The sequence below is a fragment of the Taudactylus pleione genome, unplaced genomic scaffold (assembly GCF_031769625.1).
Source record: "Taudactylus pleione unplaced genomic scaffold, aTauple2 ptg000487l, whole genome shotgun sequence".
NCBI classification, from domain to species: Eukaryota; Metazoa; Chordata; class Amphibia; order Anura; family Myobatrachidae; genus Taudactylus; species Taudactylus pleione.
Window position 1 is genome coordinate 1763104 of NW_028284889.1, and position 243793 is coordinate 2006896.

Here is a 243793-nt window from a genome sequence, read left to right on the forward strand (position 1 = left end):
CGAGTACACACTAGAGCAGTGATTCCCAACCTCGGTCCTCAAGGCACACTAACAGTCCTGGTTTTCGTGATATCCATGGTTGAGCACAGATGGATAAATCAAAATAACTGAGATACTAATTAAATCACCTGTGCTCAAGTATGGCTATCCTTAAAACATGGACTGTTAGTGTGCCTTGAGGACTGTGGTTGGGAACCCCTGCACTAGAGGGTAATTAAATGAAAGTTTGTACAAAAGTCTCCAAATTGTCTTTCCTCCCAGTATTCATAGGTACTGCATGGCATGCTAATTTGTACATTATCATTAAATAATCCACCACAATTCTATTGATGCTTATTATTTACGTCAGTTTTAAGCCTAATCAGATGTCATAACGTTTCACTTTGGTGCGCTGAGTTGGGTCTCTTGGAAAAGGTCAGTTTTTTCCTGGCAGCAGCATACACAGAGGAAACTGAAGCATGAGACGTTGTTGTGCTGTGTCACTTGAGCTGACAACTTGCTCGTAAGGAGCTCTTTGCATCTCTTAAAATCTGTGTCAGTTGGAAAGAAAGTGTCACGTCTGAGGGTTGATGTTGGCTGGAACAGGCGTGGAAGGCTGAAATGGAGGCAGAGAAACTGCTGGAGATGGTTGGCCTGAAGGCGAGAACAGCTATGGAACAATTTGATTGTGCTGGAAGTTGATTTGAAACTATAGTTGATGATATCAGCATGGAAGAGATGATGCAAAGCTGATGAGGTAGAATCAGGTAGGAGCTGATGTTTGTAGATTCGGATTGGAACTGATTTTTGGAGTTAACGGATTGGGACCGATGTTTGGAGATACTGGATTGGGAACGATGCATGGAGAGATGGGATAGAAACCGATGGCTGTAGGTATCAGATTGACCGATGTTTGGAGCTATCGGATTGGGACCGACGTTTGCAAGTATCAGCTGGAACCGATGGTAACAGGTATTGTCTGGAACCGATGGTAACAGGTATCGGCTGCAACCGATGGTAACAGGTATTGGCTGGAACCGATGATAACAGCAAGTTATCCAGTTAGACCAGACTGGATCACTGAAATAGATGGCGATTTACATTCACCAGACTGGAACTGGATTTGGATGGAGTGGGACCGTGCAGATACAGAGTACCTGGGAGCTCATCATAGAGTTATAACTTCAGCAGAAGCAACATTGTACTGACCATTTGGGCCAGTCAGGAAGTGGAACTTATAGGTGGAGTGGTGGAGAAGTCCAACATGGCTGCACCCATACTAAGTTTTGGAGTGAACTCTGCAGTGCTGAGCAGATTTCCCAGGCAAATCAGATTATCCTGATCCACAGGACAGGTGGCAGAGGTAAGTCACAAGACAAACTAATAACAAATGAGAGAAATAGTCAGGATCATGACAGAAATACATTGCTTACAACTTAAACCATGGATCAAGCATGGTTGCCAAAATACACTGATCCTATTGTAAGATGTTGCAAATCCTTTGGGCCTTGGTGAAGTGAATAAAGAACTTTATCTACAAGTTAAACATACTTACTACAGCCTTAGGGGTATATTTACTAAAGTGCGAGTTTTTAGAAGTGGAGATGTTGACCATCCAGGACTTTGTTTATTTATTACTGGCCTGGCCAACCTGTGGCTCTCCAGTCCCAGAATACCCTCCCACCAATCAGCTGGTAAAGCATGCTGGAACTTGTACATTCACCAGCTATCTGGGGCTTGTTCTATTACTGCAATTATCAGCTATTTGGGGCATAGTTTGTTTACCTGCATTCACTCCAGCTTGTATCAGTTTGTCTGGACTATAACTTGCTGCTTGGTATCACCTGCAGCATACTGCAAAAAGTTTTTGTCCTCCTCATCCTAATTTCTGCTCTTCGATATCTCCAGCAGTTTCCAGGACTGTATCATTATTATTGCATTCCAGCTACTTATACTCATCAGTGCTACCAGGACCTTGTTACCCGTTTTGTACAGTGTACTTTCACATAATTTATTAATACAAATGTAACAATTATTCTAAGAACATAGACACATAAAAGTACATAAGGAAACTAGTAGCGTTCAAATGAATGAATGACCGCTGGACCTATGTCCCGACGCCGGAAGACCGGCAGCAGTGAAGATCCCGACTGGTAAGTAAACTAACTATACTTAACCCTCTCCCTCCCCTAACCCTCCCTTAGGGGTGCCTAACCCTAACCTCCCCCCCAGTGCCTAACCCTAACCCCCCCTGTAAGTACCTAAACCTAACCCCCCCTTCCCCGCAGCCTAAACCTAACCCTCCCGGGGGGGGTGCCTAACTTCCCCCCGGGGGTGCCTAACCACCCCTTTCCCTAGCCAAACCCAAACCCTCCCAGTGGGGTGCCTAACTGTAAGTCCCCCCCGGGAGCCCCTAACCTAACCCTCCCACCCCCGCGGCTGTCCGCGCCCACCGTCTGGCTTACCTTCGTTCGGTATGCCGGGCGTTGCGCTCCCGGCGTAGGGATGAAGGGCGTCAGGATTTCAATGCCTATCATTAGTCCCCTGTTGAGATTGCATAGTCGGGAAACCGGCGGTGGCAATTCCACCCTCTGCTTCCTGACTGCATACCGTTCAGATGTTATCTACTAATGATTTCAAATCGATTGCTCAGCAATAGTAGTAATGTTTTATTTCAACAATCAGGACGCAAATAGACATGTTTTCTCAATGGAAAGATTGTATCCTTTGCAGGACCAGCAATGTTAAATGGCTATATGACACAGAAACACAATACTCATAAACAAAAAGTACAGCTGTAAATAGACAACAAGTTCGAGCCCACTGAAAAATGCTGAATCAGTAGTACAAAATGAATGAATAAAAAATATTAGAAAGAGAAAAGTATACAAAAATAAAAAATAGATTGGATATTTAAAAAAAAATGGAGAACGGGGAATGAATGTCTGCCTTATATCAGTACAAAAAATCCCAGTGTTCAATTGATATAATTCTTTAAAGGTAATGTCTAACAGTAAACATCTTTCATTAATCAACTCCAAAGGGAATTATGTATGTTACAGTTGGGGTGGCTACCCTTAAAAACTATCTTTTTTTACTCTGGTGTGATTACTCTTTTTCTTTCCTTGGAGCGAGTATCCCAAGTTCAGCAGTATAGCCACATGCACTAAGGGCCGTATTCAGTTTGAGGCGTTAAGTCCGGATCCGCGGTAATTTACAGCCGATGACATCATTATCGCCTGTTTTGGTTTTACCCCGTATTCAATTTCAGCCTAGGCGGAAAGTCAATGCAATGTAATAGGTGGTAAAGTATCACCTATGAATGACAGGTGATAAAAAGTGCAGAATTGGGGTTTTGGGGTGCAAAGTTTCAGGAAACCCCCATGCAGTCTTCAGACAGTTCCCCAAAGGTAATCTGTGTAAAAAAAAAACTAAAAAACTTAAGACACCCCAAAAATTGACTTTGAAAAAGGGGGCGAAAAAAAAAAGTTAAAAAACTTAAAAACTAGCGAACTTGACTCTGGGGGGTCCCCAAGTATGCTCCAAGTGTTTTTTTTATTGCAGGTGTTTGCGGCAGGTGGATTTTTCACGATTTTTTTAAGTCACTTTAGCAAGCTTAAAATATGCTGAACCCTATTTTCAAGTACCCCAAATTTGATGGGACTTTTTTTAAAAACGAAAAAATAAGCTAATTGCTCTTCTGCATCACTTCTTCAAAGTCGGGAAAAAAAACACCAGCCGCGGCTATTTAAAAACCTGACTTTCTTTTGCAGCCAAAAACCGGGGTACCCATAGTGATCCCTCATGTCTGGACATCTTTAGGGGGGTCCTAGGATTATTTTAAGTATCGCCGGGTCCCGTTTTTACGTGGGCACACACGCAATACTTTAACACCTACAAAACAGGCGAAGGCAGCGTTAAGTCCGGGCCGCGTTAAATTATCACGGCTCGGCTCAAATTGAATACGGGCCTAAGTCTCAAGCGGCCTCTGGGACCGGTATGTGCCATGCTGTATGCGGATGGTAAGCTGGTTTGCACAGCTCCTGTGCCAGGTATTCTGCAGGGCTGCTGACTAATGTCAGTGGTAGGAGACCAAGCCGTGTGGCAGGTATAAGGGCCGTTGCACAGAGCCAGTGTCTGGGGCTGGCTATCAGTATGTCTGGAGTGCCGGGTCAGCTGAAAGCGAGGAGCTCAGTGACGCGTTTCGTCCACGAGACTGGACTTTTTCAAAGCATGCTCCGTAATGCTCCTGCTCCTCCTCTTATATGCCAAACTGCATTGGGATCTGCTTAAAACAGGTGCATGTTAATGATTCCCAGAGTTGCCCAACACATTTGAATAGTTCAGATCAGATCTGTGAATTTGCTCTGCCTACACTGAATAGATATAGTATTTATACAGCTTAATAAAAATGTCATATTTAGAGTTCTCAAATTCCTCCTTTTATATGGAGTTCTTATCTAAGAATTATTGACAGCTATTTCAGCTAATTTCAGCGTATAGTTATTGTGCAGGTAAGATATAGCTATTGTGCAGGTAAGATATAGCTATTGTGCAGGTAAGATATAGCTATTGTGCAGGTAAGGTATAGCTATTGTGCAGGTAAGGTATAGCTATTGTGCAGGTAAGATATAGCTATTGTGCAGGTAAGATATAGCTATTGTGCAGGTAAGGTATAGCTATTGTGCAGGTAAATATCGATTCATTTGTTTAATCACTACTTCCCCTGCATCTACAAATAATTCCATTATACAGAAGATGGCATATATTTAAAATCAGAATCACCATATATATAAAAAAAATGCACATTTCCATGTGTATATCCATATTTGATTATCCCTAATAAAATCCCTTTATCTCTCATAACAATCCTCCATTCTTATGCTGGGTACACACTGACAGATATATTGGCCGATCAACTGATCGGCCAATATATCTGCTGCCCGTCGGCCAGTGTGTACCCACGATATGTCGGTGAATGTCGTCGTTCACCGACATATCGCATTGGCTCTGCTGCACAGTCGATGGGCAGAAATGTCTGTCCATTGGCAGGTGTGTACGGGCGCATGTGTGTATGGGTGGTCTGTAGACCGCCCGTACACACAGCAGCAGCCGCAGGGAGGGGGCGCGGAACACGCCCTCGCACCTGCCGGGACACGCCCCCTGGCCACCACAAATGATGGCCTTTCAGTATGTACAAATGACCATCATCTGCAGATCACTCGATCTGCAGATAAATCTGTATAGTGTGTATCCACCTTTAGTATCTTGTGGGATAACTCTAACACTCAATCTGTATACAGCAAACCAGACATGAAGAATCCCATACAAGTGGCATACAAGTGGCATAATGTAGTGTAATATACTTATACACAGAGGCGTAACTAGGGTTTTTGGAGCCCAGGGCAAATTGAAAAACCCCCATTGATGGGGATGCTATAAAACTGGGTACAGAATTAAATAAAAAAAAGTCAAAAGCATATTAGCAAAGTGGTCAGTGAAATGAAAGCACATTTATATGTAAATTTTACTTATGTGTGCTAAATACATTAAACAAAAATGATTTTGTTGTGACCCTTGGTCATTAGATTTATTTATTGTTTGTTGTACCTATTATATGTATATATTGCCATATCCTTTCTGTATTATACCCCTTTTACACCAGAGCAAAAACCTGGGTTATTGCTGTGTCTACCTGGGTCGCAGCTCAGTGTAAAAGGGTCCCTTAAAAATAACCTGGGTCAAGTGACCCTGCAATCTAACCAAGTGATACTCCTTTTCCACCAAAATTCTGGGTCTGACCCGGAGTTGGAACAGAGTTCCTATACGGATCAGACCTGGAATTTAGCCGGCGCCGACTCGGGATATTCCCGAGTCGGCGCCGCTCACACCGGAGTCGGGTCTACATAGACCCAGCTTTTCCGGCGTGAAAGTGGACGCTAGGAGATGATGTCATCTCCAAGCGACACTGAAGCCGGACAAGTCGGTCGGCTTGCAGCGCACTCCATGTCATCGTGACCCGGAGTGCGCTGTTCTCACAGCAGGGTTTCACGGGCCACGCCCGTGTTAAACCCTGCTATTTAGCTGGGTTGGATTGCCGGGTCACTCGACCCGGCGATCCAACCCTCTCCCCCTTTACACCTGGGAGCTGCCCGGGTTAACCCTGCAATAACCCGGGTTTTAGCTCCAGTGTAAAAGGGGTATTAGCTACCTGGGTCGGACACAGGATGGACCTGGTAATGGTACAGTGTAAACGGTGCAACCCGGGTTATCTGACCTGGGTCTTTCCTAAAATTAGCTGATTGGTGGTTGTGGATCAGTCACCTCCCACTTTTTATGACCTCACAAGTTTAGCAGGACAGACCCAGGTTCAGTGTGAACGGGGATGACCTGAGAATAACCCAGATCGATGGTGCTGTGTAAACTGTGTCTGACCTGGGTTGGACCCATGTCTGAAAACCCAGGTCGGACCTGGGTTTTTGGTGGAAAAGAGGTATTAGTGTGTGGGGTGTGATTTCTGGGCTTTGTGCTGGGTTATTGTATGTGCTGACACTGTGGGGTTCTGCACAGTTGCAAGGGGAATCCTGAAGTCCCTCTCTGTGACTAGATCTGAGATGTGTGAGGTGGCTGCAGCGGGAGAAGCAGGCAGTGAGCTTAGAAAACTTTAAATATAGCACTGAGGAGATGGTCATTGGTGGTTGATCTGTCTTACCGCAGGAGCTGAAGAGAAGACAGGGTGCTGCTGTGAGGTGTGAGTCATGCTGGAGATGAAGCAGTGCCGCTGTGCAGGAGGAAATGCAGGATGTTTAAGTGGGGGTTTTCCATAAAATATATATGCATATACGTATATAACAACACAGGAAAAGAGCGCAAACATTGCATCAAAAACAAGATGCATTGTGGGTAAAATAATTTGCATATATGCAGATTATCCTTTCTATAATGCATTATGATTTTAATAATTGATGCCATTTTTGCCCTCTACCATATTACTCACAGTCATCACATTATTGTAAAGATCAACTTAGAGCAAAGACAGCCCAAGGGTCTTATCCAATCCCCCACATTGGGAGAATTTATGGTGAGTATGGACAACCTTGTTAGACTGTGACTACTTCTATATTTTTGTGGAAGATCAACAAATCACATAGAGACCCTCAAAATCAATTTATTCTGCCTGCCCATGAAATGTATCCTATTTAGCATACAATGTGTGGTCATATTGGCTACTGATCAGATTGTTCAGCGATTAGGCCACATGAAAAATTGTCTAATGTTGCAACATATTAATCTCCTTGCTTGAGCTTCAAGTGATTAACTGCATCCAGAAAGTTGAATGGGGTAGGTGATTTATTGCTGATGCCAAAAAATGCTATGCGATTCAGGGCCTTTTGAAATTTTGTTTGCATATTTTTGGCATCATTAATCTCATTATTGTGTTTTCCATAAATATTTAATTTAACACTATGATAGATCTCACACAGCAAAGTTTCACTGATAGTAATGTAAACCATTCTGTCTGAGGCTCTAAAATGTATATTTCTTTTGTTAAGACATGAATTTTGGCATGAAATGAGATACAAGTAATGAAGCATGAGCATTCCAGGTGCAGGGTTGTGAATGTTAATGTTTTTTTCCTAGCAAAATGTCCTTAGAAGTAGTGGAAACTAGGTCATGGCCTCTTCTTTCTACTGCACGCCTTTTGCAGCTTCCAGGTGCACCTTATGGGAAAATGCATTTCTAGATGTACAGTACATTACTTCAACCATTGTAATAATACTTTAAATGCAAAATTGACAAATATAACATTTACATTTGTCCCAATTGCAGCAGGACAGTGCCAATTTGCAGACTCCAAAAGAGGCGGGGCTTATAGGGAAGTGGATGGTGCTACATCAGCAAATGAATGTATTTGGGGGGAATAAAGGCATGTTGTGGGTGAATTGAGGGCACAACATGGAAATCTTGGGCATATTTTGTCCCAATTTAAGACATAATTAAGGCAAAACCAAGCATTCATTTAAGAACAAAATGTACATTTTTTCAATTAATAGGGAGTGTTCATATAAAAAGTGTTCATAAAGCTGTGTACTAGGTAGGAGTTGAAGTCACATTTTTACTGTTTCAGCCATGTTCACTAACAGTCTGACTTGAAAATGTATGCACAGAATGACTTTGTGGCAGCAGTTCCAAAATCCAATATGCAGATTTGCACCTGTATGTGCAGATAGAGATGTTTTTCATCCCCAGTATTGGCACATGGTTTATTTTTATTTTTCCCAACTGCACGGAGCTTAGCTCCACCTCCGGCAGCCTGCTAAGCCCCATCCTCGATTTTGGCTGGCCCGCGGCCCACCATGCCTCCCAGCAGCGGTGGCCATCAAGGGGTGCAAACCATCAATGGTTCATCTTAGATGGTTTTGAGCCATCAATGGTAATCACTGATGGGACCATCGATGGACAGCCCACCAGTTGCCATCTTTATTCGGTGGGTTTCTTCTGATCAAAGTGAATAGTTATACACGTGACCAATGGAGTGAGTACAAAGTAACACACTTTGTTGTATGTTACCTATAATAGAGTATATACTTAAGTTTTGCCTATGTATTCAGGGCCTGTTTCAGCAAGGAAACGCAAGTGAGAGAATGCACGCACTTGGCCGATGTTTTTGTACTGCGCATGCATCGCACTGCACGTGCGCAAACTAGCCAGTGCGATCGGGTAAGGGTACGCAGGCTACACGCAGTGTGTACACAGACCCTTTCCGATAATGATTAACAGGAAGTGCCGTTTGTGGGTGGTGAAGGAGGAGTGGTCTAGCAAACGCAGGCGTGTCTGTGTGTTGCGACGCCGTTATAGGAGCGTGCATAATTAAGGCAGTGCGGCAGCATACGTAGCCAGACGACTCGATGCATGCAGGAAGTGGGCAAAATCCTGAACGACATCAGGTCAACCTCTATTGTGCATATGGTTCCGTTGGTTCACGATGTTACCGATGTTTCCGCTGTCTTGCTGATTACTCAGTAAAGGGAAGTGGGCGGCATCGTGTTGTGCTGGGTGCCGGCATCTTATGATTCGGTTGCCGTGCATATGCATTGATTAGTATATACATGCAGCGGCTGAGTGCGTGCGTTCTCTCACTTGCATTCCTTGCTGAATCAGGCCCTCAGACAACACCGGTTTATCATCATCTTCATAAGATTTAGTTAATTTCGGGAGCCCTCGTTTCTCAATGCCCAGAACTTTAAAATTTACATTTGCGAAAGATGACAACAAAAGCACACAGCATGTCAACTGTTGCAACTCTTGGGTAGATAATGGATGCAACCTGTATTTGGGGATTGGCGAGACCTATTACTGAGGCGCGGAGTCTAATGTCCCGGCGGTGTACACCAGGGACCCCCGCAAGAAGGTATGGACTTGGTTGCGTCCGACACACAAGTCGCGGCCCTCAGAATAGGTTCCCCTATACAGGTGCTGGTGAGCTCTGGATGAAGCGGAGACGGATGAGACCTTCAGCATAGTCGACAGGCCGGGTCAGACCCAAACGTTACCAGGGAGCAGACGTATGCAGGTCAAGGAGGATAGCCAAAGTCAGAACCAGAATACCAAGCGCAGTACCAGGGTTCAGACGAAATCGAGTCATGGACAAAGCCAAGGTCAGCAACGAGCAATGAAGTAAAACACAGGAACGCCGGAGTAAGGATTGGGCCTATACTCTGGCACAAGAGTGCTCCCAGGGACTTCCTTAAATATGCAGGGCTTGAATTTGGCGCCTTCAGTGATGTCACGTAATTAGTGTGTATGGCCCTTTAAATTTAATACAGAGTAGCGTGCGTGTCCATATGGGAGCCGCGGCTGCTTGCATGCTGCTGCTGAACGCCTGGAGCCTGAGGAGAGGATGCCAGCAGCGGGCGTTGGGGATTCCCCGCCCGCTGCCGGCCAGGACCCCAGCACTGCCAGACCTGGTATGTAACAGTCGGTGTCCGGCGTGCTGCTACATTACCCCCTCCTCTAGGGGTGGGCACCAAACATTCCACAAAAGGCTTGTTAGGAAACATCCGGTGGAACTTCTGGAGGAGCTGAGGTGCATGAATATCTGAAGCCTTAACCCAGCAGTGCTCCTCGGGTCGTACCCCTTCCGATCCACAAGGTACTGAACAGACCCTCTAGAAACCCTGGAGTCCAAGATCTGCTTCAATTCATATTCCTCCTGATGGTCTACTGGAATTGCTGAAGGAGGGTTGCAAGGTGTTGAAAAGGGATGTAGTCAGGAAGCAGACGGTCTAAATCCCGACCGCCGGCTTCCCAACAAATCCTGGCAAGGTGTTAAAGACAGGCGTCAACAAAACTCGACGCCTGTAATAAACCTACACCGGAAGACAGACGCCTGGCATACCGAACGAAGGTAAGCCGGGCGCTGACAGCCCCCGGGGGGGAGGGTTAGGTTTTAGGGCTCCCGGGGGGAATTAGGGTTAGGCACCCCCCCCAGGAGGGTTAGGTTTAGGCTAGGGGAAGCGGGGGTTAGGATTAGGCACCCCCCCAGGAGGGTTAGGTTTAGGCTAGGGGAAGCGGGGGTTAGGGTTAGGCACCCCCGGAGGGAGGATAGGGCTAGGCACCCCCCGGGAGGGATAGGATTAGGGGGTAGAATAGAGTTCATTAATACTCACCTTTTGACGATCAGGATTTTCACCACTGCCAGGCGGCCGGCGGTAATACCTACTACACCCGTTGAAAATCGATTAAGTACCAGAGGTTTGAGGAGAGAGACATGGAATACATTAGGTATTCTGGGGGTGTCAGGAAGTTTTAGGTGGAACGCCAGAAGAATCTGAAAAGGACCAATAAATCTGGGAGCAAACTTTATTGTGGGGACTTTTAATCGTAAGTGTTTAGTTGACAACCATACTTTGTCAGAGAAGGGGAAGGGAAGGGATAAATAAACTGGGAAAAATTAGATCCAATAAAAAATGTATAAAACTAAAATCATAGATAAAAAAAATGTATAAAATTGGAATTACATATATGAAAGAGTGTATATGAAAAAACACACTCTAGAAATGTCAAAACGGTAAAAATCGTCCAATCCTTTAAATTTATAAGAATCATGTCAGAATCCAAGAGCGCCCAGTAGTCTGCAGCGCGGAAGCGCTGCCAGTCTCAATCATTAGCCAGCAGTCCAGCCGCCTTCCCTCAAGAACTCGCCTGCACCCGCGTAACCTCCAGCCAGCACCCCTCGCCGAAGGGACCCTGTCACAGCGCCCAGACAGGTAAGGTCCGCAATCTCCGGTGCAGCACAGCCCTGGTCGTGACACAAACTTATAAACCTAAGGTGGATGGGGGTGGAGCTGACAGTCTTTTATCCAGGTTGTCCAGGGACGACTTGTACACAATATTATGATCCTCTAATGTCATTATATATATATCGGAATATGTATAATGATTTTTACAAACATACTGAATGTGTCTCAAACCAATTGATCTGAATGGGGTTTGATAGGATCAACTTGAATGTCAGTGTGTCGCAATATACGATCTCCAATAAGCATTTAGCCTAAAGCTATAAAGTTCCTAATGTCTATATAGTGTCTTGTCTGCAGGGTTTAACCAATTAGAGAATAGTTTGAATCTCTAGGTCTAAATTTAGGCCTGTGGGTATCAAGGTTTTCAGGGTGATCATCCATTTTAATTCTTCTTTACTCAGTGTTTTATCGTCGTCATCCCCTCTTCAGTTCTGCTTTACCATCTTGATGCCTATGAAGTTGAATTTAGTGGCATCTTGTTGTGTTCCATCTTGAAGTGGTGTGACACACTTTGTTTCTCCAGTCCTCTAGTGATATTTCTCCTGTGTTCGTTTATTCTCTCTTTTAAGGTTCTTGTGGTTTTTGCCACATATTGTTTGCCACATGGGCATGATAGCAGGTATATCACTCCCTTGGTATCACATGTGATGAAGTCTACAATTTTGTAACTAGTCTTGGTAGTATTGAGAGGAAGTTGGTGATAGGTTTGGTGGTTTTATAGTCAGATATTTTACAGTTTGTGCATTGTCTGCAGTAGAAGAAGCCCTTGTTTCTCTCCATTGCAATAGATGTCTGTATGAGATTGGTGGTGGTAAGTGGTTGGAGACCAATTTCTTCTTAATATCAGGGGCTTTTCTGAAGACCACCTTTGGGACTTTAGGTAGAATGTTGGCCAAGATATCATCCTTTGTCAGGATATTCCAATGTCTTTTCAGAATCTGCTTTAGTTGTCACTGATGAGTTGTACTCCATGATGAAGCATATATCAAACTCTCCTTTTGGAGTGTTCTTCTTGTTTTTGTAGACTAGAAGTTTATTCCTATCCTTCCTTAGAAGTTCCTGAAATGCCTCGTTTACCAGTTTTTCATCACAATTTTTGTGTCTGTTTCTTCAGTTCTTCACCTTGTGACTGGTAATACGTCACTAGCGTGCAGTTTCTTCGCACCATCCAACCACTTATGGATAATATGTAGCTATTTACAGCAACATTTTTCCTATGGGTTTTAGGCCCTCATTCAGACCCGCTCGCAAGCACTATGTGCTCACAAGCAGGTCGATGGTGGGGCACTGCGCACGCGCCGCGCAAGCCCTGGAGCAAGTGAGAAATTCACTTGCTCCGGGGCTCGCTACAAACATGGCGGCTGTCGATGTTGATCGACAGCTCGCCCTGTTTTGTAGGCGGGGAGGGGAGGTGGCTGGACAAACGGAGGCATTCCTGAAGGAACGCCTGCCATTTGTGGGCGGCCCTACTGACATCACTCGTGATGTCAGTAGTGAGCTTCCTGCTCTATTAGAGCAGGAAGCTCACTGGGGCTTGCGGCAGACAAGGGTCTCGTCGCAAGCCCGATGGTCGCGACCATCACTTGGCCGCTTGAAAAAGCTGTGGGTGGTCACCTACAGCTTAGCGAGTGGCAAGGAGGCCGGCTGAAAAAAAAAAAAGCGGCCGCCCTCATTCAGAGCGAGCGCTCGCTTTTTGCGAGCGGCTCTGAATGAGGTCCTTAGTTTCCACTTTGTGTTCCATAATGAAGATTTCTAGGTCTAAAAAGCATACCTTATTTTTGCTTAAGTCGGCTGTGAATGTAAGGTTCAGAGAGTTGGAGTTCATATCTTTCAAAAAGCCTTGAAGGGATTCCATGGATCCTTCCCAAAGGAAAAATATGTTGTCTATATACCTCCTCCAGATAACCAAGTTCACCCCGGCTACTTTGTCACCAGGCCCCCAGCAGTGGAACCCTCTCCTCATCTTGTCCAAAACCAATTTATACCTTGAAGAGGCTTTGCACAGATTCTTCTTTACCTCCTTCCACATTTCAAGGAACTGGTTCACCGTACCATGGACAGCTGTAAGTCGTACAGCCCCGAATGTTGGTAAGTCTGTTAGAACAGGATGCAAGCCGTACTGAATTAAAAATGGAGAATGACCCAATGCATCATGAAACAAGTTATTATGATCGAATTCAGCCCATGGCAACAAAGAGACACAACCACAATGATTGGTGGACACATACATGCGAATATACTTCTCCGGGTCCTGATTTACTCATTCCATCTGACCTCTACTCTGAGGGTGGTAGGCATATGAAAATGGTAGGCAGATGAAAAGCTTAAGTTGACCCTGAAGCACCTACATAATGACCTCCAGAATTTAGAGGTAAATTGCATCCCACAGTCCGACACAATATTCTTAGGAAACCCATGCAATCTTAAGAGCTCCCTTATAAAAGCCTCTGCTAGTTTTGGAGCTGATGGTAACCCTTTTAATGGAACAAAGTGGACGACCTTGGAAAAGCTATCCACCACTACCCAGATGGTGTTAAACCCTTGACAAGAAGATAGATATGTCACAAATTCCATGGAGATGTGGGTCCAAGGACGATCAGGAACTGGTAGTGGAAGCAGAGGTCCTGGTGGAGAATGTGGCAGAACTTTATGTTGAGCACAAGTACGACAGGCTGCCACGAAGTCCTTGACATCCTGAAGAACTGTCGGCTACCAATAGCTCATGAGGATTAGCTCCAAAGTTTTCCTCACACTAGCATGACAAGTGAGCGCACTGAAGTAATTTACACTGGAGATTGGGTGCTATGAATGTTTTACCCTGCGGAATCCTAACCTTGTTAGTGACTGGCACAAAGCAAGCAGGGTTCAGAATGGGTTTGTCTTCCTTTGCTTCCTCCACTTCAACAGAACTGAATGCTCAGGATAAGGCATTGGCCTTGATGTTTTTATTACCCGGCCGGTAGGTAATCACCAGGTTAAACCAATCAAAAAATAATGACCTTCTGGACTGACAATAATTTAGACAGTGGGCTGTCTTGAGGTACATCAAATTCTTATGATCTATATAGACTGTCACCGCAAATTTCGCTCCCTCCAACAAATATCGCCATTCCAGAAGGGCTATCTTGGTGGCTAGTAGTTCTTTATCCCCAACAGCATAATTTACGGAAGAAGAACCCACAGAAATACTACTTGCCTTCTTCATTCTTCTGCGACAGCACAGCACTGCCCCAACCCCAACCGTGGAAGCGTCCACCTTCTGGAAAAAGGTTGGCCACAATTTGGTTGCCTCAAAATGGGTTCTGAAAGAAAACACTGTTTTAGAAGTACAAAAGCTTCCTCTGCCTCAGAAGGGCCTACTTGAGTGTCCTGACCCTTCCTGGTAAGAGCCGTGATGGGAGCTGCGATGGACGAGTAGTTCCTGATGAATTGACGATAGAAATTACAAAAACCCAGGAAGCATTTTATCGCTTCATCCCAACTGGACGGGGCCAGTTGACAATGGCAGAAAGCTTCTCTGGCTCCATTTGAAGGAAGGACCACAAGATGATGTATCCCAGAAATGTCAGTTCTTTTGGCTCGAAGGAGCATTTCTCAAGCTTACAGGAAAGCTGGTTGGCTCTGAGTCATGACAGTACTTCACATACATGTTGGCGATGACTCATTACATCTTTGGAGAATATCAGGATGTCGTCCAGGTATACCACTACGTACTTATATAATAGGTCCCGGAAGATATGATTCATGTACTTTTGAAAAACAGCTTGAGCGTTGCTTAAACTAACAGACATGACTAAGTATTCATAGTGGGCATCACGAGTATTGAAGGCCATCTTACACTCGTCCCCATATCGGATTCTGATTAAATTGTAGGCCCCACGAAGATCTAGTTTGGTGAAAATCTTGGTCCCTTTCATCCGATCAAAGAGCTCAGAGATCAGGGGTAGGGGAAACCGGTCCTTGATGGTAATTGCGTTTAGGCCCCGGTAATCAATGCATGGTCGCAAACCTCCATCCTTCTTAACGAAAATTAGGCCAGCTCCGCCGGCCAGGACCCCAACGTTGCTGGACCCATTATGTAACAGCAGGTGTCCAGCACGCTGCTACACAAACTATCTGGGATAGGTAATTTTTGCTTGTTCTGTCCTGGCAGGTATTTTTATACAAATATGGCAATCCCTATATTGCAAAAAACAATGAAAGATGACAAAAAATGTCAACATAGTTTCACAATGTTTCTAAATAGTCCCTGCAATCCTGTACAACCTTATTGCCAGAGGCCCTGATTCAGAGCCGGACGCTCTTTCAGAGCACTCGCTCTGAATCAGGGCGTTTTTTTTTTTTTTTAATGGAGCCGGCCTCCTGGCCGCTTGCTAAGCTGTGGGTGACCACCTACAGCATTTGCGAGCGGCCAGGTGATGGTCGCGACCATCGGGGCTTGCGACGAGACCCTTTGTGGTAGGGTCTCGTCCCCGCAAGCCCCAGTGAGCTTCCTGCTCTAAATAGAGCAGGAAGCTCACCACTGACATCACTGGTGTCAGGCGTTCCTTCGGTAATGTTTGTGTAGCCAAACCCCCTGCCCGCCTCCAAAACGGGGCGAGCTGTCAATCACAATCAACAGCCGCTCCATTTTGGTGCGAGACCCGTATCGACGGAGCACCCGTCGCTGGCCGGGTCTCGCGCATGCGCATGCTGACCCGCTTGCGAGCGCATAGCGCTTGCGAGCAGGCCTGAATCAGCCCCAGACTTCCATACAACTATTATTTTCAAATCCCCTCAAGTAAAGGAGGAAAAATATGTAATGCAATATACTTTATTGAAATGACATAACAAGACATTGGGGCGGGATGTACTAAGCATCGCATCCACGATGTGGTACATCCCTCTTATCGAGTTTATTACCGCGGTATGTACTTCATTTGCGATTTAAAGCGCAAAGGAGAGCTCTCCCGTAAAGAGCTGTCCTTTGCGATACCCTCGGACAGAGGGACTTCCAGGTTTAACACCCAGAAGTCCCTCTGGCGACCTTTGCGCATGTGCAAAAGTAAGCACGCGCCAGTGGGGAGATGGAAAGATCTAACTGGATCCCTCTCAGGGGGCGTCCTGAAAAGAAGCCCATAGGCTTCTATTGGGTAACGCTACCTGAAGATGGCATTCCCCACTAGGATGTAGCATTCCGATGCTTAATACATATGGGAAATGTGGTAAACCCCTGAAAACTGCATTTTCGGGGGGTTTACCGTATTTTTCACTTTAGTACATCATGTCCATATACTGACACCACAATCAGTTGAATGGTATCGTGTGACCCATACTGAGCAGATGTAAGGATACTAAAAGACAGGGACAAGTCCAGTTTTGCCAATCAGCTTCATCAGGGAGCGATGGGAGGGCCTGATTCAGTATGGATCCTATTCTGCCTATACGCACGCAACGCAGTTGCTAATACAATACAATGTTAGCATTCACATTGTGTGCACAGCCTAACATAAGGACACCCACTTTCCCTTACTCACATCCGTATACTTTGGCAACATAGCAAAACAATCTGTAACATCGAGTATTATCGGACCCATACGCACAGTTAAGGCAGGTCAGACCTCACTCAGGAATTGCTAACTTCAGCGGAAGCTATGAGGCCTCAGGCTGTGTCTGGTATCGCAGTGGCTAATTTATGTACGCCCCTGCAACACCGACCCAACGCACTGGCACGCCTGCGTTTGGCCGACCCCCCTACCCCGTTACCACCCACAAACGGCACTTCTGTCAATCACTCTTGAGATGGGTCTGCGTAGCCTCTGCAGGCGCAGTCCCGATCGCAGTGGCCAGTTCGCGCACGCGCACTGTGATGCATACACATGCGCAGTACGCAGCAATCGGCCGATTGCATGCTTATAAGCAACTGCGATCCTTGCTGAATCAGGACCTCAGTCTGTAAAAATTGTACATACTGTAGATACAAAAAACAACTTTTACTACAACCAACAGTGGCCATCAATCTTGTATTGTGTAAAATCAAAATAAAACTTATGATTTGGTGGGAATGATGTGTTGTTTTGTTTCAGACTTTCATAAAATCTGTAAATGGATTTTAATTAAAAAAAAAATACTTGAAATCAATGTCCATTTGTACACAAGCTGGATTTAACATTTTACTGTCTTAATTTACGGTGAGTATTGAATTTACTGCCATGCCTTGCATCTATCCTTCAAGCTTTAATCATGCTAGTGTCACATGTATGTACTTTTTTTCTTACATTTATAGATCTGTACACTGGTTCTGATGCAGAGTTGTGTCCATGTTGTAAATCATATATTTCATGCACAACAAATACTGGGCCTGATTCAGAGCCGGACGCTATTTGCGGACGCTCGTTCAGAAAAAGGGGCTGGCTATTTAAATTGAGCGCTCGTTCTTTGCGGTCTGTTGACGCCTCTATGTCTGAATGAGCGAACGAAACATGCGCTCGCTATTTTGTAAAGACGCCCCTTGGTCGCTCGCATCATACGTCATCTCCGCTATTTATTAGATTAATCGAGTACATCGAACGGCGTATGAACTGCTCGCTATTCTTGTGGTAGCATTTTCCTACTGCAATCATGCGAGCAGTTCAGGCTAAAAGACAACCAAGTGACGTGGTCGATGACGCTGCTTTGTTAATTATGCACACCCTTAAAACGTCCGTTTTGACCGTTTGGCACGCCTGCGTTCGGATCTCCACTCCCCGTTTTCAAGCACCTTCCCCTGTTACCACCCACAAACGCCTCACTCTGTCACTCAAATTAGCAGGCATTCGCTATTTTGCGAGCACACGAATTCCGACCGCACTGACTGGTTCGCGCATGCGTATTACAACCCATACGCATGCGCAGATGTGCGAACATTGCTCGGAACGAACGAGCGTCCGCTTACGAGCGGCTCTGAATCAGGTCCACTGTTATGCATCAATTAAACTACAAAAACCTCTACAGCATAAACAATCTCCATCTCATGTAAGAAAAATAAAAATATACCTAAGCACGCTGAACAAAGCATAATCTATGCCTGAGCGATGAAGAGCATCATTCAGCCTGATAAATCCTGACCTTACTGTTTCCGATTGTTGCATTGCACCATTATCATTCCCATGCCTGTGACGCTCAGCAGTGATCAATAGGTGGACACGTTATTCATTTGTTTGGTAGTTGAATAAAATTATATAGATTCACATGGATATATTGTTTATACTGTGTCGATAGCTAAATATAATCTCTTGGTTTTCTAACAATTACTGTTTATGTAATATCATACAAAATAAAGTTATTGTGCGGAATATATATGAAGTTAAAATACAGTAAAACAGAATGAATCCTTGTTGGTTTTCATGTGTGTTTCTGATTTATATTCCTCCTAGATCACAGAACTGTGTGGTGCGAAACATGTGGGTTACTTCGGTCCAGCTCAGTTCTTTATTGCTATGAAATTAATTGCTGCAGCACAAGCTGACCTCCCAGTGCACTTGGAAAGCATCAAGTGTGGTGAGATACCTATATAGTATGCAATAACAAGCAAGTGTTAATGTGTAAGATTTTAATAATATAGGAACTGATTATAGATAGACAAAATATAAAGAACTTGTTATTTTTCTTTTTCACCTTTTTGGAACTGTAATCATCAGCAGGGGATCACTGATTAGTAACTGGGAAGAACGGAATCCTAAGGCAGGAACTAAACAGACGTATATGGAGTGTGTGGGTTGGCTATGAGATTAGACAGAGAAAACTATGATTAATTGCTATAGCAAAGGCAGATATAGCTGTCAACGGTAAGTATCACAACGGAATATAGTAAGAAAGGTCAGAGGGTCTGATTCAGACCCGCTCGCAAGCGCAGAGTGCTCGCAAGCGGGTCGATGGTCCCCCTCTGCGCATGCGCGAGACCCGTCTTGCAACGGGTCTCGCTACAATATAGGGCGGCTGTCGATGTTGATTGACAGCTCGCCCCATTTTGTAAGCGGGGAGGGGGAGTGGCTGCACAAACGCAGGCGTTCCCTTAGGAACGCCTGCCGTATATGTGGCCGGCCCTACTGACATCACTCATGATGTCAGTAGTGGACTTCCTGCACTATTAGAGCAAGAAGTCCACTTGGGTTTGCAAGAGCTGAGACTCGTTTTGTAGGCTTCATGCCAGAATCTACTGCGCATGCGCGGGTCCCAGGGAAAATGGCGCCCGCGACTACTTTCCTGGGGACATCTTTTCTGCGCATGCACAGATCACTGGGGAACTGGCCGCAGCCATTTTCCCAGTTAGTGTTTGCTGCTCTGCAGCGCCGGTCCGGCGCTGCGGAGTAGCACTTCGGAATCTGCGGAGAGGTAAGTATATTGTTAACTATGGGTGCAGAGTGTGCGCCCACCTGGACCCAGGGGCCCATGTGCACTGCACACCTTGCACCCATTATAAAGTCGCCTATGTTTTACAGGTACATGAGAGAAAACCACAAGGTCTCAAACCATATTTAAGAATTTGGAGCCCCCTGCTGGGATATAAACAATCCTATGTATTAAATCAGGGGCTCTTAACTCTTCATTTTTCATGCACAGGTGAGTTCATCTATTTTGCTGGGTCAGTAATTATGCTACCTGTTTCCACAGACACAAATCCTCAAAGCATGACCTCTTGGGAAAACTTGAGGTTTGGGAACCACTGTATTAAACTAAAATTTGCCAATTGACTTAACATTAAGCAACAATTAAAAAGTGAGAGCCCGGTCCTCTTGTTGAAATAATATTTGGGCCCTTGTACCTAGAGAGAACTGGCTGAATGCTGACTAAATTGTGCTCCTCCTGGTACAATTGGTCATTGGGTACCATGATTAAAATGTTAATCTTGTTTGGCATTCACTAATATCGCCCAGGACTGATATAGCATGCTGGCACTTGTATAGCCGCCATAGTACAAAAGACAGGCCCAAGAGGATGAAAAATAAACAGGAGACTTAAGAGAATTGCAGGAAGTGAGTTCAAGGAGAAGAAACAGAGAGAAGAGCTGTATGAACACAATCTTCTACATAAAAGCGAAAATTTGTCCTTCTGTCTTTCTATACAAATCTACAGTTTACAAGCCAAGATTGTGAAATTTTACATACGAGCGTATTAAAACACTGCCGAGGTAACTAAAAAAATTTTAAATAGAAATGAATTACTGTTAATTTTTAATTAATTAAAAAACACAATTTTTGCTGTGCGCTCATTGTGGGGCCTCACGGCATATGGTTAGGGCCTCGGAGCGAGCGTTTTGTGTTGTCATGTTTTGTCATGATCTTAATGTTTATTATCGAAGAGAGCTTTAGCAGGCTTTCCCAGCATTTTCAGCTCTCTGACTATACCAAATTATGCAACAACATTGACTTCTTTCTTCTTCGAACTGTGTCAAAATGATGACTTTGCAAGGACCCTGCTGTACTGTGAGCTGTCAAAATATTACACATGGAATGCTTCTTTTTATGCGCAGAAAACAGGGAGTCGCTGTAGATGGTCATCCTGGTATTAGAGCAACAGAAGCTCTTGGCCGTGTTTACCCTGTACATCCGACAAATTTTGAATGCTTCTGTCTCCGAAGTTTGCTTTGCACCGTTACAAGTCCTACTTCCTTCAAAGACCTTAGGACTGTGGATGGGGAAGTTTGTCACACTTTTCATGAGGCCTGCCTAAGGAGAGGTTTGTTGGAGGATGATGTGTAAACAAACATTCTTGAAATCCCGGGCAATGCCGGGTACTCCAGCTAGTGGATATATAAAGTAAGAGAGAGTCATCTGTACTATAGAGCAACTTGTCACATCCTGTTACTAGTAGTTGTTTTGGGAAAATTTGTTTTCCACTTCTCCAGTGCTTTGTTTCACTGCAATATATGATTCCATAAGGGAATTGGTATGAAAATACAATATGTGTGCACATTTCAGAGGGGTTTATACTAGAGATGAGCGGGCCTGGTTCTCAGAGAAGCAAGCCCACCCGAACTTCATGGATCCGAGACACAGTTCGGATCTCTCCGCCCGCCCCGGATCCTTATTTGTGGCAAAACCTCGAGATCCTGCTGTCGGATCTCGAGGTTTTGCATTAAGCGGCCATTTTCAAAGTCCCATTGAATTCAATGGACTTATCGCTGATTGGCTGAAAGAGCCGTCTGTCACAGCTCTCAGCCAATAAACGCTTGCCTATAGACTTCAATGGGCACAGGAAAAAGAAGGATCACCGCACTGACACCACTGCCCCCCAAATGCCTACACACTGCGCTGTCGACACCGCCGGCGCCCTGCACTGCTGCCCCCCGCACTGAGAACACCGTCAGCACCCCCACACTGCCAACAGCCCTGCACTGAGGACACCGCCGGCACCCCCGCACTGCCGACACCACCAGCACCCCCGCACTGAGGACACCGCTGGTACCCGATTTGCCGTCACCCTGCTCTGGGGACACAGCCAGCACCCCCACACGGAGGACACAGCTGGCACCCCTGCACTGCTGACACCACCCCCGCACTGAGGACACCACTGGCACCTCCGCTCTGCCGACACCCTGGCACCCTGCACTGAGAACACTGCCAGCACCTCTGCACTACCGCCCCACGTACTGAGGAAACAGTCAGCACACCTGCACTGCTGACACCGCCAGCACCCCCACACTGAGGATACCTGTGGCACTCCTGCTCTGCCGATACTGCCAGCACCCTACACTGAGGACACTGCCAGCACCCCCGCACTGCCGCCCTCCACGCTGCCGACACCACTGTCACAGTAAGTGTACTATTGGTATATCCAACCCACATTGTATCCGACTTGCACTGTAACCTGCACTGTATTCAACCCACCCTGTATCCGACCTGCACAGTATCCAACCCACATTCTATAATGCTGTCGAATGTCAGACGACCAATGAGAGACTGAGATGATGCTAACAAGTAAGCTTTTCATTCCAGGCTTATAAAGGTAGAGCCAGTTTAATGGCTCTGTACATAAGGCAAGCACAGTTCAGAAACAATAATAGAGCTTATATGAGACAGCAGTTCAAACAAGCAGAGCATTCCCAGCACAGTCATGGTTCAGCTTGTCCAGCATAGAGAGAGCTGCTAAAAAGTGCAACCTCTCCCTCACATTACCACTGACTAGCTAAACTTACCAGGTTTTTATACCTTAGCTGGTCTTAATTGAGGTAAGGGTATGGTGTGGTTCTCCCTGGCTACAGGGAGTTTAACCCTTACCTCAGAATGTGGGAGAGACCCACTCTGTCACAACCGCACTGTATCCAACCCTCACTGTATCCCGCACTGTATCAAACACTATGGCCCTCATTCAGAGCCGCTCGCTATTTGCGGTCGTTCGTTCTAAAACAAGGGGTGGCTATTCAAATGAACCGTTCGCTAATTGCAGTCTGTTCACGCCTCTAAGTCTGAACGAGCGAGCAAAACTTGCGGTTGTAATTTTGAAAAATACGCCCCCTTGCCGCTCGCACCATACGTCATGTACGCTATTTATTAGATTAATCGAGTACATCGAACAGCGTATGAACTGCTCGCTATTCTTGTGGCTGGTTTTTTCAACCGCTATTTTGCGAGCAGTTCTGAGTAAAAAAAAACCAAGTGACGTGGTCAATGACGCTGCTGTATTAATTATGCACTCCCTTAAAACGCCCGTTTTGACCTTTTAAGCACGCCTGCGTTCGAATTCCAGACCCCCGTTTCCAAGCACCTTCCCCTGTTACCACCCACATACGCCTCCTTCTGTCACTCAAAATAGCAGGCATTCGCTATATAGCGAACAAACGATTTTCGGCCGCACTGACTGGTTCGCGCATGCGTATTAAAATCCGTACGCATGCGCAGATGTGCGAACATCGGTCAGAACGAACGAGCGGCCGCTTACGAGCGGCTCTGAATCAGGGCCTATATCCGACCTGCACTGTATCCAACCCACAATGTATCACGCACTGTATCCAACCCGAACTGTATCCAACCCACACTGTATCCGACCTGCACTATAAACTGCACTGTATCCGATCCGCACTGTAACCGACTCACACTGTACCCCACACTGTATCCAATGCACACTGTAAACTGCACTGTATCCGAACCACACTGTGGGCCTGATTCAGAGCCGGACGCTATTTCCGGACGGTCGTTCCAAAAAAGGGGCCGGCTATTTAAATTGAGCGCTCGCTCATTGCGGTTTGTTGACGCCTCTATGTCTGAGCGAGCGAGCGAACGAAAAATGCACTCGCTATTTTGTAAAGACGCCCCTTTGCCGTTCGCATCACACGTCATCTCCGGTATTTATTTGATTAATCGGGTACATCGAAAGGCATCTGAACTGCTCGCAGTGCTTGTGGTAGGTTTTTCCTACCGCAATCACTGCGAGCAGTTCAGGCTAAAAGACAACCAAGTGACGTGGTCGATGATGCTCCTTTTACTAATTATGCACTCCCATTAAACGCCCTTTTTACCGTTAGGCACGCCTGCGTTCGGATCTCCACTCCCCCATTTTCAAGCACCTTCCACCACCCACAAACGGTACATTCTGTCAATCAAATTAGAAGCCCCTCGCTGTTTTGCGAGCGCTCGATTTCCAACCGCAATGACTGGTTTGCGCATTCGCATTAAGACCCATATGCATGCGCAGTTGTGCGAACACCGCTTATAGCGAACGAGTGGCTGCTTACGAGCGGCTCTGAATCTGGCCCTGTAACCGACTCACACTGTATCCAACCCACACTATATCCCGCACTGTATCCAACTCACACTGTATCCGACCTGCACTGTTTCCAAACCACACTCTATCCCACACTGTGGGCCTGATTCAGAGCCGGACGCTCTGAACGAGCGCCAGCTCTGAATCAGGGCGTGGTTTTTTTTTTTTGCTAGCGGCCTTTTGGACGCTTGCATAGCTGTGGGTTACCACCCACAGCTATGGGAGCGTCCATGATGATGTCGCGATGGTCAAGACCATCGCGACCATCGGGCTTGCGACGAGACCCTGCGGTAGGGTCTCGGTGACCGAAAGCCCTGGAGTGATTTTGGCTCTATCAGAGCCAAAATCACTCCCACTGACATCACTAGTGATGTCAGTGGGGCCGGACCCAGACGGTAGGCGTTCCCATGGAACGCCTCCGTCTGGCAGCCACACCCCCGGCACGCCCACCAAAGGGGGCGTGCTGTCACTCACCATCAACAGCATGTCCCCTTTGGTGCGAGACCCATAACGACGGCTAACCCATCGTTATTCGCGTCTCGCGCATGCGAGGGCACCATCGACCCGCTTGCGAGCGCTCAGCGCTCGTGAGCGGGTCTGAATCAGTCCCCGTATCCGACCTCCACTGCATCCAATCCACACTGTATCTGATCTGCATTGTATCTGCCCTGCACTGTATCCGACCCGCAATGTACCCTGCACTGTATACGACCTGCACTGTTTCTGACCCGCAGGTACGGAGCACTGTTTTTATGGTTGGGGAGATTTTAGGGAATTGCTCAACAAAAAGGCTGATTGATCGGGGCTTTACATGGGCAAAGAGTGTCAGCCATCAGTGGCCCAGCGCCCCAGGAGGGAAATACAGAGTGGGTACTGAGAATAGGCATGTTTTGGGGGCATGTGCACTTGTGTAAGGGGCATTCATGTCTGCTGTTGCTATTTACACATGTTTTAGGGTTTTTTGTTTGCTGCTTGTTAACTACGACTACTTGTTTTGAGCAAGGATATTCCACCGACAATTTTTAGTAAATTTCTGTGTTATATTGATTACTATTGAAAGTACTTGTGAGGTTGGTTCGATTGGTTATTGCTAATACATTACTAATTTGTAAACAGAAATAACTGCCGTGTGTTTGTGCCGCTGCTCCTTTGGCCTATGTTGGTGAAAAATATTGTGAGCTGTGAGATGGTCAAAATTGACTGGAAATTATTGGAAATTGATGTTATTGAGGTTAATAATACTGTAGGAACAAAAAAGTCCCAGATTATGTGAGTTTAGCTGTTTTTATAAATGTAAAAATAAAATAAAAATACAGAAAACCAAAACCAAAACACATGAGGGTGGTTTTTCAAAACCAGAACCAAAACCAAAACACGGGTGTCGGCACACAACTCTAGTTTATACTAGTTACAACAAACTGTACATAAACTCTGCAAATTACAAACAGTAAATGATCATTCTCATAAGTATGTTGCAGGCCTCTCAGGTGCTCACTGTGGATTGGGAAAGAAAGCATGCTCATAAATATTGGGTGGGCCAGGTCCACTTCCATGCTTCGGGGAGGGGGGGCGGTCAATTGCTACAGGAAGATCCATGATTATAAAAGTGATGGGATAACAACACAAGAGCCTGGGTGGTCCTAAACAGGATGCAGTCGGGATTCTGGCTCCAGCATACCGACCGTCGGCATCCCAAAGATAAGTATCGTGGGTTAAGGGGAGTGTTAGGGTTAAGGTGCAGGGTTAGGGTTAGACACTAGAGGGAGGGTTAGGCACTAAGAGGAGGGTTAGGTTTAGGGTGCAGGGAGGGGGAGGTTAGATTCAGGCACTAGGGGGGGTTAGGGTTAGGCACCAGGCAGAGAGGAGAGGGGGAGGGTTAGCATACTGACCAACAAGTGTTGGTATGTTAACCCTGTCGGGATCCCGGCGTCGAGATTCTGATCGCCGGGATCCTGACTGCCGGCTACCCATACCCAACCCGTCCTAATCACCCCATATGTGTATTTATTTAATTAAATAGCTAAATGAGTGGGGCGTGGCCATGGCAGACATGTAGTAGCTGGTACCTTGCTGAGCTCTCCAGCCGCAATATCCGGATTCACTATCCTGCCCTCTGTCCTGCGGTGCCCACTATACCTGACTGCTGTGGAAAGGTGTACAGCCACTGTGGAAACAATCTGAGCCGTCTCCCGCTTCCTCCTCTCCACCGCGCGGCTCTGTCCTCTGCCGCTTCCTGTCCCTTCACAGGCTCCTACAACAGGTGTTGGATGCTGTAACTACCAGTGAGAAGCGTCTGGCTGATCAAATTGGCTCTGTACAATCTGATTTGTCCATTATTAATCAAGATTTACAGCATGTCCATGAGAGGGTTGGAGAGGCTGAGACACGCATCTCCACCTTGGAGGACTTGTTCTCCCCGCTTAAAGTACGAGTTACTACATTGGATTCTCAGATGGCGGCCGTGCAACGCAAGTTGTCTGATATGGAGGGAAGATTATGCCGCAACAATTTCCGTTTCGTGGGTTTACCGAAGGAGGAGGGGGCCAACCCTGAAGAATTTATAGAAAAATGGCTTCTGGAGGTCTATGGTAGCGATGCTTTTACTACTCATTTTGCGGTGGAAAGGGCTCACCGCATCCCTACTAGAGCACCTCCGCCTGGAGCACCTCCCCGCACTTTTATAGCCAAATTTTTGCATTATCAAGGCGCGACACAGTTCTTAGGCTTCTTCGCATCAAAGGCCCTATGGAGAGGAATGGCTGCCGGGTTTCAGTATTTCCTGACTTTTCTATTGATGTGCAAAAGGAGAGTGCTCAATTTATGCCAATTAAGAGACACCTGCGAGACTCAAATCTTCCATATGCAATGCTACAGTATTTCCATCCAAGCTAAGAGTCATTGGTGACGGGGAAACTAAATTCTTTACTTCTCCGAAATAGGCTGCCCTATGGCTTGACCGCACTATGCTCTGGGAATGCCCTAGAATTATGTCATTTTGAGAAAAAATACTCAGAGTAATCTCCTCTACAGGAGTCCCACGGGCTGTTCTTACTCCTATTGTTTGCACGCTTGGAATTATAGACGAACACTTGCTTGACAGACACACTCGTCAATATGTACTGAATGTCTGTATGCTGGTCAAAGTTTGTATTGCCCGCTTCTGGATGGCATCGACGGGGCTGGAGTATTATGATTGGGTGTCCCTAGTTTCCACCACAATTGCGCATGAGAAATATACTTATATGGCTAGAAATGCTGAATCTAAATTTGACCGCATATGGGCCAAATGGCTTAACTCCACCTTTGTTCAGACTTCACATGAGTTGCAATCTGTCAATAATTCTACATCTAGGTCTGATATGTAGCAGCCCTTTGGGGGGAAATAACTATACACAACCACTTGTTAGTATGTCTATTTCTTTATTTGTAACATGTTTGTTCCTGCATATTTACAGTGAAGTGTTCTCAATGTATATGTATGATTATTGTTATAAATAATGGTTATATGCTAGGCATTTTTAATCCATTGTAATATGACATCAACTGATTTGTTATTTGTATATTCTTTTTTTTTTTCTTTTTCACTTTTATTGTTTGATTTATTTATTTTCTCTCTGAAAATCAATAAAAATTACTTACCGTAATTTAAAAAAAAATTGCTAAATGAGTTTTCAAATAGATGTTCTAGACCAGGGTAGGCAACATTTTTTCTCTTTGGGTGCCAGACATTCAACATTACAAGTCAAAAATAACTTCCAGTGTGCCACTATAGGTACATCATATAGAAACATTGATAATAGTAATAAATAGATGGGTACTAAAAAATGTCAGTGGTTTTCCTGCGATTCCTTTTCTGAAGATGGTTTAGTCAGGTTATGTTGATAATTTGTAATCCAGAAGTGTAGACATGATTCAGGATTTTGTACAGTCATTCCACAGGACCAACTGTGGCAGAGTTCACCCACCAGAGGCCCAGGCTTCACTGGATATGTAGGCGACACATTGGTTCTTCAGTTTGTAGAGTTGTGCCTAGATCCACCTCGTAACACCAGTGGGCACATCATGTAAAAGGAGAGACGAGACTGCAGCTGCTGTGTGCTGGGCAGTGGAGGGTCCAGGGAATTCTCCCCAGAACCTCCACAACCCAGCACAGAGCAGTGTGAGCTGAGCAGGGGGAAGAGGCTGCTGCCGCTGAGCAGCAGCAGTCTCCTCTCTCTCCTGACCATTTTTCCATTAGAAAGTGCTGTAGTAGGTATAAATGGGGGTGCGAGTTCAGGCACTTCCTACCTAACAATGCTGTCAGCTGCTTGATAGGGGTCTATGTAGTATCCTCTAGTCGGTGAGAGAACTGTCAGTGGGCCCGTCACAATGTGCACAGGGCGCTCTCTGCTGTGGCTCAGTCAGACACTGCACCCTCAGCAACTGACCTGGGCACAGGCCCGGGACGAATAATTAGTACCCGCTTCCCCTGCCTCTTGGTGCGCCTGGGAGCAGGAGAGGAGTATCACAGAGTGCTTAGTAGGAGAGGGACTGACCCCACAGGAGCCACTCAAAACATCCTTGTGTGCTACTTTCTGGTACTAGTGCCAAGGATTACCTATCCCTGTTCTAGATTTAATTAAATAAAAAAGAACAGTTTCTAATTACATTTTTTAAACAAATCGTAACTTGAATGGTTAATAGAAATGTTTAAGTCTGTTAATTTCTTCCCTATAGGAAGAAGTTGTCAAACAATACTTTCATACATATGTATTATATATGTGACGTTCATATCAATATTACATAGGTGAGAGTTTGAATTCGAACTCTGGATAGGTTGCCATGGCATGATGTTGGTTTTCTGTAATTAAATAAGTAATGAAAAGGTAAATAATTTATGAATGTTGTAGTCTGAAGAGTACCTATGCTCACAAACTTTTTTCTTGCTTTCCTGTATAGAATTACCACTTGCTTGCTTCTTTTCTATGAAAAGTGACAAACATGTAAAACATGGAATCCAATCACAGAACAAAGATACACCGCTATCCGTACCTACAGCCAATGAGAGAGGGCATCAACGTTGCCTTGGTGCAGGGGACAGTAAGGTAAGGAGATGCAGGAGTTCCCCACTGGGTTACATTTATGTTACTTGATTAACGAAAAACTGGAGTAAGAAAATATTGTTGCTTGACAATCACAGTTGCAAAAATTGATTTCATGTTGTCTTGTTGTCTTCTGACCGGTGTTGTTATTGTTGTTTTAGTTGAGAAATAGATACAGCTGTGTTCCATGAGTGGCATTCCCTACCTGTGCTAGTGATTCTGGCACATTTGAGAAACCAGCCGTGGATTTTAGTACTTGCTGCAAGTACAGCTATTACTGGGAAGGGGAGTGGATATAAGTGTTGACTGCTTTGACAAAGTTTGACTGCATAATGCTTGTTTATACTAGAATTGCAGAGCAGGTACATAGTAAGTAGAAAAGTAGAAGTTATCTGTGAGGGTAATTCAGATAATGTTTTATTGTTGATCCTGCCAAGAACTGATAAGGCTATTAACGAACATAATAAGGATTTTATGGGCCCAAGAAAATATTCTGTGCTAGAAATAGAACACTAAGCTCTGGTTTTTTTTTGTGGCAAAGATAACCAGACTGATTAACAAAAACAGAAATAAGGGCAAATGTTGATAGACACTACATGAATAGTTGGGCCCAAGCTTTTCAAACCTTCATGAAAAGCAATTACTATATAATGTACAAGCAGAGCTGAATTAAAGATTTGGGGGGCCCAAGGCACTTAAAGCTGGGGGCCCTAAAGAGCAAAATTTGGCCCACAGGAATCGAGTTCCTGTGTACAAGCTTTTGGCGCGTACATGAAAAGGGAGCATGACCACACATCACGCCCCTAATCCATGTCACTCAGGGCGGGTGTATATCACTTCTCCAACTGCTGGGCTGTTTCCTCCCTTGTGCGCACAGAAGGTGAGAGCGTTTACTCTCTACAGGACAATGCAGCCCAGGGATGGGGGGAGGGGTAGGGAACAGTACTTGAAAAGCAGGACTGTACCACCAAAATTGGGATAGTTGAGGGGGTATGCAAACATACTGTACATATATACATAGTCATACACTTATACACATACAGTCACACACATATATACAAACATACATGCATACATAGATTCACAATACTTGCAGACATACATACAGCCACACATACTGTACATAAAACCACACACTAATACACATACATATATCTATCTATCTATATATATACATACATATTCATAGTCACACACACATACATACATACAGTAGGCACATATACTCTATATACACATACATAGTCACATACATATATAGACACACACATACAGTCACACATACATATACATACAGTCACACATACATATATACATACATACATACATACATATAGTGCCCCCTCCCTGAGTCAGGCTTACAATACAAGCTGCTGGATAGTCAGGTCTTCTCCCCTCCTCTCTCCCATGCTGCAGGCACTGATTTAACAGTGCCGTGTACCTCCACCCCTGCTTGGACTCCACCTCCCTCCTGCTCTACAGCTGCTAGTGCAGTCCTACTCTGCATTGAAGGATTGGGGGGCCCCCTGAGATTGGGGGCCCAGAGTAATTTGTCGTCTGTGCCATCCCCCCTCCCCCCCATCTTCATCCAGCTCTGTGCATATACCCTGGCTGCTCCTGATTTTTACAGATTTAAAGTAGGATTGTCCATAAACAGACATATAAAAAAGTAATCAGAATAATCTGCATTGAAAATAATAAAACTGTTATTTATATTAAAAAAGTTTATCTTGTCCCGCCAGGAATCTATTCACTGGCGGTGATGCTACACCGCAGTTTTCTCCCGCGGGTGATGATGGAACCCGCAGGCTGTTCTAGCGGGCGACGCCAAAAGGGGCAGGGCGCATTCTGCCCTCTTTAAATCGCTCAGGACGTGGTGCCCCGCTAAAACAACCTTGCGGGTACGCTACAGTAGTGCCCCTGCTTCACATTACACAGCACAGTAGTGCCCCGCATTCACGTTACATCACACAGTTATGCCCTTTACACCTTATTATGCCCCACAGTTTTGCCCCTTACACCATATAATGCCCCACACCAGAGCCGTAACTAGACTTTTTTGAGCCCTGTGCCAGAAAAAAGCATTGGCGTCTCCCCCCCATTTTCATACAGGGACGTAAACCGCGCATCTAAAAAAGGGGCGTGGCCTCATGGGGAAGGAGCATGACAAATTGATTTGTCCCGTATGATGATGAAGGGGTACTGATCCCGTTGTACCTCTGTTATCCAGGTGTCACTGCCAAATACAATGTGAATACAATGGCTGCAGTGATTACATAATTATGCAGTATAACCAGCTCTAGATGTGGGAGAGCACTGGTGAAGCTGCCCCTGCAGCAAGATTTGTCCATCAGAACAGTCGTGCACAAGCCTGGAGCCAGCAGTGTATATCACCGACTGAAGGTATAGATAGAGCACTGCTTGTAGGGTAAATGCAGCAAATATCAGCGGCGGGGAGATGCGTGTATGTACCCTGCGCTGGCGACTAAACTCACCGGCAAGGGAAATCGAGGTGTGCTGGTAACACCTGGGTCGGACATCGGTGGCTGTGTTAAAGGCTGCATTCAAAAACTGATAGCTCCATGTGTAATGTGTCTGACTGCAATGTGAGAGGTGACAGTATGATCAATATTTTGAAATGTGTGTGTTAAATAAAAGTGGATGTGACTGATGGTGCTTGGGGAGGTGGCCACATAGAGGGGGAGATGGCCAGGGAGGAGATAGGGGCGGCCAGGAGATGCCGGGGATAAAAGAGGAAACTACAAGTGAGAATGATTATAAACAGAAAATTGGCAGGCCCAAGCAGCGCCCCCTTGCCTGTGGTGCCCTGTGCCATGGCACATGTCGCACCACCCTAGTTACGGCCCTGTCCCACACAGTAATGCCCCTTACACCATATTATGCCCCACACAGTAATGTCCCTTACACATTATGCCACACAAATGTCAAGGCAACACCAACCTTAAAACTTTCTCAACGGTGAATGTATTCCTGCTCGTTGTCAGAGGTTTTATGGGCAGCATGCCCCCTTTCCGCTTGGTGCCCGCGGTCAATGCTCCTGGCACTTCTGGGTACTGCTGTTCGCGCATGTGCCCTTCCCTGTTACTTTATATTATGTATAGACTCCTGCACTAATCCCTTATCTGCTAAATAAAGGGCTGGCCAAATGGACAAAAATATCAGGGGTACCCTTTCCTAATGTATAGTATAAATCAAACACAAGTTATTCTAATATAAGCAAAAGTGCAATTGTACCACTCCCAGATTTGTATAGCCAACAATATCAGTTAAGCAATAATTATATCATAAAAAAAAATCTAACAAATACTTTATTGCAACACATACTTAAAATTGTTGTGCACAGCTGATAAATTCTCTTTAAAAACAGAAAAACTATTAATTATTGGATTATTATTATTATTATTATTATTATTATTATTATTATTATTATCCTTTATTTTTATGGCACCACAAATGTTCCGCAGCGCCTTACAGAGTACATAAACTAATAAGTGAACAAGAAACAAGTAACTTACAGTACATTACAGTGCAGGGCAAGGACACAACTTATATACATTGCTGCAGTAGCAATGATAAAACACTCACAATATGCAGCAGGGAGTTAGCAGCCAAGTGTTAGGTGCCCTTGTGGGGAGTAAGGAGTAGAAGAAAGTGTAAGCAGAAGCACATGAGGGAAGAAGTCCCTGCTCGTGAGAGCTTACATTAAAAGGGGAGGGGCAGACAGAGGCATGACACAGATGGGGTAGATAGGGAGGAAAGAGCATGAGGTGGGTTAGGATGAGAGCTGGAAGGCCTTGATGAAGTAGTGGGTCTTGAGAGCCCATTTGAAGATTTGAGAAGAGGTGGAGAGTCTGTTAGTGAGAGGGAGAGAGTTCCAAAGGTAGGGAGCAGCGCAGGCAAAATCTTGGAGGTAGGAGTGGGAGGAAATAATCATTTGGAAAGAGAGGCGGCTTGCATTTGTTGAGCGAAATGGACGGGCGGAAGTGTGAAGAGAGATGAGGTCAGAGATGTAAGTGGGAGAGGATTGGGTGAGTGCTTTGTAGGGGAGTGTAAGAACCTTGAATTGGCATCTGAAGGGGAATCAGTGTAGGGCTTGAAGGAGAGGAGAAGCAGATGTAGAACGTCTGGAGAGGAAGATGAGCCGAGCAGCAGCATTGAGGACCGATTGTAGTGGAGAGAGGTGGGAGACTGGGAGGCCAGCTAGGAGAAGGTTACAGTAGTCCAATCTGGAGATGACCAGCGAGTGGATGAGGGTTTTAGTAGCATCCAGAGTGAGGAAGGGTCTAATCCTGGAAATATTTTTGAGATGCAAATGGCAGGACTGTAAGAGGTGTTGAATGTGTGGTTTAAAGGAGAGGGAGGAGTCTAGGATAACTCCATGACAGAGCACTTTGGGACTAGAGGAGATAGTTGTGCCATCAGTAGATAATGAAATTGAGGGAAGTGAGGTAATGGAAGAGGGTGGGGAGATGATCAGCTCAGTCTTAGACATGTTAAGTTTAAGAAAGCGCTGTGACATCCAGGAAGAGACAGCAGAGAGACAGTTGGAGATACGGGTGAGGAGAGAGGGGGAGAGGTAACTGGTGGAAAGGTAGATTTGAGTATCATCAGCATATTGGATGAAAGTTAATGTGTTTATAAAATGTTTAATTATTCAAGAATTTGTATAACAAAGAACCAGCGTCCTCCTATGAAAAGCTCAGTTTAAAAAAAAAAAAAAAAAAGGTTGCTGAAATATGAGAAAAAAAAAATGGGAAAAAATATGTGTATATAGTATATTGTCCACATTAGATGTAATGTGTCCAAGCCACACAGTATACAATACTCAGAGAGGGCTGTTGCAACTATCCAACAGATTATGTTGGGGATATATAAATGAGCATAAGGTACTTTAGCTTATCTTAAGTCCCATCGGCAACTCCAGCTTTATACTCAGCACCATGAGTCCTACTTTATGAATCCCTACAAGCATCCTCCTCTATCTTGCCAAGCCGCTAGCAGCTTGTAGAATCCAAGCCAGGTATAATGTATATTTCCCCTTCAGTATTAGTACCTGGAAGTGACATACAGTGAGGGCGGAGTGCGTTTCCATGCCCATAAAGTCCACCAAACTTGTCCCCTCGCGGGCTTGCTTCGTTTGCCACACTTCGGGCACGGTGGCTCGCTTTGCTTGCCACAGGTTTATATTCCCCCTCTATGTTCATGTGGATAGTAGGGAATGACGTTGGACAGTAACTGATTATGTCAGGGTACAAAAACTGAAGGAGATCTATCCACTTCCGTGGAGGTAGGGGCAGCATGTCTTCTTATCGGGACCTTTGCCAGATAAGCTGCTTCCTGGTTAGTGTGTGTAGGGGACGTATCAGACCTTCCCTGTTACTAGAGGTACCACTGGTCCTCTAGCGACTGCGGGCAGAACATGGCCAGTGCAGATCTCAAAGTTCTCCTTGTCGGAACGATAATTCGTCCGATATATCACTTAGGGGTCTATTCATCATCACATAATTTCTACAAAAGTAGGTGAAAATTAAGATTTTTACCTATTTTTGTAGAAATTTAGTGTCTGGGTAATTCATCATTCATGTAACGCAGGAGATATCACTGATAAAACTGTGGCAAGCAGCGCACTAACTCCACTGTTGCATTAAACATCAGCAGTGTCCTAGCGTACTTATCTGGCTGTTCCAAGCACACCACCGCGGCCACTGCAGAGCCATAAGATAACATGATCTGTGGACTTACTGCATTAAGATCACCAGGAGAACATTTGGTACATACCACAATTTTATTAGGACACTACTAATAATTTTATTAGAACAATTGTATTAACTGAAGTACCAAGACTTTAATAGATCTCATTATCCCCCATCCCCCACACCTTAGCCTCATGTTATTCTTGTCTCTTGGTTACCTCTACATCTGTTGCCTATGCCAGTGGTATTTATTAAATGTACAGTTGTGTACTGCATATAAAGTGTATCTATGTCCAAAATACTGCCAGCATTCACTCCACTGTTCTCATGCCATATACTGTCACTTGCTGCTTCGTATATTTTTCTTGTCTCCAATCATGTTACCAGCTGTCTTCACATCTAAAACGACATCCTGCATCCCCTGACGACATTAGTACAGTAGTATGCATGTCCAGTCAAAGCCAAAAAGAGCTTAACATCAATTTTTTTTAAGTGCAAAACAGGCAGAAAATAAAGAAGAGCTTATTTATATAGAGAAAACAGCTTAATACTACTCTATGAGCCATTCAATAAGCCACGGTAATTAACCGCAGGCAAATGCAGTGGCCGAGGCTATTCAGTTGTAGCCCACACAGCCAGCAGGCTGCACTTAACACAGATTTCTGTTTGAACCTGGCCACATGTATGGGAAGCATTGGACTGACTCCCTGGGATACAGATGGAATACCCAGTGGCAGGGCCGGCTCCAGGGTTCGGAGCACCCTGTGCCTGCCCCCTCCAGCGCGCCCTATCTTCGCACAACTGGAAATGGGGGTGTGGCCTAATTACCATAGGTCACGCCCCCTACGTGACGTTATTAGGAGGCGTGTCCACCTCCAAGTAACGTCAGGCTGGGGGTAGCATCACTAGCTGGGCTTCCCCCAGCCCTCTCCCGTCATAGAATGGATGCCGCGTGCATACGCGCAGCATCCATTCAGAGTCTCCGGGGTTCGGCACCGGCGCACAGCTGCAGCAGTGGGCAGTCCCCAACTTCCTGATTTAACCACCCGCGGGCCACTTCGGCCCACGGGTGGAACAGCAGGACAGTAATGTCCCGCTGAAATCGGGATGTTGGGGAGGGGTGCGCCCTCTATGGGTGCCGCCCCCGTGCGACCACTCAGGTCGAACACCCCTAGAGCCGGCCCTGCCCAGTGGGCCCCTATCAACTAACAGAGCAGTAGAGTAGTCATATTTGTGTTAGTACAACATGTGCCCTTGCACAAGGCGTATCCGCACCACCTACATAGATTCCAATCCAAAAAATACATTCACTCCCCTATTACTAGGTGATAAGGAATAGAAGGTAATAGAGAATTTATATAATAATCTACAAAACAGATAAGTGTAGAGAGGATAGGCAAGAAAAGATTCAAGTTACCCCTGAGGAAGTCACAAAAGCACACATGGCGGTCAGTCCTATTAGGTGCGAACTGCGAGGTGCGAGTTGCGATTCTCACTTCGAATTCGCATAGCGAATTCATTTTGCAATCCAATTAGCAACTCGCACAGATCAGTTAGACTGAATTCGCAACTTTCCACTCTCACCTCCCTGAGGGTGAGAGATGGGAAGGAAAATCTTTATTTTAAGGTTAAAACATGGGGACATTGTGCTGAACCCCTTGGACACCCCCCCTAATGACCAATTAGGAAATTGGAAGTTTCTAATTAGCTTACTTAGTCCAATAATTACATGTCATTTTTGGGGGTAAAAAAAATGTCCTCAAATTACCCCAAAATCAAATTTTTCGTTAGTTTAGGCACCAAACTTAATTACGATAATTTTTTAGTTGAAAAATAATTGTCTTTATAATTTTTTTCCATTTTTCAAGTTGCCCTGAAAGTACCCCAAAATCACCCTTTTTCCTACTTTTTTTTTGCATTTTTCATTTAATTAGTTGGCGATTAAACGAAAAAAGTTTGTTTTTTATCATTTTCTTGCATTTTTAAAAAAAACACAAATCTGCCATTTGACACCATTTCAAAACCTACAGTAACTTCATAATGGCCACAAACAGCCGTCTATACGTTCCTGCTAACAAAATTATCCATTTTGGGGGTTCCAGGATAGTCTCCCCACATTTTCATGCATTTCTCGCAAATCTCATTTGGCAGTCAATTCGCACCCCTCCGCTGCGAGTCGTGCGAATAGGCATTTTTAATTGGATTGGAGAATTCTCTGGAGCGCACTTCACGGCAATGTGTGCGACTTTAAAGAAACAAACTTGCTACTTGCAATTCGCACCTAATTGGATGGAGCCCATGGAGCTGTTGATTAAACATGTTTAGGTGTGGGGAACCAATTTCCTTATCCTAACTATATTGGATTGTGACATTTCCTCTGTATACTGTCTAATGTACGTTTCACAATTACAATGTAGTACAAATTATACATAGTTTTGCACTATGATGGTATTAATGTTTTTCTTTTGAGCCTCCTTTGTGAAGTTAATCATTACTATCCAGGAATACTTACTAGTTCCCGTTGCTGGATGGTCCCTGTGCTGCACCTCCAAAAGTGCAAGCACTGGATAATAGGTGGCTCCCTTGAGTAGCACGGTTGCTATTTTAATATAAAATTGTGGGTTGCAGCAGACTTCATCATCTCCCACCTTGGAGAAATGCACAAGAAGGTCACCGGCAGATAATGAGGTCACTTCAGAGTCATGCCACTGTGCTGATTGCTGGAAGATTGAAAAGCAGACTGAAGCTGCAAGCAGGAACTCTACCTCTGTGCTATCTAAGCCCTCGCCAGCGTTTCCAAAAAGCATTGGGACTACTGAATGTGAGTCCCATCTAATGCTGGGCATACACGGCAAGATAAAATTTCTGTCAGACCGACAGACATTTTATCTGGCCGGCTGCCAGCCGCAGATGTCCGCGGCATACACCGTGAGAGAAATCTCACAGTGTATAGCCCGACATCTGCGCTCCGCCCCCGGGGGAGGAGACCTTTCCCTGTTCCCTTCCGTAGGAAGGAACACAGGAAATGTCTGTCTGTCGGCCGCGCTGGGCATACACTGCCCAATGTGGCCGACAGTTACCGGGTAAACATCGCATCGGACGGGCATGCTGGACAATCCAGCACGCCCGACCGAGCAATATTTAACCCTCGGTTGCCCCCCCCCACGCTACAATTATCGTGGCGATCCCCCGATATCGGGCGGATCGTCCCGATAATTGCAGCGTGTATGGCCAGCATAAGGGATGATTTGTTTGAATGTTTATTATGGTTAGAATTAGCTACACATTACTCTTTCAGTACTCTTGTAGAGCCTGCTGAAGGGAAGAATTACTGTTTATGTGGAATATGTGATAAAAAGCTGTCAGATAATTATATTGGACCTATGTGTATGAACTGTTTCCCAATCCCTCTGAACAAATTAAAGATATTGTTATATGGCTGTTGGCTACAATTCAAAATAAGTTTTTAACTAAAGAAGAATGGACTTAAAAGACGTACAGCTTGGTCCTCAATGTGCCAATGAGTCCCTGGTGTCTATTGTGGACTTTGTCTCATTATTAAATTGAGAAGATAGAAGGTAATTTAATACAGATGTAGTTAATGTGTTACTGAAACAAATTAACAAAACCATGTGTATAGCTCAGAGGTTCCCAAACTTTTTTGAATCACGGCACCCTAGTGTATCAGCAATGTTTTCACGGCACCCCTAAGCCAAATGTTTGTTATTGAGAAATTCAGAATTTTTTTTAGTGAAGTAGTAAAGTGAAGTAAATTGTGCTGACCTGTCATCCTTAGGGTCAGTTATGTGGTGAGGACAGGGATGTGCTGACCTGTCATCCTTAGGGTCAGTTATGTGGTGAGGACAGGGATGTGCTGATCTGTCACCCTTTGGGTCAGTTATGTGGTCAGGGATGTGCTGACCTGTCATCCTTAGGGTCAGTTATGTGGTGGTGGACAGTTTTGTGCTTTTGTTTCTCCACATATTTACATTACATTGACCATAAATAATTTGTTTTGGTGCTGGACCATCAACCTGAGGCACCCCTGCAAGTGTCCCAAGGCACCCCAGGGTGCCGCGGCGCACAGTTTGGGAACCACTGGTCTAGCTGATACTTTTCAAGATCCACTTTACGGGGATGAACAAAGGAAAATTTGAGTGTTTATTAAACACCAAGTGGTTAACTATACAGTATCATTAATAAAGAATGGAATCATATGGACAAAAGGCAATTTAATCCTTTTCAGGATAAGGAAGCTTATAATGGAGTTCAGTGCCTAAAATGAATGAAGTACTGCCTAGTATGCATACACAAACAGCTATTCCGTTAGAGGATGGAAGCGCATTAATATATTATATTGGCAGAAAAATGGAAAGCTGCATTTTAAATGAGAAGCTATTGGCCAGAGAAGCAGAATTACAGGTCTACTTTTAAGCAACCTTTTCATCCTTTCAAGAATGATGAGAGTAAATAAAAATCAAAGTCCGCAAAATGACTATCATTTACAACAGACTCCAAGGAGTCCTGTGGGTGGCAGGATCTATAAGTATTCAGACAGATGGATGCTCCCCTCCCAGCAGCAATGGTTCTACTAGGAACATATTGAATTGTAGCCCATAGCCCATTTTTTTTTTTAAATCTTATATTTTTTTTATTGATTTTAGTAAACATACCCAAACAAAATATACATTTAGCTAATAATATCATATCAGCAGGCATGAAATATACAACACAAAATATTGGTCCTATGAGATAATACAGATAGAAATAGTGTAAATCAGGGTATATATTAGAAACATAGATCATAGCCATCTCAATTTGTGCGGATGATACCGCGTGAACCCATAGACGCCGTCTGAGCCCACACGGCATAGAAGTTATCGAGGATAAGTTATCTAAACAGACATACTGTCTAAACATTATATATCCACTCTAAATATCCCATCAGACCAATAAGCAGAAAGACAGAAACCCTTCCATGCCTGCCAACACACATAAATTATACAAATATATATAATACCTATCCCGCCAGAAAAACCCAAAACAAACCACCCTTAAACCCCACACCCTGTATAACCTAATCCCAAACTAGGTATACCTGGATCCCCTAAACCCTTAACCCGTTACTAACTAACCTAATCTGTCTATCTAAATATCTAACCCCCCCTCCCCCCCTACTGAAAATAATAAAACGGGCAAAAAACTAGATGGCCCTGAGCCAGTGGAGGCCGACCCCAGCCCACAAGGCCTGAGCAAAAATTCAATCAAAAACAGATCCGCCCCCCCTTGACATAAAGATAGGATCAGAGATATGAAAATCACTTGTATAAGGATTAAACCCTATCACCTCCCAGCCTAAATACGAACAAAATAATATTTAAATATATATATTAATACAAACATATATAAATTGTACAGGATACATAATAATTGGCAGGGGCATTGGACTTAAGTAACTAAACAGTAGTCATGCCCCGGCTCCCAGATATCTAAAGAGGAATGAAATTCCTCATCTTATTGAAGCAAAATATGGTACTTTTGTGGCATGAAAAATATAAACACTTATAGAATCAGGATATATATTTGAATATCGGTGCGGAAAATAAAAAAATGAAATAGATACGGCATAAAAAATAAAACAGGTACATTTAGACTAAGGATTACTAATCCGGCCAAGCCTCAGGTTCTGGCAAAATATTAAAAGCAAGAGGAGCTTTGGACCAGCCCACCCAAACATATGCAAAAGAGTACATATAATGCTGATATGTTGGAATCAGAATCTTCAGCATAGCATATATGGCAAAAAGATGGGCTTCCTGGAGAGGCATCACAGGTACAGAGGGCCCATAAGCTGCAAACCCAACGGTCTGGGATTTAGTTGCAGTCTCGATGGAGGATATATCCATATATTGAGCCGGAGAAGCCGCATACGATTCAGAATGTTCAGGAATCGGAAAAGAGTCAAACTTGGAAGAAAATGCAACCACTGAGGAGGATAGCTCCAGGAGCTGGTTGTTTGCTTACAAAGTGGGGTCGCCATATTCAGAGAACGAAGGAGAAATTGGAGAAACAGTGAAGTACCGATCACTGTCAGCAAATGGTATCTGAGACATCCCGCTCCGCAGCTTGATGGTGTTCAGGCAGCCATTCACAGAGGCATTGCTTTTCCCCACGTCATGATCACAGGCCACCTTTCCGGCTGTTTGAGAGACAATGTGCGGGAAATCATAATGTGAAAGAAATAACTCAGAATGTAGCTTCATCACCTGTGCTACAAGCCTCTCCTCTGATCTGGTAATTGCTGTAATGAGAAGTTCCATGATAGGATGTGAGGGCATAACCGCTTCAGCAGCTGAATGTAAAAAAAAATAATCTATTATAACAGGGATTGCGTTGTGAGTAAGCTGCAATGTCGGGACTTTCAGCCTGCAGGCCGTTAATAATTCAGGACAGTACTTCCAGATGGTGTCCGAGTCCAGAAACGACGGATTCAAAAAAGTCACCAGCAAACCTTACACAACGAGAGGATGATCATCCGCCTCCCCAGCAACCCAGATCACTGACCAGCAAAAATATACTCCCATCAGAGGAAGCAGGAGCAGCAGGGAACACTGAGGCCAATCACAAGATGGCGGCAGGGCCCGTGAATCGCGGATCCACAGGAGCCTTCAGAGACCTCTGAGTGACCAGAGCAGGGTCCTCCACCTTCCTACCTGTCCAGGACACCGATCGGGATGAGAATAATCTCAACACCTAAGCCACGAGCTTCAGCAGTTTCCGGAGAAAAATCCAAGATGGCGCCCGCGGTGATGAGACGCTGCAGAGGGCGACAAACTTCGCCCACAACACAGCCACCAGAGGGAACAGATCGTCCAAAGGGCTCCAGGAGCGTGGAGAGGTAAGTAACCAACAATGCACCGAAGTAGGAGTCCGGTCAGAGGGTACAGGATACTAATGCCGGATATTTAGGCCCAGGAGCTGCAAAGTCAGCCTCCTTCTCCTAGCTCGTTCAGGCCACGCCCCCCCCATAGCCCAATTTTTAACATGAAAATGAACAATCACATTTTTTGTAATGTTTTTTTTACTGTCCTGTAGTGTCCTCAGGTGGGATTTCATCAAAGTATTCCCTCTGTGCACAGGACAGAACTGTAAATGCAATAGAGAAAGGATACTTTCTCATTTAAAAAGAGGATAGATATCTGCACATTCCTTTTGTACCTCAAATCCTCAGTCTCTCAGATTTGGGCATTGGGACCCCCCTGTGTTTGTTCAAGTGACTCCACTGTGTACTGTCTTCTTTTCCAAAGAGATTTACCAAAGTACTTGTACTGCAGTTCTCATGGCCTCTCCCAGGGAACAAGGCATCATGGTATAGCCTTACCTGGATGACATTCTGGTAGCAGGAAGGTCAGTGAAGACTGCGAAGACAAGAACAGTCTTAAGTCATAAGCTACCTACGGGCAACATGGTTGGATTGTCAATGTCAAGATAAGTCTTGTAATGCAACAACTACAATTCTTGAGGGTACAAATAAACACCATAAAAGATAGAGGGTCTGATTCAGAGATGGACGGAATTGCAGAGCCGCACACAAGCAACTTTGCAATTGATTCCATCTTAATGCGAATGCAGAAGGAGGTGTCAGACACCTCCTTGCTGCATTTCTGAGCACAATCGCAACCATTGTGACCGGCTGCTCCTTTGGTCAGGCTGTGGGTGCTGAGGCATTCCTCAGCCTGACCGGGTGCTGGTCACCTCAGAGGCCCGGAATCTGTGTCCGCTGACGCTGGCGTTGTCCCTACCGGAAACCAAGGGCGGGCGACACATCTTAAGAAACAAATGCATTTTCCAATTCTAAGCTGACGGCGCATGTGTCTGGATCTGAAAATATGGTGTGTGCATGACCTGCATAATGCGTCCGAGGTAGCAAGTAGTTGCATCTGTGTCGGATCTCAAGGGAACAGAGACTAATGTCAATTAGGGCTTTCTGGGCAGCGAGTATTACAATGCATGGAGTGGCTGTCTCTGATGAGAGTGTCATGGCTACGTAACCCAAGTTCCATGATTGATTTACATGTTCAGACGCAGTTGTTTCAGACAGATCTTTTGCACCCAGCAAGTCTTGGTACTAATGATGATGACTGAAGCAAGGTTGCAAAACAAAAAGATGGGTGGTGCAACCGGGACACATGACATCAAGCAAATATGCACATACAGTAGACGGAGACTACGTACGTAGGAAGGAACACAGGAAATGTCTGTCTGTCGGCCGCGCTGGGCATACACTGCCCAATGCGGCCGACAGTTACCGGGTAAATATCGCATCTGACGGGCATGCTGGACAATCCAGCACGCCCGACCGAGCAATATTTAACCCTCGGTTGCCCCCCCCACGCTACAATTATCGCGGCGATCCCCCGATATCGGGCGGATCGTCCCGATAATTGCAGCGTGTATGGCCAGCATAAGGGATGATTTGTTTGAATGTTTATTATGGTTAGAATTAGCTACACATTACTCTTTCAGTACTCTTGTAGAGCCTGCTGAAGGGAAGAATTACTGTTTATGTGGAATATGTGATAAAAAGCTGTCAGATAATTATATTGGACCTATGTGTATGAACTGTTTCCCAATCCCTCTGAACAAATTAAAGATATTGTTATATGGCTGTTGGCTACAATTCAAAATAAGTTTTTAACTAAAGAAGAATGGACTTAAAAGACGTACAGCTTGGTCCTCAATGTGCCAATGAGTCCCTGGTGTCTATTGTGGACTTTGTCTCATTATTAAATTGAGAAGATAGAAGGTAATTTAATACAGATGTAGTTAATGTGTTACTGAAACAAATTAACAAAACCATGTGTATAGCTCAGAGGTTCCCAAACGTTTTTGAATCACGGCGCCCTAGTGTATCAGCAATGTTTTCACGGCACCCCTAAGCCAAATGTTTGTTATTGAGAAATTCAGAATTTTTTTTAGTGAAGTAGTAAAGTGAAGTAAATTGTGCTGACCTGTCATCCTTAGGGTCAGTTATGTGGTGAGGACAGGGATGTGCTGACCTGTCATCCTTATGGTCAGTTATGTGGTGAGGACAGGGATGTGCTGATCTGTCACCCTTAGGGTCAGTTATGTGGTCAGGGATGTGCTGACCTGTCATCCTTAGGGTCAGTTATGTGGTGGTGGACAGTTTTGTGCTTTTGTTTCTCCACATATTTACATTACATTGACCATAAATAATTTGTTTTGGTGCTGGACCACCAACCTGAGGCACCCCTGCAAGTGTCCCAAGGCACCCCAGGGTGCCGCGGCGCACAGTTTGGGAACCACTGATCTAGCTGATACTTTTCAAGATCCACTTTACGGGGATGAACAAAGGAAAATTTGAGTGTTTATTAAACACCAAGTGGTTAACTATACAGTATCATTAATAAAGAATGGAATCATATGGACAAAAGGCAATTTAATCCTTTTCAGGATAAGGAAGCTTATAATGGAGTTCAGTGCCTAAAATGAATGAAGTACTGCCTAGTATGCATACACAAACAGCTATTCCGTTAGAGGATGGAAGCGCATTAATATATTATATTGGCAGAAAAATGGGAAGCTGCATTTTAAATGAGAAGCTATTGGCCAGAGAAGCAGAATTACAGGTCTAATTTTAAGCTACCTTTTCATCCTTTCAAGAATGATGAGAGTAAATAAAAATCAAAGTCCGCAAAATGACTATCATTTACAACAGACTCCAAGGAGTCCTGTGGGTGGCAGGATCTATAAGTATTCAGACAGATGGATGCTCCCCTCCCAGCAGCAATGGTTCTACTAGGAACATATTGAATTGTAGCCCATAGCCCAATTTTTTTTTTTAAATCTTATATTTTTTTTATTGATTTTAGGAAACATACCCAAACAAAATATACATTTAGCTAATAATATCATATCAGCAGGCATGAAATATACAACTCAAAATATTGGTCCTATGAGATAATACAGATAGAAATAGTGTAAATCAGGGTATATATTAGAAACATAGATCATAGCCATCTCAATTTGTGCGGATGATACACCGTGAACCCATAGACGCCGTCTGAGCCCACACGGCATAGAAGTTATCGAGGATAAGTTATCTAAACAGACATACTGTCTAAACATTATATAATCCATTCTAAATATCCCATCAGACCAATAAGCAGAAAGACAGAAACCCTTCCATGCCTGCCAACACACATAAATTATACAAATATATATAATACCTATCCCGCCAGAAAAACCCAAAACAAACCACCCTTAAACCCCCCACCCTGTATGACCTAACCCCAATCTAGGTATACCTGGATCCCCTAAACCCTTAACCCGTTACTAACTAACCTAATCTGTCTATCTAAATATCTAACCCCCCCTCCCCCCCTACTGAAAATAATAAAACAGGGGCAAAAAACTAGATGGCCCTGAGCCAGTGGAGGCCGACCCCAGCCCACAAGGCCTGAGCAAAAATTCAATCAAAAACAGATCCGCCCCCCCTTGACATAAAGATAGGATCAGAAATATGAAAATCACTTGTATATCAGGATTAAACCCTATCACCTCCCAGCCTAAATACGAACAAAATAATATTTAAATATATATATTAATACAAACATATATAAATTGTACAGGATACATAATAATTGGCAGGGGAATTGGACTTAAGTAACTAAACAGTAGTCATGCCCCGGCTCCCAGATATCTAAAGAGGAATGAAATTCCTCATCTTATTGAAGCAAAATATGGTACTTTTGTGGCATGAAAAATATAAACACTTATAGAATCAGGATATATATTTGAATATCGGTGCGGAAAATAAAAAAATTAAATAGATACGGCATCAAAAATAAAACAGGTACATTTAGACTAAGGATTACTAATCCGGCCAAGCCTCAGGTTCTGGCAAAATATTAAAAGCAAGAGGAGCTTTGGACCAGCCCACCCAAACATATGCAAAAGAGTACATATAATGCTGATATGTTGGAATCAGAATCTTCAGCATAGCATATATGGCAAAAAGATGGGCTTCCTGGAGAGGCATCACAGGTACAGAGGGCCCATAAACTGCAAACCCAACGGTCTGGGATTTCGTTGCAGTCTCGATGGAGGATATATCCATATATTGAGCCGGAGAAGCCGCATACGATTCAGAATGTTCAGGAATCGGAAAAGAGTCAAACTTGGAAGAAAATGCAACCACTGAGGAGGATAGCTCCAGCTGGTTGTTTGCTTACAAAGTGGGGTCGCCATATTCAGAGAACGAAGGAGAAATTGGAGAAACAGTGAAGTACCGATCACTGTCAGCAAATGGTATCTGAGACATCCCGCTCCGCAGCTTGATGGTGTTCAGGCAGCCATTCACAGAGGCATTGCTTTTCCCCACGTCATGATCACAGGCCACCTTTCCGGCTGTCCGAGAGACAATGTGCGGGAAATCATAATGTGAAAGAAATAACTCAGAATGTAGCTTCATCACCTGTGCTACAAGCCTCTCCTCTGATCTGGTAATTGCTGTAATGAGAAGTTCCATGATAGGATGTGAGGGCATAACCGCTTCAGCAGCTGAATGTAAAAAACAATAATCTATTATAACAGGGATTGCGTTGTGAGTAAGCTGCAATGCCGGGACTTTCAGCCTGTAGGCCGTTAATAATTCAGGACAGTACTTCCAGATGGTGTCCGAGTCCAGAAACCACGGTTTCAAAAAAGTCACCAGCAAACTTTACACAACGAGAGGATGATCATCCGCCTCCCCAGCAACCCAGATCACTGACCAGCAAAAATATACTCCCATCAGAGGAAGCAGGAGCAGCAGGGAACACTGAGGCCAATCACAAGATGGCGGCCGGGCCCGTGAATCGCGGATCCACAGGAGCCTTCAGAGACCTCTGAGTGACCAGAGCAGGGTGCTCCACCTTCCTACCTGTCCAGGACACCGATCGGGATAAGATTAAACTCAACACCTAAGCCAGGAGCTGCAGCAGTCGCCGGAGAAAAATCCAAGATGGCGCCCGCGGTGATGAGACGCTGCAGAGGGCGACAAACTTCACCCACAACACAGCCACCAGAGGGAACAGATCGTCCAAAGGGCTCCAGGAGCATGGAGAGGTAAGTAACCAACAATGCACCGAAGTAGGAGTCCGGTCAGAGGGTACAGGATACTAATGCCGGATATTTAGGCCCAGGAGCTGCAAAGTCAGCCTCCTTCTCCTAGCTCGTTCAGGCCACGCCCCCCCATAGCCCAATTTTTAACATGAAAATGAACATTCACATTTTTTGTAATGTTTTTTTACTGTCCTGTAGTGTCCTCAGGTGGGATTTCATCAAAGTATTCCCTCTGTGCACAGGACAGAACTGTAAATGCAATAGAGAAAGGATACTTTCTCATTTAAAAAGAGGATAGATATCTGCACATTCCTTTTGTACCTCAAATCCTCAGTCTCTCAGATTTGGGCATTGGGACCCCCCTGTGTTTGTTCAAGTGACTCCACTGTGTATTGTCTTCTTTTCCAAAGAGATTTACCAAAGTACTTGTACAGCAGTTCTCATGGCCTCTCCCAGGGAACAAGGCATCATGGTATAGCCTTACCTGGATGACATTCTGGTAGCAGGAAGGTCAGTGAAGACTGCGAAGACAAGAACAGTCTAAGTCATAAGCTTCCTACGGGCAACATGGATGGATTGTCAATGTCAAGATAAGTCTTGTAATGCAACAACTACAATTCTTGAGGGTACAAATAAACACCATAAAAGATAGAGGGTCTGATTCAGAGATGGACGGAATTGCAGAGCCGCACACAAGCAACTTTGCAATTGATTCCATCTTAATGTGAATGCAGAAGGAGGTGTCAGACACCTCCTTGCTGCATTTCTGAGCACAATCGCAACCATTGTGACCGGCTGCTCCTTTGGTCAGGCTGTGGGTGCTGAGGCATTCCTCAGCCTGACCGGGTGCTGGTCACCTCAGAGGCCCGGAATCTGTGTCCGCCGACGCTGGCGTTGTCCCTCCCGGAAACCAAGGGCGACGCATCATTTTCCAATTCTAAGCTGACGGCGCATGTGTCTGGATCTGAAAATATGGTGTGTGCATGACCTGATGTAATTTCAGACGTTGCTGTATCCAACTCAGTGTCATGTCCAGAGTGTCTTCAAAATCTCTCTTGTCAACTTCAGCAGAAGATGCCAATAGGGAAGTATCCCTCGGAGAAGGTGGAAAATGGGAGCTCTTCAGGTGGAATTAGTCAGTCCGATCCCCATCTACATAGTATACACAGTGTTATACTATCTTCTCTTTCTCGGTTCTCTAATACTGTATATAAGGATTTGCGAAGGTATAAAGAGGAGAAAAGGTCAAGAATCTGTCCCTGGCAGTTACTGAAGGAAACAATTGTGAGTGCCATACTGGTGGTTTATTTGGCAACATTTGCGTCATCTACAGTTTTACACACTTGGGGGTAAATTTACTAAGAATCGAGATTGGTTGAGATGCCAATTTTGGGTGATTTAAGGGTTGATTTTCATCTCGCAAATTAACTAAAGGTAAAGTCGGGTGAGATAGAGAGAGATTTCTCTCTTCTCATCCGTAAAACTCGGGGGAGATAGCTAACACAACTTACCATCGGGCAAATCGGAAGTACTTTTCACCTAAAATATATATCTCTCAAATTTACCAAGATACGGGATGACAAACTGGGGTGAGATGACAGCAAACTCTCTGCCCAAGTCACTTTTCAAACTCACCACCTCCTGAGCTGCGAGTTAGCCTGAAACATACACAAATCTTTGTGATTTGTGTATGTTTCTGCCTTTAGTTAGTTAAAAACTAATTAAATTATTTAAAAAAAATTACGTGAGGTCCCCCCCCAAAAGCCAAACCAGCCCCGGGCTTGTCAGCCTGTCCTGGTACCTAAAATTACGGGGAACAAAACGAGTAGGGTTCCACCGTAATTTAGGTACCAGAACCAGGTTTGCTGGGCCAGTCCTGGATTTAAATATAGGGGGAAAAAAATTGCGTAGGGGTCCCCTATATTTAAAACCAGCACCGTACCCAAAATGACCGGGGTGTAATGCCACAGCCCGGAGACCCTATTACCAGGTCTCCAGGGCCAAAGCATTATCACCCCAAGCCGGGGATCTCAGGGGAGGTGGGAACCCCCTAAAAAAGGGTCCGCCCTCTCCCGAAACCCCAGGCTTGGTCTGAAGCCCGGAGCTCTTCCCCGCACCCCTGGGCTGTGGGTACGGGGGTAATAAAGTGTTAAATTGAAAGAAACTATTGTATTTTACAGTGGAACTACAGGTGCCAGCATGCCTGCCCTTTGGCACTTGTGGAACTACAAGTGCCAGCAGGCGGCCAGCACCCGTACCCCCACTGAAAAATAAATAGTTAAATAAAAACAATACACACACACACCGTATTTAGTAGAAGTTTATTACACACATACCTCACTCATACATTCTTGCTGCCAGAAGTTTCTGTCCCCTTGTCCTTGTAGAATCCAATGGGAGTACCTGAAAAAAAGATCCTATACTCACTTCCATCCTTGCGCTGGTCTCCGTAGCATCCAGGGTGGTCTTTGAAAAACAAGAAAACAAATTACGCAAAGCCAGACGGACAAGTATGGGTATGTGTGTTGCCACACTTACCGATACTTTGCGAATGCCAGCTGACGAGACGTCACGGGAATTCCCACGTCCCGCTAGCCAATCAGAGGCCCACGTGGGTCCCAGCCAATGAGTGGCCGCTACATGCATCCCCGTACATGCTGAACCTGACGTGATTGTCGGGTTGACCAGCATGTACGGGCGATGATAGATGTAAAAAACGACCATCGCTGGTCGTTTTTGACATTTAAATGCCTGATTTGCGGCCGATTACTGAGCGGTTGCACGATTGCGATGTTGTAATCATGCAATCGCTCAGTAAGGTTGCATAGTGGAAACGCACCGTTACATGTTTTTGTTATCAGAACATTCTATTGTTAATTAAACATACATCTCATAAATTGATTTTCTCTGATAAAGTTTTTGCTTAGTTCACTATTCTTATTTGTTCAGAGTTTATTCTGATGGGATTTTTAATTTAAAAAAATTATATAGTTGTGTTTTTTTATCCATGTATGTACTAGTATACTGCTAAATCTTGAGAAAGGTTGTTATTAGTTTCATTTAAATACATATGCCTCAGTGTTGCATTTTTTCTTCATGTGTCAGGTAATGGAGAGACATTTATGCTACTTCCATGTTGTATATATTATACATATGTATTTGGATTATATTTCTTATGAAGTACATTACTTCTATCATATATACCCAACATTACAGATTTTGAGGGTATGCTTGGAGGTTCTGCTTGTGTGTATGAGAGTGTAGGTTGGTAAATTTGGGTGTGGTCTGGAAAGATTCAGGCATTGTTTAGATCATGGACGCGCTGGCATATTTTAACCTGGTGGGGGGGGAGCAAGCACACAGTATTGGCCCTTGTGCAGTGGCCCAGCTTTCAAAAGTGGTTTAGAGTACATAGGCTTTCTCTGCCAGTTACAATAAAATAATCCCTTTCCCCTACAATTTCACGATAAGGCTCGGATTAGTTCGGATTTTCCCGCTAAATTCAGATTTTATTCCCGCCAAAATTTCAGGTCTCAGACAGAGGCAAAACGTCATCTTTCATGGACTTTCCATGAAAGATGATGTTTGTCCGTGAAAGATAACTTTTTGCCTCTTTCTGAGACTCGAAATTTGGTGGGAAAAATCGGAATTTGGAGGGAAATCTGAACTAATCAGAGCCTGCACATCTCTAAATAAATTACTACTAAGAAAAGTGCTTCAGTTCCATAAAAACAAATGGATGAAACATATGAAAATAATAAAAAAAGAATTAAAGAAAAAAAAAAGCTTTATTCGAACAATACATGTTTTATTATTATTCCTATCCAGAGATGTAGTGCTAATAGTCGTAGAGACACAGATTGGTGGTGGTAGTAGTAGGTACACATGACAACTGGGGGTGGTGGAAGTGTTGGTAGGGGGCACAAATTACAGCTTAGTATAAATTGTAGTGACACAAATGAGTACAGTGGAGTATAACTTCAGTCAGTACCGGCAAATCTCCTGATTACGATGACAGACTACAGTACATGAGCATGATGCAAGCAGCTGTGTAGTGGAAGCTGTCACTAAACCTCCCAGGATCTCTCTGCAGCTTCACTCTACTGTAATGCGCTTCTCGGCCCCAGTGGAGTGAGGGGCGAGCAGTCCCACTCCTGTTTTTCCCCACACCATGTCCCGGATCACCATTCTGAGCATACAAAATAGTGTCAGTCTTCAAGTCCCCATCCCCTGATAAAGTAGGCTCCCATGGAAGACTTTGTCAGGGATGACTTGTGGGAGTGTCATGAGAGTTTTGTTGAGCATGTATCTTAAATTTCGTGTATCAATACTAATGATGATTGATGCAAATGGCGTAAAGTCAATGAGCGGCACCGGTTTCCGCTTGCAGACGCACAAGCCCCCAGTTTATCAGATACATGCGTTAGCGTACTGTAGTACATCTGCCTGCAACTACAGCCGCTGCGCATTCGATTCAGAATCCGCTCCATAGGTAGTAGATCTTGTCCACCTGCACCGCTGTCATTGGGCACAGGAAAGAAAGTGACACAAAGTGGTCTGGCCCAGGGGCACATGCCTCCCTACCACCCGGTCCAGTCTGTCCCTGGTTTAGATGGATTGAGTTCTGAAAGTTTTTACAACTTTTTTACTTGAAATGTTTGGAAATATATCTTCTAGCAATATTACTACTCGTTCATTCATGTCAGACTGACATGGTATGTAACAGAAACTAATTTTTGTTTTCTAATTCTACTTCCCCAGGACATCAATTTTTATTTTTACATTAAATTATTTTTTAGTTAAATTATAAAATGTTTTTGGCTCTTATGCACTTAAAGTAATCTCATAGTTTGATTTACTAATTCATATGAACTCTCTTCATGCTTTAAAGTGTACTTCTTGTGCTTCTCAATAAATACATGCCATATACATACATGACATATACAGAAAATATTTAGTTTGATCTTTTTTAGAATTTTTCGTAATACTTAAATTTTTTTTTTTTTAAAGTTAGATACGAAGACCACATCACCTCACAAATCTTCTCTATCCTCTCCACACTATGGATATGGAAAGTTACAAAGCAGTCCTGAGCACCACAGTGGAGGTGAGATAACTTGAAGTATTGTTTTTTTCCTGTATACATGATATGGAAAAGCAATTGCACTAAGAATGTGTTGATTTCATTCACCACATATATTAATAATATTGCATATTTTGGATAGGGATTATAATCCCGGGATCTCTGACATTTTCTGAGTTCTGAAATACATTAAATCCCAGGTATTATGAGATTCAGTAGGTCAGACTTAAGTCAGTTACTCACTAATGAGTGACTGTCTCTGTCTGACCCATTCTTAGTTGACTCCTCAGCCCTGTATCCCTTCGCTCCCTGATGATACTGCAGTCTGGGCCAGGTGTGATTACAGGTGAGGGAGAGAAAGAAAATATTCCTTATTTTGGACAACACCACTTTAATAAAACACATACACTTATTAATACATATTCACATACTCTAAGTAGGGTGGACCTGGTCATCTTCAGGTCATAAGTGACAGGGAAATTCCAAAAAACCTTCAGTGAAAGACAAGTTTGAATCTACAGAGCAATCATTCTGGAAACAGACTGATTTGTGCTGTATACAAAATTGTGTATCTAATGTGTGTCTGGAAAACGTTTAACCTACAAAATTAAAATGACACAATGCTAGCTTTCAGGTCACTAGAAAAATTCTGAAATGCCTGCAGTAGAGCGAAGATTCAAGTATACAGAACATTAATTCTGGAAAATATTTATCCCACGCAGAATGATGAAATGTGGAACACTGCCTTTAGATCACAATTGATAGGAGAAGTCTGAGAGGCTCAGTGAAGCCTAGATTCCAGTCTATGGAGATTTTAGCTCTGGAAACAGACTGATTTGCTTCACTTTGTAGCTAAACAAGTGAAGTCATGTGACATCAACATGCAATGAGTTGGGTTATTCTGAGACCCTATGCAAACACATGATTATAAATTGTCCAAGTTGAACCAGCATGCCAAGCATGGGTTAGCAAATGAGCCATTTTAACACCACAGAATGCCACTGACACCGGCATCATCATCTGGAGAGGAGAGGACACAGCAAAGAATGATGAAGATCCAGTCGACTACTCAGTCTCAAAGACTCATCTCATAATTTGGCACACTGTTAGCTTTTAGGTCTAAACATTGTTTACAAGGAAGCATTGGTATCACATATACAAGTACAATTAATTAATTATATTAAGCATCCAGGGAAGTACAGCCTTTTTAACTGTACTACTAACAGTATTGTTCTACAAATTCTCAGTCAAATTGAAAGCATATGATTTTTGAGAGGAACTGTAATTTTTTTACAAATTTGAATATATGAGAAGGGCACAATGAGCCACTAGAAGGACTCAGGATGTATGTGGTGTATAGTGGTATAAACAGGCTCTTGTGCTGAATTAGCATGACTTCCCATAGTAAGCCCTGGACAATCAAGTGAAGAATTTAGGTTATTTACCCAAGTCCATGAGATCCCTATTGTAGGCCACTATTGAATTAAGAGAAGCCATAATGCTACATTGCTAGTGGCCTGACCTGTCCAAGATATTGCTCAGATTTGCCATACATGGATCTCAAAATATATGGCAACTAGATTAAACCCAATTCTCCCTAACTTGATTAAAAATAACCAACTAGGTTTCATTAAAGAATCTCCCCATGTTTATTTTATCCCTTGACACAGAAGGTGTTTGATCACCTCATTTGGTCCTACATGACGAAAGTGCTAATAATATATGATTTAAGTGATGTTAGCCCTTGCCATATCATTTGTTAGAGTATTTCACATATGTTTTAAATCCAATCCAATTTCATTCCACAGCCAGGCTAAACAGTGGTACCCAGTTTTCTTAAATTACTACGGAATCCTTAACATAAGTGATAAGCAAGGTCCAAACTGCTTACTGCCCCTCTATATATGATGCTTCTCAGCACCAGCCCAGACACCTGTATTCTGGCTTTTCATAAAAATTTTGATTGATATAGCATTTTGCCAATTATAAATGAAAAAACGATAATTTTTACCTTCTGAATGGCAAGATAAATAAAGATCATATCTCTTCTTTCATACACAGTCAGTAGGTGCACACTGGGAAAACTTTGTGGTAAAACTATAACGTAAACTGGTTTGGTTTAACAGAATACAGACATGACTGTTACAGATTTAGCCACATACATCTAGCCTCATTGCGCGTTAAACAGCCCTTCTAGTCACGCCATGCCATGGCGTGACTTGGTAGTGCCGAGCGTCTTTTCGTGTTGCCCTGTGTTACTTTTTCCCCTAAAATGCATCTTATTTACAAAGTGATGCAAATAGTATGCGCAAGCAGCTCCTGCTGCTTAAAATGATATGCGGCTGCCTATATTCTGCACGCGAAATGCTAACACTGTAACACTTTGCGAATAAGACACATTTTAAGGGAAAAAGTCTCACAAAAAAGAGGCTTGGCGCTACAGAGTCGTATGGCGGTCATGCCTTATGTGTAATGCGACTTATAGCACACGGAGGATAGATGTACATGGACACTCTGTATACACGAACAGCTATTACTTCACTATATCTACTTCTAGAACATTCCCCTTAACTACAGAGTATAGTACTATTTACAGAATAACATACCAACACATTTCGTAACAGCGTCTCCTGCTGTCCCTTCAGTGTAATCAGTCACATACTATTAAGTCTGTCTGTTTTAATATCCCAAAAAAGCATTTGTCAAGATAATGGTAATTCCTAAAAATATCTATTCTTGTATTTCTCCCCACTTTTTTTTTTTTTTTTTTTAGCGGCACAGGGAGCAATATCTAAATTTCATTTATTTTTAGAATTCCTCCCCCCTCCCGGCCCTATGAAATCAAAATCTCATCTGTAAAAAAAAAAAAAAAAAGACGTTTCTTTCCAAAAATAAAGACCTTTTACATTACATGTATATTGTAGTAAGTATTTTATGGCATGCCCCTTACACCAAAAAGTATGGGTAGACATTGCACACATTACTCCATACAATGGCTAATATGGGTCCCTCTGATTTTTGTCACCAGATATCAGACCCATTCTCTAGATATATATTGATGAAATGGGGTGTCACAAACAGACTATACTCAATGTATTAATTTGCCCACTGATTTCTCTCAAAAGTATTATTCTCATGTAAAATACAAAGTCTCATAAGCCTGTTGATTAGGCTTATCTCATACAAAAACTACATTCCCTAGGTCTTCAATGTTCATTTCTCTGTATCCACCACCTACCGGCATCTTTTATCGGTTGGAGTAATACAAGACTCAGCCCTAGGTCTTCTTCTCTGTCTATACCACCTCTCTTGGAAAAATAATAAGCTTCTTTGGATTTCAGTATCACCTCTATTCAGATAATACACAAAGTTACACTTCCTCTCCGAAACTTTCACACTCTGTATTGGGAATCGGTATATAATGCCGGCGGCTGAAATACCGATGCCAGAAGCCTGAACACTCTACATCCTGACTAGGGCTGCTAAGTACCCTAACCCTCCCCTCCCCCCCCAAATCCTCCCTTAGTGGTGTCTAACCCTAACCTCCCCCCCGGTGGTGCCTAACCCTAACCCCCCCATCCAGCACCCTAAACCAAACCCTCCTTGGGGGGTGCCAAACCCTAACCCCCCTTTCCCCTAGCCTAACCATCCCCGTGGGGTGCTTAACCCTAATCTCCCCCGGGGGTCCCTAAACCTACACCCCCCCCGCGGCTAACAGTTAGCATATCCCACTTATTTTTATTCAGTATAGCAGCTGTCGGAATCTCAGCATCGGGCTAAAGATAGGCTATCTTTAGTCCCAAGTCGGGCTTCCTGCGTCGGGATTCTGGGGGCGGTTAACTACATCCCCTGTATTGCCCTGTGTTACTGCCTGTCTTTCTGCCACTTTATCTTGAATGTCCTCTCACCACCTCAAACTTAATAAAAAGAGCACTGCCCCCACCAGTCAACAGAAGTTATGTACCTGACATCTCTGTTGACAACACATGAATCCCACCCCACAAGCTCACTGTCTAGGTGTGATCTTTGGATCAGAATTGTCCTTTGCTCCCAACATTCAATCTATTTCCAAATTCTGTTGCATTCATCAAATATATCCAATATAAGCACATATGTCAGAAAACACTGCAGAAATGTTAATTCATGCACTCATTATTTCCCGTATTGACTATTGCTGTAGCCCCCTTACTGGTCTTCCCCATAGCATAGTTTCACCCTCACTTCTGTACATTGAATAGAGTGGCTACTGTATGATGCTTTAAATCACAAAGGGGTTCATTTACGAAGCAATGGGTTGTAAAACCAGACGCTTCTGATTGTATTTATAAGGGCAATGCTTTTACTAACAGTGGGCCTGATTCAGCAAGGATCGCTATTGCAATCGCACACGTAGTTGTGCTGCGAAAGTATGCTAATAATTGCAATCGCAAAGCACTGTCACTGACAACATGTAGAAGCCCACTTCCCCTCTCGCACATACGTAATACCTTGCAATCCAGCCAAAACATCTGTAACATCGAAGTACATCGGAGCCACTCGCACACTTAAGGCATGTCTGACCCTACCACTAAATTGCTAACTTTCCTGCACGCAGCGAGAGCTCATGCTGCATATGTCATCGCAGTGGATAATTTATGCATGCCCCTGCAACAGCGTTCAGACACACTGGCACACCTGCGTTTCTCCAACCCATCACCACCCACAAACGGTGCTTCCTGTCAATCACAGATTGCGATGGGTCTGCGTAGTCACTGCGATTGCAGTCCCGATTGCAGTGGCTAGTTCAAGCATAGAAATATAGAATTTGACGGCAGATAAGAACCACTTGGCCCATCTAGTCTGCCCGCATGTGTAGTACCCAACAATCGGCTGCCTGCGTATATTAGCAGTTGCGATCCTTGCTGAATCAGGCCAAGTGTCTTGCTAGTTAAAGCATTGTCATTTTAAATATCTGGCATAAACACAATCTGAAGTTCTGAGTTCTACAACCCGACACTGCCGCTCTGTCCTTTCTTACTTTGTTTGCTGATGTATACGTTGACCAAAGGAATTGGCTGACATTTATACATCTGTATAGAAAAATGCCTAAACCATGTCGAAAGTCTAGATAAACTTGTTCCCAAAATATACTTGGTCCTGAATTCCTTACAGAGAATTAACCCAAGCATCTGTCCATTCAGCTGGAGAGAAAAATAATCAGCCAGTTTGCTCTCTCGCATATTTTAGTCTTACCCAAATATGTATTTTACTTAGAAAGAGATAAGAAAACCTTGTTCTAAATTGTGTTTAAGACACGAGAACCTCTTACTTAATGGCGATTTCTTTTGTTCAAATACCACCAAATAATGGATCAGCAAAGAATTACTCTGTCTGTACTTTACATTTGGACAAGTAAACTTTGGTGTACTTGTCTACCCTCCCGATCCGTCCGGAAGCCTCCTGAAAATCGGTTGCCACTCCCGCCCCCCCCCCCGGAAAGGCAGGCAAGTCTCCCGGTACCCGGTGACAGTATAAACCGCGGAAGCGGGGGGGTGTCGTGACGCGATTTGCGCTGAATCGTGTCATTGTGGCCCCGCCCCCTGCTTCACAATGCCATTAATAGCGGCATTGTGAAGAGGGGGCGGGGCCATGGTGATGCAATCGCGCTGTCACGTCCCATGCTCCGCCCCAATGACGCGTCATTGCCGGGTCATGCTCCCTGTTGCAGCGACACTCCCTCCCGTTGTGGAAGCCCGACAGCTCCCTCCCGGAAGGAGGGAGCTAATAGTTGGCAATTGTGGTATAAATGGAAATCCTCCAGCTTTGTTTCATATTTTTATTTCTTGATTTCTACCTTTCCAATACTCTTAAATGGGAAAATCATCCTTGCAAGACCAATCTTTACCCCTTTAATCGAGGTATTAATGCCTGGATCATTGTACCTTTCTGTCTTAACCTTGTCCATTGTTCTATGTGTCATACAGTAACTCCATAACTGCCAAGCAGTGACAGAGTACCTACCCCATTGTCACAAGCCGCCGCGCTGCCAATACTTTGCGGGGTGAACGCCGGACAAGCGTTCGCTGAAGTCTCCTTTTTTCCTCCTGTTAGGATCAGTGGTTAGCAGCGTATTGTTGCAGTTCCAGTCTTGGTTGCTGCTGAGCCTCTGCAGTAATTACTGCCTGTTTGTGTGCACTATCAGGTGCACACTGATTGTTTCTCCTGTCTGAATACAGCCCAGGTGCTCCATAATTTGTCATTAGGGAAACTTGCTCTGGTTGGGCCCTGTTCCTGTTATATTCCAATCAGCCCTTCAACTCCTTGCCGGTGATAGAGTTTCTCGTACTTCCGGTTGTTCCAGTCTCCTGTTTCCAGTCGAGTTCCAGAGCCAGTCTACTGTGTTTATCTACTGCCGTTTGGCCCATCCAGGCGGCGCAGTCTGCATTCCACCTGCTCGTGCTGCTTGTGTCATCTAGGCGGCACGGAGCGCCAGTCTGTCCCCAGCGCCAGTGTCAATCCGGCGACATTGGCCGCAATTCAGCGGTCCAAGTGCGCAATCCAGCGCACTGTCGCCAGTGTTATCCTGGCGGCACTGGTAGCTACTCAGCATCCTCCTGCCAAGTCGTTCTGCCCTCAAGGCAACAACCAGCCCAGAGGCTGCTACCGTCCCAAAGGCCGCATCACAACTCATAGGCCCACAGGCCTCAACCAGTCCAGAGGCTGCTACCGGCCCAAAGGCCGCATCACTACTTTCAGGCCCTCAGGCCTCAACCAGCCCAGAGGCTGCAACAGGCCCCAGAGGCCACATCACAATTATACGGCTGCATCTTGCCGAGATACTCCAGCCCTCAAGGCTGTGCAGGACTTTTCCCCACTAGTGGCTCTGAGCTCTTAACACCCATACACTAAAAGGGTTGCCAATGTGCACTGCTACCTGTGTCATTTATCCAATATTTTATCTCTTTCTTACCTCCTTCTATGTTAGATGCTCTATTTATTCCTCTTATTATTTTTTCATGTCCTTACCCTCCAATTTATCTGATTACCTGCTCCTGCTTAATTAAAATACTCCCTCTTGCTTTTGGTATCCGGACTTAAGATAGACAGTAAAAAGGTCAACAATGTCTAGATAGACACCAGACGTTAGACAGGCAATAGGTCGACAGGAACAAAATTTCGACACAGTAAAGGGCGACACAAAAGAATGTCGACAGGTACAAATGGATGACATTGTCAAAAGGTCGACACACAGATGGTCTACATATTTTATTAAATTTTTTTGTTAGCGTTAGGCCCTTACTGGAGGGTTAGGAGTGTTAGGCACTAGGAGGAAGGGTTAGAGCTAGGCATTTACTGGAGGGTTAGACACTAGAGGGGACGGTTAGGGTCAGACACCTACCCCGACGGTTAGGCTCCAGGAGGAAGGGTTAGGGTTAGGCACCAAGGGGATAGTTAGGGTGAAGATTATGGTTAAAAAAAATAAATAAATAAACATGTGTAGACTATTTTTGTGTTAATCTTTTGACCTTGTCGACCTTTACCTCCCTGAATATTTTAAGCATCACATCCAGCGGATCCATACAACTAGATTCAAACTCCCATCTGGCAATGTTCACCATTTTAGTTATAGAGAGTTGAATAAAACTGAGAAGGAGGCATACTGCACATAGGGCATAAAGGGCCTGATTCATTATGGATCACTATTGCGAACGCAGCTGCGATTACGCACACAGTTCTGCTGCGAAAGTATGCTAATGTCTGCAACTGCTCAGCCAGCATAGAGACGCCCATTACCGCTATCTCACATCCGTAAGACCTCGCAGTCCTGCGCATACATCAGTAACATCGAGTAACATCAGACCCTCGGCGCACACAGTCAGTACTCTGCGAATGGCGTTGCAGTGTCTAATTTATGCACATCCAGGAAACGGCGTCAAACGGACAGTCACGCCTGCGTTTCTCCGACCACTCCCCCATCACCACCCCCAAACGCTGGCGTCCCATTACTCCACCTGCGATGGCTTTGTATCTGCGTACCTGATTGCAGTGCGATTGCAATGCTATCATGCGTAGGCTCACTGCAGTGCATACGCATGACAGTGTGCACCATCGATGGATCTGCGTACGCGGTTGCGATTACGATCCGTAATGAATCAGGCCCTTAATGCACATATCTGTCTATGTGTATATTGTGTACATTTAAAAATGGGAAGTTACATTTTTTCTCCTTTGGAATATCTTGCATAGCCGTGACATTCTCAGTGCAAGTGGTTCTTAGAGGAGTCCTATCTTCCAAACGTTTTCATGCTTGCGCCCATATAATCTGTAAGGAAACACATGTATGTGATGACATATAAAAGTAAACACAAGTATGCATACTGTATATAGAAAGACCCTTTCCGGCGCTATTCAATTCGCATTGAATTGAATTCCGCCTATTGATCCTTAGTATAAGTAGGAAAACGATTGAATTTGATGGAGTTATCTCTTCTTCAATATCAATAACTGCTATCTGTAGACTGAAGACAGCAGACTCGTACACATAACAAATAATTTTTATAATTATAGTGTCATTGGCCCATTCAACCCATAATTGCATTATTACATGGAAGTATTTATACAATTTCCTCTAGTAATTAGAAGTTACAAGGTTATCTCATTCTGGCTGCTTTTATCATGTCAGTTAGTTTATTTGTGTACATCCATTACTTTTATTATTGCAACACACTAAAATTAGTACCATATTGATTTTCAAGGGAACTGACTTGAGTTATCTTTCTCCTGTAGTCACAGTATAACTTTTTACACATAAATGACTCTGGAAGTAAGACAAATTAGTGCATATATATATATATATATATATATATATATATATATATATATACTACTATACAGTGCTATTTTTAGAGAAAAATAGGTTCAGGAACCCTTGAGGAGGGGTGGGGGAGGTGCAGAGGTGGTTTGGGGCATAAATTGGTGCTTACCCGAAAAAAAGTTTGGGCTATGAGGCTGGGTGTTATTATAACATGTCACTCTATCATATAAGTATAAATAACTACAAATGCAGAAATATAGGAAACAAAACTGCTGTAAATTCACACGCACGCCCACAGAGAAAAACAGAATCCATACTAGATATATGTGGAAAGTCACATCAAGCCGCAACAATACATATAGAAGGAAAGCAGGATTCATATTAATATTGAAAAAGCCAGATCCACATAAAATACATTGAAAAAGCCAGATCCACATAAAATACTTTGAAAAAGCCAGATCCACATAATAAAAAACATTGAAAAAGCCAGTTCCACATACAATAGTTATTGTGGTGATACAAGTACTACCATAACACTTGTGGAGTTCACATGGGGTAGCCTGGCGAAAACTGGCACATTTTACTGCCATCAAGGTTTTCGCCAGAGATAGCAGCATTAGAAGGAAATAAAAATATAAAACAGAAGATTATGCTTAACTGCCATGCTCAGGTTTCTTCACGTCGCTTCTGATCATCAGCCAGCAGGACTCCTCGCCTTTTTGCAGAAGAGGAGGAGAATGGCAAGGTATGAGGAAGGAAGAAGTGGAAGGTGAATATGGTGTCGGGAGGAGGAAATGTGCTTTGTGAAGGGTACAGGGGAAAGGTAGGTGGTGGGGACACATGGGAAAGGTGGGTGCAGTATATGGGACACCAGTAATGTCTGGATAAGGGAGGGCTGCAAATGAAGGGTCACAGGACAGGGAAGACTAGACCTGGAGGATTCAGGGCAGGGAGGGCTAGATCAAGGGGGTATGCATGGCAGGGAGGGCTAGACTTAGAGGAAGTGCAGAACAGGGTGGGCTGGACCTATTGGGAGCACAGGGATGGCTAAACATGGTGTAGAGTGGCACAGGGCAAGGAATGCTAGATCTTAATTGGGGGGCACATGGCAGGGAAGGCTAGACCTGGAAGGGTATAGGGTAGGGAATGCTGGACTAGGGGGGCACATGGCAGGGAGCACTGGACTGGGGAGGCGCAGGGCAGGGAAGACTGGACCTGGCGGGGGCACAGGGCGGGAAGGCTGTACCTGTGGGGCACATGGCAGAGAATGCTGGACTACAGGGGACACAGGGCATGGAAGGCTGGACTGGGGGCCACAGGGCAGGAAAGGCTAGACTAGGAGACACTGGGCAGGGAACACTGGGGCTAGGGGGGGCAAATTGAAAGAGTATGAATATAATGTGGAAAGGGGAATTGACGCAAACAGTTTGCAGCCGGCACAATATTCAAAATGCAGAGGCCGTCTCTTTATGACTGGCACTGTATGACTGCCGGTCTGCAACTGCAACCAGCTCGCAGTTGGCGCCAATCCACATCACTGCCAGTGCCACCCAAATGCCAATGCTGATAGGCGGGTACCGGAACGCCGTTCCTGATTACATAATTTTTCAAAAGAGCTTCAGGAATGGCGTTCTGTACTATTCCGTCTGAAAAATAGCCCTGCTACTATGACTGATGATTCTCCTACACTATCAGAATAGTCATTCATATTTTCCTGTATATTTGACTACATGTTTGTGCGACTCTAACTTTTGGTCATAATGACATTTATATTTTACAACCATTACAAGAGTGTTTGAAGCTGTATATTGGCTAACGTTCCTGTAATACTCCTGCAAACACATTATACAATTATGGGGCCGAACGTACACATTTCGGCTGATCTGCCAGATAATTATAATTTACTGTAAATTATATGAATATTTTAAGGCACTGATGAGCTCTGTGATAATGAAACGGTTGTAAGCCAAGGTGTCTTCTAAAGCTCGGTACACCTGTGTACCCGACCGACGGCAGATGCAACGGAACAACATATCGTGCAGTCCGTACACACCACACGATCTGGTGAACAACCACACGATATGTCGTTCCCCTGCTGCATCCAAATGCATGGGGTCGTCAGTCACATCTTCAGATTGAGCAGCGTGTACGGTCGATTTGAAGATGCGACGGACGACCCCGCGGGAGCAAGCATAGTACGTACACATTTGACGAACTCAACAATTTGTCGTTTGCCATTTGTCTCCTCCAAACCCTCCTCTATATTTTTCTTTATTGATTTGACGCCATTATTTTTTTTAACATAATGTATTTAGAATAATGTAGCATGGAGTAGTAGTAATAGGGACATAAGATTATAGATAGCTGGGTGGGGGTAGTAGAAGGCACATATGATAGCTGGGTAGGGGTAGTAGTAGGGACACAACAGTTTGGTTGGGCTGGTAGTAGATGTCAACTGTAAGGAAATTTCAGTAATAGGGACAGCTGGGAATGGGGTGGTATCTGGATGAGGTAGTAGTAGGGACACATGATAGGTGGGTGGGGCTAGTAGTAGTGGGCACACATGACAAGTGGGTTGGGGTGACACATGATGCCTGCAGGAGGGGAAGTATCAGCAGAAGGGACACACCACAGCTTTGGGGGTAGTAGTAGGGGCCCATGATCGCTTGGTGGGGATAAAAGTAGGGTGACATATGACAGCTGTGTTGTAGTAGTATGGACACACGGGATGACTGGAAGGATACTGACAGCATACCTGTAGCTCACCTGGGTGTCAGGACACACTGGGAGCCGAAGCAACTGGGAGCTGGACTTTTGAACTCCGCAGGTATAGTGGGCCTGATTCAGAGCCGCTCGCTATTTGCGAGCGCATGCTCTGAATCAGGGCGGGGTTTTTTTTTTTTACCTGTCCGCTCGCTAAGCTGCGGGTGCCCACCCACAGCTAGTGCGAGCGGGCAGGAGATGGTCGCGATTATCACGACCATCGGCATTGCAAGGAGACCCTAAGATAGTGTCTCAGCACTCGCAATGCCAAGTGGACTTCCAGCTCCAATAGAGCTGGAAGTCCTCTACTGACATCACAAGTGATGTCAGTAGAGACGCCCACAAACGGCGGGCGTTCCATCGGGAATGCCTCTGTTTGTTCAGCCTCCCCCCCTACCCGCCTACAAAACGGGGCGAGCTGTCGATCAACATCGACAGCCACCCCATTTTGCTGCGAGCTCCGGAGCGAGTGAAGGTCTCACTCACTACGGGGCAAGCGCACGTGTTGCATACGCTGCACGTGCGTTGCATACGCTGCACGTGCGCACTGGGCCACCATCGACCCGCTTGCGAGCGGGTCTGAATCAGGCCCAGTGTCCCCTTGGTACACCCAGCTTAATGAGAGCAACTACAACATTATTGGGAACCAAGATTAACTTTTTTCAATGCCAACATATAAATTGGGCCAGCAGGGGAAGAAACAGTGTTTATTAAAATGTGTAAGGCACTGTCAAAGGATGGGTAGAATGCTAGCAAACGGGAGACTGGCAGCACTTGGAAGCCCGCTTCATAGTGTCCATTGAGATAATACAGAATAGATGGAGACCCAGTGATTTAGGAGCCAGCACAGCTAACATAGAACAAACAGGGAGAGGGGAGGGCATTGTAGAGTTGTCATTGTACAACCTGGGAAAGCATAGGTCCATGGATCGTTCCAGGACAGGAAGAAGAGTCCCCAAGAATCGACCCTTGGCGTTCCACTGACATCTTTGTCAGGGTCTGTTATTGACCTCTGAGTTTACTTATTGTTTTACAGGCAAGAAGAAGGAAAATGAAGAACATCTTTTTCAGTCATATTATTCTAAATTGGGTGGTATTAATAATTTTCTAAATATAAGTGGATATTCATTGCACTTTTTTGCTGGTTGTGTCCATTTTTGACATCTATGGAGAGATTATGACGGCTTCCATTAATGCAGTATTTCTTTCATTTAATAATCAGGACAACTAACAGTTCATGTGTTCCATTCCAGACCACCTTGCAGCACAAGCGTATTAATGCTGGCCATACACTGTCAGATAAAGTGTCTGTCAGGACAGACAGACATTTTATCTGACAAGCTGAACACCAGCAGATATAGAGGCCATACACTGTGAGCTATATCACAGTGCATGGTAACAGGATATCGGCTTTCTTCCTCTGGTGAGGAAACATTTCCCCATTCCTTTCTTGTGAAGGAAATGTCGGGCATACAGTACACTGCCAGATGCGGCCAACCAATGATCCGATCAGTCGGGCATGTTAAAACATTTCTCCTGACTGACAGTCCAATCATCACTGATCAGTTATGGCCATACACTATGCATTATGCAATTATCGGCCAAAGCTGCAGATTATCAGCGGATTGGGCTGATAATTGCAAAAGGTACAGTATGTTTGGCCTAACTGTCACATTTTAAAAGATCCACAGATGGTCTCAGGGCTGGTGCAAGGTTGCTTGGCACCCTAGGTAAAAACTTCAACCTGTCACGTTTGTGATGGGGAGATCTCCTACTGAGGAGCTGGAAGTCAAGGTTCCGGGTTGGGAAATAAACCGGAGGCGTGGAGCCTGGATATACGTCCTCCTCATCCACAAGTACCGGATGTGGGCAAGACCTGACCAAAAGCGTGGAGTCTACCCTGCCGGGAGGTGTTCACCAGTGACCCCTCCAATTGGGATTTGGGTTTTAGCTCTGCCTAGCAGGCATGTCGTGGCCCTTTGGTCAGGTATCTGGTACAAGTCAGAATAGAGGAACACAATCACAGGTGAGACACAGTGGATTAGTACTAATAGAACTAAGCTGCGTTTAGAGTGCGCTTGGTGCAGATCCTGAGGTAACGCTGGCACGGGAAACAAATAACACGAGACAGTACTTGATGATGGTACTGAGTACACACTTTGCGGCTTTAGAGGCAGCACTGTCGCAGAGGAATGGTATCACGAGATGGTACTAGATGAGGGTACAGAGTGCACACACTGCGGCTTTAGACGCAGCACTGTCACTGGAAGATGGTATCATGAAATGGTACTTGATGGTACTGAGTACATACTCTGTGGTTTTAGTCGCAGCACTTGTCACTGGGAGATGGTATCATGAGATGGTACTTGATGAGGGTACACAGTAAACATACTGTGGTTTTAGTCGTAGTATTGTCACTGAGAGATGTATCATGAGATGGTACTTGGTGAAGGTACTGAGGGCCTGATTCAGAGCCGCTCGTAAGCGGCCGCTCGTTCGTTCCGAGCGATGTTCGCACAACTGCGCATGCGTACGGATCGTAATACGCATGCGCGAACCAGTCAGTGCAGCTGAAAATCGTTTGTTCGCTAAATAGCGAATGCCTGCTATTTTGAGTGACAGGAGGAGGCGTATGTGGGTGGTAACAGGGGAAGGTGCTTGAAAACGGGGAGTGGAGATCCGAACGCAGGCGTGCTTAAAGGTCAAACCGGGCGTTTTATGGGTGTGCATAATTAATACAGCAGCGTCATTGACCACGTCACTGGGTTATTTTATAGTCAGAACTGCTCGCAAGATTGCGGTAGGAAAAACCAACCACAAGAATAGCGAGCAGTTCATACGTTGGTCGATGTACTCGATTAATCTAATAAATAGTGGACATGATGTAGGATGCGAGCGGCCAGGGGGCGTAGTGTTCCAAAAAACGACCGCATGTTTGGTTCGCTCGTTCAGACCTAGAGGCGTGAACAGACCGCAAAGAGCGAACGGTTCATTTGAATAGCCACACCTTTTTACTGAATGAGCTAGCGCAAATAGCGTCCGGCTCTGAATCAGGCCCAGAGTACACTAGCTGCAGATGAACACTAGGAATAGCTCTGACAAAGAGAGGAGCACGGAACCTGGAATGTTGTAACGGCAAGCTTACACCAGAAGAAACAACGTTGTACAGGCAACTGCCTGCTGTCCAGAGCCCTGTTATATACCCTAAGGTAGCAGTCCATTGGAGGACAGCGTAAACTGACAACAACCATGCTACCATTGGGTAAAGGGTTAGTCAGGTGATGAAGACTGTCATGGCTGCGCCCATGACGGCAACAGCAGCAACCAAGCCACGGAGCAGCACATGGATATCTAAGTGGTCCCAAGGCATAATCCTCAGCGTGCCACTCGCCGCCGCACCTGATGTCTGACCGCTCAAGGTCAGGGGAAGCCGGCGCTGGGGTGAGTAACGTCCGATCCTAGGCTGCAACCTGACACAGCCCAATTTACCTCTCGCCCCCAGTACCAACTTCCCAGACAGCTAGGTGAAATTGCGGCTTCTTATAGGTTTCCCTGCTGCCTGCCTCCATTGAGTACAAGGATTTCTCTCTCAGGATAGTCTACACAATGTCATTTTTTAGTAAAATAGATTTAGCCGCTGTGTACGTCGCCATCTAGTGGTCGGCGCCCTTAGGCCAGTGCCAAATGGTGGTACTGGCCCTGGATGGTCTAGAAAACATGAACTGTTAGGGTTTCTGTGGACCGAGTTTGAGAAACACTGCATTAAAGCATTAATATACAAATAGATAAACCTTGAGGGAGTGAGGGTGCCCCCAGGGCTGGTGCCGGCCCCGTTTGCACTGATTACATATACACTAGTGTACAACTTAATGATCAGAGCAAAACAAACTATTTTTTATTTAGAAAAAAAATTACTTTTACCCCATCTGGGTTTCTCTGAACTAAATGTCTCTGAGAAACAATGCAGATCTCTAAACATACGGTGTCAGTGAAAAGGTCTCACAGCACGTACTGTAAGCTTCCTTCCTGGACTCACTACAAACAATTGAAATGTTTTTACAAAGGTATAAAAACAGACAACTACTTAGGCGGTGGCAGGATATCAGTTCTAGATCACTTCATACATATGCAGAATACACTGTTTTAGAGGTAATGACAATAAAAGGCCTCAATATGAGCATCAGCAACAATAATAATGTGGGGAAATGTCGCTATTACCGCCATTACTGTTTGTACTGATGTATTACAACAATAAACCTGCAAGCCTGGCTAAGGAACACTGTTGTGGCATAAACTCCATATTGACATTCCTCTCGTGCCTATTGTTGACCTCCTATGATTCTTCACCAATAACACATATCAACATATGCAGTGTGGGTCACCCAGGCAAACACAAACATCTGTATAAAATGTTATATTCAATACTTTCTACATTTATTCATATACTAGCTGTTGTGCAAAGCTTTACCCATGATGAAATGGCTTCTGCCTACGTTATTTTTATTTGAGGTGTTCAGCTGAATTGCTTTACAAAGGGGCCCTATCGCTGGAGTGGCCCACATGACCAGCAGATCTACAGACTGGTGGTAGCAGCGTCTTCAACCACCACTCGCCCCAATGTTACGGTGTGCCCTGTGCACAGGCTGCTATGTAGCCTATCCTCTTCAAGTGAATGTGGGCCCAAAGCACCTCTCTTCCCCCACCCCTTACCGGCCGCGCGCTTAGTGCCATACCTGTCTGTAGCATAGATGATGTCAATAAATTTTGTTACATGTTTTTTCACTTGACTGATGGAGATGAAACAAAGTGCAGGTTATTTCTAGGAGTTTCCATTACAAAATGATGCAGTTTTCATGGAAATCAGTTTAGTAGCTTTGGCACCAACTTGGAACAAACAGACACAATGGGCCAAATGTAATAGGGTGAGAGTTTAGAAAATCTGAGAATTTAGCAGTAAGTTGTCTCTTAAAAATGGTAAAACATCTGGATGAGAGTTTTTGGAGTCTGAAAAACATGCGATTTTCTAAACTCTCACCCCATTACATTTGGTCCAATGTTCTTATTATAATAGTACAGATGAAAACATTTCAAAACGATAAATAAGGAAACTGCAGCTGAAATTAGCTGAACGTAGGGCCTGATTCAGCATAAATCGCAAATGCAACTGCATACGCAGATCGGCTGATTGTTGCGTACTGCGCATTACGCAGATAGGAATCCACCTAGTGAGTGACGGGCCGTGAGCGTTTGGGGGGGGAGGGGTGACGGGGGAGTGGTTGCTGAAACGCAGGCGTGTCTGTCTGTTTGAATGCCATTGCATGGGCGTGCATAAATTAGCCACTGCAATTGCCTACGCAGCTTGAGTACTCACTGCCGATGTGCTTCGATGTTACCGATGTATACGCAGGACTGCAAGGTATTACATATGTGAGAATGCAGTAGTGGGCGTCTCTATGCTGGCTGAGTGGTGGCAGACTAGCATATTTTCGCAGCTGCATTGTGTGCGATTACGCAGCTGCGATCGCAATTGTGATCCGTGCTGAATCAGGCCCTTAGTTGGTTTATCAGCAAACCTCTTAATATGTCCGTCTCCTACGACTGTTTTAATCCAACAATGACAGTGGTTTTGAAAAGCTATGCTAGCTGACATCAGGCAGAGGACATGGCAAGGGTGCCAGGTATATGCACAAGACTACTCATGCAGTTGATGTTGGGTCCACTTTGTTTAGGAGTGTATCAGACCAACAAAGGGCCTTATTCATAATTGATCGCAACTGCAACAGCCTACACAGATCGGCCGATGGTGCGTACTGCATGCGTATGCACCGCAGTGCACGTGTGTGAGTTAGTATTGCGATCGCGCTGCAATACCTACAGATACAAAACCATTACAGACTGAGGGACAGGACATCAGCGTTTGGGGGTGGTGATGGGGGAGTGGTCGGAGAAACGCAGGCGTGACTGTCCGTTTGAAAACGTTGTTGCATGGGCATGCATAAATTAGCCACTGCGACGGCAAGCGCAGCTTGAATACTCACTGCGTGCAAGGAGGTTAGCAATTTCTGAATAAGGTCAGACCTGTTGTAATTGTAAAAGTTATTCGATGTTCCATGATGTATACGCAGCACTGCAAGGTATTACGGATGTGAGATAGCAGTAGTGGGCGTCTCTATGCCGGCTGTGTGACAGCTTTGCGATTGCAATCATTAGCATATTTTCGTAGCAGACACGCGTGCGTAATTGCAGCTGCGATCGCAATAGCGATCCGTAGTGAATCAGGCCCTAAGTCCACAAATATGAACATATCTGTTAAAGGGTTGGGTACGGGATGTCGGTGTTCAGGATCCTGGCGGTCTGAATCCCAACGCCGGCATCCCGACAGGGTTAGGATACTGACACCTGTCGGTCAGTATCCTAACCCTCCCCTTCTCCCTACCCCTAACCCCCCCCTAGCGTCTAAACCTAGCCTCCCCCCTAGTGCCTAACCCTAACCCCCCCTAGTGCCTACCACTAACCTTCCCCCCTAGTGCCTAAACCTAACCCTCCCCCCTAGTGCCTACCCCTAACCCTCCCCCTCTAGTGCCTAAACCTAACCTCCCCCTTAGTGCCTAACCCTCCCCCCCCAATGCCTACCCCTAACCCTCCCCCTCTAGTGCCTAAACCTAACCTCCCCTCTAGTGCCTAACCCTCCCCCCTTAGTGCCTGACCCTAACCCCAGTACTTACGGTCAGATTACCGGCGCCGGGATGCTGACAAGTGTCGGGATTATAACTACATCCCTATTACAGTGCATTTCACACATACACACAGTGTACTGTAGACCAGTGCCGTAACTAGCGCTCTCAGTGCAATCGCCCCTTCCGTATCACCCATGAGCGGGTGATTACAGCAATGCCCAGAGCATCCTCAGGATGCTCTGGGGAGCTGTAAGGACAGTGTTGTGACCGTCTGGAGAGTCCTAAGGACGCTCCAGGCAGCACTGCTGCAGAGATTCTGGCAGCAGGATGCCGTTACAGGCACTCTGCTAGCCAGATGCAGGAGCTGTCGGTGAGCTGCGCTCTGTGCGGCCGCACCGCTTGCATACCTCTAGTTACGGCCCTAGTGGAGACATCCATTTTGTGGAAGCTCTTCAATTCACTATTAACCAGTGATCTCACTTAGGCAAGGCCTAATATTTATTGACTAATGATTATTGTTGAATTTCCATGCTGAATTGTCATATAAAATAGTTTGGTCTGCAAAATGTACTTTCTTTAACCCATTTACTGCTGAGCCTATATTTTACATTTTTTTGCACTAGTAACACTTATGTCTTCTCATATGGCAAACAAAATGTATATATATAATTTAGGCCAAGTTGGTCCTTTCTCAAACTGTGCACAGCTAATAAGACTAATAGTTTATGCAACTGAGCTGCTTGGAGTGTCGCTATTTTTTGTACATATTTTGTTCTGTACCCAGCCTTGTTTATATTCATTTCCATTTTGGAGCGCCAGTTTGTATTTATGACACTGGCACGGGCTATGTCCGCACAGCAACCTTCGCTTCTCACAATAGACCCTTGTTAATTTTTAGCTCCGGCCCATGGGTGTAACTATAATGGGTGCAAAGTGTGTAGTGCACATGTGCCCCTGGGTCTTTGGGGAATCACACCACACACCCTGCACCCATAGACGATACCTGTCTGTCAGTTGCACAGAAAACATCGGCCCTGTCAGGAAATGTTGCCATCTGGCTGGAGCAATTTGCAGTATTTAGCATTAGGGGTGAATTAAGATAGGAGCCTGTGTGCAGCCTCTGAGCGGGCACTCTGCTCTATCTGCAGCCTAGTTGTGAGTAGACACTGGCATTGTGCCAGAGTCTACTACACATGCGGCTGTCTCCGTGAACATGACGCCCGCACCATGTTCGTGATGATTTCTGTACTGCGCATGCGCAAATCTCTGGGAAATGGCAGCTACACTATTTTCCCAGTGATTTGTACAGCAACTGGCGCAGGACTCTGGAGAGGCAAGTATATTAAATGGATGCAGTGTGGGTTCCCTGGACCCAGGTGCACATCCTGCATCCATTATAGATACACCACTGTACAGCACTTATCCTCATGTATCAAATTTCCTATTTCCCTATAGATTACAAGCCTGCGATCAGCACCCTCTTACCTCTATGTTATTACCAGTCTCGTTTTTTTACTGTTTGTTCCCAATTTTTAAGCGCAATGGCATGTGCTAGCACTATATAAATAAATGTTAATAAATAAACCAATTGTCTCAAGTATTAATAAATCTCTGATCTTCCAACTCCATTATGAGAATATAAGAAGTGGAGCCTCTTAAACATTATGCCAGATTCCTACAGAAAAAAATATATTTATGCTTTGCTCATCATTGCTGTCAATGCTGGACAAGCATATTTTTGGCATACATGTCTACCCTCCCGGTTTCCGCGGGAGGCTCCCGATTTTTCGGGTAACCCCCCGCAACCCCGATAGAGTAGGCACGTCTCCCGCATTCTGGCCCACTTTCCCAGTGAAGTGGGCAGAATGGGGAGAATTTCGCGGTGATCACGGGTCCCCGTGCCGTGGGTGGGGCTTAATGACGCAATTCTTCATGAATCACGTCATTTAGCCCCGCCACCTATGTAAATGTGCGTCAATCGTGGCTATTTACTGTGAAGGGGCGGGGCTTAATGATGCAAACCATCAGGCCCCGCCCCCATCGCAACTCACCTGCTTCTCCTCCCCGGACATCTCCCGGGGAGGAGAGAATAAAGGTAGGCAACTAGGATTTTTGGGATACTGCTGAAGGTACTGCTCATTTAAAAAAAAAATAAAAGATGGGAACAAAATAATTAGATTTTTGCCCTGGGTTCACTAAAGTAATAAACTTTCTCTGCATAAGTACTAAGACCAAGTACATAACTGCTGTTACAAAACTTCTGTGTATTACTGTATTAACATCATGTGCTAGTCAGCTGCTTGTTCTAGAAATATTTATTTCCCACAATGTAAACATTTTATCGCTAGATGGATGCTGAATAAATTAGGCTTGATATTGCATCATGACTATTTCTGCCTTTGATTTTCAATGTAATGTCAATCTATCTATCTATCTATCTATCTATCTATCTATCTATCTATCTATCGGGGGAATTCAATTCAATGTGATGATGAATAGTGGCGGGAGGGAGCTCACGCAGCTATTTAATACACCGCGCTGTTTGTCTGATCGAGAACCGGTTAAGTCAGAGAATCCTGGTTCTCGCGACTTAACCTGGGTGTTTAGTCGCGAGAACCAGCATTATCCGACTAAAGTGCTGTTAGCGCCGCGCTAAGCCGGCAAACAGCTGCACTTTTGTCGGATTTCTCCTCACATGCCCAGGGGGGTGCGAGAAGAAATCCTTTAGCCGCCCACACAGCGCGGTGAATTTAATAACTTCGGGAGCTCCCTCCCGCGGCTATTCATCATCGCATTGAATTGAATTCTCCCCATTATCTATCTACTGTATATGAAATTGTAAGACTCATTTTGCAAACGTGTTTTAGCACCTCAGTCAGTTTGATTTAACCATCTGTGTTCAAGCATGGATATCCTTAAAACCTGGACTGTTAAGGTGCTTTGAGGACCACGTTTGGGAACCACTGATCTAGATGAACTAGTCTGTATATAAATACATATCATCACAGTAAAATACATAATCTCACGCAGTCTATGCTTGGTATTAATATGATTCTACCATTTAAAAACAATTAAACAAACATACAAACAAACCTCAGTCATGATTAGATATGATTTCCCCAGCATATAACTGGTTAAGTGACTTTTAGCAGCCTTGTATTGCTTTAAATTCAGTTAATTACCTCTCGGAGCCTTGTAACCATGCAACAGCAGCCTCTGAGTCACATGACCGATTCTTCTTTATTATTCCCTCTCTGCAGCAGCGTATGAGACCAGACAACCTGCACTACTTCAGCAGGATGGACAGTTGTCACTGAACTATGGAAACCAAGCTGCACCTCTGCAGTCTTCTTTCAGCCAGGTGAGAATATTTCATAAAATAAGAAAAAATAAATATAAAATACACTGCAGCCATTCAGTATAGGATGTACGACATATACTGCATATATATTTTATAAGGGTCCTCTGCTGTCACTACAGTTTGCTCTGATAAAACTGCAGCACCTGGATTTTTGCTTCTGTTTTCTTCAAATCCACCATTAGAAATAATTTGTGCTCCTTGAGGAATGTATTGAATAATGTTGTCGAGAAGGAAGACTCAGTGTTAAAAATTGCAGCAGCAAATGCTGTGTTCTATAGGCATGTTACAGTGACTAGCAATACATCCATCACCTCTGCCTGCCACATTATCATATTTAACTGTATCTGCAGAAAACACAGTAAAGCAAAATTATAGTAACATAGGCAAGAAAATTAAAGTTGTTTTTACCAGTATTATTTTTAATTTCATTAAGGCTTACACAATGTAATCTATTCCTACATGCATTAAAGAAATGGGCATTTTCTACCATATAAGCGTTACTTATTTTTAACTCTTATGGTAAAAATAAAATATGTATTTAGTAAAAAAAAAAAAAATTAAAAGAAAATAAAAATAAATCTTAAATCGATCCCTGATTCTAGCTATGGTTGACTGTCTACCACTGTATATTATAAAACATATATGTGCAGGGGGATTTTACAAATAGCATGGTATTCATATTCTCCCAAAGGAATATAGTTTTTAATGCCATGTTAAAATAATTTATGGTTAAATTGTTACACATAATACTAATGTCACACGCACGTACATATGTGCGTCTGTATTTAGTACTTCTAGATGTCTCAAAAAAATATGAATTGATACTGTTTAGTGAGTGTAGTGTTTCAGAAATCTAAGGTAATAAATATTAAGTTATTTTACAAAAAAATAAATATTAAAGCAAATTAGATATCTCCCTCTGAAATAAAGCAATACACAATGTTAGTGATACCATTTTGTTGCTCAACATTACTACAAAGATGTAGATAGATTTCTAGCAATGAAATATAGAATATTAATATTAGGCACTTTCATTATATTTACAGTACTGTTGCAGTAGCTTGCTTTAGCATCGACATTTTACTCTTTCAGGTAAAAACAGACTAGTCTCTTTAAAACCGATGACGTAGGCTCTAAAATTCACCATAATTTTATATGAATTTTTGAATGTTTGGGGAATTATATATACACCATAAGGAGGCATCTCAGTTGAGTGTAATGTCCTCTATGGGATGCAAGGAAAAATGAGTGAAGATACCCAGAGTGCCTTCACCGTATCATTCCAGAGGAACTCTGCGCACATTGCACTGAATTAAATTGCTTCCTTATTGTTTCTTTTTGTTTGTTTAATACTGATTGGTGTCTTACAATTTGCAGAAAAATATGTATTTCTATAAAAAGTATCATGTCTAGGGCTCCCATAATTAAAATAAAAACCCAGAAAAAAAAACATCCCCTTTTGGGTTAAAACTTATTTTCCAATTCATTGTTGGTATGAGCAGCAGTTAAACCATGTGAAAGCCAGCTTTGTAATACCCCTTTTCCACTAGCTCAAAATCCTGGGTTATTGCCTGTGAGCGCGCATCAGACCAGGATTTTGTTAGTGGAAATGGGCTATCCAGTGTCGGTAGCTAGCAGGGTTTTACCAAAGAAAAACCCTGGAAGGGCTCAGTGGTGGGGAGATCGGTGCTTAGAGATGATGTCATCTCCAAGCGCCACCTGAAGAGTTCCACTGCACATGGATGCTGTGTGAACGGCACCGATCCGGGAATTACCCGGGTCGATGCCACAGTGGAAAAGGGGCTGCCCGGGTCTGACTCATGTTCCAAATCCCGGCTCAGACCCGAGACTTAAATGTTAAAGAGGTATTAGTTACATACTGTGTTTGTTAAAAATGGAGACTCTCATGTGCATACTGCGTCACATTTGAGTGCTAGTCATATTTCTTGATTTTATTTTTCCATTTTTTGCTCTTTAAAATTCTTGATGAATAATGACATGGATGATGTTTCGTTAGAGGCGTCAATAAGGTGACAATGCTTTATTCTAAGAGATTCATGTGTCAGGGCAGGCACATGATTTTTATATACTTTAGTGGCTCTATACTGGCCTTTTATATAATATTTATATTCCACATATATGCATACTTTACAATCTATTATTTGATATACACAGTATGGTGAACATAGTACATATGCTACACTAGAAATTGTACAAATTACATTGGCATCTAATGAGAAAACAGTGCAAGCGCTTATGCCATGTTAGAAATGGTTATAATTATTGTCATAAAAAGGGGGGGAATATGTGCACTTGAAAACACCCCTCTTCCCTACTAGCCCTCTACCCTGCTTGTGTATGCATGGACATGTAGCGTTGGTGTTTTATTTGTATAGCCGTATAGAAGTAATAGTGAGATGGTAATTCCTAAAGGTTAGCACACAAGACTGTACAAAGTTGTACCTTGTGGGCCTTATTTACAGTGGGGATGAATTGCGCTCTGGCCTCATTATGGAAGAGAAATAATGACTGCACATACTTGTAGCTTCCAATTGGTCCGCACGATCACACCGTCCTAAATAGGCAGTTTCTTAGGTGGGGAGCAATACAGGAAAAGCTTGGAGGCGGGATTAAGATCTGGTTATTGGAGTGGAGGAGAGGCATAGGTCAGAAGTGTAACGGAGAGGTCAAACCGTGGTGTTTCCTTGTAATAAGGTCAGTGATGTATGATGGGAAGCTTTGAGAGTGTCTTAAGGGTGGGCAGCTTGTATTTATATTAGGCGGAATGGAAGCTAGTGAATGGATTTGTAGAGTAGTGCAGCGAATGACGAGTGGAGGGAGAAGGAGATTGATCTTGCTGCTGCAATCAGGAGGAAAGGCCAGCTACAGTAGGAGGAGAATGCAGTAGTCAAGACGGAAGATAACGAGAGAATTGACCAGGGGTTTAGTTATGTCCTGATGATGTCACCACAACATCTGACATGGAGAACTGGAAGAGTGTGAGGTCTGCTCTGTGGGAGACAAGGCATAGGGATAGTGACAGTAGTAGGCCAGAATATGATAAGCCCCTTTTTGGACATATTATGTTTGAAGTGTTGTAGTTATTATCTTTAATTTATAAGGAAAAATGCCAATGATACACAAACAATTCAATGTAAAAATGTTTCAACCAACTGTACAAGGGGGGAAATCAAACAATAAAATATTTAGAAAGCTGAATGACAATTAAAGACAGTAGCACTCAATTACGCCGTGCTCTGGTAAGGGCAGAGAAATAGGATCAGAGCTGTAGACTGAGTGGGAGAATACTGGAGACAGGGAAAATGACCATGAAGGTGCAGGACACTGCTTGTGAGAGTTTAAAGTCTAGGGAAGTGGTTTATGACTGGGAGGTGAGCTGGGAAGAGATGAGGAGGGAGGACTGAGGGCATGAGCTTAGAGCCTGGGGGGGTTGGTATGCTTTAATGAACAGGTGCATTTTCAGGGCACAATGCAAACCTATAAAACAATTGGATAAGATGAAAGAGTGAGTTCAAGGAGTGGAGCAACACAGGAAACCTCTTTAATCTAGGAGGTGGTAGTCCGCTCAGAGGCACAGTGACAGTCAATTGCAGATCGGATAGGGATAATTAAGATTTGGTAGTCTCAAGTGTGAGGAAGGGTCGACTTCTAGAGATGTGATGGAAGTGGCAGGATGGGCAGCTAGCATGAATTTGGGTGATGGCGGAACGGGTGTAGTCAAAGATGGCCCCCATGCAGCGGGCTTGAGGAACAGTAAGACAGGGGTGGGAAGGAAAACCGATCCTGGAGGGAGTGTATAATAAACTCAATCTTAGACATGTTAAGTTTAAGAAAGCTCTGGGGTATCCAGGAAGAGATGGGCTAGAGATAGTTGGAGGCATGAGAGAGGGTTTAGATGTAGATTGAATATCAACAACATAAAGGATGTTTTGAAGGCTGTAGAGCTGATTAGACCTCAAGGGAGGAGATAGAGGGAGAAAAATGGACTGAGGAGGTAGTATTGGGACATGTAAGCACGAGAGTAGTTTAAATTCAGGATAAAAGAGAAGAAAAAAAGACCATGGCATGACTGGCAGCATGGATGAACACACATTCTTTAGAGGTCCTCAGTGTCCTGCTCTAATATTTGTAGCCATTGAGTAATTTGCTGCAGTTTTTCAATGGCTACAATTACCACCTTTCAGTCGCTGGGGTAAGGAGCTCTTGATTGGCCATCATATTATTTCCCAGATCTTTCTGAATTATCCACAGACTTGACTTTATACCCCAGAACCTATTATACTTCTGCAGATCAACCACAGATCAACCACAGAGAACCTTCTCTCTGCTTACCTCAGTAGGATTGCCCAAACTGTGGCAGGTATACATTATCTCTTAACAAAAAATAATAAAAAAATTCAAAACTCCATATACCCCACTTTCTTAGAGGCCGCCGCCATCCTTCATGACTACGTGGTGTTTCACACTAGCGACCCCTGTTCTCAACTAGCTAAAAGGGCAGGGACCAGAACACAGACTTATAAACTAGGGCTGTTGCCCTCAAGACTGCCTGACTTCATTAGTGTAAACGATAATCAAGCTATGTTTGCAGATTTTGGATCTGCTTGGGTGAGTGTACAAAATTATCCCATGCTGGCCCAATCTGTTTTCCCTCATCTATTTACCCTGTCTATATCAAAGGCTGACTTTTTATTGGCATCAAAAGGGATTATAAATTTAATATACCACTGACACCTGAAAGAAACTTAGCCAGTTTATCACCACTTGACATCTACTGTCCTCTAGTGGTGAACACTTAAATCTGCTTTTTGTGATCTTTATTGATAGAAATCCTTCAATAATGTTGTTGTTCATTACAGTTGTTGCACTCCACCCACTGTATACTGAATAAAGGGCCTGATTCATTACAGATCGCAACTGCAACAGCGTACGCAGTTGGCCGATTGTTGCGTACTGCGTATGCATCGCAGTGCGTGAAAGCTACACTGCGTTTGCACTGCGATTACGCAGAGCACGGTAAGCCATAGCAGAGTGAGTGACAGGTAGTCAGCATTTGGGGGTGGTGACGGGCGAGTGATTGGAGAAACTGCGTACCGAAAGGTTGCCAATTTCTGAGTAAGGTCAGACATGCTATAATTGTGCGTGAGGCTCCGATGTTACTTGATGGTACAGATATTTTTGCTGGACTGCAAGTTTTTACGGATGTGAGATAGGGAAAGTGGGCTTCTACATGTTGTCAGTGACAGTGCTTTGCGATTTTTAGATCGTTGTTGGTCTACGACAGCTTTGCAATTGCATTGATTAGCATATTTTCGCAGCAGACCTGCGTGCACTTACCAAGCTGTGAACGTAATAGCAGTCCATGGTCCATTCCCTAGTTTTACAGCATATTTTCTATGACTTGGTCATATAGATCCGTGCATATCAAATAATGAGACGGATTGAGCTTCACAGACATGTGATCTAACATAATAAGCTTAAAATGACATAGGCACACCATAACGTATGCTTCAGATACCAGTACACCTTGTGCTAGTTATCACTCCTCTCAGCCTCTTTAAGCTCAATGGAAACATTTCTGGAGAACTGTCAGCCAAAACCCGCAAACCTGTCTCCTCACTCCAACCAGATGATAATACCCACTGCCAATCCAGTCACTCAGGCTGTTCCAGCTCGCAGCCAACCAAGTCAACTAAACCTAAAATGTCTAAAATTACCAAAACACTTAAAATGGAACCCACAAACATAGCAGCAGTCTTGGGCCTGCTCCTTGAAGATGAACTAGCTGGCCTCTAACAGTCCATAAAGCAACATTGACCCAGTTACAACAGTATTCAAGCCACCTCACCGAAGTTGAGCAGATGGTGATGTTTAGTTGGCTAAATATACTGTTGCAAATTAAAACTATTAATTGCCTCATGGATAAGGTCAATGATCTTGAGAATCAGAGTAGACACAACAACCTGCGAATAGTGTACTAACTTACTACTTGACATCGACAACAACTCGCAATGGATATGAAATTGAAATCTTTGATCATTGAAAAGAATTGCCAGTAAAATCATACATTATGCCAATGAAGGTTGACTAGTGGAACACTACAGGAAAACATTAAACTTTAACTACAGTGGAAACTAACTTAATATTCCCAGACATTTCCATTCCTGTTACCACTAAGGGCAAGAAATTCAGCCCTATATGCAAATAACTATTTGAAATCAAAGTATAATCTAACCATTCTATTCCGCAACACAACAACTCATTGAGGTTGAAAAAATGTTTACATTTGTTAACACACAAGCAGGCAAAAGGCAGTTAAAGAAGGAACCATCTTCCTACTAGTAACCAGCATTATCCATCTTTTAGATGCAGGTAGGGGGGGTCGAGCTGTACTTCCTATGACAGATGCAGTCCTTATATGTGGATAAGTCAACAGCACAAACCCAGATCATATTGTCCTGTTATTTGTATCTTTAACAACTACTCACCCACCCCCACCATACTGGGTGCAACTCACTCTGCTCGCTGGGACAGAATGTACCCCAACCAGTGATCTCATCATACCACAAGGATATTGACCATATATGGCATTGGTTAGTCTTCCATCCCATCTTCAATCTCCATCAGATGGGAAGCCATGTTAAGTTCTTTTAATGTTATTTCTTGGAAAGTTGAGAGACTAAACGTCACGTAAAGAGGAAAAATGTCACCTTACAGCTCAAATGTTTGAACCTTCATATTGTATCTCTTCAAGAGGCTCGTTGGACAATTGAGAAGGATGGGACACTTAGAGACACATATATAGGTGAATACATCTCTGCTTCTTACACCAACAAAAAAAAAAGAGTAACTGCCATCCTTCTTAACAAGGCGCCCATCTATACCATTCACCAGAAAATCCTTTGATCCAGAGGGAAGATATATTATAGTAGATATCACTATAGTTGATACACAATCAATCCTCTTAAAAATCTAAACTTCTAATGAGCCCAACATTTTACAGGCTTACTTCACAAAATTGTGAACTGGGGATGACACAACTTAATAACCAGGGAGATTTCCACTCTGTTAGTGATCTATCAATGAATACATTTGCGGTTAGTTATGTTCAACTCACACATATCTCACTTCTTACTCCGAGTTTAGACCTAGTAGATCGATGTTGTCTCCCAAATCCCCTCCAATGTAATTTTACCCTTTTCTTATATCCATAGTGTATGGACCCTTATTACCTACCTTCTGTTCTCCCAATACCTATTTACCAAAATAGAAAATGTTGCCATAAAAGACCTAAGTCATATCAGACCATACCCCAATAACCATAACGTTCAAGCTTAAAGCACCCAGACATTTTACAAAAAATTGAGGTTCCCTGGATACCTTAACAGATATGAAACTTTTACACAACACTTCAAACATAACTGCCTCAACTACATAGATAGTTTTTGGGAGGTCTCAAAAGCTGTATATTGGTGACACATTTGTTATCCTCCTCAGAAAATGCACATAAACATAGAAGAGGGAGGGTGCAGAAAAAGTGGGTCAGTTTGTTGTAGATCAGCCATTCAAACATTTTGAAGTAGAGAGCTGTAATTGGGAAGAGTGTTACAGTGCCTAAATACTTGGCGATGTGCTCAGGATGTATGATTTCCCTTGAACTGTCCCCCGGCAGCTCCCCGGCAGTCCTACATACAATTTGGAGTAAAAAATTTCCAATCTGGCTTAAGATCTATCGTGCATCCAATGCCTTGTGTCCCAGATTTTCAAATCTGCCCTACAGCACGGCAGATCTGAAGATGCGATGTGTGACCAGCAGGGACGCGCATCACATCGTGATCGTGAGTGTGGACTCATGATTTGGCCGTTTTTTACACGATCTGTCGTTCCAACGCGTCGGAAATGGCCAGATCGTGTAAAAAATCGGTAAGTATGTAGGCACCTTGAGTGTCAAGGGAAGGATTATTGAGAAAAGGAGAGTTGAGAGCATGTTTGGAGGCGGACAGAAAGATGCTGATGGCGATAGATGGGTTGAATATTTGAGCTAAGTGCTATCTTACTTATTGAGGGAAAGAAAGTGAAGATGTTTGGAAAAGTGGAGGAAGTGATCACTTTGGGGGAAGAGAGGAGAGTGATGACTTTGGGCTCAGTTACATAAAGGAAAGCACTGAAGGTAGCAAGGAGTGTAGGAGAGTGTGCGTGTGCGGGAGGGGGGATTCTGATGAGAGGAGGTTTATGAAGCTGGGGTCAATTTTGTCTTTAAATTAATGGTGACACCATAAGAGGGGAGGAAATAGGTGGCAGAGAGTCGATTAGTGCAGATGAGTCGACGGTGGCAAGAAGGCAGAGGGGTTGTTAGACTGGGTGGAGATAAGGGATCTCAATTATGTTTGAGGATGGTGTAATAGAAAATAAATTTAAAATTTGAAGTGGATGTAGTCAGTGTTGGAGTGAGGTTGTCAGTCTTGGCACTCAGCTGAGTGGGAGCATTTTTGTAGGAAGCAAGTCTGTTTGGAGTCCCAGAGTTTAGTTTGGAGCATCAGAGACCATGGACCTGATTCAGAGCCTCTCGCTAGATGCGATCGCTCGCTCCCAGCGTATGCAAATCCAGCACACGCCCAGCAAGGCAGGCGATTGCACGGCAAGGCAGTAGCACGCCCACTATGTCTTGGCGAGCGATCACTTTATGTATGCAGACGCCCACTAGCCATTCATAAGACGCCCACAAGATGTCATCTTCTGGAAGTGTATGAAAACATTGGTACCTCGAGCACCATCGAATGTGCTCGCAGCGCTTGAGGTTGACTATACCTGGCCGCAAGCACTGCGATCACTTCAGTGTGAAATACAACCAAGTGATGTATACAGTGACGCTGCCTGTTAATTACGCATGTTGAAACACACAGGTACACCTGCGTTCGTACCTCCACTGCCCCATTTCTAGTGCCTGCCCCTGTTACCACCCACAAATGGCCTCTCCTGTCACTCATTCCACTGGGCTGTCTATGCTGGGCGAGCAAGCGCTACCCGATCTTTCGCAGTGGTTCGCGCACGCCCATTGTGATGCATACGCATGCGCAGAATGCAAATATCGTCCAGCTACGAGCGATCGCATCCTAGCGAGCAGGTCTGAATCAGGTCCTATGTATGGTGGCTGGGGTTGCTATGTTTAGGCCTGAGAGAGAGTGGTACTGTACAAAGAGTAAAGCAGAATTGGGAGAGGGGAGTGGTTAAAGAAAAACTGGGAAGAGGATTGGGCTAAGACCATCTAGATATCACTTGTCTGTGCATACATTTGCTTGCAGGTGGGAGGAATACGAGACAAAGGGAGTTGCATGCAATCCACAAGCAATGTTGATGTTCATGTAGTTAAGTGATTGTTTGCAACTGCACAAAATTCTATAAACCCCTACGGCGCATGAGTTACACAATGTATGCACAAAGGCACTGTTGCAATCGATTCAGACAGTATCAGAAAGGTGATGGAAAAGTGATGTGCGTTCCTGGGCAGTGTCTGGATGGTGGCTAGTAGTGCAGGCAGAAATGGGCCGTTCACTGGCCGTATTATGGGAGTGTCATGGGCCTGTCAGAGATTCACACCCCGAAAGCATAGGAGCTGTGGTCAGATGGAGAAACTACACTCGCCATAGGGCTGGGACAATTTTCGATGGTGCGACTGATAATGTCATATAAGTATGCACCAATCAGTATTACAGCATGCATGGGCTTCTCAGTCCTTACACAATTAGCCGCACAGATGTACACAAGGAAAGGAGTTTGCTGGTCATTTGCATAAACTCACAGATGAGCAACCGCCAATACGTGCTGCTGTGTGCGCTTTTGCATGCAGGAAGGCTAAATGTAAAATGCTGGACATGGTGCAGTGATGGGAGAACACAAAGCAAGATAGTGGCCATTACAGTTTGCGGGGAATCTGCTGCATTGGGAGAGGCCTTAATGATGTAAGTGAATGTAAGTAAGAGGTTGCAGTGCCATAAAAGGGTGTTATTAGCAGGAGTGCTGAAATCCCCAGACAATAGGTAGGTCAGTGTAAAGGAAGTAGGAAAGCCACCAGGCACCGTTGTCAAGTAAATTGGGAGACACAGCCTGGGGGATAGATTACAGTGAGGTGGATGTGGTATGAGACATACGGTCAAACGTAATAGGGGGAGAGTATACAAAATGTAACAGATTAGCAGTAACCTCTCACATTGGTCGAGTTTTATCTTCAAAATGGGAAACATCTGGATGAGAGTTCAAATTGTGAGAGTTTTTTTAGTCTAAAAACGTGAGTTTGCATGTTCTCGGACTCTATTACATTCACCGAGTTTAAAAAGTGCGAGAGTTTACTGCTAACGCTCACATTTTCTAAACTCTCACCCGATTACCCATGGTATGATCTTCAAAAGAAAAGGAGAGGTAAGGTTCCAAGGGAATGAGGATGAGGGTGCAGCCAGGAGACGGTAGGACTCCTACCTTGCTGCCATGGCATTCACAGGTGTAAGGGGTTTGGATGTAGGAGACTCCCATAGTAGTGCAGTCTGGGATGCGTTGTAAGAGGAAGGAGACTAAACGAGTGTTAGAGCAATGGGTTGTAGGTGGATTTTTGTTGTTGTTGCATTTCACAGAGCACATTAAAATAATAGGTGAGTTAGTGGAGGGAAGAGTAAGAGGTTGGAGGTACAGGGCAGTTGAATAGTCTTGTGGCAGGAGGAGGTGCTTGAGCAGTTAGTGCGGGTAGTGGGGCCCGGCATTAGGGCAGATGTCACTTGCAGCCATGATGAGGAAGTAGATGAGAAAGAGAAGGGCTGCGGATATGTGGATGAAGTAGAGGATTCAGTTAGAGTAGGCCTCGGCAGTGATGATGGTGCAGGGTTGAAATAATTTTCAAGGGAAGAACAGGAGGGTTGGAAAGAGCAAGAGAGTGGAGGTTTAGGTAAGTAGTTGTAAGAAATGTCAGCTTGGACGGAGAATATATGATTCTGTAAAGTATATAATGGTGCAATACTGAAGGTCAAGATGTAGGGTAAGGAAAAGTTTTGGATGGGTATCAAGAAATAAGAAAATGGCTAGGCTGAGATAGAAGGAAAAGATGGTGACATTGGACAGGCTAGAAGTAAATAATGGTCAGGAGCATCAGTGGGGAGAAGCAAGTGAATAGTTAGAATAGGTTGAAGATAAGGTCACAGTGCAGTTGCATTTTTTGGGCCTTCCTTGGCTGTTTGCATTTCCTGCAACCACTGGTGCTGCACATGCAGCCACACCAGACTACGGGCACAACTTTGCCAAAATCAAATTGTGTGTGTGTGTGCAGTCCTTGGTGGCATGCCCACATAGATCAGGGGTGGCCAACCTGTGGCTCTCGAGCTGCATGCGTCTCTTTTGGGTTTCCGATGCGGCTCTTGACTTGGCAGACCCCACCAGTACTGAGAATGCTGGTCTCTGAAGCGAGCAGAGACTAAAGATGCCTCTGATCGCTTCAGAGGCCAGCGTTCCCAGTCATGCAGTGCGCGGGTAACGTCATGACGTCACCTGCGATGTGAGGAGCCCGTGCGCCTGCTAGATCCAGTTAGATCCAGCAGGCAGCGGTAGCGGCAGCAGCGACGGCGGAACTCGGGAGCCCTGACAGCATGGAGCGGTGCCAGCAGGTAAGTTTCTTCATAGGAGTGTGGGCAGGGAGGGGGAGCTAGTACTGGGGGCACTAATTTAGGGGGCACGACTACAGGGAGCATTGCATAAGGGCCACAACTACTGGGGGCATTGCTTAATGGACACGACTACAGGGGGCATTGCATATGGGGCACAACTACAGTTGGCACAGCATAATGGGCACTGGCTTTCTCAATGTATTTTATGTGGTTCTGGATTTCAATATGTATTTTATTTGGATGTGTATTTTAAATGTATTTTATGTGGATCTGGCTTGTTTCTGTGTACTTTATGTGAACGTGGCTATTTCAATGTTTTCTTTATTGCTCTGGCTTTTTCTTTCACTTCAAAAGTGAAAGAATTATATTGGGAACTTTATGTAAATTGTGTATTTTCAATGTGCTGGGCTCACCCCCATCGTGACTAAAAACGGGGGTGTGACACAAGGTCATGCTCCTGCCAATGTCATACCAAAGGCGTGCGCACAAAAATGGGGCGTGGTCTTGTGACAGCTAGGCCACACCCCATTTTTGTGCGCGCATACGATCGGCTCTTCAACTTGACCACAGATATTTTTTGGCTCTTTGCCTCTGACTGGTTGGCCACCCCTGGCATAGAAAAATAGGAACGTTAGGTAAAGCACAATGATTTACTATTTATTGTGATATTTTGTAATGCCATTATCACTGACAATTTTTTTTAATCTCCTTACAACAGTCATTTTCAGTTGAAAGAGAATCACAGGATAATTTTGATAGTTACGCTGAGGACGCCTGGAGGATAACGGAAGAACAGCGAGAGTACTACACTAACCAATTCAAAACCTTGCAACCCGATTTGAATTCCTTTATTTCTGGTAATTCAAAGAATTATTCTGAATTTGTTTACAAATGCAAGATATTACAGTATGACTGTTTAGTGATCATATTTCGTTATGGTGTATTTGTCACAAGTCTTAACAGAAGAGGTAGTAATTTTGTTAGTTGAATAATCTAACCCAGTCCACATGGAACTCCAACAGTGCATGTTTTCCAGATCATCTAGGTAGAGTATATTTGTGTTATTTCACTAACACCATAGATCTACAGGTGGTACTAATTATTTATGAGGATATCATGAAAGCACACACTTTGAGGATTCCATGACGACCGAGTTTGCGAAACACTGATCTAGACAATATTATTCCTGATTTAGAGTTGTATGCTAATGCAAATGCGTTTGTGAATTTTGCCGCTTAGCAATTGCTAAAATATGCTAATGCATCAGCTGGCGGAATTTGTATAGAGACGGCCAACGGAGCACTCGCAGCTGCCCGCAACTGCGTACACAAACGCAGCATTGGGAGCTTTGTTCTCTGCATGCAGGATCGCAACGCTGGCTAGTACACGCCCAGGAAATGGCCCCGACATGCCTGTGTTTTGGCCGGAACTCCCCATAACGACTCACAAAATGTTCTCTTCAAGTAATTGCTAGTGAATTCTCACAGCAAGCGCGTTCACAATTCATTCTCTGCGCAAAGCGCTTGCGATGTGTGCAATGCGGCTGTGACGCATGCGCAAACGACCGATAATCACTCAACTCTTTTGAACATCGGACTAGCATTCAACTCTGAAACGGGCCCATGGGCTGTTCACTTGGGACCATGGACATTACTGGTTTCTGTAATTCAAAGATGTCAATGATTCCTGGTGAATTAATAGATTATATACAGTACTCCAATGTTCTTGAGGGACAAGTCCATTCTTGGGGCATCAACATTTTTGTGTTGATGCCCTAGTCATCAACACAATACAGGTGCAATGTACAGCGTTACGTAATCTAATGTAGTTTCATGTGTATTATTGATGTGCACTATCGTGGATCTTTGTAATGTTTCTGAATAAGAGGATAGTTAATTAGAATAAATAGGATTGCTTATATGTACATTATAACAAAAAATCAGATTTTGCCATGTTTGATTACTGGAAGAACAATGAAAGAGCATGTATTGCATTTGCTCCAAGATCTCAAACAACTTTGAATTTTCGTGTAGCTTCTAAAAAAATTAATATAATTTGGTGGTAAGAGCAGAAATAAACATGTTTTCCTTGTTTTATGTTCAGGTGTAATATCAATACTGTACTGATAAAGGTTACATTCTAATGCAAATTTCCAATATCCTTTTTTACTCACAGACTTGCTGTTCTTTTATTTCTCAGCAGATGGTTTAGAATTAGATAACTGAAATGTACCTTAATAGTCACCTTTATTGTTCTATAGCTTTCAGTATACAACATTTAGTTTTATGAAGCTTTGGTACCAGGCGGAATAGATTTGTTGAAAACCATAACAGTAAATATATGCGTAATAGCCTGTATATGAAACACTGCAATGTATTGCTTCTTACTATTGGTTTCTGATTATTATTTTTTTTCTGCACTATAATAACTGTAACAATGTTAGGGGAACAGGTACTGTCTCCTGGGGTAGATGCAGGGTCAGATTAAGGCTTGTGGGGGCCCCGGGGCAACTAATTTGTGGGGGACCCCACCAATAAAATTGACAAAAATCCCTTTCCTGTCTGGCACTAACTAAACTAAGTCGTTCCTGGCTAACACTACAAAAACAAATATAAGGCTATTAAGCAAGTCAAGCTCGCTTGTACCCAGTAGCAGGTTTTTTCTCATACCCCTTTTCCACTAGCTCCAATAACCCGGGTTCTTGCACGTGAGCGCGCAGCAACCCGGGTTATTGTGCTGTGTGAAAGGGAAGGGTTGAAATAAGCCGGGTTGAGTGACCCGGCATTTCAACCCTGGTCACAAGAAGGGTTGAACGTGTGTTCAACCTTGCTCGTGATGCAATGTGGACGGATAACCGGGGACGATGCGACCCGGGTCCCGTTCTCTGCATGGGAAGAGCCGGAGCTTGGAGATGAGATCATCTCCAAGCTCTGTTTCATCACGTGACACCGATGGCTTCATCGACCCCGCATTAGTGCCGGGTGGGGCCGTCTGTCTGACAGGGGTCTCAGGCGGTTCGCTCCCGGGATGGGTGCGTGAACATAATCCTGGGCGCGACCCGGCATTCTAGTGGAAAAGAGGTATCACAGAGACTCTGCAGTCCCTTTCCCTAGGCAGTGAGAGACATAATGACCAGGCTGACAGCCTTTTAACACCCTTGTGCAGTTGACATCACTAATTAGCCTCCATCCATAACCCAGGAACCCTTAACCAGCTTTTACCAAAGCCCAAAAGCTCTCAGCAGAGCATACACAATTATCTTCCTTGGGTTTTAAAATGTGCAGGTCAGAAACCTAGGACAAATATAACTGCCCTCAAACACTATTCCAACGTTCTTGTCACATAACTTAATCAATTGATAACAGTTATTAGTTAAGGCCCCCATACATCAGCAATTGATTGCGGCAATTCTGCAATTTGCAATCGATTGTGTGTAAAAATCTTTCCCTTTTTCAATCCATTGCAGATTGCAGAATTGCCACAATCAATTGCTGATGTATGGGGGCCTTTACTTAGTGCAGGGATTTATTGGCATTCATAGCAAGGTGGAGGTAGGTAATACTTAGTTCCATCCAAACTAATATGTGTAGTTGGTATTATTGTCATGGTATAATTGTTTTTCTGCATAGAATATATGCTTCTTAATTTTTTATTTTTTTTTGTACTTAACAGGGTCTATTGCGAAAAATTTCTTTACCAAATCTAAGCTACCTATTTCAGAACTTTCACACATTTGGTAAGTACAATAGGGCACATTTAGAGGCACTGCTCCCATCTATTTTTGGTACAAATTGCCTTGTGTCCTATTGGAGAAAAGCGCTATATAAATAAAATGATTGTATAATCGCATAGGAAATGGTTCCAATGGGAAATGCAAGAATGTCACAGACTCTACGTATACAGACCAAACACAATGTAACATTTGAACACCTCCGTATAACAACCAAATCCCTGATTTTGCAGATTGTAACAAACTAGGGATTTACTAAAATAATTCTTGATCACAAACACCATAGCTAATTATCTAGCAGGAAATCGGAAAAAACATATACATTCATAAATATTAAACATTCTTCCTCTGTTCTCACTTGCAGTAAACAATCTCACTAATGCCTTCCAGCTTTGGTAGTAGACTCAACCAGACCCTTCCTTCTTGTAATGGGGAATGGTTCTCCTCCTTTTGATAACCCTAATGCAGAGCGTACTTCTTGAAAGAGCAACAGGACTCTAGACTAGTCTCCTTTACCATCTTTTTCAACATTCCTAGTTGGAAAATCAGCTAATTAGACCACTGCTTGTTCTACCCAAATTATACCTTACAGCCTTAACACATTACCCTGTTGTTCTGCTAAGGTACTCTGCTTCTTCCACTATATGTGTACTGCTTACCCTCTCGTCAGTCACATCATTGCCATATCCAATACTAGTCTTTCCTATGTAACTTTAACAAGTTCAGTGCACTCATCTTCTGTCGAAGTCTATGAAGCTTTGCACATTCCAGTGACTTTGAGTGTCTATTAGTTTGTTCTATCCATACACACTAAAGAACAAGGTACACATAGATAAAGAATAGATGAATTTGATAACAAAACGCTTCTCAGACCCCAGATTTTCATACCTTAACCTGTTGCTGCCTCCTGTCACTGGCCATTGGTGTCGGAATGGGGTGGGGGAGGGGACAAGGGGCGGCTCAAAACCTCCCAAAACATTAGAAAGGAGTGGCGTGAGTGGTCAGGGGCTGTGCTTTATAGCACAGGTTCTCTAACTCGGTCCTCAGAACTCCAAACAGTGCATGTTTTACAGGTCTCCTCACAGAATCACAAGTGAAATAATTAGCTCCACCTGTGGTTCTTTTAAAATGTGTCAGTGAGTAATGAATACACCTGTGCACCTGCTGGGTGACCTGGAAAATGTGAACTGTGTGGGGTCCTGAGGACCGACTTTGAGAACCACTGCTTTAGAGCAATAGGAGGAGGAGGTGTAATGTGTGGTCTTTAAGTTAAAAGACCGCACATTACACCTCCTTCTAATTGCGGTGCAGGGGATGTGCAGCCTATTGCTATAAAGCACAGCCACTGGCCGCCGACGGCTGACTCTCAGGTAAGAAACAGTGAGGGGGGGGAGGGGGGCGAACAGGTTCCGGAACGCTTTTATATTGCCCCCAACATAAAATCTTTCCGACGCCCCTGCCTCAAGTAGTATATATACACCTATAAAACATTATAGCGTAACACTAGCCCCCGCAGACCCCACAGTGGCTTGGGGCGCACACCTGTGCCAGTGTTTATGCAGATTCCATATGGTTTAGCCGTCTGCATGGAATCTGCTGAATATGTCCCGCCGTCTAGGTGGAGACAGATGCTAGAGGTCCTACTTGACCTCTAGCGTCTGTCAGGGAAGCACAGCGTGTATAGCGTTACCTGGAAGTGCCGGGAACGCTGGCGCCACCGGGATAAGATACAGATAGCTACAACTTCTGCCATGAAACCCCTGACCGCAAGCATGAAACCCCTGGAAACGAGCATGAAACTCCTGGCAATGAGCATGGAACCCAGAGCATGAAACCCCTGGCAACGAGCATGAGAACCCTGACACCGCAAAATTTATAGTTATGCCACTGTTAGAGCAGCTTTCATTATTAACGGACATGTATCTAAACCAGTGGTCTCCAAACCATAGCTCGCGAGCTACCAGTAGCTCGTGGTCTTAATTTTGGTAGCTTGCCTAGCTGCAGTACTACCGAGTCAGCTAGGAGCCCACTAGGTGGAAGTGACCTCAGATGCATGCTCCCCTGCGGCATCGACGCCGTGGGTGGAGCCACGGGGAAGGGAGTCAAGTGATTGCCATAGCTGCTACGATCACCTGACGTATTTCCCCGTGGTTCCATCCACAGCGTCTACGCCATGGTGGAATGGCACAATACGTGACAGACACCGTGAGTGACTCCTGCCTAGCCCTCCCGGAAAATCAGACAACAGCCCTGCCTGTATCTTATGCTCCTCTACTGCACATACTTCCTTGGAGCCAGTAATTAATAGTTAAATATGCCAGTTCTTAAACTTTATATACAAATTGCAACGATATCACTGTATTAATTAATGCGTTTTTGTTTTCTATGAAACATTTTTTCATTTTCATTAAACGACCTTCAATAGTTCGGTTATTAGCCAGATTTTTTTTTCTATCATTTTAGTAGCTCTTTAGGGGGCATAATTTGTCTTGAGTAGCTCACACCCAATTAAGGTTGGCGACCACAGGTCTAAACACATAAAATGGCATTTATAGACCTATATTAAACAAATGTATCATGTTAGAATTGCAGTTAGAAGGTGCCGGTAAAATTATAGATAACTACACATACAGTGGTTTACCCTGCATTCAAACTATCTATAGGCATGTTGATATTTTGAATGTCAAAATTTCTACTTCAGGGTCCATAGGGTATCCACAGGATACCTTGGGGTATAGGTGTGACGTCAGTCATCGGGCACCAAAGAGTTAAGCTTTCAGCCTCCCAGGATGCACTAGGTCCCCCTCCTATACCCCGCCCCCGAGCCAAGGCATCTCCGTTTCGTTTGGTGCCCGGCCGTAGTCGGAGGCACCTGCTAGAGGGGGGCTTAGAAGAGCCCCTGAAGCTTTTTCTTCATGCAGCTGTGGCTGCACATCTGGATGAACAGCATGGACAGTCAGTCCTGACGTCCATGCTGTCTTCCCTACACCTCGCCGGTACCAGAACGCCGGTACTGATCCGGGGATGCTGGTGGACATCTGGGGTCACAGCTAGCGGTGACCCCAGATGTTCCGGACCATGGCCGGATTCAAGGGGGACAGAGGTAAGCAGCGGGGTCCCGCGGGGGGTCCCCGCTGATCACATGGTCCTAAGTCCCCAGGCAGGGGGCTCCCTGGGGACTGGCTGCAGCGTGGAGCCAGGCGACCAACCTGCGCTTCCACTACCCCCTGGGACAGCGGACCGCAGCAGAGCGGTAGCGCTGCGGCATCCCAGGGGTTAAATGCATGCCAGGGGAGCGCGCCTTCCCTGTCTCACAGCCGGCGCCTCCCCCGCTGCACACAGCCCTCTCTGCACTGTGCTGACTGGCCCTGTGTCAGCGCTCCTCCCCCAGGCCAGCCTTCTCTCTGCTCCTCGGTGGCCATCTTTTCTGAAGCATGGTGAACGCTGCTGGAAGCCTGCATTGGAAGCATCGTGGTCTGGGTCCCCCCGCATACCTCTCCTCCGCTGTGGTCAGGTCTGTGTATGCAGCGCTGTGTCCTACCAGGCCCTGTGTCTGTGTAGTTGAGTGATCAGCGCTGTTAGTGCAGGAATTGTTATTTCTCTGCATTGTATGTGACTGTGCTAGCGCTGTTGCCTGTAACTTTTTTTCTAAACTGTCAGCTTTATACTGTCCCTGTTTTTTCTGCTAAGCCCTTGCGGTGCGGTGCTGCAGAGTGGTTTCTCGCCTCTTAAATATATAATTGGTGAGAGGGGTCACATACGTGGTGCCATCATGTCTGAAAGTGATTTTCCCCTCCGGCTACAGTGTACTACGTGTAAAGTACCGTTAGCGGAGGGGGAGGGTAGCGCGGAGGGCCTCTGCCGGCAGTGTTTGTCTATGGCGCGGCCTCTTACAGTTACTTCACCGGTACAGGAGCCGCCATGGGCTTGTTTCGCTCAAGCACTTACAGCCTTAGTGGGCCAGTTAGCTCCGCAGCCCGCGTTTACACCGATGGGTTTGTCCCAGCAGTCAGTGGTGTCGTCACCCATGCAGGGTTTCCCACGACAATTGGTGGTACCCCACAGTCTCACTATTTCCCCGCTCCCGGTTTCTCAGGAGCCAGCGTGGGTTAACTCCCTGACGAGTTCTGTACAGCACTTGTCAGATGTGTTGCAAGGGGAGTCTGTGATGCGGCCGCATAAACGGCCGGTGGCGTCTCTCTCGGCTCCTTATGAGGATGACGAGGGGACGTCTGATGATGGGGAGATTCTGGATCCTTACGATCAGGAACCTCTCCATGCTAAGGACGCTGATGCTAAGTCCAAAGTATATATTCCTGGACTTATTCGGGCGGTCCGCACAGCCTTGGTGATTGAGGACGAAGTTCCCCCAGTGGCTAAATCTAAGTATGCCTTTTTCAAAGATGTGAAGGGCGATGCCACAGTCTTTCCTCTTTCGGGTCAGTTGGTGGACCATTTAGAGGAGGCGTGGAAACAGCCTGGCAAAAGATACCAGCCGCAGAGACGCCTGGCGGTGGCTTATCCGTTCGCGGATAATTATTTTGCAAAGTGGGAATCCCCTCCACAGGTGGATTCTCACGTGACCCGTCTTGTCCGTAGTGCCACATTGCCGATGCCATCCATGTCCTCCCTTAAGGATGCTACAGACCGCAAGGTGGAGATCTGCCTGAAGTCCGCTTATTCCCTTGCGGGGGGGGCAGCACGGCCGGCTATGGCCATTTGCTGGGTTGCCAGAGTGATGGAGCGCTGGGCGGATTCATTAGAGGCTTCTTTTGATTCCGACTGTCCGGCCGAACAGGCAGAGTTGATTGGCAATCTCCGTGATTCGGCCACCTACATCAACGAGACGGCCCTAGACATTAGTACTCTGGTGTCTAGGATTTCTTCAGCAGCGGTAGCTGCTCGTCGCACCTTGTGGCTGCGATCCTGGAAGGCGGACGCAGATTCCAAAAAGGGTCTGGAGGCGTTGCCGTTTACCGGAGAAGTTCTCTTCGGTCCGGATCTGGATAAGATTGTGGCCACGCTGGCGGCAGCCAAATCGGCTTGTCTCCCGTCGGCCGCTGTTCCTTCTGGTTCTGGACCATCGTCCTTTCGGTCATCTAAGGCCCAGGGCAGGCCCAGACCACAGTCGTTTCCTCGACAGGCTGGCCCTAAGAAATCGGTCAAGCCCCGGAAGCAGACATGGAGTACCAGACGTCCGGCCCCCAAGCCAGATGACAAGCCTGCGGCCTGACGGTCCGGGCCTCCCTTTGGGGGATCCCAGGGTGGGAGGCCGCCTGCTGCAGTACGACCACTACGACAGACACTTGGGTTCTGGAGGTGGTCTCCCACGGGTACGCCCTCTCCTTCCGGCACAGACCCCCGGCTCGATTCTTCACCACGGGTCTACCATCAGACTGGAACAAGGCTATGGAGCTGCGGAAGGTATTGCACACTATGCTCCAGGCTGGAGTTATAGTGCCTGTTCCATTCTCCCAGAGGGGCCAGGGTTTCTGTTCAAATCTTTTTTTGGTACAGAAACCCAATGGGTCGTATCGTCCGATTCTCAACCTCAAAGCACTGAACAGGTCTTTGCGGGTACCGAAGTTTCGGATGGAGACCCTACGGTCCATCATTCTGGCGCTGGAACCTGGGGACTACATGGTGTCATTGGACATACAGGACGCTTACCTGCATGTCCCTATTCTTTTGCGCCATCAACAGTTCCTCAGGTTTGCAATCCGCAGCGACCACTTCCAGTTTCGGGCGTTACCTTTTGGCCTGGCGACAGCACCACGGGTTTTCACCAAGGTGATGGCGGTCATGGCGGCTTCTCTGCGGCTGCAGGGAGTCCGCATGTTGCCGTACTTGGACGACCTGTTATTGGTGGCAGGATCTCCAGAGCTCCTGTTACGCCACTTGGACCTGACCATTGCACTGCTGCAACGGCACGGCTGGCTAATCAACTGGCAGAAGTCCACTCTAATCCCGTCTCGGAGGATTCTGCATCTTGGAGCCTTATTGGACTCGGGACAGCAAAGGATCTTCGTGACGGAGGACAAGATCTCTGCTTTACAGTCAAGGGTGCGCAGTTGTCTGCACAGCCGCCGGGTGTCCTTACACTCGGCGATGAGGTTACTGGGCTCCATGGTGTCGGTGTTCGACATGGTGGAATACTCCCAGTTTCACTCCAGAACTCTGCAGCACCTGATCCTGTCCAAGTGGAACGGGCTGCCTCAGTCTCTGAAGTCCCAGACAATTGTGCTCACCCCGGAAGTTCGCCTGTCCCTTGCTTGGTGGTTACAGACGACCGACCTCAACAAGGGACGTCCGTTCTGGGTTCCAAATTGGGTCCTGTTGACAACGGACGCCAGTCTTCGGGGCTGGGGAGCGGTTTTGGGTCCACACTTGTTCCAGGGCAGGTGGACGCCGACAGAAGCGGAGCTTCCCATAAATATCTTGGAAATCCGTGCGGTCTTCAATGCTCTCCAGCAGGCACATCGGTTTCTCCAGGGTCACCCGGTACAGGTCCAGTCGGACAACGCTACCACCGTGGCCTACATAAACAGGCAAGGAGGAACCCGCAGTCGGGCGGCTCTCTTAGAGGTCTCTCGGATCCTGGTTTGGGCGGAGCGCAATCTTCCGGCCATATCAGCGGTCTTCATCCCGGGAGTGCTAAATTGGGAGGCGGACTTTCTAAGTCGCCAGGACGTTCATCCGGGGGAATGGTCCCTGCACCCGGACGTTTTTCAACTGCTGGTGGACAGGTGGGGTCTTCCAGAGATCGACCTCATGGCGTCCCGGCACAACAACAAGTTGCCGGTGTACAGGTCTCGCACAAGAGACGAAGGGGCGTCTCTGGTGGATGCTCTGTCCGTCCGGTGGACGTTCCGGTTCGCATACCTGTTCCCTCCGGTCTCCCTTCTTCCACGGGTAATCCGGAAATTCAAACAGGAAGGAGGGACGCTCCTGTTGATAGCTCCCGCGTGGCCCAGACGGCACTGGTTCTCAGACCTTCAGGGTCTGTCCGTGGTCAGTCCTCTGCGGTTGCCGCTACGACCGGACCTTCTGTCTCAGGGTCCTTGTCTTCACCCGGACCTGACTCGGCTGTCTTTGACGGCGTGGCTGTTGAGACGGCCATGCTGAGGTCCTGGGAGTTTTCCAGCTCTGTGGTGCGTACCATGTTGCGAGCTCGGAAACCGTCTTCCGCGAGGATATACCATCGCGTGTGGCATACGTTCTTCCAGTGGTGTCGACCGAGAGGTTATGCACCGCGGGAGATTCGTCTGTCTCGGATTCTCGCCTTCCTACAAGCGGGACTAGATCATGGGCTTCGCCTTGCTTCTTTGAAGGTACAGGTTTCGGCCCTGTCTGTCTGGTTTCACCGTAGGATTGCTACAATCCCGGATGTGCGCACCTTTATGCAAGGTGTTGTCCGCATTCAGCCGCCCTTTGTTCCACCTGTGGCGCCTTGGGATTTGGCTGTGGTCCTGAGGGCTCTCCAAGGACCGCCATTTGAACCACTGGGCTCAGTGGATCTTAAATGGCTAACAGCTAAGACTGTTTTCCTTCTGGCTATTGCTTCGGCCAGACGTGTTTCTGAGTTAGGGGCTCTTTCTTGTAGACCCCCTTTCTTGGTTTTTCATGGGAACAGGGCAGTGCTCCGCACTCGGCCCGAGTTTCTTCCCAAAGTTGTTTCCCAGTTTCATGTTAACGAGGAAATCGTTGTTCCGGCCTTTAACTCACCGGGTCTTTCCGTGGGTGAGGCCTCTTTGGATGTTGTGCGGGCCTTAAGGACTTATGTTGACCGCACTTCTTCGTTTAGGAAGTCGGACACTTTGTTTGTCCTCTATGGCTTCCGTAAAAAGGGTTGGCCTGCTTCAAAGCAAACTTTGGCAGCCTGGATCCGTATGGCTATTTCTGAAGCTTATCTTCATGAAGGCCTGCCGGTTCGTCCTTCTGTGAAGGCTCATTCCACTAGGTCTGTGGGTCATTCGTGGGCAGCTCGACGTGGTGCCTCTGCAGTCCAGATCTGCAAGGCTGCTACGTGGTCCTCTGTCCATACCTTCGTGAGGTATTACAGGTTTGACACCTTCGCCTCTCAGGATGCTTCCTTCGGGCGGCGGATTCTCCTTTCTGCACAGGAGCGTCCCCACCCTTAAAGGATACTGCTTTGGGACATCCCCAAGGTATCCTGTGGATACCCTATGGACCCTGAAGTAGAAAATACGAGATATGGTAAGAACTTACCCTTGTTATCTCTATTTCTACGAAGTCCATAGGGTTCCACAGGACTCCCGCCCTGTCGCACCTGTGCTGCAGATGGGCTTTGCTCTGGTCACCGGTTTTTCGTCTCCCTCTGGTGAGAATGTGATTCTTGTATGTGTCCAGATCTTTGTTCTCTCTCTTCCTTCTCCTCCTCTGGCCTATGGCTTGGTAACTAACTGAGATGCCTTGGCTCGGGGGCGGGGTATAGGAGGGGGACCTAGTGCATCCTGGGAGGCTGAAAGCTTAACTCTTTGGTGCCCGATGACTGACGTCACACCTATACCCCAAGGTATCCTGTGGAACCCTATGGACTTCGTAGAAATAGAGATAATAAGGGTAAGTTCTTACCATATCTCATATTTTTGAACTGATAAAAACATAGACAGTCAAAATGTCGACATTTAAAATATAGTTCACTGCACATATTTAGCGCTATTGTGAAGGGTATTAGCGTCAGCAGCGCCAGTGGCTGCGGCACTTAATGTGTTCTTCTGTGGAACTACCACATGCCCTGCCACAGTTTTGGCATACCCTAACACCAGCACTATTGTCATGGGGTTTAACGGCCATGGCAATTATGGCCCCAGCAATCAATATCATTAATGTAACTACACATGCTGGCATGTGTAGTTCCATAGCAGCTCATAGCATATAGACTGTCATATACTAATTTACAATCACACTGTAAGTTTCATTGCAATTAGCATATATAGGGTAGTATCATCTGAGTTGCTAATTTCAAGCAGTCTGATATTACAGGCTCACTGTTTACTGGTTTTAGCTAGGTCGACATTTTGACTGTCAACATTTAAACTGTGTCTACATATTGGTTGATGACCTTTTGATTTGTCAACATTTTGACCTTGTCAACATTTATCCACTTTTTAACTGTTGACCTTATGACCATGTCGACCTTTTGGTTGTCGAACTTTTTGACCCTGTCAACATTTTGGTGTCAACCTTTTTATTGTGTAAGAAGCATTGACTATGTAAACTTTGACTTCACCCCAATAAAAGGGGGCTGGAGGATATTGATAGAGCATATGTATTGAGCTAGTATGCTCCAGATATAGAATTTACATGATGGACTTGCAATAGTTCCCCATAGTTTCTAGGTATTGTAAAACACAGTCATACATTAAGCTAGTTATGTATTCCATGTACAGTATGCAACAAACCAAATGCATGCACACTAAAGGGAGGAGGGGTGTATCTGGCTTTTACAATGGTGATCTATATGTTAGTGTATGCATACTTTACATGGCTAATGAAACTGTCCATAGGACGAGAAATCAAACCAATGGTTTATTGAGCAGCAGAATCACTGAGCAGCAACAACCACAGGCTTTCTAGCAGGGGTTTGGAATGTTGATTATTCACGTAGTGTATGATATCTAATCACAACTGGTAATATTAGTGACCACTTGGCTGACTAAAAGTGAATCCCATCCAGGCCACAGGCTGCTGTATGACAGCACTGCTGAGGCGATGAACAATGTCACAGCATGAAAGAAGCGTCTGTAACTCATTCTAAGTGGTAGAACCAGAGCAGGTTTTCCAGAAAAGGGCAAATATAAAACATGGAACCACCATAGAGCTAGAAAAAACTACACCAAGAACATGCAAAACAAGTGAAGTGCACTTAAACCACTTAACCACGCATAACCGTTTCTGAGAATTATGGTGGTACTGCACTGTGTCAATACGTACAGCATTACAAAGCAATCCAGAATTACATGCAGAAGAAGAGAAATTAGGCTGTGGTGCAATACCTGGGTAGGAAACAAATGGTGAAAGAATGAAACCTAAAGTAAGATGTACATTTATGTAATAGTAGCACATAATGTTATTCCTCTATACAGAAATTTGACCATATTATCAAAATAATATTATTCCCCCTTACACCCAATTAAAATAAAAAAAAAAGGCTTATATGCCAGCCCCCTTCATATTATTTATCTTCCTCTAGCCATCTGGTCCTGCTGCATTAGACTATCCTAATCTCCTTCTGCAATATTCCTGTTATGGGGTAATCTGTATTTCCTCGATATATATGGACTCCATTTGGTCCAATGCAGGTATTGTCTTCTTAAACAATATTCTGAAGGCTGGGGTGTTCCAACAATTACCTAGACCATTCTAGTTTATTGAGGATACAGTTCCAACAATACCTAAAACCAGTGGTGGCTCCAGAAGTGGGGCTGCAGCACAGTTCAAAATTCAAATAGGGGAGCCACACCAACTGCCCTGCCACACATTGCCGGCTGAGACTCACTGGCGGTTGGTGTGGCTCCCCTATTTGAATTTTGGACTGTGCTGCAGCATCACCTCTGGAGCTGCCACTGCCTACAACTTAGATCTTTTTATACTCAATTAATATTCAACTTTTTAACTGACCCCTGTGCTCACTGGTGAAACTTTGTCTTTACAGTCACTCCTTTAAAGGTTTTATTATGAATCTTTACTACTCCCTGCTTCTTATTTCACATGACGAGAAAGGCCCACACCAGATGAATGGGAATCAGATTTTAGTGAATCTCTAGAACCTGATGATGCAGTGGAGGCTATAATGAATCAATTCACCACAAATCGTGTGCTAAATCCCATTCCCAGTCCGCTTCCTTATTGAAGGTGTGTTGTTCTCTTGTAAAGACTTTGAAATTCAGGAGTCTCAGACATTCCAGAAGACTAGGCACTTATGACCCCAGATGTTATCTGCTCTGATAGTTATGCAAATAGAGCACTTTGCACTGACTGTTTTGGTTTCAGCTGGAACTCAAGTTTTTGTTATCGTGTCATTGGGAGAAACTCTTCTGACTTCTTATTATTCATTGTGTATTGTACCCTGACAGTGTGCTTCAATTGGAAAACACGTGGAAAAAGTTATATAGGGAGATTAGTGTGTATGTTAAGGTTAGAAGAGCATCATCTGCAAATAATTCTTCTTTATATTATTTGTTCTTGACTTCAACTCCTGATATGTCTGGATTCAACCTAATTTGTCAGCCATAGATTCCATAGTTAGGGCAATATCAGTGGGGAGAGAAGGCATCTCCATCCTGCCCCATTATCCAATTTGAATAAATCTGATGTGATATCGTTGGTCATGGAATAAGTAGAAGAAAAGTGGCAGCTTGGTAAACTTCTCCCTGAAACCCAAACACTTGTACATAAAACAATTGTAGCATAAAAGATCAGGAAATTCTATAAGAAGCTTTTTCAGCATCCAAAGCAAGGACCAAAAAAGGTTGAATTTGTTTACATAGTTGATTAGATTAATCATCTTCCTAGTGCTCTCTAAAGCAGGGTACACACTGACAGATACATTGGAAGAAAATAAATTGATCGGCCAATATATCTGGTGCCCGTCGGCCAGTGTGTACCAGCGATATGTCTGAAAACAAAGTCGTTCACAGACATATCGCGTCAACTGTGCTGCACAGCCAATGGACAGATATATCTGCAGATATACCTGTCTATCGGCAGGTGTGTATGGGCGATCAGCTGTTCGCCCATACACATGCAGCGGCAGCCACAGGGAGGGGGACGGACCCGTTATCGACCCACCCTCTCGGCCATTAGGACCAGTGATGATGGTTGTTCAGTGTATATGAACGACCATCATCTACAGATATATCTGCTAAGTGTGTACCCACCTTAAGGTTTGGTGTCATAAAGTCAGCCTGGAGTGGATCAACTGCTGTATTTTGGGCAGCAGTCTAATTAGTTTTTTCGGATAGTGTGTAGTAATCTAATATTTGGGAATGTTAGCAGGTATGTTATAGGCATAATGGGGCTCATGTAAAATTGGACATATTAGATTCCTGAACATACAGTATGCATGAAATAGTGCATTCATGTATTGTATATTGTATTTACAGTCGAACACATTTCAAGGTGCATCCAGCAGTAAAACAGAAGCATTTCTGCCAGACATTCCAGGTGTTTAGTATGTATATTTAATCCCCATGTAGTATAAATAAAGCTTAAAAGCGTGACAGTGTTACTAGTAAAGCTAAGGTGGCATTATCCAATTTGTACGCAATATAATAGAATGAAGTATTATATACAAGAAAAAATAGAGTCTTGACAACTATTAATAAAAGTCTAAAATTTTCCATAAAAATTAAATTGAATACAAATGAAATTGTCACATACAACATAAAATAATTAATGTTACATATTTAGTTTTTTCATTATTTAAAATTAAAGGCATTCTAAAAGAAAATGTAATACAAACAGCCACAACTTCATCTAATAAAGCCACAACGCTACTATTTTTATTAATAGCAGATCTCAAGACACAGGGGCTGATTCAGCGTGCAATGCTGAATGCAGGTTCTCGTTTATCTGGAACCTGCTTGTGCACAGGACCCATTCTGCTCATGTGCAGAACGGGTCCTGCACGATTGCATGCAGCCTCTGCCTGATTGACAGGCAGAAGCATTTAAGGGGAGGTGTGGGGGCAGGGATGGTCGGCATTCACGGAAATGCCCCCGTTTTCCGGGAGTGGCAAGGCCAGGATATGCCAATGCAGTTTCCTGACCTCGCAAGCCAGCCAGCCTGCATAAGCTGAGGCTTACACAGCTGGCCGGAGCCATCTACCACTGCAACAGATGGTTGCGATGGTTATCTGAGGCTGTGACCGTGGTCACAGTGCTGGGATCGCAAATGCAGCAGGGGGTGTATGCCTTGCTGCATTTGCATATTTGCAAGGATGGAATTGCAAATCTGCCTGCGTGCAGCTTTGCAATTCAGTCCACTACTGATCCACCCCCACAATTCGCTAGTCAGAATAAAATGATTTATTTTTTTGGTTTTAGAAACCGCGGAAAAAAAACCCAGCACAAATATGCATTTGTACAATGACATTGGCAAGATTAAAACTTTAACTTTTAATTACTGTTATTGAGTTCAGTCTATTAAATAACACTGTTTAATGCAATTGTTAACATAATTTTCTTCTAATATTATAGTTGTTTTGACATTACAACCCACAGCCATCTTTTCTTGCTAACTTTAAATGTTTTGTTTTCTAGAACTTTCAGTCTTACTTTATAGAATTAAGGGGAATATTTACTAAGCAGTGTTAGGAGACAGAGTGAAAAGTGATAAGAAAGTGATAAGGTGCCAGACAATCAGCTCCCAACTTTCTTTTTTCAAACACAGCCTGTGAGATGACAGTTGGGAGCTGATTGGCTGGCACCTTATCACTTTCTTATCACTTTTCACTCTGTCTCCTAACACTGCTTAGTAAATAGACCCCATAGTCTATTATAAAGATATACGTAAGAGGAAGGTCTCTTTAGCTCATGTGGGATGAGAGAAGTATTATAAATGTACACACTGGATTAGTTGCTAATTAACAGGTACACCCATGAAACGCTCATCAAGCAAATTTCAACACTCACAACTGTTATACCAGAAAGAGCATACTTATAGATTAGTTCCTGGAATAATTCCTGAAATTACTACAAATCTGGCTTTCTGAACAGGGGCGTAACTAGGTATTTGAAGGCCCCCATAGCAAGAGTTTGTAAGGGCCCCTATGTATCACTCAATGATGAAAAATGTATATAACACATGTAACTTTGACAAGGAAGATGGATCCCCCAAAGCTCTGAGACCCATAGCAGCTGTACCCCTTGCACCTATGGCAGTTAAGCCCATATTTCTGAAACATTGTGAGCTTCCTGTGGACTGTTCTATATATGCAGTATCAGCAGCTAACTTTTTTTGAATAAATGGAATTTTAATCACCCTAATCATGAGAGGTAATATTCTCTAACATCTGAAACTACTGGTATTGAAATATATTACATATTAACAATGATACGTGAGTAAATTTTCACCTATTATAGTGTGTACATTTATAATACTTTACAAAGTGTACACTATATGCTCATTTACTCTCATCCCACATGTGCCAAAGTGACCTTCCTCCTATGTGGAATGGGAAAGATATCCCGGCTGTCAGGATGCCGTTGGTCACAATACCGACAGCGGCAGCCCGACAGCCAGTATTCTCCCTACCCTTACCCTAACCCTCCCTCCTAGTGCCTAAACCTAACTTCCCCTTCCTAGTGCCTAAACTTAACCTCCCCCTCCCCACACCCTAAACCTAAGACCCTCTCCCCAGTGCCTAAACCTAACCACCCCTCCCTGCACCCTAATCCTAACACTTCCCCTAATGCCTAAACATAAGCCCGCTACCGTCCCCCTGTAGCCCGATACTTACCTTTCGGGATGCCGACGGTCAGGATACTGGTGCCGGGATCCCGACCTGTCAGGATTTCGGTGCCGGTATATAGATCGTCGGCATCCCGCACACCGGGATGCTGACTACATACCCTCCTATGTATATCCGTGGGAAGGCAGCTGATACCTCTTCACTATCTGCATTGGCTGAAAACAGAGTCATTCTTCTGAAATTCGAGGGCTATTGTCCATTTGCATGTATTATAAAGGTGACCCTTAAAGTTCAAAGCTCTTTTGCTTACAAAACCTGCTCTCATTGTTCTACTTTCTTTCAGGGATCTTAGTGATGTCGACTGTGATGGTGCCTTGATCCTGCCAGAGTTTTGTGCTGCCTTTCATCTTATTGTTGCTAGGAAGAATGGCTATGACTTACCAGATACTCTGCCTAAGAACTTACTGTCCGAAATACTGCAATCAGGTGAGATAATTGTGTATGTATGTGTATCTATTACACTGGGGAACAGTCAATCTGTTGCCAGGAACTTAAGAGTTGATTTCAATTCATTTTGTGCTCCTGATCATGAATATGTCGTGCTTTTTTTTTCAATTGGCTCTAATTTTTGAGATATGTAAATGTCTTTAATATTTATGAAAAATGTTATTAAACAATGTTAAAAATAGTTAAAAAGATTTTTTATTTATTCTGATTAAATTTGATTCGTAAAATGTTATAAAAAGACACGGGATAATTACATACATAAGTGTTAGGAAGCTATGAGAACCGTTTTTTGTAGGATTTTCTTTTGTATTCTTGGTTTGGCCAGTCCCTCTGCAGACTCCAGCAGTAATCGGCCATCTTGTGACGATCTCACCTTCCTTGATATCTTTCTTCCATTACCTGAATATCCTGGTGGAATCGTTCACCCTGTTCTTCGCTTAAATCTCCTAGATTGGACGGGAAGTGATCTAAATAGCTGTACAAAAAATGTACTTTAATACTCATGTTGGCACCTACTTTCTCAAAACATTTTAGCAGGTTGTGGACTAATTCATGATAATTGTCTGTCTTGTGATTGCCTAAAAAATTTTGAGTGACAGACACCTAACTCAGCCATGCTTCAGATTCGGTTTCAGTCATAGATGTGGTAAAATTTGGATCCTTCACCAGTTTCCGTATCTGTGGGCCGTCAGAAATTCCTGCCTTTAATTATTCAATACTAAGAGATGGAAATGTTTGACAAATATACGTGAAACAATCGCCTGACTTGTCCAATGCTTTTATAAATTGTTTAATTAAACCCAGTTTGATATGGAGAGACAGCTGTATGATTTTTTTCCTGTCAATTAAGGGCTCATGACTGATATTGGCTTCTCCTACAATTATAACTTCTCTTGGAGGACATACGGTTTGGTGCCAGTGCTTTTGTTTTGCAGGACTATCCCATAAGCATATGTGACAAGGATACTTAGTATATCCACTTTGCTGCCCAAGAAGAAAGTTTGCCATTTTTAAATCGACACAAACAGACAACTGATGCTGAGAATAAGCAATATCTTCTAAGACTAATTTGATATTTTCATACTGTTCTATAAGTTTTATTGAATGGCCGATAGGAATAGATACAAATGTATTCCCATTGTGCAGTAATACGCATTTTAAGCTCCTTTTAGAAATATCCAAAAAGAGCCACCATTCTTCTGCTTGATATACTGGTAAACACATCATCATGAGAAGTTCCAGAATATTGTTGCAATACACGAGATTGTCATCTTGGCTAAAGAACGGCAGTATGGCTTGCTCTCTATTTCAATATGACGTTATAGTAACATCCGGCTCAAGACAGTGCTTTTCTTGAAGTCTGGATGCTAAAAGCTCAGCTCCTTTTTTCTACAAATTCAAGTCATGCATTAAATCGTATAGTTCCTTTTGAGAAAATTTGTTTGGAGTGGAGGAACTTTTGTCAAACTCACTTTCATCTGTGTTGTCACTAGCACTGGATGAAATTAACATTTCCACATCATCACATTTAACTTCGCACAAAGAACTGAATGATGGTACAGGTAAATCATTCTTTGCTATGTGGTATCGGTTGTTTTGGAGAATTCATACTTGGGTATTCCCATTTGCGTTTCTTAAATCGATTCATACCCTTCACATTTTCAGCACAAAAATAGCAGTCACTCAAGTGATCTTTTGGCTCACACCACATCATACTGTAGGTATGCCGAAATTAAGTCCTTTTCGATCACCTTTAGTGCAATTGCAGAGTGATTCTACGCAGGTTTTACAAACTTTGTGAGGCATCCAAATCTTGTCTTGCTGGCATATGTCAGGTCCAAAATAAGCCTGATACGCTTGTTTTACGAATACAGTTATATTTTTTCTTTTTTTGCAACACTATATTTGCCACAAATATAACAAAAAACACCAGGGTTGTTAGTACACCGTCTCTAAGAAGAACTCATTTTTACGGCGAAAGTTTTTTTTTCACACATTCAGTGCTAACTCCCAACAAAAGCCGAGGATGTACTGAATGAAACAAGCCCAAACTGCGGGATATTGGTTGTGGTGGGACAGAGAGAGGGCCGAACAAAGGAACAGGAGGTGTGCTAACTGTGTCACTCGGTCCTCTCCGTTTCTCCTCTCTGTATGCTGGGAGGAGGTGTGGCTGTGGTCTGAGGATGTCCCAGCAGGCTCAGCAGTGCACTGCCACGCCTCCTCCCAGCGTTAGTGAGGAGATTTGAATGTGTTATGTGTTGCTCCTCACTGTATGCTGGAGGAGGCGTGGCTGTGGTCTGAGGATGTCCCAGCAGGCTCAGCAGAGCACTGCCACGCCTCCTCCCAGCGTTAGTGAGGAGATATGAATGTGTTGTGTCTCATACATGACTACCAGCTACGTTATCACAAATAAAACAAATTCTTGTTATTGTTGAAAGAGGGTAGTTGTTATAAAAGCAAAACTAAGTCGATTCTGTTAAGTAAAGCAGGCCTAGATTAGTAAGGTACTTCAAATGGAGAAAATAATAGAATTTTATAATTTTTCATTAATTTGAAAACTGGAGCCAATTCAGCTATAGCGAAGATCTAATGCGAAAATAGGACCTGCGAGTACTCTCCAACCGATCTTAAATCCTTGGCAAGAAGAAAAAGATGTATTTTTGTTCCCCAGTGTTATGGATGATACCTCATTGCCTCTTGCTGGATGTCTCACAGGGTTGGGTATGGGAGGCCAGCACTCGGAATCACGGCAATAAAAATCCTGACGCCGGTACCCGACAGGGTTAGGATATGGACACCTGTCGGTAGTTATTCTAACCCTTCCCCTAACCCTGGCCTTCCCTTCCCGCACCCTGAACCTAACCTCCGCTCATAGTGCCTAACCCTAACCCTCCACCCCTAGTGCCTAACCATCACCCTTCCCCTAATGCCTAGCCCTAACCCTCCCTGTCCTTCCAGTACTTACCTTCGGGATGCCGGTGCCAAGATTCTGACAGTTGGGGGAAACTACACCAACTCTTCTCCAGCCTGACTCCGCCTTACACCTCTCACAGACATCACCTCTTCTTGTCCCCAAGGCTCCTGCCAAACGTTGTGCCAGATACACCCACGCTAAAAGGAGGGAGCAAATTCAGATATGCACAGATTAATCATGCTGGTGGTTAAGTACCAACAAAATAACTCAGTGGTGGCTAGGTGCCAGCAAGATCACCCGAGGTGCACAGAGCAGCCCAATCTCAATATGAACAAAACAATCCTGGAAGACAAGTAGAAAGGCAAGCACTTTTGTGGAAGGTCAAGGCTCACTCAGGTGTGGCATATGATCCTGACGTGGCTTGTGAGGCAGACAGTACTGTGGCCCTGGGTACCATGAGCCACAAGTGCCAGTACTGCAATGCCCTCAAATGGAAGAAGGAGGCCCCCGGCATGTGCTGCAGTGCTGACAAGGTGCTGCTTTCGCCCTTCAAAGCTCTGCCTGAGCCTCTCTACATTCTGCTAAGAACAACCACCACAGGCATATTCACTTCATGGACGGTGTTCACAAGTACAATGGTTGGTACCAAATGACATCATTTGGGGGCCAAGCATGAAGGAAATTAAAATATGTAAGGTCTAACCAGGTGAAACCGGGTACATCAGCTAGTGTATATATGTATATATATTGTGACACAGTTAGGTAAGGGGGTCCCTCTCCTGGGTAGAGGACTCCTTCCGTAAAAACACACACAACACGGCAGGGAAGCAGCACACCAGTCTGGATGCAAGTACAAGCTGGTCGGCGCCAGTCTTTATTGTACAATGTCAGAAATAACACAAAGAAAACATAAACGTAAATCCTAGCCCTGTCGGGGCACTAACTTCACAGGTAGTTCCCTCACTACCAGAACCTGGCAGGGCCTAATGCCCTCACCAGCAACAAAAGCACAGCACAACACTTACAGTTAGGTTTTTAAGTGTCTCTGAGCAAACTCCCTGTCTGCTTTCCCAGGTGAGACAATCAGCCCTCAACACACTAGGCTTATATTGGCCACCCTAAGGTGGGAACCCAATCAAGCCTGTTACCAGGCTGCGAGAACCAAAACCTTGAGTGGCCGTGGGTGGAGCCCTCCCTCTCCTCTCACCCACAACCCCCAGGTCCCAAACCGGTTTTTCAAAAAGCCGAAACTCAAGCCTGCTACACTGCAGACTTTCTCCTGGGGGTTTAAAACACATAATGACAGGAATCTGGGACAAATGCACCTGCCACAGACCACTTTACCAGTGATCCTATCACATATCCCCCCCCTTTGTTTCGACCTATGGGGCGGAACAACCGAAGCCCCCAAACAATGAACGCGTGACAACGCGTCTGCTTTAAACAACAGGCCCCCTGGCCTGTGTTCCACCGAAAATTTAAAAGTTTGTAACGCCCACTTTATGGCCAACGCCTCCTTCTCCACTGTGGCACCGGGTAGGCATCGAATTTTGAAACACTGTTCAACTTTTGGAAGTCATTGCAGAAACGCACACTCCCTTCGGGCTTTGGAATCAACACAATGGGACTTGACCATTCACTATGTGATACTTCAATAACCCCTAACTCTAGCATATTTTTAATTTCTTTCGACACCGATGCTCTTGGTGTTTCTGGTAACCTATAGGGCTTTAGATTAACTTTAACCTCTGGGTCAGTGATGATGTCATGTTTAACGACCGAGGTTTTCCCAGGTATGTCTGAGAACAGCACCCTATTTCTAACCAGAAACTCCTTGACATCTCGTTGTTGAATTGCCGACAGGGTTTTTGCCACTGTCACTTCGGGAACTAAGGGCCCTGGACTTACTGGAGGGGCTCAGACGGCCGACAGTACCATATATCTGTTCCGGCTTTCTTTTCCCCGGCTGGTAAACTTTGTAATTGACCTGTCCCACTCTTTCTAAGATTTCAAAGGGCCCTTGCCATTTAGCCAAAAGTTTATTTTCCACAGTGGGAACCAACACTAACACTCTGTCCCCAGGAGCAAAGCTGCGTAACCGAGCATTGCGGTTGTATACCCTCTGCTGTGCCTGTTGAGCCTGTTTCAGTTGCTCTCTCACTATTGGCACCTCTACAATAGGCAATGGAACTAGTGGACCCTTAAAACGTGGTCTGGGAGCATGATACTGACACTCAGGGCAGGATAAATCCTGACATATTGCCATGTGGTGATAGGACAAAGGACTATCAGGGTCTACGGGTTTACCATCAACTACCTTTACATTCTTCCTGGCTTTTACCAAAGTAGGGTCTTTCAACTGCTCCACGGCAAAGACCTCTCTTCTGACCTCTAAATCAGGCAGACGATCAACTGGCCCAACAACACTTCCCACCTCAATGGGAGGCACCTCAGTTGGCGGGCCACCGTCACGCTCCGCATTCTCTAGTTCGCCAACCATAGTAGGAAAAGGGAATAACTCTGACTCAGAAGAAACTCCCTCCTCCACTATATCGACAACCTTCTCAAGTGGACCGGGGTTGTTCACTTCTGGAACAAAACGGCTTTCCCACAATTTCCAGAAGTGAGCAAAGTCTCTCCCCAATATTGCATCGTACATCAGACCAGGCACCAAACCCACAGAAACTATAGCAGAGCCACATGGTGTCTCGATGTTCACCTCGGCAGTAACATAATATCGATTATCCCCATGTATGCAGGTCACATCAACAGTTTTCCCCTTATGCCTCAAGGGGTTCACCAGCTCAGCTTTTATAAGTGTCACCAAGCTACCAGAGTCTAACAGTGCCTCTACTCGGTTGCCATCTACAGTGAGTACACACATGTGCTTATCAGTCTCAGCCTGCCAGTCAGCCGTACAGGCTGTCTGTGCAAAGAAAGACCCCCTGCGGTAGACATGAGCAGTATCACATTGCATGGGTTCAGTTGTAAGTGAACAATTAGCGGAAATATGGCCGAAGTCACCACACCGGAAACACTGAATCATATTAATGTCTAGTCATTTACGGGACAAGAACCTTCCTGGCCTGGCAGGCCTGTCTCCAGGTTCTGCACCCTCAGTCTTAGGTACATCCCACCGCCCAGCACCCTTCTCCCCTGGAACAGTCTTACCAGTGTCTGTGGGAGTTCGCCGGTGCGCCATTGGGGCTTGGTGGGGCATACTCCTCAGCTCCTCAGCCGCCACGTACCTCTCCACTAGCTCGACCAACCGGTTCGCGGTCTTAGGGTCTGCATGGCTCACCCACTTGCGCAGAGTCGCGGGTAATGATCGCAGGTACCGGTCCATCACGACCCTTTCCACGATCTGTGGTCCCGTCAGCGTCTCGGGCTGTAGCCATTTTGAGGACAGATGGACGAGGTCATGCATCTGTGAACGTGGAGGCTTGTCCATATGGAACTCCCAGCGGTGGACCCGTTGGGCACGAACAAAGGTGGTGACTCCCAAGAGAGTTAGGATCTCCTGTTTTAGTTTTTTATAGTCCTTGGCATCAGCCAGGCATAAGTCGAAATATGCTTTTTGTGGCTCCCCAGACAAAAAAGGTGCCACCAGACTTGCCCACTGCTCCTGGGGCCAACTCTCCCTTTCGGCCGTTCTTTCAAATGCGGCGAGATAGGCCTCCACATCATCGCCCGAAGTCATCTTTTGGAGGAAGTGACTGGCTCGTACGGAGTGAGTGGTGGTGGGAGGACCAGTATTAACATCTCTGGGCCGGGCGACCAGGTGCTGTACCACCTCTTTTATGGCCTGGCTGTTTTCCGCTAAGGCCTGGCGGGTTTCCTCGATGACAACCTGTTGTTGCCTCTGGGCTGTCTCCAAGGCCAACAGTTGCACCCTGGTGGATTCCTGCTGAGCCCAGGTAGCTTCCTGCTGAAGTTTGTTCGTCTCCTGCTGAGCTCTGGTAGATTCCTGCTGAAGTTTGTTTGTCTCCTGCTGAGCTGCTGTAGCTTGGAGCAAGGCCTTAACAATGTCCTCCATTTTGTCCTGGGGTGTAGGTTGGAAGCTGAACCTTGCCTCTCTGAGCATTGGCTGACGCCTCCTCTATGGGACTTCAAGGACACAGTGTTATTTCCACACTCACAAATTGGGTGTCTGTCCCTTTAATTTTTAAATGGAAAGTTTTCCTCTTGCTGCAACTTCAGTGTGTGTGGTTGCCCGCATTCTCCACCATATTGTGACACAGTTAGGTTAGGGGGTCCCTCTCCTGGGTAGAGGACTCCTTCCTTACACACACACACAGCAGCAGGGAAGCAGCACACCAGTCTGGATGCAAGTACAAGCTGGTCGGCGCCAGTCTTTATTGTACATTGTCAGAAATAACACAAAGAAAACATAAACGTAAATCCTAGCCCTGTCGGGGCACTAACTTCACAGGTAGTTCCCTCACTACCAGAACCTGGCAGGGCCTAATGCCCTCACCAGCAACAAAAGCACAGCACAACACTTACAGTTAGGTTTTCAAGTGTCTCTTAGCAAACTCCCTGTCTGCTCTCCCAGGTGAGACAATCAGCCCTCAACACACTAGGCTTATATTGGCCACCCTCAGGTGGGAGCCCAATCAAGCCTGTTACCAGGCTGCGAGAACCAAAACCTGGAGTGGCCGTGAGTGGAGCCCTCCCTCTCCTCTCACCCACAACCCCCAGGTCCCAAACCGGTTTTTCAAAAAGCCGAAACTCAAGCCTGCTACACTGCAGACTTTCTCCTGGGGGTTTAAAACACATAATGGCAGGAATCTGGGACAAATGCACCTGCCACAGACCACTTTACCAGTGATCCTATCACAATATATATATATATATATATATATATATATGTATATATAAATGTGTCATTCTTTGTATGTATGTTCTCAAACAACTCGAGAACTGCTGACCCTATTTTGATTGGGTTTTCAATGAAATGTTCCTTGAAATCCTCTGAGTAACAGGCTACACACACATTATTTATAGATGTATGTATGTCCGCCTATCTCCCTCAGACACATTAATGCTCTCTCTTCTCCTCTCTATCAGAGATATCATGTCACTATACCGCCCTTCCAGTGAACCCGCCTTCTGTTTACTTCGCCCCTAAGCTTTTCGCTTACAGCCCCGCCCAGAGTGATCCCTATTGGCTGCTGCTCCTGCCTGACACCACTAGCGCCCCGCCGTCTGGTCCTGTCCTGCCATTTAACAGTTGACAGCAGCCTTTACTTTTGAAGAACTGAACATCTAAGTGTCTTGTTAGCAGGACAGTGTTGGTATCTTCTCTTGTCATGTCTTGGGACAGAAGTCTCAGAGAGAGATTTGTCACTGGGAGTGTACTGTAGGTCACTCCAACTTCAAGTCTCTTCAGGTCACTTTATCCACCACTACGTACAGTATATCTATATAGCTCCCTTGATGTTGTGGTAGAGTATACATGTCATCTCTGGCAAGAAACATTTCCGTGTTTGTAATAGTTACACTGTTTGTGGGACACCACAAATACCTCAAACCAGGGTAGGAATTGGCTTAGAGGTGAAAATTTACTATTTGAATAGGTCCTACCATATCTGGACTCAATGGGGCAGTGCTGGCCTGCAAACACATTATGCTGCCAGAGGATCTCTGTGCTCGGAGTAAAATCTGTCCTGTCAACCATGCAATCACGTGGATGTAATCATGTGGAGTGTATGTCAGGTTATGTAGCTTTCCAGCCCCTGAAGTAAATGTGCATGGGAGAATTATGTGCTGGGGCACCTGACAAGCAGGTAGCAGTCAGTTAGGCCCTGAAATTTAGGGCTGAATTCTAGGTGTTACAAAGCATGGAGACACATTTTTATATAGCTCTTGCTTTTAGTTATCACTGAGATGGGAAGACCATGTTTTTTGGTCAAGTATTTTATTTACAGTGACCCAAAATAGATAACTGGCTAAAGGGATATAGGGCCTGATATTTATTTACGCAGATTAATGATCGTTAGCTATTGCGCATGTATGTAAGCCGCACTACACACATGCTTTGAATAGCGAATACGCTTACACAGAGCATTCACTCGCAAAGTGAGTGACAGGTAGTCAGCATTTGGGGGAGGTTACGGGAGGGTGGTTGGAAAAATGCTGGTGTGTCAGGACCATTTAAACACTATTTTCTGCGAATAAATAAATTAGCCACTGCGTCCTTGCTCGCAGCAGGAGTGCCCTCTGCGTGTGACCTGCTATGTCTGCAGCAAGGCCGATGGCTGCCTGGTCTGCATTCAATGTTTCCGATGTTTCCTGTTATGTGCATGAGCGGCGGATATGAGGTGCTTTCAGTGGGTGTCTCTAAGCACTGGACGGCGAGTGAGGCATTAGCATATTTTCGCAATTGCGATCCGTGAGTGATTCTTTAAAATTGTAGTAATTTTACCCCAGGTAAATGTTGCAGCCTGAAGACTAAGGCACTGGAAATCCTCAATGAATTATAGAAACATAGAAAACAATCTGTAGCATTGACCTAACACTGCAAAATAAGGGGTCTATGCACTGAGCCTTGGTGAGAGATAAAGTGGATGGGGACAAAGTACCAACCAATCAGCTCCTAACTGTCATTTATTTAAACACAGCCTGTAAAGTGACAGTTAGGACATGATTGGTTTGTACTTTATCTCCCGCCAAGGCTTAGTACAAGGACACTTAAGCCACTCTCAGCCAGTGTAAATTTGAATTCTAAGGGGGGAATTCAAATAGGCCCAATAACCAGCGGCGTCCCTCCCCACGGTGACACCCGCTGCGGGGAGGGACGCCATGCGCGCGGCACCTGCCGAAATGGGGGCGTGGTCTTCGGGAGGGGGTGTGTCGGGGCGTGGCCTCGCATGGCGGGCCTTCGGGAGGGGCGTGGCCTCGCGGCACGAACCCGGCCCGTGGTTAACTAAATGTATGATACATTAGGTATCAATGGGGGGGTGCCGGCGGGGGGTGCAGGAGGTGCGGGCATGGGCAGTGCCGGCTCCCTCACTGACCGGAGCCGAGTGCTGCACTTAATGCTATAGTGCAGCACCCGGCTCCTGTCACTGAGGGGGATCCTGCACCTTGGTGTCACCCCTCGGTGGGTGACACCCGGGTGCGGGCCGCACCCGCCTTGTGACGCCACTGCCAATAACTTATTGGACAAATAAAACGGTACTTACCATATATTTTCTGCCTTCGAGCAATTCAATTAGATCCCGTTTTATTTGCCCGAAAAATTATCTGTTTCGGGGTGAATACACATAGGATCTGTGATAAGGTCTTGGACCTACAGTATGTGTTTTTGAGATCGCATATAGGGGGCTGCTTTTTGTGTTTTGTTTTTTTCACCTGGCTCAGGCTGGTGAAGAAAAATCTCCAATGACTGCCGGCTTCGGAGCTAATTTCAGTTAGCTGCAGTAAATTATCATGGCTAATTGAATTCCCTCCTATATATATAATACAACAGAATAATAATAATCAAATAAAATGAATGCCCAAACGGAACATTTACATTACATTACATGTAAATTACTGTACAATCCAAATTTACTACTGTTGAGGGATATGTTTAAGTAGCCAACCCCACAATGTCCTTTTAAAAAAAAAAAGCAAATGTAGGCCCTCATTCAGAGCCGCACGTTAACAGCAGTACGCTCGTTGCGTTCCGATGTTGACTAACCGCGCATGCGTCAGTGTTACACTGCGCATGTGCGTACGGCAGATTGCGAGCTTTTTTTCTCTCGTTCCTAAAATAGCGTACAGGAAGTGACATGTCAAATGTGATTGACAGAACAGGGCGTTTTTGGATGTTGACGGGGGTGGAGATGGAAAAACGCAGGCGTGGCGAGGCGTTTTTGGGGCGTACATACATTAGCAGATGCGAACGTCAAATGTGTTCGGACCGTCACATACGTCACTGGAACATCCTCTTTCCCTTCAAAATGCTCGCACAGTTTAGGGTCTGGATTACTCAACCACATTGGCGATGGCCTTCTCCTCCGTCCCGGGACTCCATGATGTTGGAGCGATTAATCGCGGGTGGTCACAAAAGCAATTAGTGTTGTATTGAAAACCGGCTTGGTATGTGTTTGGAAAGCAGTTTATTGGGATAGCACAAAACCGTACGCAGGTGGAAATCATACCTGCTAATGTCAGGATTACGCAATCAATTGGCGTACATTTTTTGGGGGTTTTTTTGGCCTCAATTTGTTGTTTATGGCCTATTGTGACAATAATGTCATCATGTTTTAATTAGCTCCCCTTTTTTTTTTTAATGTGGAATTTGCATCGTTATGTGATTTTTTAAACGTTCCTTCAAGAGGCCTTTTTTTTTAAAAAAATGAAATGGTTTTTTGTGTCCTTTTTTGCCTTTAGGGCCAGGATTAAATGTAACCCATTTGTACAATAATGTCACAATACAATGTCAGATTTTTATCATAAATTTATTGTTTAAACACAAACCAATTGGCATAATATTTTGTTTTCTTTTTTTCTGGCAAAGATACTTTTTATCAAAAATAAATAATCAATAACTGCTAACATAAACGTACAAAAAAAAAAAATTAAAAACATTTCACAAGAAAGGAGAGGGAAGTTTTGACCAGAAAGGAATATGAGCCAAGCACAGAAGGAGTGTGGGAAAAGTCGCCATTGCTGTCACCGTTTTTTCGCCCGTTTGGATGGGGGAGGGTGGGCGCCAGACCGGGTCCGGGATGCCATCGGGCTGGCCTGTCCAGAGGCAGATGTTGTGGCCTCTGGACTAGGCACAGGGCTAGGCACATTTGGAGGATTGGCTGATGTTGTGCCAGAGGTGGAGGATCCTGATGTTCCGGCAGGAAGGGAGGTCGGCTCCACCATGTGCTGGCGAACGAGCTGCTCCAGGGCATCGGCGATGCGGATGTTGGCCCTGGTATTTTCCGCCAGGGCCTGACCAATGGTCACGTTGGCCGCAGCATTTTGCTCCAGGGCCTCAGCCACCCGTATCAGACTGGCGTCCATCCTCTGCAGAATCTCCGTATGGAAATCCGATTTTAAATTGAGTTCTGTGAGGAGGCCCACTGCCTGCGAGGGGGCACGCCCTGGACTGGCTTCTGCAGGGTCCTCAGCCGGATGTACTGGTTCCTCCCCTGCAGAGCCAGCAGAAATTCTGCGGCCAAGGCTTCCCTCTGGAGCAGACTCATCCGCCTGTGTCTCTGTTGGAAAAATGAGAAAAGAGTCACATTAGAATCTACATATTGGCACAATAGCATTTCAGAGTTGGTGACATCACAATACTTACCTGGGCCAACATGAGGAGCCGCAAAGTCTGGCATGTCCGTATCCATGTTGGACACGCCAAACACCTCCACAGGCTGCACACACCCCTGTGCCAGCTCTTCTAAATCCGTCAACTCCAATGACACAGGGGTGGGACCCCCACCTGCCCCCTTGCATGCCTAGCCCTGTCCGCGAGTTTTTGCTTTAGGCGATATTTGAAGTCGCCCCATCTGTGGGGAAAAATGGAAGCCATTATCCTTTGGTTTAAAATGGGGTTTGTTTTTAGGGGGGACTTACCGCCGTTTGACATCCCGGGCTTGACGGACATAATCACCCACTCTATTGACAGCAACGGCTACCTCTTCCCACATTCTCCACTTCTGGCTTAGACTCATATTCCTGTCTGCCTGTGGCAGGATGTCCACACACTTCTGGATCAAAACCTCCATCTCCTTTCTTGTGAAATGTGGCTGCCTTTTTTTTTTGGCCGCTTTGGCCGGAATACTGGGCCCAGCAGCCTCTTCCATGTCATCCTCCTCACCTATTTGTGTAAATTTACAGAATTCACAAAATCACAACTTGCCTAATCTTATGTTTCAAATTAATCGTTGATAGAAAATGCATGAAAGACTTACCGCCTGACTCTTGTGCACTTTTTCCCTGGTCTGTCGCCATGTCTGAGGTCCAAGCAAGAAATACACCAGAATTTGAATGTGTTTTCGTGACGTATTTATACATGCGTCCTTATTTTGCGGCCGCATCATTGATTGTGCGGCCCTATGATCCCTCCTTAATTTGTGCGGGAAACGAAATACTATTTATGGCTTGGTGTGTCTCAAGTCGAGGTGGCGTTTTTGGATTGTTGGAGGTTATCTTGGCTGGAGTTTATTGATTGCGTAGAAAGGAGTTGGCGGTTGGAGATTCGTTTGTTGGTTAGATTTGCGGGTTTTTTTCCGTTATCTTTGTTGGTTTATATTTTTGGGACCTCGTTTCTTGATTTGGTAAGTTTTGTGAAGTCTAACTTTTGTTCAATTGTTGTTTCATTGTGTTTCGTATATTTTGTAATTTTTGGATCCCTAATTTCTTCTATTTTAGATTTTGTTTATTTTCGACCCCAAAGACCTTTTGATTTTGCATCTTAGATATTTGCTCTTGGTAAGTCCATTTTTTATCTTGTATTTGCAAACTAATTAGCGCATTTTTAGTAGTTACTCTTGTGACTTGTATTAGCGAACTAATTAGCGCATTTTTAGTAGTTACTCTTGTGACTTGTATTAGCGAACTAATTAGCGCATTTTAAACAGCTTAATAATCATTCTAACTTTTTGGTGGTTTATCTTTCGCTTTTTGAGCCAACATTTCGACCCGTTTTGATGTACTGTGTTAAATGTCGCTTTGCGGTTTTGCTAAATGGGTGTTTGGCATATTTTAACTTTGGTCTAGCACAAAATTTATAAACAAAAATGCACAGAGTGAAATGTGTCAAGTAATTTTGGTGTTTATTTTCAGTTTGGACGTATCATGACAATACCCCGGCATGTAAGCAGCAATGGATGGTATCATCAAGCTAAGTTGTTTTAATATAGTTTTGGGGTGGGTCAAAAGCCTTACTTTGAAATCTTTGAATTTCAGGTTGATCTGGGGCGGATTGTTCTGGCCATGCTCCCGGAAGCCGACCAACCTCAATCTCATCCCAGGCGTAGGCATCGTAGGCATGCAAGGCCCCAGATATTTCGAACACGTGTCACCCTTTTTGGAATGCCCGATGATGAGGTTTTAAGACGCTACCGTCTACCTCCCAAAATCATCATAGACACTCTCTCATTAATAGAAAGTGATCTTGAGCGGCAAATTAACAGTCCAACAGCAATACCACCACTGATGCAATTTATGGCGGTGTTACATTTCTGTGCCTCAGGATCGTTTCAAACAACGGTGGGAATAGTGGCGGGCATCTCCCAATCCTCCTTTTCCCGGATCCTGAGGGCAGTGATGGAGGCACTTTTCAAGCACCTCCATCATTTTATTCAAATGCCTTTGGATATGGGTGCCCTTAGTGTGGCCAAGGCCAATTTTTACCAAATAGCTGGCTTCCCACACATCATAGGGGTTGTGGATGGTACTCACATACCACTTCAGCCTCCAGCACGGCTGGAGGCAATATTTAGAAACAGGAAACACTATCACTCCCTGAATGTAATGGTGGTATGTGATGCCTCCCTCCAGATCCTGTCCCTGAATGCTTAATTACCAGGATGTGCACATGACTCCTTCGTCATCCGGCAATCAGGGATATGGCAGAAATTAACCAACCTACAAGCTGGTGATGCGTGGCTTCTGGGTAAGTGGAGACCTTTAGTACATAACAATGTTAAGCTTGATACACAGTGTTCCTGATGTTGTCTCTTATTTTTCACAGGAGACAGTGGATACCCTTGCATGTCCTGGCTGCTCACTCCTTATTTGGCTCCCACACCAGGCCCACAAAGTGAGTATAATTCCGCACTTACAGCCACCAGGCAAGTGGTGGAGCGCTGTATCGGCCTTTTAAAAGGCCGATTCAGATGCCTCCACCGCTCTGGTGGCGAGCTCATGTATTTGCCGGATATGGTGTCGAAAATTGTGGTCCTGTGTGGGATATTTCACAACATCGCCATAAGGAGTGGTGTCCCAATGCAGCCAGAGGATGCCTTACCTGAGGATGGCCCCCCCGAGGTTGGTCGGAGGTCAGTATGTGGGGGGGCCATACGCGATGATGTGGTGGCCAGATTTTTTAGGTAAGTTTGACCAAAACTACAGTGTTTATACCTAATGTGTTTGTGTTTGTTTGCGAACATCTAATTTATTTGTATTTTTTTCACCATCTTCTGTTTGTTCACATAATCTTTGGCACTCCAACGCTCACTACTTCCTGCTACCCTTACCAAACCTGGATCTGGTGATTTGGGGCATATATTCTGGAACCCATATCGCAACGCCATGTTTGTGGAATCATGTTGGCATGGTCCTTCGTCAACCAGTTCTTGATTGTTTTTTTAATTTAAATATTTTATTTGTATGTGTTGTATTTGAGTTTATCACTGTGTTTTTTTTTGAGGGAGTGACCACTTTGATTTCTCATTTATGTTGTGAATAAATGTTTGGAGAGTGAAATGGTCTTCCTTTTTTGGACGTTAACAGCAAGTGTAACCAGGTTAACACACCTTACATTTGACTAAGGGGTAATCCAGTACTGACACCAGTTGATGTAAACTGAAATATGTTTTCAGGTTCCCAACCCACACCAAAAGGAAGCCTGTCCAAACCTTTGGATTTGGAAGATTGGCCTAAGCAGCTTGCACACCAACTAGGAACCTGTAAAATGTAGAAATATCTAATTGACACTACACCCAAAAAGGGAAATGACATTGTTACTGTTCTGTGTTTCTTGTGGCTGATTTACATACAAATACAAAACACAATCTAACTTTTAAAAAAGGGAAATCCTTGCAGGAACAGTCAACTTATGTCAGGGTTTTTTTTTTATTTTTTGGAAAAAAAGAATGAGCCAGAACATATATTCGAAATCAACAATTTATTTAGAAAACTTAAAAAAACAAAAAAAACTACTGGCGAAGGATGCCAGACAGCCGGTCAAGGCCCACAAGAACGCCAATGACATGTTGGCGCATCTGGCCAACACATTCGACCACCTCTTGCCGACGCCTCTGTTCCTCTGTGTGTGAGAAAAGTGTGTGGATTAATAAAACAATAGGGAAGCCACATTAACAAAAAAAAATAACAAAACAAAATCACTCCTAAACCTAAAAAAAAGCACCAAAACAAAAAGGGGGTGCTGCCAAAAATACCAGGCCTATGTACAAATTCCCACAGGTGTGATATGTGTATGTTGAAACCAGCAGGAAGAGGTAAAGGCAAACTGCTAAATCACCAAAAGTAAACCCAAAAATCACGAATAAAGGCACGACACATGATTACATACAAACAGTTTGTGCTTAAAAAAAATGCGAAAGAAAAACATACCGGGAGCCAAAACGGGAGCTCCGGAAGTCCCTCCATGTTCTTCCTCGGAGGAGCCTTCATTCCCCAAAGAACGGGGAGGGGTAATGACGGACTCCGGGGAGGGGGTAATTGTAAGAGGGGTGGGTGGAGGAGAGGGGGAAGTGGGACGGAGGGGAATGAGGCCCGACAGTTCCGGGAGAGGGTCTGGGATGGCTGGGGAGGAGTGGGGTATAGGGGAAATATTTGGGGTGGAGTGTTGGCTGGGGGTTGGGGATAGTGGCCAGGAACGCCGTCTGGCCGGACGGTGACGGCGTAGTCTTGGCTGTCCACCTAAAATATCTCAAACAAATTGAGGTTAGTTTCTGGCCAAATCCGGGGCCCAAATAAAAAAAAAAAAACCACCAACAAAAAACATGCAAATAGGAGTAGAATGAAAAAAACAGAAATAGAGGGAAAACATGCACACGCAGATATGAGGACAAATAATAAATAGGACAGACAGGAAAACATGCACACGCAGATATGAGGACAAATAATAAATAGGACAGACAGGAAAACATGCACACGCAGTTTGCCACACAAACATGAAAACCACAATACATAACACTTACTTTCCAGTATCTGCATGCGAAAGCATGCCAGCAAGCGGGGCGTTCGCCGTTGCAGGTCTAACCATCTGCGCTCCAGCTGCCCGATGTTGCGGCGTGAGCCTAAGGACCGCAGGCGGGACCGTGCCTCCGCATACGCGGAGCGCTTCTGCCGGTTGGTGATGGGTGGAGGCTGGCTGGTGATACGGCGATCCATCACCTCCGTAAGCACCAGCAGCTCGCGCCTGGTGAATGCGGAGGCTCTCATGATGGCAATGGAGTTTTTCATACAAAACATTTTTGATAAAGTGTGCAAAAAATTTCTGATTGGCTAATGTATTTTGGAAATTAACAGGAGCAATTTTATTGGTTAGTGTATGAGTCATGTGTTCAACAGGGCCAGAAATCTCTGGAGAGTTATGATAGGCCTGATGCAGTGACATGCGTTTGCAAATTTAAATAAAGAAATGAACCCCGGAAAATATGCGAGGATCCACAGCAATAGAACAATTGTTTAATTGTGGTTCACATGTTTTTTGAACAATAAAAGCGAATGTTCCATCCGTACGTATTCTGCGGGTAAACACAAACACGGACAAGAGTAAAGTTTCTTGCATTGTGTTGAAAAAAAAAAAACAATTAAGCTAATTGATACATTGATTGGCATGATACGATTGAGGGAGGTAGGCAGAATAAAGGAGCAGGTAATCGACATCTGACAAGGCCACTTCCGGTTTCACTTGTGCGTGCGTTCCCTTCAAGCCATTTCGGGGATGTACGCTCGCTATTTCGCACGCTCGTTAGTTAGAGGAGGGGTCGCCTGAGTTTAGGGAGGAATTTTAGATGCGAACGAAAATACGAGCGAGCCATTGAATATAAATAATTTGGTACGTACGCCTAACGTACGTGCGCCCGCTTGCGAGTGGGTCTGAATGAGGGCCGTAGTTTCTCCTGTAAGAAACTACACAAAAGTGCTGTAGAAATATATTCAGAAATTTGGGGAAATTAAACTTTTTTATTACTCATGTTGTTTATTCTACTTTTTATAACGGATATTTATCTATCGATAACTCAATGTGGGTGCATATATGAGATTTACAGTCTCTATAAAAGACATATATTGGTATATTGTCTTGTATCTACATTAATCTAATGGATTAGTACCTTTGCTACACCTTTGTAAATCATAACTTGGCGTGTGTTTTGAATGCTAAAGCTGCATACACACACAACGATTTTGTTACCATCGATTTTTTGAACGATTTTCTGTCAGATTATCTGTCAGATTTTTTAAAGTGTAATGAACGATTTTTTTGAACTACAAACGATTTTTGCATATTTCCTTAATGAAAATCATTCAGTTGACAAGTCTGATTGAACTACAGACTACAAACGTGAACGCGCATAAACGATAATCGTTCATCGTTTGACTCAGAAAGTGAACGATTTTTTTAAACGATAATCGCTCAAAAAATCGTTGTGTGTGTATGCAGCTTTAAGTATACATATTTTTTGGAAAGGCATTTAATTGCTGGTCGTGTACAAAGGAGGTAATAGAGGTTATCCCCTAACTATGAGACACAGGGGTAAATTTACTAAGATTTGAGTCTGATCGAGTTTGTTTATATGTTAAACTCGATTAGCATTGCTGAAACTCGGGTGATTTGAGGCTCCTGAAACTCACAAATTTACTAAGAAGTGACTTTAGCTGAGAGTGAGTTGGCCGATGGTGAAGCAGATCGAGATTTCTCCCCCGAGTAGCAAGTTTAGATGAGATTGCTCACCCGAGATTACAGTGTTTTCTCTCTGCAAAACTGTCCCGAGCAAGCAGCCTGCACATATCAGTGAGATATATGAAAGCTGCTTGTGTGTTGTACCTGTAAAAAAAGGGTTAAATGTAAAAAAAATGATGTAGGGTCCCCCCCCAAAAAAAGACATAACCAGCCCCGGACTACTCAGCTAGTCCTGGTTCCTAATATTATGGAGAAAAAAACGGGCAGGGTTCCCCCGTATTTTAGGAACCAGCACCTGGCTGCAGGGCCAGTCCTGGTTTTAAATATAGGGGTAGTGATGTGTAGGGGTCCCCCTATATTTAAAACCAGCACCAGACCCAAACCGACCGGGGTGTAATGCCACAGCCAGGAAACCCTATCACCGGGTCTGTACGGCCAAAGCATTCACACCCCGAGCCGGTCAGCCCAAGCCGGGAATTTCAGGTGAGGTGGGAACCCTCCCAAGAAGGGGTCTCCCCTCTCCCAAAACCCCAGGCTTAGGCTGAAGAACCGCCCCTCCTCACCGCACCCCTGGGCTGTGGGTACGGGGGTAATAATGGTGAAAATAGTTCAAAACTATTGTATTGTACAGTGGAATTACAGGTGCCAGCATGCCTGCCCTTTGGCACTTGTGGAATTACAAGTGCCAGCAGGCGGCCGGCACCCGTACCCCCACTGTAAAATAAATAGTTAAATAAACACTTTACACACACCGTATACAGTATAACTTTAAAACATACACCTATCCCACTCACACATACTTACTGCCAGCTGTTCACGTCCACTTCTCCATGTAGAATCCAATGGGAGTACCTGGAATAAAGATCCCATACTCACCTACATCCTGGCGCCGGTCTCCATAGCATCCCTGGGTATTGGCAAAAAAACAAACAGAGTGACCTGGACCAGACACTTATACATTAGCGGTGTATGTGTGTGACCACATACAGTACATCGCTAACCGGCTCCTGACTGTCCAGTGTGAACTGTCAGGAGCCGGCAGCCACTAACTGTAGAGCGGCTGCTGATTGTTAGCGGCTACTGATTGGGTGAGCAGCCCGGGGCTGGATATGCTATTGGTGGGGGACACTACATCATTTTTTTTTATATTAACCCTTTAGATAGTGTTTACATGTACAAACATGTTTACATGTAGAACCATACACAAATCACACTGATCTGTGTATGTTTCTGCCAGACTCGCAGCTGAGGAGGTGGAATGTTTGAAACTTCAATTTATCAGGGAGATTGCTACAATCTCACCCGAGATTGAAATCTCGATTCTTGGTAAATTCCCGAGTTGCATCTTTCTCATGAATAGTACTTCCGAGTTTGGCCGATGGTGAGTTGATTCGAGTTTGCGATCTCACCCAAGTTTTACCAGTGAAAAGAGAGAAATCTGTCCCAAACTCACCCAAGTTTATTTTTAGTAAAGTTGCAAGTTGAAAAAAATGTCTAAACTTACCCGAGATTGCAATCTCGATCAAACTCGAATCTTAGTAAATTTACCCCACAGTGTTCTAGGAACAAATACTGCAGTCGTGTAGTCCCATACAGTGGATTGCCATCTTTACAATATGAGGACTTGTTACTTTTAGTTTGGAATGTATGGTCATAATGCTAATTCAGAACCACACAAAGGAACAAAGCAGTCAGATAACATATATAGGTTCTGGTACAGCTGTACAATTCCAAGTATTATATTCTTGCATGCTGTCCAGGTAATTGAGTCTACTATTTCTAGAACCATCCCCTGAGATAATCGTGCTCAGCTGCCTAGCACAATTTTGGGAAATCATAGCATTGGACTGATTTAATTTAGTATAGGTGGCAACAGATAAATAGAGTGGTGCTTCGCCATAGTACTAGTCTAGTTTCAGAACTTAAAGCCAGTTACACAGTAAGGGGCCTATTCTTCATCGTGATCAGGATCACTGCTGCCGAAGTAGCAGTATTATGCCGGGTACACACTAGATGATATGTAGTCCAATCTGCCAGATCGAACAACATATCGGCCACATCCACCAGTGTGTACCCGCTATGTTGCTGACGATGTAGCATCGCCCGTCGGACCTGCATGTGTACCCATCGCGGCATTTGCAAGTGCGTACACACTTGCCAATGCCGACACCCACACCGTATGCTATATCGCGCTGGGTACACATCGTTTAGTGTGTACTCAGCTTTACTCACTAGTGCTGTGGCGGCCTACTGTGCATGTGTGACATCAGTTCACGAGTAGGCAGGTGGCGGAGATATCTACTCAGATCCCTCTTCAAAACCCCATATGCTAAAGGAACCAGCTCAGCAAAAACACATACTAGCATTTCCACTCCACAAAAGTCTGAGAACTGCCAGTGATATAGAGGATGATTTGATTAAGTTTGAGATGTCTCGCACATTGTTTTACCATGGTTAAAGTTTGAGATGTCTCGCACATTGTTTTACCATGGTTAAAGTGCCAACACCAATTCAATAATATAGTCCGATGCTGAGCATTGTGCCTGGAATAGGGCTTAAGCGGCTTTAATTTTTTGCTTGCACCATCCATGTTGAAGCGAGATGACAGGATTCGTTGCTCACACCCTCCCCCGACCCTTACTTCCCAAGAACCAGCAGCTCTCGTTATCTCTCGCAGGATTTGAGTAAAATGTTGGTATATTACAAGCAAGTGGGATTTATTTATTACACTTTATTACAGTATATTCTTCACCCTCCTCCCCTCCAAAAAATGAATTAGATCAGCTACTGTATGTTTTCTGCCCCTCCAAAACACATCTGTCATGTCTGTTCTAGTACAGTATATAGGGACTAGTTTCAAAATCCTATAATCAGTTATATTACATTTCATTTACACATATAAGCTTGCATGGTATATTCCACCTTTATTGTTTCCCATTCCCCAGTAATTTCAGCTTATCATGTAATTGTGCAATAGGCAAAATTATCCTTTATCATATTTAAAATCAAAATTCATAGATCAAAAATATCCCCAAAAACCAGCTATAACTTTGAAGTTGTATTCGGTAACAAGAACCCAAGATGTCCAGACCTAATCAATGTAATAGCTTTATGCATTATAGAATAAAAAAAACTATTGTGTTAACAAGAACATGTTAATTTTATTCACTTTTAGCATCTTTAAAACAAAGTACAGATGGTGTGTATGAAACTTACCGTGGAATAAGCACAGTTTGCCCATCCAGAAAAGAGGTAAGATTATGTTTATTCAAATAGTTAAAATTTTTAATTATGTGAGAGTATTCTGGGACAATTCAAAGACAAGGCGTACATGGCTTGTGCTCTACTATCTAAAAGTTTATTTGTACAAGGTGCATCAGTCAGCTTACCCTCCACAGCAGCTATGGCCTACAGGCAACTCAGCAACGACCAACTGCTCTCTCAGGTACCTTCTTGCCTTCTGCTCGCATGCGTGCTAGAGCCTTAGTATTAGTTCCCGCACGAGGGACTTTTAGAAAAGTCTTCTTCTTAAGCCCAATGGCAGGACCAAGCTCTATATACAATACATATAAACTTATTCTTAGCCATTATTGATACTATATACTGTATTTAAGTTAGTGATTATTACCTAACTACAGTAACATAGATAAACTACTATGCAGACTACAGCTATATGGTGACACCATTGACGGTCACCTGAAATATCCTGAAAGAGCTATATTTTTGCGGCTGAATCAAAAGTCTCCAGTAGATGCCATGTACAGTACACAGGGCTGCCAGTGAATGTGAGAGAGCATATTTGTTGGCCTTTAGTGAACTGCCTATAAGAAAGTAGATTTATGCTGGTGTTACCTGTGTGAATTGCAGTACACTAAGGAAGAGGGTGAAGCTGTGTCATACCTCTCAAGTGGGGCATCAGAGTCCACAGATCCAAGATTATGAGGGGAACTATTGTATAGTCGAAGATCCGTTTCGCCCTAATTAGCAGAGTGACAATGGAGGCGAACAAGAGGATGGCCTCAAGAGGATCGGGTCTTCCATTTCATAAAATAGCTTCACCTGTAAGAAGTGCCAGAGAACCAGGGGAGTGCAATATAGCCAGGTACTGACAGATGAGTGGAGAACTACCGTCCCTCTCCACTATAATAAAACAGAAGAGGATTGGAAAGCTGTGGGAGTGAATGAGGGCCTCATTTATAGTATCAATGAATTTTATCATTCACAACGAGTGAAAAAACTCGTTGCATATGATAATGTGTTTGAAAAATGACAGTTGGGAGATGATTGCCTGGAGCACCATTTATCATGAGTTTTATCACTCATTGTGAATGATAAAACTCATTGATAAATGAGGCCCTGAGTGTGGGCAGGATTGTTGTACTGCATCTGCAGCACAGTGTGGAGCAGCTGACTACTCAGCTATAATCCTCATCACAGGAACATGTGTGTAATTATATTCTACAAAGAGTTTGTCACAGCTCAAGAACCAGTAGTGATTGGAATGTACCTTGTATTACAGCAATAGGCATTAACTATTAGTGCAGAGACAATTCTCATCAACTAAAGCTGACCTTAGTACCCTCATTTAATTAACGTTAATCCCCTACATAACATCTGAGAAGGATACTGAGAGCAAAGGGACTGCTTATCTTAATGCTTCATTATATCCTCTTTAAGGACAGATTACCCAGCAGAACATTATACCTATGTGAATAGTACTTACCAATTTATATGAGCAGATAATGATATATAACTCCTAGTTCCACCATTGCCTGCCATCTCCTGTGTTACCCTGGGTGCCCTAATAATTCACTGTACAACTGTGAAATAATTTTCATTTGTTTCCTTTGTACAAAATAGTCATACTTTACTAATTTGTGGTCAAGAAAAATGAATATGACTTCAGATGTTTTTATTAGCTCTCGTTTTTGAGCTACACTAGTTGCGCTATATGTAATCCTAGTGAAAAGCAAGTTTAAAATCTGATATTTTTTTGATACAACATAAATAACATTTGTTACAATTCAATCAATTGCAACTACGAACACAAAACGGAACAACATATAGCAACCAAAAGTACTAACTGAAATAGTGGCCTATTTTATGAGAGCGCTTTCTCTTTGCTTGTCACTTGTACTCCTCTTCTGGGGCATCTCACTGTCACTACAACAGTAGCCAGCAAGCATAGCAGTGTTCCATCTACCCTAATAACTTTGTTCCATTGCTGAATGTCTTGGTGGAATCGCTCACCGTGCTCGTCACTCACTGCACCACAGTAGTCAGGGAAGAAATCCAGGTGAAGGTCGAGAAAGTGGATTTTGAGTGACATGTTGCTCTCTCATTGATAATAATTTCTAGAAGGTTGTTCACAATCTCAACATAGTTTCCAGCTTCCCAAGCCTGGAGGACTCGGTCGAAGTTTTAATCCTTAAGAAGCTGACGAATTTGTCGACCAATAAAGACTTAACTTTAGCATCACTCAGAAGTGGAAATTTTTCTCTAGGTACTTGAAAGCTTCTCCATCTCCTTTACAATGTTCTTCATAAGTCCAAGTTTGATATGTAAAGGGGGCAGAAGAATTTTGCTTCGTTCAACTACAGGACTGTGATGGACATTTTTCCATGGCCTACAATGACTACAGCATTCCTGTATTCAGGTTTGCCAACTTATATATTCTCTAGATACCAAAATTCCCTAGTACAGATGTGTCCACATACATCTATCCTCCATGCACTACAAGTCACGTTACACATAACGCGTGAACACCGTGCAACCCGGTAGTGCAGAGCGTCTTTTCGTGCAACTTTTTCTGTTATAAAGTCTTTATTTGCAAAGTATGTTGAATAGGACGCACAGACAGCTTCTGCTGATTATAATGATATGTGGCATGCCATATGTGACTATACCGTGTCGCGCCTCGGCATGGCATGACTAGAAGGGCTGTTTAATGCAAAGGAGACTAGATGTATGTGGACACATCTGTACAAAATACCCCTACATCATCATAAATGGGCTCTATCTGGGTACACCGAGCTGAGAGTTTTACATGTAATATTCCCATGCTGAAATCAATTAGAAGTAACTATGTTCACATTTTCACTGTTGTAGTGTAATGGGAACACCTTAATAACCAGTGACTACAGCCATATTATTGAGGGAACAGTAGATCTACTTATTAATATAACCAGGAGGTGACTTTTACAGCAGACAAAAGAATTCCTCCACTCCTATTCAGTTCTACAGGAAAATAGCTCTAAGCCATCGCACCACATCTATAAGTTGGTTATTGGAGATTAATTTTTAAGATACAGCAACAAGCCTGGGCTTGTAATATATATATATACAGGATGTGACCAAAGACTTAAATGGCCATGACTAATATTATGTACATACCTCCCAACATTTTCATACCCCGTTATGGGACTTTTTCCATGCCAAAGCGACCAGTGCCATGGCAGGGGACGCTGTTTGGGCCTGTCAGTACTTCTGTTTATTATCATTCTCACTTGTAGCTTCTTCTTCTTTTATCCCCAGCATCTCCTGGCCTCCCCTATCTCTTCCCTGGCCCTTCCCCATGAGGCCATGGCCCTTTTTCAGGTGCACTATCTTATGTCCCTATTTAAAAAATGGAGTGGGGGCGGCGCCAATGCTTTCTCTGGCACAGGGCCCCAAAAAGTCTAGTTACGGCTTTGGGGGTTAGGGTATGGGTTAGAAAAACACTTACCTGTCTTCCCTATGGGTGTCAGGATTCATACCCAATCCGTTTAGCTATGCCCCTGCCAAACAGGGTTTTTTGGAGCGATTTGAGGATAGGTGTATGTGGACATATCTGTACATACATACCTTTGTTTTGTTGTTTTCAACTTGTTCATGATAATGAAATGTTGATACGTAAGGCTTAACCTTTATCCTGTGTTTTCCATTCTCTACCAATCAGCTAGAAACAGTCTGTGAAGATCCAGCCAACTCAGAGCCCCTGATTCTCTTTGACGTGGAAACCAGTAACACTGAGCCAGTCAGTAATAATTACTGTTTTTATGATTTTTTGCTCGCAAACTGTACATCAGTCAGTGCCTATTATATGAACGCTTGGCTTATTTCAAATAATTCAACTCTGTAAATTTCTATACAAACTATTCATAACAGAGGTGCTTTCTGTTCCAACATTGCTAGATTTTTAAGTATAGTTAGCCAAGTGAAACTTGCACCAGCTGGTTTATTAGAATATATTCTTGACTGTATGTGTGACCTTGGTTCAAAACAAAGATGGAAACTAGATTATCTGTACCTAGTGAGTACTAGTGGCTACATATTAATCAGCCGTGTCCCTGCAGTCGCAGATCATTAACTCAAATCTTCATGTTCTAACAGTAGGTTTGTCATCATTACACTATATATATTTATATATCATTCCATGTGACTCACATTACATTTCATTTTAATTTTTAGAAGTTTAAGTGCACCACACAAGGAAAAATTAAGCTGAAATTAAACATTTTAAAAATGACATTAATATCTTGGGTAGGTAGTCATAAACAATGCTTAGAAGCATAAGAAGCTTAGTAGTTACATTTTATTATTTATATGCGTGACTCATTGTACAACAGAAATATGCTTTCCTAATTATTTTTACAATATTATTCTTATATTATAGACTTATAAGACCCTAAACTTATGATTGACACACAAACAAAAAACTGAATGTTAACCAAACTATATTTAAAACAAATGTTGACATGTGACTCATGTTACATACTAATGTGACTCACGTTACATTATGTCTCCAGTCAAAGAGTTCTGATACAAGTTACTCAAACCTGTAGAATCCATGTGAATTAATCAATGTAGGCCTGTTTATCTTCCTGATTAACTGATAAGATGTATAAACTATTTCATCTGATGATGATGATGGCCATTTTCAGTTGCTGCAATTTTGACATGTGACTCATGTTACATATGAATGTGACTCATGTTACATTCTGTCTCCAGTCAAAGGGTTCTGATACAAATTACTCAAACCTGTAGGATCCACGTGAATGAATGTAGGCCTTTTTATTTTCCTGATTAATGAGAAGATGTATAAACTATTTCATCTGGTGATAATGGCCATTTTCAGTTGCTGCAATTTGTTCCATTGTGCTCACTAAGTTTTCACCATCTCTGATGTCCTTGATCTCACCTGGGTAACGCTTTCCATCATATTCAACATAGAACCAGTCACCAACGTTCACTACATCATATGAAGTCACTGTGAAAGTTCCATTAAGATTAGCATTAGAAATAAATGAAGCTGAAATTGTCGCATCTGATGTGATACATTTTAATTTTCATGCATTGTGTCCTATATTTCATGGAATGGCCCATATATAAGATATGAGCAATTCGGTTTTGCTGAAAACTTTGAGGTTCCAGGTTGAACAGAGGGCCTGATTCAGAGGCACTCGCTATTTGCGAGCGCTCGCTCTGAGTCAGGTTGTTATTATTGTGTAATTGCCGCCTCCAGGCTGCTCGCAAAGCTGTGGGTGACCACCCACAGCTTGTGCGAGCGGCCTGGCGATGGTCGCGATAATCGCAACCATCGGCATTGCGAGGAGACCCTAAGGTAGGGTCTCAGCACTCGCAGTGCCGTGTGGACTTCCTGCTCTAATAGATAGAGCAGGAAGTCCACTACTGACATCATGAGTGATGTCAGTAGGGCTGCTCACAAACGGCAGGTGTTCCTTTGGGAACGCCTCCTTTTGTACAAAACGGGGCGAGCTGTCGATCAACATCGACAGCCGCCCTGTTTTGTTGCAAGCCCCGGAGCGAGTGAAGTTCTCACTCGCTACGGGGCTTGCGCACGCACGTGGCGGGCGTGCGCACTGGGCCACCATCGACCCGCTTGCGAGCGCTGTGCGCTCACGAGCAGGTCTGAATCAGGCCCAGAGTCCCGGCTCAAATCCCTTTTGGGGTTCCGAGTACTGTAGAATTGAGCCGGTCTACACTTAAGTTCGGATCTTGGATCTTAAAACAGGATCTTGGGTTTTGGATTGCATGTAAACAGGTCAAAATTTCATGATTTTAGCTGTTTTTATAATTTTTAAAGAAAATCAGAACTGAACCAAAACATTTGAGGATGGTTTTCCCAAAACAGGGGTTCACGCACATCTCTAGTGTGAAAGGTGATCCCTGATAAAATTACATAATGTCATGAAATGTTGGATGTAAGCCTTGTGCCTACTGGTTTGCTTTACCACCATTTAGTCAGGAGTGCTGTCTGTGGTTTTTGGATTTTATTTTTATAGATATCCAATTTTCCAGTTTTTATTAAAATTTACACACTTTAATGTCTCAGTGTACTCTGAAATTATAGCATTAAACAAATGATCAATTGGAGATAAAAAATAAATCCTATAATAATTGAATCTAAATTTGACTCATCAGAGTAGCCAGCTTTTTCAGATATAACTGCACTTCCTCCTCCATGTTTGACGGTGTTACAGGTTTTTTTACTAAATATTGACTGTACATTAACAGCAAATTCTTTACCCATTATTTGTTCCCTGAAAAAGGCTTTTACATTACATTATTTTTCAGTTTTCACTAACCTGAACTTTTTGTACTAGCAGAATACTGCATACCTTCTGTACTATTTCAGGTTATTCACTGCATCAAAATTGTTTAAACTGCAAAAATGGGGGAGTTCTAAAATGTAACTGTGTTTGTATATAATAATATATAGTGGCGGTATCGGAGTCAGTGACACCAGGACGGTAAATACCCCCCACGTGCGCCCAAAAAGGGGCGTGACATGGTGATGAGGGGCGTGGCCTAACCAGAAGGCTGTGTTTAATGCGGGGGTGTGACTTTGCGAGAAGTCCCCATTTACATCACTTTGGCGGTGTGACATTCCCACAGATGCTGGGTTGCCCCTGCAGACTGTGCCTACACTGCTGGCTCCTCCCCAGTGACATGAGCTGGGTGCTGCACGGTAATGTCACAGTGTAGCACCTGGCTCCCTGTCACTGTAGAGAACCCGGCATTTTGGTGACACCTGGGTGTGGTCCGCACTCCCCTTGTGACGCCTCTGTATATATACTATTGTTTGAGCTCTAGCTCATGGCTTTCACAACTTCATTTAATGATATACACAAAGCATAGATTCACTGAAGTATAGAATGGAAAAAAGGGAACTCACCATTTTCTGTAGTAAATGTGTTTTTTTATTTGCTACATAATCCAGTAATTGGTAAAGGGTAGTAATCAACATTTCGGTCCGCATATGGTACCTTGTGAAGATCACCCTCAATACAGCAACATTCCACATTAAAAAGTACAGAGGTGTAAATAAAAAAGCACTTACCTGGTGTCTTTATAGCATGCCAAATCAGCCACAAATGTCAGCATTACCTCAAATGATGCATCCACACCAGAACAAGCAAACAACTTCTAAAGCCATTCATAGTGAACAACAAGCTTATGGAATACACAAACAGATGATTAATCTATATCATGTGACTTAATTGGCCTATAGCACACTACCATTTCCTCAACCAAATACTTGCCTGCTGAAATGACATGAGTAACCATCATTTCCAGAATTGCATGGTGCATATTTGGAGTGTGACCTGATTCCATATAAATCCATGTAAAATAAATTTTTGTATAATTCTCCAAAATCCTTTTCAGTACATGTAAACCTTGATAAAGAAAATGCTCTGTAAGACCAATTTAAACTTTTAAACCATTATTATTTGTAAGTAATGCCCCATCCTTTTGTCACTTCCTAAATTAATTTAGAGTTCCCTAGACCTGTGTCCACATCTTACTTCCTTGCCCATTAAACAGCCCTTCTAGTTGCGCCATTCCATGGCGTGACTTGGTAACGCTGAGAGTCTTTTCGTGCCACTTTTTACCATCAAATGCATCTTATTCGCAAAGTGATGCAAATAGGACACACGCTTCTGCTGATTAAAATGACATGTGGCATGCCTATATTCTGTGTGCAACTGCGGCTGTATCTGCATGTGAAATGCTATGTTAGTGTCACAGCTGCTGACACTATAACGTAGCATTTCGCTTGCAGATACACCTACAGCCACACCCAGAATAAAGGCATGCCACATGTCATTTTAATTAGCAGAAGCTGCTTGTGTGTCCTATTCATGGGTTGGGTACGGGATGCATCCCGACTAGGTTACCATTCCGACGGCTCGAGGTAAGGATACCTAACCCATACCCTAACCTACCTCCCCGGTGCTTAAACCTAACCTCCCCCTAGTACCTAACCCATAACCGTTCCCTAAACCCCACTACTTACCTTTGGGATTCTGGAGGTCGGGATGTCGGCACCGGTATTCCGATAAGTGTCTGGATTTCGGCGTCGGCATTCTGACCGCCAGAATCCCCACTGTACAGATATTGAACGTATCCCCCTATTCACATCACTTTTCGGATAAGACGCATTTGATGGTAAAAAATTGCACGAAAAGGCTCTCTGTGCTACTGAGTTGCACGGCCCTAACACGTTATGTTTAACGCGACTTGTAGAAAACGGAGGTAAGATGTATGTGGACACATCTGTACTTCCTTTATACTGTTAGGGATCCCTTTTGAAATCAAGCAGATGGCCACATTTCAGAGCAGTTTGCAGAAGAACATAATGCTTGCCGTGTATCTACTTCATGCAGCAGTGCTACTATTCTTATGTATTTTTGATGACCTGTAGCTACATGGTGAGGTGGCCAAGAGGTGGGACTAACCGAGGTAGCCTACTAGGAAATCATCCATTTTCCTAATTTTATTATGGACCCCATCAGTGCAATGCTTAATTTGGTTAAGGACAGCAGGGTGTTTTAAAATAATATTGATTAAAAGGGGGAGAGAGCCTTTAAGCAAGGATTCATATTCTGTAAGAAGAAGAAGAGTACTAGAGAGTAATTTTTCTTTCATCATTTAGGAAACCTGTGTAGGAGTACAACCTGATCAAAATGCATTAAAAGAAAACTCAATCAATGACTCAAAAGGTATAACATTTACTTTTTAAATAGTCTTAACAAACATAATCCTTCCTTTCAGTGGGATATTATATGTATTTCTCTGTTAAGCATGTTCCTGTATACAGTACATTGATTTTCTCATTATACTGTACATTATATAACTGTTTTATTTATTATTGTCTTTATTTTATAAGGTGTCACAGAGTATCCACAGCGTCGTACAAAGGGTAAACATAAAAACATAGCAAAGTTGCAGGTCATGAGTACAATACACAAATGTTAACCATAGCGTAAGTACAAAACAATGATCAAATCATTACAGTAATATCACAGTCACAATAGGTGCAAGACGTACAACACAACAAAATGACAATTGCAGGTAGGCAAGAAAAAATTAATGGATGCGTTTTCAACCAATAAAAAAAAATATTTGTAAAATATTATATAGTCTCCCTAAATCTAATTGTGTATGATATAACGTGGTATATAAGAAGACTATGATTCACTAGTCATGTAGTTATGCTCCTTGCACAAGACATGGGTAAATGGGTAAAAATTGTAGTGGCACACTATCAACGCCTCCTCCCAGTGCACAGATACAGTGATAGCAGATGTGCCCTGCAGCCACACCTAATGTAGTAGGCCCTTGCACTGCAGCATTAACTGCAGCAAGACCTTCTACGTGGTACTGTGAAATAATCTCGCACACAGCGGCACACATCCAGCCGAAGTAGTCTGTCCACTCCTGTCGGGGCACAGATCTCACATATAGAGATCCGCATCTGAGGTTATTTGACCTCCTCTTGCATCGGGACATGGCCATGTGATTACTCACAGCGTCAATTAATTTGGGATATAAATGGTGTTCACAGACTAAACTAATACAATAAGAGCATTCATTTCTGTTGTAAATTTATCTATCTAAATGACTGACCTCTGTAACTGCTCTAAAGATGATTATTGGGACTTTTAAGTTATAAAAGCAAATACTGTATACAGATTTCTTGATATAAAGCTGACAGCATATTATACATATCGAATGTGACCTAGAATTATAGCTACAGGATTTGAGGGGATAAGTACCAATTAATAGGGACTTTAGGTATCTTGCAATTGGTAAACAAATTAATCTTGAAGCATTAATACAATTGTTGCATGCTTATAGATGTGACTATATGCAATTACATATTTATTCCTTGGCCTCTGATGTGAACAGTGACAAAAACCTTTGTAAAGTTAAGATACACTACGCCTATGGCTCACAGTTGATATATAAACTGTAGTGTGTTACTACGGAGGTGAGGAAGGTGAATATGTTACTACACCGGTGAGGGCAGGGAATGTGTTACTAAAGAGGTGAAGGCAGCAGGGAATGTGTTTCTGCAGAGGTGAGGGAGCTGTGCTACAGGGGATGGGAGAATAAAATGTGTTATTACAGAGGTGAGGGTGTTGGAAATGATGTGTGTGCAGGTGTTGATATTGCAGAGTTATGTAGGCACACACCAGCGGGTGACTCAAACTATGAACAGCCCAGTTACTTAACCAGTGGTGTTGGTTTATTGACGTATAGTAGGTACAGCCAGACTCACTGTTACATGTACACTGGTAATGGAGCAGACCTTGGGCGAATCAGGTTTCTTTACAGCTTACCAACCTGTAAGTGTATGCTAAAAACGGGTAGCAGTGTAGGATGCTGAAACAGCCTTAAATGCAGGTATTAACCAGGTTTTCTTTAGGAGCTAAGTAGGCTTTTGACTCCCAGCGTGTCACTCTCACAGTATAGAATAAAGAAGGCTGCAGTCACATATGCAGTAGCACATAAGGTTGGAGGTCAGACCTCCCTGCAGACTCTGGGTCTCAGTGCTCAGCATGTATGCACAGTGAGGAGACAGTGCTGGAGCCCACTGCTTTCTAACAAGGGGGGAATGTGTCACTAAAAAGGTGAGATGTGAATAAAAAGAGTTGATGGCAGGATGTGTTACTATAGAGGTGGTGTGGGGGGGGTTGCTACAAAAGGGAGAGAGGCAGATATTTTAGTTCTGCGCGTGCATATGCATCTCAGTGCGCGTGCACGAACTAGCTATTGCGATGGGTACAGTGTATGCGTAGAGGCAAAGCAGACCCAGAGAAAAGTGACTCACAGGAAGTGCCATTTTGTGGGGGTGGACGGTCATATGCAGGTGTGTCTGTGCATTTGGACGCCGTTTTGGGGGCGTGCATAATTAAGCCCTTGCGGCAACGGTCGTAGCCTGAGGTCTAGTTGCACGCAGGAAGCAGCACGCATCCTGTGTGGAGTCAGGTCAACCACTAATATGCTAATGTGTTCGATGGTTCTCGATGTTACAGATGTTTCCGCTGTCTTGCGTGGTATAACAGAGCGTACATTAAGGGAAATGGGAGTTATTGTGTTTTGTTAGGCGTCTGCTTATTCTGCATGCGTATGCATTTATTAGCATGTACTCGCAGCGGACGGGTGCGTGCGTCTGCATCTGTGCGTTCCTTGCTGAATCAGGCCCTCAGTTAGAAGCAGTGTGCTGCCAAACATCCTGCGTTGTTCATCTACACACACATTTGTCCAATATAGTAGTTTTCCTGCACATCTCTATGTGGTGCGAGGAAAAGCTAGCGATCCTTCTGCCCGCAATGTGCCATTCCGGAAGAGGGCATTGTGGACAGGCCATTAATTGTATTGTATCCCTATGCATAATACATATTTAACCAAACTGTGTTGTATTGTGGTTCCCAATGCAGCCTTTGTGCCAAAATAGGTTAAGCACTCCTTTTCTAGTGTATGTCATATCTGCATATGGAAGTAAATATATCATACCATTAGAATAAGAAATCCACTTTTTTCTGTGCAGTGGTCAAAAGAATTATGTTTCATATGTGTGTGTGTGTATATATGTATATACAGTAATATTTGTGTGTGTGTGTATATATGTATGTATATAATATGTGTGTGTAATATTTTATTCTACTTTTCTTTTTATTTCAGCTAAAAAAGAAAGCTCATTAACTCATTCTATATCAACGGAACCAAAATATTTCCCTTCCTTCAAAACCGGTAAATATAAGTTGTAAATAAATGGACAGCTATGTATGCTTTGAAAGCAGTATATGAGTAATATTAAACCTATCGGTCTGGGAGCTGGTGTGATGATATTTCAGCCATATAAAGCAAAACACTGCATTGGCAATTTGTTATATCTTGTAAACAGTCCAAACATGCATTGTATTGATCCTTGTAGTCCGTGACAGACGTTCACAGAGATATGGCAAAACTCAGTTAATAACACGGTCTATATATAGCTGTTCCTGCATCAAAAAGGTGAGAGAGTTAAAAATGGAATAGATCAGTTATTTTATTTTTTTAAGTTTTGTTCCAAATTAATATTATTTCTTCTTCAGGGTCCATAGGGCTCCACAGGGAGACCTTGGGGTGTAGGTGGTGGTTGAGGACCGGGCACCACGCAGTTAAATCTTTCAGCTCCCAGGATGCATCAGTCCACCCCCAGAGGCACCTCAGTTTCGATGGTGCCCGGCCGAAGTCGGGTCACTGTTATGCAGTGGACTGCTTAGGCAGCCCAAATAGCTTTTGTTTATTTTCTATTTTCCAGGTGAGCGTGCAGCAGCAGACTGTCCACAGGACGTCTGCACTGCCGCTCCGTCACCACTCTTCGGCTGGGGATTTCGGTGGACATCCCGGTGTCCTCGCTAACAGGCCCCGCGGACGGACCCAGACTGCAGCCCGGATGCAAGGGGACAGGTTAGGTGAGTCATCACTTGTGGTGATCTGCGGATTGGCAGTCATACCTCCGGTCTCAGGGGACAGAACCGGAGGCGCTGAGAGTGAACACAGGCTTTGTCCAAAGTGATCCACTAGACCAGCAGGGTACATATGGAGCTGGAATCTAGTGTCCCGGTGGTTAAAAATCAGCATGGGGAGGTCAGCTTTACCCATTAAAGCAGCCTCTCCCCTCAGCTCAGGGCCCCATTCCTTTCCTTCCCTGAACTGCTCTCCTCCTCTGACCACACGCCCTCAGAGGTCTCCGGCGCCCATTTTCTCCAGGCTCAGCCACAGCTCTCTCAAGGAAACGCAGGGTCCGGTCCCCCTACATACCTCTCCCTGGAGTTAGGTTATGTAGCTCTATAGCCTACCAGATGTTGAGTCACTGACCACAGAATCTGTGTAGTTAAGTGTAGTGCCCTTCTGCAGTTATATGGTATTTCTGCATTGTATGTGACTTATGCTAGCGCTGCCTGTCTGTTTATTTCTCTATGCTGTCAGTATATATCTATCTTTCCCTTTTTATTCTTACTTTGCCCTAGCATACATGTGTATTCAGGGTTTTCCAGTGCCTCACATCTCTACAACAAATGTATTTGTGAGGGTTACTGCACTGTAACATTTAAGAAAAAGAACCTGGCGCTAATTGAATGCTAAAATATTTTAAATAAATAAATATAAATTTATAACACTTCAGCAGCAAAGAATCAGTGTGCTTGTGGTTGCACTCAAACAAACACCTGAAAACCAGGTGTTCCACAATAACAACAGAAAAAAAAAACTTTGCGCTAATTGATAAACTAGTACAGAAAGTATCAAATACTTGAAAATAAACACATTTATTATGTATTATCACAAATACATTCGAATAAATTTCATTGACCAGTCAATAATCTAAAATGGCACATATACATCAATCTTCCCAATAATATGGATAACAATTAGTTTGTTTAAAAAACAATATAACCTCAGGATCCAAATATTATTAATATAGTTGTAGGAGGTGGCTATGCATAAAGAAAAACATTTTTTAATAATGTCAAATGATCACTGTGCCCACACTGAAAACCCTTGGCATTTTTCCATCAAACACAATAACAATCCTGATGGTATTTCAATTGTAGGAGTCCATCATGTTGTCAGGACTGTAAGGGGTAAATTTACTAAGAATCAAGTTTGGTCGAGTTTTGTTTTTTTTAAACTCACTTTGCTTCACCAAAACTCAGGTGAGTTTACCCTTTAACAACTTGCAAATTTACTAAGAAGTGAGTTTAGCTGAAAGTGAGTTTTCCGATGGTGAAGCAAATCGAGATTTCTCCCCCTTCAGTCAGGTGCATAAATATTGGGACATTGACAGAATTTTCATATTTTGTCCTATATTCACCACCACAATGGCTTTGAAATGAAACAAACAAGATGTGATTTAACTGCAGACTTTCAGATTTAATTTGAGGGTAATTACATCCAAATCAGGTGAACGGTGTAGGAATTACAACGGTTTCTATATGTGCCTCCCACTTTTTAAGGGGCCCAAAGTAATGGGACTATCAACTCAAAAGCTATTTCATGGACAGGTGTGGGCTATTCCCTCATTATTTCATTATCAATTAAGCAGGTAAAAGGTCTGGACTTGATACTAGGTGTGACATTTGCATTTGGAATCAGTTGCTTTCGACTCTCAATATGAGATCCAAAGAGCTGTCACTATCAGTGAAGCAAGCCATCATTAGGCTGAAAAATCAAAACAAACCCAAACAAAGCCAACATTAGGTGTGGCCAAATCAACTGTTTGGAACATTCTTAAAAAGAAAGAACGCACCGGAGAGCTCAGCAACACCAAAAGACCCGGAAGACCATGGAAAACAACTGTGGTGGATGACAGAAGAATTATTTCCCTGGTGAAGAAAAACCCCTTCACAACAGTTGGCCAAATCAAGAACACTCTCCAGGAGGTAGGTGTATATGTGTCAAAGTCAACAATCAAGAGAAGACTTCACAAGAGTGAATATAGGGCCTGATTCAGACCCACTCGCGAGCGGCTGTCCGCTCGCAAGTGGGTCGATGTTATGCACTGAGCATGCGCACGACGGAGGGAGCTCCGTCGTGCGCATGCGCCAGACGCGACGAGCGAAGGAAAGTCCTTCGCTCGTTGTGTCCGATCAAAGGGGGCGTGCTGTCAATGTTGATTGACAGCACGCCCCCTTTGGTGGGCGTGCCGGGGGCGTGCCTCCCTGACGGGGGCGTTCCCACGGGAACGCCTAACGTCAGAAGCCGGCCCACTGACATCACTAGTGATGTCAGTGGGAGTGATTTTGGCTCTGATAGAGCCAAAATCACTCCGGAGCTTGCGGTTGAAAACCTCAACCGCAGGCTCCGGCTCGCAATTTCGATGGTCGCGATGGTCTCGACCATCGCGGCCATCACAAAGCACACTCGTATAGCCTGTGGGTGGTGACCCACAGCTATACGAGCGTCCAGGAGGACGCTCCATGAAAATGGAGCCCGGCCCTCATTCAGAGCGTGCGCTCTGCTCAGAGCGTACGGCTCTGAATGAGGGCCATAGAGGGTTCACCACAAGATGTAAACCATTGGTGAGCCACAAAAACAGGAAGACCAGATTAGAGTTTGCCAAACAACATCTAAAAAAGCCATTACAGTTCTGGAACAACATCCTATGGACAGATGAGACGAAGATCAACTTGTACCAGAGTGATGCGAAGAGAAGAGTATGGAGAAGGAAAGGAACTGCTTATGATCCAAAACATACCACCTCATCAGTGAAGCATGGTGGTGGTAGTGTCATGGCGTGGGCATGTATGGCTGCCAATGGAATTGGTTCCCTTGTATTTATTGATGATGTGACTGCTGACAAAAGCAGCAGAATGAATTCTGAAGTGTTTCGGGCAATATTATATGCTCATATTCAGTCAAATGCTTCAGAACTCATTGGACGGCGCTTCACAGTGCAGATGGACAATGACCCGAAGCATACTGCAAAAGCAACCAAAGAGTTTTTTAAGGCTAAAAAGTGGAATGTTATGCAATGGCCAAGTCAATCCCCTGACCTGAATCCGATTGAGCATGCATTTCACTTGATGAAAACAAAACTGAAGGGAAAATGCCCCAAGAACATGCAGGAATTGAAGACATTTGCAATAGAGGCCTGGCAGAGCATCACCAGGGATGAAACCCAGTGTCTGGTGATGTCTATGCGTTCCAGACTTCAGGATGTAATTGTCTGCAAAGGATTTGCAACAGAGTATTAAAAAGTGACAGTTAGATTTAGGATTGTTTAGTTTGTCCCATTACTTTTGGCCCCTTAAAAAGTGGGAGGCACATACAGAAACCATTGTAATTCCTACACCGTTCACCTGATTTGGATGTAATTACCCTCAAATTAAATCTGAAAGTCTGCAGTTAAAGCACAGCTTGTTTGTTTCATTTCAAAGCCATTGTGGTGGTGAATAAGAGGCCAAAATATGAAAATTCTGTCAATGTCCCAATATTTATGCACCTGACTGTATTTGCGAGTTTAGATGAGATTACTCACCCGAGATTGCAGTGTTTTCTCTCTAGCAAACTCACCTGAACAAGCAGCCTGCATATATCAGTGTTTTGTACCTTCCCCCCCAAAAGCCTAACCAGCCCAGGACTTGTCAGCCTATCCTGGTGCCTAAAATTACAGAGAACAAAACGAGTAGGGTTCCACCGTAATGTAGGTACCAGCACCAGGCTGCAGGGCCAGTCCTGGTTTTAATTATATTTGGGAAAAAATGCGTAGTGGTCCCCCTATAATTAAAATGTAACAATTTATTTTACAGTGTAGGTACGGGCAAGCGTGCTGGGACCTGTAGTTCCACTGTAAAATAGTTTTCTTTCAATTTAACACTTTATTACCCCGTACCCACAGCCAAGAGGTGCGGGGAAGAGCCCCGGGCTTCAGACCAGGCCTGGGGAGAGGGCGGACCCCTTTTTATGGCCTGAGCGACTTAGGGTGAGAATGCTTTGGCCCTGGAGATCTGGTAATAGGGTCTCCGGGCTGTGGCATTACACCCCAGTTGTTTTGGGTCCGGTGCTGGTTTTAATTATAGGGGACCCCTACTCATTTTTTTCCCTCCTATAATTAAAATCAGGACTGGCCCTGCAGCCTGGTGCTGGTACCTAAATTACGGTGGAACCCTACACAATTTGTTCCATGTAATTTTAGGAACCAGGACTGGCTGGCAAGTCCGGGGCTGGTTAGGCTTTTTGGGGGGGACCCTACGTCATTTAAAAAAAACAAAAAACACTTTATATTAGGTATTCAGGAAGAAACATACACAAATCACACTCATCTGTGTATGTTTTTTCCAAATTCGCAGCTCAGGAGGTGGTCTATTTGAAACATAAATTATTTATCAGATTGTAAACTCAATTCTTTGTAAATTTGCGAGTTGCAACTTTTTCATGTAAAGTAATTCCTAGTTTGGCCGATGGTGAGTTTAGTCGAGTTTGCAAACTCACATGAGTTTTAACAGTGAGAAGAGAAAACTCACTTCCAAACTTGCAACGTTTGGTTTTAGTAAATTTGCGAGTTTGAAAAACAGGCTAAATTCGCATGATTTTGCAAACTCACCCAAACTCGATTCTTAGTAAATTCACCCCTAAGAGGGGGAGATAGATATAAGAAGTTATGTACCAAAGAAGCTTTATGGATCTTTAAATTAAAAACTCTCTTTCCATATGGACTAAATAACAACATTGAGTTTGAATCCTTAGCTCATTAATAGAAAGTCACAACATAACATGGGATAGGGGTTGCAAGTGGTATTGAGCCTCGTTGTGTTCCTCCTGTGTTTGTTTATCCCCCTCTCTCTTGACAACTTATTTCTTGCGTTACCAGGTATCAATTAGTGTAATAATGTCCCTGTCCTCTTTACTATCTGTTATTATCCACCACACAACAGCACTCACAGCTTAGTGCAGATTTAGTTTATTCTCACTATAGGAATGTTGGTTTGACTTAGGAAGACACTAGGAGTTGGAGTTTAGCCAACCTTGTGTTCAATACCTGAGTCATCAGTTTCATTCTAATTGAATTTTCCACATAAGTACTTAGTTTACTGTTAGCTCCTATGGGGTTACCACAACAGGCCGTAATTCCCCCTGTGGGGTTGCCACAATAGGTTCAGGTGATACAGGTACCTCCTGTGCCCCCTCCGTGGGTTGACCTATTCTCTAGCTCAGTACAGAGTCTGGTGGCTACCTCCACAGCCTTTCAAACTATGTTGCAAGGTGAGAAGCCCCTACCCAGTAAGCCTTCTAAGCGTCCTGTGTTATCATCACAGTCCACGCAACTCTCACAGATTCTGAAGTGTCATCTGAGGAGGCAGAAGATGCTGATCTCCCTAACACTGACTCCCCTCTGGGGGAGGACGAGAGTCAGTCTAAAATGAATATTCCTGCCTTGGTGCGAGCTGTTACATCCATCTTACTCATAGAAGATGACGAGCCAGCCCCTAAATCTAAGCACCCACTGTTTAAACAGTAGAATGTGGCTTCAGCAGAGTTCCCTCTATCGGATCAACTAGCTGAACACATGGTTGCAGCCTGGCAGACGCCTGGTAAGAGGTTTCAGCCCCAAATCCGTCTGACCTCCTGTTATCCATTTCCTGCGGCTCATTGTTCAAAATTAGAGACTCCCCCTGCGCTACATTACCTATCCCTACAGTAACCTCTTTGAAGGATCCTATGGATAGAAATGTGGTATCTTGCCTTAAATCGATATACTCTCTTTCAGGAGCTGTTGCCCGTCCGACCATGGCTATTGCATGGGTGGTTAAAGCTATAGAGAGCTGGGCTGACGCACTTGAAGACTCCTTTCCCTTAGATGCTTCTAGGGATCAGATATCTTTCGTCGCTCACATACGAGATGCAGCTTTTTATATTGGAGTAGCGACGTTAGATGCCAGTCTCCTAACCTCCAGAGTCTCAGCCACGTTAGTGTCTGCCCGCTGTGCCCTGTGGCTACGCTCATGGAAGGCAGATGCGGATTCCAAGAAAGGCCTAGAAGTGTTACACTACAATGGGGAGATCTTGCTTGGCCCAGACATTGGCAAGATTGTAACCACGCTGGAGGCATTAAAAACTGCATTTATGCCTTCAGCAACTCCGGCTACAAAGCCTTGGACTACATCTTTTAAGTCCTTTCGTCCTCAAGGGAAGCCTAAAGTTCAGTCCTTTCCTAGGCAGTCGGCTTCCACTAGGGTCGCCAAGCCCAGGACCAAGCAGGCCTGGACCACCAGACGCCCTGCTTCAAAACCTGAGGATAAACCCTCAGCCTCACGGGACAGGCCTCCCTCTGGGGGATCCCAGAGTGGGAAGCCGACTTCTTCAGTTTACACAGTGCTGGTGTCAAACCACCACGGATGCTTGGGTAAGAGAAGTGGTCTCTCACGGGTACGCCTTCTCATTTCTTCGACAGCCTCCCCACCAGTTTTTCTACACAGGCCCTGTCCCGAACAAGGCCCTGCAAATCCAGAAAGCCATACAGTCCTTGCTGCAGGCAGGGGTAATTGTGCCAGTCCCGCTATCTTAGCGGGGGACTGGTTATTATTCTACTCTCTTTATGGTTCAGAAGCCGAATGGGTCAACCTCAAATCCCTGAACAAATTCCTCAGAGTACCTAGGTTCAGGATGGAAATCCTACACTCTATCATCCTAGCTATGGAGCTTGGGGACTTTATGGTATCTCTGGATATTCAGAACGCATACCTATAGCGCCCTCACATCAGCGATATCTCTGGTTTGTTATACTACAGCAACACCTCCAATTTCAGGCTCTGCCCTTTGAACTGTCCACAGCTCCATTGGTGTTTACCAAAATTATGGCTATCATGGCGGTCCACCTGTGTGGTCAGGGTGCCCGACTGCTACCATATCTGCTCTTAGCAGGATACCCAGAAGTGCTTCACCGCCATCTGCAGCTAACCATTGCTTTTATTCACAAGCACGGATGGTTAATCAACTGGAAAAGGTCCTCCCTGAATCCCTCACAGAGAATGATTCATCTGGGAGCCCTGCTGGATTCTCAGGATCAGAGAATCTTTCTGACATCAGACAAGATCTCCACACTTCAACTACGAGTGCGCAGATGTCTCCACAATCGCCGCTTGTCGATCCACTCAGCAATGTAGTTTCTGGGATCCATGATGTCCACCTTCGACATGGTGGAGTATGCTCAGTTCCACTCCATGTCAATGCAAAGGCTGATTCTCTCCAGGTGGAACGGGTTACCCAATTGGATCAAAGCTCAGACGATGGTACTCTCTCCGGAGGTGCGTCTGTCCCTATCTTGGTGGCTACAGACATCTCATCTAACCAAGGGTTGCCCCTTTTGGATCCCTGACTGGGTACTCCTAACAATGGACGTCTGTCTCAGGGGTTGGGACGCAGTTACCGGTCTATACTCCTTTCAGGGCCGTTGGACATCGGTCGAATCAACACTACCAAACAACATATTGGAACTTTGAGCTGTTACTTCTCATTCTACTCGCTCTGTGGGTCCTTCGTGGGCAGCTCGCCATCGCGCCTCAGCTGAACAGCTTTATAAGGAAACAACGTGATCGTCTGTTGATACATTTCTGAGGTTTTATGCCATTGATACATTTGCCTCTCAGGATGCTTCATTTGGGCGCCGGATTCTCCTCTCAGCACAGGGGCGTCCTCACCCTTAAATGACTGCTTTGGGACATCCCAAGGTCTCTCTGTGGAGCCCTATGGACCCTGAAGAAAAAAATTAGAGTTATGGTAAAACTTACTCTTTCTTCGAAGTCCATAGGGTCCACAAGGCACCTGCCCTGACGCACCTGGCTTCATATAGGCTATGTTTCTGGTCACCGGTTTGCCGTCTCCTTCACTGTGAGAGCGTGATTCTTGTGTGTACCAGTCTTCCTTCTCTCTTTTCCTTCTCCGGCCTTTGGCTTATCATGAACTGAGGTGCCTCTGGCATGGGGGCGAAGTATAGGGGATGGCGTGATGCATCCTGGGAGCTGAAAGCTTTAACTGCGTGGTGCCCAGTCCCCAACCACCACCTACACCCCAAGGTCTCCCTGTGTCCCCTATGGACTTCGAAGAAAAAGAGTTAACAAAGGTAAGTTTTACCATAACTCTCATTTTTTCTATGTCTGCTTAGTATGATATTGGAGAATAATGGAAATATGCAATCTTGGATCATACCTACTTGATAGCAATTTTCTTTGCCAGGAATCTAATTTGTGAAGATCTTCTGTGATGGAAATCCCAATTTCACAAGATAAAATAAAAAACATTTAGAGGGTTATTCAATTATCGGTGATGTGTAGCTGTACACATCGCTAATAATTAATGTAATTCAACATTGCAGATTTTCCTGCACATCCCTATTATCACAGATAATTGAATACCCCCTTAGAATATTTGTCTATGTTGCATGGATAATTGATGTGTCAGTGTGTCATCCAGCTACATTGACTGATATGTGATAGATAGATTCTTATAAGATGCAGGGCCGGATTAAGGCTTGTGGGGGCCCCGGGGCAACTAAATTGTGGGTGCCCCCACCAATAAAATTGGCAAAGATCCCCCTGCCACTATTATGCCCCTGCATAATTAGTAATAATAGAGATATGGACATACCAGGGTACTTTGGGGAGCAGTAGGGCCAGTGGGGAGGGTGGTCTTTAGGCAGCAATGTCCCACCATGCTGTGCCAAGTTGCTGGCTGGAACCCCTCATCACAGCTGATTTTGCAATAGGCAGGGGGAGGGCAGAGCACGTGCAAACACACAGGAGAGGGCCAAGAACCGGACACCAGTGCGCTACCTTTTCAGGACCCTGGTCTGGTGGTCCCAGTCTTCATTCTGCTGGAGCCTCTGTCACCACTCACAGGCTGTTCACAGAGGAGCAGCAACAGCCTGTGGTGGGAGAGCAGATAGCAAGACAAGGGAACCGAGCACCTATCACATCCATCCCGGCTGAGCCTCGGAGGTAGAGGAGAGGGCTTTTGCAGTCAGTCAGAGAAACTGCAATGCCGCCGGGAGGCAGGAGCTGGGCAGGCCTGGGAGGGTGCCTTGTGACCACATAGGAGCAATATGTGGGGGCCCTCAATGTGTGGGGGCCCCTGGACGACCACCCCATCCGCCCTGCCTATAATCTGGCCCTGAAAAGATGCATATGTGACCTAAACGGGTTGGGTACGGGATCCAGGCGATCAGAATCCCAACACCGGCATCCCGACAGGGTTAGGATACCGACACCTGTTGGGTAAGTATCCTAACCATACCTCCTTGCACCCTAAACCTAACCCTCCCCCCCAGTGCCTAACCATAACCCTCCCTCCCTAGTGCCTAAACCTCCCCCTCAGTGCCTAACTCCAATAATTATCGTTGGAATGCTGGCAGCAGGATTCTGACTGGTGTTGGGATTCCGATGCTGGCATTCTGAGCACCGGCATCCTGCATGCCGGTTATTCTACTACATCCCATATATACATATTAGATAAGTAAGTACTGTGACAGATGTATAGATAGAAATAAAATAGTCATAAGTAGTATGTTAATAGTTACTATATCAGGGGCGTATTAAGAGAGGAGGGGGCCTGTGTGCATTCTCCGTCTGGGGCCCCCTCCTTTCTCACTGGCGGCCGGCAGCGGACTTACCGCAGCAGTAGACTCTGGGCAATCAGAATGGGTTATAGGTAAAACAATTTGCATATGCAAATAATTGTATCTATAATGCATTCTGATTGTAAATTATTTAATGTTTGCACAAACTGCCTTCGCAGTTGATCTTAAAGATTCAATAAATCGTGATTAGCATATGGTAAGTATGATAAATAAAAAAAAAAATATAAAAATAGATACATAAATTTTTTTTATATAGTGTCCCTAATCCTAATAGTGACATATCAAGAAGACATATTTGTAGGAGTGCATAAATTTATAGTTTGCAGGGAGGGGGGTGTGCTGTACACTCTAGCACCAGGCCTGACTACACTTATTCGCTATATTTCTGTACATCTGAAATAAAGTGTGGAAGTTCTGTAAATGAGATCTACTATAGTTTTTGATTATCACAAATTGGTACCCTAATAGACATGCAACAAATATATGGGTCAAAGGAGGATCTGTTGTAGACCAGATAAATGTATATATTTATACTAGTGCAGTTTTAATAAACCTCTTTAGTCTTGAATTTTACAGCAGGATTTAACTGCTAATCTTTTAATCCTATCTTTATCTTGCAGAGTAATTTTACAGTATTAATGGGATTTCAATAATCTGTCTCCTTAGCCAATATGCTAGACACTCTGTTAGGTTGCTATGTTTGAACTCTTGACTGGCACCATACCTCTGAAATAAAAATAGCTACATTTGAATCAATCAAATGCAAATTGACCTATAAGAGACCAATCTCTTATTAAAGAATCCCAAGGAATTGAAATCGCCTATTCAGAGATACAAGAATAGAACAAGTGAGTCAATGAAATATTGATTGAGTGGATATCGGCAAAAACATTTTTACTGGTTTGCGATGAGTGAGATAGGAAAAAATACTTTTTATGCACATACAAGCCTTAAAAAGAATGGGGAATGCTCCATCTATGAAGAGTTCTGTTACAAACAAACAGGTTTGTAAAAATACACTGTAATTTTATCACACTGCTGCAGGTGTCAGGTGTGGGTTCCGGACTATGATAGACAGTGTTTAGATAGACACCAGGGGCCAAATGTAATAGGGTGAGAGTTTAGAAAATGTGAGAGTTTGGCCGTAACCTCTCACACGTTCTACATTCGGCCAATGTAATAGAGTCCGAGAACATGAAAACTTGCATGTTTTTAGACTCTCCCGATTTAAACTCTCATCCAGATGTTTTCCCATTTTTAAGATAAAACTCGACCAATGTGAGAGGTTACTGCTAATCTCTTACATTTTGTAAACTCTCACCCTATTACATTTGGCCCAATATGTTAGACAGTCAATATGTCGACTGGGACAAAAGGTCGACCCATTAAATGTTGATAGGTACAAATGGTCGACATGGTCAAAGGGACGACATGAAAATGGTCGACACAATTTTATTTTAGCGTTAGGCACTTACCCCAATGGTTAGGGTTAGGCACTTACTCTGATGGCTAGGGTTAGGCACCAGGAGGGAGGGTTAGGCACTTACTCTGATGGTTAGGGTTAGGCACCAGGAGGGAGGGTTAGGCACTTACCGGATGGTTAGAGGACTAGAAGGGACGGTTAGGATCAGGCACCTTCCCCGACTTTAGGGTTAGGCACCAGGAGGGAGGGTTAGGGTTAGGCACCAAGGGGAAGGTTAAAGTTAGGGTGAAGATCAGGGCTAAAAATAAAAAAATCATGTGTCAACCATTTTCATGTCGACTTTTTGACCATGCTGACAATTTGTACCTGTCGACATTTTGTCCCAGCCGACCTATTGACTGTCTAACATCTGGTGTCTATCTAGACACTGTCGAACCTTTTTACTGTCTATCTGTTAATCCACACCCATCAGGTGTATAATCCTTATGTAATGAATTAATTTTCTCACTGATTACACTTGATATTTAAAGCTATTACCACTACTAATACAATACAATAGTAGTCAGGGCTTTCAATAGTGAACATAATCACAATGAGAACAATTAGTAAACACCTTGACAAGACTTCAGAATCTATTTGTGATAAAAATGCAGGATCATCTGGAATATACCAGACACCTGCTGCATGGTGTCCAAATGTACTAGGTCTTTTATTTCAAAAGGGCTTCTACATATAAAAAATTAGTTTTTCTTTTTTAACGAAAATCACTGAAATAGGAAAGAAAATCTCAACTTTGTAGATTTTATAGTTGGGACAAAGAAATCTCTCTTTTGGGAGCAATTTCTAGTGATTTTGAATAAATCAAAAGGTTGGTAAATTTCCAGCAGAAGATCTATCCCTAGGAGCAGCATTGTTATACCCTTATTTTCAGAGTATGTCATTGGTCACTTCAATGTGCTTCTGTTTTTGTTGGAACGTAGGATGTAACAATATATTCACAGACTTTTTGAACATAAAGAATAAATAATGAATGAGTACTAGATATGAAAACAAAAACAAGCAGCTGCATATAGTTCTGCACATGCAGTGAATGTGTACACAAGTATCATCATTATTTGCATACCTAACAAATATGCTCCCATAGCTCGAAGAGAGCTTAATAATTATATGGAAATGATCCCATGACTTCAAGGAGTAATATGAACGGAGGATATAATCTGCCTAATACATGGCATCACTTCACATGACCGCTTTGATATGCTTTCAGAAATTACATAAGGAATAATAATAATGTCAGAAGCTTGTTTCTGACTGTAAGGCAATTATCTGCAATAATTCTGTCGCCTCTGCACTAGTAGAGTTGGTAATAAGGAGTGATTTCTGCACTTCCATAAAATAGGTCAGGCCAATGGCATTCATAATCATGTAGGTTCCATTCTGAGGATGGGTAAGTAGCTGCACAGTAAGGAGATTAACTGTGTGGACTAATTCCAGTGCTAATTCATTTAAAAAAAACATAAGATGTAGTAGTAAATATTTTATTGCTTTCTTCACATAGGACATGATCATCTGCTGCTGCTAAAACTTTGGTATAAGTAATGCTGGGTATACACTGCCAGATAAAATGCCTGTCAGACCTGACACCCAGCAGATATCATGGCCATACACTGAGTTATCTGAAGGAACAGGAGAAATATCTGTGTGTCGATCGCTGCTGGGCATACACTGCCTGATGTGACCGACTTTCATTTTGGAAATATCGGATCACACAGGCATATGCTGGGCGATCCAGCATGCCCGACCGATCAATATTTTCAGATTGGTCACCCACATACACTGTGCAATTAGCTAGACAAATCGACGATATCCAGCGGATCGGGCAGAAAATTGTATAGTTTATGCCCGGCATAAGCAAACTTTCAACTAATGCTGGGCATAGATTATACAATTATCTGGCCAATCCACCCAATATTGGCGGATCAGGCAGATAATTGCACATATTGGCGCATCAGGCAGATAATTGAATAGTGTATGCTGGCGGCCAATCTGAAAATATTGATCCGTCAGGCATGTCAGATCATCCATCCAGCCTGCCCGTTCTATCCCATATTTTCAAAGTGAAAGTCTGCCATATCAGGAAGTGTATGCCCAGCCATGGCTGACCTACAGACATTTCCCCTGTTCCTTCATATGGTGAGGAGTGCAGATATCAGGGCCCATACATTGTGAAATGTCAGGCCTTTTTTTCTGGCAGTGTATGCCCAGCATTAGAGAGGAGGACTGACAAACAAGAACAGATAAATCACAAATAAGGACAAGGTGCCTCTAATTAAACCAGCGATATTTAATCCAGCTACTGTAGAACTACAAATCACAGTATGCCCCGATAGCAGTTTTTGTTTGTTACCCTCAATTCTTCTTTGAGAATTTTGTAACTTTAAAAGCACCTTGGAAAAAAATAAAACGAAAACATGTTTTATAGCTCTTGGTGCTATCATGTCTAATTTGTATTAGGGATGTGCAGGCTCGGAAAGGTTCAAGTTTGCACGCCGAGTTCGGATTTTTCCCTCCAAAAAAACGGAACTCAGACATAGGCAAAACGTCATCTTGCATGGACGAACATCATCATTCTTGGACTGAGTTCTGTTTTTTTGGAGGGAAAAATCCGAACTCGGCGTGCAAACTCGAACCTATCCGAGCCTGCACATCCCTAATTTGTTTTTGATAAGCAAACTTTATACTAAAACTGTTGAAGGATGATATTTCATATAACCTGAGCAGATCAAATAACCTATGCGCCATTTATCACTGGCATTAAGTATGTGCATAGAAAGTGTTATCTGTTCACAATAACTAACACTAAAGTAAACTTTTCTTATAAGTTATAGATTTTGTTTCCCATCTAAAGCACATGAAGATGGGGGTGTAGTTGTTAGACTGCCGGACGAGATGCCCACAGTCTAAATGCCGACGGTTCAAGCCCGACACGGGACTTAAGATAGGCGTCGAAATACCGACGCCTATCTTAATCCCAACACCGGAATCCTGACAAAAGCCATTCCAATCAAGGTAAGTCCGGGATGTCGTAGTAGTTAGCTGCAGGGGGGGAGGGTTAGGTTTAGGCACCCCCCTGGGAGGGTTAGGGTTAAGCTAGAGAAAAAGGGGGGGTTAGGGTTAGGTGCCATTGGGGGGGAGGTTAGGCACTCCCCTGGGAGGGTTGGATTTAGGGTGCAGGAAGGGGGGACTAGGTTTAGGCACCCCCGGGGGTTAGGTAGCAACCCGGGAGTTTTAAGGTTAGGCACCACCAAAGGAGGGTTAGAGATAGGGGGGTAGAGGGGAGGGTGGATACATACTAGCCGGCGTCGGGATTTACTCGTGTCGGGCTGTCAGAGTCGGGATCTGAACAGCCGCCGGTATTTCAATCCCATTCCTGAAGATGATCTAAATATTAAAATAGACTATTTTGTTATCTAACAAAGTTAAAGACATACAATTATTTGGAGTTACTACCAATATAGCCCCTTAAAGATATTAGTAGCCCAGACCAAAGTTAACATTAGTGGATATACAGCTTGGGTTAAAATCTTATGCTCAAATTTAATATGTGAGCAAAATATTATAGTTATGTATGTAAAGGTTTGCACAAGCTGATTAAGTTACAGTATAGTATTCTAAACTAAAGTTGAGTTTAGTATTCTATTTTTTCTTTTTAGTTTGAGCCAGGAGAATTTGAGATCAACTAGTAACAAGTATAGATTGTCCTCTGGATTAGCAGGAGGCTAAATTAGAGGTTCATTAATGTTGTGTCTTTCAAGTGTGTCTTTTTTACCTTAAAATGCTTCTCATTGGCTCAAGCAGCTTATGCTGATTAAAATGATATTCAGCATGCCTATGTTCTGCGAGCAAGTGCGGGTGTATCTGCAAGGAAATCACTACGTTACAGTGTTACAGTCACTGATACTATAATGTAATGTTTCACATGCAGATACACCCGCACTGGCTCATAGAACATAGGCATGCTGCATATCATTTAATCAGCAGAAGCTGCTTGTGCTATCAATTTACATCGCTTTGTGATTCAGATGCATTTAAAGGTAAAACTTTGCATAAAAGAAGCTCGCGCTACCGAGTCACACCATATTAGTACAGTAGATGTAAACACATTCATCACGTCTCAGTGAAAGCTGCCTGTGACCCCTGTCTGAGCCGTTGAGACAAAAAAAAAATATATATATATTTTTTTTTAAAGTACAGGACTCACACACATACTGTACTGTAATTATTTAATACTTTATTACACATTCTTCTACAGCCCTGATTCCATGACCAAAATGATACAGTGTACTGAATCACAGCTTCTGTCAGTCAATCATCTGGTGGTGATACAAAAAATGCATTGGAAATCTGATGCATGCGCTGTGTAGTTTAGGAAAAGTGACACCTGGTGGACAAAAAGTTGTATTGCACATTATTACTTTTTTCCTGTGCTATGCTACGTTCCATTATGAAACATTCTGTGTGGCGCGACTCAAGGCTATTGTGTGGCGTGAGATGCATGGCGCGCTACATGGCTGTATGGAGCGACAAACTAGCTGCGCACATCTGTACAATTAAGTATTTTTCTAAATATTATTTTAGCCTATACTTGCCTACTTTTGAAAAAGCATTTCAGGGAGATTGTGAAAGCAGCACCTATGAGCGCGGCGGTAAAGTAGACGTGTACTGCTACATCTGAGAGGCATGCCATAAAACTGACTTACATCCAAATGTGAATGAGCCCCAAAGCAGTTAGTAAGATCTATTTGTTGATGAAAACCACACCGATACTTAAAAAAAAAATGCATGTAGCCATAGGGATCATTGTGCCTTATAACCAATGCAGGGAAATTATACTAATGATCACATTTGAATGTATATATCTCTGTTTTTCATATATATATATTTATATATATATATCTGCTTCATAATGGGGTTAAGGTGCAATCAGGGATATTATTAGACTCTTCAGGGAGTCAGGGAGATTGCTACTATTTCAGGGAGTCTCCCTGACAATCAGGGGGGGGAGAATTCAATTCAATGCGATGTTGAATAGCCACGGGAGGGAGCTCCCGAAGCTATTCAATATACTGCGCTGTTTGGGCGAGCTAAGGATTTCTTCTTGCACCCCCCTGGGGATGCGAGGAGAAATCTGACAAAAGTGCCAGGCGCGCAGCTGTTTTACTGCTTAACGTGGCGATAACAGCCGCGCGCCCGGTACTTTAGTCAGAGAATGCCGGTTCTTACGCCTTAACAACCTTGTTAAGTCGCGAGAACTGGCTTTCTCCGACCTAACATCGCACTAAATTGAATAGCTCCGGGATCTCCCTCCACGCTATTCAATTCGCGTTGAATTGAATTCCCCCCAGGGAGAATTGGCAAGTATGTTTTCTCCTAATGTGCATAAGAGTACTTACAATATAAAAACACTATCTGAAGGCTTGGATTGAAAGTCTAGATCAAATGTGTTTTAAAAAATAATATATTTATTTCATAGTCACTAAGGACCACAGTGTCTGCACAGTGGACCTGATTCAGAGCCGAACGCTCTGACCAGAGCGCTCACTCTGAATCAGGGCCCTCCTCCCTCAACTTGGAGCGGCCTCATGGACGCTTGCATACCACCCACAGCTATAGCGAGCGTCCATGATGATGGTCGCGACCATCGGGCTTGCGACGAGACCCTTCGGTAGGGTCTCGGTGACCACAAGCCCTGGAGTGATTTTGGCTCTATCAGAGCCAAAATCACTCCCACTGACATCACTAATGATGTCAGTAGGGCCGGACTCAGACAGTAGGCGTTCCCATGGGAACGCCTCCGTCTGGCAGCCACGCCCCCGGCACACCCACCAAAGGGGGCGTGCTGTCAGTCACCATCGACAGCACGTCCCCTTTGGTGCGAGACCCATAACGACGGCTTGGCCATCGTTATTCGGGTCTTGCGCATGCGCACGACGGAGCTCCCTCCGTTGTGCGCATGCGCAATTCGGCGTCCTGCGCTCGCGAGCGGGTCTGAATCAGCCCCAGTGTCTGCAATTCAGCAGACAATTCCATGTAAATATTTTTATGTTAATTTTAATTGCAGGGACTAATGTGAATGACTAAAATATTCTCTGTAAAGTGTTACATAGTCGGCACTATATAAATAACTGTAAATAAATAAATTCTATTTCCGGTAAATATGAAACGGCAGAATAAGATCTGTGAGTGGAAGATTTTAGGTGGGAAGAAATAGAGGATTGTCTTGATGACACAGAGGACTGATTTAATGGAATGTGTTTTGTTTTTGTCAGCTGCTCACCAGGAACCATACAAAACTAGGCCAAGATCTAGGTAACATTTTGAATATTTATATACATATTATTCAATATGTCAATGAAAACATTATGTATAAAAGTAGATTATGTACACTAAAATCACAGATTGTTTTTAATTCCTCACTTGGGTCATTAAATTAATGTTACGAAATTGTAGTAAGTACACGTTATGGGCCTGATGCATTACGGAACTGTGGTTATGCACGCAGTCCCACTGCAAAAATATGCTAATGAATGCTATCGCAATGCCATCGCAGCCTAAGATAAGAACGCCCACTTCACCTTACATACATCTGTAATACTTTGCAAGTCTGCAAAACCATCGGTAACAACAAGTACCATCGCAGCCTCACGCACACTTGCACAAATTCTGACTTTACTCAGAAATTGCTAACTTCATCACACGCTATGAGTACTAGGCTGCATATGGCATCGCAGTGGCTAATTTATGCACGCCTCTGTAACGGCATTGAAACGCACTGGCAAACCTGCATGTCGCCGACCACCCCCGACACCACCCACAAACGCTCACTTCCTGTCAGTCACTCAGCGATGGGTCTGCGTAGTCACTGCAATCGCAGTCCAATCACAATGGAGCCTACTCGCACTGCGATGCATACGCATTCACAGTGCACAATAATCAGCCATCTGCATGTGTAATCGCAGTTGCCATCGGTAATGAATCAGGCCCTATATCATGGTGTCACCACAAATCTGATACTTTAACGTTGTAATACATTGGCTGCATGAGACTGATATGACAACATCTCCCATGCTAAAGTGTACAGTAATATCTGCTGGTCTATTATATATTATGTAGTATATTACATGTATTCTATTTACTGACATGTTTTTGTGATTTATATATATATCTCGCTACATATACAAGGCTTTATTCAGCCAACCCAAAACATCATACAAAACATGCTCAGAAAGGATTTTTCAGATCATTATGTGAATTATTATTTATTCCTACATTATAGGATATCTATAAGGTTCAAAGATTTGTTAGTCTATCAGGTACGTTGATATTATCTTACTAATGTTTTACCCAGATCTTACTCCAGCACGTCTATTAAAGAAACAATGAAGAAAATTGAAGAACCTCCCACTCCACCTCCAAGACCGCAGAAAACGCATTCGAGAGCTTCTTCCTTGGACTTGAATAGAATCATTCAACACCATTCTCCAGGTAGTTATAGCTTTATTTACTTTCAGGAAACATCTTGCTGTGTCTCATATATCTTTCTAGACTATCTTCTTGTTAACATCTTAAGCTGGCCACACACTAGATGAACTTACATCCAACCAGCCAACTAGTTGATTGGTTGGAATGAAAATCTGGTAAGGTATGAAAGCAAATGACAATCAGCAATTTGCTCCCAAATGCCGGTAAATGGACAAAAAAGGCTGTTTGAACAAATTGTTTAGTTCAAACATTTAACAAACTTGTCTAACGACCATTTTTATCTGTTTTCTGGCATTGTCATTTGCTTTCATGCCTTACCAGATTTTCATTCCAACCAATCAACAAGTTGGATGGTTGGATGAAAGTTGGTCTAGTGTGTGGCCAGCTTTAGACTTCCTAGAAAAAAGCTCATTCAATCAGTTGATTGAATTTTTGGCAAAACCTTTTTTTCCGAAACATGGGGATTGTAATTTCTCTTTAAAAATTATGAATTTTGTTACCTACATGATGGTTGGTATCCAAATAGCCCCGAAGTGCCGCCCGACGTCTGCACTTATCATGGGTTTTTTTCGGGACATGAAGTGACGCTTTTTCATCGCCGCAGAGGAGAAAACACATAGGTCGGTGAACTTATTACGGATCTTGTGTGTTTTCGGCCGAAATATCCTATTATCTCATCCAAAATAATAGGATAGGGAGACAAAAACATAGATGGAAAACTGGAATAATCTGCGAAAAATCCCAGTTTTTCGCCGATCGCGGCTATTTGGATACCCCCAATGCCTGTTATTACCTTAACTGTGCTCATTCTATAACAACATATTTTGCAAATTGGTACTGTAGATGATGAATGTATAGTTGGGTAGAATGAACGACACATCTATCCAAATTTATCGCTAGCTATTCAACATTTGTGTAATCATTGACATTGTCTTGAATTTTTAAACATTGCACCAATACTATAAAATAAACAAATGATGTTGCCAAATAGGCTACAAACTTACTAAAATGTAAATGAAACCTGACGTTCCATCAAATTCAATCTCAACTTCATGAACTCGAATTGCAGTGGTATAATGTCTTTGCTCCTGCAGAAGTAATTGTGATCACAGCAGACAGTGTAAGAGCAGAAATTCTTCTATCAAGCAGCCAGACAAGATTAGACCATAATTTACTCTGTAGAAATCAGTAGTTAGCTCTAATTCACCTTCAATTAACATAATTACAAAGGGTTTAGTAGAAAAAGACATCTACATGTGCAATCAGCATATATAGCAAACACAAAACCCCATGGCTTAAAATGTGTATAGCAATATCTTGGTATTTTGAATTGTGCAATTCATAGCTAGCAGATTAGGGTTAGGCTTCCAAGCATTCGGCCGCAACAAGTTTTGCATGTATTACTACAATTATGTATTCAAGAAATAATTTAGCTTAAGGAAGGATTTATTGAAGGTCAGTTTTATAAAAATTGACGGGGTATATATATATATATATATCTATTTATATATATATATATATATATATATATATATATATAAATATAAATATATAGTTCAATGAGAAAGCAGTAACCAGACTGCAGAGCAGAGGCCCTGATTAAGACCTGTTCGCTAGGATGCGTTCACACGTAGCCTGCCGATGTTTGCAATCTGCGAATGCGCATAAGACGCAGTGCGCATGTGCGAAGCAGTCCATGCCATCGCAATGCGCTCGCACACTGTACACAGACGCCCCGCTAGAATGAGTGACAGGACGTGCCGTTTGTGGGTTGTGACGGGGTGGCCGATGGAAACGGGGGTGTGGTGGTGCGAATGCTGGTGTGTTTGTGCGTCTGAACGCCATTTCAGGGGCGTACATAATTAAGCCGCAGTGTCAGCATACACATCACATGGCTACATTACACACAGCAGCACTCGCAGTGCTTGTGGTAGGGTATGGTCTGCCACAAGTGCTGTGTATGGGTCCGATGTCACTCGATATTACCGATTGTTTCATACACTTCCTGGAGATGACGTGTGATACTAAGGGAAAGTGGGCGTCTTGTGACAGGCCGGTGGCCGTCTAAATACATATCGCGATCGCACGGCAAGACGTAGTGGGAGCCAGTGCAATATGGGAGCAGTCTAGCGAGAAGTACAGGGATCGGACTTTCTTCTTGCTGGAAAGCTTGCCACTGCGCCTCAGGGATGCGATACGGTCGCTGCTTTACAACCACTCCTTCAGTCATATTTATCTTGTGCTCTACTAAGGCAGTGCGCCCTGGCAGGGAAGAAAACTAAGGCTTCCCCTTCTTTTCGCGGTTTTGCGGACAAGGCATCCGCCAACGGAACTTCTGTAGAGCAAAGTGAACTAGAGTGGCCCCCAGGAACCTGAGGTGTGGCGGTTTCCAGCACATCCATGGCAACATCTGTACTGGGTATGACAGCTTTGCAAATATTTCTGTCTGGCCGTAACCGGGCAAAGTGTTGCGGATTTCTTTCCTCAGACATCAATTGCGAAGAGGTTCCCTCTCCATAGAGGACTGGCCGTGCTTTTCCACTCTGCTCCCTGTTCAGAGGTAGGGTCTTGGAGACTTTACATTGGCGTTGTTTCTGTGGTTCCTTTAAGAGTTTAAAAAATCCTGGGAAATTGCATCCCAATATGATAGGATAGGGGCGCTTAGGACCAATTGTAATTCACATTTAACACAGAAAAAGAAAACACTGCTGCTTTTTACAGCTTTTGCACAATGCATAGCACATTACAGTGTCCTTAATATAATGGCAGTTTTTCTGGTTCGCCAACCATACTCACGTATACCGAACGCAGCTGCATATTCCTTGTGAGGTCGCAGCAAACTGTTCATAGTCCTCTGGAAGGTTGCCGGAGCCCCATGCAAACCAAACAGCAGCATTTTATACTGAAACAAACCTTCTGGGGTAGAGAAGGCTGTTTGGCCTTAGCAGCCTCAGCTAAAGGAATCTGCCAATACCCTTTTGTCAAATCTAGGGTGGTAAGATTCTGGCTGTTTGCTAAATTCTCCACCAGCTCGTCCACCTGGGGCATCGGATAGGAATCAAACCATGACACTTTATTTAATTTGCAAAACTCATTGCAGAATCTTAAAGCACCTGAAGGCTTAGGCACTAAAACTATGGGATTATTCCATTCGCTATTTGATTCCTCTATGAGCCCTAGGCGCAGCATTTCCTCTACTTCCTGTTTAACCGCTGCCGGCTTTGCCTCGGGTATACAGTATGGCCTCTGTTTTATTACCACCCCAGGAGGAGTAACTATATCATGCTGGATAATTTTGATTTTCCCTGGAGTGGCAGAGAACACATCTTGGTGCCATGCTACTAAACTCACCGCCTCCTGTTTCTGGCAGGGATTAAGGGTAACTTCAATGGGTACCTGGCATTCCGGGGTTTTCTTGGTAATCAAAGAGGGCTGACCAGTGCTCTCTTTCCATGGTTTTAACAGGTTTACATAGTAGATTTGCACTTCTTTCCTTCTACCCTCCTGTCAAACCTTATAATTAGCAGGTCCCACTGCCTTTATAACTTCATAAGGGCCTTGACACTGTGCATACATTTTGCTTTCAGTGGTGGGTACCAGAACCTTGTCTCCCGGTTTAAAAGACCGATTAACTGCGGTCACGTCATATCGTCGTTTTTGCCGCTGTTGTGCCATATCCATGTGCTCGTTTACGAGTGGCGCAATTTGCCTTAAACGGCCATACAATTGGGTCACAAACTGAATGATGTTAGCCTCTTGGCATGACTGTTGTTCCCACCCTTCTTTCAACAGATCTAAAATCCCTCTAGGTTTCCTCCCATAGAGGAGTTCAAAGGGACTAAGGCCTTCATTCAGAGGCGGCCGTACGGTCTACGACCGCACGGCCGCCTCGATGTTTGTCAAGTGCGCATGTGCACGAGGGAGCCGGCTCCTTCGTGCACATGCGTGAGACCCGCTACGACCGACAGCGCCGGTCGTAGCGGGTCTCTTTCCAAAGGGGGCGAGCTGTCGATGTTGATTGACAGCTCGCCCCGTTTGGAAGGCGGGCCGGGGGGGTGGCAGCCCAAACGGAGGCATTCCCATGGGAACGCCTACCGTTTGGGGGAGGCCCCACTGACATCACTAGTGATGTCAGTGGAGAGCTTCCGGCTCTGACAGAGCCAGAAGCTCTCCGGGGCTTACGACAAGTGAGACCCTACCCTAGGGTCTCGTCGTAAGCCCCGATGGTCTCTGACCAATGCGACCATCACCCTAGCAGTCGTTAGAGTTGTGGGTGTAAACCCACAGCCTAACGACCGAAACAGAGGCGGGCAGTCAGGATGCAAGCGGCCGCCCAGTTTCTGAGCGACCGCTTGCATCCTCCGACCGCCTCTGAATGAGGCCCTAAATCCCGTAGAGGATTGGGGTAAATCTCGCACTGCAAACATTAAGTTGGGTAGGAGTAAGTCCCAATCTCGCTTTTCCTCAGAAACCGCCCTTTTTATCATTTGTTTAAGGGTCTGCTTAAAGCGTTCAACAAGCCCATCTGTTTGCGGGTGGTAAACTGAGGTAGTAATCCTATCCACCTTTAACAGTCGGCACATATCTTTCATTAGTTTAGAGACAAAAGGGGTACCTTGGTCTGTTAAGACCTTCTTTGGTATTACCAAGCGGGTATATAGCATCAACAATTCCTGGGCAATAGTGCTAGATTTCATGTTACGTAGCGGGATGGCCACTGGGTACCTTGTGGTATAATCTACCACCACTAATATGTATTGATGCCCATGAGCAGATTTTTCCACCAGCCCTATCAGATCCATACCAATTCTCTCAAAAGGTACGCAAATGACAGGGAGGGGAACCAAGGGTGTCTTCTGACAGACTGGACATTCCTGACAATACTTTTTTTACTGCTGATTGAATGCCAGGCCAGAAGAATCTTAACTGAATACGCTGGAGAGTTTTCTCCTCCCCCAAATGGCCATCCCACAAGTATGAGCTGCCCTTAACACCAACTGCTCGTGTTTCCAGGGAACCAAGAATTGGTCTACTCTCGTACCCTGGAAATAGGTTACACGATATAACAAATCATTTTTCAATGCACAGTATGGTATACCTTCTGCTGGTAAAGCATGTAATACCATTAATCTCTACAACATTTTCAAATGCATTTATCAAGTTCCCATCATTCTGTTGATCCTGGCCAAAGTCCTGCAAGGACACTTCCTTGCCAATGGGAACCCACTGTGTCTCGGTCTCACTCCCCTCTGGTTGCTCACTGGCCAAGGAGGGCGATACAGTCACCAAACTTTGGGAAACAGCAGAGCTTGGCTCCTGGGACACCTCTGATGTGGACCTTCTGCTGCCATCATGTCACGTAACCACCTCTTGTAACAACGGAAAGTCCCGACCTAGGATCAATGGGTAGGGTGGCCTGACGGCTATCACCTTCAGGGATCGCCCTTTGATCACTATTGGGAAGTGCACTCTGGGACATTCTTCTACGTCCCCATGTACACATATAACCTTTACCGGGGGTAGCACCTGATCAGCCCCAGGTGGAACCAGGTTGGCAAAGATGATGGTTAATTCGCTGCCAGTATACTTTGTTTGTACTCTTCTTTCCTGATGATTTTTTAAGAGTATCTCTGCTAGAAACAGTATACACGTTTTTCCTGGCTAATAATAGATCTTTTTCTTTGTATCCTCTTGTCTTAAATTTGTACATCATTGAATCCAAATCCCTCTTCATTGTTTCCTCATTGCTAGTTATTATTTTAACCCTCAATAGCTGGGAATAGGGTAATCCTCTTCTAGCTGCGGGTGGATAATAACTACTTGCCTGTAAAAGTGTGTTTCTATCCATTGTTTTTTTTATAAATTGCTGTAGAGATCTTATTTGTTTCCACTGAAATCATGACAACCAGAAAAGCAATTTTCTCTTGACTCATGTTATGAGTAAATTTAATAGGACAGTCCTATTGATTAATGTTCTCTATGAGGGTGCTAAATTCTTCTAGAGTACCACTCCAAAATAGGAGCACGTCATCTATGAACAGTGTATAAAAAATAATTTTATCCTTTACTTCTTCATTGTAGAACATTTTTTCTTCTCTGTGAAACATATAGGCATTTGCATAGGCTGGTGCCACATGAGTTGCAGAGCTAGGTTTTTCCCACAGTGGCAAGGTTTTACCCATTCATTTGCCACAAAATAAGCAGGCGCTGTCTTTTCTATAGAAATTAATACCACTTTTTTTTCTCTCAGCTGCAGAGCAAGCCAATTGTTTTCTAAAATCGTTCTTTTAAGAAAAAGTTGTCTGGACTTGCTTAGAACCTCTTGGACAACCGCCCGTAATGACTAATTAAGCAATTGGAAGTTTCCAATTAGCTTAATTACAGTAGTCCAATAATTATAGGTAATTTTTGCCTCATATTACCCCAAATTATTATTTTTTTTTGTTAATTAAAGCATTTATTAAAATGAAAAAAAAAAATTATAATTTTTTTAGTTTTTACAATTTTTGTTTAAATTGGCCTAAAATTAACCTCGCCCCTCACCCCCAAAAAAATAAATCTATCTTTTTTTTTGCATTTTTTGTTTAATATCTTTGTAGTTAAACAAAATTTGTTTACTATTTATAATTTTTCAACTTTTACAAAATGCACAAACCAACCATTTAATGCATTTTTAAAGAACAATATTTTTTCTTTGGGACAGTAATAAACATTACTACTATTAACCATTTTTTTTTTACTTTTTTAGGGTTCAGGCTGTTGTTTAATGTTTTTTAAAAAATTTCCTGTGGGTTTCACCGAAAAAAAAACGGAAGCACACATAGCTGTGGTAATTGAAAACTGGTCTAGCTGGTCACATTAATTTTTACCAGTAAAATGAAAGCAGCCAATTAAATATGCCCAATAGGAAAAGTGTATTACTGTTCATATGTTCATTACAGATCTCAATATGTGTCCAGTTGCGCATTACTAGCAGATGAATACATATTCCTGGTGGAAAAATTGTGCAAGTGCATATATTTGACTCACAATAACATATATATAATGTAGTTGTAGTTAATGCCAAGTCAGCATTACCCAGTTTGGTCGCAACATATTAATTTAGTGAATAACAGATAACAGGTTCTGTACAGTTAGAGTATTAATAAATGCAAAAACTGCATCCTCACTATGAATGAAGTATCAGCTAAAAGCAGGCAGCTAGTACTGCTAATCGCCTTCATCATCATGGAGTCTTGCTACACCAGCCATCCACCACCAGTAACAGATATGCTTATACATGTGCTGTACAGAAACATGTATGTTCTACTCTACATGAACCCTATATGTCAAAATAAGTGCTTTAAACAGAGGAAAGGTTTCTTGATTATTACAAACCAACCATCTACAGATGTGTCCTCATACGGTACATCTAGCCTCCATGCGTGTTAAACAGTCCTTCTAGTTGCACCTCCGTAGCACCGAGCATCTTTTCGTGTGACTTTATACCATGGGTCTTCAACCTTTGGCCCTCCAGCTGCTGTGGAACTACAGATCCCAAGATGCTCTGCCACAGTTTTAGCATGGTGTTACATCAAAACGATGGCAGGGCATGCTGGGATGTCTAGTTCCACAGCAGCTAGAGGGCCAAAGGTTGAAGACCCCTGCTTTATACCTTCAAATGCCTCTTATTTGCAGTGATGCTAATTGATAGCACAAGCAGCTTCTGCTGAATAAAATGAAATGCAGCATACCTATAGTTTGTGAGCGACTGCGGATATATCTTCGTGTCACCGGCTATGACACTGTAACGTAGCGTTTCACATGCAGACACACCCGCAGTCACACAGAGAACATAGTCATGCTGCATATCATTTTAATCAGCAGAAGCTGCTTACGCTACCTATTTGCATCACTGTGCGAATAGGACACATTTGAATGTAAAAAGTTGCAAGAAAAGACACTTATATAATATATATATATATACTGTAAAGCATTGTGCAATATGATTGGCGCTATATAAATAAAAAATAAAATGATAAGCCTCAGTAATTCCTGCTCATCTTCTAGAAACATAAAACAAATGTACCTTAACTAGTTAAAAAAATATATATATTTTTTGTTAATTAAAGCATTTATTAAACGAAAAATAATTGCTTTTTATAATTTTTTTGTTTTTAAATTTTTGATAATTGGCCTACAATTAACATCCCCCCCCCCCAAAAAGAAAAGTTTATTTTTCTCCTTTTATTTGCATGCATTGTTTAATATCTATGTAATTAAACAAAATTTGTAATTTTGAAATAATATCTAAATAACATACCTAAATGTATAATTATGAAATAAAAAAAGTTTGCTCCAATAGTCTCCAATGGATGCTTTGTGTACTCTTTGTAAAGTTCAGAATGAGCCAGGTGCAGGCAGTGATTTCACTATTTTGGACACAGTACACCTGTCTCCTCAGAATAGGACTAATACTGTTTTCTGGTTTTATATAGCTCTTCGGGCTGGATGGATACCACCTCCACCTGCTCTGCCTCCAAGACCATGTGTGTCACAGGTACAATAAGTGTTTAGTAGTCATCAAAGTCAATAGAATGGCACTTTTTGCAGTTAATGTCCATTGTAAGTTATATTTACTACATATGTATATTAGCAATAGACAAAAGTAATGACTTACAACAGGGGACCTTTGGCTACATATAGTAACATTATATGTACCTGTGGCCCTTCCAACCATGAGTAAATTTTCCACTTGCTAATGATTACATTCCAAAACACCAGAAGCTAATTGCAAGTGACATTTTGCTGTACCATTCATCCTACCCACAGCTGTTTACCATTTTACTATTACACTAGATAAAAGACATAGGATGCTACACTTTACCAACATGTCCTGACCAATAAAACTTTTCATAATTGCACTGTTTGTAGAAATAGGTCACTACATCTAGCCAACATGCCATGACACATGAACATTATCTTTTATTACACTCATGCAACATGACCTGTATGCTGGACTTCTTCATTAAATAACACTACTGTATTACACTTCATGCAGAAATTGGACACCAGGCAGCACAGACCATGGCTACTAGACATCACCCTCATACAATTCTAATACATACAGTTCTGCACAATCTACAGATATTTATCACTACAAATAATATTGCATACTTTATTGACATAGGGGGCTACTACAGGTGAACACCACAGATTTATATTATGTGACCGAAGCAGAACGTTCGACACAGAAGTTAGTAATTACCTTGCTGTATGCTTATACTGTAGGGCATATTAATGCCTGCTCATACTGTACATACAAGTGCGGGCAATACAAACCTTTGCCAGAGCCATTGCATTAATCACATATTGGACCGTTAAACGATTAGCCCTGTCCAAGAGACCCAATCCAAAGATACACATTTCAGGGGACGAAAGGTGGATACCACGTTCCGTGTTGGCGACACAGTTGGTGACTTGGTACCAAAACACCTGGACAGCAGAACACTCCCAGAGGAGATGCCAAAATGAGCACTGGGGAGTAGAGCATTTAGGACACCAATCAGAAGCTCCAGATCCAAATCTACTCAATAATAAGGGTTACACCCTGTGTAATGAAAAAAAATTGTATCTGTTGAAATCACACTGCAGAGGTGGCAGACACAGGACTATTCAACATTAGAGACCACTCTTCATCATCTAATGGACCCAAATCATCCACCCATTTAAGTCTAAGTGGTGCTAGGGCGTTATCAGAATTAACGGTAAGGAGGTAGGAATACATTAGAGAAATCAATCTCCTACCACTAGTCGCTTGCAGGATAGCCCTAACAGGATCAGGAGTAAATTGCGGAGGGCCAGAAAAAAACTGGACGGATAGGGCACGTCGAAGCTGTAAATAGCGGAAAAACATAGAATTCGGGACCCCAAATTCAGTCCTAACAGTGTCAAAAGTTTTGAAGACCCCATCACTATACAACTGTCCGAGGGAGAAACCCCCCCTCCTGGACCACAAACAGCTACAATCTAATAGGGCCAGCTCTCCAAGAGCGGAAGAATGCCATAAAGACAAATCGGGATCAATACCTTCCGCCCCCACTAAAGCACGGGCCTGTTTCCACAATATATGAGCCTGTGTGACCAATAGAGCTCCCCCCGTAGGACACCTGTCATCAAGTAAGAGTTGCATAGGGGAACGTCTACTAGAAACAGTATGTCCCAAGAAAGTAGGCAAATCCTGGCTTTCCTCACCCAAAACCCACCCCCGTAGATTAACTAATTGAGAGGCCAAATAATAAAGGCGAAAATTCGGCAATGCTAGGCCACCCAACGCTCTAGGTCTACATATGGTCTTCAGTTTTACTTGAGGACGTTTTTCTGCCTAAACTAAAGAGGAGATATAACTATCAGTCGAAATATACGAAGAGAGAGATATACAGGGACCTGCTGAAAAACATTCAAAAATTTGGGGAGAGCAATCATTTTTACCAAATTCACCTGACCTGAACGGTCAAGGGAAGTTTATTCCAGACGTGCAGCTTGGATCTCAAGAAGCCAACTTGTGGCTGGACATTAAGTGGGACAAAGTCTGACATAGATGACGTTACCAAAATTCCCAAATATTTAAACCTGGAGGTCCATTCTAAGGGAGTATTCACAGCACCAACCGGAGTGGAAGGACCATGAACAGGAAGAATGGAAGATTTGTTCCAGTTAATGTGCAGCCCAGAAAACCGTCCTAAAGAATCCACCACGGAGAGAAGGGCAATCAAAGACTCTGATGCATCAGACAAGAATAACAGCATGTCATCCGCATAGAGAGCCACCTTGTCATCCCTTTGCTGTATCTGAATTCCCCGTATTCTGGGGTGACTTCTGATAAGACATGCCAAAGGCTCTATGGCCAGGGCAAAGAGAGACGGAGAAAGAGGACAGCCCTGTCTAGTACCCCTAGAGAGGTGAAAAGGAGGAGAAACATATCCATTAATACAGACCTGCCGTAAAGGGGAAGAATATAGTAATTTGACGCAAGCTATAAATCTAGGTCCCATACCAAAACGAAGCAGGATCTCCCAAAGATAGTGCCACTCTACAGAATCAAAGGCCCTGGCGGCATCCAAGGATACCACCACTGCCCCGTCGTCCACAGAGTCCGCCAGCTGCAAAATCGAATATAATCTCCTAAGATTTTGTGAAGTAGACTTCCCTGGCATGAAACCAGTCTGGTCAGGATGCACCGACTCACCAATTACCTTATTAAGCCTAAGTCCAAGCATTTTAGCCAATATTTTAATATCCGTGGAAAGGAGGGAGATCGGCGATAAGAGCCAGGATCAAGGGGATCTTTTCCAGAATTGGGGATCATAACAATAATGGCCTCTGACATAGAACGGGGAAGAGCACCTACGTCACACAGTTCATTAAAAAGGTCAAGAAGTCTGGGGAAAAAGAAAAGGGCATGCTTCTTATAGATCTCAATAGGAATCCTATCCACCCCTGGGGCTTTACCCCCTGGAAATGAAGAAACAGCCATCCCAATTTCCTCTACGTAAATGGGGAATCAAGGAATGCTCTGCTGTCCTGGGAAATGGATGGAAGGGATATATGTCCCAAATATTCAAATAATTCATCTAAAGCATAGTGGGCCTGGGAACAATAAAAACTAGCAAAATACTCATAGAACACATTCGAAATAGCAGGTGTAGAGGAGTGCAAATTACCTTAGGAGTCCCGAATTTGAGCTACGACCGTGGCGGGTCAGACCTCCCTAGAAAGATAAGCCAGGAAAGCCCCAGATTTATCCGAATATGAATAATAACTATGCTTAACAAATAGCAGACATCTTCTGGACTTATCTAAGAGGAAATCAGATAAAAGTTTAGCGGCCTCCATATATGAGGATCTAGCAGTAATAGAACCAGAGGACAGATATTGCTGTTCAAGCAAACTACAACAATTTTCCAACTCCGCTTCTTTTTTTCTTATGGAAAGTTTTAATACTTATCACCCTACCAATTAAAGAACCATGAAGGACAGCCTTAAAGGCATCCCACAAAATGTCATAGGAAGCAGAACCAGTATTCTCAGCAAAAAAATCACTCCATTGGGATTCCAATTCCGAGCCAGCACCCGTTAATGTAAGCCAAAAAGGATTAAACTTCCAAAAAGTGACTTCGTGGAGCAGCAACATCAATAGTCAGTAATAAAGGGGCATGATCTGACACACCATGGGACCGATACTCCACCCCCACAACCTGCGGGACCAGCCGTCTGGATATCAGAGCAAGATCAATCCTAGAAAACGAATGATGAGAGGCCAAAAAGCAAGAGTATCGAGCCAAGTGAGGATGCCGAACTCGCCAAACATCCACCAACCCAACCTCATCCACTAAATTGGCAAAAGAGTGAGGGGAGGGACCAGACACATTCTAACTTTCACGCCACCTATCCAGGGCAGGGTGTAGCACATTATTAAAATCCCCTACACAAATAACCGGGGTATCAGGGGATAAGGAAATAAATTCAGACTTTTTCAGGACCTCACTAGTATAAGGAGGGGGGAATATGAACCGCAAGAATATGGAGTGGGGAGGAGTGAATAGAAGACATATCTACCCAAGGGGTCAATTTTAACTTCATCCAGCACAAAACCTAGGGATCTACATACATGGACTGACACACCTCTGGAATACGAGAAATGTGTAGAATGATATGCCCAGCCTATCCAAGGTTTACACAAAGCCAAAACTTTCCCACCCACTAAATGTGTTTCCATCAAACAAATAATATCAGCCTGAGCCATTTTTACCTGAGTCAAAACTAAGGAGCGCTTGAACCGGTCATTGAGGCCCGGACATTCCAGGAGAGAATTTGGAGAGGGGAACCTAAGCTAGTAGACATCATGGGGTTAGCCACACACCAGAGGGGAGAGCAGATAAAGACATCTGAGACAGCACAGCAGGGGGCACCCAGTGAGACATGACAACAGTACATAATAGAGAACACAGTAGAAGCTGAAAATATAATAAATAAAAGTATAATAGTTTATAATAAGACATTGCAATGGCGTAAAATAAAAACAGAAAATAAAGTCCCATACAATAACCCTGAAAGAAAACCCGCAACCCACCCTGTATATCCACCCGAACCAGATATACCTAAATCCCTAACCTACCGACTACTAACCCCGAAACGAAATACCCAATAAACCTCTTTTTTATTTTTTAAAGAATAAAGAGTAAGAGAGAGGGGTGACAATTCTTATACCAGTTGGAGTGTCGGCCAGGCCCAGAGCAGAATTGCCCTCCCCGGTACCAGCACATAAGACTACAGTATGAAACGGGTACCACAACAATATTAAAACTTGGAGAGTAACTAAGAGCAAATCATCATCAGATTAACTAAGAAACAAGCATAGCTCACGGAATAACAAGTCCAGGTCAGTCTGGAGGAGCATCGTCACCACGGCCCCTAAGATCCAGCCACGACGAAGCTTCACGTGGAGAATCAAAGAAATGAGATCGTCCATTAGCCACCACATGCAGACAAGCAGGAAATAACATGGCATAGGAGAGGCCCAGATCACATAAGCGACGTTTAATCTGTATAAATTGGGACCTAGACTTCTGGACATCCATAGAAAAATCCGGGAACAATGCGACTCGATTTCCATTATATTCCAAAGGACCACGTAGACGAGCCAATCAAAGGATCGAACCTCTGTCCTTGAAATGCAGGATCTTCGCAATGAATGTGCGAGGGGGAGCGCCAAGAGGTAGAGCCCTACCAGGGATACGGTGCGCCCTTTCTACCGCAAGGTGGGCAGTGAAATCATCCAGGCCAAAGGTGTCCACCAATCATTTTTCCAGAAAGGACTCCGGTTGAGAACCTTCCACTTCTCGGGTAGACCAACAAAACGGATGTTATTTCTGCGAAGTCGGCCCTCAATATCGGAGATTTTGGTGCAACAGGACACCATCTGGGACTCCAAGGCTGAAAGCCGTCCCGCAACCGGAGCAGTGGTATCCTCTAATGTGGAGATACGAGTCTCAGCCTCACCAACCCGTTCTCGCATCGTCTGCATATCATGACGGATAAGGGAAAGTTCCACTTGCCGGACAGCATTTTCTCTGAAGAGGTGATTGCCTGCATTAAATTATGCATAGTGATCTCAGGCGCCAAAGGAGGGTCCTCAGGAGCAGGCGGAGAGGAGGGTTGAGATGAATGAGACGGTCCCCGAAGAGCTGGATTCCGTAGCCCCACCAGTTCCAGAACGGGAGAACCTCTCCAGCCACGCAGCGGCCGACTGCTGGGAGTTTTTTCCCAATCCTTCTAAATCGCAGGCACAAATTCAGAGATCAGGTAGTGGAGAACAGTGCAGGGTGGCAGCCAGCTACTGGGTTCAGAAGGAGGAGGACTGTGCAGAAAGGGAAATTACCAGAAATATATGAGTGCAGAAGATGAGGACACAGTGAGACAGATTCAGTAACAGACAATGTCAGTCCTCTGACCCTTTCCCTAAAGCAGAGTCCAAATCCAAGATGGCGGCCAGACCAGGCAAAGTTTACCCTGGAGTTTCCAAATGTCCTCAGAGATCCAGGGAGAGGATCAGACACCTCACCAGCCTCCCAGGATGCCAAACAGCAATGTGCTGCGCCCAGCATTGAGGACAGGAGCCACTAATACAGCTGGAGCCGGATCCAAGATGGCGGCCGCGATCGGGAATTGCGGGTTTGCAGCAACAAGCAGGACACTGAGCAGAGAGTGTGAGAGGGTCCCTCACCTCCCCAGCCCCCAGGGCACCCTCCGGACAGCAGAGGAGACAGGCGCTTGAGCCAGGAGCCGCCACAGACGCCAGGGGGGCGAATGGCGCCCGCGACCAGGAGATGCTGCAGGGAGAGAACTTCAGCTCCCACAGCACAGCAGCCAGCGCACCCAGACCGACCTTAGGACTCCAGGAGCTGGGAGTGGTAGGTACTGAGGGGTATACCACTGCCAGGGACCGGGTACAGGGATCAGTATGGTGTTTTTAGGATATTAGGGCCTGGGAGCTACAATATCAGCCTCCTACATCCAGACCATCCAGGCCACGCCCTATTATTATCTATTTCATAACAAATTCTCGTAATGTCTGATGGTTAACTTGGATGATATGTTATTGTTAACATTTATGTTTGTTTTATTTTATGACCAAATCTCAGTAAAAATACTGAATTAAAAAATAATACATAATTCTCAATCATCCATTTGATGGACACTGGACAATGGGGTATTTGGACTTTGCTGCGCCCGATAAGCAGGTCACTGCCCTCAGCCTGGGTTCCAATGTATGGACTGGTGAGTTAAGGAACTGAGGTCAGGTGGAGTCCAGTCAGGAAGGGGCAAACTGGAGCGTAGTCGTCAGAAAAGGGTCATGACCAGGCGGCGGTGTGTTACCGGGGGGCGAGCAAATCAGGTCAAAGGAATAGACAAAGTCAGAACCAGGAATCACTAATAACAAGTACAGGGAGTTTACTGAAAACAAATGCTGGAGCTAGGTTTGGAGCCTAACACACTTGGTGCCCCTGAGCCTTTAAATTACAAACAGAGCGGCACAAAGGTGAATGTCATGGACCTGCAAGTGTCAAAATATTTGGTGGATTGGACCTAGTACCCAGGTTGACTGCTGAGGTTACTACGGTGATGGTGAGGTAGGAATCATCAAGAGATGTCAGCAAACCATGGTCCAGCTAATTTGAGGTCTCATATAAACCACAGGAGTAAATCAAGGAGTATCAAAGTCTATACACTGGGAGATCTCTATAGATTGCAAGCAGGGCCTTCCTACCTACATATCTGTCTGTTATTACCCAGTTTTGTTCTATTAATGTTTACAATTGTAAAGCGCAATGGAATATGCTGCGCTATATAAGAAACTGTTAATAAATAAATAAAATATACACTGGGAGATCTCAGAATAACCACAGGGTCACAAATAAAGGAGTCACACATAAAGCTAAGGTCAGGAAGCCAGGAGATCACATACAGGTAACTGGAGTTATGCAGGGGGAAGTCACGAACAAGCCGGGTCATATACAGGATCAAACCGAGTATGCACATATGTTTCCACATGCATGTATCTTCCCATTTGTGACTGTTTTTAAATTATAGCAGCAATTTCTGTTTTAGCTGTGGATTTTATTCATGTACTAATTTCTATATTTACCACATAGACCTAGATATGTGTATCCTTTGCTATTTTCAGTGGTTGCCCTTTGTAAGAGGTGTGAGGTCAGAGCACCGCTTTCTTTCCTTCTGGACCTTCCACTAAATTCCAATTTTTCTTATTTTTTTTTCAATAAACTTCTTTATTAAGGTATTAACACAGTAATGGGGGAAGTAGGAATCAGCCCAAGGCTGGGAAAACAAAAGCCAAAAGGGACAGGTGTGATGCAATAGAGAAATATAAATATATCAAACATTAATACAGTTCAGAAAAACAGTATTTTGTGCAATAACAGGATTTCTAGAACAAGTTAAGACGAGAATACATACAATAGGAGAGGGGAAGAAGAAAAGAAAGGAAAATACGGAAGACCTTTTTATAGAAAGGTTGCAAAATCCTTGGAATCCTCTGCTTCCGATTGCAAGTTTTGGAGGTCATATTCCCAACTTCCCCTTCACAAATCGGGACCGTTGGGAGAAATGCTATTTATAGAGGTGTGTTTAAAAATATACAATAACATTAGCAACTTTTCTGAACTGAGGATTTTAAATTTTCTAACTTATTGATTTGTCCAGTTGACCTAGGCCAGTGGTGGCGAACCCTGTCACTCCATCTGCTGTGGGACTACATATCCCAGCATGCCCTGCCACAGTTTTAGCATTCCCTAATAGCAAAACTCTGGCAGTGCATGCTGGGATATGTAGTCCCACAGCAGTTGGAGTGTCTGGGTTTGCCACCACTGACATAGGCTCAGGGCCGGCTCCAGGGGTTGGAGCACCCTGTGCCGGCTCTCTACAGTGTGCCCTAACGACGCGCGTGGCTGTACTGCGTGTGACCAAAAGTGGGGCATAGGCCACGCCCCCTACATGGCGTTATTTGGAGGCGCTCCCGCATGGCACACCTCCAAATAACGTCAGGCTGGGGGGAGCCTCACCAGCTGGGCTTCCACCAGCCCTCTCCCGTCACTGAATGGATGCTGGATTCGGCATCGGTGGGGACACCTAACCTCCCGATTTGACCACCCACGGGCCACTTCAGCCCACGAGTGGAACAGCAGAACAGTACTGTCCCGCTGAAATCAGGATGTTGGGGAGGGGTGCGCCCTCTATGGGTGGCGCCCCTGTTCAACCACACTGGTCGAACACCCCTAGAGCCGGCCCTGCCTAGGCTATTAGTTACAGGCAAAAACACAGACATTTAGTAAAAGGGACAGATATTGTTGTACTTGTGCCATTAAATCTAAATTAACTTGATGGAATTTTGTAATCATCAGTTTAGATGACATAAGGGGTTATTCATGAAAGCTTGGAGACTGATAACATTGGGAGAGATAAATGGGTCTATTTACTAAGCCTTGAATGGAGTTAAAGTGAGCGGAGATAAAGTGCCAGCCAATCAGCTACAAACTGCCATGTCACAGGCTGTGTTTGAAAAATGACAGGAGCTGGTTGACTGGTACTTTATCTCCGTCCATTTTATCTCCATCGAAGGCTTAGTAAATAGACCCCACAGTACCAACTAGTCAGCTTCTAACTGTCACTTTGCAGGCTGTGTTTGGAAAAATGGGTGTTAGGAGCCGATTGGTTTGTACTTTATCTCTCACAATTTAATCCTGCTCCAAGCTTTCATGACCATATTCTCTTTGGGTGGTCATCTGCAGACACCATCAGGCACCCCATGCAATCTGGTCAGTTTACCTGAGAGCCCAAGTAAATTGGCAGCATATGTTACTGTATGGTCATCTTTAGGAAATACATCCTGGCTGCGACATACACTGCATCACAGAACAGTTATATTTTAAGCCTTTACATTACTACTGGAAAGAATGCGGTGATAGTTTATAGCAGGAAGTATTATACTGTATACTGTATCTCTTGGCAGATTCCTTACCAGGCCACTAACACAGAGCAAAAGATACAGATACAAAAGCCGACTTTTGCAGACTTCAAGTCACAAGACCAGGTATAGTAAATGCATTGCTTATTTTTATTCAGCCTATGCTTTATTCCTATTTAACATTTTTTTCCCCCAAAGAGGAACAATCTGTCAAACAGAGATTTAACTAAATGATGTCACAGAAATGTATAAAGTCTTTTACATGGGTCAGTTTCAAATGCATCGTCATTACCCTCCCCGAGCTGAACAACATAATATGCATCATTGCACAGTGTGAGGCAGGACCATCATGACGTGATTACATCCATCCAGGAGTCTGGCCTGGTGGACTCCCCAAAATTCAGGAGCTTCTTGAATATGTATATGTGTGTATGTATATGTATACTAGCTGAAGTACCCGGCATTGCATGGGTTTAAATCTTGAAGTTATTACGTTAGACATCCCAGACCAATTGCCACTACTCTGAAGTTTTCATCCAAATCCATCCAGTTGAAGGCCCAGAACAGGCTCCCCGGGTCAAAGTTCTGCCCACCGTACGTCAACAGGAGGTCCGACCGGGACCTCAACACCCAAGTATGTCTTCTGGGATCTAGTGTTACCATTCTGTGAAGTTTTCATCCAAATTATGTGATGCCTTCCAAATCCATCCAGTGGAAGGCCCAGAACAGGCTCCCTGGGTGCTCAATGCACTCCACTGTAAGTTTCGACCAGGACCCCAAACAGCCCATTGCATCCCAGACAAATTGCCACCCCTCTGTGAACCTTTCATCCAAAATCCATCCAGTGGAAGGCCCAGAACAGGCTTCCCAGGTCCAAATTCTGCCCAGCGTCCCCGGGTCATAGTTCTGCCCAGCGTACACCAACGGGAGGTCCGACTGGGACCTCAACCCTCTAGTTTATCTTCTGGGATCCAATATTACCACTCTGTGAAGTTTTTCTCTAAATCCATCATGTATATGTAGAGATGCACTAGATACACCAAATGCAGCTAACCACATGTTGTCTGAACAAGCATAAAATATTAATAACAAATATTAAACCAGTGGAGAGAGGTGTCCAGTTTGAGCACTGTATATATTACATACATGCAGTGGCGTAACTTCATCCCAGGTGCCCGGAGGCAAGATAAATGTTGGTGCCCCCCCCCCCAAACTAAAATGTACCACCCCCCAGCACCTATGCCAGCCCCAGCTGCTGCCGCCCCCCTTATGCAGTTCCTTTTATATAATGCCCCCAGTAGTGGTCCGTCTATGTAGTGCTCCCCAGTAATTGTCCCCCTATGCAGTAGTGAGCCCCCAGTAGTGAGGCCCCTTGTAGTTGCCCCCAGTAGTGAGCCCCCTGCAGTTGCCCCCAGTAGTGAGCACCCTGTAGTTGCCCCCAGTAGTGAGCACCCTGTAGTTGCCCCCAGTAGTGAGCACCCTCTAGTTGCCCCTGGTAGTGAGCACCCTCTAGTTGCCCCCAGTAGTGAGCACCCTCTAGTTGCCCCCAGTAGTGAGGCCCCTGTAGTTGCCCCAGTAGTGAGGCCCCTGTAGTTGCCCCAGTAGTGAGGCCCCTGTAGTTGCCCCCAGTAGTGAGGCCCCTGCAGTTGCCCCCAGTAGTGAGCACCCTGTAGTTGCCCCCAGTAGTGAGCACCCTGTAGTTGCCCCCAGTAGTGAGTCCCCTGTAGTTACCCCCAGTAGTGAGGCCCCTGTAGTTGCCCCCAGTAGTGAGGCCCCTGTAGTTGCCCCCAGTAGTGAGTCCCCTGTAGTTACCCCCAGTAGTGAGGCCTCTGTAGTTACCCCCAGTAGTGAGGCCCCTGTAGTTGCCCCCAGTAGTGAGCCCCTGTAGTTGCCCCCAGTAGTAGGCCCTTGTAGTTGCCCCCAGTAGTGAGCCCCTGTAGTTGCCCCCAGTAGTAGGCCCCTGTAGTTGCCCCCAGTAGTGATGGCCCCCACCGCACGCGCACACACAAAAAAACAAACAATTACTTTTGTTCCAGTGCTGCTGCCGTCCATCCCTGGTGTCTGCTCCTCGGCACTATGGGAGTGACGTCATTACTCCCATACGTCATTACTCTCATCACTCCCATAGTGCACTGCGGGACCCGGAAGACGGAGCTCACTCCTGAGCTCCGTCCCCGGCGTCCGCTCCTCGGCACTATGGGAGTGACGTTATGACGTCACTCCCATAGTACACTGCGGGACCCTATCCGCCAGGAGGATAGGAGCCAGGCGCCCGCTGGTAACACACTCAGCGGGCGCCCGGCAAATGGAGGGTGCAGGGGTGCAACCGCACCCCTTGCACCCTCTGTAGTTACACCAATGGAGGTGGAGCGCCGACCAGCGGCGCTCCTTCTCTATGCAGCTCCCGGGGACAATGGAGCCAGGTGCCCCCTCCAGAGCTGACGCCCGGCGGCAAATGACTCCATTGTTTCCGGGAGTTCCGCCACTGCATACATGTGTGTGTCAATGTGAGCTTTGATTGGCGCATACAATGTTTTTGTTCACTATTGTCAATTGCTGTATTTTTTACATCTATGCAAATTCCAAATAATAACCGACTGACCTCTCCCTGACGCTTTGTCAGCATAAATATTTACGGAAAGGTAATTGAGGGAGAAGCAGAGCATAAAAAGTGATGATTCTCCAAAATTATACAACCCCTTTAATTAGGCTTTCCTGTTCGCTCATTGTCTAATTACAGTAAAGTATATTACTACCGTGCGGCTGCTGTTAGTGCAACTCTCTTTGTTATGACCTTCTTATTTACCAGAGTCAAACATCAGTGTGATTTATGAAGTATGAGTAGGGATGAGTGATAACTGATAACAGAGGAATGAGTGTGATGATAAACTATGGTAGTAAGGACTCCTATGAAGTCAGAATGATGAGGGATCTACTACTGTATAATTCTGTGTATTTTACCACATACATCAGTTTGATCTACTAATAAAAAGTGAGTGTTGAATAAATGGTACTAAGCAGACACACATATAAAATACATTTTCAGTTCTTTATGCACCATATGCATCTCTGCAAGTTATTCTACATAATACACATATTGTAAGGGCAGTGTACAGTGTACTGGCTTCAGTAAAAGGAACGGAAGTGCATTTTGCTGAGTGGAAACAGCAGCACTATTAAAATAAAACTTGTGTGTGAGATATGTGAAATACATGCATCATGTCACTAGTCATTGGGAGCCCATTGTCAGACATTTGTCATCACTCTTCAGTTATTACACATGACTCTATTTATAATTATTATTCCTCCTCCATATTTCTTATTATTATCATCATCGTTGATTTGAAATTTGCCACGGAGCTCTAGTAGGATAATCTATAATAACGAGATGGGTATTCATGTCTGATTGGATGTGTTAGGGAATTTCATATGTGGGTACCTGCATGGCAGAATCTTGTAGTTGGGAAAAAGAAGAGATTACCATAGATGAGTCAAGGTGCAGGTAGATCTAGATGTGCAAGAAGGAGAGTATTTTAAGAAGAGATTTGAGATTCATGAACAGGTGTTGTTGAGGGCTTTGGTAGGTAACTGTATGTTGTTGAGGGCTTTGGTAGGTAACTGTGTGTTGTTGAGGGCTTTGGTAGGTAACAGTGTGTTGTTGAGGGCTTTGGTAGGTAACTGTATGTTGTTGAGGGCTTTGGTAGGTAACAGTGTGTTGTTGAGGGCTTTGGTAGGTAACTGTATGTTGTTGAGGGCTTTGGTAGGTAACAGTGTGTTGTTGAGGGCTTTGGTAGGTAACAGTGTGTTGTTGAGGGCTTTGGTAGGTAACAGTGTGTTGTTGAGGGCTTTGGTAGGTAACAGTGTGTTGTTGAGGGCTTTGGTAGGTAACAGTGTGTTGTTGAGGGCTTTGGTAGGTAACTGTATGTTGTTGAGGGCTTTGGTAGGTAACTGTGTGTTGTTGAGGGCTTTGGTAGGTAACAGTGTGTTGTTGAGGGCTTTGGTAGGTAACTGTATGTTGTTGAGGGCTTTGGTAGGTAACAGTGTGTTGTTGAGGGCTTTGGTAGGTAACAGTGTGTTGTTGAGGGCTTTGGTAGGTAACTGTATGTTGTTGAGGGCTTTGGTAGGTAACTGTATGTTGTTGAGGGCTTTGGTAGGTAACAGTGTGTTGTTGAGGGCTTTGGTAGGTAACAGTGTGTTGTTGAGGGCTTTGGTAGGTAACAGTGTGTGTTGAGGGCTTTGGTAGGTAACTGTGATTAATTTAATTGGATTCTGGGGGACATGAGGAGTCACTGTAGGGATTTGCAAAGTGATACAGCAGATGTAGAGAAGCCAGATCGGAAGATTAGTCTTATTATGCCATTTAATATTGATTGAAATGAGGATAGATGGGTGAGGAGATTGCCAAATAGTGGGTTGCAGTAGTTAGGGAGAGGGAGTGGGCAAAGTGTTTGGTAACTACTTGTTAAGATAAGGATGTATTCTGGCAATATTTTTAAGGCGCCACAAACCTTTTTGGCATCTTAGAAATAAAAAATAATAATACTAAGGTGAAGAGGTGACAGGACTGGTATCTTTGGTACATTCATATGAAGACAGGTGGTATGGGGGAACCAGACATTTGTTCGGTAAAGAGGACTGGACCTGATGCTGAATAACGTGGCTCTATTATAGGTGATGAGGGTTATCTATTTTTATCATTATTACATCCAGTGATTTGTATTCAGAACACTGAAGAAATTAGGATGCCAATTTTAGGTGACTCTTGTTTGCAATTCACAGCTTTCTGATGATTTCCCTGTGATTTTTGTTTTAATTAATTCAGTGATTTGCAGCTCGCCCCAAAACATCCTTGAAAACCATTGAATTGAGCTCACCATTTCATTTTGCCCTGGAATGAATTAACTGAGGGTGCTTTGGGGAGTATTGGTGAAGGTTTGTGAGGTGTGTGAGATTAGGCATGGAAAAAAATACCTTGTTGGAGGGTATCAATTTGTTTTTGAAGCAGGTGACAAAATACTAGGCTGTGAGTAACACAACACACAAATAATGATGTCAGGGGAAATTGTGGTGTTGAAGCCTGCTATATGATAATTTCCTAAAGTGGACTTTGTATTGATATGTTTAAGAGAATGTTTTTCTCTCACAAGTAAAACAGTGTGTAAAATACCTTCCATTCTGGTAGCCTACTGAGTTTTGCTCATCTGGGATGGGGACAAGATTCATAGTTAATTCACAATTGCCTGCAAGTCCGTTTTCCGTTTTGCATACATATTTTGCAATTTTCCGCACAGCTCATGCCCGTAGCCAAGCACACCCAACTATGGGTCATACGCATCTCAGCTGTATCTCCACTTGTGGGTGTTTCTGGGTGGCAATTGGGCGTGTGCATGTAGGCTAAAGGTTCTGAGTACTTGTAATGGGCAAGTAGGCGGAATTGTGAGCTATTCAGAGCTGAACATATACAGAGGGGTCTGATCTTGTGCACCAAGGGTAGGGCTGGTACAAATGCCGACAGTGATGACGGCTACTTTCACAAGTGGATGTATGCCTAGATGTGCCCAGGACCAGCAACAGAAATCTTGGGGCCTAGTATACACGGATCTCTGGGGCCCCTAACCCTCCCCCCTCCCAGTGCCCCCTCCTTGACCCCTCCTCCAAACACACATGCTGGGTCCACACGCACACACACATGCACACACAATTATTACAGATAGAGCGCACACACATACACACAATTATTACAGATAGAGAAATGTACACGCACACACATACATGCATACATATACATACACACATATATATACACACAGATATATAACCTGATATACACACACATACCATGCTTGCCTACCTTTTCTTTCTGCTCCCCGAGAGAAGCCCGGGGAGGAGAAGCAGGTGACTGCGATGGGGGCGGGGCCTGACAATTTGCGTCATTATGCCCCGTCCCCTTTGTGGTAAATTACTGCGATTGGTGCAAATTAAAATAGGGGGTGGGGCTAAATGACGCGATTAATGAAGAATCGTGTCATTAAGCACCGCCCCTTACACGGGTACCCGCGATCGCCTCGGAAATTCTCCCCATTCTGCCCACTTCACTAGGAAGTCGGCAGAATACGGGAGAAATTCCAACCCTTCTGGGGGTGTGGGGGTTACCCGAAAAATCGGGAGCCTCCACCAAATTTCGGTAGGGTTGGCATGTATGACACATACACACATTAAAAATGACAATAACATAGTTCTTACCTTCATGCCGAGGGAGACAGTCATGACACTTGGCTTTGTCCCTGCACTCTTCAGCTGGACCAGTAGGACCCAGAGTATGTGTCTATGGGGGGGTGGGTCCGGGGGGGGTGGGGGCGCGAGGGGGAAGTCGCTCTATGTGCCGCGAGGGGGGTGGGGTCAGGGGTGCCGTGAGAGGGAAGTTGAAGGAAGCCAATGGGAGAGGAGAGGAACAGGAAGGTAGCAGGAGGGCGAGGTGCGAAGGTGGGTGCAAGGGGATGCGGCCTAGGAGGAGGAGCACAAGCCCCTGCGTGACCCCGGTATTTGACTGGGGAAGGATGTCAGTGGACAGGGCTTCGGCTGGACGGCTGCTGTCACAGCACAGCAGCTGTTTAGAAAGTTTTACTAGGTGCTGTTGCCCTGTTTTTTTTCTGTCCCTGAGCCGTGGGGCCCGGTATGGTTGTCCCCCCTGTCGCTGGGCCTGGATGTGCCAACTGTGGCGAAGATCTGCATTTATTTCCGAGCACGCAATGCTGTTGATTTGCCTGCAACTGTGAAACGGGCACAATTTGAGTATCTGCAGCACCCAGAGCAATGTCTGTCACTCAGCAGTCCTGACAAAATCTAATGAAGACATTAATATTTATTTTAATGTTGCTAATTTCATGGAGGACCTAATCAGTTTTACATTTACTTTTCACAATATTAACTGACAGTTGAAATGCTCATAGTTATGTACTAATAAGCTGTCTGAGAAAATAGATAGTAATTATGCATTAGACGAGAGTAGCTATTTGCATAAATATGCATTATGACTGGTATCGGCAGTAGATTTCATAGCGACTTAGAAATGATGATATTATGTTTGTCAGATGCCACTTACAGCCCACTGCCACCTCTAACCCCTATATCCCTTTTCCCCTTCCTCTATACTTAAACACCATCGCTATGTACTTGGCTATATCTTAATTAATAAGCGCTACAACAGCCATCTCTCCAAATTGGACGCCTCCCTCATCCAAGATTATTGCAAAAAAAAAGACCAGATTGCTCTCCTGGCATGAAGATACAATGAGTGCTGCCGATAATTTATCCCACATTGTGTGCACAGAACGAAATGCATGTTTTCGACTGTATAAAGAGTTGTACAGATTTCTGGGAGTGGGCCCCCTCTATCCGTGTGCTTGGTTTGATACCGATCATTCTCCTCAGTGCACACTTGTACCAGTCCTGCCCTCGCTGTAAAAATATGATTTATGGTCTTACCTTGTTAAATCCATTTCTTCGTGTCCATGGGGGGCACAGGGAACACTGGGTATAGTCTAGAGAGGACAGTCTGGGCACCAGACTTCTAAACTTTATTTCTTTCCAGCATGCACAGGCTCCCTCTCCTCTATACCCCACTGCCAGCCACCGACCAGCCAGTTACAGTAGCAAGCACACGGCAGGAGCGAGAACACGGAGAAGGAAAAAAGGAGGACCGGCACACACTCAAACACAAACACATGTAAGTGACCTGGGCACCGGCACATAGGAACAACCCGCGCAATCAGGTGCGTCAGGGAGAGCGCCCTGTGCCCCCTATGGATGCAAAGAAATGGATTTAACAAGACCATAAATCTTATTTTCTTCTTCCATCCATAAGGGGACACAGGGACCCCTTCATGGGCAGGGACATTCCTGCGCTGAGAACATGATGCCTGATGATTACGTCGGGGGACACAAAGTAATCGAGTGCATAGAAGCGGATGAACATGGTAGTGGAAGACCACCTTGCAAAGTTGCTCTGCAGAAGCCCCCTTCCAAGCCGCCCAAGACGGCCATGCAGAACGGGTGGAATGAGTATAAACCGCTGCAGGCAGGGGAAGAGACGCCGTAGCATACGCATGGCAAATATTGAAGCAGAGCCATCTGGCCAGAGTCTGCTTGAAGGCTGGCCAACTCCGCTTGGGAACATTGTAGAGGACAAAGAGGGAGTCCATCTTCCGGATATAATGGGTCCTGTGAACGTAGACACGGAGAGCTCACACCACATCTAGCGAGGCCTCCTACGGGTAAGCAAGCGGAGCAGAGAAAGAGGGTACCACAATCTCCTGGTTGATGTGGAAGCAAGACACCACCTTGTGCAAGTAGGAGGACCGCCCTATCATCATGAAAAATTAGAAAGGGAGAGCGCCAAGACAAAGCACTCAAGTCAGACACCCGCCGGGCCAACGCAATAGCCAGAAGGAAGAAAGTCTTCCATGTAAGCCAACGAAGGTCCACTGACTGCAAGTGTTCATATGGAGTAGACTGTAGAACCCGAAGAACTAAAGACAAGTCTTAGGGTGCAACCGGAGGAACAAACGGTGGCTGCACGTGGAGAACGTCATGCAAAAAACGTTTTGACATCCTATAATAAGGCAAGTTGGCGTTGAAAAAGAATAGACAGGGCAGATACCTGAACCTTTAAGGATGATAAACGAAGTCCTAAGTCCAACCCGGACTGCAAAAAAGAAAGGTGTCTAGAAACTCGGAATGTCCAGGGGTTGAGGCCCCTGGCCTCACACTAAGCAAAATACGTCCACCAGGCCTGGTGATAAATCCTTGCGGAGGACGGCTGCCGGGCACTAAGCACAGTCTGGATAACCCTCCTGGAGAAGCCTTTCTTCCTTAAGACAGACATCTCAAGAGCCACACTGTCAAAGTGAGTCGTGCGAGATCCGGATGGAAACACGGACCCTGCGACAGCAGATCTGGCCTAAGATGAAGGCATAGAGGGGCGTCGACAGACAGACTCAAGAGGTCGGCGTACCATACCCACCAAGGCCAATCCGGGGCCACCAGAATCATTGTGCCTCCCTTTAGTTTGAACTTGCGAAGCACTCGAGGGCTCATCATGTCTGGAGAAAACACGTCGACTAGCGGGAACATCTGACACCACTAAAGCATCCACAAGGTGTGCCCCAGAATCCCTGGTCCAAGAACAGTCTGCGGCAGTTGATGGCTGTGCCGATGTCCGGACGACCACAGCGGCTAACTAGCAACTGAAATACGTCTGGATGGAAAGCCCATTTGCCGGAATGGATGTCCTGGCAGCTCCCAATTTTGGACACCTGGAATGAACACAGCCGACCAGGGTGGAATGTGGCACTCCACCCAGCAGAGGATGCAACTGTCTTTACTGATAGCTCTGCGGCTGCGCGTGCTGCCCTGGTGATTGATGAAAGTAACCACTGTTGCATTGTCTGACTGCACTTTGACCGCCCACCCTTGTGTCAGGTGCTGAACTCAACAAAGGGCCCTGTAAATTGCCCTGATCTCGAGTACATTGATTGGGAGCAGAATTTCTTGAGCTGTCCACCGCTCCTGGAACATCTGCTGACAAGAGCCCACACCACTCCGCAACAGAATGGCATCTGTGGTGAGCAGGATCCAGTCCTAAATCCACAATGGGTGGCCCTATTCCAGATTGGGCTGGTGAAGCCACCACAGAAGAGAGTGATGAACTTCCAGGAAGAGAATGATCGTTTGAGCCTTCATATGAAGGTGAGATCTGTTCCATCATGCAAAACCCTCCAGCTGAAGTGAGACTGGGCATATTCCATCATGTCGAACGTGATGACCATGGAGCCCAGGATCCTCATGCAAGCATGGATGGAGACCCTGTGGAGGGCCAGTAGAGGACTAATTCTGGCCTGCAGGGCTTGGATCTAGTCCTTTGGGAGAAACACCCTTTGAGAGAGAGAATCCAGTAGTGCACCCAAGTGTAACATTTCCTGAGCATTAGTTAAGGAGGATTTGTGCCAATTGATTATCCAGCCATGAGACTGGAGAAGGTCCAGTGTTGAGCGAATGTGGTGGGATAAGACCTTCAGCGACTGAGCCAGGATCAGCAGGTTCTCGAGATAAGGAAGGATCCTGACTCCCTGGCGGCAGAGATGTGCTGCCATGACCTTCGTGAACACGCAAGGTGCCGTGGAAGATCCAAGAGATAACGCCCGAAATTGGTAATGATCCTTGCAGATTGCAAACCTGAGGAAGAGTTGATGCGCTTCTCTGATAGGAATGTGAAGATAGGCATCCTGGATGTCTAGAGATGCCATATAATCCCCTGGCTCCAGTGCTAAGATAATGGATCAAAGATATTCCATCCGAAAACTGGTTCAGTGCCTTTAAGTTCAGAATAGGGCGATACGATCCGCCCGGTTTCTGCACCAGGAAGAGGTTTGCGTAGAAGTCTGTGTTGAGAGGGGGGAACTGGGATAATTACCCCGGCGGCCAGGAGGGAGCGCACTAATCCCCTGAGAGCTTCTGCCTTGTTCGGATTTTCTGGAAATTCTGGTGGAGAAGAACCTGATCGGAGGGCGTTTCCAAAAGGTTAGAGCGTATGCCTAGGAGATTACCGTCCCTGACCCACTTGTCCAACGTGGTTCCTTCCCAAACCTTGGCATATGACAGAAGCCGGCCTCCCATCCAGAAGTCTCCTAGGATGGAGGTCCCCCTGTCAGGCGGTAGGCTTGTCTGAAGACTTGGAAGGTGGCTTTCTGGTAGCCCAGAGCTGCTTACCTCTGGGTTTTGATCCCTTGGAGGAAGCACCCTGAAATCTAGAGGAAGGCTGACCTCGGGCCTTTCCTTGGGGTCAAAAGGAAAAAAACATGGTCTTGGTTCTAGGAGGTGCGGATGATGGGAGAAAGGCAGTCTTGGAGGCTGCTAAGGTGGCAACAATCTTGTCCAACTCTGGACCAAACAGAATATTCCACGAGTAGGGGAGTTCTTCCAAGGCCTTCCTGGAGTTAGTGTCAGCTAGCCATGTGCGCAAACAGAGAGCCCTTCTAGCACCCACCGCCGTCGCAGATACCTTAGAAGCCAAGAGCCCCGTAAGCACAGTAGCTTCTTCAAGATAGGTGCCGGCTGATATGATATGAGCTACTAAGGGTAACGTCCTTACAGTTTGCACCCGGAGCAAGGCCCTCTTCCAAATCCACCGCCCAGCGGTTAACTGCTTTAGCCACCCATGCAGATGCCAAAGCAGGACGAGTAATCGCACCTGCATTAGTGTAGGTAGTTTTAAGGAAATTCTCCAATTTTCTATCAGTAGCGTCTTAATAGGAAAGACGCATCCGGGATTGGGAGGATAGGGAATCTCGCAAGGCGGGCTACATGAGCATCCACTGGAGATGGGTTCTCCCATTTAGCCCTGTCCTTAGTTGGCAGGGGATAAAAAGACGCCAAGCGCTTGGACAACTGAAACTTCCTAGTAGGCTGTGCCCATGCTGCTTCCAGAAGGTCCTCTAACTGCGCAGAGGGAGGAAACTCAGTGTTCATTTTCCTCTTGCATTTGGAGTTGTGTATATGCTAAGACAGAGAGTAGGAAGCAGAACTAATAAGTAGCCTGCTACAATTATCCAATATATGTCATACGCAACCTAGGTGTGTATAGTACACTAGTAGAAGCACTGACCCAGAGGGGTCCCTAATGTGTCCGGAATACCAGGTATATATATATATATATATATATATATATATATAATGGTGATTACTGAGCGCTATGTGTAATGCAATTGTTTTTGTGACACCTGTAAAAATAAAATTGTTTAAAACAATATATGTTTATAGCTCCTTCTGGAGATTGTGGTGGGTCCCTTTGTGCACTGGACTGGCACTTGCACGCGCAAGAAAATTATGTTACCTCTCTCTACCTACCTTACCCTTTCCTTACACCAGCCGCTCCCTCTCCTCCGACCGCTGCAGAGAAATCCTCAGTGTCCGCTCGCGGTGGTAGCGGTTGTGGTATAGTCCAGGGATCAGAGAGTCAAAGCCTGGCCTTGGCCTGGCTCTCTGTGTTGCCGTGACGACTAGCCGCGATCGGCCGCTGATGATGACGTCACTCGGGAGCAGAACAGGGTGTGCAGTTGACTGTGTAAACAGTCGGTCCAGGGATCATCCAGAGTAGGGATGGGAATCATTTGATGTTTCATCGGAAACATCGGTTAAATGGTTTCGATGTTCGATGTTTAACCCTGAAATGTTTTTGATTCAATGTTTCATTACCATCGCAAGATTTCTCCCCCAATGTTTTTCCCTGCTTTTCCAATGTTTTTTTTTTTGGCAACACTGTGGTGCTGCCACTGCTTTGGGCTGCAAGCTGGCTCTCTCCTTGTATTATAGTCTGTTACAAGTTAAGAATAGAGTACAAAACACTGACTGGGCTATGGCTGCTATGTGCATGCTGCTGCTGGGGGAGGTGGCTGACAGAGGGAAAGACACTCTGGTCAACCAATTAGCAGCAGCACATAGGACAGTCCCACCCCTGGCTCACTGTCACTGGTGCTGATCTCAGTGAGCCCTGGTTGGCTGCTTGGGGTGTCTGGCTGCTGCAGCTATTGGTAACTGAGCTGTCAGTCTCACAGTGTCACTGTCAGGCCCTCACTGCATGTGCAGGACAGACCCAGCGGTGCCTCAGTGCCATCATTGGTGAGGAGCTGGGAGAGCGAAAGGGAGGGCTTGAGTAGATAGAGTGTGTTTGTCGTGATATAGACAGAGACTTAAGTTGAGGGTGGAGAAGAGAGGAAAAAAAAGAGGAGGCTCTGAAAGAGTAAAATCTGTAAAAATGGACAAGAGAAATTAAATTGAGGAAGAGAGCGAGAAGGAAATCTGTCAGTATTACATGTGTGTGGAGGTGGAGGACATTAAGGTACTGTACCACTATCACCAACAACAGGATCAGCCAGCTACACTGCCAGCAGTAACACACAACACTCCTACAATTATGTCTGTCACTAGTAGTGAGTACTGACAATACAAATAAAATGGCACCACCCAAAAGTCATTTGTGGGAACACTTTGAAAGGAAAAATAATGAGCCCAAAAGGAATGGGTATGAAATACCGCCGGCCGCAATTCCCGTCAGCGGCAGCCCGACAGGAGCAGAGTGCGACGCAGCGGAAGCCCGACAGCGCTGGAAATCCCGATCGTGGATGGGTAAGTATCCACTAACCTAACCCTCCTTAGGGGTGCCTAACCCTAACTTCCCCCCCAAGTGCCTAACCCTAATCCCCCCTCTAAGTGCCTAACCCTAACCACCCCCTTCCCCGCTACCTAAACCTAAGTCCCCCGGGGGGGTCCCTAACCCTCCCTCTCCCTAGCCTAACCCTCCCGGGGGGGTGCCTAACCCTAAGTCCCCCCAGGGAGCCCTAACCCTCCCCCCCCCCCGTGGCTGTCCACTCACGGCGCCCGGCATCACTACGATCGTGATGCCGGGCGCCGGTCTCCCGGCGTCGGGGAAATGCGGGCGTCTACATCTAGACGCCCGGCATTTCACCCAAGCCGGGATAAGACAGTAGGGAAGCCGGCTGCCGGTATATAGGCAGTCGGCTTCCCGATTGCTTCCCGCCCAAAACAGCTATTTTCAGACACTGCAGCAAGAAAATAAAAATATGTGCAAACACATCTAATTTAAAATACCACCTTGAAAACAAATACCATCTTGTGCTGCTTTGTATATATACATATGTATACACATATATATACATACACTGTTTGCCTCCATGAAGATAGCCATAGTATAAGCTAATTTTAAAAGTTTATTAGTCTATTAAATGTTTAAATACAGTTTGCTTAAAAAAACAAAAAAACATCGGTAAACATCGGTTCTAGAGAACCAATGTTTATATCTAAATAATGTTTTGTATTCAATGTTAAAAACATCGGTACTTCCAATGTTTTCTTTCGATGTCCCATCCCTAATCCAGAGTAGCCACCTAATGCCTCCAACGCGTTTCGTGCGCGTGCGCACTTCTTCAAGGATAGCATGTCCTTCATCGTTAGTGGTTTAAATAGTAAAAAAAACTTTATTGAGAAACCGGAACTTCCTCCAGGAAGTGGGTTAAAAAAAGCGGTAGCCATGTGCTTCTCCTCCATCTTTTGTACAGAGATGGTTTAAAAGCAGTTTTGATAAAACTCCATTAATTTAAGGTGCCACAAAAAAACAATATATGAAATAATTTATGTATTGATTGGTGTAGATATATATATATATATATATATATATATATATATGTGGGCACTGATACTCCACAATCCAGCTGGACACGCTGGAAGGAGTTAAGTGAAACAGCCGGCTGCAGGGAGCGCGGTACAGAGGAGACAGAAGCCCGAGCTTCCCTCTGTAAGATTACTGCAGTAGCCTGTAAACCATTACTGCAGGCCCACTGCTGAGCGTCCTCTCTCATGCAAGACAGCATGTGTCTAAAATGGACGCTCAGCATTCTCTGGCACTGAGAGAAAGGAGGAGCTAAACCTGAGACGAGCTGTCAACTCGGTTGGAAGCGCGCTGAGGGGCTAACAGGAAGTGTTTACTTCCCCCTTGGCTAAAGAATCGCCTGGGACCATGGCCGCACCACTGCTGCATAGTCCTGTTACTGTATGCCACTGTGTGGAACAGACTGCCCTGTACCGACACTAGCCCGCACCAGCGGTTCCCTGCAAGCATAGAGCTGCCCTTACCTGTCCCTGAGTGTCCAGCTGCGGCTTGTGCGGGAAGTCCGAGACCGGTGGAGGGTATGACCTGAGGCTGCCTAGCCCGTCTAGAATCCCGTGGTGGAAGTCACCGACCAGGTCGCCGGTGCTGCCATCACCGGCGTCAGGGGGTTGGAGTGTCTTTTTAGGCGTCCAAAAGGACGTCCAACAGAGGACTCAGGGCCTGATTCAGAGCCGCTTGCTCTGACAGAGCGTTCGCTCTGAATCAGGGCCGGGCTTTTTTTTTTTGGAGCGGCCTCTCGCATAGCTGTGGGTAACCACCCACAGCTATAGCGAGCGGCCATAATGATGGTCGCGATGGTCAAGACCATCGCGACCATTGGGCTTGCGACGGGACCCTTGTGGTAGGGTCTTGTTCATCGCAAGCCCCAGACAGCTTTCGGCTCTAACAGGGCCAACCCCAAATGGCAGGAGTTCTCATGGGGACCCCTCCGTTTGGGCAGCCACCCCCCCGGCCCGCCCACCAAACGGAGCGAGCTGTCACTCAACATAGACAGCTTGCCCCCTTTGGTGCGAGACCCAGAGCGACGGAGTACCCGTCGCTGGCAGGGTCTCGTGCATGCGCACGACGGAGCCGGCTCCGTCGTGCGCATGCGCTGTATGCCACCGTCGACCCGGTTGCAAGCGCTCAGCGCTTGCGACCGGGTCTGAATCAGGCCCTCAGTATGTAATAAAAAAGAGAAATACGATGGGAAACCACACAAAGCAGCTTCCCCCACAATGGAGCTTGATCCTGACGGCACTAAACTGTAATGGTGCATACACACGGTTAGATTTTGTGTCAAACGTTCAAATAGTTTATAAAATCGTTCAAATCGTTGGTAAAAATCGTTCATCGTTCATCTGACAGATCTGACCGTGTGTATGCACCATTAAACTGGCTGACCGGTGGCTGGGGGTGGAGTATAGAGGCGAGTGAGCCTGTGCATGCAAGAGGGTAGGAGCTGCTGTTGTATCTAACCATTCACTCTTTTAGAATGCAAGCTCTTATGAGCAGGGCCTTCTAACCTCTTGTACTTCTCCCTACTTTAGTTTCATGTACTTCTTACTCACCACTAGGGCACCTAACACTTGGTCACTAATGTAGCAATATATATTATTCATGTCCTGGTCCTGTATTGTATTGTTCTGTAAGTCGCTTGTCTACAACTTGTTTATGTGCTTTGTAAGGCGCTGCGGAACATTTGTGGCGCCATATAAATAAATGATAATAATAATAATTCACGTCGGTCAATGTCTCTTTGGTTTGGAGCTTACAGTCTAATTTTGAACAGTAGGAGGAAACTGGAGTATCCAGAGGAATCCCAAACACTGCATTTCTAATATACTATATGATCATATTACAATAATGTACCTGGAGATAGAACACAGGACCTCATGCAGAGTTGATCGTAAGCGGCCGCTCGGTCGTATGCCTAACGACCGAGAAACTGAAAAAGGAAGCAATCGCACGGCCGGTCGGTCGCAACCAAAGTGACACCCATACGTGAACAATGCACCTCCTTTAGCTAGCGAGTGATAGCAGCTAGCGATCGAGTCAGTCGTTGTCAGTCGCTGTATGTTAATTTTCTTCTGATGGTCGCTGCCGCTTGTGTTGTGTTGATGCCCACATGTCATGTTTCCATGCTCTATCGATCAGCTTGTTACTAGCTTGTTGACAATTATTTAATTAGTGTTCTAAAGTGTTGTTGTTTTTGTTTATTTTCTTTATTTTTTGCATGCTGCCAAATGCAAAAAAATTGAATATATTCTTGAAAAAAAAATAATTAAAAATATTGAACAAACTACTGAAATCGTGTCTGATTTAATAATGAAAAATAGACATGGTTAATCAGGGGAAAAAACAGAGGATATGAAAAGACTGGTGCAGGCTAAATAATGCAAATTACACCAAAAATTAAAAAAAAAACGCATAGAATAAGCCATCCCCATGAAATTTATTTATTCTTATTATTCGCTAATGCAAACGCAGCTGAATCAATTACATGCCAATTAGCAGTGTTATTAGCTACAACAAACGATTATTAGCTGCTTGCATTGTGTGGCTCAAAATAGAAACATCACTCCTAACATCAGTAAAATGCGATAGTATCGATTGTACTCTGGGGCTTGAGAGAGCACGAACCCAACCTCAAGCTGTACGATCAGCCATGCCTCTAACCTGCTCGCAGAGTGACGTTTTACTACTTCCGGCCTTCTATGTCAGTCGTAGCAGGTAATATATGTACGCCCCTAAAACGCCCTCCAAACGGTGAGGAACGCCTGCGTTTTCAGACCACCACCCCCGTCAACACCCACAAATGGCCTTTCATGTCAATCAACTCTCGGAAGCCACGTCCTGCTCGGAAGCCATACGAATTACAGCATTTTGGATCGCAAAGCCTCATACGCACATGCGCACAACTAACAGTGCGCATGTGTGGTTTGGAAACATGGGATGCGTACGACCGAGCGGCCGCTTACGAACGGCTCTGAATGAGGTCCACAGTCCTTTCCATTATGCAGGACTTAACAGAAATGAAAAACTGCATCTAAAATATATACTGTAACAAAAAACCACGAGTAGTCCAAGAGTGTAGATTAAGGTTTGAGGCATTGAAGGGATTTAAATGGTTCGTTTTTCAGTCTAATATGACTTTAAACTTCATTCAGACTTTGCATCAGTGATAATTTGTGTAAGTTGAAGCTACAACTTTATCCTATAATTTGAATTAATTGCTAAATGAGAAAATGTATCTTTTTCTGGCATTTTATACATGTTTCTGTAGTCATTGTCCCTGGATTTCTCTGAGCACATTTTCATTCACAAGATAAAATATTCCACTAGATGGCGCTGAAGGACACATTAAGCACAGTCATCAAGTCTGTACAGTCTGATTTTAGTCTACCAATATTTAGTTGATTGAATGGTGTCCTGTGGCTTTTGTAATCTGCTACAGTATGTTTTAATATGTAATGGTGCGTACACACGGTACGATCAGCCAGCGATAACGATATCGCTGCTGATCGTCCTGCACCTTCCCGAAGTGCTGGATGATCGATATCGATCATCCAGCAGATCACCAACCCAGTAATGACCTTCCTATAGTATACTGGTCAGTATCGACCAGGTTGGCCTGCATGCATGGGCGATGGACAATATCGTTATCGTCAATACGTGCCCGCGCATCGCAGGTCGTTGGTGGGTTGGAAGGGACAAAAAAATGCATGATATGAACGATAACGATATGATCGATATCGTTATCATTCATATCAAGCATTTTAATTGTCCCGTGTATACTCACCATAAGGCTGGGTACACACTAGGACAACGGATCGGTCAGCAGACCGATTCACTATCCTAGTGGCCAATTGATAAGCTATACACACTTACCAGTGTGTCTCGGCTGACATCACAACTAGGCGGGCATTTAAATGAGCCCACCCAGTTGACATGTAAGTGTTAGATGTGCGCAATGACAATGTTGGACGCAGTGGCGCCAAAGCTGCACTGTCGCAGTCACAGAGGATTTATTTGCAAAGTGAGTAATGGAGTCAGCCTTTGGGGGAGGTAACGGGGGGTGTTTAGAAAACCACTGGCATGTTGTGGACATTTTCTGGGTGTGCTCTAGTGTTGCTCTGCAAATTTGCTCACAGCTTCTCCGTCTTAGGAAAGTCACTCTGTCTGAGACAGCATAGGCTTATTCAGAAGTTCAATGTGCGACCGATGTTTCCGATATTCCTGCTTTTGTGTGTGAGCAGTAATATTAAAAGCTGGAGGTGGGCAGCTCAGTGCACAAGATGATGGCATAGCCATTAGCATATTTTTGCAAGTCGCTGAGTATGAAATCGCAGTTACAACGGGATTTGCATCCATCCCTGAATCAGGCCCATTGTATGGTGATCACAAGACAATGACTATTAGTGGAACATTGGCCCTCATTCAGACCCACTCGCGAGCGGCTGTCCACTCACAAGTGGGTCGATGGTCTGCACTGCGCATGCGTACGACGGAGGGAGCTCCGTCGTGCGCATGCGCGAGACGCGACGAGCGAAGGACTTTCCTTCGCTCGTAGTGTCTCATCAAAGGGGGCGTGCTGTCGATGTTGACTGACAGCACGCCCCCTTTGGTGGGCGTGCCGGGGGCGTGCCTGCCAGACGGAGGCGTTCCCAAAGGAACGCCTACCGTCTGAAGCCGGCCCCACTGACATCACTAGTGATGTCAGTGGGAGTGATTTTGGCTCTGATAGAGCCAAAATCACTCCTGGCCTTGCGGTTGAAAAACTGAACCACAGGCTTTTGCTCGCAGTGGCGATGGTCGCGATGGTCAAGACCATCGCGAGCATCATCCTGCACGCTCGTATATGCTGTGGGTGGTGACCCACAGCTATACGAGCATCCAGGAGGACGCTCCATATTAATGGAGGTGGGCCCTGATTCAGAGCGAGCGCTCTGGTCAGAGCGTCCGGCTCTGAATCAGGGCCATTGTTTGCCCCTCGTGTGCTCGGCCCATTATGGGGATGATTGGGCACAATGTACCCTCCCTCAAATTGTAGAAAATATAATTTTTCCATCGTGTAAGGTCTGGTGATCACCAGGCGAGCTACTAATCCGGGTGCGGTATCACTTATTAACATATTGAAATAAATGGCTTGAGAATTAAAAGAGAGAATAAACCTACCTTAGTTTGTATGTAAAATGAAATGAATGGTATAATAGTGGAATCAAATTACAAAACTTCTGACGTATCAGTTTACTTTAAGTCTTCACTTACATCTTTTAAATAAACTATGCTGGTTGTCATTTTATTTTGTTTTTTAAAGCCAAATATCTTTTATTTTTACAGAGTGAACGAGCAGCAGAGATTGAGTTACATCTCCAGACAAATAAATCCTTACCACAGACAGAGGAGAGCAGCCCTGCCAAGAAGGTAAGATCAGCATTACTTCTAGTCTGCGAGGTATAGTATCCATCTCTCACTATATGCTCTCTCTGTCTTTCTACTTCAGGGTCCATAGGGTATCCACAGGATACCTTGGGGTATAGGTGTGACGTCAGTCGCAGGGCACCATAGAGTTAAGCTTTCAGCCTCCCAGGATGCACTAGGTCCCCCTCCTATACCCCGCCCCCGGGCCAAGGCACCTCAGTTTAGTTTGGTGCCCGGCCGGAGTCGGGTGCACCTGTTGGAGTGGGGGCTAGAAGAGCCCCTGAAGCTTTTTCTTCATGCAGCTGTGGCTGCACATCTGGATGAACAGCATGGACAGTCAGTCCTGACGTCCATGCTGTCTTCCCTACACCCCGCCGGTACCAGAACGCCGGTACTGATCCGGGGATGCTGGTGGGCGTCTGGGGTCACAGCTAGCGGTGACCCCAGATGCTCCGGACCATGGCCGGATTCAAGGGGGACAGAGGTAAGCAGCGGGGTCCCGCGGTGGGTCCCCGCTGATCACATGGTCCTAAGTCCCCAGGCAGGGGGCTCCCTGGGGACTGGCTGCAGCGTGGAGCCAGGCGACCAACCTGCGCTTCCACTACCCCCTGGGACAGCGGACCGCAGCAGAGCGGTAGCGCTGCGGCGTCCCAGGGGTTAAATGCATGCCAGGGGAGCGCGCCTTCCCTGTCTCACAGCCGGCGCCTCCCCCGCTGCACACAGCCCTCTCTGCACTGTGCTGACTGGTCCTGTGTCAGCGCTCCTCCCCCAGGCCAGCTTCTCTCTGCTCCTCGGCGGCCATCTTCTCTGCAACGCATGGTGAACGCTGCTGGAAGTCTGGAAGGAAGCATCGTGGTCTGGGTCCCCCCGCATACCTCTCCTCCGCTGTGGCTCAGGTCTGTGTATGCAGCGCTGTGTCCTACCAGGCCCTGTGTCTGTGTAGTTGAGTGATCAGCGCTGTTAGTGCAGGAATTGTTATTTCTCTGCATTGTATGTGACTGTGCTAGCGCTGCCTGTAACTTTTCTTCTCTAAACTGTCAGCTTTATTACTGTCCCTGTTCTTTCTGCTAAAGCCCTTGCGGTGCGGTGCTGCAGGGTGGTCTCTCGCCTATTTAATACTTAATTGGTGAGAGAGGTCACATACGTGGTGCCATAATGTCTGAAAGTGATTTTCCCCTCCGGCTACAGTGTACCACGTGCAAAGTACCGTTAGCGGAGGGGGAGGGTAGCGCGGAGGGCCTTTGCCGGCAGTGTTTGTCCATGGCGCGGCCTATTACGGTTACAGCACCGGTACAGGAGCCGCCCTGGGCTTGTTTCGCTCAGGCGTTAACAGCTTTAGTGGGCCAGTTAGCTCCGCAGCCCGCGTTTACTCCGATGGGTTTGTCCCAGCAGTCTGTGGTGTCGTCACCCATGCAGGGGTTCCCACGACAATTGGTGGTACCCCACAGTCTCCCTATTTCCCCGCTCCCGGGTTCTCAGGAGCCAGCGTGGGTTAACTCCCTGACGAGTTCTGTACAGCACTTGTCGGATGTGTTGCAAGGGGAGTCTGTGATGCGGCCTCATAAAAGGCCGGTGGCGTCTCTGTCCGCTCCTTATGAGGATGACGAAGGGACGTCTGATGATGGGGAGATTCTGGATCCTTACGATCAGGAACCTTTCCATACTAAGGACGCTGATGCTAAGTCCAAAGTATATATTCCTGGACTTATTCGGGCGGTCCGCACAGCCTTGGTGATTGAGGACGAAGTTCCCCCAGCGGCTAAATCTAAGTATGCCTTTTTCAAAGATGTGAAGGGCGATGCCACAGTCTTTCCTCTTTCGGGTCAGTTGGTGGACCATTTAGAGGAGGCGTGGAAACAACCTGGCAAAAGATACCAGCCGCAGAGACGCCTGGCGGTGGCTTATCCGTTCGCGGATAATTATTTTGCTAAGTGTGAATCCCCTCCACAGGTGGATTCTCACGTGACCCGTCTTGTCCGTAGTGCCACATTGCCGATGCCATCCATGTCCTCCCTTAAGGATGCTACGGACCGCAAGGTAGAAATCTGCCTGAAGTCCGCTTATTCCCTTGCAGGGGGGGCAGCACGACCGGCTATGGCCATTTGCTGGGTTGCCAGAGCGATGGAGCGCTGGGCGGATTCATTAGAGGCTTCTTTTGAATCCGACTGTCCGGCCGAACAGGCGGAGTTGATTGGCAATCTCCGTGATTCGGCCACCTACATCAACGAGGCGGCTCTAGACATTAGTACTCTGGTGTCTAGAATTTCTTCAGCAGCGGTAGCTGCTCGTCGCACCTTGTGGCTGCGATCCTGGAAGGCGGACGCAGATCCAAGAAAGGTCTGGAAGCGTTGCCGTTTACCGGAGAAGTTCTCTTCGGTCCGGATCTGGATAAGATTGTGGCCACGCTGGCGGCAGCCAAATCTGCTTGTCTCCCGTCGGCCGCTGCTCCTTCTGGTTCTGGACCATCGTCCTTTCGGTCATCTAGGGCCCAGGGCAGGCCCAAACCACAGTCGTTTCCTCGACAGGCTGGCCCTAAGAAATCGGTCAAGCCCCGGAAACAGGCATGGAGTACCAGACGTCCGGCCCCCAAGCCAGATGACAAGCCTGCCGCCTGACGGTCCGGGTCTCCCCTTGGGGGATCCCAGGGTGGGAGGCCGCCTGCTGCAGTTCTCCCGGTGTTGGTCGTTCACTACGACAGACACTTGGGTTCTGGAGGTGGTCTCTCACGGGTACGCCCTCTCCTTCCGGCACAGACCCCCGGCTCGATTCTTCACCACGGGTCTACCATCAGACCGGAACAAGGCTACGGAGCTGCGGAAGGTATTGCACACTATGCTCCAGGCTGGAGTTATAGTGCCTGTTCCATTCTCCCAGAGGGGCCAGGGTTTCTATTCAAATCTATTTTTGGTACAGAAACCCAATGGGTCATATCGTCCGATTCTCAACCTCAAAGCACTCAACAAGTCTTTGCGGGTCCCGAAGTTTCGGATGGAGACCCTACGGTCCATCATTCTGGCGCTGGAACCTGGGGACTACATGGTGTCATTGGACATACAGGACGCTATGGCGGTCATGGCGGCTTCTCTGCGGCTGCAAGGAGTCCGCATGTTGCCGTACTTGGACGACCTGTTATTGGTGGCAGGATCTCCAGAGCTCCTGTTACACCACTTGGACCTGACCATTGCACTGCTGCAACGGCACGGCTGGCTAATCAACTGGCAGAAGTCCACTCTAATCCCGTCTCGGAGGATTCTGCATCTTGGAGCCTTATTGGACTCGGGACAGCAAAGGATCTTCGTGACGGAGGACAAGATCTCTGCTTTACAGTCAAGGGTGCGCAGTTGTCTGCACAGCCGCCGGGTGTCCTTACACTCGGCGATGAGGTTACTGGGCTCCATGGTGTCGGTGTTCGACATGGTGGAATACGCCCAGTTTCACTCCAGACCTCTGCAGCACCTGATCCTGTCCAAGTGGAACGGGCTGCCTCAGTCTCTGAAGTTCCAGACGATTGTGCTCACCCCGGAGGTTCGCCTGTCCCTTGCGTGGTGGTTAAAGACGACCCACCTCAACAAGGGACGTCCGTTCTGGGTTCCAAATTGGGTCCTGTTGACAACGGACGCCAGTCTTCGGGGCTGGGGAGCAGTTTCGGGTCCACACTTGTTCCAGGGCAGGTGGACACCGACAGAAGCGGAGCTTCCAATAAATATCTTGGAACTCCGTGCGGTCTTCAATGCTCTCCTGCAGGCACAGCGGTTTCTCCAGGGTCACCCGGTGCAGGTCCAGTCGGACAATGCTACCACCGTGGCCTACATAAACAGGCAAGGAGGAACTCGCAGTCGGGCGGCTCTCGTAGAGGTCTCTCGGATCCTGGTTTGGGCGGAGCGCAATCTTCCGGCCATATCAGCGGTCTTCATCCCGGGAGTGCTAAATTGGGAGGCGGACTTTCTAAGTCGCCAGGACGTTCATCCAAGGGAATGGTCCCTGCACCCGGACGTTTTTCAACTACTGGTGGACAGGTGGGGTCTTCCAGAAATCGACCTCATGGCGTCCCGGCACAACAACAAGTTGCCGGTGTACGGGTCTCGCACAAGAGACGAAGGGGCGTCTCTGGTGGATGCTCTGTCCGTCCGGTGGACGTTCAGGTTCGCATACCTGTTCCCTCCGGTCTCCCTTCTTCCACGGGTAATCCGGAAATTCAAACAGGAAGGAGGGACGCTCCTGTTGATAGCTCCCGCGTGGCCCAGACGGCACTGGTTCTCAGACCTTCAGGGTCTGTCCGTGGACAGTCCTCTGCGGTTGCCGCTACGACCGGACCTTCTGTCTCAGGGTCCTTGTCTTCACCCGGACCTGACTCGGCTGTCTTTGGCGGCGTGGCTGTTGAGACGGCCATGCTGAGGTCCTGGGGGTTTTCCAGCTCTGTGGTGCGTACCATGTTACGAGCTCGGAAACCGTCTTCCGCGAGGATATACCATCGCGTGTGGCATACGTTCTTCCAGTGGTGTCGACCGAGAGGTTATGCACCGCGGGAGTTTCGTCTGTCTCGGATTCTCGCCTTCCTGCAAGCGGGACTAGATCATGGGCTTCGCCTTGCTTCTTTGAAGGTACAGGTTTCGGCCCTATCTGTCTGGTTTCACCGTAGGATTGCTACAATCCCGGATGTGCGCACCTTTATGCAAGGTGTTCTCCGTATTCAGCCGCCCTTTGTTCCACCTGTGGCGCCTTGGGATTTGGCTGTGGTCCTGAGGGCTCTCCAAGGACCGCCGTTTGAACCACTGGGCTCAGTGGATATTAAATGGCTAACAGCTAAGACTGTTTTCCTTCTGGCCGTTGCTTCAGCCAGACGTGTTTCTGAGTTAGGGGCTCTTTCTTGTAGACCCCCTTTCTTGGTTTTTCATGGGAACAGGGCAGTGCTCCGCACTCGGCCCGAGTTTCTTCCCAAAGTTGTTTCCCAGTTTCATGTTAACGAGGAAATAGTTGTTCCGGCCTTTAACTCACCGGGTCTTTCCGTGGGTGAGGCCTCTTTGGATGTTGTGCGGGCCTTAAGGACTTATGTTGACCGCACTTCTTTGTTTAGGAAGTCGGACGCTTTGTTGTCCTCTATGGCTTCTGTAAAAAGGGTTGGCCTGCTTCAAAGCAAACTTTGGCAGCCTGGATCCGTATGGCTATTTCTGAAGCTTATCTTCATGAAGGCCTACCGGTCCCTCCTTCTCTGAAGGCTCATTCCACTAGGTCTGTGGGTCCTTCGTGGGCAGCTCGACGTGGTGCCTCGGCAGTTCAGATCTGCAAGGCTGCTACGTGGTCTTCTGTCCATACCTTCGTGAGGTATTACAGGTTTGACACCTTCGCCTCTCAGGATGCTTCCTTCGGGCGGCGGATTCTCCTTTCTGCACAGGAGCGTCCCCACCCTTAAAGGATACTGCTTTGGGACATCCCCAAGGTATCCTGTGGATACCCTATGGACCCTGAAGTAGAAAATATGAGATATGGTAAGAACTTACCCTTGTTATCTCTATTTCTATGAAGTCCATAGGGTTCCACAGGACTCCCGCCCTGTCGCACCTGTGCTGCAGATGGGCTTTGCTCTGGTCACCGGTTTTCCGTCTCCCTCTGGTGAGAATGTGATTCTTGTATGTGTCCAGATCTTTGTTCTCTCTCTTCCTTCTCCTCCTCCGGCCTATGGCTTGGTAACTAACTGAGGTGCCTTGGCCCGGGGGCGGGGTATAGGAGGGGGACCTAGTGCATCCTGGGAGGCTGAAAGCTTAACTCTATGGTGCCCTGCGACTGACGTCACACCTATACCCCAAGGTATCCTGTGGAACCCTATGGACTTCGTAGAAATAAAGATAACAAGGGTAAGTTCTTACCATATCTCATATTTTCTCTCTGCATGTATAGAGACAGACAATGGGAATAATGTACCCTGAACTTTAAAATCTAAAACTACTGTACCAGGTATATACCGTATCTACAGGTCACAGACCTCCTGTGTGACTTGTGTTCTACTTATTATTATTATTATTATTATTATCCTTTATTTATATGGCGCCACAAGGGTTCCGCAGCGCCTTACATAGTACATAAACAGTTGAGCAGAACAAGTTGAGCATAGAACTACTTTCATGTTCCAGTAGTAGCAGGCGTTTTAAAATACGATCCCGATATCCGGTTGTGTCTTTTACAAAGTATTAGATTATATTTGACAGGATATTTTACATATTTTCTTGTCATTTGTTTGATAGATGTACAAATCTTTTCATGTGTACATATGTTCTCCTGGGTATTTTTCTCACCAGTCACTGGCAGTGAGCAATGATTGCTACAGGGGGATCCAGTGGCATGTGGGACTGAAACGTGCATATCTCATCAATGTTAGAGCCATTGAGATTCCCAATATCCAAGTGGCCCTCTCGCTTAAGTCTGACCCTGTTTCTGCAACCTGGGAGTAACTGGAAAAGTAATTGAACACTATACCTGTATATTTAGTTTCAAAGGGTTCATGGTCATTTACTGCATTGTGCTGTGGGGATGCTGTGAGTGACATTGATCATTTCTTCATAATGAAGCATATGACAGATGTATGTAATTACTCAGCCCCTGTCCATGAGAAATTGAATTTCAAAAATAATTCAAATTCTCCAAATATCTTCCTACAGGTCTAGAATTACCATATCACTTTTACCAAACATTTATTACACAGTATTTTCATTTGAACAGGAGGTACCAAATATATGGTTCCTAAACTGTCTGGATGAATAGAATGCCTCCTATAATTGGCAATAGGGTCTGACATGATATGTACAGCTGTGCACATAATTTGATTTGCACTTATGTTAGGAATGTTCTTGAGTGGACTGGGAATTAACCTTACAAGGGTGTTACCTGTTTATTTTTAAGGATTCATAACCATTACCAAAAAATGTCTCCTGTAGATTATTATAAATTTGGATGTAAATTCTGTGGTCAAATTAAAATATCTTTGAGCCTACAATGCCCCCTGTATGCAACCATCCACTGTCTCAGTATTGAGAGAAGATACAGAAGACTTTATGGTCTATGAATACAGTCGTCCAGCACTGGCGGCTACTGTATAATGTGGCTGGGATGTAAGAAATAGAACATATTAGTTTGAAGCCAATGCTTTTCAGTGCCAAACTATTTGCTACAATGGGGAAGATTCAATTCTGTGGGATGTGCCACAAAGTATGGCTGCAATGCTGTGCATGAACTGGTCTGTTCTCATACTCTATTGCTGCAGTCACGCCAAACAGTCCCTCTCAGCAGCACCAGGTCCTGTGCGACTCTACTTGCACCGAGTGTCATTCTTGCATCTTTTTCGCTAGCAATGTGATGCGACTAAGCAGGGGTGTATCTAGGGGTCTGAGCACCCCTGGCAAAGTAATGGACTGGAGCCCCCTACCTCAATAATATTTTTTTAATAATTACATTCCGTCTCCGTAGCCATCCCCCTGAGGGGCAGGAGAGAGATAGACTAAGGGGCAGGAGAGTTAGACACTGAGGGGCAGGAGAGTTAGACACTGAGGGGCAGGAGAGTTAGACACTGAGGGGCAGGAGAGTGAGACACTGAGGGGCAGGAGAGTGAGACACTGAGGGGCAGGAGAGTGAGACACTGAGGGGCAGGAGAGTGAGACACTGAGGGGCAGGAGAGAGAGACACAGAGGGGCAGAAGAGAGAGACTGAGGGGCAGGAGAGTAAGACGTTGAAGGGCAGGAGAGTAAGATACTGAGGGGCAGGAGAGTAAGACGCTGAGGGGCAGGAGAGTAAGACACTGAGGGGCAGGAGAGAGAGAGTGAGGGGCAGGAGAGAGAGAGAGCCTGAGGGGCAGGAGAGAGACTGAGGGGCAGGAGAGAGAGTGAAGGGCAGGAGAGAAAGAGACTGGAAGGCAGGAGAGTAAGACACTGAGGGGCAGGAGAGTAAGACGCTGAGGGGCAGGAAAGTAAGATGCTGAGGGGCAGGAGAGAGAGACTGTATGGCAGGAGAGAGACTGAGGGGACAGACACAGGAAAACACAAAGGATAGACAGTAGGAAACAACATCCATTCAATGCCAGTCACAACTGTTATAAATAAGCCTTCTTTATTATGAAAGCAATTGATGTGTTCCCCCACTGCGTAGAGGTTCTGCAGCAGCTGAGCCCCACTCGCTGGAAGAGGTTCTGCAGCAACTGAGTCTCCCCCCTCGGGTTATACCTTTCGGCCATGCAAGGCCAGTTGCTCAGCACCGATGTTTGACCCAGGGTCCGGGGGAAGCATCCTTGCACCTGGTGAGTCGAGCCGCGCAGCAGCCGGGGAGCCATGTTGCGGGTGGCCGGCGTGATGAGCAGCCCCGCAGAGATCGTAGACTGCTGTGCAGCAGCCGGGGAGCCATACTGTGGGTGCCCAACGTGATGAGGAGCCCCGCGGAGTTCGCAGCCTGCTGTGCAGCAGCCAGGGAGCCATGCTGCGAGTGTGCGGCGTGATATGGAGCGCGTGGTGATCACAGCGTGTCACCTGTAGGAGGGCGTAACTATGGAGATCAGCAGTAGGAAATGTCCCAGCCGCTACCACCGCAACTGCATGATCACCATCACCACCCCAGCCACCAGCCAATGACAGCATGGCACAGAGGGGGAGGAGGAGAGAACACCTATGAAGGTAGCTCAGGCCTGGTCACCAGGCACTAATCTATCCCTTGGCCATGTGTGGCACTGCCAGACGGCGCCCCCCTCTCAGCCGGCGCCCCTGGCAAGTGCCATCCTGGCCAATGGATAGATACGCCCCTGCGACTAAGATGCACCAGGAGTCTGCACTGATTAGTTTGATATGCAACACTGAGTGTGTTACCAGCGGGTGCCCGGCACACTCTCTCCCCCCGGCGGTAGCCGGAGGACGGAGCTCACTCCTGAGCTCCGGCTTCCGGGTCCCGCAGTGCACTACTATGGGAGTGATGTCATGACGTCACTCCTGTAGTACCGAGGAGCGGGGGTGACTGTGACGGACGGCAGCAGGCACTGGAGCGGGGTTTAAGGTAAGTATTTTTTTTTTTGTATGTGTGCGTGCGCGCGGTTGGCACTACAGGGGGCTTGCTACTGGGGGCATTGCAGGGGGCTTACTATTGGGGGCATTACAGAGGGCTTGCTACTGGGGGCATTACAGGGGGCTTACTACTGGGGGCATTACAAGGGGCTTGCTACTGGGGGTATTACAGGGGGCTTACTACTGGGGGCATTACAAGGGGCTCACTATAGGGGGCTTATTACAGGGGGATTACTACTGGGGGAATTACAGGGAGCTTACTACTGGAACTTATTGCAGGGGGCTTACTACTGGGTGCAGTACAGGGGGCTTACTACAGGGGGCCTACTACTGGGGGCATTACAGGGGGCTTACTACTGGGGGCACTACAGGGGGCCTACTACTGGGGGCATTACAGGGGGCTTACTACTGGAGACACTGATGGGGGCACACTACAGGGGGCTTACTACTGGGGGCACTACAGGGGCCTTACTACTGGGGGCATTACAGGGGCCTTACTACTGGAGGCATCATATGGGGGCACCACAGCAGCATTACTACTGGGGGCACTGCATAGGGGGACCACTACTGGAGGCACTGCATAGGGGGACCATTACTGGGGGAGCACTACATAGGCGGGCACTGCATAGGGGGACCACTACTGAGGGCACTGCATAGGGGGACCATTACTGGGGGCATTGTATAAAAGGAACTACATAAGGGGGCGGAGGAAGCTGGGGCTGGCATAGGTGCTGGGGGGGTGGTACATTTTAATTTGGGGGGGCACCAACATTTATCTTGCCTCCAGGCACCTGGGATGAAGTTAAACCACTGCCTGAAGCTATTTGGGCTACTTAAGTGCTTTCAATTGTCTCTATTTAGTGTCTTTGCACAAGTGGTGAAGAATAGCATTGAGCTGTTGTTTTGGAAAAAATAATTAGTCCTGTCAATTTGGGGTACTTGAAAATGGGTGCAAGCATGGTTTAAATTCGCTAACGTGAAGTTTTAAGTGTTGCCAAAAACACATCTACAGCAGGCACCTGCAATCAAAAAACACCTACCCCATACTTGCAGACCCCACAAAAGTCTATTTTGCTACTTTTCATGTGTGTAACCCCACTTTGTACTTTTTTGCCCCCATTTTCAAAGTAATTTTTTTGAGGTGTTCCTCTTTTTTTTAGTTTTTTTTTTTACACAGTTACCCTTTGGGGGGCTGTGCCAAGGGTGTAGAGTGGTTTCCGCACCTTTGCACCCCAAAACCGCAATTCTGCACTTTTTTCCGCCTGCTATTCATAGGCAAACTTTTTCGCCTATTACATTGCATCGACTTTCCGTGTAAGCAAAAAAACTTTGCAATTGAATACGGTGTAAAGTTTCCGCCTGGTGAAACGAAGTCATCCGCGATACTTTTTCAAGAATTCGGGCTTTTCGCCTCTAATTGAATACGGCCCATAGTATTAGCAGACCAGTAGTATAATCGGTATAGGGCAAAGCCACAATACTCTTTCAATTACCAGTGCTTAGCCAGGGTGAAACACAACAGAAAGATAACAGCCCTGATTCTTAGTACCACTTCTCATGTTCTGTGCTCGAATAACAACAGTATAAGCGCAGTCGCTATTTGACAATTAATGTTATTTATGTTATTAACATTTGATACGGGTTGGGTACGGGATCCCGGCGTTCAAAATCCAGACGCCGGGATCCTGACAGGGTTAAGATACTGACACCTGTCGGCCGGTAACCTAACCCTCCCCCTCTCCTTACCCTAACCCTCCCTTCCCAGTGCCTAAACCTAACCTCCCCGTACCCTATACCTAACCCTGCTCCTAGTGCCTAACCCTCCCCCTCTCCCTACCCTAAACCCTCCCTTCCCCGTGCCTAAACATAACCTCCACCCCTAGTGCCTAGACCTAACCTCCCCCTCCCTGCACCCTAAACCTAACCTTCTCCCTGCACCCTATACCTAACCCTCCATCTTGTGCCTAACTGTAGCCCTCCCGTAACCCTGCTACTTACCTTTGGGATTCTGGCGGTCGGGATGCCGGCGCCGGGATTCTAACAGGTGTCGGGATTCCAGTGTCGGCATTCTGACCGGAATCCCATCTGCCGGGATATTGAAAGTATCCCTTTGATACATGTACATTATATTGGTCTTACCCTTAATTAAGTCACAACTATAATTTAACATAACCTCACCCACTATTTTGTATAACCACTTGCACTATTTGGAATCTGGAGTCTGTTGGATGTGGCATGCTCTAGAGCTGCCTCCATCTCTGGAGAGGTGAGCTGAGCAGGTGGGGCGGTCTCTAGGACCTGCTGGAACCTCTGACATGTGCTGCTGTGCATGCGTGGTGTCTCCATGAATCTTTCTCCCTGCTATTCATGCCAACTAGACTTGACTCCAAGATATTCTAGCCTTGAAGAGCCTATACAAACACCGCAAATACACTATACCACCACCGATGTAGTGTGAGGGCATATTGCTAAACTCCACCGGTGCATTTACTGCTCAGACATCCGGTGTACTTCAATGCCCAGCGATACCCTAAAGCTCCAGGCTGCTTTTATATGTTACAATTATACCTGTCATATCCCTGTGCCTTATGCTACTTGTTGTTCTATTTGGTTTAATAGAACTGGTTAAGCTGTGCCACGTGTGGACAGCCACCAGCAACAAACAACTGCGCAACATCCTATATATACTTTGGCCTAGTGTATCCTCTCCTGGTGGTTACTTTGTCTTGAGGACTATTTCAACCAGCATCAGTTGTGTAGGCAGGGCCGGATATCGGCTTGTGGGGGCTCCAGGGCAACTAAGTTGCGGGGGGCCCCTTCAAGCCACACAGAGTCAAGCCCAGCCCAGCCGTGCCCCCAGTAGCAGTCTGCCCCAGCAGTGCCCCCAGTAGCAGTCCCCCCTCAACAGTAGTCCCCCTAGGAGTACCCCTAGTTGTAATCCCCCTCTATGCTGTGTCCCCTAGTAGTGGTCCCACCAGTGTGCAGTGCCCCCAGTAGTAGTCCCCCCAGCAGTGCCCCTAGTAGTAGTAGTACCCCCCCAACAGTGCCCCTTGTAGTACCCCCTGCAGTGCCCCTAGTAGTGGTTACCCCCCAGCAGTGACCCTTGTAGTACCCCCTGCAGTGCCCCTAGTAGTAGCAGTACCCCTCCAGCAGTGACCCTTGTACTACCCCCTGCAGTGCCCCTAGTATCCCCCCCCCAGAAAAAACAACAGCTACCACTTACCTTAATCCACGCTCTGTCGTCTGCTCCTCCGTCCGGCGTCCTCCCGGCTGTGTGTTTGTGCTATGTACTGGTGCCGTCCACACTACCACCCTGCCCCAAGCTGATGCAGCGGCTCCTTATAAATGAAAGATAATTCATATATCATGTAGCAACCCGGTGCTGTGGTTTTTACATGTTTATTAGCAGTGTACCTTAGCATTGGCTGCAGTTCAAGAAACTATTACATACAATGCTATAAGCAGATAAAAGGCAGGTTGCTTTATTAATTTCTGATCAGCAAATATATCTTGATACACTGGTGTGAACTTTGTGTGGGTCCCAGTTGCCCAATCATGGCTCCAGTTGTGCATTTGATCTATTACTGATTTGTTATTAAAATATACCAGAGCTATTCATTTATAAATAAAGTAGGGGTGTGCACCGGCCACTTTTCGTGTTTTGGTTTTGGATCTGGATCTTTCTTCGTGTTTTGGATCTGGATTGGTTTTGCCAAAACCACCCTTCCGTGTTTTGGGTTCTGGGTTTTGTGTTTTGGATCTGTATTTTTTTGAAAAAAAGCATAAAAACAGCTAAAATCACAGAATTTTTAGGTTTTTCTGCTCCTATGCTATTATTAACCTCAATAACCTTAATTTCCACTCATTTCCAGTCTATTCTGAACACCTCACACCTCACAATAGTGATTTTATGTCCAAAAGGTTGCACCGAGGTAGCTGGATGACTATGCTAAGCGACACGAGTGGGCGGCACAAACATGTGACCCATCTAGGCGTGATACTGCAGTGGCAGACAGGATGGCAGTTTGAAAAACTAGGCCCCAAACTGTACATAATGCAAAGAAAAAAAAGAGGTGCAAGATGGAATTGTCCTCGGGCCCTCCCACCCACCCTTATGTTGTATAAACAGGACATGCACACTTTAACAAACCAATCATTTCAGCGCCAGGGTCTGCCACACAACTGTGGCTGAAATGATTGGTTCGTTTGGGCCTCCACAAAACAAGCTGGCAATTAATCTGTCATCCTCATCCTCCTCATCCACCGATTCCTCACCCTCTTCAGTGTGTACATCCTCATCCTCACAAAGTATTAACTCGTCCCCACTTGAATCCACCACCACAGGTCCCTCTGTACGTTCTGGAGGCTGGTCTCCCTGGAAGAGCTGATAATTCATTTTGATGAACATCATCTTCTCCACATTCTGTGGAAGCAACCTCCTACGCCTTTCGCTGACAAGGTTCCCTGCTGCACTAAACACTCTTTCGGAGTACACACTGGAGGGGGGGCAACTCAGGTAAAATAGAGCCAGTTTGTACAGGGGCCTCCAAATTGCCTCTTTTTCCTGCCAGTACAGGTATGGACTGTCTGACATGCCTACTTGGATGCTGTCACCGATGTAATCCTCCACCATTCTATCAATGGTGACAGTATCATATGCAGTGACAGTAGACATGTCAGAAATTGTTGCCAGGTCCTTCAGTCCGGACCAGATGTCCAAACTTGGTCCTGCCTGCCCTGCATCACCGCCAGCGGGTTGCTTAGGATACCTAAGTTTTTTCCTGGCAGCCCCAGTTGCGGGAGAAAATGAAGAAGGAGCTGTTGACGTGTCACGTTCCGCTTCAGCTGACAGTGTTTTTACCAGCAGGTCTTTGCACCTCTGCAGGCTTGTGTCGGCCGGAAAGAGAGACACCACATAGGCTTTAAACCTAGGATCGAGCACGGTGGCCAAAATGTAGTGGTCTGATTTCAACAGATTGACCACCCTGGAATCCTGGCAAAGCGAATGAAGGGCTTCATCCACAAGTCCCACATGCCGAGCGGAATCGCTCCGTCTTAGCTCCTCCTTCACTTTCTCCAGCTGCTTCTGCAAAAGCCTGATGAGGGGAATGACCTGACTCAAGCTGGCAGTGTCTGAACTGACTTCACGTGTGGCAAGTTCGAAGGGCTGGAGAACCTTGCACAACACGGAAATCATTCTCCACTGCGCTTGAGTCAGGTGCATACCCCCTCCTTTGCCTATGTCATAGGTGGATGTATAGGCTTGAATGGCCTTTTGCTGCTCCTCCATCCTCTGAAGCATATAGAGGGTTGAGTTCCACCGCGTCACAACCTCTTGCTTCAGGTGATGGCGGGGCAGGTTCAAGAGTGTTTGCTGGCGCTCCAGTCTTCGGCACGCAGTCGCTGAATGGCGAAAGTGGCCAGAAATTTTTCGGGCCACCCAAAGCGTCTCCTGCACGCCCCTATCGCTTTTCAGAAAATTCTGCACCACCAAGTTTATTGTGTGAGCAAAACATGGGACGTGCTGGAATTTGCCCAGATGTAATGCCCGCACAATATTGGTGGCGTTGTCAGATATCACAAATCCCCAGGAGAGTCTAAGTGGGGTAAGCCACTGGGTGATGATTTCCCTCAGTTTCTCTAAGAGGTTGTCGGCGGTGTGCCTCTTACTGAAACCGGTGATACACAGCGTAGCCTGCCTTGGAACGAGCTGGCGTTTCTGAGATGCTGCGACTGGTGACGCTGCTGCTGTTGCTGCGTAAGGTGATACATCTACCCAGTGGGCTGTCACAGTCATATAGTCCTTAGTCTGCCCTGTTCCACTTGTCCACATGTCCGTGGTTAAGTGGACATTGGGTACAACGGCATTTTTCAGGACACTGAGGACACTTTTTCTGACGTTTCTGTACAGTCTCAGTATCGCCTGCCTAGTGAAGTGGAATCTAGACGAGATTTGGAACCGGGGACACACTACCTCCATCAATTGTCTAAATCCCACTGCACTAATGGCGGATACCGGACGCACGTCTAACACCAACATAGCAGTCAAGGCCTCAGTTATACGTTTTGCTTCAGGATGACTGCTGTCGTACTTCATCCTCCTCGCTAAGGACTGTTGGAGGGTCAATTGTTTAGTAAAAGTAGTGGTGTTCCTACTTCCTCTCTGGGATGATGAACGACTCCCAGCAGTAGCAACAGCAGCAGCGGCAGCAGGAGGCGTAGCAATGCAGGATCCTCCGGAGGAATCTGGGATAGGAGAGTCAGTCATGCCAGTGACATGGCCTGCAGGACTACTTCCGATCCTGACTAAGGAGGAAATTGACGAGGAGGGAGTTGACGGTGTGGTTTGCAGGCACTTGGATACAACAGGACAACGGGATTTAGGTGTCCCTGGACTGCTTACGGTCTTAGCCAAAGTTTCTGAACTTGACAGTAACTTATTATGAACACGCTGCAGGTGCCGTATAAGGGAGGATGTTCCTAGGTGGTTAACGTCCCTACCCCTACTTATTCCACCTTTACATAAGGTACATATGGCAAGACAGTTGTTGTCCGGCTTTGGATAGAAATATTGCCAGACCAAAGAGGTGGAATGTTTGGTCTTCTGCCCAGGCATGACCGTGATGGGCTTTTTCATCCCACGGACAACAACTGTCTCCCCCGGAGCCTGATTTAAACAAACCACATCACCATCAGAATCCTCCTCGCCAACTTCCTCCTCAGCGCCAGCTACACCAGTATCCTCATCCTGTTGTACTTCAACAGTGACATCTTCAATTTGCATATCAGCAAGTGGACTGTGGGTGCTCCTTTCAGCACTTGCAGGGGGCGTGCAAATGGTGGAAAGAGCCACCTCTTCCCGTCCAGTGCTGGGAAGGTCAGGCATCGCAACCACCACCACACTTGGACTCTCCTTGGGGATTTGTGATATCTTCTTAGAAAGCACAGTTCTTCGCTGTGCTTTTGCCAGCTTAACTCTTTTGATTTTTTTAGTGGAAGGAGGGCTTCCATCGTCATGTGAAGCTGAACCACTAGTCATGAACATACTAGGGATCGACCTTAGCCGTTCCTTGCCACTCCGTGTCGTAAATGGCATATTGGCAAGTTTACGTTTCTCTTCAGCTGATTTAAATGTTTTTTTCAAGGTCATTTTCCTGACCTTTGTCATTTGGGATTGTATGTGCCCTCTATTATGACATTGGGCATCGGCCTTGGCAGACGACGTTGATGGCATGTTATCGTCTATGTCATGACTAGTGGCAGCAGCTTCAGCACTAGGAGGAAGTGGTTCTTGATCTTTCTCTATTTTATTTTTATCGGAGAAAGTTTGGTCCTCCATTTATGTTATATCGATTTGATATATACGTGCGGCTAAACACAGAAAATATTTTTTTATTTTTGCTGGAGAGTAGTGCACTTTGTGGGTTACACCAGCCTTTAAGAAATGAGCCAGCCGGCTCTTTACTTATGGGACACAGGCGCACGCTTGGCGCTGCTCCTTTGTTGATGCACGTGCGGCTACTGCGCACACAATTCACAAACACAGAAAATAATTTTTTTTTTGGTTTGGACTGGAGTGTACTTTGGGGGTTACAGCACCCTTTAACGGTCAAGCCAGCCGGCCCTTTACTTATGACACAGGCGCACACTTGGCACTACTTTGTTGATGCACGTGCGGCTACTGCGCACACAATTCACAAACACAGAAAATAATTTTTTTTTTGGTTTGGACTGGAGTGTACTTTGGGGGTTACAGCACCCTTTAACGGTCAAGCCAGCCGGCCCTTTACTTATGATACCGGCGCACGCTTGGCACTACTTTGTTGATGCACGTGCGGCTACTGCGCACACAATTCACAAACACAGAAAATAATTTTTTTTTTGGTTTGGACTGGAGTGTACTTTGGGGGTTACAGCACCCTTTAACGGTCAAGCCAGCCGGCCCTTTACTTATGACACAGGCGCACGCTTGGCACTACTTTGTTGATGCACGTGCGGCTACTGTGCACACAATTCACAAACACACAAAAAATATAATTTTTTTAGCACTTGGGGGGAGCACCCCTGATGGACAGAGCACCCCCTGGACAACACTACAGCACCCCTTTAGGACTGGGACACTGCACAGGACTTTGGAGTGGACACAGCCCCTATGGAGAACTGACTGCACAACACAGTCCAGCCAGCCCCTATGGACTTTGAAGTAGTGGACACAGCCCCTATTAACAACAGCAGCACAGCACAACACAGCCAGCCCCTATGGACTTTGAAGTAGTGGACAACAGCAGCACAGCACAACACTACTCTGCACTACACTACACTACACTACACAGCCCAGCCAGCCCTAACTCCCACCCTCCCTCTTCACTGTCCACAGCCGAGTGAGAAAATGGCGCCGACGCGGGTACCTTTATATAGGATCCAAAACCCGCGAGACTCGGTAGGCGGGATGATGACGTTTTGCCTCGATTTCAGATCCGAGTCAGGCGGGAAAAGTCGAGCCTGACTCGGATCTGCCTCGGATCGGGGGGGTTCGGATTTCAGAAATCCGAACCCGCTCACCCCTAAAATAAAGGAGTCGCACGTACATCAATTTGTTTCATGCAATATATGCATTTCTGTACCGTGCATGCTCACTAAAAATGCATACACATAGATCAATATACTGTATACATTTGTGTGTATTCATTGGCTTGTGTGGACAGGGGCAGGAAAGTTCAAACAGTGGGTCTGATTAATTACGGGATCGCTATTGTGATCGCACCTGCCATTACGCACGCAGACCCACTGCGAAAATATGCTAATGTTTGCAATCGCAATGCTGTCGCAGCCTAACATAAGGACGGACACTCACATCCGTAATTCATTGCAAGTCTGCAAAACCATCAGTAACATCGAGTACCATCGCAGCCTCACGCACAATAGGTCTGACCTCACTCAGCATTTGCTAACCTCATCGCACGCATTGAAAGCTGAAGCTGCGTATGCCAGTGGCTAATTAATGCACGCTCCTGTAACAGCTACTCTGTCCCTTAGGTGCTGAGGGGGCGCTGAGACCTTATGTTGCGCATGGAGAGCTTGTGAAGCCCTTCACTGCCCTGCGGAGACATCTGTATAATCCCCCGGGCAAGGGACATAACTAGAACTTTGTGGGCCCCATGGCAAAATTTTAAAAGACCCCTTCCCCGCATAGCTGTTATAGAGACACATCTCTCAGCAGTGTTCCACCGCAGTGGTATGGAGGTGTGCTTACTGCTGCCTATCATTATTTATGCAAGCATAAAGCCAGACCTGTTTGAAACTGAATAACCCCATTAGTTTATATATATATATATATATATATATATATATAATGTGTGCTCAGTCTCTCTCTGACTATGGGCTCCATTTCTCATTTCAATGAGACATAAATGTTATGAATCCCTGGGTAGATTCACAGTGCATGAATGGTTTAAGTAATCAGAAAAGAGGAGCACTAAGGAGCTTGAAGAAGACTGGGTAAGAAAGTAGCCTAAAGGCGTGCAGTAGTCAGAATGGTCAGAAAATAACAAGGTAGAATGCTGATGTGTACAAAGTTTGAGATGTGAGGAAATTATAATAATAGCCTTGAGGTTGATATATACTTGAGGTGTGGCCTTGTGGCCAAGCTGCAGCCTTGAGAGCTAATAAGTACTTGGCTGGGATGCGGCCTTGAGGCCGAGTTTCAGCCTTGAGGGCTGATATGTACCTGGCTAGGATGCAGCCTTGAGGCAGAGTTGCAGCCTTGAGGGCTGATGTGTACTTGGTTGGGATGCGGCGTTGTGGCGATGTTGCAGCCTTGAGGGCTTTTGTGTACTTGGCTGAGGTGTGGCCTTGTGTCCGAGTTGCAGCCTTGAGGGCTGATGTGTACTTGGCTGAGGTGCAGCCTTGTGGCCAGGTTGCAGCCTTGAGGGCTGGTATGTACTTGGCTGGGATACGACCTTGTGGCCAAGTTGCAGCCTTGAGGGCTGATGTATACTTGGCCAGGATGCGGCCTTGTGGCCAAGTTGCATCCTTGAGGGCTGATGTATACTTGGCCAGGATGCGGCCTTGTGGCCAAGTTGCAGGCTTGGGGGCTGATGTGTACTTGGCTGAGGTGCGGCCTTGTGGCCAAGTTGCAGGCTTGGGGGCAGATGTGTACTTGGCTGAGGTGCGGCCTTGTGGCCGAGGCGGTTGTGAAAGTCTTTTGCTGAGCTGTGGCCTAACGGCCGTGATGTGGCTGAAACAGCCGGGATGAAGTAACAAAAGTCCACTCAGACGCAGCAGTGCGGCTGAGACTGCTGTGAGGCTGGTAACTAAAAGTCCACTCAGACGCAGCACTGCGGCTGAGACTGCTGTGAGGCTGGTAACTAAAAGTCCACTCAGACGCAGCACTGCGGCTGAGACTGCTGTGAGGCTGGTAACTAAAAGTCCACTCAGACGCCTCAGTACTGCTGAGGCTGTAAAGATACACACTGGACAGGAGGTACTGGAACACACAACGAGAATGATCTCCACACATGGAACCGGAAGATATGTGCTGAACGATATAGAACCACAGTCAGGATGGCAGGCCCAGGTAATGAAAATCAGCAACCAGCAAAGTTTGAAATAACTGTAATTACGCTTTGCGCCACCTCTTCTGCCGCCAGCATAAAATGCAGTAAGTGCCCAGTCTGTCATTTTGTGTGCGGGCCCTGCTGCTGATAAACTGGCACAGAGCAGTGGGAAGAGAACACAGGGAGGCGGCCGTCACACAGTTCCTCCCCAAAAGACCCAGGCAGTTGTTTTCTGTTTGACGGCATGACAGGGTGCAGAGGCAGTGTGGACCCAGTAAGCAGTAGCAACTGCACCCATACCATTGTAGCTACGCCTGTGCTCCGGACTTACTATACTTATAGAATAGAGTGAGTTCTCCCAAGTGGGAAGACTGGGTAAGATGGGGAGAGCGATAGCGGCATAGCGGAGTCTCAATGGGTGGGGCCACCACACAGCAGCTGGCAGTCGCAGTCTGTGGAAGGGAAATAAAAATTCCTGTCAAAACTGCCAGCAGATCCTGTGGGCCTATTATCATGGGTGGGCCTGGAGCTGCAGCTCCACCCGCCCCATTAGCAATCCGGCCCTGACAAATGTTGCTCCTGATGTACACTGATGAGCTGAATGCATATGGAGAAGTGTCAGACTTAACATATCTGCATATATTTTCCTGCGTACAGTCGGGGCAAAAATGCATTCAACGCTAAATAATCCCCCAAATATTTATATACCAGCATTGCATCTGTAGTATAATCTGTGCACATACATAGATTATGTTACCGCTATTATAGACTTTATTTTCTTAACCACTGTGTATTTTTCATTCTTATTTTTAACATTGAAAAGCATACATCTCTTCAATTATTTGTAAGACAGACATTTTGACATTTATGACATTTATGTTTAGTTTTTTGTGAAGAAATCAAGAATTTAGAACCCCATCTGCCTTTGCCACTGATGTAATTCACCGCTAATACAGAAATAACAATTTCTCCTTGACAATTATGACATAGATATATACATAGATATATGTATCTCACTTAGGCATGATTTGAGTCACGCACATACATTATACTGATGTATCTGTAATTCTCAATGAAGGCACTTTAACTACAGATATCTATTCGGAATCGGTATGTATTACCGCCAGACCTAAGCCTGACGGATGAAATCCCAACACCAGAAGGCCGGCAGATGAAGATCCTGACTGAGGTGAGTAAGTACCCTAACCCTCCCCTCTCCCCCCCCCAACCCTCCTTTCGGGGAGGGCTATCCCTAACCTCCCCACCTAGTGCCTAACCCAAACCTCCCCCCCAGGGGTGCCTAAACCTAACCCCCCCGTCTCCGTTCCTTAAACCTAACACCTACAGGGGGGGGGTGCCTAACCCTAACCTCCCCCGGGTGGTGCCTGACCTTAACCCCCCCTTCCCCTAGCCTGACCCGAAGTCCCCTCGGGAGTCCCTAAACCTAAGAATCCCCCCCCCCCCCCGTGGCTATGAGCTCCTGACGCCCGGCTTACCTATGTTCGGTATGCCGGGCGTTGGGATTTCGGCGTGGGGCAAATGATAGGCTTTGGTATTTAGACACCTATCATTAGTCCCATGCCGGGCTTTCACTGTCGGGAAGCCGGAGGGAGGCATTTCGACCGCCGGCTTCCTGACTACATCCCTTCTATTCAAAACATTTGGTTGCCTTTCTAATTGGAGGGTGTGACACATATGCTACAAATGGTGTATCTATCTCATAAAATGTCCCTGTGGTGAAATAAGACTGAATGAACATTAAATAAAAATATCCTAACCCGATGAACCACCCTTTGCCCCATCCCAAGCCTATAAAAAGTGCACAAAATAAAATATGAAGCATAAGAAACCTTGGTATCTACCTCTCTGATTTGAAAAGTGTTGGATATTTGATAATTGGAAGCTGTCCCATGTTCATAGGAGTATATCTCAACTAGAAGTTGTTCCAGATGAGGAATCCTGGATACACAGTCTACTACAATTATAACTCTTTTTCCCTTTAAATGCGACTTATTCGCAAAGTGATGTGAATAGGACACACAAGCTGCTTCTGCTGATTAAAATGATATGCAACATGCCTGTATTCTGTGTGCGACTGCGGGTGTATCTGTATGCGAAATGCTATGTTACAGTGTCAGCGGGGTGACACTGTAATGTAGCATTTCAAATGCAGATGCAGTCGCACACAGAATACAGGCATGCTGCATATCATTTTAATCAGCAGAAGCAGTGTCACAGCCGCTGACACTGTAATGTAGTATTTCGCATACAGATACAGCCGCAGTCGCACACAGAATATAGGCATTCCACATTTTAATCAGCATAAGCTGTACGTCCTACTTGCATTGCTTTGCGAATAAGACTCATTTTAAGGGAAAAAGAGTTATAATTGTAGTAGACTGTATATCCAGGATTCCTCATATGGAACAACTTCTGGTTGATATATACTCCTATGAACATGGGATATATACTCCTATGAACATGGGACATCTTCCAACTATCAAATATCCAATACTTTTCAAATCAGAGAGGAGATGCCAAGGTTTCTTATGTGTAAGATTTTGTTTTGTGCACTTTTTATAGGCTTGGGATGGGGCAAAGGGTTCATCAGGTTTGTAAGGGAACAAGTTACACAAAAAGATCAACAGCACTACTAGTTTCACCACAGCATGGTGCGACTAAAAGGGCAGTTTAACACGCAAGGAGGCTAGATGTATGTAGACACATCTGTAAGTGACTGCCCACAATATTGTGCTTTTTTACATTCAGTTATTACAGAAACCACTGAATACTCAATTTATTGTAAGTATATTGTAGTTTATGAAAATCCATTAACCAGTGGGCACCTATTCATATTATACACTGGCAGTATGTAAATGGCTTTCCCCGAGCATAGTAGAATCTCCTTGACCTTATTAGCCAGCTAGTAAAAAAAGATGCATTTTTAAAACCTGCTTTTCAGAAAATAATAAAAACAGAGGTCACTCAGTAGTTGCATAATGAGCAAAGTGTGATTATACAATCCACCATTTTCTCTGTAGGTTTTGTCTTACAGCAATGATGGGAATCCAGCTATACTTCAAGGGCTGCATGTGCATTCTTCCAACCTTCAAAAAGGCTACAGATTATCCTTACAGTCAAGAATGAAAAAATAGTCCTCAACAAATCTACATCAATTATCCCAAAAAGCACCATGTCTCTCATTTGCTCCAATATATCACCACATGCCCTCAGACCCATACATGCACTCAGACTCTCATAGTCTCTCATAGGCTCACAGATCCCACATGTACTCTTAAACTACCCCACACGCCCCTCCCCCCAGACCTACCCATATGCCCTTCCCAACAACCCCACATGCCCTCCAGACCTACCCACATGCCCCCCAGACCTACCCATATGCCCTTTCCATCTCCCCAATATAATTGTTAATTTACTGAAAATACATCTGCTTTTCTAACTGCCCTACTGTCCATATAAGAGTATTATCAATGCTTTAAATAAAAAATAAAAAAGTTCACTCTTATTTCTTACTATACTGTCTGTAACATTTTCATATAGCCATGAATACTCCCTTCTACAATATACCTAAAGCTGGGTACACACTGAGACATCCAGCAATTGTGCCCGAAGTCCAGGGACACCCTGGACATCGCATGATTGCCGGTACACACTACAGTGATTAATGAACGTTGGAACGATCACTTGTTCCTTTCTTAATTTTTAACATACGTACATTAGGTTGCATGCAAAATCACCAGGTTTCATGTGTAGCATATCAAACCTGACGACGACGCTAGTGACCGCGGGTACCCACGTATCGAGTGTACACACTGAGCGATGTCGTCAATTTGTTATTACGAAAGGGCAATTCGGCCCGACATCGCTCCAGTGTGTACCCAGCTTTAGAGTCATATAATTCTCTCTGCTACTCCTCTCTTATTTCCTGACTCCTTTGTGGTTTGTGGATTTCGGCATGAATGTGATTTTAGAAGCTCTTGTGCGTGGCGGTATCTGGACAGAAGATCGACAATAATAAAAAGGTCAACAGTCAGTAGGTTGACACCAAATGGTCGACAGGTACAATAGGTCAACAGATACACAATGGCAACTGGTTCAAATGGTCGACACATTTTTTTTATGGGGGGTTTTCAAAATTTTTTAGAGTTAGGATGAGAGTTAGTGTTAGGTATTTGGGGGAGGGTTAAGCTGCCAGAGGGTACGGTTAGGTTTAGGCACTAGGGGGAGGTTTAGGTAACAGTGGGAGGGTTACGATTATGGTTAAACTACAAAAAAGTCATCCATTTTTGTGTTGATTATTTGAACCTGTCGACCTTTAAAACTTGTTGAGCTTTTGTCAGTTGACCATTTGTACCTGTCGACCTGTTGTATGTTGACCATTTGGTGTCAACATATTGACTGTCAACCTCCGCGTGATACAGAGTCTGCAGCAGAATGAGAGCACACCGCACTCCCTCTTCCTCCTCCTCCGGTGTGCTGTGTGAGCTCTTGCATTGTACAGATGCAGAAGGTGGATGCTACAGTTAATAAACCTTAGGCACTAATGAAAATTTCTATTTATTTACAATTAAACAATAAAAAAATATATAATATGGTAAGGAGCTACAAACAAAAGGGATACATTCTATTTTCCATTAGAAAACAACCAAAAATAAAGCAGTGGTTTGGCAGCACTGATTAACCCCTATGTTAAATGTCAGAAAACAAATAATTAAAATAACATTAGTGTATTTAAAGGTACATATAAAACAATTTATATATAGTAGGATCATGCATAACGTTGATCATCATATAAAAATAATTATTAAGATAGAACCGGACTAAACACTTATATTCATGATCCAAATTAGAGAGAATTTTATTATGTCTCTTGCCTATTCAGACACAAATCAATTGTTCATGTGAAGGTTCAAGTACCAGTTAATATGGAAAAAAATGGCACAAAGATACATAAAGATATAACAGCAGCATAAGAATTTCACAATTAAATGTAATATATACTGTAATTCAAATGTATTCTCATTATGAGAGTATATGAGGACCAAATGATCATGAGCCTATGGCAGAGGTTCCCAATCACGGTCCTCAAGCTCCCCAACAGTTCATGTTTTATTGATATCCATGGTTGAGCACAGGTGACTTAATTAGTACCTCAGTCAATTTGATTTAACCACCTGTGCTTAGCCATGGTTATCACTATAACCTGAACTGTAGGGGAGCCTTGAGGACTGCGTTTGGGAACCTCTGGCCTATGGTGTTAGGCTAGCTCAGAAGCCTCCAGTATATCTGCTATAGATACTCACATGCCCAAATGTAGAGAAATATCAAAAGCAGCGTTTCCATTAACAGATTTGTGGGAAGATGTATCAAGCCTTATAGAGAGTTAAAGTACCAACCAATCAGATTCTGTCATTTTTGGTTGGTACTTTATCTCTCTGCAAGCTTTGTAACATCTCCCCCTGAGACAGCAAATCCATTTTGCAATACAAAGATCTTACTATTGGCATATGTCTGCGCAGTCTTATCACTAAGATTATTGGTGATTTCTTCTCTATAAAATAGCCCAGCACTACCCACCTGTGCGATTTAGATTATTATTTATCCATGCACTTTAGCAGTCCGTCTTGGCGCTCTCACACACCAAGGAACATTTTGTCAAATGAAGTAATATGAGCATTCATTTATAAGCTGTGTGGTCCAGTTGATGCATGACACCTTTGTGAGGTTATTATTTGTTTCCTTCCATTAAAGGAAATTCTACTTAACCAACCACCAACAAAACCACTACGAAGAAAATTCCACCCGGAAAGCCAAGTGCTGGAAAATCACGACTTGTCGTCAGCATCGAGTGTGACCTCATCAGCGGCATCTTTGAAGTCCTACCCTGCTGTTCAGAAGTACGTTATATTGGGGAAACCGTGTTCTTGATGTTTTATGTTATTTTGGCTAGTTTAGAAATACATTGCATCTATTGCACTAAAATTCTAGTGCTATAAATAGACACTGATAATTAGTTTCTTTAAGTTATTATTCGCCCATAACATGTTATGCTATGCACGCTGCTGATTTATGCAGTACATGATGACACTGACCTCTTTACACAGCGAAGGCCAGGTCACAGTTCTCTATAACCCAAAATAACCGGCTTCCCTCTGACCTCCCTTTAGCGTCACCATTTAGTCTCCAGAGTAATCGCATTCTGTGTTACATTATAGATGTGAAAGCTGTACAGTGGTAGTTTCATCTAACAGCTCTGATAATAATCTTGAACATTTTAACAGTTTGTTTACTCTCCTGCTAAAATTCTCCATCTGTAAAATTATCTAATACAGTATCTATAAATCTTGCAAACATCAAGAGGATGTTTTACACTTGTCCTCTTTTGCACCCAAATGCGCTACCCCCTTTTTTTTTTCCCTGGGTGGAAATGTACTAGAGTGTAGTTTTATTGGCAGTCTGGCCAATTTATATGCGGTCTTAAAAATTTGAGAAACTACACATAAAATCACAAGGTTTGAACCACTATCCTAATTTTATAAACTGTCAGGTATACAAACGACAGATGTGTCCTACCTCTCTAGCCTTAATACGCCACATGGCGCGACTATTCTACCTATGGGGGGCATCTTTTTTTTTCAAAAATACGTCTAAAGGCCGGTACACACGAGATGATGTCTAGTGTGCCCGACCTTGTCAGCGACGGGACCCGGCGGGGGAGCTGGCATCGGCAAGTGCATACAAAGTTGCAGATGCCGGTAGCGACAATGGGGGCCATGCTGCATCGGCAACATGACCCCGCTAACAATATCGCTCATTGGACCTGCATGCAGGGCCGATGGAGGATGACGCTGACGACGCATGGGAGCGCGGATTGTTAGCGACATAGCAGGTACACACTAGACGATGTGCCCGATATGTCGCTTGATCCGCCGGATCGGACGACATATCGTCTAGTGTGTACCCGGCTTTAGTTGCAACGTGATGCGACTAGGATACAGAAGGAAAATGTTCTGATTAATTTGTTATGCAAAACGTGTATATTGTATACGAAGTAAAATGGCATTTGGCATTAAAACAGCCGCGGCCGCTGCATGGTAGCACTTTGTACATAGTATACAGATTAAGAGACTCAGTCGCACACGGATATACAAGTGTTGCATATCACATTCATCAGCACAGTCTCATGGTGCCTCCTAATTGCATCACATTGCGACTAAGATGCATTTTCGGGAAACAAAAAAGGTGAAGGAAGAAGTCCGGCGGTAGCAGATTATTATGGGGGGCTGTTTGGCACAACTGCAGCAATAATGAGGGAACACATATCTCTATGTGATTAATGACTGAGAGTTGTCAAAGCAACATATCAAACCGCCAAAAGAAGAAAAGACAGATGTCTTAGAACTAGATCTTATAGGTGAGATAGCTTCCATAGCTGGTGTTATAAAAGGCCAGTGCTACTCAGTATGTAGCAGAAGGCCCAAAATACGCAAAAGCACTGGCAGGGCTGTCAAAAGCATTCGTGGGGCAAGAACCACTCATGATTCTGCCCCCATCCCCTCCCCCATCCCTGACAGGTACAGGCCATTCGGCTTGAGAATCTTCCTTACCTATATGGTGGTTTCTTTGCAATGAGGAACCTCTGAAAATATTGATCCTCCCTGGGCAGCAGTATTCATTAATCACACACAGTAGCAGATCACATAGTCCAGAAGACACCTGTTTGAATAGGAATATGTCATCATATAACAGAGGTTCAACCAAATGATACATAGTAACAATAGTTTTGGTGCAGGGCACATTGTGAACTTCCCTGATTATGAAACTGTATTAGATAATTTGGTATACCATTTGAATCAGTAATATGGTTTCTTTAGAATAGGTGCCTTAATGAAGATGACTATTTCGAGCCTTTTCCTTCTAATCCTGACAGTTTCGGATATGACGTCACATGCTGTCAAATGACTTATCAGTGGTGTCACTATGGGTGGTGACACCCAGTTCGGCACTTAGATAATCCTCGTGAAGGTGTGGCCTCCCCTGATGTCTGCCGTTTTGGGGGCATGACTGCATGTCACAACCCTATTCTCGTCACACCGGGGGCTTGCCCAGCACTCCAGGAGCAACCCTACACCTGTCCATGCACAGTGTGGATCACCTGCGCCTGCGTACGTCATCCATCACCACTATCACTCAGCTCGGTGACACCAAATAACAGAGCAGCTTTGCTATTTTGGTGTCACCCCCATGGATAGTGTCACCCGCTGCAGCCCACACACCCTGATTCTCCCCCCCCCCCCCCCCCCCAGTGATGCCACTGGACATTATATAACCCACAGGTCAGGCCTGGATTGGCAGTCAGCCACCTCTGGCACTTTCTATAAGGAACAATGTAACAAATATGCTGCCAAAGATAGGCTCCCAGCCATAACCTTAATAAATTGTGTTGGTCAGGTAAGTCATTGTGTTACACACATCGGAGCCATTTATCAAGTAATTCAGCCCTTAAAATATATGAAACCTGCTGTTTCTTCATGTTTTAAAGCCAGAATTAAGTATGCCTTAAATGTACCAAGATGTAAAGCTCTGATATCTCCTTCTTTCCGGCCGTCATTCACATAGTTCCCCGGATCTTACATGCATGGGCTAGATGGCATAAGCACGTTACCGTAAGTGTGGCAGCCCTGCCAGAGAGGGATCTTCCAATCTCTTTCTGGTGGAGGAGATCCCAATTCACAAAGTGTCTTCTTCACATTATACAAGCACAGTTGCGCGGCCGGGTCCAAAACCCGGAAGTAAAGTGATTGCATATGTAATCACTTTACTTCTTACTGATTGCTTCGACAGGCTCTTATCTTACCGTGTCCCAGCAATGAGTACATTCCCCCCCCCAAAAAAAATCCTTATTGCCAAGATACAAGGGATGTAGTTTAAAACCATGACTGTCTGAACGCCGGCGCTGGAATCCCGACACCAATCAAAATCATGGCGCCAGCATCCCAAAGCTAAGCAGTGGGGTAAGGAGGAGGGTTAGGCAATAGGGCGAGGGTTAGGCAATAGGGGGAGCTTTAGGCATTAGGGGGAGGGTTAGGGTTAATTAGGGTTAGGCACTAGAGGGTAATTTTAGTCTGCGGGGGGTAGGGTTAGGTTTAGGCAGCGGGGAGTGTACGGTAGGGTTAGGTTTAGGCAGAGGGTAGTGTAGGGTAGGGCTGGGTTTAGGTAGCAGGGAGTGTAGGGTAGGGTTAGGTTTAGGCAGAGGGGAGTGTAGGGTAGGGTTAGGTTTAGGCAGAGGGGAGTGTAGGGTAGGGTTAGGTTTAGGCAGAGGTGAGTGTAGGGTAGGGGTAGGGTTAGGATACTTACCGACAGATGACGGTGTCCTAACCCTGTCTGGATGCCGGCGTCAGGATTCTAACCACCAGGATCCAGAGCGCTGGCATCCCATACCCAACCCAGATACAGCATATGATGATAAGGATTCTTAATTTTTGGTGGAGTGTCTGTATTAGATAATACATATGTGACAGCGTGACGGACACCGGCATGCACTTACCAGGTCTGACGGCACTGGTCAGCAGCAGGGCTTCGGGCAGGGAATCCCTTCTCCTCCTTCTGGCGTCCGGTGGCATGGGGCAGGCGGCCGGGGCTACCCTGGGGGCGCATGCACCTACCTAAATAACATTTAAAGGGCCAGACCTTCCCATTGTGACGTCACATGAGAGGTGCCTAATTCAAGCGTCTGTCTATATAAGGGTGTCCCTGGGTCCACTCCTGTATAAGCTCCCAAACCATGCTCCAGCGTTCCCAGTGATACCTTCTGCTCGTTCCTGACCTTGGCTTTGTTTTTGACCTGCTTCCGTCTCCTCCCTGGTACTTCGCTTGGTATTCCCATTTTGACCTTGGCTATCCTCTGTAACCTGCATGCGTCTGCTCCCTGGTACCGTCTTGTCCCTTCTGTTCTGACCCGGCCTGTCGACATCACTCTAAGTCTTCATCCAGAGTATGCCACCACCTGTATTAGGGAACCTAATCTAAGGACCGCGTCCTGCATGTCGGAAGCAGTGAAGTCCAAACCTCCTTGCGGGGGTCCCTGGTGAGTACTGCAGACTCATTAGACTCCGTGCCTCGGTAATAGGTCTCGGCAATCCCAAAATACAGGTTCGCATCCACTATCCATTATGTGATATCATAATATTTAGATAATCTTTAAGGGTGCAGATTATATCTGAAGATGATACTGATTTTGAGTATAGCTGTTTTTTCTTTTGTCCCCTCGGGATATGACATGACATGTATCTAAGAATCGGACGTAATCAATGTATTCCATTTAATGAAGACAAAAGGCCTGATTCAGACCCGCTCGCGAGCGCATTGCGCTCGCAAGCGGGTCGATGGGGCAATGCGCACACGTGGTGTGCGCAAGCCCCGTAGCGAGTGAGAAATCACTCACTCCGGGGCTCGCAACAAAACGGGGCGGCTATTGATGTTGATCGACAGCTCGCCCCGTTTTGTAGGCGGGGAGGGGGGATGGCTGTACAAACGGAGGCGTTCCCGAAGGAACACCTGCTGTTTGTGGGCGTCCCTACTGACATCGATTGTAGGGACTCGATTCTCCCATTCTCCATCTGTGTGTGAGTAATGCACAGTGTTTATAAATCTGTCCATGTAGTATAGTATTAAAATGGGGAAATATGGATTAGTCCTTCTTTCTTATTCTCCTCAAAATCTCTAAGTAACGCATATATTATCCGCAGAAAACCTTTCATGGCTTCCCACTAGAAATAAGTGGATACCACACTCTTCACGATCGAATCTGGCATATTGCATGCATGGAAAGAATACCTGTCTCCCTCATGATAGACCAAATCTTTTTACTGAAGATTGGGCTTCCTGTCTTTTTAAGATAGAAACTACCCTTCCCACATCTAGAGCATACTTACCGACTTTGCAGGGCACCAATCCGGGAGCAGCCGGAGAGAACCTGCTTCTTTCATCTTCAGGGTGCTGGGGACAGACAATAGCCGGCATTAGGAAATTTGCGTTATTTAGTCACGCCCCCTCCATACGGTCCCGCAAACGTCTCAGAAAATCTCCCCATCCTGTCCACTTTACTAGGAAGTGGGCAGGATGCGGGAGATTTGCCTCCTCTTTCGTGGGTGCAGGGGGTTACCCGAAAACTCGGGAGCCTGCCACGACTCCCGGGAGAGTGGACCAGTATGATCTAGACCCTCCCCGTCTTCCCATTCCTCCTCCCTTCGCCACCCTGTTTACGTTTTGAGAAAAACACTTGAAACCTTGTGAATTGTACAGTTTCTCTTTTATGTTTTATCTTAAGATATTTGCCTAAAATAATGTATGAAAATAAAGTCAGCCCTGACGTCCTTTACTTTCAGGAGTTATGAGAAAACCTAAATGAGAATAAAACAAGGTATATTAGCAGAAATACTAAAGTTTAACTTAATAAGAAGGAAGTGCTGAATGCTAGAATAATTAGAGATGTGTTTTTGAGTCCCACCTTCAAAGTGCAATTGTAATGCTTCACATATGCACAGGAACCTGAAAGTGCTCAATACATTTAGAATTGTGAATTTATGTACAGTATGTGCTGTTCTTTTTAAATGCCCCTCACTTATAAAGATCTATCAAACTAGATGAACACTTACAAACACATATGAATGTTTGAATACAGTTTAGTTTCCCTTTAATGTACATTGGGGCAGATGTATGAAGCTCTGGGAAGTGATAAAGTGGAGAGTGATAAACGACCAACCAATCAGCTCCCAACTGTCATTTTTCAAACCCAGGCTGTAACATGACAGTTGGGAGCTGAGTGGCTGGTCGTTTATCACTCTCCACTTTATCACTTTCCAGAGCTTCATACATCTGCCCCAATAAGTGTAATAAATGTTAAGAGGCTGCTCATCTCAAATTTATAGAATATAGAATTGTCTGGATCTAGCTAACTATCGTAGTGAATAACTGCTGCTTAAAAGACGTGTTAGACAAATCTGAAAATGTAAATAAACATTGAGATCTATGTAGGCTATCAGATAGTACTGCCAGAAGGAACTCCGTCTGTCACTGGCACCAAAGTGACAAATTGTTGTGTACTATTACTTCTGTTGTTTACACATTTTAAGTAATGCACCACATTGGCATTTCAGTGTGTATAATAACTCTTGGATGGCTATATCTGATGTCTGTTCTTCAATGTGGGCTGTTTCATGTAGTAAATATGTGAGTACTTCATTTTCACTGAATAGTTCAGAAATCGTAAAGATTAAATTGTTGATATGTCCTATTGGAGAAGAACAGTAGGCACCAGAGGAAATGTGAAATAGAGTTTAGGCCAGACAGACTGTCCTTAACCCAAACTGTGCGCTGCGGCACCCTGAGGTGCCTCGGGACACTGGCAGGGGTGCCTCTGGTTAGTGGTCAAAATCAAATTCTTTATGGTCAATGTAATGTAAATATGTGCACAAACAGAAGCACAAACCTGTCCACCACTATATAACCAAACCTAAGGATGACAGGTAGCACAAGTTACTTCACTTTACTACTTCACTACATTGTTTTCTGAATTTCTCAATAACAAACTTTTGGCTTAGGGGTGCTGTGAAAACACTGCTGATACACTAGGGCGCCGTGATTCAAAAAAGTTTGGAATCCACTGGCTTAACCAATTTGCAGGTTTATTACCGATAGCAAGATAACAGCGTTAACAGAAATAACAGCGGCTGTAACCAGTAATGCAGAGTAAGCAGTTTATGTAACAAAGTGGTGGTATTACCAATACTCACACCCCAGAGGAACGTGCTGCACGTCCATGCGGTACATCACACGCTCTGCAAGATGGCATGTTGTCACTCATGCACAGTAACTGGTTCGGTGGTTATCTTGGTAAAGGTGGCTGGCCGGACCAGGCTTCAATACAGAATGGGAAATAGCGCTGGAGCGCACTTCTCTCTAACAGAAATAAGTGGCTTATTGCCCATCCTCTGAAGTATGTGAAATGCTCCACAAATTCTCAGTAAGAGTCATCTAGATTCTGCAAATACTGTGGCCTACAATGCTCTCACTTGCCTGCTAACCACATTTCAGGGTGTATGCCTATTTCACTGTCTTTTGAAATTTCCCAATAAAATCCATCTGACATATTTTGGGGATTGGTAGATGGTCCAGAAAATACACATGTTGGAAACAGCAAAAAACATCACGTCAAAGCCCCACAGTGTATGAGGTGTTTCAAGGTCAGGTTATGGGTGGCGGGGTAAATGGCAGCACCGTGCACGCAGCAGCCTATTAGTAGTACACCAGTCCTACAGTACGTTACAGTGTCAGTGGTTGTGACACTGTAATGTAGCATTTCGCATGCAGATACACCCACAGTTGCACACAGAACATTTTACTAATAAGATGCATTTGAAGGTAAAAAGTCGCACAAAAAGACACTCTGTGCTACCGGGTCACGTCATGGCACAACTAGAAGGGCTGTTTAATGTGCAAGGAAGTAAGATGTATGTGGACACATCTGTATGTTTGCACATTTCACAGATTCGCTCCGATTTCACATGCAAATTTTGTTGATGCGAGTTCGGTCGTATCCAAGATTTGCGACTTCAGTTGCGAAACACACCCGATTTGACTGATCTCACAAACGCCATAAGATGACTAGTTACACCATCGATTGAGAAAACGATTCTTTGTAAATGTGCGTTTTGCAATGCAAAATGTTCCGGAGATAAGGTGTTAGAATGGATCGCATCCCAACACGATTCTTAGTAAATCTCCTTCCTACTGTCCAATTTGCCAAAACCACATTTAGCACAAAACTTATTATCACAAGCAAGGGCGGATTGGGAATGTAAAGTGGCCCTGGAAAAAATACTAAAACTTTAGTGGGTGGGGCCTTGTTGAAAGGGGTGTGTCATGCCCATAAGTCACTCCCCCATTGTTGTCATTCTAGGGGCATGCCCACCGCTCCAGGAGCTGATGGGCATGCCCACAGTCCCTCTCTGCAGTGAATAAGCACAGCAAGCATGTGAATGAGTATTTTCTTACCTGTATGATTTCTCTGCAACAGGGAACCTCAGGAGAAATAGAACCTCCCTGGACAGGCAGTGTCTTGAGTTTGTATTCACTATTCATGCAGGAGATCACACGGTCTGGAAACCGCCTGTTTGTGTAGCAATAAAGCCAATGTCATCATGCAACAGAGGTTCAACCAGATCATACATAGTAACAGAAATTGTGGGGCAGGACAAAAGTTTCCTTTTTCAAACAATCCTGACGCCGGCATCCCTCCCCCTAGTATCTAACCCTAACCCCACTACTTACCGTATGCCGGCGCCAGGATTCTGACTGGTGTCGGGACTCTGGCGCTGACATTCTGAGCGCTGGCATCCTACACGCTGTTATTTCAATTACCTGCCATATACACTCATACATAAACTAGAAATAGCAATTTATTATTAGGAAATTTTGCTTAACTGACATCCTTTAGATTGATTATGTGGCGCTGTACGGTCTTGCTTCTGTGGTCTGCGGCACCACTTCCGATGGCAGCCACCAGCCATGAGGGTCTACTATGCACACACATGATGAGGTAGCAGAGGTACTGGATGGGGAAAGAAGCAGAGGGACAAATGGAGCTGGTGGCAGAGGTACAGATGGCAAAGGGGGCAGAGGCACAGCAGGGGGAAGTACTGTATGAGGGGCACAGATAAAGGTGGACAGATGTAGAATGTGGCAAAGGTATAGATGGGAAAATGGAATAAGTCATAGAAGGGGAGGGACACAGTCACACATGAGGCACACATTGATAGGGGTTTAGAGGCACATATGGGGAGGGTAGGAGTAAAGGTACAGCTGAGGTGCTACTATCTAGCCTAGCAAGGGGAGGAGGAGAAGGGTGGAGCTGTAGGGTTCCTAGGGGTTGGAGCAACAGTAGAGGGAGAAAGTGAAAGTAAGCTAGTCCAGACTCCGGACAGCCTGACGTACCCTGGAAGAGTGGGGGAGGGGAGCACACACCCTCAATGTCCTCATCTAAACCCTGGCTGGATTTAGGCCAGGATGTACTAAAGGAAAAGAGGGTAATGCCAGAAAAACCTGGCGTTACCCTATAGAAGCCTATGTGCTTCTTACCACACCCAGCTCCCGACGGTTCGTCGCCGCCATCGCCCAGCGCTAGCCCCCACTCACCTGCTGTCCATGGTCGCCGGGCCACGCTCCTCCTGAGTCCTCCGCTTCCTGCTCCTCCTAATCTTTTCTGAGTGCAGGGAGGAGGAGAAGCCCTGGGCTTCCTGCACATGTGACCAGCAGGAAGCTCTCAGGGCTTGGAGGGGGCGGGGTCCCATGGAGACCCCTTCACCCAGCGCCGGCTGCTTCGCAAAGGGCAGCTCTTATCACAAGAGCTGCCCTTTGCGATACTAATCGCATATGTTAGTACATATGTAATTAGTATGGTTGTGGTGACTGGCGGAATGGTCACCGCAACTCAGGGCCGTCCCCCTCCCCCCCCCCTCAAAAAAAGAAATACAATTTTATATATGGTGCTCCTCGCGTGCTTCAGGGAAAGGGTGCGTGGCCGATCGAGGTGGGGGCGTTTCCTTGCAGAACACCCCCAATTCATCATACTTTGGGGTGTGCCCAGCACTTACGGAGATACTGGGCTTCCCCCAAGCTCTCCCCTCATGGTGAATAATTTTCAGGCGCAGTAATGCGCCTTACACAGTATGTCTTACACAGTAATGCCCTTTATAACACATGCCACATGCAGTAATGCCCTGTATAACACATTATGCCATGTGCAGTAATGCCCTGTATAACACATTATGCCATGTGCAGTAATGACCTGTATAACACATTATGCCACTCACAGTAATGCCCTGTATAACACATCATGCCACACACAGTAATGCCCTGTATAACACATTATGCCACAAGCAGTAATGCTCTGTATAACACATTATGCCACACGCAGTAATGCCCTTTATAACACATTATGCCACATGTAGTAATGCCCTTTATAATACATTATGCCACACGCAGTAATGCCCTGTATAATACATTACCTCACACGCAGTAATGCCCTGTATAACACATTATGCCACACGCAGTAATGCCCTGTATAATACATTATGCCACATGCAGTAATGCCCTTTATAATACATTATGCCACATGCATTAATGCCATGTATAATACATTGTGCCACACACAGTAATGTCCTTTATAATACATTATCCCCAGTTCAAATTACGCAACACAGTAGTCCCATATTCAGGTTATGACACACAGTAGTGCCCCTTTTGCCCAATGCCCAAATTAGTGCCCCTTATACACAATGCCCACAGTAGTAGTGCCCCTTCTGCAATGCCCACAGTAGTAGTGTCCCTTACACAAAGCCCACAGCAGTGGTGCCCCTTACACAAAGCCCCCGGTAGTGGTGCCCACAGTGGTTGTGCCCCCAGTAGTAATGCCCCCTATAGTAGTGTCCTTAGTAGTAATGTCCCCATTGGTAATGCCCCCTATAGTAGTGTCCCCAGTAGTAACGCCCCCAGTAGTAGTGCCCCCAGTGGTAATGCCCCCAGTGGTAATGCCTCCTATAGTAGTGCCCCCAGTAGTAATGCCCCCTATAGGAGTGTCCCCAGTAGTAATGCCCCCATTAGTAGTACCCACAGTAGTAATGTCCCCTATAGTAGTGCCCCCTATAGTAATGTCCCTTATAGTAATGCCCCCATTAGTAGTGCCCCCTAGAGTAATGCCCCCAGTGCTAGTACTTAAAAAAAATACAATCAAAAATACAAACACAATACTTAATTTAAGCCCCGCTCCTGCGTCCTCTACTGTCCAGTCCGACCACGGATCTATGGGAAAGACGTCATGAGTGTTCTCTGCGGAAGCCGGAGCTCAGGAGTGAGCTCCGGCTTCCGCTGCGGGGACCGTGCCTGGTGCTCGCTGGTAACAAATCTCAGCGGGCGCCCTGCAAATGGAGCCTCCCTGTGGCGGCGGCTAGCGGGGGGGGGGTTATGGGAGGAGGTGCAGGGACTGGCCCAGCTTTTTTTCTTTTCTCTGGGGTCTTTTCTTTTTTAATGGGGCCTTTTTTTTCTGAGGACTCGGAGCACCCTTTAGGGGCCGGCGCTCCCGGCGACGGCCCTGTTAGCCCGCCCCTAGAACCGTCCCTGCCGCAACCTTAGTACATTCCGGCCCAAATGAGCAAAACTGACAGAGGGGCTGCTGGTGCTGATGATCCCAGCCCCAAACTGCTTTTGACTTACAGGCAGAGACGTGTCTTTGAGTGAGGAGCAAGGTGCAGCTGCAATCATCAGCACCAACAGCCCCTCTGTCAGATCTGTGCACTGGTACATGCTGTACCTTCCTTTTACTGGTCCCTCCCACCCCCAGCTCCAACTGGCACCCACCTCATCAGTCAGCCCGGGGGCCTCTCTCATCCCAGATGGCTGACTGTCTGATTCAGACTTTACACTCACTGTCAGCTGGCCCCCTTAGCTCCACCCACCTTGTCGATCAGCACGGCCACTTAGCCCCGCAGGATGTCTGCGTTGTCAGCCTGGCCTCAATACTTTAGTAAGCCGCCTATCATTTAACGCAGTCCCGGCCGGCAGCAAAAAGTCAGCGGCTGACAGGCAGCCCCACAAGCACATCGGCCCACCAGGAATCTTCCTGCTGACTTCAACGGCCAATGCGCCCCTGATCACAAGCAATGGTCTCTCTTTCTCTGCAGGTCTCAATCTGCTCCCAGAGAAAGCCAGACTATTGAAAGTGACCCAACTTTTATCAGCCTCTCACAGGTGGTCTGGCAATCAAGGTTGCTTAATTAGCTGTCTGGAAAGGGGGCCTGAACTGCACACCCTAGCTCTTTCTAATGGGATGTGCTACCTAGCTGAGACTTAATATTACAACATAGAAAAAAGAGAAACCAGATGCACCATACAAACAATAATAATTATGCATAATATGCAAGGTTTTTGGCATAAATTAGGCCAAAATTATGAGCTTACCCACCATCGTCAAGGTAACCTCATCGGGTAAGTCCCTAACACTATGGGGTTCCCCATAGTGTTAGGGAATCTGTGCAGGTGCATGACTCATTCTGCACTTGCACTCATGCATGTAGACTGGCAACAGACTGTCAGTGATTGACAGTCTGCTGCCGTTTGTGGATGTGGAGGGGGCCCTCAGTCTTTCCCAGGTTTTCTTCATATCTACTCGGTGAAGTGAGAGATCTACATGGACTTCAAGAATCTTGTCCCTCACCTGTTTTTCAGAAGTAGTTATAGCAAGGAGCAGCTGCTCCATAGCAATAGCAGGTTTCAGCAGGAGGGGTAGCATCAACGGGGGAATCTTGCTGAGGTGGAGTTTCTGGTGGAAAAAAACATTGGGCCTGAAAAGGAGAGTTGCAAGCAAATTTCTCCAATTGAGCAGCTGCAGCTTGTGAATGCCTGCCCATCATTGAGGAGAATATGGGATAATTGAAATGCAGAAGAGATTAGAGAATGGAGAGATAATACATGTAAATGGCAGCCAGCAATCAGTAACTTGAAGCAGTCCACCACACTCCCAGAAACCAATGTTCCCCAGGAGAGAATAGAGAGCAAGCAGCAGGATATGTGAGAGAGCAGAATACAAGCAGCTTTCAAGTCCCAGACAAAGCAAAGAGGAAGTTCAGCTGCTTATATAACCCATCTGCACAGCAGGAGAGTAGAGCCAATCCAAAATGGTGGTCAGTGGGACCCTAGCATAGGAAGACAGCCAGCCACCCCAGCAGGGTCCAACTGAGGAGGCTTTCGGTAGAGGGACCTAGATGCAGGCCACAGGACACCCGAAGAGAGACCTACCAGGTGATTCCTGGAAGCTTGGCATCTCCCAGTCAGCACAGGGCCGCATGCTGACCTCTAGAGCAGGCCGCGACTCCCACGAGTAGCCGGAGATACATGGCAGGGGTCCAACATGGGAGTAAACAGATGCATTTTCTTCAGTATGTAAAGCAATGTGTCCGGTCAGCGATCCAGCTGTAACCAGTATCCAACAATCAGATGAAAAATATAAAAGAAAATGCTATTTTTGAAAAAAAAGTGGCAACTTTCAGATGACAGCTGGGGTATAGCAGTAGGGGTCCATGACAGCTGGTGGTGGTAGAAGTAGCAGGGACACCGATGTGACAGCTGGGGATAGTAGGAACAACACAGAGGAAAGCTGGGGTGCAGCAGTAGGGGCACATAACAGCTGGCGGTGGTAGATGTAGCAGGGGCATCGATGAGAGCTAGCAGGTAGTAGAAGTAGGGACACAGATGACAGCCAGGCATGGACACAGATGACAGCTGGGGGGATGGGTAGTAGTAGGGACACAGATATGGGCTAGAATAAGTCAAGTGGTACACAGGATGACAGTGGAGTACACTGGGAGGCAGTCGGTGCAGCTTTCCTGAAAGACAGGATATGTTGTCCTGCATCAGGCTGGAGTCTCTAAAGTCTTATAGGGGGCTGTTGCAGGATGCAAACACATGCCTCACTCAGACTCTCTAGCTCACATCGCACCTTCCCTGAGTTTAATTCCGGAGAGCTCAGATCCAACACATTCCAAGTGGTAATACTCTTTTCCCCAAGCGTTGTAGCTATACATGGTCTGGGAGAGTGGACTGACTGTGCACAGCCCATGTGGCATATCATTTACTGATACAATACTGGTCCTATAGGCTCCACTTCCTGGAAGGTATGGAAGCCCAGTATAATGAATACTGCTTCAGTAAATGACTGACCGACGCCACATGAGCCATACATAGCCAACCTCAGTCTCCCAGACTATGTACACCACCGAAAAAGCTAGAAAGTAGTCGACCCAAAACATTCCAGGGTTTTAAGGCCTGGGGGTCACATGCCACCCAGCCCAGTCCACCCTTGCTTGTGTTGCAGTAATATCATTCCCAGTTTCTCAGTCACCAGCAATGATTCTATATTATGTGTTTTTCCTTCTGTTGTATAGAACTTGGACAGTAAGTGGGTGCATACTGAACATCCAGCTGCAGGTGGAAGCAACACTTAAACACAATAAATAAATGTGTGTCTGACTGATAACGAAATTGATCATATGATTTTTGGGCCTGTTTGATGCAGTCAGCGGATGACCATTGTCTATTTGTGTGTTTGATTAGTTGGCAAGTGCACTAACAGGTTCCTATGTGATTTGGTCAATTGGCCGAAGCACCTGACCAATATGGCTGCTCACAGGTGTGGTCAGATTAAATATTGATTAGGTATCTCACTCAGGCCGGTCGTTGGGAATATCAGCCAGTGAGTGTGGTCATCATTCCCATTCACAAAAAAGGTCATCATGATTAAATCAGAGGTGACCAATTTACTGTGGACCTGTAGATTCTGTCTTTACAACAATATGCACATTTGTGGATAGCAGGAAAATGTATATTGTGACCATCTAATTAATGAATTTAAATGTACTTTGTGAAACAGACTGTATACATGGGAGTTATACATGGCAGAATTGAGTACCACAGTACAGCTCTTGTAACCCTTTCCCATCCTCTGCCAGACCTGCCACTCCACAATCTGGAGGCAGCGATGGATGTGCCGACCAGCACTTTCAGTTAGACAGAACTGCAGGAGCACATCATCATCCTCTTCTGCTAGTAATGTAGTTTAATCCAGTGAACAAAAAGCCTGATTACTGACGATTATCCCTATTCTAGGAAACGCACCGAGTTTCTATCCCTTAGACTATTGCAGCTAATAGCTGAAGTGTGCGATGCTCCACAGAATGTGTGCAAAGCATATTTACAATGAATAGATGTTGCATCATCGGCAGCCTGTGCTAACCAGTGTGCTCATCACAGGCACATAGCACAGCAAATAAATCCCCCACACTCAGCAAATTCATGGAGTAGAATTTAAATGAAACAAGGAGACACATGGCGCTTTCTGGGATTAGAAACTGTCACCGGACACTGACCTAAGGTGAGGATAATTACTGATTATTAGAAATGTACAAGACTTGTTTCTGTCAGAGGAGAAATGTATTGCTGTGGCTCAGACTCTATACTTAGTGGCATATAGTCAACATGACATCATTTCCTATAATGTACTCCCTTTAACACAATGTTTAATAAAAGAATGATCTAATTTTACAGAGCACATTATTTGCTATCTTTATAGAATCTAATACAAACACATGGAAAGCTCGGGTGGGGGTGGGGGCTGCTTTTATTCCCGGCGTGAACGCATTGGCATCATGTTTGCCATCAGAATATGGGATGTGGCTCATGCATTGTCGGCTAATTAATGACATATGCTTTGGTGGGTGTGTGGTCTTTTGGCACAAGCGAATCTATCTTTATGCACTTTATGCTTTTTTCAGGCAGCCTTCCAAGCAGAAGAAAGATATCCAGACAGCCATCCGTAAAAACAAGGAGGCCAATGCCGTGCTGGCCAGACTGAATAGCGAACTTCAGCAACAGCTAAAGGTGAACAGTGCGCTCACAGTCTCCTGTAAACCGAGAACTCTGCTGTTCTGTGTGTACGGATTACGCACACGCAACAGTTAATCAAAAATTAAGAAACAAATGTTTAATCAGTACGTGAAACACGCTAGCCAACATTATCCGTATAAAGTAAGAAGTCATCACAATGCTGTTTCCAAGTATCATTAGTATGACAGTAATAAATTATTATAGAGCGTTAATTACGCCAGTATACATGTAGAAAATCATATAGGACAGCTCTCTTGGTAAGAGCTGTCCTTTCCGAACGAGGGATTTCCGCGTCTATGACCCAGAAGTCCCTCTGGCGTCCTTTTGCGCATGCACAGAAGGACGCGCACGCCGATAACTCTCACATCACTCTGCAATTAGAAACCCATATGCTTCTATAGGGTAATGCCATCTAAAGATGGCATTACCCATTGTATCCAAGCCATTCTGGGGCTTGGTGCATATGAGAAATGCGGTCAAATCCCCAAAACCAGCATTTTCGGGGGTTTGACCGCATTTCCTGCTTTGCTGCACCCGCCCCCATAGTATGTGGTGCGAAAAACAGTGAAACACTGACAATATACATTACTTTGGGTGCTGTATATAACCGTCAAGGAATTCTCCATGCTCTATTGTACATATTACACTGACTGAAGGGTTTAGATTAACTAGTGCATTTAAGTTATGAACCTGCCATGAAATTATATCAAGCTCTATTTAGGAATGTAGGCATCTGGGAATTGCCATTTACATAACACTATGGGGTATATTTACTAAAGTGCGTGTTTTTAGAAGTGGAGATGTTGCCCATAGCAACCAATCAGAGTCTACTTAACATTTATCTAGCACCTTCTAGAAGATAATAGCTAGAATCTGACTGGTTGCTATGGGCAACATCTCCACTTCTAAAAACCTGCACTTTAGTAAATATACCCCTATGAGACCATTTGCCAAATATTAATTCAAAAAGCAGCATGTAGGGGTATTTTTCTTGAACAGAAGTATTTTATTTGTATATGGTCCGTAAATTGTAGCTTAAAGATCTAACAGTTACAGTTTCAGTGAGGCAAACATGATGTTAAAATAGATGGATCCACACATATGAATGTAGAATAAATACAGACATGTACAGTGTGAGATTGTCTTCTCTCTTGTCAGGAAGTCCATCAGGAGAGGATTGCCTTGGAAACTCAGCTGGAGCAACACCGCCCTCTTACTGTGTTATGACATTCAGCCTACTGGAAGAAGTGACAGCAATACTTTCCATGCAAGGATATTTAACTGTGCATCTGTCTATTAACCTGTTTATATTGTTATATTCATGGTGCTGAAGCCAGTCGAGCTTGGAATGAGATAGTTTGTTTTCCCTTTTACCTATTTTACAAAGAAGCAAAAAATATTGAATATTTTAAATGAAAGTCGCTTGATACCTCCAGTAAGTATTTGGAGTTCAATCTGAATTGCTGCAGTCTCCATTACTGTGTTAAGTACACTGAAGGGCTATTGCAGCCTGCACTTATTTTATGTTTTCATGTATTCAGGGACCAAAGTCATTGTTCCCACTTTTGTGAACTTATGTTTCTGATTCATTCTCAGTATGCTCCTTCACCCCAGCTCACTCTTGGGGGCATATTTACTAAAGTGCGGGTTTACAGAAGTGGAGGTGTTGCCCATAGCAGCCAATCAGATTCTATTATCTTTTAATTAGTGCCTTCTAGAGCAGGGGTGGGGAACCTTTTTTTTTGCCAAGGGCCATTTTGATATATGTAACATTATACGCGGGCCTGGTGCAGGCCACGCCCCATCCGTGTGATGTCACACAGGGGCGGGACCACAATCGCCGGTGATTACAGCAATGCCGGAGCATCCTGAGGATGCTGCGGGAGCTGTAAGGGCAGCAGTGTGATGGTCTGAAGCATCCTAAGGATGCTCCAGGCAGCACTGCTGCATCGATTTTGGCTGCAGGGTGCTATTCTAGGCACGCTGCTAGCCAAATGAGGCTCCAAAGGCCAGACCAAATGATTCTGGGGACCTTATATGGCCTCCGGGCCTGAGGTTCCCCACCCCTGTTCTAGAAGATAATAGCTAGAATCTGATTGGTTGCTGTTTAGTAAATATACCCCATGGTATTTTTTTTTCCATGTTCTGTGTTTCTGCAAGCAGATCGTCAAACACCTTAAACTGTGACTATGTCCATGTTGTACAAGTTATTACCTGTACTGATAAGAGCACTGTTTTGAATTAAGTAATTAGCAACATGGAGGTTTGTCCTACATTTCTAATATATGGAAAGAAATCTGTTTAATGAAGAAGTGCACATGTAAAATATCTTCCATATAATGGCCGGGATGTACTAAAGGGGAAAATGCGTTAAAACCCCCGTGTCGGGGGTTTTACAGCATTTTCCATATGTACTAAGCACTGCGAATTCGCCTTTAGGTGGCGTTACCCAATATAGGCCTATGGGCTTTTTTTCGGGACGCATACCCTGAGAGGAATCCAATCGGATCCCTCCCATCACCCCCACCCTGTGGCCGGCGTCCGTCTGCGCATGCACAGAAGGATGCCAGATGGACTTCTGGGTGTTACACCCAGAAATCCCTCTGTCCGGGGGCATCGCAAAGGACAGCTCTTATCGGGAGAGCTGTTCTTTGTGATGTAAATCTAATTTCTAGGTACAGATTACTGTGGTGTGTACCCGGAGAGAGGCAGGATGTAACGCATCACAGAAGCAATGCATAGTACGTCCCTCCCCATATATGTCATTTCACTTTCTTATAATGGGCTTATGACCAGTAATGCATACTCCAGCTTTTACTGTGGACAATAAATTAATACCACACCCCAGCGCTCAATAAAAAAACATCTGTAGTTAAATTAAGCCTGCAGCAGTATATGAAAAGGGGTCAGCTGCACTCCCACAACAAATATACAAAAAAGGATGAAAACCGCGCTGGCATATAGTAGTATAAATTCTGTATTTAATATATCAAATAGTTGCATAAAATTTTAAGCATCAATTACCATAAACCTTTCTTTTAAAAGTACACTGATAAACACAATATACTACAATTAAATGAATTGGCTAATAAAATTCAAAGCGCTTGGAAAACATAGTATTTTCTGTAATTATGAAGGATATTGTGCCCCAAAGTGCTGTTAGAAGCCAGTTAGTATAGTAGCATAATAGTAAATGATAGCTCCATCCAGGAGTAAGTATCAGTACCTGCTTATTTAGTTACAAGTGTCCAAAGCTCATATATGTAGATGTAAGCTTGAAAAAGTCCCAGGATAGGGACAAAACGCATTGCTGCCCTTGTGTTGTGCCCCTGAAGCCAGCCAAGGATTGTCCTGCTTGCATCCAATATACTCCACCACGGAGATCTCCTTTAGCTGCGGCCTCACTTTAAAAATGTTGCTGGTGGCATAATGTTGGAACTGCTGATTGCTTTGCAAGAGCCGTGTCCTATTATACCCTCGTGGAGTTCCTGCGGTGAGCTGTACAGCCGCGGTCAGATCCAATGCGGCCAGCATGCTGTTATACTCTTGCTATCCTCGACCACACTGAGGGCTAGCACGGCTGGAACACCGACAGGCATTCTCCCTGCTGCTACATCGAAGCACAGATCTAAACAGCGTGGATTGCATCTGTATATTGACTTTGGAGACTTGTAACTAAATAAGCAGTTACTGATACTTAGGGCTCGATCCAATTAGGTGCGAATTGCAAGTAACGAGTTTGTTTCTTTAAACTCGCACACATCACCGCGAAGCACACTTCCGAGAATTCTCCAAGCCAATTAAAAATGCCTATTCGCAGCGGAGGGGTGCAAATTGACTGCCAAATGAGATTTGCGCAAAATGCATGAAAATGTGGGGACACCATCCTGGACACCCCAAAATGGATGATTTCGTTAGCAGGACCGTATAGAAGGCTGTTTGTGGGCATTAGGAAGGTAATGTAGGTTTTTAAATGGTGTCAAATAGCTTTTTTTTTTAAATGCAAGAAAATTATAAAAAACAAACTTTTTTCGTTTAATCTCAAACTAATTAAACGAAAAATGCAAGAAAACAGTAGGAAAAAGGGCGATATTGGGGTACTTTGAGGGCACTAACTAAAAAATTATTGTAATTAACTTTGTGGTGCCTAAACTAATGAAAAAGTTGATTTTGGGGTAATTTGAGGACATTGGCCCTGATTCAGAGCCGGACGCTCTGACCAGAGCGCTCGCTCTGAATCAGGGCCCTCCTCCATTAATATGGAGCGTCCTCCTGGACGCTCGTATAGCTGTGGGTCACCACCCACAGCATATAAGAGCGTGCAACAAGATGGTCGCGATGGTCTTGACCATCGCGACCATCGGACTTGCGAGTGAAACCCTGTGGTCGGGTTTCTCAACCGCAAGGCCAGTGGTGATGTCAGTGGGGCCGGCTTCAGACGGTAGGCGTTCCCATGGGAACGCCTCCGTCTGGCAGGCACGCCCACCAAAGGGGGCGTGCTGTCAATCAACATCGACAGCACGCCCCCTTTGGTGCGAGACCCGGAGTGATGGGAAGTCCTTCGCTCGCCGGGTCTCGCGCATGCGCACGACGGAGCTCAGTGGGGACCATCGACCCACTTGCGAGCGTACTGCCGCTCGCGAGTGGGTCTGAATGACCCCCATTTTTTTTTTACCTAAAAAAATGACATGTAATTATTGGACTAAATAAGCTAATTAGAAACTTCCAATTGCCTAATTGGTCATTTGAGGGGGTGTCCAAGGGGTTCAGCACAGTGTCCTCACATTTTAATCTTAAAATAAAGATTTTCCTTTCCATCTCTCACCCTCAGGGAGGTGCGAGTGGAAAGTTGCGAATTCAGTCTGACTGATCTGTGCGAGTTGCTAATTGGATTGCAAAATGAATTCGCTATGCAATTCGAAGTGAAAATAGCAACTTGCACCTCGCATCCCGCAATTCGCACCTAATAGGATTGACCCCTTCTCCTGGATGGAACTATCATTTGCTATTATGCTACTGTATTAACTGGCTTCTTACAGCACTTTGGGACACAATATCCTTCATAATTACAGAAGGTATTATGTTTTACAAGCGCTTTTAATTTTATTAGCCAATTCATTTAGTTGTAGTATATTGTGTCTATCAGTGTACTTTTAAAAGAAAGGTTTATGGTAATTTGTTGGTTATAATTTTATTCTCAATTATTTGATATATTAAATAGAGAATTTGTACTACTATATATATGCCAGCTCAGTTTTCATCCTTTTTTGTTTACTGTGGACAATGCCAGATACCAGGTCCAAAAAGTGTTAGTGACATCACGGAACGATGCTACCAGTGAGCGCCAGAGTTAGAGCAAAGATCTGTTTGAGAAGAGACAATTTTTTTCTATAGTAACAGTTCAATTTAGTATATTATTGATTGTTTCATCTGAGGTTTGGCTGTGCTTATCAGTCACTAAAGCTCAGATCCTAATGCTGGGTACACACTGTTAAGTGTGTATAGTTTACCAAATTGGCCGCATGTTTAATCAGCCGCCTGATAAGTTTGGCCAGAACTGGGCATTCAAATTTGACTACAATAAAAATAAATTTCAACCAATGATTTTAATATTTTTAGGTAATATAATAAAAGCAATGATAAAATCTAAAAGTTATATTTTAGGATGAAAAATTGTTTTTTTTTTTCAATTTATTAATAAAAACAGAATAACAATAAATTTAATCATTTTAAATCCGTTTATTGTATTGCTTCTCTTTTCTAGTATCCATATATTCCTGTGCAACTGTCTATAGAAATGAATTGACTAATAGGCAGAAATTTCCATAGACAGTAACCAGGGTCATTGGAATGATTTTATGTTGGGGGAGACGGCATTGCTATAAAACACAGCCCCTGGCCTTTTGCGGCAGCCGCTCCACAGTGGCACCTTTCAAATGTCTGGGGGAAGGCAAGACGCCCCTTATTCCGGCGCCTATGACAGGAACGTAAACAATACCTGCTGGCTATTAAACAAAAAAAAACATTATTTTGTAGAAAATATTTGAGTCATGATGTTTTATTATAACTTGTCTTCAGTTTAGAACCCCTTCGGGTGGAAATCATCCATCCATAATTGGCAGCTGCTAGTATTATACCAATACACATCATTGATGTTGCTGTGAGTATATCATGTGAGCAGGGACGTGCAGTCAGGGTAGGCAGAGCCTCCCCTGTCATACTCCTGAGATTTGATGTAAAAATTCTTAGAATAATACAAAGAAGATATTTATAACCCATAAACATCTTCTTTGTTTATTGTAATCGTTTTTATAGCTCACACTCACCAGCTTTGTGGAGCTCCCTGGGACTGCAGGGAGACGAAAGATGAGGCAGCAACAGCTCAGCCTCGCTTCTGTATAGTCAGACACAGCTTGCAGAGCTGGGGGCGTGCCACACCACAGGCAGTAAGCTGCACAGAAAGAGAGCTAATACGGGCTCTGAGTATGGGGGGTGTGCAATAAAGCACTGATGGACACTGGATGTGTCATGTGACCAGGAAGTGCACTGCAGTGTTTAAAGATGGAGCTCAGTCAGCAGCAGCAGCAAGAGAAGACACAGTGATGCAGGTAGGAAAATCAATGGACACTGAAGCTTAGTGTAGTGAGGGGAGAGTTACAGTGAGTAGGATGTGAGACAGGGTCCCAGCACTCAGACGCATCTCCATGTGTGCCTCCCCAGCTGTTGACCTCACCGCACTTCACTGCATGTGAGTCATCCTGGGACTGATGAATTAGTGGTTAGGCACTAGCGTATGTCTTGAGCTTAGGCACCAGCAGCATATGGGTCAGGCTTACATCAGGCATCTGTACACCCAGATATACTTACACCCAACCAGGTCATATAAGCACAGGAAAAGTTTGTTAACATTTGTTTTGATAGTGAAAAATGCATTCCCTATTAAGTTTGATTTAAATATTAAAAAAAAACCTCTATAATACAGCAGGTGTAATCATCTTTCTCACATACATATGAAAGTAGCAAAAAAAATATGCAGACAAAATCATATAATAAATGCATGATCTTTGAAGAAAGCATCTATGTGCTTCAGAGGTAATTTGCAGTCATGCAGTCAACTTTTATCACCAGCACTGTATATTTGCACCAGACCTCAAGCATCCACATTTGATATAGTTACTGACCATCATACTGTATATGCAGCACTGCACGCCTCTTACCACCCAAATTCTGTCTTTACAAGCAACAGGAGGTGCAAGTGTTAGATCTGCATACAGACTTAGGCATTGTGTTGACTGGTCCTTTAACCATAATCACATGTTAAATTGTGCAAGTTGTTGTAGTATATACATATATTTGTATTTAAACTTTTTACTCTGCTTTAGCTCAAGATAGTATTTACTAAATGGTAAATTGTGACTGTGCAGCAATTTGCACAATTATAGTGTAATAAATTCAATTGGGAAACATTTATCTATATGTATGTGCATTGAGAACATTTATCGGCAAGTGTCAGTGCCTACTGCCTACCATTTATTGGCAAAGTGTCAGTGCCTATTGTCTATCATTTATTGGCAAAGTGGCTGTGCCTACTGCCGTTGTTTCTAGTCATACTCCTTTCAGACATAAAACCCCGGCATTAACCCGGCTCGGAACTTTGTATACTGAACATGGGTTGAAGCCGGGGGTTTAGAACTTACCCACTTTCACACCTGGGTGATGGTCCCGGGTTATTCCCGGGTCATAACTCTACACCCAGGCCCCGGGTCTTCCATCAAGTCTTTTTAGGCATTACCTGGGTTATGCCTTTCAGACATAAACCGGGGCACTCACATGAGTGGCAAATCCCAGGAATAACCCTGGTCGATTGCAGGGTCATGGACCTGGGACTCCAACCAAGTAGTTTCTGTTCAGACATAGCCAAGACCCGGATCAATGTGCGCGCACAGGAAAAGAAAACGGGGTTTTGGCGTATGTCTGAAAGGGGTATTTGTACCTGCTCCATATATTTATGCACGTTTCATGCATGTACCAGCACTTGATACAACAGAGTGTGCCGCATACCCCTACATGACCCAAGGATCCATCTAATATTCAGAGAGCCAACCAACACCAAAGATAATTGACAGAGGTTCCAATTGTAGTGTGTTGAATGGCAGAACACTGGTCATTGCAGTGAATGGTGGGGGTTTCTCTCCTGAGACTAGTATC

The 243793-nt window shown here is 45.0% G+C and overlaps 1 protein-coding gene across 1 annotated transcript; it reads left to right on the forward strand.

Moving 5' to 3' along the window:
* The first annotated feature begins 16152 nt into the window (after positions 1–16152).
* REPS2 (RALBP1 associated Eps domain containing 2) lies at positions 16153–238545 on the forward strand. The gene is made up of 20 exons (XM_088449558.1): positions 16153–16188; positions 18677–18800; positions 28941–29086; positions 51934–52030; positions 73501–73601; positions 85986–86124; positions 88940–89003; positions 103778–103920; positions 125617–125693; positions 129379–129456; positions 134380–134446; positions 137415–137483; positions 155602–155641; positions 156681–156817; positions 165292–165353; positions 174882–174962; positions 194401–194484; positions 219842–219987; positions 235474–235579; positions 236744–238545. The coding sequence occupies exons 1-20, from the start codon at positions 16153–16155 to the stop codon at positions 236810–236812; spliced, it is 1866 nt and encodes a 621-aa protein (XP_088305684.1). The 3' UTR covers positions 236813–238545.
* The last annotated feature ends 5248 nt before the right edge of the window (positions 238546–243793 follow it).

Coding starts and splice junctions, on each gene's coding strand:
- REPS2 (XM_088449558.1), top strand. CDS start 16,153: ATGTGGTACATCCCTCTTATCGAGTTTATTACCGCG. Junction 29,087..51,933: donor TTGGTGCAGGGGACAGTAAG/GTAAGGAGATGC, acceptor TTTTTTTTAAAG/TTAGATACGAAGACCACATC. Junction 156,818..165,291: donor CATTCAACACCATTCTCCAG/GTAGTTATAGCT, acceptor GGTTTTATATAG/CTCTTCGGGCTGGATGGATA.